At 39.0% G+C, this 261856-nt stretch overlaps 4 protein-coding genes and 1 long non-coding RNA gene across 7 annotated transcripts; 4 read left to right on the top strand and 1 right to left on the bottom strand.

The window, feature by feature from the left end:
• Window positions 1-1527: 1527 nt before the first annotated feature.
• On the top strand, window positions 1528-22764 carry kansl1l (KAT8 regulatory NSL complex subunit 1-like). The gene is made up of 17 exons (XM_042425355.1): window positions 1528-1787; window positions 2419-3555; window positions 7929-8070; window positions 8562-8714; window positions 11318-11421; window positions 12045-12233; window positions 12278-12297; window positions 14342-14554; window positions 15060-15191; window positions 17647-17793; window positions 18294-18394; window positions 19172-19284; window positions 19585-19657; window positions 19747-19859; window positions 20173-20293; window positions 21639-21766; window positions 22302-22764. Exons 2-17 carry the CDS (start codon window positions 2480-2482, stop codon window positions 22363-22365), a joined length of 2889 nt encoding a protein of 962 aa, XP_042281289.1. The 5' UTR covers window positions 1528-1787; window positions 2419-2479; the 3' UTR covers window positions 22366-22764.
• A 3685-nt stretch (window positions 22765-26449) lies between these two features.
• map2 (microtubule-associated protein 2) lies at window positions 26450-139006 on the top strand. The gene is made up of 22 exons (XM_042425357.1): window positions 26450-26521; window positions 26802-26878; window positions 67920-67972; window positions 81668-81805; window positions 95843-96110; window positions 107142-107231; window positions 107980-108054; window positions 112317-112700; window positions 113600-115722; window positions 116419-117013; window positions 117130-117369; window positions 117850-117987; window positions 119193-119254; window positions 120145-120270; window positions 120492-120630; window positions 121315-121371; window positions 121853-122160; window positions 128411-128503; window positions 130831-130923; window positions 134284-134365; window positions 135734-135846; window positions 137129-139006. The coding sequence occupies exons 5-22, from the start codon at window positions 95900-95902 to the stop codon at window positions 137348-137350; spliced, it is 5151 nt and encodes a 1716-aa protein (XP_042281291.1). The 5' UTR covers window positions 26450-26521; window positions 26802-26878; window positions 67920-67972; window positions 81668-81805; window positions 95843-95899; the 3' UTR covers window positions 137351-139006.
• A 222-nt stretch (window positions 139007-139228) lies between these two features.
• myl1 (myosin, light chain 1, alkali; skeletal, fast) lies at window positions 139229-144954 on the bottom strand. Its single transcript, XM_042426393.1, has 6 exons — window positions 144707-144954; window positions 143747-143774; window positions 141622-141765; window positions 140229-140402; window positions 140055-140132; window positions 139229-139774 (listed from the first exon to the last, which is right to left on the bottom strand). Exons 1-6 carry the CDS (start codon window positions 144848-144850, stop codon window positions 139746-139748), a joined length of 597 nt encoding a protein of 198 aa, XP_042282327.1. The 5' UTR covers window positions 144851-144954; the 3' UTR covers window positions 139229-139745.
• Window positions 144955-154753: 9799 nt separating this feature from the next.
• Window positions 154754-211731, top strand: cps1 (carbamoyl-phosphate synthase 1, mitochondrial). 3 transcript variants are annotated; one of them, XM_042425947.1, is made up of 38 exons: window positions 154754-155070; window positions 156286-156395; window positions 156656-156800; window positions 158869-158958; window positions 159055-159111; window positions 159203-159295; window positions 159423-159512; window positions 160191-160319; window positions 160543-160649; window positions 160817-160958; window positions 161232-161309; window positions 162465-162563; window positions 162864-162959; window positions 164885-165074; window positions 165407-165564; window positions 165768-165896; window positions 166628-166772; window positions 167699-167909; window positions 168385-168583; window positions 168679-168855; window positions 169593-169711; window positions 176136-176277; window positions 177123-177188; window positions 177374-177437; window positions 177855-178036; window positions 180823-181017; window positions 183628-183695; window positions 187210-187285; window positions 189804-189881; window positions 192143-192250; window positions 193366-193455; window positions 193812-193982; window positions 201982-202056; window positions 202157-202255; window positions 206469-206528; window positions 207416-207528; window positions 209351-209480; window positions 209863-211731. In XM_042425947.1, exons 1-38 carry the CDS (start codon window positions 154945-154947, stop codon window positions 209974-209976), a joined length of 4521 nt encoding a protein of 1506 aa, XP_042281881.1. In that variant the 5' UTR covers window positions 154754-154944; the 3' UTR covers window positions 209977-211731. The 3 variants fall into 3 exon arrangements, 2 of the variants coding, with proteins under 2 accessions (XP_042281881.1, XP_042281882.1); XM_042425948.1 differs by lacking the exons at window positions 154754-155070; window positions 156286-156395 and having other exon boundaries at window positions 156732-156808; XR_006098738.1 differs by lacking the exons at window positions 202157-202255; window positions 206469-206528; window positions 207416-207528; window positions 209351-209480; window positions 209863-211731 and adding an exon at window positions 196412-196482 and having other exon boundaries at window positions 201982-202054.
• Window positions 211732-213124: 1393 nt separating this feature from the next.
• LOC121906544 lies at window positions 213125-215353 on the top strand. The gene is made up of 3 exons (XR_006098663.1): window positions 213125-213244; window positions 213363-213479; window positions 215282-215353. It is a non-coding gene; the product is annotated as an uncharacterized LOC121906544 (long non-coding RNA).
• The last annotated feature ends 46503 nt before the right edge of the window (window positions 215354-261856 follow it).

Here is a 261856-nt window from a genome sequence, read left to right on the forward strand (position 1 = left end):
CCTGCTACTTTTTGAGTTTTCAGACACCATTTCAAAAGGTCACATTATGCGTTTCATAAAAATGAAAAGAATCTTCTTTTCTCTGTCCTGCAGCAACTGTCATAGCAGCTACAGTAGGCAACTACACCATCTATTATTTCAGCTGTTTTAAACATACCCTTGATTCTATTTTATGGAAGCATGTTGCATTATCAAAGAAAAAATTGTGATCCCTCGTAACTGTGACTTGGTATAATGTATATGTATATTTAAGATCTGTATTTTATAAAAATGGAAAAGATCTCACAATTATGAGACCTGTATCTTATAATTATGATAAGAAAAGTTAGATTTTCTTATAATTACTAGATTGTTACCTAATGATTATGACAAAATAATTACACGATGTGTTCCTCATATTAACTATAAATCTATCTCATACTGTAATTACATGATCAGTAACTTGTACTGTCTTGTAATTACAGATCCGTAATTATGTAATTTTCAAGATAAATCATTAAGAGACACAAATCTCGTGATTATGAGATAATTTCCTTGTAATTATGACAATGACCGCATGTCCAAATTTCATAATTACATAAAGAGATGTCACAATTATGTGACCTGCACTGCATAATTGTGATTTAGTATCTACTAATTACAATATGTGTATCTAGAAAACTACAAGATCTGTAAGTTATCTCATAATTATGAAATAAGGATCTTGTAATTACAAAGATCTCATGATAAGGAGATCCGGATGTTGTAATTATGAGATCATTTTCTCACAATTATAAGATAGGATCTCAAAATTATGAGATCTTTTTAAGAATATGTTTTGGTATCTTTATTTGGCAGTCAAAAGCGCAGAGACATGCAACAAACATTCACAGCCGAAATCATAGCTCAGGCATAATTATGAATTATTTTGTTATAATAAGGAAAAAACACAATCTTTGAGAAGTGGAATTTTTCACTCTGTGTCTTCACAAGTGTGTATGGAGTCCCCCTGGGGTCAGCTGAGAAAAAAAAAGATCCATGTGTAAATCAATCCACAATGCCACCTAGGACATAACAATTGAGTGGTTAGAATCTAAAGGGTGTTATTGTTGTTGAAGTTTCAGTTGGTGAAGGAGAGAATCGGAGAGAAATGGTATTAGAGTTATATAGCATGTGTGTGCATTTATATTTAACATAATTCATTTAAGTTGATCAGATATAGAGATACTGAAGTTAAGCTTGTTTGTTCGATTTGTGTTGCTGTGGTGTGTTATGTTTTGTGTCGTTTTTAGATTTTTGTTTTGTCTCCCTGTCTTGTTTTGCTTTGTCATTACGATTGCAGGTCTTTGTTTAGCTACTATGGGAAGTCTATTGTGTATGGATGGGCATGGATTCGTAACTCGAGGGCAAGGATTATGAAACTCTAAGGCGCAGATTTCCAAACCGAGAGTACAGCTTTTTTCCCACATGGATCTTTTTTTTTTTTTTTTTCCTCAGTTGACCCCAGGTTGTTTCTGTCAATCCGAGCTTCTGAGGAGATCCTGAAGGCATCACGAGTGTGGTTGTGCCCCTCCTCCTGCAGCTGATGAGCGAAGGAGAAAGAGGAGAGAGGAGAAGACCTGTCGGACATCCGTGAGGAGACTCCATACATAACAAGTGTAACTCATGGGTAGCTGTAATCAGGCGGGTTTGATTTTCGGATCTGTTAAGGACCAGTAAAGAAAAAAAGAAATATTTAATATCAAAGCGGTATTCAGCCGTAAATCTTAACTGGAATAACCGATGTTAACGGTTTACGTCCCTGTCAGGTGAGTAGTGTAACAGTTAGGTTCACTTCTTCCACAAGTTATTATGGAGAGTTAACGTTAACGAATTTCCGTTATTGGACACGGTTTAGCTAACGTTAGAGCTTACAGTTACACAGTTTAAGAGACTGCGAATGTCGCTAAATATTAACCTAACGTACGATTGACCTACTGTATGATGAGTAGTTAGTGTATAAAACCAAGGTTAACCTAATGAAACCGTGAAGCAAGAACAACAATGATGAATTTAAGTTCCGACATATTGAAATGTCAACTAACTATGCGTCAGATAAATGATAACAGAGAGCAAAGACGACTGTAAATAGTTGGTTTATGCCTTAAAACGAGGCACAGACCCGTTAACGATAAAAATGCGCCAACGTTAGCTAAAGGTAACGTTAATAACGTACAGTTGAAGTGTATTACTGCTGTTACAGATCGGTAAAACAAATGGCTTTGATCAAGTTTAGGTTGTCTGATTATTCCTGTCACTCTTAAATAATAGTAGTTTGTCTACAGTGTTTCCCACTTACTGACTTGTACTCCGAAAATTATGTAGAATTGTGCTTCAAAAAATAGAGCATAATTTACATCAGTAGTGGAAATTACCAACATGTGTTTTTCTTACTGTCAGATCATTTAAGGTGCAGTCTGGAAAGTCTGCTGCCTAGACTATCAGTGGTTCAGAAAGGGCTATGGCCCCAGCCCTGACCAAAATCTTGAAAGATGGCCATGGGATCCACCTGTCCTCACCTCCAGCCTCTGTCAGAATGGACTCAGATAGTAGAGTAATGCGAAGCACCGAGCTGGACTCTCAGATGACATCGACAGGGGATGGTGACCTACAGAAGATGTGGCTGAACCTCTCCTCTCTTACCCCTCTGGACTCCTGCCTCCCCGCAAGCCCTCTGGACGTCCCTGCCAACCCAGTGCTTTCCCCATTTCTGCAGACATCTGCCAGCCAGTGTGAGATGGTGCTCCTCCCCAGTCCAGGCTCCCTCTTCAGCCTCCTGTCCCTCAATAAAGGCCTGAGAGATTCTCATCAGGTGGCCTCCGTCTTCCCAGGTGTACCAGACATGTTTTTAGTCCCTGTCCCTGAGCACAATAGCCAAGAGGCTTGTCTGTTGCATGGACACAGTGCTGCTCCTGAATGTGGGCCAGATGGCGTTGATGTGCATCACTCCTCTCTTACCCTTGCCAGCGTTTCTCCTTCATATACCCATGGGGAGCTAAAATCCGAAGGCTACACTCCCTGCTTTGCACCCCCACTTACATTGACACAAAGGGACATGGCTGGAATAAGCTGTCCTCTTCCAGCTTCAGTAGTGCGGCCTTGTGGTGGCAGGTTGAACTCTGAGCAGCCGGTATTGCGAGAGGTGCTGGAGGAGCAGCTCTCCAGGCAGGCAGGACTGCACAGCAGAGCTTGGAGGCTGCAGAAGAGATTGCAAGCCCTCCTTGGAGAGCACGCTTTGCTACACTGCAACCAGCAGCTGGAGGGGCTGAACAGGCATTGTCAAAGTGGAGGTGTGTCTCTTGACAGCCCGGACTCCTTACATCCTGGTGTGTTACCTCCACAAGTGGGCAATAAACCCCATCTGTCTTGGCTAGAGTCGTCCACAGCCTCGTCCTCCTTCACAGAGCTCAGAGAGTTCAGCCTTTCCAGCCAGGCGGTGCTAAGAGGCCTGCAGGAGGCCTTCGACTCTGAGGCCACAGGCAGCAGCAGCTCAGATGAAGAGCAAGCGGAGGAAAGAGAAACAAAAACTTCACCTGTGTGAGTATCCAGCAAGTGGAAGTACTTTATCGTTATCGTTACTTTTTGAGAGGGTCCAAAGCACACACACACACACACACACACATTTTCTACAAGTTACAACCAGATGAGATGGCCATGTGATGCAGAATACAAACAGATAATGAGACCAGTTTCCTTGTGGGCTTCTATGAAAATGAGGTCTTTCATATTTTGTTAAAATTTTAAGAGCCACAGCGGCTGCCTGAGAAGGTTATTATAGCTAAATAAACAAGAAACAAAAGAGAGACTTGCTTATCGAGTTGAGATAAATCGTATTATTTCACACAGATTCAAATAATAAGGTACCCGCCACCGTTGTAGACAACAATAAGAAACCAACTTCACCTTAATTTCACCACAATAGATCATTTGTCAGAATCCAGCTGTGGTTTACGCTGTAGCCATTGATTTTGTTCTAATTCAGACAAGTGGAGAGTTCACAAAGATAGACACTCTTACACCCGGCAACCATTCAGCTTAGGACAATGAAAGCAAATACAGTGAGAGAGAAGAAGTGCATTTTGTTTAGTTTCTTTGACATTATGAGAAGCGAGACGCACATCTACAAATGTCAGATGTTAAACAATAAAGCCAAAGACTTGTTTCAGAGTGACCTTGTAAGTTTTGGAAAGTCAGCTCTCTCAAGTGTATGTGATCCTCTACGGTGTCGGATCCAAACGGCACACATATTTGTCTCGGGCCCTCAGAGAAGTTTACAGTGTGGTCGTCACAAGTACAACTTTTGTCCTCCCAGCTGTGGAGAGTGTGATGACATACCGTATTTCAGCCGTGCACATTCTCTTTCCATGCAACAGACTAGCCAGCTCTCTCTACCCACAGGCTGGGACTTGCCAGAAAGCCTGCAACATGCCATTCTGTGCCTCAGCTCCTCCTCTTTCTAGTGAAACACGCTTTTGAAGTGTGTGTGTCTTTGTGTGAGGTTGGGCTGGGCGGCGCTGCTGTACTTGTGCCCTCGCCTAAAGTGAGTCATAATGCTCCAGAGGAGGAAAAAAACATGTCAGTCTGTTGTGATTCTTTGAGCAATGTTTTTTTTTGTGGTGCCAACAAGCCACAAGACAGTACTGACCTGAACAACTGTCCACACAAAAATGAATATAATCAGAATTCAACATATTTTGTTTAGGTTATGCTTTTGCATTTGATCTGGTTAATATTGAGGCAAGTGTCCTCTAATAAATCTGGGGAACATTGCAATATTACATGCAGGGAAAGAGAGCAATTGGGCTAAAACTGAGCGATGTGAGGACACAACAACAACAAAAATTATCTCTGTGAGAAAAACAAATCTAAGATGTTGATATGCTGGTTTTTGCAGCGTCCTTGGTGCAAAACACTAATTCCAGTCTGCCAATCACTTACTATAAATCATGCCTTTGTTAATTAAAAACAGGCTGATTACTGTCAAACCTTTTATGAAAAATTGAATCGAATGTTTCTTTTTTTTATATATATATATCATTGCCACAACACAATGTCTAACTGAATGCAGATTCTGTATTCAGTCTGGGATCAAGTAGAAAAAAGGGGCATTTCTATAAAGATTATTTTTCTGGCAGGCGGTGGAGAATGATGGGAAACATGTGGAGAGAGAGAAAAGGAGAGATATCCAATAAAGGTCCTGAGGGGGAGTTGAACTGTGGACCTCCGAAACTGTCTTAAACTGCTCGCCAACCAGGACATCCTGGAAAGGAGCATATTAACTGTTTAAAAAGCAGACTTCAGTAGTCATAGACAATGTCAGGAATGTTTCAAAGAACAAGAACAATGTTATCAAGCTTGAACAGTTTGGGGTTTAAGAAGCACACCGACCAGCAGGTGAAGCTCTCACTCATATATGCCTCAGAATTCCCAGAGAAAAAAAGATACCTGGTCCTAATTGTTAATTTTGAAATAAATTAACAATTAGAAATAAAAAGTGTTTCAAAAATATAACAGACACTGTTCACAGCGTCATCATTTGGAAAGGAGAGATTCGTGCTGCTGGGCCACAGTTCTTCTTCTGCCATTTCTGACTGTGTAGATGGCCAGTTTCATTCTTTTCAGTGCCGTGATGTAAATGAGGTAAACACACTTTCTAGTCAACAAATGTGGGGACGTCAGTATGCCGTCAGTGTTAGAGCAGCGCAGGTCACGTCCTGGTCCTGGTGCGTCAGCCAAACAGTTTTGTTAACCAGTATTCACAGTGACGTTGGCTTCGGTCCAATTAAACCTTTTTTTACAGGACTCAAGTTAGTTGTGGTTGAAGTGCAGTGCCGTTTATTTCTTCAGGAAGACTTGACCCATCTGTTTGTCTCTCATGATTTCCTGATCAGGGCGTGTTTACAGTATTAACACCAAAAAACAGGAATGAGAAAGAGGGTTTTATATGTGTGTAGTGTTTTGTTTGTCTTCTTTTTTTTGGGCAGCTTTGGTCATTTTGGAAGCACTGCCTTTTGGCTTGGTGTGTGGTCTTGTATGGAACAATGCTCTGTGCTCACTCAGTAAACCTCCCCTAGGGTGGTTTTATGGCAGGGTCCTCCTTGAAGAGGATATCTCTTTGCTGGAGAGAGGGACATGGCCTTTTTCCTTCTTCAGAAAATGTGGGAATAGCCTCTGACATTCGAAGTCTGACTTGTAAAGCAGTGACATGGTTTGACTTTAATTTGAAACCACATGTCCACATTGCTCATTTTCTGCACTGGCAGCAGTCATTGCAAAAAATGAACCTCCAGCTGTTGCTCATTTTCAGTATGTGTGTCATTTTAAATATATTTCACTGTATGAGAGTATTTGTAAGAGGCCAAGTGTTGGAAAGTTTAACTGCTGGACACACCCAAAACCTCTAATGCCTCTGCAAGGAAACACTGTTCAAATAAGGGAATTTGTAGACCCAGAGCTACTTACTGAGGCTGGCCTTTAACCAGGATTTGGCTGAGGAAACTCATACTTTTTTCACTGTGGAGGGTATCCAGCGAGTTTCTGCACTCCACATTTATTTCAGCAATGCCAGTACTTTCATGATAAACACAGTATATTATAATGTTTATGGACTGCCTCAACAGTAGGTATTGGCAGCGATTAGATTTCTCCTCTCCTTTTCCCGTCTTTTCCTTTCTTCCTCACTGGCCTACTGTTTGGCAAATATTCCTGGAATTTTCTCATTATACAGTTGGAGAGAGCTGCAGGGCAGCCAGGTCTGGTCATTGTTCCTGTAGGACAGAGAGAGCCTACTCCTTTATAAACAGATATTAGCTCAAGGTTGAGTGAAACTCAGTGAGAGGCATTAACCATTAACCATTCACAGGCTGTAAATTACAAGCAGATAAACAATTTTAAATATTTCACCTAACAGGCAAACATTAACATAACCTCTTTATAATACCAAAGGGTATTTTTAAGCACTTAATGTGTGTGTGTGTGTGTGTGTCTTTGTTGTGATTGGCCTAACCTTTCCTTGTGCTGCCGAGTGTTTGAAGTGGGGGAGTCCCTCTCTGTCCTAGCCAAGGTCCAAGATCACTGCCATAGCAACTACTGTATGGCCCTGCTGGCCCCTGCCCCCCCTCTCCCACACACACACACAGAAGAGAAATGCTAACTGAACAGGCTAGTACCATGGAAACGTATAGACAAACACCACACAAATCAACGGTGTTGTATTTTGTGGCCTAGATACGCGTTTGTGGTTCAGCATCCTCGCCTATGTTGTTAGGATGCTAAACAATTTACACGCCACACGGCAGCATGGCTGTGTAAAAATGGGTCATACGTACTGTGTATTGACAGTACTGCTTTACAAATGTGTGAATTGATAAATGGTTTGGTCTGTCTCTATTCTCTTTGTCTCCCAATGAATCTTTCTCTCTCCCCTTTTTGTGTTTCTTGTGACATACATATTCCTGCTAATAATTCTAATATGCTTACCACGTCGTGCACTTTCAGTGTATCATACTGTTTTTATGACTGCATTTAATATCTTTGAAAGAAGGTAACGCCAGCACACTTACCCCAAGCCACCAAATATAATCATGACAATGTTTCGATCCTACTCGGACCTTTGTCGGGTCAGAATGTCTGTATTAATGGAAAACACACTTATATTTATAAATCATGCACACCAATAGGCGGACAACTTCTATGATGACAGGTGTGGTTAATCATTCAACCTGCCTATTCAGTATCTTCAAATTTTGCCACATTTCTGACCAACTTACAAATCATCACGAGGATTAGGAATTCTCTTCTTGTAAAGGGTCTAAACCCTTTGCCAAAAAAATAATAAAATATTACAGCACTGTTACATGGTCCTAAATCATCTCCTCTCTCATCCATCACTCTGTACCTTCTGCCAGCAGCAACAGCAGCTGTGAGAGAAAGTGGCTAGCAGAGAGAGCGGAGCTGGGCAGCAGATGGAGCTGGTTGCAGCTTCGTCTGGCTGAGCTAGAGGGGAGGATACAGCAATTGGTGGAGCTCCACAAGCGCATCCGCTCTTCCAAGGTAAGATAAAAGTCATCTGTATCCACCTCAAAAAAGGGGCAGTTGACATAATGCACCAAGTGGCGGCCATAGAGGGCATTTACTAAGGGTTTGTGGTCAAGTCTGGGTACATGAGGTTAGTCTTGTGTAAAGATAATGTTAGCCAACTTTTACTGTCTTGAGTGGCACTTTAGTTGAAGTGTTATATAGAGAGTGTAGCTACAAACAACAAACTCACAGCAACTTTCATGGACTGATAGTACTACTACATACAGTACCAGTCAAAAGTGGTGACACAACTTCAAGTGTGTCCAGACTTTTGACTGGTACTGTAAATATGAAGATGTAATATATGTATTGAGAGATTAGACTCTCTGTGGTCACTGTGGTCATTTTTAATAATTAAAAAATAATCCAGGTACAATACATAGCAGATTGTACAACTGAAACCATGAAAATATGGTATGAAAGTTGAAGGATCAACCCATATTATTTGTGTGTGTGTGTGTAAGGGCGGTGTGGTGCTTGCAGAGTCCCAGCCACTGACAGACAGGCAGATTCAGCAGGCCCTGCTGAGGGAAATGGCTGGGTTATCCTGCACAGCCCCGGATGCTGACACCGAACCCTGCAGCCCCACACGCCTTCTGCATAACATAGAGAGACAGGTAAGAGGAGGTACACACTATTCACTAATGTCAGAACATCCTTTTCTAACTCGTTGGCCTTTGCGGAGCGAAGAAGAAAAGCTTATCAGTCTGGCATGTAGAAAAGTCACAGGAGGTTATCTATCCATAATGTTAGATACACAACAGTTACTTGAGAAGATTAAACAAGGTTTCACTTGGTGTGTGTGTGAACGCCTCCTCCAACTCAAACCATATTTGAGTTGGGGTATTTGCATGGAGAAGTGGTCTGAGAAGGCAGATGCTCAAGTGCAATGTTGTGCCAAAATGAGTAACAAGCACAGCTGATGTGCAGTAACACCCCCCCCCCCCCCCCCCCCCTCTGCTGTGCATCTTCAATTATCTTGGCGTAGGTGAGTTTGTCTGGAGCCAGGAAAAGTGTAAAAAATGTTTATTGGATGTTTAACCACCATATTCATGGCCAGTTCATAAACAATATCAAGGAGAATAAAGGGGCTAAACACTTCACTGTTGTTTGGTGACTCAGTCTTTCATTGGATGGAGAATGAAGGGAGAACATCTTAATTAGTCTTAATCTAACATTTGAGTTCTTTTCAATAACATTGCCCGCTGTCGTCTTCTCCCAAAGAACACAATTTCTTGCTGATAACAGACATTTATTAATAGTTAAATGTATGAATAATACATGATAAAGAACATAATAAAACAAAGCAAGAAAAGATCTTTAAATGACAGTATGAACCTTAACTCAGTGGGCCATCGTCAAGTGAAATATGTGACTTGAAGTTATAACAAAATGGAGGGATGATAGAAAAATCAACTTCTCTAAGAGATGTTTTACTTATCTTGATTCAACATCAAATCTTATCACAAAGCAGTGGGTTATGCCTCCTGTGTTGAAGATTGTCGCTGCAGGGATGAGGTCGTCTCAGCAGGGCTCACTGGCGTGGCCTACTTCATGGGACACAGGCCTGTTAGCTGCAGGGCTGCCGTGAAGGTGTCTCTGGGCCACTGCAGTGTTGAGTCCAGCAAAGTTCAGCTGATCTTGCTTCAAGGTTACGTCGTGAGAGAGTCTTCGCTGTCAGATAAGCTCTTAAGTGACCCAGTGGATGCAGTCTGGTTCACTGAGCTGGGCCCAACAGCAGGGCCTACCAGCAGTCTCTTGGCCTTGTTCAGAGCCAAGGGCAGAGTTCCTGGCAGAGTTTTTCCAAGGCAATTAGATGTGGCGAAATCCCGGCCGATGCGTCACTGTCTCTGGTTTTGGAGCTACATGGCTGGCGATGAGTTCAGGTTCTTGTTGGGTCTTTGTGATGTTGGTTGAGTGTCGAACAAAATTATTCCTGATTACACTCAGTCTTAAGTTAGGCTTCAAAAGGTAAAATACTAACTAACATACAGAAACGCGGAACTTGATGTTACAAAAATTATAAAAGAAAAAAATAAACTGAAACTTGTTTCAGTTAAAGGTTAAAATGTGCACATACTTTTAAGTTGAAGAACAAAGGAAGTAAAAGAGACGTCTAAGGAAAACTTGAGAGAAAATAGAGTTTGAGCTCATGATGAGGATTTGAGGAACCAGCCCTGCCAAAGTCAGTCAGGCTTCTCTTTTTATCAGTTCACAGAGTTTTGGGGCATGGATAAAGCGTTTTATGCCGGAACTCCTAATGAATAGTTAATTCCTTTGTTCTAAGTTTGGAGGCTGTCCTAAGATGTCTGACTTAAGATGGCAGCTCATAATTTCTGAAACCAGTGAATTAATTCAAGTTTTACATGCAAAAATCACATACGTCAAACATCACTATGGTCAAATGCATTATGATAAAATTGTATGCAGCAGTGTATTGTATAAAACTATTCAGGAGAACATTTTAATTTTAACTATCACAACTATAAATGTCTAATACTATAGTACATATAAATGATAAGCTGTAGGGTTACAGTGGAAATAAATGCAATCCATAAAACAACACATATTCTTAAGTGTTGAAAGACTTTGCCATCCCAGTCAATAGATGGCAGTATTGTCACATGATGAGAAACGTAACAAAATTAGATTCTGTTAATTCAGTCATTTTATATCGCACAGATAATTTAGACCATCCTTAAGGGAAACTTATGCTGAGCAACACTATCTAGTTTACATGACGGTTAGACCACTTAATTGACATTAATAAAGACTTAGCTGAAATAGGAGGCATACCAATGTTAAGTCAACTAAGGAATGCACTTCAGATTTATGACCGAAACCTCAAGGGGAGTCTCTATTCATGTTAATATGGACAGAGACTTTTAGTTCAGTCGTTAATTTTGTTATTTTGTTAGCCATGGTCTCTGAGGAGGGTTTTTGAAAGCACCAGTGTTGATCTAGCAAGTGTCACTGGTCAACCCCTACTTGGTAAAGAGGTCACTTCTGTGAGACCCTCACCTCCATGCTAGTGTCTGCACTCACCTCTTTCTTAGGAATTCAAAATAGGTTGTGTCCAGTGGAATTAAAGAAAAGAAAGCAGAATGTCCTTCAAGTGCCTGTTTACTCACTGCTTCTAAAAGGGTGGATTGCATTTCACACTTAAGTGTTAATTTGTCACTTATGAAATGCATTATAAGGCCGATGTTCTTCATTGCAGAGTGCTCAGCTCAGCCAGATCGTCAACAGCCTGATGCCTCCTCTCAATTTTTCACCGCCATCGAAACAAGCACAGACCTGGAAAGGCAAGAGAGCCTTCACGAGGTAGAGAAAACTCACGCACGCACACACACACACACACTAACCTAATGCTGAAGCTATCTGAGCATGGGTCAGTGAGAGTGTGTAACATCTACATTACAATAATCTGTAATTGCAGTGAAAGAATGGGTTCACAAACACTGTAGTTCAGAGGCAAATGCTAACACGGGGGCTAGTCAATTTTCCAATAACTGGTCCATGTGGATAATTTCTATGGTCAGCTGAAATAGTCATGGGGATATTAAACTTAAACTAAAAAAATAGAAACTTGTACTGATTATCACTTTTAGGCTGAGGCAATCAGCTAAGTTATCAAGGTTGAAAGCATGCTCCCTGTTTGGAATGTAACACAGTGAAACAGTTTGGTTGGTCCCCTCCATCTGGCCTGATTTGAATCATCCCTTCATGTCTTTCCTTTCCTCTGCCTTTTTAAGTCTCCCTGTCTGGTTGTGAAGATAAAAGCCACATAACAAATACAAGACATTCTGCTTGTGTATGGATGTAACAAAGGGTTATACGTAGGTATTGTTTGTTTTTTGTTGTTATTTGTGACCAAGTCTAAGAGACTTTGAAAAGCATTTTGATCGTAGCATTAATCATATACCTGATATTTCCATGGCCTGCAGTGGTCAGAGAGGAGACAAGGTTTTTATGCCGAGGAGATTGGGTTCCAGGAGGCAACAACGTTTCAAAGCTGATTCGTCATGCGTGTGCGCTCGGACCCGACCCCTGGTTACCTACCACAAGCCCAAACTCTTCACTTTCAACACCTACACCCCTACCAGTCCACAGGTAGGCTACATGCAGTCTCTTTAGTCTTAAGTCTCTCTTTAGTCCTTGTGACCTTTTGCATACACAGCTGTGACAACACACATGCACGTTCTTGACATTCATCTGTAAATGTGCTAATGCAATCTTTCTCTCTCTCTCTCTGCTCTGAGGTGGAGTGGATACATGAGAGAAATGAAAACGACACTATTGCTATTACACCTTAATACTGTGTCATTGCCTAAATCTACTCATTCAAAACATACTACTTATACATCCCGAGTGTAAACCCATTTGAGCTTTTATAATAAAGACTGAAAATTATTAATGTATTTCATGAATTCTTTATTCGTGTCAAATACAGGTTCAAAGCAGTCAGGCAAAATGTGTAAGCTGTGATAGTGCTCAAAAGGTTCTTCAGTGGTGGAATGCCATATCACTAAAATAGTTCCCCAAATTAAAAAGGAATTAATGTTTAAAGCCAGGCACCTGCCTTTAATTAAACAGTAATATCTCTTGGATTTACTTCAAATAAACACAAATGCATGTGATCATGTAAAAGCTGTAGCCTTTATTTAGCCAACGTAGCATAGTGCAATGCGCTTACTGCCAAAAATATCAGGGGGTAGTGGCAGTGGTGTGTGTGAAGTTGTTGGTAATGCCTCGCTTAGCTTCACACCATTTCAGTTATACGCATTCAAACACTGTCAATGAAAAATGATATACAGTAAATATGTAAACATAATATGTAAGCATTGAGTTGTTCGTTGACATTGTGTTGAATTAAATTTCATGTTGTTCAGAATGGCTGCGGCACTTTTTAATCAAAGCCTTCTATTAACATGCATCCTTGATTTACATTAAGAAGAGCAACCAGCTGCACAATCAACTATTCAAGAAGCATTATATTCACTTTTCTATATCACTAGATCACAGGCTTGTACTATTGTGCTGCCAGACAGTGTCATTTCAGCAGTAACTCTACTTAAAACCACTAAAATAATAGTGACTTGCATCTCTCTAATATGATTCTACTCATCAACTTTAATATCATGGATAGTAGAGTAGTTGAGGTATTAAACTAGTGTCTCTAAGGCTACCACCAGCCAAAGTCCCATTTATTTTTATGATATCTTCATTTAAAGCCGCACTAATCTATTTTTCTATGTGGCCTCTTGGGGTTACACCATGAAAGAGTCTTTGCTGTGATAAACACATGCTCAATTATCAACTCTGCAGTCCCCCTCAGCTCTTTGTATTGCTTTCTTTTGGCTCACAAATTTTACTATTCAGTCTCACAGCTCTCATCAACGTTGATTTCGGCTGAATCAGGCAGCTGTGTTCAGAGAAAAAACTCTGATTGACAAACTGTGCGCTACCTTATGGGACGTTACGTTGTGACAGGCAGAGTTAGCGACTAGCTGGTGAACATAATGGAGCATTTGGTGGCTATAGAGCTGGTTATTTTTCTCAGGAGATGGTGGAAACCAACACAGAGTTAAATAGAGGTTGAAAATTGGATTTACACTTGCAGGGAGGCCAGAAACATGACTCAAGCTGAATGCTAATATTGGTCTAATTGACCTATTATTCACAAAGGTTTTCACTATAACTTTAGGACATTATGTCTGTGTGGAATTTTAATGTTCTTTTTTGTGTTAGATTTTGTTCCACATTTCAAACAATCAGTTCGATCCTGTTCCTTATCCCTATGTCATTGAGACTGAGATAATCCAATAGGACTTTGAATCAATGGTACACAATACATCAGAAATCAATCACACTTATACAAACATGAGGTGTGAGTCTAATTTCCTAATCTCAAACTAGTTCTTCTTTAGCTCATATAAAATCCTGTGAACCAAGTAAAAGTTTAACTTCTCATGTACAAATTCAACATTTTGAAATGTCAACATACCACTGGATGCCCCAGTGCCATAATATGAACAATGGCAAAGAAAACCTTTAACAACTTAATTGCTTTAGTCAGTTTGGATTAATGGAGAGCAGCATCCTTAAAGCCTTATGTTTCATACATCAAAAAAACACAGAAAACACTTAAGTTAGGACACAGACTTAAGTGTTTTCTGTGTTTTGTTGACTTATACATATGTTAATTATGCTCTATTGACTATTAAGTATCATGCAATGTAAGTAATTTTCTTTCTCTCTTGTTCCCTCTTCCTTGTGCTTCAGGACTTGAGGAAATCTACTTCTACCTTCTCTTCTTTCTCATCATCTTCCTGTTCTTGTTGTTCCTCTTGTGATCCTGTGGTCCTGTGCTCTGATCCTGACTGCAGCTCCAACAGGGCCCTGCCCTCCAGGAATCCCAGCTCCAGACCTCACTCTGTGTTCACCCTTTCATTTGGTAGGGGAAACATTAACATAGCTAGTGTAATTGAAAATGTGTGTGCCTTTTTTTCTTTTGAAAGACATTTGTAATGTTGATTTATCCACTGTTGTCTGAACAAAAGTAATTTATTGGCTTCCTATTTGACAGGGTAGACCTACTCTGGCGACGTTGAATCAATTGTCAATTGACGCCTGTAGGACGTGCCAAATGTGCCACCTAGTAGTAGCAGTCGCCAGGATGTGCTAGTTCAGGGATTGATAGTGATAAAATTGCTGGAGTGTTGATTCACATCAATTCTGGGAAATAGAACAGTTGTTGTCATGTTTTGACGTGTGTCCAGATGACATCATGTGTGGGGTTTACAGAGAAAACAATGGACGGTGGTGTTTTTATGCTGCCGGTGTATACTGCCCTTAATTCCACGCTAACATTTAGAGATGTACTGAATAATGGATTATTATTGTTTGCTAAAAGTGTGCTTTTGTAACCTAATATTAAACATTGTGTAATCTCTTTTCAGACAATCCTCTTTCCCACCACTTACACAGAGCCCTGGCTAGAGAAGAATGGTCCCAAAAGCCTTTGATTATCAATGCCCAGCCATCCAGTCCAGCACACTACAACAGACGCAGCTCCACACCACTGCACAACAGTAAGTCCCCCCATATACCAGCATTGATTACATACCCTTTCCTGTTCTATGGTGCTCTCCTCTCTTACATTATGTTCTGTCATGTAGCAATTACTGAACCAATATGTTTAAGTGCTGCTTGTGAGCAAGCCCAAAGCATGACCCACTGTGTTGATGTCACAGTCAAGTGATGAGTAAGATGACGGGAAGACAAAGGTGCTATTTAAAAAAATGCACATCTTTTGTTGTAATTAGTCATCTAACAGACGGGAACCTAACTGGCTTTTTAGCCACTTTGCTTTGCTCTGACTGAACTTAAGTGAATTCTGCTCTGAAGTCAATCTAATATCAATGCTGTGCACCAGAATTAGCTACATTCTTGGTAGTTGGTATCATTTGGTCCTATTTCTTACCACATAGCATTGAATAATGTGATGCATTTGTACTTGATTTATTGGTGATCATTTTTCCATTCAAAGTAATTGTTAACACATTTAAAAAAAAAAAAAAAAAAAAATCATCTTGTTTAGAAAATTCTTCCATTTGCTTATAGTCAGTATAACAAAGCAACATCAATGAATAAATTGCTGCTTCACAGTCGACCGCTGTGTCTGCTTATTATCTCCCTGTGGACCATCATAATTGCTTGCCTGCATGTCAGACATCCCACTGGGTCTCTATGTGGCTTCCAACCGAGCAGTAGATGGAAATGAAATCATTTGGCATTTCACCAATGTCAATATGTGTCTTTGTATATTAGTCTCAACTAATGATTTGTTAATCATTTACGTCTGCACTTATATGTCTGTGGCAGCTTTGGTTTCATGGTTTCCACAATGTAGCTCGATGATCCATAACAACCATTGATTATAGATTTTAGAATGTTCCCTGTTTATCCAGGGAGGGTTGACTAAACACTATGTTTTATGTGGGCATTAAAACTTTTTGTTATAAACACAAAGATGACGCATAAGAAGAAATAAGAAATGATAAAGTAGAGAGGAGGAGCGGAGGAGACAAAAAGCAGGCAGATTGGAAATTGATGGACCGCTCTGTGGTTTTTTTTTTGTCCGCTCAACTAATCTTGCTCCCATTTTCGATAACAGAAGAAGAAGACAGCCAAGTCAAGCAAACGTCACCCAGAATAATAGCCTGGCACATGGCAACAAATCTCTTATCACAGCTGAATATAGCTAAAATAGAATGATATTATGTAAACAGTCTAAGCATGAAAGAGATGGAAATATGGACAAATGACATGGAGAATAATGACTTCAGTGACGTACCTGAATTAATTGTTAACTATTTTCGCTGTTCGTACAGCCACTACAACTCAAATGATGTATTGTATTAGTGGATTCCAGGCATCAGTCCATCCTTATCTTTTCAAGCTTCCTCTTACCTATTAAAATTTGTTGGAATACTATCTGAAACTGGCAGCTGACTGATATGGCTGCAAGGTGAAAAAATGATAAATTGTCAATTTAAAGCCTCAGAAAGGTGAAAATATTTTCAAAATAGGTAATTTCAGCAGTTATTTTTAGTTTCTAGTTACACAAAAAAAGAGAAGATAAAACAGTATTGCTTGCGATACTAGGTGTACCAGTGTAAGTTTGACCTCCACTCTTACATTGCATGTTCTTGCACAACATGACGTCTTCGTGACAGGGTTTTGACCCCCCCCTTCATCAATCTATATGAACCTTGCCCGATGAAGTTCTGAAGACTGAAAGGTTGTCAATAAAATGAGTACAGGTGATGGACAGTGTGCAGGATTCTTTATTTTCTTTCCAAGTCATTTGTTGTGTTCAATCATGAATTGCATGCTTTTGCCAGTTTTCTCAGTATATCCAACTCCCAAGTAGTAACTGTAACTGGCAGATCCCTTTGTTATATTTCGGCCCCCTTGAAAAAAGTTGAAAACATCTGCACACTTATCTCCTTTGCACCAAATGTATTATCTAAGCTTTTGGTCACAAAGACCTTTGTCAGAGCAGAGCATGAGACATGCCAGATACACACAGAACCTATCGTCTCTCACAAGGAGGAGGGGTCATCAGTTAACAATCAACATACCTGAGGTGAAAGGAAACACGCACTTTTAGTGTTAATCAGCAACAGTGACTTAAACAATACAAAACATAGCATTTTACCCAGAGACATAAAAGTGTAAAAAATGTCCAAAATACAACCAAAAGAGTAAATGTACTTAATATATTTCCCAACATGGCCAGGAATCTTAGGCTAGCAAGTTGATAGTGCCATGATTACTGTAAGTAAAGCAGTTGGTACAGTATGATGGGAGTAGGGATCAGAAATCTGAGAAGCAGTCACCTGCTCAAGTCGTAGGACTAATGGTTAAGGATTAGCTTTTGTACACGTTAACCAAAGCGTAAAATCTCTGAGGAACTGAATGGTAGATTGGACAAAAAGGAAATTCCTCTGGTGCATTAATTGACTTTGTGTATCGTTATAGGTCACAAACACAAGCAGCATGCAAGGCATCATAGAAGCAGAGTTATGGGTCTGTCACCTATCAGATTGGCAGGCTCTGCTCAGAGTCAACACAGGAGAACCAATAAGAGGAAAAGAAAGCGAAGACACATCCACGGGCTGATAGAAGGTGTGTGTATGCAGTATATGTTGCCCTTTATTCTCTCTGTACAGTAAACTGTCATCTTGATTTTGCATGGATTTATCAAAAATAAAACGCAAAAATTGTCTACCTCCCAGTAGTAACATGGGAAATGTGTGGGAACCATTTAGTGGTTTCACCCATGATTTAACCCACTTTGTGCCACTACTTTTGTGAAGGGTTACAACACAGCAGTAAATGGTGTTGAAATCGTTAATCGTAGTCAATTTAAACGATATATGTGAAAGCATCAACACTGTACAGCAAAGCAACACAGATAATTATTACATGAAAGTAGTATATAATCAGTGAAACATTGTTCAGCACCTACTTCATGTCATCAGATTTTTAGTTGGATATTAGTATTGTACTAGCCAAATAAATGAATACCTTTCAATTTTAAAGTCTTGTTCATAATGTAGTGTTTGTTGCAGCTAAACGCCAGTTTGACGTGTGTGTGTGTGTGTATGTGTGCGTGTTATACTTAGATGAGGCAGATGTACTGTACCAGCTCTGTGACCCAGACGAAAGTTCAGATGAAGTCCTAGAGGAGAGCTACATACAGGTTTCACGCAAGCAAGCCTCACAGGTAACACATGCTTTTATACTTGTGAGGACCCTCAGTGACTTAATACCAAAAACCCTCCCTCACGCTAAACCTAATTCTAACCTTCACCTTAAAATGAAGTCCTCACTCTCACTTTCAATATGTAAAGATTCTCAAGGTCTAAGACTCAGAGACCTCCAAATGCCATAAAACTATTTATATTAATTAAAGTATGTAATCGGGGTGATTACATATACAATTTTAGCATCAGATTTCTGCATCAGACATGACTATTGACTTTGTGTATTTGTTTTGTTACATAAATGACATATGGGCTGAAGGACAACATCAGAGGCAAGTGGTGATGTTTTAATGTTATCATCAGGGCTGTACAGCTGTACATATTTTAGCCCAAAAATAAATCAGTTATAGATTACAGTGGTAGACGGAGACTTCTAATTTAAAAATAATGCTCACCTTACTTCTAATTTATTATAAATGTTACTTGGGATCTCAGGGTTTGGTGATGGGCTGAGGGGAAATGTATGGAATGATATTCAAACAAACCATGGTGACCTGCGTTATTATTAATTAATAATCCACATTGTAATGTTTAGATTTCTGTACAACACAAATTCAAATGCATCATTTGGCCTGCATATATGTGTTAAATATGAAAAGGCTGGTCAGTCTACAGAAAACCTTTATCATGGCAACCTAATGATGCAGAATTAGTTTGAATGTGTGTTGAACACTTGTGAATCGCTGGTGTGAACTGTCGAGTTGCTCTTAATTCAACATGGCCATGCTTCCTCTCAGGGCTTTGTGCGCAAACGTCAGGGAGAGAGTGTGTACAATATCAACAACATTGTCATCCCCATGTCAACGGCTAAGGTGGAGAAGCTGCAGTACAAAGACATCCTCACACCTAGGTATGAAATAACACTGTCTCTAAAATGAAACTAATGGCCAATGGGTTTTCATTGTCCCCAAGTTTATAAATGTATTTATGACTGTATGTGGTTATTTCAAATCTAACTTTAAATAATGATGCTTCATTTATTTTGTCTTGAAATCAATTTCACAGTTTTCATGCTGTTTAATGCAAGTCTAATATGTAATTTTAGTGCTGTTAAGCTGTTTTACTCTTTTTAAAATTGAAATATAAATGGGTTGGGCACACTGTCCATCGTCATTGTCTGTCACCTCAAAAAGTCTGTCTTTCTTTGCAGTTGGCGGGTAGTTGACACCCAGTCTCTGATAAAGAAGGAGGCAGAGAAGGAAGGCGACAATGAGGAGGGGCAGGTAGTGTCTCATCCTTTTTTTAGCTGTTTATTTTGATTTGTGAAGAAAATATCTTTATCCATCTTTGTGTGTGTGTGTGTGTGTTTCAGGTGGAGGTCCTCAATGATGAAGTCTTTGCCCAGAGACACCTGGCATTAGAGCAGAGAGAGAAATTGTGCTGGTCATCTTGGGGAAAGAGAAAATGCTGCAGGCGTCCTACAAGGTGGTTACATTTGAATACTGTTACATACATCATGTGACACCAAAATGCATCCTGCCAGGTCAGGTGGATTTTTTAGAATAAACTGTCTTTCTCAAATATCAGAAATGTCCGATAGTGACATATTCCATGCTTTTATCAGAAGATGATAACAAAGACAATTGGATTAAAACCTAAACTCACAAAGACTGTCTGTGCTGACTTTGCAATGCAACTGCTGCAGACTTTGGTTTGTTCTCTGCATGTAAATATAGCTCGTGTGAAAGTGGAATGTTTTGGTGGAGTTTCATGGGGTATGCTTATTTTTTCACTCCAGATCTGGCAGCAGGTTGTCAGGCAGTGGGGGTGGGATGTGCACATCAGGAGAGGAAAGCTCTGTGGAGTGGAGTTGTGCTCAGCTGGATACTGATGAACTGCCAAGCTTAGAGGAGTGGCTGGTAAGATCAAAAGCAGCACAGCTGAAACCCCAAATCCCCCAAACAAACTTGCTCACGCTGAGTCATACACAGTAATTTTCTAACGGCTGTCATGTTATGATGACAGCAGTGTTTCCCTTCTGTTTTCAACATAGTGGGCAAATGGTAATTTTCATGCACATAATTGATTAATAAAATGCAAAAAGCAGTCAGGTTCAACCTCAACCTTTAGAAAGATGATTTTGGCTGCTTGATTTACTTGGGTCAATGTTTTCTCATTAATGCCAACTGGTGGTTTGTGAAATGGGTTTTGTACTGGAGACTTTTCCCCCCTTTTGTTTCCTAAGAGTGGTACATCCAAAAGAGAAGCAGTCAGTTTCAGAAGATGAAAAAAAAAAATCCATCAAAGTGACAAAAGGAGAAAATTAGGGATCATTTTGTGTAAACCAAATACGACAAATACGACTGCACTTCTCCTGGATGGCCACCATAAAAATCAAACAATAACAGGTCAGAGTAAAGGGTCAGAGTGGGTAAAGGGTTATTGTACCCAAAATATCGTTGTGACATCAAAATGATAAAAAGGCCAAGAAAGAGAAATAAGCTGACTAAAAATATGACATGCCCCAGTCCCTATTAAGATAAGACTTAAGAAGTACATTGCCTATAGATAATAATTTTTCTCTTCAAAACCCGGTCTTTGCTTGAAGGATATTTCCTGCGCCATTTCTGTCAAAGATATGGCTGTGTGTATTATTTGAGCTCCAGAACGGGGACAATATATATAATATATTGTGTGAGTTGGCTTTATTAAAGCCTAGATGGATCTTTGAGAGCACACACAGATGATTTGCTCCAGCTGATGATGCACTGATTGCAGTGCTCAGTACCACTTCACTTTGATTGGAGAAGGAATACATCACTATAAAACCAGATTGTCCTAATCAACCTTCTCCACACCACAGATATCGCCTATGTTACTGCTTTGCTCTCCAGCACCCATACAAACCCTGATTAAACGTTTGATTTAGCAAACAGGCATCAGAGACATGAACACCTATGATAAAGCCTTCAAAGTCTAAATTCAATAGAAAGCCTCATGTGGGAATAGCAGTTATCAGGGTTATGGACATAATTTCACAATTTGATACGAGTTGCACATTCTATGTGTAGCTTATGAAGTGTTAAGCAAACATTAGGGTCAGTACATAATTAATTTACTGATATGTTATATTCTCACCCCTGTGTCTATAGAAAATCATACATACATACTCAGCTTTGTTGTGATATATATCTAATTTACAGATGTGGATAACATGTACAAATTTGTTCAATTGAATTATATGTCCTCTCAATCTTCTGGCAGCCTCAGACACCCTGGGGGCCACGAATGTTTCCTTTGGATGACGAGGAAGAAGCCCTGCTCTCTGATAACCTGGTGCTACACTGCCCTCTAGTGGTGAAAACAGACCCAGTACACCCATCGGCCGCTGAGTGAGCAGTGCCTTTTTACATGTAAGCAAGTGGTGAAATACCATGAATTTGTTCTAGTGCTACAGCATACAGTAAATGCTGTAGCACTAGATCGTGTGTCAGAACTTCTTGCAGAATTGGTGTAAAAAATTCTTTGTTCATTCATTTGGAAAGTTTTTGTAAATCATTTATTTATCTTGTAACAAGTAATTCAAAGTGCTTTAGTCCTGTGTTCCTTCAAACCATAAGTCAATTTAATAAGTCATTTTGTAGCAGAAAATATTTAGCAATTTGTTAATGCTCTCATTTTTCACTGCATACAAATGTTCATTGATTGATTAATGCAGTCATTAACAAAGGCATAATTCATTCATTCTGTCAGAGCGATTTAAGAAGTTAACTCAGTAAGGAAGAGTGGATGGAATTACACAAATTATTTGTTCATACAGACAGTAATAAGGTCTCAGTCAAACATTGAGTGTTTTTGACAGTTACGTTGTGGCTTTGATATGTTATATTTCTCATTCAATTTTTAATTGTGTTATTTCTTTTCCAGATCTCCTCACATTTGGGGCCCTGAGGAAGAAATGTGCCCTGGGAACCTTAATTGGGATGCTTAGTACATTCCATGAGTATAGTGATTTGATGTTATTGTATATTATATAGTAGTATTTATATTGTGAGCATTGTAACCTAGTAAGAAATGGTTTTAACTCACTACTTTAGCTCCCGCTACACTTTCAGGTTTTAATATACAAGAGGTTCTGTATGTGAAGAAGAAATATAAGGAAAGGTATATGTACCAGCACAACTCCATGGTAGCCTCAGGTTTATATACTGTTTGTAGTTGTCACATGCTATTTATTTTCACAGTTGTCTTATAAAGTCTGTATAGAAAGACTTCAGAACACACACACATCTTTGTGTGATGTTTACTTGATTTACATGTGCTTTGTGATTTCATGTTTTTTGTTTGTTAGTTTGTTTGTTTTGTATGTTGATGCTGTCATTTTGGTATATATTTTTTTATGAATAAAGGAAAGTAAACATAAACATTACTAAACAAAGTGGTGGGTGTCATACTTTGCTAGGCAGCAAATTTTTCTAGAGTTTTCCGATGGCTGATTCAAATGCTAACACTACGGCAGAACACTCTCCCACCGTTTTCAGGTACCCCCTGAGTGTTATTGTACCTGAGTATAACATTGACAGTTGTGTTAATGTTCCCTGGTGGGAAGCCAGTACATATGAGGGATCATATCCTTTCTGCATCACTAGCTACTCCTACTGCTTAGTTGAGACCCCCCACATGAAGAGGGTGGGATCTTTAGATAGCATATGTATCAGGAGGTAATACAGGGCTCTCTGCCCGCCCCACATAGGATCACAGTGGAAAGTTGAGGATTTCAACTTTAAGAGTAAATGTAAGAATGAAGAAGAGAAAATATCAGAATTATAGTATTAAATCATAATAGTTTGTTCTATTTTTACTCTGTGTGCCTTTAGACATGTAACAAGTCTAAAACAGACACAGAAGTGAAACATTTCATCGATCAGGAGCTCTATGGTTTTTATTTTAGTCACGTGAAATATGTCTGCAACTTCAGCCAAGTCAACCTAATGGAATATCACTGATACAAGCTAATAGTGGAAGGACAAACTAATGTGAGGTCATTTCAGTGATTTAGATGATTAACACTTATGGAGGTCACTGCTTTTTAAGGTCTTGGTCCCTGCGAAACAGCTCATTCCTTGATCCCATATGCATAACCTCTTCTTGTAATATCCTTCACAGCTACCAGAAGGCTGTATGGGCAGATGGTGGTCAAGGTCATTCCTCTCATCTACATGTATGTGTGTCAGTTGCTTTATACCAAGGATTGGGAGACTGGCTGCTCAGAATTAGAAACTCCATCACATGAAATTAATTTACAGATTGTAATTATCTTATTCCATACAGGGGATTCTTCACTTCAATTTTCTGTACTTCAAATGTCCACTGTGTAAAATCATAATTTGGTTGCTTTTCAATGGTTCATTGAATATTGCATTGCATAATTATGCAACAAAAATGGTAGTTTTGTGTCACTAGTAAAAGTAAGTGACTACAAACCAGCATTATACGAAAAGGTGCACTCTTTCCCCTTCTTCTGTACAACTCTTTTACGAAAGGCTGTGAACAATCAAGGTCACTTCCCCAATGGACAGTTGCCTCTCTCCTCAGGTGCTGTGAGAAATAGAGGCCCTCACATCTCTCAATGAACAGAAAGCAACAGGAGCGAGAGCCAGCAGTCTCACCTCTTCAGTATGGGGTCCACCTTAAAGCCACATCTGTTTGATTCTCCATATCTGTCTGATCCCCATGGCTGGCAGGCAAAATGAGCACCTCTGGTGGCCACACGGGGGCTATATTGCTCTTTAGGAGCCAGCTTTAGTTAGCATTAAAACAGAATCACTCAATCAATGTTTAATTTAATTTAGATTAACTTCTTAAGTAGTGTGAAGTAGTGTTTGATTATTGGGCATTAGCACAGTATTTCTTAAAATTAGTTATCAATAAACAAATCTTTGTACATTACGGATACAACAATGAAGAGCTATGTTGTTATACTGTATTGGTCTACTTAGTTGTTACTACTGTTACACTCCAGGGGGTGCTCTTTAGCAACATTACATGTATATCGCAAGGTTTGTGGATTGTCCATACCTGGGAGATTTATATATGCTGTTAATGTTTTTTCAAGGAGATGAAACTGAAACTTTTGTCTATGCCACCAGTTGGCATAGACAAAAGTGAGTGGCAACATTACACCTACCCAGCAAGGTGGAGGAGCAGGTATTACTAATGTTATTAATTAGACATATAATTTGGCTAAATGTGTACCATACTCACCATACAGGAACAGCCTTGGGACCGCCAGGAAAATGAAAATTATGGCTATGGATGTAGCATTGTTAGCAGATTCGAAGCTCCTCTCAAACTTAAAAGTGTACTTAAAAGTAATATCAGCTCTCACATCTTATGAAAAATAATAAATCATAGATAATCATAAGTATCATGGTTGAACTAACAGTTCTGTGGGAAGAGGGCTGTGACGAAGAGGCAGAGAGAAAGAAGACCAAGTACCAACAACTGGTCCTGGAAAAAAGGGTGGACAACATGTCTGTTTACAGTGGAGGTGGGATGTGGTTTCCCAGCCCAATCTGTATGGAATCTGCTGACAAAAGTAGGAGTGAGGGGCCACGAGAGAAAAACAGCTGCCTGAAGGCTGGGGAAGCAGTGTAAAGAGCCTTCTGTTGGCTCTGGCACAAGAGGGAGGACACTAGCTGGAAGCCTGGAGGAGGGGGGCAGTGACTTGGCCACCACTGCCAACCCGCCAACTGGAGAGTGTTGTGGATAAGTGTCAAAACACTCTGTGAAGGCTGGATACCACCTGATGACCTCTCCTCTGGGCCAAGGCTGCATCCATTTAAAAATGGTTGTAACATGGAATCTTTGATGTAATGCAACCCCCCCCAAAAAAATCTAAATGCAGTAAAATAATACTACTTTATTTCTATGATCTTTTGGTGGTCTACCAATATTATTTTTAGTAACTATTAGCTAGTCCAACACTAAAGCTAACCGCAGTAAGCGTTTTGAGCGGGGATGCCATCCCCCATGTTAGAAAAATGACCAAAATGCATCCCCCTTGTTAACCTGCCTCCCCCCTCTCCCCTCCCAGTAGTGGAGAGAGTGCAGGGGCAGAGGGGTTGTTTAACTGAATATGTTAGTCTAGCCTGCCTGACTCATTGATCCTTTATCTGATTGAGGTTTGTGCAAGTAGAATCTATGGCCCCTATCATGGCTCTGAAATATCAGTAACCTAACTGTGCTGTGTATTGATAAATCCAGGGCGCTGTCCATAGTGCTGAAGTAGCAGACAGATTTGTAATCATGACTTTTTCTCTCAGTTCCGCCCTTCTGTCAGTTTTCGTCTCGGATCTATAATATTCTCTAAACTCTATACTATAGCTACATACTCCAGTCTATACTGTATTGTAACCTACTCTATAGAGTAGGGTCACCTTCATGATCAAAGTGACAAGTAGCAATGTGTAGTCGCAGAAGAGCGAGAGGATCCTAGAGACACACTGTTGCTGGTAGTATTCCTGAAATATTCCTATAATATTGCTATGATCATCTGTGCCGCTGAAAATACACCCCCAGACCAAGCCACCTCTGTAACAAAAGATTTTAGGGGAGACAATGCTACAGATACAGTTTTTACCATAGATATTTGGTGTAACCCCGGGGTGGAGCAGGTAATGTGACTGACAAAATATGAATATAGCCTAATAGCAGTTCTGTTAAATTGACATTATAATCGCAATTATAATATCAATAATTTATAGAATCAAAAACTTAAATAATTCTATGCTGAATATAAAATTTAAACAGGACCAGCCAGTAATTTTTAAAAATAATTTTGCGCATCTGTTTTTCAGAGGATGCTGACTAAAGACAGCTCTAACATAGCTAAACTAAACTAACTAAAATGAGTGATGCTCTGCTGTCGCAATGACTCTTAAATCACGTTAAAATGAGTGTACACAATTGTTAATAATTCTGCTGCTGAGGTAATCTAGCAGACGGATGAGCCACAACACCGTAATTACTAGAGCACTGTAATAATCTAAAGGTGTGACTACTGCAGCCATTACGGTAAATGCAGGCTGCGGAGCCTCTCTGTCCGACAGACCCGGAGTTGCACTGGAAGACACTGCGCTGAACAGGTAAAGAATATCACCCTTCTTTATTTGTATAACAACGGGACATTATACAACTGAATATGTATAAATGATATGACTCATGAAAAGCATGTAATGTGGGTGGTCAGAGCGAGCCTTTACACCCGACAGTGAATTAACATTTCAGCAGCATTGAAGCAGAAATGATGAGGTGCCCCCTCCGTGTGGATGGAGAAAGGACGCATTGTTCGTCTACAGCAGAACTGGGTCTGGTTCTTGTGAGTCTGTAAATTACTGTCTCATCTCTCTTTCCATCCCGCTTTAGATGAGCGGTGTTGCGGAATTAGTCTGGTATGAAAGCACAGCTGAGCAACAGATCTAAGAACCACATCTCTGAGATAGGTAAGACCTACTGATTTACCCAATTGTCTTTTCTGACATTGGTCCAATTACGCTTTTAAATGGCTGTTTTTCGTTGTCGGGTTGAAAGGATAATCTCTGCATTGTGCTACATAAAGCCCAAAGCCTTGCGGTCACTGCGGGAACTTGTCTTGCTGCGGAGGCAGTGCACGGCCACCAGGCTGTAGTGAGCCTTTAACACATGCTACAAAGCTTTAAGATAAGGTCACTGTCAAAAATTGATTGAGAATAATCCCTTATGGAAATGTAATATTGATTTTTAATCTGAATGATGCTGCGTAATGAGAGAAAAAGAGAGAGAAGGTCTAAAACAGGTGCTGAGTCATATTGGTTGGCCCTTTTCTGCTTGATCACACCAATCAAAGCCATAAAGGCATGCTTTTATAGATGTAATTACCATTGTATTTCATGTTACAATCCAGACTTTAACTGTCTATCAAAGTCAAATGTGAAAGCTGATTACATTAAGACCTGGTTTCTTTACTGAATCCCTGCTGTATCATAAACCCAGCACAGCAAATGCATCTAAAGCAGTCTTAAGATCCTTTACCTCATATTGAATGGATCTTGAATAGTGAGCTTATGCACAATAAATGTCATCTGCAGTACATGTAGGCTTCACCCAAAGCTCATTTACATACAGGGGCTGGCTATTGATTTGTCTCTGTCAAGTCCACTTGCCTACAGTGTGTGCAGATACATTTAAATGACTGATCCATTCAGGATGAGGATGAGGATGAGGATGGGGTGCATTAAGTCATGGAAGGTCAGGCAGGCAGGAGCTCCGCCTTTCTGAGGGAGTGGGCTCATGTTCCTGGAGGGCCAGGCTGGCCGTGTATCGTTTTCTATCATTCCACCTATAGGTCTGCTTTTTGTAACTGTAAAGCCCAGGAGCTGATTATACTGACATGACTGTTGGGCCGTTACATATCACTAGTCATGCTGTAAGGAAGGACAGAGGAAACATTTGGGAGACAGTTAGGATATATAGTTTGTTGTGCGCATAGCCTGTAAAACAATAATGGACATAACCACTGTGACGTCACCCATTGGTTTGTGAACTCCCATTTTTAAGCCTCGAATTTAGCATTTTGATTGTCGCCATCTTGATTTTTTGGAGCCAGAAGTGACTCTATTTGGACAAGAGGGTGGAGCTGACCCTTTTTTAAAAAATGTATTCATTTATTTCCACAGTAAAAACAAAGCAGCATAATCACAACAACAAAAGAGAAGAAACAAATTGAGTTTAGGAAACTCCTAGAGGCTTATGGTAGTAATCTCACCTCATTACACATTATAAGCAGATACAATCAGCATGTGATCCAGCCTTGGCTGCTAATGTGGATAGCACGGTGCATTTACAGGCTATGGTTAACTGTGATATTGCCAATATGAATGCTAATTTTGGCTAGTGAAAAACAGTCTTAAAACAAACTGTTAACTTTGATGAACTGAAAACATACTAAAATAGCAACCGCTATGCCTATACTCCTATTCTAATCTGGGGTTACATTATTTAACGTACATAAGCAATGTTGTTGCCGTGGTAGTGACTTGTCAATCATAAAGTAGCCATGTCCTACACCATACTTGCATACAAATCTGCTTTATCATATATTTCATCCTGTATGGGACATTTACAAAATGAACATCATGCTGTATTGAAGAAGACTTCAAACTAGCGATTGAGACCATAAACTCATTAGGAAACTGTTTACTGAGGAAATAAATAAAGTGAAAAGTAGGGTAATTTTCTCATAGACTTCTATACAATCAGACTTCTTTTTGGAGCCAGTGGTGTCACCCCCTGCTGGTCATTAGAAATAATGCAAGTTTACGTCACTTCCGCATTGTCTAAATATACCAATACAAGTAGTTATGTCTCTCATTGTATTGGTTTGCTCACTTATGGATATAATGCGCAAAAATAAATATTTGAATGGTTCATTTTTGGACAATCTTGACAGCCCTAGGAGGGACTGGCCTTCTAGTACAATGATGTTTCTGTTCTCTATCAGTGAAAGAAGTAACCAGTTTCCTCCCAGTTGAGTTGGAAATACTTTTTATAAACTTCACCATATTAACTCAAACTGAAACTCCTCTTGACAGAAAATAATTGAAATAACAAGCTGATTTACAAAACTAATTTGGAAGTAAGTGAATATTCATGAAGTATTCACCAGGTACAGAGATGTCAGCTGAAAGTACAGATGTCAAGGTCATGGGTGGTCTATACCTGTGCTAATGAACCACTGCCTGTGTTGTCTTGGGTCAATACAGTAGGAGGTTGGATTGAAAGACTGTCCGTCAGATATTAGACAGAAGATGAACCAGAGTGGAACCAGAGTGGTTTTCTTACACGGCAGTGTCTTTGGTCCTTCTGTATGTAGCAATATCAAATGAACTCATCTTGTGGTGTGAATGAATAGAGATGTATAAGCTGATTTTTTATAAATGCTTTAAGCATAATGTATGTGTCTAGCAGGGGAAGGAACCTCTGGGAATCTCACAATTTGATTTAATTACAGTTCTTCAATTCAGAACAGATTCTTGATTTTTTATTGAATAAATAGAAAAGTGGGCCTTATTTTCAGGTTCTAAGTCTAGTTCAGCTTGTGCTAGACCTTTCACTCATGTTTTTAGTCCACTGAATTGCAATATAAATTAAACCGTCTTAATGAAGGTCACTATCTGACAGACAGAAAAAAGACAGATACAATTATGTGAGCTTTTGCAGCTTTTTTAATTTAAAAAGCTTACCTGCATTAAGTTGGGAACAGGCTACAGTTTTGTGCCTTTATAGGAACAACTAAATGAAAGGGAAATTTATTGAATAACACCATTTGCTAAAACTCTTTTGTAAAACAGAAGTTGGAGACAGAACACATTTCTCTGCTACATCCCTGTGTGAGAGCAGGGTTTTTGAAATAAAACAGACTATGAACTGAGATATTTTCTTCACCCCATGAGAGGTGGTGGAGTTTTTAAAGTGGTGCAGTGTGTTGTTTGCTGGTGCTGGAGTGCGGTACTCCACTTAATCAACATGTGATGGTTATTGATGAGGTAAGTTATGAAACCTAAAATGTGCCCAAATGCTTGCTTTTTTTGAAAACGAAGTACAAAATGAGTCAAGTGGTTTGAGTCCACCTTTTTTGTTCCATCAACATAACATTATTAATGACGTACAAAAATATATTTTTCGGCATCTGTGAATTGATTCACAACTACATCAGCTACTTCCAGGGCACTTCACAGTGTGCAACTTGAGTAGCCTACCTGTCCTGTTTAATTGTCCAGTCCATCCTATGTGCACAATTTTGTGTGTGTGAAGATATATGTCAAAGATCCAGTGATACGGACTATGGGGACGTTTGTGGGTTTTTTTTGCACTTTTATGCGTTATACCTTTGGGCTTTTACACCTGCTAGGAGATCGGACATGACATGAGCGGATATCATGACGTTATCCCCAGGAGAATCACCCTCAATTGTGAGCTTCTTCTATCCCTACAGTCTTCAACAAATGGCATTGTGCAAGCGAGCAATCCACCGAAGCTTTGCAGATCGGATAAAAAGACTTATTGTCAGAAAAGAAGGAGAAGGGGTGGAATAAGCCATAGAATTAGGAGTATGGGTCTAAGCGACTGCCGCAAGCTTCCTGCACTACCAGCAATTCTTCTCTCTAATATTCAGTCTATCTGCAACAAGTTAGATGACTGTGGGCCAAATTCATACGCCAAGTGAAGGAAACCTGTCTTACTGCTTTTACCGAAACATGGCTCAGCGAATCAAAATGGGATGAGGACTTGTCAGTAAATGGGTTTGGTAGCCCATCAACTGGACCAATCACCGATGATTACCAAGAAGCGACATGAAGTGGGCATGTGCTTGTATGTCAACCAGAGGTGCTGTAACGCTGTCGTGGTCCAGGGGAGGATATGTACCCCAGATATCGAACTGTTGCCAATCTCACCCCTCTCGTACTACTTACCGCGCAACAGCTGTTTTTCACAGTTGTTTACATACATCCGCGATCCATTGCATCCATAGCTGCACACCTGATTGCTAATGTAATGCATAGGCTAGACACAATCTGCCTGGTTGCACCTACATTTATCCTCGGGAATTTTAATCACTGTCAATTAAAAAAGAGTTTGAAGATTTATGAACAGTATGTGACTTGTGCCGCTACACAAAAGAACTCGATTGACCTTTGTTATGGTTCAGTGGGCAGTGCTTACAAATGTTTACCTATGCATTCCTTTGGTGCATCCTATCACAACGGTGTTTATCTTATGCCTATGTACAATCCTTCCTCTAGGCACCTTGAGCGTGTGGAGAGAACAATGAAGAGTTGGTCAGAGGACAGTGTCACTTCTCTCCAAGCATGCTTTGACTGTACAGATTTTCAGTGTTTTTATGATGGTTGTGATGACATAATGAACTATCTGACACTGTCTTGACATACATTACATTCTGTGTCAACTCAGTCATCCCATCTAAAAAGGTTGTTACTTATCCAAATAACAAGCCTTGGGTAACAAAAGAGCTTAAATCAGTTACTAATAAAAAGAAACAGACCTAGTATACTGGCGATCCTCTGGAGAAAAAGGTTGTCTCAAGAGAAGTGCATAATGAAATAAGGAAGGCTAAAATGAAGTAATTGGAGACTATAGCAATGCATTATAGCAGTGGCAATCTTAGAGCAGGCTGGTAAGGGATTAAAACAATGGCCTTCATTAGTCAATGTGCTAATGAGACTAAACAATCCATCAGTGTGAATAGGGTGGATGATTCTGATTTGTTCAACACTTTCAACTAATTTTTCTTTTGCTTTGAAAGGTCTAAGTTCTCTTAAAATGTTTCCAAGCTTAGAGGGTCTCTTGTACCTCAGAATGATGTTGCAAAATCTCAGGAATGTGTCACAGCCCTATTTAAGAGGGTGAACATAAGGAAGGCTGCTGGTCCTGATGCCATCTGTGAACATAGTATGCACAATTGTGCTGAACAGCTTAGTGAGGTCTTTATTTCTCTTTACAGATGTGTGCCAAACTGGGCCAGATACCTACAATCTGGAAAATGTCCACTAAAAGAAAAAATCCCAAGGAACTAGCTAAATGAGTTTAGATCTGTTTCGCTTACATCCCTTGTCATGAAAAATTTTGAAATTTTAAAAGATATGGTTGTCTCCCTCATTGATGGCATGGAGGATGCATAACTCTTCATTCTTGATAGTGTGTATGTTTGCTGATTTCTCTTAAGCTTTTAACAAGATGCAGCCTCATATTTTGATTGAGCGACTTGCTTCTTATTTTAAATTACCTGATCAGCTTTTGATGTTGCTTATAGATTTACTAATGGACAGAATCCAGCAGGTCTTGGTGAATGGACATATGTCCAACACCAAAGTCTTGAATACAGGCTCACCCCAGTATTGGGTCCAGTCCCCCCTGCTCTTTACTATTTATACAGACAGCTGCAGGACTTCTCAAGAGGGCAGCTATTTTGGGAAATTCTCTAATGACACCACCCTATTGTCTCTTCTTCAGGGCTCAGAGTCAGATCATGGTTGTGCCCCACCTGCCTTTGTTTAATGGTGTGATGGTAATTTCCTCGACCCTAATGTATCAAAAACTAAGGAATTAATCATTGATTTCAGGCAGAATAGTGACAAACCAAAAGCTAGCATTATACATGGTGAGGATGTTCAAATTGTCGACACGTATAAGTATCTAGGAACAGTCGTTTGTTAAATGTGGACAATAAAGAATTCACTTAGTGCGGAAGCTGAACTCTTTTCATGTCTGTTATACTATTTTATGCAAATAATTTTATTAATCATTCATTGAAAGTCTTCTAACTTTCTCATTTATTTGCTGGTTTTAATGGGTTGTATGTGAAGGACAAGAATAGCTGAAATAGTATTGTGAAAGTCTGCTCCAACATAATTGGAGCCCAGCAAAGAGACTTGTGCTTCCTCTGGGAGAAACGGGTGGCCCAGAAAGCAAAAGGAACTGCCAATCTGACTATGTTCTGTCCAGTGAATTCACTGTAATGCCCTCAGGCCAGTGTTACAATGTGCCCCTTAGGAGAACAAACCGTTACTCTAAGTCCTTCACTAATTCCGCGATCAGGCTACTAAATGCTGACAGAACTTATTTTAAATGACTGTTCATTCTTTTAAACTCAGTTATTTATATGAACTATAACCAATCAATCATCAATCAAAAATAAAACAAAATGTTTTATTTTATTTACTGCTGCTTGTTGTTCCCTTGTATTGACTCATGTACGCTGATCTGTTGCCTCTGATATATAACTACTTTGCCTATGAGTTTTGGAGTTGAACTGGGTAAGCTGCAAATTTAATGGCCCCTCTTGGGATCAATAAAATAGTCTGAATCTAAATCTGAATCGGAAAAGATAATAATCGCGATTCCTATGTAAATTGATTATTTCCCCACCCATAGCCTTTCTAGCATAGTTTAGGGTTTTAGTTGGAATGAGAGTGCTCTGAGGCTGATAAATAAGCCAGTTTCAGAGTTGAAGTTTTGTTCTGGAAGTATGGGTTTACACATAAAACACTATGGATGGATCTTAAGGGACTTAAAAAATCTCAATAATAAAAAAAATGGGTGGACTGGTTGACTCCCACAAAAAAAATCTAGAAGAAACAGATAAAGGCATAGACTGTGATAAGTTTCCTGACAAATTAGGATTGTATTAATCTTTCAGTGGACCAAAGACAGAGACATCTGCTAATCAAGACAAAGTTGCCTTTAGTTGTCTTTAAAAATCTACTGGAAAACTTTTTACTACCTGTTTCTTATTATCATAGCTTTGGCCCTCATTCAGTTATAATAACATTTTACTTTGAAACTCAAAGATATGGGAACCATTAACATTGAAAGACTGTCTCTTCAACACAAAGAGGCAGTGAAAAACATGGGAAGGTGAACCTGCAGTGTCTGCCCTGACTGTCCATTGCACTGAAGATCTAGTGGATATTCAAAGTGGATAGTTTGGGAAATGAATGTAATGCACCTGTGTTATCACCCCCTGATAAGACTGTTGTTCAGGTTATTAGGTTAAATGGGGATTTGTTGTGTAGCCACATATGTTATTTACCCTAATGGACTGTGTTGCATAGTAACGCTGTGTCTTGCAGTTCCGCTGCATTCCTGTATTGCAGTGATTAAGCAGTAAAATGTAATGTAAAATGTAAAAATTGGCAAGATTGATTGGCAAAAATGAAAAGGCATACATTATAAAAAGACATCCCTTAAAGGCCAGTCAAGGAAACATTGACTGGACTGATTATTTTCATTGTCTTCAGTGCTGTCTGATGTCAGGGTAAGCAGTCCAGGCAGGAGGTAGTGGCGAGTTAGGTAGCACTGCAGCAGGCCAGTTCACACCCATGTGTGGTGCCACGTACTGTAGGTCAGCTTTACATAAACCCCGTGTGTCAGTGAGACAGTCTAATCCTGATTCCTACAAAGATACTTAGTCAGCCAGGCATGCACACACACACACACACACACACAAACACATGCAGTCCTTACTTGTCACATTCAAAGATTGATGCAATGCTCTGTGTGTGTTTGTGTCTGTATCTGTGTATGTGTGTGAGCCAGAGAAAGTGGGAAAATCTCTTTTGTATGAAAGAGGAGAGACACTCAGTGGTAGCTTTGGCAGCAGCACCAACACACGTGTCATGTCTGCCAACTAGATGTCAATCTGTCTCCCTCCTTCACTTTCTATACTGTCTCTGTGAGTGAGTGAAGTACTCCGGGTTTTTGGAACCCCATAACCCATTGGTCATATGGTTGAGAAGATGCTCCTAAATTTTATGCAAACATTTATATATTAACTAGGGCGGCAACTAAAGTTATTATAGATTAATCTGTGGATTATTTTTTTAATTAATTGATTCATAGCTATAATTTATTAATATTTATTTTTTAAAAATATTTTCTGACATTTTAATAGTTCAAATTTCAGAAAAGAGAGAAAAATGCCCACAATTTCCTAGAGCCCAAGGTGACTCCTTCAAATGTGCACATATGTTGATTATAAAAACTCCAAATATTGCTGATTGTCTAGAGTTTGCTCTTTTGCACATTTTAAAATTTTCAACCCCTTTTCTTCAAAATCGTCAGTGTTTGTTTGTCGAGCGCATCAGATTTACCCATTGAGGACACCACTATCTTTTTGGACTGATTTCTTCAAATTGCAAGCTATTTTTTAAAACGAACAGACCTAAACTCAAAGATATTCAGTTTACTATCACATATTATACTAAGAAAAGCTGCAGACTATTGTCTGAGCTCTAGTATAAACTATGTGTTTGATGAGCAATCAAAATTTTTATATGCAGTCTTCCATCTTCTTGTAATACCATGAACGAGGTCCCACAACAGAATTTATGTAATATATTGTACCGTGACTACAGATGAAAATTAGCCTTTTTGTTACCTCTGAACCTGAACATATTTTCAGAAATGTAATTAGTATGCATCGTCCCTATCAAATAAATTAATTAACTAATATTTACATTATATACTGTATATTTATATTTTATTCCCATTTATACTGTACTATCATCATAGCCAAATATCACTAATGACTCTTTATCATTTAAATGTAGAACTGCTATTTCTAGGCTTTAACAGGTACTTTAACTAATAACATAGTCCCACAAAAAATGATTTTTGATATATTGCATATTCACTTAAGATACTAAAGTCGAACAATTCTAGATGAGCCATAGTCACAGTTAGAATTAAACTAAAGTATAGCAACCCTTAAAGGAAAATCCCCTCATCTCCATGTTTATTTTGAGATAGAGAGACAAAGGTGGTAGCTGGTAGCAGATGTTCAGTGCAGAAATAACTCACTGCAATATGTGACTCTTTTATTTGTTAGAGGAGTTATATTTTTAAAGACAATAATGTAACAAAAGTATTTATTTTTATTGAACTTTCTCTGAATGTCACTTCAAAATCCATTTCTCACAGCCATAAAATAGATAGACAACCTATTATGCTCATTTCCAGCTCTATATTTTTATTCTGGGACTACACTAGAGTAGCTTTGCATGATTCATAGTTCAAAAAACTCCTTATTTATCTATTACACAGCCCCTCAGTTCAGCCTCTGTCTCTTAACAGGCAGTAGCTCCTGTCTCTTAAAGGCCCCCCTCCCAATGAGCCCACTATGTTCTGACTATGGCCAACTTTCCGGAGGCCTGCCCAGCCATATCAGAGTCATGTTAAGTTACCGCTAATGCAAACCCAACATTTCCTGCTTTACTGCTTCATATTAAAAGCTTTTAAATGACTAGATAACGGGAGACTTTTATTGTGAAGACGTTAAAGGAAATGATATGTGTTACTCACCGAATTAGCAGAGCTTTGTCAGCGGCACTAAAAACCAATCAACACAACAACTTAAGGAGATATTTGGAGCTCTTTGTTCAATAGATCAGTTAGAAATAATGCAGGGAAGAATAGTACAAGCAGATACAGCCACAGTGATGATGATGTTTGATGAAGAGCTGCAGATGACCAGCACATCTCCAACAGGTAAACTACTTATTTTACTTTGCACTGCTGTGTAATGGAAACGACCATATAAAGAAATCCGTCACAAATCGATGTTGGCTTGGGCTAAAAGTAGAAAAAACTGTTGGAAACCGAGTTTTCAGAGCAGTCTGAAGCTTTTTGCTCACAGGGATTACTTCTACATACCTCATTATTCGACACTTTGGCCACGTTTACTATGAACATCCGCCATTGTAACATTACGGATATGACTGAAAATAAGGAAAAGCCTAAAAGATTCCCTTTAATAACAATTCATTGTCTAGGCAAACTGCCTAGATTTTGATAATGAGATCCAGGATTGCCTCTCTTTTCTCTGCACTTGAAGTTCATCTCTCCTGTTTTCAAGGGTAGGGAGAGAAAACAAAAAACGAGGCTGAGTACATGGTCCATAAACAAATAGCATGCCGTTGACTTAGTATTGTAAATAAGCTGTCTGCTTATATTCAGTTTTACAGTAGAGGAGACAAGACCAAGAATGCCTAAATGGAAACAATTTCTCCACCAGAAGTCAGGTCAGGATTTATGGTCAGTATATAATTGATTTTTTCTATGTGTTGTTAAGACTGTGTCTAAAATGCCTGTGGTATAATAAATTGGTATCGACAGCTGTAGAGAAACAGGAAGATGTTTGCTGACACGAAAGTTCGGACCAAATGTCTGAGCGTGCGATGGTCTTTTACTCAAAATGAAATGACATGCTCAAGTTACAGCAGGTTACAGTGGTGCCTGTGTACTGTGTTCCAATTACAGCTGTTGTAATACTACCTCTAACAAACAAACTTAGTCAGCGGTTCAAAGTTGATTAGATGGTACATAAAGGATTCAATGTCAGAACAGATAAGCATGTTAATGAAATCTATATTACTTAGTGGTAGTAATGAGAATCAGTTGATGGGTTCAACAAAAAATTAGTCATCATGCCCAACTTGCTCTTTGAGAAACTGCACACTTACACATGAGACTAAGGTTTTACTGCCTTTGCAGTCTTTTCAAGCCAATAAAATGAAAATCTCCCGGACTGTTCCATCATCAAAGAGAATAAAAGTCTAATTATAATTCTGATGGACTACAGAGTGCTGACTTCAGTTGTTATGCTCTTGACAGCTCTGTCAGGGAATGGGCCATCACATTGACAAGTGGAAGCCAAGTAATTTCCCTTTTTGGCTATGGCTCAAGATTGGTAAAACTGACCTCACCTGACCTACAGCTAAAGGATATCGACATTTTCCACTGACAGTTTTCTACCTGCTACGCAAGACAGTGATAGGTGTCTTGTTGGACATTTGTTCATCAATTTTGATTTTTTTCTGCCCTGAGGGACACTTGGGGTCAAGCTAGATGACCTTTAGTTTGCGGGAGGCTGAGGTGACTCAAACCCACAAGAGTCTGTCCCAACTTCCAGACTCTATTTGTCTTCCTGACAGCTATGAGTGCAGGGTAGACCACTGCTGTTTGTAGCATACTGAACCTCCATTAGTGAACCTCCTCAGTGATGTTCGTTTAAACAAAGGTTTGTAAACTATGAGCTTCACACAGAGCTACTCTCAGAGATTTGAAATGCGTTCATGGAGTTGGTTCAAACTAAGTTGTACACTTAACCTGATGTGCCAGATGGTTTGTTACACATCTGAGAAGTCGTCCTTGGAAACTGTTTGGAAAGGGCAGGCACTTTCAAAAAATACTTGGTAGATGATTGGATGAACCATCTATCACCTGCTATCAATGTCTTACCTTGCGAGGCAGCTCAATTTGCGACTCTGATTGGTCCAAACCACCGTTGGTTCGCACACAAGCGCATAACTTGAAGCCTGATAAGATGGATTCTTGTGTGATTTCATGATGTTGTGAACTCGCAAGCCCAGCAGCCTCGCAAGGTAACAGCACACTGGCATGGGATATAACCTTTCACTTAAATCGTTTTTTAGTAGTCAATATCTAAGAGCCTTTGCACTGTGTGTGTAATTGTACAGAAGTTTATCAGTTTAACTTTGCAAGTGTTTTAATGCTTTTGGAAATGCCATGTACACTCAAATGGGAGCTCTGACAAAAGATGTACCATGAAGTGGGACTGGAGCAGTCTATATTTACACATATAGAAGATTCAACACAATCTTTTCCATGTTTCACACCAAGTTAAATGCAGCAAAGCCTGTTGAGGAGCAGTATTTTTAAGTTCTCACGCAAAGCCGTATGTGAAACAAACAAAAAAGAAAAAACACTTCAGCAGGGAGGCTGACAGAGATAACAACAGGCGAGCTGGCGTAGCTTCAGTTGTTGGTGAACTATCTTCTCCATGACAACTCACATACAACTTTCAACTGTGTCTGTCTGCCCGTCATTTATGGTCAAGCACTGATGGGTTACACAAAAATTAGTGCATGCGCAATACGTGCTATTTACATACTGTATGTATACCCACTGGATATCACATAGACGAAAGCAGCAAATAAATATATAAAAGATGCAACTAGAATTTTGAATGGGGAATTTATTTCTGGCACCAGTCTGATGTTGGGAGTCTGTATAACTTTTTCTATAGAACATTATTCTCTTCAATCCAGCAGTACATGACAGAGCAGAGAGCTGATAGAAATACATGTGTGGGCAGAACCAGGGAAAATGTAAGGGTGACTCACAGCCCACCTAACTATGCAGTGTTTCCTCTCCTCTCCTCTCCGCTTTTGTGTGGGTATCACTTGCAGTTTTTTGTGCTAGTGTTAAAGAAAAAAAAAACCCTCAGTGTCTTTCACTTTGATATCTCATGTGTGATGTTGAGTGTATCCCAGGCTTTATTTTGTGACATAATGCTGTGATTTAGTTTCTTTCAGCCTGCTTCATCTAATTCAATAACAAAGAGCGTTTTCCTGCATTTTGCAGAGTGCTTTAAAACAACCTTCATGGAAGAGTGTGTGGGCATAGAAATACAGATTAATGGCAGTTAACAGAAACACTGGTGTGGGACACAATCGAACTCCATTGTAGTTACACTGGAAATATCAGCATTGAGATCTTGGTAATACAGTAATAACAAATAGAAGGTAGGTTTAGATGTACAATAAAAAAATAATTAATAAATATTGTAATTATAAGCCCATATACGTGTTAGGAAGAGGATCAAAATGCTTTTTGTGATTTTCTTAGCACATGTAAAAATGCTCCCTGCAAGTCGAAAGCCCAGGTTTCAGCCTTGTCTGAGTACTTTGTTTTTTTTTTTACCTTGCCAATGAGCTAATGACAGATTGTCATGCATGCCTATAAACGGTCATCTGTTCTGTAGCCTTGGTGTCTAAGGTTGTTGCTAAGGTTTTTCCATCCATGGGTTGTTTGCATTGGCTCAAACATGTACGGATGTATTTGTGAAGTTGACATTTCGAGTAAAGAACATAGTTTGTTTCACAGTTTGTTTACGTAAAGTCCCGAGCGGTCGAAAGTCAGCCATGACGCAGCTGTCTGAAACATGCAGAGTCCGAACTGAGGGGCTGCATAAAGGGTCAGTATAAAATAAATACAGATTTTTTTTAACTGTAGACCATGCAAAGATATTCCAGTAGAGGCCCAGAATATAACTATAGACCTAAAAATGTGCATAGTATGTCCTCAATAAGGTTAAAGACCTCTCATTGAGAGCTGGCCAACACTCACCACATCAAACTGCACACAGTTATAGTCTAGATACAATATATTGGTCAAATTCTCCATGGTGTCATTGAGTATGTGAGTACTGCAGAGACTGGGAGAGCCTGAACCCCTGAGATGATCCAAAGACAGAACTTTTAAATCCCCACCACCCACCACTTCCTTGTCCACAAAGGTTTGAAAATTAAAAATTGTAGTTCATGCAGTCTTGTATCACTAATATTCCCAAGCCTTCCCTACATTTTCCTCTTTAATCTCTTGAGATGAAGAATTCCTCAGGCACTAATGACAGGTCTCACAATCTGAAGTCTGATACCAGAGCACATCTGCCGTTTGAGAGATCCTGTCAATCAAGGTGCAATAATTTGCAATAATCCTAGACAGGGCTAAATAGAAACAGGGGTTCACAGAGGTTCTTGAGGCTGTTCCAGTTGGTCTCCAGCAGAATTAAATGGAAATGTATTAAACCCTGGTTCAGATGTGATTTTATAGGCTGCACTTTATTGTCTGTTAATTCATTTAATATGTGTGGTGTGTAGGAATATGGTTTAACAGTGTCATAATTCCACAAAAATGGGTTTTAAGGTATGTAGGTAATTCTTTATCAAAGTTTCCTTTCTAACAAGAGCAAACAGTCGAACATACTTTACATGCTGAAACTGAATGCCAACATGAGCTTACATAAATCACTTGCGTTACAGCCTCTGTCAGGATAATTGCGTGTCACATCACTTTTGTGAAATGTTTTAATATTGCAGCTCTGTCTGCCATTCGTGCTCCTCTTAATGGCTTTTCGTGATGGACTACAGAGGTTGATGGTGACGCCCCCTAAGGTCTGCTGCACAGACCAGGCTGAGGAATAAAATCTTCGTTTTTCTCTCTAAGCTAAATGAGAAAACAGGCAGAGAGCACTCAAGTGAATAGTACATTATGACCTGCTTTCCACCTGCATTAGAACATGTCTTGGATAATGGCATGGTATTCAGAAAAAATGCAAACTCCCATCAATTTGAAGTATAAATGCACCTAAGATAAGTCCATTTATTCACAACAGAGATAGTCAGAGATGCATTTAGCCAACAGCCACAGGGGGTTAATGAAATGCCCCTTCTTTCCAGATTAACAACAAAATGTCAGGCTTTTTGTAGCTGTGAGGATAACATTGTCGATTATAAGGGTGAATGTTACCTGAGAAGTGATGTGTGTAGCAGACTCAATTTTGAAGGAAAGAAAATGTATTCTTTACACTGGAGATGGATTTTAATGTAACTTATCAAGTTAAATACATTCATTATTTGTTGACACACAGTCAAGTTATTAAATGTATAACACAGACAAAATGCTGAATCACCATTTAGACACAGCTGACGTTTTCATCGCCTGGCATGCTGGCTTTCCCCGCTTCCCACCATATTGCCAGAAGTGCCACCAGACGCTTTGTAAAGTGTGTGATCTGTGGTTCTGCTGAACTTGTTGAGGATCTGTGGGAATTCAGAGCATAAAAGCTTGCAAATTAGACGAGAGAAAGGAACATGAATTTAGTGCTGGGCGGTATGACCAAAAATTTGTATCACAGTATTTTTTTAGATTCTGGTGGTTTCACAGTTCTTTTTTTGGCATTACTCGGACCTTTATGCAGGTTTATAGTGGCTGATTCTACTATCAGGAGTATATAGAATATAAAAACATTTTAATGTCATCATATACGTATATACTGAAGGATTTGATTACTGTAGGGTTTGCTTGGCCCCAGAAAATTATTCAACATAAGAAGGAATCAGAATGCACTTGCAGAATGGAAACAACTTTTATTGTGCAAACCACAATGTAGTAAAAACAGAGCTTAAAAATAGACATGCCAACAACTTTAACATTGCTTCCTCTTCAAAACAAAATATATACTGACACTATAAACTGACCTAAAATACTCAAAGTATTTAAGTATTCAAAGAGATATTTCTCAAACATTCTATTGCACAAGTAGGACATAAGCCTAATATTAATTAACATTATGTTATCCTTCAAGCCAAGGTATTCAAGTATTAAAATGGCTGTTGCTCAGTCACATTTCCTTTGGTTCTCCATTTAACAAATAAAACATTCCAAATTTTAATTTGCATTAATATTATCCTTCAAGGTTCAGTATTCAAATGGCTATATTGCTCTTGTTTTTCCATTGGAAAAATAAAACAATCAACATTTAAACTTACAGTAATAATATCCTTTGATGCCAACATCTTGGTACATAGGCAGCAAACACTGAACATTACCTGCATAAATCACCCTTACAAATACAGGCGTTGGTAATTAAAGCTCGTCGAGACATTACAAATTTTGTGCCAGGAAAACCAGCCTGTCCACAGCATCTGGTTTCAGTGTGGACCTGTGGCAGGTGACAATGTTCCCACAGGTGTTGAAAGCTCTCTCAGATGGGGCACTGGTGGCAGGAATACACAGATACTTCCTGGCCAGCTTTGTTACACGAGGGAAATTTGCTTAGTGGCATTTTCACCACTCCAAAGGGTTGATGTCACTGTTGACCTCCGTGGTCTGCAGGTAGCCTCTCAGTTCCACTTGTCTCCTCGTCTGAGAGAGTTGATTTGCTCTCAGCTGTGCTGCTGCTGCCCTGATTTGTGAAAAAGCTGGCCAGAGTCTTCTCTTTTTACCTCGGGCTGCTGCCGCTGCAGCCCTTGGCAGAGTTGATGAAGTGCCAGTGGTGTCTGCCTTTTGCTCTGTCAGCAGTGATTTGATCTCTTTTACAGCTCTGAAGTGGGCGACTGTACGTAACTCTGGTTCCAGCTTGCTTCGGTGTTGTGTTGTGCTTCGGAGCCTCTCCCAGCTGTTAACAGACTGTTATGCTACCTGGCTAGCTAGCGAGCTGTACCCAGCATGCCATTTGGTGGTGTAATTTTGTAAATGTACAATTATTAGTGTTATAAATTGTTTATGTATCACAAATTGTTGTGTGCCACAGTGTTTTGCCCTGTTAAAGAGAGTTGTTGTTGGTTATTAATTGTTGTGTTATGAAGTTATAACCGCTAGTAAGACGGGTACACAGTTAATAGGGGTCCCCTCTTAACACACTCTACACAGCTTGCCCTGACAGTAGCACTCTTTGCAGCAAATAGTATTATATATTTTGCTGCCTATTAAAGAGTTGCAGCATTTCTTTCAGCTATGCACCGGTATGGCGGTATATGAAAAATTCATATCGTATGGGAAATTAAAACTGATATACCACCCAGCACTACATGAATTATTCCCTCATTGTTCTGAAGTGTTGCGTTTAATCTTTCCAGTGTTTGTCTTTGGGGAAGCAAGTCATCCCTCTTTCAGTTGTTTAACAAACACTCATGATTTTACACATGTACATCCACATACAGAACAAAAGCAGACACACCCATTAACAAACTCACACATATACATACATACTATATGTACAAATACACAAATATCTCTTAGTAGTCAATTAGAATAGAGGACTAGATGATGTATCTCTCTTTAATCTGGTAATTTATGAACCTTTTAGAACACTGTGTGTCATTGAACGTGTTGTAGCGGACTTCTCTTCTTGACAGGCCAATCCTATTGCACCAAATCACATTAGTATGACAGTCACCAATTCCTACTTACTAGTCACTACCCCAAATACCACAGAGCTTTATTTGGAGATATCCTCTGTCACAACTGCTGCACTATCAAGGATTATCGCAGATCCATCATAGTGTGTGTTTGTACGTGTGTGTCCTTCCTTCTCTAAAGCAACCCTTGAGTGTGATTCCTTAGGGGGAGGTGAAGCAGCTTCCTTCTTTTAGACTTTAATCTTGGACCATCTGCTCTGGCCAAACCCTATTTTGATCTCACCCTGCCTCATACCACATACTACACCTGTACTCCTGCTAAAGTGCCTGTTCAGTCAACCCATGTAAGGCTGAACAAGGTTACTTAAACCATCAAAAGACAACATTCATGTATGTTAAAAGAGAGGATTGGTTGCCAAAGGAACCAGTTATAGGTCCAGATGGTATTAAACCACTCTTCTTTTTGGTTGATTTTCATCAGCTCACAAAAAATCTGTTATTTACAAACACATAAGGGGATGTAATGTAAGTTAATCAGTAATTGCATGAATCAGTACCTAAGAAATTTCATATTAGGAATTGGAAAGCATCGTCCTTCATAATCTCCTTGACCAGAATGGCAATGAATAAAAGGAAAAATTAGCACAATTTTTATTTTTTCCCCCATTGAAACAGAGAAGGATGTGCTGCTGTAAATAAACAGCCCACTAATTTGTAAAAGAAGCTAAAATATTGACCTATGGAAGGAGATCACAGAGCATGTGCGGGATGTTGCGTCCTTCCAGAGAACTGTAGCAAGTGCTTTTCACCTCTTTTCTACTACAGTAAGTGCACCACAGCCAACTGTGGCCACAAGAGGAGGTTGCTGGTGTGTTTTCCCTAAAATGATTGATGAGTGTACCAGTGGAGCCTCTGGCTTTGTCCCTTGTGCCTATTGCCTCTTCTACCATATGCCATGATAAAAGAGATCGATAGATTAAAGGCAGCTTGAGTTTATCCCTCATGGGCAAGTTGCTGTCTCTCATGTTCAGTTACTATTTTATATTTAGATATGCAGTGTAACAATTTCAAATGAAACACATATTAAAGGGTAAGAGTACTCTAAATCAGATGTTTTTAGAAGACATTAATTTAGAAGAAAGCTGCTAAATGTGTTTAAATATGCCTCATAAATTGATTTTGCTCACATTTATTGAATTCAAACATGTAAAAAGGATACATATCTTAATAAGAGTTGGATATCACTTCATCTCCCTCTGTCTATTATAAATTTATATGGAGGAAGTTTATTCTCCTTTTTGGGACTGCTGAAAGCCAAATTATATTAATGTAGAATTTAATTAGATTTAAACAAGGCAGGCTCAGGGAAAGTGGCAGTACAAAACATGGAATGACTTAATCATGACATTTTGTTAAACTAAAATATGTATTTCTGACTTGCCTTTCCCCTTTCTATCACCTGCCTGAATACAAAAATACAGTGAAAATCATGGAGGGTTACTGTAAGTAAAGCCATACTAAAGAACCTGCACAAACAATGGTTATTAGATTACAAGGATTAAGTCTAGTTTATATACGATTAAGTGTGAGGGGAACCTCCCTCCTGGAGGAAATTACAGGATTACAACAGGGGAACACACACACACACGCATGCACACACACACATACACAATGGCCTATTGCAGGATATGTCTTGGTGGGAATTTGATGATTAGGAAGGATGGAAAAAGGTAAGAAGAAAAGTGGAGGTGGATGTGTGAGATATTGGAATTTAAATTTGCAATATGATGTTGTTTGGTCAAATTGTTCAGCTTGGAACTGCTCATAAATACCTTTCTCAGTGAGGACGTCATGCACTGTAAGACCAGTGAGAAGTAAAACAAACATGGTAGAGACCAAACTACCTGCCAGCCTGCATTCAGAGGTTACATAATGATACGACTCAAATTAAGCGCATCTAACACATTTAGCACAGACTAATCCTGACAGTGCAAACTATTCACTTTAAACAAGTAATTTCATATTTAGCCTTGAAGAGATAAGAGAAATGAGATAATGTAATTTGTTCTGGCACAGTTTCCCTTGTTTTAGGAATAGTCAGGAAATTACTGTTGTTATCTAAAACAGAATAAGTCAGACTAATGCAACAGGATACAGAATTGGCAAAAATAATTACAGCCTAGTGGCAGATTGTTTCACTATCTTTTTTTTAGATATAGAGTATATTTTTTAGGCATTTTATGCCTTTATTATAACGACAGTAGAGAGATGACAGGAAACAAGGGGAGAGAGAGAGAGATGGGGAATGATGTTGCAGTTATATGTCTTAACCAGTAGGCACCTGTTTGACTATATTAAAGAAAATGGTCAGAAATTCAAACAGTTTCCCAGGTCAGTTATTTTAAAAAGGGGTTTATTTGCATGGATCGGTAATATCAAGGCAGCCTTTTGTTTAGCTTTCTGGTTGTTTACAAATCACACAATCTTACTCTGTGACTTCATGAACTCTCTTCTTGTAATTCAAAAAATTATTCTGAATTATTGTCCAATAAAATGTTACCTTAAATGCCTAGCCCACATTCATTCGAACTCACCTCAGGAAGCTCCAACTAACCCAAATACACATCCTACTGTCCAGCCTAAACCCCTCTAGCCTACATTCAGTCCCCCTTACAACTCACTCTGATGAGTGAGACAAATCCCACTAGTTAGACTGATATCATTAGGTTTACAATTGCTGCTAAAACAGTGTATTGAGACTTGTTGCTTTCTCCCAGTGGAAGCCATTAAGCCAAACCCACTCATCATTCTCACACACACAGGCACACACACACACACACATGCACACGCACACACAGTAATGCCGGCTGCCCTTTCACAGCCTCCAATCCATGTTCGTCTTGTCAGCAGGTATGCCTTCTCTTTGATTTGCTCATTGCAGTGTTCTGCTGTGTTGCAGCACATAGGTTTATGTGCCCTTCCCTTGTTTTCAGCAGCAGGGGCTGGAGGGATAAGAGGAGTGATGAAGGAATTGTGGAGAGGGGAGTGTTTGCAGCCTGCCAGCTCTTTCCTTATAATGTTGTAACTGATTGCAGGGGACAGGACACATAGAAATACAAGGCTGGATCAACATGATCACGCTTATATCACATTTTATATTCCAAATGTGTATTTGCTCAGCCATTGCAGTGATGCCCCCTTTTGCTTCCATGGCAACCTGGCATGAGTAATCCAATTGTGATGGGGAGATATTATTGATAGTTATTTCTCACTATTGGGTCTTCTGTATATATTGTTACATATACAGTACAGTACACTGAGAGAATGAAAGTCGAGTAGTATTGGTGTGTGAAAGAGAGAGAGCAAAACCCATGATGCCTGACAAGCTGACAAACATTTATTGAGTCAGTTTTATTGACAGAAGAGACAGTCACAGCTTCGTTGTTTTACATGGCTCTACTGGAAAAACAAGATGGTTAGATGGTGCCAAATTAGTAAATAGTAATTATCTGAGCTCTGTAAGGCAAGCACTCTGGCTCTTTATAGGGTAGGTTACATTTTGTGTTGACTTTGCTCTTTTGGAGATAATACTGACCTTTACATTTATTGGCGCTACCATCTAGCCATCCTTTCAGTGTCCTAGTAGCTAAAAAAATAAAAAGATACAGGTGTAGGAACTCCTATATGACTCCTTGATATAACTGAATATTGTGGATTGTTGATTGGTTGATGAAAACAACAGAAGGCGATGGTGGAAGTGGTTGTGATGATGTTTAAAATGCTCTTTGTACTGCTGTGTATTGTTTGAAACATACCTATTCCATCAGACAAGATAGTGAGGCAGACATCTGCCTCACATACTACTTAATACTAAGTACTTAGTACTGAAGTTCTATGAGAAATTTATAATGTATAATGTCAAGAGGTTGTGATATGTAACACAACAAGCTAGCGAAGCTCTGTAAACAGAATTGCATTCCAGTGCATGCTCAGTGGCGTCCGCCTCACACAAAACTACTCTCCGGAGACTGAAAATGTGATCACTGTTTTTAATCTTTAGAGCTGTTTCTAAACAAATTAGCATGCCCATAGTCTTTGGGGTGAAGGAACATGTCACCCAGTGCAACAACAATGGAGCTCTACGGCACAGAGAAATAATCTTATCAGTCAATATATCAGGCTTTGGATACACACACAATAAAGTAGGATCAATTCATTGTTGGTTTGGCTCTTCACATGAAATTTGTTGACAGTAAGAAAAATATAGAAAATCCTTTAATGTCACTTGTCCTTGAGTGTCTCTTCAATTGCAATGATACCTCCTCTCACTGTCCTCTTATTTGCTCATTTCTCCTCTAATCTCACACACAATCTACTCACCCCAGTTCCTCCTCTCTGTTTCCTTTGCAATAATAAATGTGGTTAGACTGAGGGAAAATTATAACCAAGGTCAAGTTATAGTATTTATCTGCTGTGGGTTGTGTTTGTGCTAATTGGGTTATTTATCATGGTGCCAGGGGTAAAGGTGCTACACCATTGGTTGAAGTTATGCTTCAGTGTCTTTGATCAACCCTTATCGATTACTTGCAGCTGTATAGAATTTGTTGGGTTGGAGACTCTCTCCTGGCCCCAAAGGCTGGCTTCCCATGTTATTTTACCTAATTATCTTCACCACTTTCCCCTTCAAAATTGTGTTCAGAGTCAATACAAAGTGAATTATGGAGTTTCATAATTAAGATGTAAGTTGACCTCACCCATGCAACTTGAAATAAGGAAAAAAAAAAAAAGGTATAAATGTTTCAACTTAAGCAAAAATGCTTTATGTCTTGTGATTCCTTGTGAATCCTGTGATCAGTCAAAGTGCAAGATGTCACACAAACATGATCAGACACACTCTAAAAACTTAGTTGCTTATGTGGCTAGCTATAGCTAATGTCTGTATAGTCTATACATTGGTTATTTAAGGTGAATACTGACCACAAAAACAGTCCAGCGATCACATTTGTGCAAATAACATGATGTAAAAATTTCCTTGACATTCAGTATTAACACACTTCAACTCTGTTTTCATACAAAGTTAGTTTGTGCTACTGTCTGCTCTTGAAGTGCACCAAATTAAACTGACAGTCTGTCAGCTCCCTCAGATAACAGTTTGATAATCTATCTTTAAACCTGCATTAACTGATTTTTTGGCCACTTGGGGGCAGTGGAAACAACATGTGAACACAACACTGAAATACCATCATCTTTTAAGTTGATATGTAGAACTTCTTAACAAACAGTTGCTTATTTACACATCCAGCAGTTACGGAGTAACTTTATCATTCGTTTGGAGTTGTGTTTCTTTCCACCTGGTGAATGTAAGTCCAATATTCACTTTCTTTTAGCTCTCTTTATGCTCTCTACCAACTCCTGAGGGAAATATCTGGCCCTTTAGTCGCTAAATGCTCCAACAAGATCACCAGTTATTGCTAACTGTGTCTGTGGTGGTGCTGAGCAGGTAGTATACAGTGGGTTTTAGAGCTTTTCTCTGAAAACTGCTGCCTGCTTTGGCTGAAAATGAGAGCAGTGAGACTGAACCAAAACAGTAAATTTGCACACTAGACAGCTAAACAATTAGCTGAAACTCGTTATAAAGCTCTGTAAAACTGAAGGAAGCTGCAGAGTTGGGGGGGGTAAGTTATCTGTGGGTTCATCACTATGAGTGACGCTTCTAACATTGCACATTGTCATTTGATACATTGTTATTATGAACAATATCAATTATAAGTGCTTTAACCATTCATCAATTTAACCAATATACTGTCAGTCAAGAATCATTGTTACTTTTTATCCCCACAAATTTAGTAGTGGCTTTATAGGAGCTGGATTTTTGCTAAAGTATCTCATCTGTAGCCATAAAAAAACAAAAAAAAACAAACAAAGAAGCATTTCCTTCCTTCTGATATGAACCTTCGCTTAGGCTGAATCAGCTAATGTAGTTATCAGTTGCCATGGAGACTGACTGAGTTAGGGTGTTGCTGTGGCAACTGAGAGGCTGCTCATCACCACCCACAGCATCCCCCATCACTCCCTCGAGCTAACCAATATCACACAAACACGCATGTAAACGTACACAGACAGACAGACACACACACACTCATTAAACCCCAGGAAATATGTTTGTATAATATGTCAGTTGTGAATCAGATAAATGTTGTGTGGATTTTTTAAAAACCTTACAGACAAGCAGAGACAGATGTTGTATGTATTACTATACAAATGTAAACATTGTGGAAACGTTGTTCATGTGTGGGGGAGGGGGGGTGGGGGGTATGTTCATTGGTCAACATAATTGGACGTATCGTTCCTTTCACCCCAGCACAATAGTAGCAGTCCAACGTTGTGGTTTTATCCATATTTTGGTGAAAATAGGAACATACTGAACATACAGGTAGATACAGAGCAGAGAAATTGACTTTTCACAGTGAATACTGGTCGCTGTTAGAATCCAGTATAATCCATTGTTTCTTACATAGCTGAGTGTTTGAATATTGGTGGGAGTATCACTTTAAAATCTAAAGCCAGTCACCCAGGGTTCACATGATCCAGTCAATTAAGGATTAAAGCAACATTACTCTCTCTCAACCAGGAGCCAATCATCAATCAGCATACCCTTTATCAGTCAAATTAGCATGCAACCTCCTGGTGTGGTCAGGTAGAAATATGCTCCCAGTTCAGTGCTCCAAGGCTTTTGAAACAGTAGACATTTTGCATCATAGCAGGTGTTACTAATACCATTAATGATGGCTCTGTTCTACACAAGTGTCCCAGTAAGCCATGACAGTGTGACGGTGAGCCAGCATGCACAACAACACCAGGACCCTGAAACTGAAACAGCTAAATGGAATTCAGCAATCTTTGATCTAATTATTTACAGCTGTGCTTTTTCTACTGTGACACGTCAAAATGTCTTCTGTAAAAAAAAAGGCATTTGAGGAAGGGGGAAAGATTTATTTATTGTTATTTACTTAATGTTCACAAATTGGCAACTATTTTGATGGTTATTTAAGTCCATTTTCAAACAAAAATGCCAAACATTCTCTGGTCCGAGCTTCTCAAATGTGAAGATTTGCTGCTTTCCTTTGTCTTACAGTATAGTAAATTGAATATTTTTGTGTTTTGGACTGTTAGTCAGACTAAACAAAACATTTGATGTGATTGACTAGTTTTTTGATGTTTTATAGACTAAACTATTATTCATGTAATTGAGAAAATAATCATTAGATTAATTGATAATGAAAATACTTGTTAGTTGCAGCCCTACTTCAATGTGACTAAACTGACTGCAAGGAGGTGGGATTTACCACTCCATCAGGAAATACCAGTTGTTTATATCCTTCTTTATATAACTGCATTGAATGATGCTCTGCTGCAGTGACTGCATGATCAATGAGAGAGGTTAATGGCAATAAAGTGTTTAATAAGAGGCTGTATAATTTACAACTTGTGGATTGTTGCTGTTAGCCTGCTAGCCTCTCTAGCCTCTGTTCTCAGCTTCCAGCAGTTTTTACTTATAACCCTGCCATCGCCATTTTCCATCCTGCCTGCTTTTTGCCACATCATGAGAATAAATATTGTCTTTCCGAAATCCATTATGACCGCACCATTATTGACCACCAGTATCTGACTGTGATCATCAGAGCGATGATGGTCAGATGGTTTATGTTACTAACCAGTTGTAGGGCTCATCCCTTATTTGAGTATTCTTTACCTCAGATGGAGTCTACCACAAAATCGAATCAGTTTTTTCTTAACAACATTTTTTATCATGTGTCTCCTGATTTAAATTATTTATGATTTGAATTACAATGAGTGAAATGACTGTAATGCTAATGGTATCGTTACCATTTACCAGGACATCCTGGGTACACAAATAATTTAGATTACTAAATTATCAATGTTACTAAATCATAAAAGCTATGTTTGAAAATGACTTTGATATGAAATACTTGTATAATACACATTACAATGATTTAAGTATTAGAGATACATTTCAGTCACCATGTTAACACTGAAATGTAGGAAACCTTACCTACACACTTACACTTAATCATGGCTTCCAGCCTGCAGTTGTTTATTAATTCAACAGCAGTTGTGTTGCCTGCTGTGGCTCACTGTTTCACTGCTCCCCTGATAGTTATCTCTATGACACTGATACAGACACACACACACACACACACACACACACACACGCACACACACACACACACACACACGCACACACACACTAACACTCACACACACACATTGTACACTGCCTGAAAGGGTCACAGAATAAGCTTTGCAGTGAGTCCTATATGTTATTTAATGTAGGATACACTAAACCCAAAATTTGGATCACATTAAAGTGTTTTCTCACGGTTTGTTAGTGCTAGAATGATCTTCTCTGTAATATTTGTAGGCCATGTAGGACATGATATCTGTCTATCTATCTATCTATCTATCTATCTATCTATCTATCTATCTATCTATCTATCTATCTATCTATCTATCTATCTATCTATCTATCACTGTGATCATACAGGACATGGTTTTAGCTGTAGAAAGAACATTTTTCTAATTGTTTTATCAAGCACTCTCAGTGTTTTGCTCATGCACTTCTCATTTTCTCTTTACTTTTTATCTTATCTTAGCATGCTAAAATTTACATTACCAGAGCTTCTGATAAGGTATTCCTCTGAATCTCACCACTGTTTCTGATCACTTTGCAGTTGTATGACATGCCTTTTGTCAAACATTTAAGTAAAAGTCTGTCACAGCAGGCTGTGTTCTCACAACATAATAAAGAGAGATCCTATTGTTTTTTGTTCTTGTTTGGTCACTTGCTCTATCAAAGCACAGTAGGATCGTGTTATCCAGAATAAACTGTCTAGTCTCTCAGTGTTGAACACAACATTAGCAGTAGTATTCTTAAAACCTTGTGTGGTTATGAGAAAATAATAATATGAACGCCGGTCTTTAAGTCTATGGTGGCAGTGAAATCTGCGTCCACCTGCACCTGATTAACAGTGATGGTCAAGATAAGCTGTTCTTATGTGACTGCAAGTGAGTGAGTGTGCATACTGTATGTGTGCAAGCACTACAGGTATGTTCGCACCGGTGTGTTTATGCGAGATCGCAGGCTGGGGAGTGTTCATTAGCTTGCTGGTAATATAATTGAGTGGTGCTGTTTATGTTGCAGCCCAAGAATGTTGGTATTGGCGGTAGTAGAAGAAGAAGACTACTCAAAACTTTAAACTATTAACGCTACATTAAATATAGTCCTGCATTCAAAGATTTACATAGATAAAAATGCAGAAATATTAGTAGCACAATGTACTTACATTTACTTAACGTATATTCAAGGTAGAGCTCAATTTAACTGCTTTATATACTGCTGGATAGTTTAATTTTTTATTGTGTGTAAAATCTTAATCTGTAAAGTAACCAGTAACAAACTGTCAGATAAATGTAGCAGAGTGACACTAACAGTGTCTCTGTAATAGAAGGAACTGATCCCTCCTATTAGCTGAGAAGAAGTATCCTATACAGTTGCATAAAATGGAAATATTAAAGTACATGTACCTCATAACTGTAAGCAAAATACTTGGGTAAATGTACTTGGTTACTTTTCACCCAACACATCCTAATTATTAAATGACAGTATAGGTCTAAAATTTGGCTGGCAAAAAAAGGCCCATAGTCACATTTACACCATGTAGCAGCTGTAGTAATGCATTGCAGAACGACACATAAGAGCGTAATATGCCACTTTCCAAAACCGTTATAAATCATTGTTAAAAAATAAATAAATAAGCTGTGGTTAAGGTCTGATTAGGTTTAGGCACAAAAACTACTTGGTTAAGGTTAGGGAAAGATCATGGTTTTGGTTAAAATGATCATTTGAAACGTGGTTTATACTTCCTTAAAGTTACGCACCCTTCTTTATCATGACAAAAGTAAACATCACAACATTACAATTTTTAAAAAAATGTCTCGACCTGCGTGTCACTGCCCGGGTCATAATTACTAATGCTGCGTAAACGTAACTATACTATACTTTTCTTGTGAGGACAGATTGTTTTCACCATATGGTATTGAGGAGGTTGATGATTTCGATAACTGCAATCATTCACCAGGTTTTTCCTCTGCTACTCTTAACTGCTCACTGAACCAACCAGTGAAAAGTTAATCAAAAAGTTACTCAAGTGAGTTAGGCTACTTGAATATTTTTTGATATTATGCTACTTAATTTTTATATTCCACTACATTTGCAGTTTAAGAATTTTGATACAAAAGAAATTGATTTGAACTGATAAATTATGATGCATCATTATATAACAAACTATCCAGCAGTATATAAGGTAGTTAAAATTATGTTAAAATTTACTTTCAGATGTTGCTTGAATACTTCTTCCATCACCGGGTCGAACATGTTGCTGCACATTGTCTTCCTTTCTTCCTCTGTCCTGAAAGCAGTTTTCTTTTATCATTGGCTACTCATTGACTCTGACTCTTCATTGATTGCAGTTTTTTCTTATATTATCGTCATTATTCTTGTCTGTTTTCATGAGGGTTTGGGGGGCAAGCGTGTCGGTGCCTCCATCATCTAACAAGTGAGTTGATGCGACAGGAACGCGTTAGTAACTGTGGTCCTGCTAACTGTTTCAGGGGGAGCAACAGAAAAGCAGATTAACTTTGGGGGTTTTACAATGATTGCTTTACTTTTCTTCTTTGTTTTTTTCCTTTGAAATGCTCACTGTGATAATTTTGTTTCACTGTTTGATGTTGTGTTGAATTGCACGCTACCTTGAGGACTTTCGGCATCATTAGCAACATGAGTCGAGAGCATAATACATCCATGGTCGAGAGGTGCACAGTGGTCGCAGCTGCTCGTCCAGAGATGGAATAGTCCATTAATCTGTAGTGTGTGGAGGGGTTGCACATTGACATTCATTGGTTTTGGTGCTCCTTTTGTAAGTAATTTCAGGGTATAATGAGTTGGAATATTAACATAATTTTATATGTTTTATATCTACACATCATAATAAATCTATAGCAGTTTGGGGCCCTTTTTAGTTGGGGGCCCCAGGCAGTGGCCTACCTTGCCTAATGGTAAAGTCCGCCCCGCATACATTTAAAGGAATGGTTGCTTCCTTTCTAATGTGACTGATGAGAAATGCTGCTGAAACAGAAAGAGAAAGACTGGGGGAGAACCAAAATGAGGTAGAGACAGCAAGGAGACAGAGACAAATGGAGGGGAAAAATCTAATTTTACCAAGGTCATTTATTCTTTAATGTGTGTAAAGCTTTTGTTATTACTTGTATTGTTTTCCTTCTCTTTCCTTCACAGCAAAAAAAAAAAAGAATTTGTTTATTTATTTGGACCCCCATTACTTGTTACCAGCACATGAGCTATTCTTGCTGGGGTCCGTAATTTGTAGCCAAAAAAAAACCCAAAACGATTTTGAAGGTTCACTCTGTCACTCCTTTCTAATCTCCCAGTCTGTTTCTTTTTCTCCGTTTTCATTTGCAAAAGGAAATTATTTTCATTGACTATAGCAGAAACACTTGTCTGAAAGAGCCCCAGTGCTTCCTTTTTTATCATTTTAAAACATACACTTTCATGCATTATGCATTATACATACAGTTTTAACTGTAATAATACAATCCTTATAGTGTTTCACCAGTGTGCGGCAAAAGCATGAGAAAGATAAGTGTTCTTCAGGACTGTGGTTTATATTTTCTATACAAAAGGCTACTTTAAAATGCTAATGACCATATGAATGTGTTTCTTTTCATACCATCCTTTACATAATTCTCTTTGCTTTTTCCTCTAGATTCATTCTTGTTGTTGTGATTGGATTTATATTATATATTTTATAATAAGTTATGAGTAGAAAACAAAATGTTGAACCAGGGCAGTGGATGCTAAATTAAGGGTTGTAACAGGCAGGTTGACTAGAAACAATACTGCCTAATTAGGGCTTGATATAAATACTTAATTGGCTGGATAATGAGACCACATATGAGCTCTTGTTTTAAAACAGAATTGTTATTGCATGGCCAAACATTTTATATATTAAAAAAATGTATATATATAAAAGAAAGTTGCTGCAAACTAATAGTTTCACATCATTTAATCATTGTCTTTAGACTCTAATTGCTATCTGGGCTTCACACAAATAACAAATAGCATGTAGGCTGATACTCTTAAAAGAATTATTTGCCCAAACTGTTTCAGTAAAGGTATTGGGCTCTGACAATCTCTCAAGAAAAAGTTTATATTTCTAATGGTATGTGACCATTTACACATTACCACCGATATTCCTTAACTCCCCTTTTAGTCCATACATGGCGACAAACATGCATCCTACACCAGTCTAAAGAAACATGTAAGAATGGAGGTTAAGTAGTCACGTTGCATTGTCTTTCGCAGTCAACCTGCTGTCGCTAATTTAACACCAGCACCCTTATTTACACAATAATGTATTAACAAATTCTGTCAAAGTAACAGAAAAATCAGCATGTGTGAAAGCTGATATTAGGCAAATTAGTCATTAAGTAAGCGATCAGTGGTATCAGGATGCAATGTTTTTTCAAATTGTGAGATATTGTGATTAGTGAATAAGTAATGAATACCACTTAGAGTTCCGGTAGCTATTAATACCCATGTTTTTTGATTAAAGAACAGGTCCACAATTCAGTCCAAAACAGTCAGGTGCCCATATGAACACTAAAAGAGGTTTTCCTCACTGTAATCATTCCTCCTGTTCATACTGGCTGTTGAAAGATCCCCTTCAAATGGGCTTTCAGTGTAAGTGATAGAGGCCAAAATCCACAGTGTGTCCACACAGTCATTTTGTGCACTATTAATGCCAAAATGCATTTAAAAGTTCATCTGAAGCTTATATGAGGCTTCAACAGTCTGAGTTAGTCATATCAAGTGGATATCTGCCACATTTCCAGTCTTTTTAGCATCAAATTCCATCTTTGTGTTTCCTCAGAGAGTATTTCCCTGTTTAGCTGCGGTGGAAATAGCAGTACAAGAGAAGTTATTGTTTACAGTAACCAGCGCCATAATTTATGTGAACACTGGCTGTTCCAGATTTAGTTGTATTATTGATGCTATTAAATTAAAATTAACCACAGCACACTAATTAGGAAAACCATGTAATTGCAACAAATTAACAAGTCCTCTTTCTGTTCAACCAACATCCTCGCAGTGACTGTCAGCAAACATTTTCATGTGGGCCCCGCGTGTGCTTCAGCTAAAGAAAGCAGGACAGCATCTTCCAAACCCCACCCAGCAGAAGAGTCACTGATGTGGGTTCAGAACAGGCCACAGAGGCTTTGGAGGACCCAACCAGCTGCCTTCCCGTGCCTCACTTTTTCCAACCTCTCAGCAGTCTCATAGAAACACACATGCGCACACACTTCAGAACAGAGGCAACAGAACAAACAACGAGGCATAAATATGGCTGCAGTTCATGGAATACTCAACGCATGAAAACAGGTAGTTCTGAAATTTTGCACCTGGAATAATCATTAAACTATTATGGTGTTGCTCCCTTCAAGGCAAAGGAACATCGCCATAATGGATGAAAAGTTCTGGGCAAAATTTTACTTGAGTAGAAACACATCTATATATGAGCCTGTCGGCGCAATGCCAGCAGTACAGCAAACACAGTCTTTATGCAGTTTTCCTCTCGCACTGGTCCATTTCTTTTGGCCCTGTGCCTGTTTGGTAATTTCCTGGATCCAACCGAATGTGTTTGTGCTGAGGTGGGAGGAGAAGTGAAGATGTGGAGGCTGTGTTTATGCAGATTTTTGATCGTTTTGGAACATTTGGAACTAAATTGTGTTAAAAACCTGCCCAGACCACCTCTTATTGAATATTTTTGTGGCACACACACATACAGACCTTTCCAAAATCATGAAACACGCATTTCATGCATGTCAAGTTTTGCCTGCTTCAGTTCGCTACACATTTTTTCATGGACTGCAGAATGATTTTTTGTGCATCAAAATACAATTTTTAATGGGAACAGTGAGAAGACTTCAGTGACCTGGAGTTCTGCAGAAACATCAATACTGTTTGATGAGTGAGTTTCCCACAACAACTTGTAGAATGTCTGATCTTTTCCATGCAGTTGATTTGAAACCTGCAGTCATCGCCCAACAGCAGGAATAAAACGTGTGTTTCATCTACAGTCTTTGATTTGAGAGAGGGGCTGTGCATAATTTAACGCAAGGATGGCACAGCAGGGGTAACTTTATTCATTATTTTAATCTCCTGACACAGTGATAGATTGGAAAGCTAAACATCATACTGGAAAGCTATTAACTCCCTGATTCCCAGTTTAACAGTAAAATCCTGGCCTCAGGATGGGTCATAAGCAAATTCAGCAAATCTATTTGGACAGTTTTATAAGGCTTGTAAGCAGAAGTCAGAACTTTTTTCTGTCATGTCAAGAGAATTATTACAGTGAGTTTTCCATTTTGCCACTTGCAGTCATGTCTCAAAATATTTTCAGTGGCTTCTGTGTATGGAAACGTATCCAAATAACACCAGAAAATGATCCATGTGCAGTGAACAAGTGTAACATGAGAAGCACGTTCGCAGGGCAACAGCAGCAGCTAGTGCTCAGTTTGTCTACATGGCCTTATTTTTTTCCCACCCGCATTTCCACGAAGACCCACCCTACTCTACCTCTGATTGGCTAGTATTTGTTGCCATTGTTGGTTAGGTTGGTTAGGTTTAGGCGTGAGGAGTGAGATGGTTAGGGTTATGGTAAGAGTATCAGGGTCAGAGCCAATCAGAGGCAGAGTTGGGGAGGGTCTTTGCAGTATGCGGATGGGAAAAAAAAAAACCACATCTACCTGGGATGGATTCCCACACATTATTGAGTGTAGATCAGTCGGGTTTTGGAAGTGATCAGAGCTCAACACACAATTATTATAGTTATGCATGCAAAACAGAGTAAATTCAAATACACTTGAAGTATAAGAATATGCTTTGGTTGTTTTCATGTAGCCTGTGTAGACCTCTGTATTGATTAAAGTCAATATCTGTTCTGTCAGACAGACCTGAGATGGACGACTGAAACACGTTTTCTGTGTAGACATGGCATTAGTGAAAGCAATTTAAAATTCTCTCCTCCCTGGATTCACCTGTTGCTGCTTTTAAAAGGGATTAGAAGAGGTCATGTGATTCAATGTTACTGAAGCCTGCCTCAACTCTTCCTGCGGATTCTGTATCGCTCCTACTCATAATGTATTCAGCCTGTATTGTGACTGCACCAGGTTTGTTCCACTTGTGGTCACCAAAGTTTAAAAAAATGTGCTGGTCACACCCATGTGTGTTTGTGCCATGTTTAAGGAGAATAGAGCTCATAGAGTCTTTATGAGGAATACAGGACCAGCACCTGGAGAAATGTGACCTAAGCCCAACATGAATAGATGCAGTGATAGCACCAGTTGCTAATAAGTTTACTATGTTACATGCCACATTAAAGTAGTAGACTATAGTGTAATAATGTATCACATCTGACGAGCTGTACTCCATGATTGTCCTGGATGACACTGAGGTTCACTCAGTTGTATGAGTGTTGCCTCTTGTACACTGTCTCCCCCTTTATTTATGTAATGATCTAAAATTGGTACTCAGGATAGCTTTTTCACACTTGTGGAATTTCCTGGCTTCTTGTAGGAACAGTAGGAAAAACAGGAGAGCTTGCCCTGACACATCATTTACCTCACTTTACCACATTTTTTTGTGCCTCATGAGTCTGAATTACTGTACACTGGCTGCCATACATCAGTCTAAATATAAATTGTAAAGTAAGCCAGTTAAAAGGTTCAGGAAGGGTACTACGAGTGTGGATTTTTTAAGTCTTCGAACAATATTGTTGAACAGAAGGCACCAGTTATTTAAGAACTGGCAAGCCGCCACAGCATGGCGCATTATGTTGCACAGCAACTAATTGTTGTTTTTATTGTAAAGTACTGTTTCAGTTATTTTCTTGATTAACTGATTAATTGTTTTGTCTATAAAATGTCTAAAAAAAATGCTAAAAACGACCATCACAGTTTCTCAGAGTCCAAGGTGTCCTCTTGAAATGTTTTGTTTTGTTCGGCCAACAATTAAACACCCAAAGATATTTAACTTACTTTTATATAAATGGATAAAAACAGCACATCCTCACATTTGAGAAATTGGAGCCAGTAAATGTTTGTCTTTTTTGCTTGAGAAGTCACACAAACATTTAATCAATCATCAAAATAGTTGCTGTTTTGTTTTGTTTATTGACTAATCAATTAATGGACTACCACCATTTTGGCTTTAAGGTCGCTTTAAGGTCATTTAATGTTGTATAGCTTGGTGTGACATAATAGTGCCTATCTGACTCATCTTTACACTTCTCTCTTTGTTCACCTCTTCTGATCCTCAGATCCCTAAATAGTTTAAACAAGACCGATTTCATAGAGAAGCAGTTTCTCTTCCTGTTTAATACTGAATACTCCCCCATCATGACATTCAAATGTTATTTGCCTCATGTTTATTGTTCAAGCAGAGGGCGGATATTTAGTTTAGAAAGAAAGAGATACATGAATGGATGCGGACGAGAAGAGATGCGTGGCATCATTTGTCTTCTTTTGAGTGACTATGTCTCTGGACCTTTTCTTCAGCTCAAATGTCCTTGCGTCATTCATTTCTCCGTCTTTGTCTGCCTTGCTTTCTCTGTCCTGCTGCCTCATGGTGTGTACATCCTGTTGGCATTAGGAGATTCTGCTGCTTTTCTAGAACCAAAAGGGGTTGTCTGTGTGCACGGGAGTTATGAATTGGTTGCAGTGTTATGGTGTTCTGTCTATGTTTTACCAAAATGCAGTTAGGAACTTAACTGCTTTTTGTGCTATTTAAGCAAGAATGATTGAGAGAAATAAGGGCTTAAAAAGGTTGTGACACTCCTAGAAGACCCAACAATTACACTACTTACAAAAGTAAGGCTGATTTGATACTAATGCTAATGTCACACCTGAGTTTCAGTACCAAAACAATACTTTTTCAACTATTTAGTTTGGGGAATAGGCCTAACATTTTTTCTACAAAAGCTCTTTTTCAAGCAGTTTATCATCAGCACTCAGACTGACCAACTGCAGAAACCTTTCAGTTGGTAAAATGTGGTCCTGTTTAATTCCCAGTCCTGGACAAAACATGATATGTACAATTTCATATGCATTGTAAACAGGCCTGCCATTGTAGTGGTTCATCCATAACACTATATTTGTAAAGGATTGCATATATTGCTGCTAAGTGCCCTTGGGAATAAATCAATTTATTATTCCTCTGGATGTTGATGTCTTCGGATGATAATAGTGGATAATTTGATTTCCGAATCTCAATTCAGGCATTTTTGCAGATGCAAACATAAACTGGATCAAATTTTAATATCTGTCTGCCTGTCTTCTTTCTTTCTTATTTTGATTAAGTTACTTAAATCTAATCTAATCTCATCACAGTTGAATTTCATCTGTTTCTGTTTGGATGAATAAACTAAGGAGGAGATAATTCTGTGAGTCAAAATAGTGGATATTATTGGATTATATTGAAAAATACCTGTTATCAACTCACTGATGACACAAAATCAAACCTGATGCTTTGCAGTAAGAGTGTCATCAGCTGATTCTAGTTCTCAAGATGACTTCTGATTTTCTTTGTCACAGACTGTTAGGGTCTCCTGGCTTTGGCATGATGGTGAATTGTTATTATTTCACAGCTGAGAGGTCCCTCAAAGAACAGTGGAATAGGTGAATCATGTACAGCTTCACATTGGTTTTTCCATTCATAACTATACTGCAGGGATCAAATGTTTGTTTCATTAAATCGTAATCCAAACACAACCTGAAAAATGCCTCTCAACTTAAATTTGCATCCGACTGCTCAGAAAGTAAACAACACATCCGACAAATAGCCAAGTAGTGTCCCACACCATGACACATCCAACCACACAGCCTCTGTTTGATGTGAAGTGCTGAAAGGTAATTGGATAACATACGGTTTTAAAATACCAGGCGAGACTGTTACTCTCACATTGTTAATTTTAAGACGACCAAACTAAAGCTGTGCAAATACCACTAAGCTTGAACTCTGGTGCAGAATGAGAAGATACAGAAACAGAAAAATAAAGATGCTGATGTTGAAGTTAATACCTTCTATAGCCGTACAAACATGAGGGGGGAGACAAACTAAAACTACAAGCTTCCATGTATTAATAGGTGTATTCATGTCAACAAAGCTCTGTTCCTGCTTCACAGCATGACTGCAGATCTCCTGTCAACTGCCTGTATGTATTTGGCAAAAACTCTTCATATAGCAGAGGTAATTTTTGTGACACTTTGACCAGGTTCTGGGGTTAATCGTGAGGTGTGTTTCATGTGGAATCCAGCTTCTTTGTCAAACACCATTGGATCAGATTAAGAACAGTTCTTGCTGATAACAGCAGGCCAGGCAGGAAGCTGAGCAGGACAGCCCACTGAGGTCTCTGATGAGGTTTAAGTTCCCATCCATCAGGAGGGAACTACAAAGGGCACTGCAAATGAGGAGAGGGATTTCCACCAAATTAGCATACACACATGTGCTAACTGTTATTTGTAAGGATGTTTGCTACAAGCTGTTCCGTCTCATGAAGAAGACGGGGTGTTGGACTGATTACAACAGCAAGAAATTGAATTAAACTGACAAGCTTTTGTACTAATTTGGTTTCTTTTTCAAATGCAGCCTTTGAAAATCAGAAAATCCCATGCATTCATAAGACATGATGTTGTTGGAGCCATTTCACATGAAGGGAGAAAAAGGTAATTGATGCAAGTGTCTCTGCTATTAGATGATGACGAAAATTCAGACAGACACTGTGCAATAATGGTGTAAAGCCTTAGGGACCGTTGTGTTCCTGAATAGCTGTCTGTTAGGCCTCCATTTTGATCAGATACAGAGTGGCATTAGTCTGTTAAAGCTGTTAAACAAGCACGAACACTGATTGTGCTTTGAGTAGTTTGCATTAAAAACATATGTAAATAATTAAGATGCCAACCCAAGTCTCCCTTTAACAAATTGATAACTTTGAAAAATTAAAAAAAAACACTGTTTTCTTTGCCTCTCGTCCCTCCATGTTTCTTATTGTGTTGTTTAAGTTGAAGGCCTTTTTTAGCCACATTTTTTGTCTGTCTGATACAACAGATACATTTCTATTTCAAGCATTACAGCTGTTTACATGAGTCATGTAATGGCTGAGGTTACTGAATGAATTTCTGCTTTATGAGCGTACTGTAACCATAACCCAAAGCGTTTTTTTTTTTTTTTTGGTCTTTCTTCTGTAGTCCCCCTGCTGGTCTTATGTGGCATGTCTTCTAATCCTATTATTGTTTCTCTTCAGGGGCACACGGGTCAGCCTCATTGAGCAAGCACACAACATGTTGTGTTCAGACTGAAAATAGCAGTGCGTAATAAAAAAAAAAAACACAAGGGGGCATGTTGCTACAGGTACCAGTGAGAAGACAAAACAGGAAGTTCAATTGAAGTTCAAGACTGATCAGGCATAAAGACTCTGCACAGCAGTTTGAGGCAGGATTATATAAATCTGGATAAATAATCACAACACCAATAAACTTCTCCTATCCGTCCCCATCTCACTGTTCACTAGTTGAACATAATAGAATCACCTGCACAGTATATAATGTATGATATTCTGCCTGGGATTTGTTGCCAGATGATGTTGGGCTGCACTGTTGCAAAAATCAGCATTTATTTTGCTGGAGCCCTGAGACACCAACAGTCCTGACGCACCAATGAAGTAGTCGGATTGAAATGAATGAAATGTGACAAACTGTGGTCCAGTTTCAGTCTGTTTTTTTCTACAGTGCTATTACTAGTCTGGACACGGCACGATGGCTATAGTGCAGCCACCGGGAACAATTACCATAAAAAAAATCTGAGCACATTTCATCATCAATTGCAAAAACAAAACATCAGAGCATCCGCTTTTAATTAGATAAGGACTGTGTTAGTTAGTCTGCAATAAAAAACAAACGTATACGCCTGTGTGTACAGTATACGTGTGTTTTAAGGAGCGTTGTGGACAATCAAGAACGTCATGGTCACTGGTGTAAATTATTGTACTGCAGTTTGAACCAAGTGTACTTATACTGGTCTTCACAAAAACCTGTCCACTAAACTAGCCACTCAGTACTGTTTGTATTTTGTTTAACATATTTAATATCGTTAGGTACAAATAAAAATGCAAAAATGCATCACACCTGTAAAGAAATCATTGATTTCAGTTTCCTAGACCTTTAAGAGTGACATTTGTTGCTACTTTGAGTTTATGTGTAGCATGGTTTTAATAAATAAGCTTTGTGATTTCACCCTCATGTTCATTTGCATGTTACTTTGCATATCAGCAAATGCCGTAGCCAGCCAGAGTCTTGTAAGTCGAGATAGAGGGTGAGTCGTTGCAGATGTCAGATGTCCAGAAACACAAACAGCAGGACCAGATGAATTAGTGTGCAGCCTTTTCTGCTCTAACTTCTGATTAGTAAACTGGATGTCTGTGAAGCATTCCTTACTGACAGTCTAAGAGGTAGCTCTTATTTTCATTTGCATAACGATGACAGCCTTGCAGGTGGTTAAGGTCTTTTATTATTCTTGTTCAACTGTTTTGCACATGACGCTCTAAAAAATGTGATGCTTCAGTCATTCAGTCTTCCTGTATTTTGCAGGAAATAAAATCATTTAAAATCATCCCCGAGCTTGAAAAAATCTAGACTTTTTTTTTTTTTTTGACCATATTGCCAAGCTGTAAGTGCTTTGTGCAAAAAGCTTTGGCTTTTGTGATGAAGGTGCTGCAGGAGTAAAGGTTCCTGGGCTTGATGCTGAAAGCTACTCAGCCAGTCAATCCATGTGCACTCAGTGCCAAGAATATAACCACAGCTCTTGTTCTATGTCTAGCTCATTCAGGGGCTTTAGACCTGAATTTTGTCTGTTTTGTCATGAACAGAATATCATGGCAAAGCAGATGCCTGGAGAGAGTCCAGTTCAGGTTTGGGGATAGAATCTCTATCAATTGCAGGTCTTCATTGGAGATTGATTAATGTACTTTGGATGAACTGAGGATGAGGATCAGTAAATCCATGTCTGAGGCCTTGATACTCTGCTGGAACAAATACATTATTTGTGATATGTTACCAACTTCTCATAATGGCTCGTGCACAATTTTGTTTCATATTATGAAAGAGGTGAAAGAGTTCAGCTGTCCTAAGTTGCTATGCATTGCCACTTGAGTGTAACGGCTGCACTAATGAGGGTACTGTATGTTCATTGTGTCCATGATCACAAGCTTTTAGGAGGGAGATTTCAAGCTTTCAAGATGGTGTTTCTCCACTTGTGAATGTAATGTTCACAAGAGGGTGGGCTGTACCCCAATCAGAATTTTCCAAGACAACACTGATTTGTCATTTTAGGCTGAATATAATACTTTTTGGTGGTAGACGGGGTAAAATAGATCTATAGATCTTTTTTGTTGTTTCTGTTGTTTGTATAAATAAACATTATTACTGGTGTTTTTTCCTCAATACGCCTTACCTGTAAGACTCATATTTTTGTCTTTTTGGTCACCGTCTCTGATGTGAAAACAACAGATTTTCACACAGTCAAAAATGTGAAATTATTAAATATCTGTCAAAGTTCAGAAATAAAATCCTAGCACACTTCAGAGTGTCTCCCCTGTGTGGCTCCTGACAGCACTGTGAGTCGATATGTTGATCACACTGGACAGTGATAGAGAAAGTGATGCCAGTGTCTGGTTCAAATGTAGTTGAGCTGACTTTGCCAACGTTCAGCACCGAAGCTGAGAGCGTTGCAGCAGTGTACAGAAATGTGACGCCTTGCTCTGTGTCGTATTATTTCCACCATCCTCTTCTATTTTCATTACAATTAGTTTGTCGTTAGGTACTTTGGAAACAGGATTTACAAAAGTTCTTAGTCTGACATGCTGTTGTACAGTGTTACACTGTACAATGTCTCAGCTAAAAAAAAAAAGTACATTTTTCGATTGTGAAAATGAGATTTGACTTGAGGGCTTCTTGAATGATGACCTTGGTATTAACCCTTTCATGCATAGTGGTCACTACAGTGGACAGCTATTCAAAAGCCGTTTTCTTATATATGCATGGGTTTTAATGGTATAGTTGCACATCAGCCAACACAGTGGACTCTAGTGTGTCATCCCATACACTGCCATCCATTGGCCAGCCTTTGTAAGTGCAATACAAATTTCTCAAAACCAAGATGGCCTCCTGCTGGCAAGGAATATCTTGCCAATGCTTCTATAGTAATAGACCCTTGCAGGTAAATAAAATTTTGTAACATCAAGTAACAACTAAAGAGTAATACAATTGTTGAAATTTCCAAGTATTGATTTTATGTTGGGAGAAAATGACAATTAATCATCTGTCCACTAAGTTGGACAAACTCCTTGAAAAATGCGTGTTTAAAAAAAAATGAAGTTCAAATATTTTTTTTTCATGCCTAAAGAGGAATTAAAAACACTTAGGAAAAAAATCCTGACTGAGGTTATCATAATTCATGCATGAAAGGGTTAATGCTGCTCCTTCACAATGAGTTTGGCGATCGATTTGTCAGTTTGGATGATTCAAAGCCTGGCAAGGATATGTACGAGCTGTACGAAAACTTCAGGGTAAATTCAGGAGACAGTATGTTAGAGGGACTCCATGTTGTAGCCATCCCTGGAGTTCATGGATCTAACCTTGTCTCTCAGGATTAGGTAATTAGTTGCGGGGCAAAATTATTTCTTGGTTCCTTTGTAAATGGACTGTACTTGTATAGCATCTTTTTAGTCTTCCGACTACTGAAAGTGCTTTTATACTACACTCACATTCATACACTGAATGGGTACAGGAGCTACCATGCAAGGTCCCAACCTGCCCATCAGAAGGAACTAACCATTCACACACTGATGGCACAGCCATCAGGAGCAATTCAGTATCTTGCCCAAGGACACTTCAACATGCAGACTGGAGGAGCCGGGAATCAAACCGCCAGTCTTCTGATTAGCGGATTACCCGCTCTACCTCCTGAGCCACAGCAGCCCACAGTTTGCTCACCTTGTTGCTACTGTGATCCAGGGAATGGATATATGGATAAATAACTGACGCCTGACTCTTTATACAGATTCTGTAATGAGGAAATAATGATTTGCTGTCCAAAATCATCACAAGAAAGGATTGAGTATGGAAAATGTTTGCTGCTAAGTATGTGGAGACTTGATAGTCTATGTAGTTCATTAAACCTATGACTAGTTCAATGCCATCATGACTTGAACTTATTGCCCCTTTGTTTTTTTTTCCTGAAATACCCATAGTGGCCCTCAGTGTCTACATGTACCAGTGTGTTCAGACTGTGGCCAGTGGACTCAAGCCAATTAGAGTGTGTCTGCTCTTGTGTGTGACTGTGTATCTGATAAATTGAGCTGCATAGCTTTGCTTACCCTTTCATGAGGCTTTCTACAGTGTGTGTGTGTGTGTGTGTGTTGGTGTTTGTGTGTGTGGGGAGGAGACAGCAGCAGGGAAGTGGAGATACAGTACGTCTGAGTCTTTGTGGCTGCTGTCGAATGAACACTGCACGGGGCATTAACACGCACCAACCGAGCACACGCTCACACACACACACACACACACACACACACACACACACACACATAAGCTCTCTCTTTGTCGCTGTCACTTTGTTTTTCCTCTGTGTACTCTGCGATTCCCAGCTTGGTGATAGCAGAGGGCTTCCTTTAGATCCACAATTGATTGGAAACCACTACCAGTCATACTCTCCCACCTCAGCCGCTTTTTACTACTTTCTCACCTCTACCTCTACACCATCCTTTCCATCTGTCCTTAAGATATACTGTTGCTGTGTGCATGTGTGCGTGTCTGTGTGTGTGTGTGTGCCTGTGTGTGTGTGTGTGTGTGTTAACTGAGGTGCCACCTGCCACTGCACTCCTAAAATATTGGCAGCCAAATCTAATCTCACCCTCTCTCTCTCTCTCTCTCCCTCTCTCTCTTTCTCCCTCTCACTACTGTTCTTCCCCCTTATCCTCTCTCACTCTTTCAGGTCTCGGATGTTATCCTTTCTTCTGAGCCACAGACAGCATCCAAGTTAGCCAGGTGAGTCTCTCGGTCTTTTTCTCTCTCTTCGTTTTGTCATCCCACCCTCTCTCTTTCTCCTTCTTTGCCTCTCTCTCCTCACTGCATGCCTTTGGGTGCTGCTGCAAAGATGCTGCGTCATTGTGCCGGTTTCATATTGAATTGTAATTTAACTGTAGGACTAGTAGCAGGGTGAAAAAATATATGCAGTACTCTTTTGTCGCACTTGTTTCTCACTCTATCTCCATGTGCGTAACTGAATTTATTTATGTATTTTTGTATGATTTCAGCATTCATCCAAGCATATAGAGCAATATGCATATGTATCTTAAATTGGTTCAGTCGTTTCTGTTGAGTGTACATGTGTAAAAAATAGCAGGCTGTGTGTGTATCTGTGTGTGTGTGTGTATGTTTGTGTGTGTGTGTGTGTGTGTATGTGTGTGTGTGTGTGTGTGTGTGTGTGTGTAGACATGTCTAGACACTCCCAGACAGTCATTCTGTTGGGCAGTTTCACTTTGATACGGTTCAGGTGCAGAGTGGAAAGGTATATTATCCCCACTAATTGAGACAATGTAGATTTACTCTGTTTGTCTAAATTATTTTCTGGTGTCAAGTCTGGTCTCTTCTTTGTCAATTGGAAGTGACAAATCAAAAAGTGTGAAATACAAATTGTGTAGCATCTCATCCAGAGAGAGATGCACTCACCGACCTCAAATCTTTTGATCCTTCTAAGGCGGCACAATCTGGCTTGGTTGGTGAATAATGACTATGCTGTTGGAGGAGGCTATTGGCATTACCTTAGCTATTTTCCACCATCATCTTTAGGTCAGTGATGCAGCTTTAAGACTATCAACCTGATAGATGTAATTTGCACTCAAAATTGCACTCCTTTGTTGTTGATACCGAACACATCAACATCAAACATAAAACGTGTGAATCAGTCGAACTGACCTCTGCATGGATATGGGTTGTTTTTATGTCACAGTGTCAACAGGTAAACTTTTCTGGACAAAAATGTAAACAAGTAATTTTCATTTTAATTTTAACATTGAATCAAATGACTTCCTGTAATGTCAATGGACTGCTGGTAGCACCGATCCCACGGAGAGTCAACTCTGCAGCTTTTAGCATTTTATAGTAGTGAGCACTAAGCTGACTTCTGGAAGAATCTACTTTATTTTACCAATGCGTTGCAGCACTGGGCCTTAGTCAGAGTGATTTACAGAATGTGTAAAAAAAACACAGCTTATATACGGTATACTCTACAAGAAGGCTGAATCCTCATCAGTTATCCAAAGAGAGCTTGACACATGGATGGCCAGCCTCCAGAGGATGATGCACTTCGTTTAACCATAGTTTTGGTGGTCCATATGGATGAGTGGCTACGGCTGTCATCAACTGCCCTGTATAAAACCGTGTGCAGCTGCTTCTAGGTCACAAGCTCACACAAGCTAATTGCATTCTCAGCCCAGAACAAAATGGTAGGGAGCCAAATACATATGCCTGATGAAGCTAGCAAGCTGAGTGTGTAAGTTAAGTTATGCAAGTGTTTGCTGATGCATTTGCACTTGATTTAATCTGAACTTAATATAGTACACTGTATGATGATGACATTGATACTGACATTGGCCTTATAATGTATAATATACATTATAAGGTCTCATTGCCATTATGTTGTTTAGTTTGTTAGTTTGCTTTAGATTTCTAATAAGCAAGATTTTTGATATTGAGATAGTATCACATTATTCTTAAGTGAGCCTATTTGAAAGCGAATTACATAGTAATTCACTGGAAAGATGTATTTAATATTATCTATAATTCACCCTCAGATGTCTCCATGCATATAATATAGAGATTATATGTAAGTTTTTACACTCAAAAAAGGTCTTACATATTGGGGCCATCAACAAATCACAATACATCTTGCATCTGCTGTGGTATTGTCCTGTTGTAGCTTAATTTTGGGATTCAGAAGAGGATATTAATTAATTATTTAAATACTTTACATATATATATGTATATATATGTGTGTGTGTATATACATATATATATATATATACACACACACACACATATGTATTAAGTAATAACAAATCAGATGTCAGTAATATTGTAATCCATCCTGTTTGGCAAAGCAGATTTCAAAATCTGACAAAAATTAAAACTTGAAAAGTTTGAAATAGAAACAACTGAGCCTTGGGGAAGGATGGGAATAAAAAGAGAATATATTATCAGCTAATTAAAATGTGCCCAGGTATACAAAGTTAAGTTCTTTGTGAGTCCCTGGGGCCAGGCAGTGTGTAGCAACATTTCCTTCTGCATGGATCATTTGGAGGGATGGTTTATCAGGTTTATCAGGGGAATTTGGGGACTGTGTTTGCTGCTGACTGATGGATCATGGAGGGTTATAGGGTTGTTGGTGCGTGCATGTGCACAGATATAAGGTATTACACGATAGCTAAAATGATATGCTATGTAATGTTGTGGATGGTTGTGGCGTGTACGGGTCATGGATTGGCCTGTGTGTTGCCTGTCTACCTTCCCTGCCCCCTGGTGCTGGTTTTGTGCCCAGTGGTCCTGTCTTTACCTGGCCAAGACCTTAAAGGGGACATAACATGCTTTTTGTGAGTTTCTGTCATTTATATAGTATAATAAAGTCAGATGTCAATGTTAAACATATAGTCAAAGTTGCAAAATCTGAGGTGAACGTATGTAAAAATGCCACCTTCAAGTCAAAAGCCAGGGTTTCAGGCTGGCCACTCTGTTTGCAAAGTGACCTCTACTTCTCCATCAAACTAACACTAGATTGTTAGTGCATGCCCATAAACGGCAGTCCGTTCCTCGGCCTTTGTTGCTGATGTTGTTCCATGTGTTGTTCGCGTTGTCCACTTGCAAATTTCGGACCGGAGATCACCAATCAGAACAGAGTGGGCTCATTGGGAGGGGGGACAGAGACAGGAGCTAAAAGAGCCTGTTTCAGACAGAGGTTGAACATGACAGCTGCATAAAGGGTCAGTTTAAGATAAATAAGGAGTTTTTTTTTAGCTGTAAATCATGCAAAGATATTCCAGTAGAGCCCCAGAATAAAAACATAGACCCAGAAATGTGCATAATATGTCCTCTTTAATACATTGATACATGTTGTCTTCTTTATTCTCTGGTCTTGTTCAACCACCTCTCTACATACTCTGATTTAGCTCAGTCACATTTATGTATTGTGATAAAAGGCCTAATGTATTTTTTATAATTTACAAACTGCAGTTATTTCAGTTGTGAACCCCTCATGAATCCCCACCCATCTGCGTTGCCTGTTCCAACACAAAATTGTCAATAAAAAAACTGTCTGTGGTGCAAAAAAAAAGTTGGGAACCCCTGCTCTAACAGAATAAAACCAGTTTCCTCATCCCTGACAGCACGTCACTGAGACTCTCCTCATATTTATTATTCTTTTTAGATAGTCTTGACTGACTGACAGGTGACCGTGTTTACTGGCGGCTTTTCATACTGCTGTCTCTCAAATACTCATAAATCTGCAATCAATATTGATCATTCAGCTCTTTTGTTAACTTTAGTGCCCCTCACTCCCAACCACTCTTTTGCTCTCGTTGTCTACATTTCAAGCACACACACACACACACACACACACAACCTTACATTCAGTATTGCTTAGCAAAGCGGTGTTTGTGAAAGTGTACATTCAAACACAATGAAAATATTTGATGTGATGTGAAAACATGTAAGCCTTCCCTCCGTTTCTCTCTCCCCTGCTGTCTTCATGAGGGAAAACGTTAGTGGCATTTCCCAACAGGTCTGTTTGACCTTCTCCTGTTTGTTTAGCCTCTCTTTTCTCCTTTGCTCCTCACCCCTCCATCACACATGCTGGTGGCTGAACAACAAAGACGGGTGATCTTGGGTATCTTTAACTTTGTTTACATCTCAGCCATTTAGCAGGCTGTGGCTCAGCAGTTTGATCCCCCAGCTCCTCCTGTCCTCCTCCTGTCCTTGGGAAAGACACTGAACCCCAATATGCTTCTGATGGTCAGGTGAGCACCTTGCATTGTAGCTCACTGGTATGTGAGTGTGGTTAAAAGTGTTATATTTACCATTTATCCGATTCCTATATCAACTATTACACCCCTACAAATTACAAGCCATTGCAAATAGAGAGGCTAGATATCATATGTACATTTCATTTCATTAATTAACTAGTGGCTTTTTGAACCAAATCTTAGTTCATTGTACGCACAAAATAACAGCCTAAATGTGAAATTAGTTAGATTAATCTATTTCCATGTCATGAAAGTATCAGGGGATGGGTTATATTATTCATCAGGACTGCATTGAAAATGTAAGCAGTATGAAAGTGTGAGATGCTATCAACAATTACTGAATTATTAAAAAATGAACTAAAATACAGAGCAGTATTTCACTCTCTGTCTTCGTTCTGATTTCTATCTTAGTTCATACCATTTAGCAAAAATATGTTCTGTTGTATTTAACAGTAAGTTAATGGTATTTTCCTTAGTGGTATCAGCATAATATTAAAGGCACACTAAGGGAACTAATTTCACAAATGTAGATCAATTAACTGGTCATGGGTAGTACTACTCAGCCTGTGAAAACAGCTGATTGTGTGTCTTCTGTGGCTCTGGAGAAGCTTTGCCAAGTCTCACAAAATGACTCACTTTAGTCATGTCAGCTTGAGCTTGACCAATCAGGAAATGTCTTGAACCATACTAAGGGTTAAAAGTCAGCATATCTCATCCTTTGCTGCATCAAATTTGACAAATTTGACTTGTCTCTTGCAAGTCCCCCAACTTTATGGAAGTGCAAAACTAAATTGTTAGAATAAACCTTTAAAGGAATTGTCAGTCTTAACGTCGATGCTCTCCAGATAACAGGGAACAGATTTGTATGCCAGTTGTCTTTCACAGGTGCAGAAAGCTGAACCGTGTTGGTGGAATATTCATAACACACCCACATCAGGATCGCCACATCCAGCACAGCGGTGTGGACCAGTGCAAACAGGAGATTATCTTGACAGCAGAGTTAACAGTCACCCTGGTGTTATCAACAACTTCTGGCAGATTACTGCTTTGAAACTAGAGGTCTGTGTGTTGCCTTGAGGGCTGTAGTTTGCAGTACTTCGGTTTTAACTCTAAGCAAAGTGGTTTAAACCAAGAAAATACCCATGCTTTATGTAAACATACATTTTTTGAACAATAATAATGACATTTTGTGGTATGTTTTTTTAATATTTCCCCTATGTGGTTTGAATGTTTAATTTTGAATATTGCTTGTAATAGTATTTCAGATAAACAGCCACAATAATAAAGAAATAGAGAGTGAGATGGTCATAACATTATATAGGATTGCAATGATTGTAGACAGAGAAAGAGACATGGTGGGAGAGAGAGTGCGTGTTAGTAATGTTCATATTGTCAGCCACTGCAGCAGTGATGTAATGGCCCAGACTCCCCCCACTCCTCAGGCTAGACTCTTTCATTTTCTTTCTTTCCTTCTCCTCCCGTCTCTCTTGTTGACCACCTCTCCTCTGCATCTCTTTTCATCTCTTTGTCAGTAGTTTTCATTTTCGTCTCACTCAGTTACCCAACTGCCATCAGTGTCCTTTCCTCTCTTTGTCTTTCTCTTTCTTTTGTTGTCAGGGCACTCATACATATTAACAAGAATTGTTAGGAAATATACACACATAAAAGTATGTTTATACTGCGTACAGTTTTTGCAGATATGTACCTTTGTCTCAACCAATAGCTTTATACTGCAGGTTTGACTGTATTGGGAACAATACTCCCAAAAGTGCAACATGTTTTTCATTTTCAAAAGCCAGAAAGCAACATATTATACGTGAAAGCCACAGAGAACTTGTTTTCTATGTTTGGTCTTATGCTGACAGACTGAGCACAAAAGAGCTCAGCTTCTAGTAGACTGAGGCTGCATTTAGTGAGCTAAAAGCATCCTGTCTATACATTTCTGGTCAGATTCAGGTAGGAACTAAGTACATACAATTCTTATATACAGGGATTAAATTGGGATTTGTTATGCTAGCTTGACGCTAACATGAAGCTGTTAGCTAGCTTAACTGAAAACAGACAGTAATCTTACCTGGCAGCGTATATGTATGCGTGTTTTAGTCATTGTTTGAATTATGAAGACCGAGAAAAGTGTAAAAATATATACGTTGTTGAAGATGTGCAAAGTTAAACGTCCCCTGATGATATAGAGGAGCGCAGGCCCTCTGTCCTGAGGCAACTATTAAACTAACTATTAACTATTAAATATGACACTGTGGTTGACAGCTGCAATGCATGCATGAGGTCATTATGAGTCCAAAATTTTTGACCCAATCTGAAACTGATCTTCGTCAAACTGCCCTGACATGCATACAAAGAAAAAAAAAATTCAATAAATGCAAGGAGAACTTCACAATTCATACTCCCACATTTAAAAATACATTTTCTCCTGTGGTAACCAACATTAACCATACTGTAGCAACTATATGAGGCCATAATATGTAAACCTGTGTGTGATATTCAACTCATACACTCATATACATCATTATCATTCTTATTATCCCTGATTTCATTTGAGATTAAGTCATTTGTGTCAGTGCAGTTTCATAGGCTTTTCCAAGAGTAAAAATCTAGATTCTGAATACTTTTGAAGACTGATGTAAAAGATTTAAATTTAGAGGTAAAATATCAGCCATAATGCCTTCCTTTGCTTTAATCAGGATACAGTGCAATTTAAGTCTCTCAACATGATTTGTCTTTCCATGCATGTGTCATGGACACTAGGGACTAGAACCTGAGGAGAGGGAATCACTTTTTCAGCTCAACTTCCTTTTTTACACTGGGAAAAAATGTGTCAGACAGTTAACAATGGTGGACGGAAATGTTCTAATGTCCTGTTGTTGGACTGCATTGTCCAAGTTTTATGGACTAAATTAATTGAACTTAAGTTGTACGTACCTAACTAAGCCAGGGTGGAGTTTGCCTTACCATAAGGACACACAGCTGGGTCTCACCTTCATCCCAATGATCTCATGAAACAGTATTTGCTCTGGGGCGTTTCCTCTGTCGTGTCTTGTTGTGATGATGCATAGTTAAAACCAATGGCACTGTTAGGACAATTTGGGTGTCAACTTTCTTGTTTGATCGCAGCTGGAAGCTCCATATGTGCACGTATGCACATTCATACATTTACGGTAGATCACAGCTTCCAGTAAGTCTGAGGGAGAGCAGGAGGAGGAGAGGGATGATAAATGAGAGGCTAATGGAGAAGAATCATCACGTTGCCCAGCATTAGCTCTGGGTAGATTCTATTGGATAGCACAGATTCATTCATTTTAGGTATCCATTACATTTAAGCATTGCTTGGAATTACATTTAAGGAGTAGCTTGGAAAAAATGGATAAATTACTAATCTTTTGAGCTAGAACATCCATGCATGGAGCAATTGTTTGTGAGAAAATCTCATCTCATTTAGGTGAGATTTTAGGTGAGGTCATTTAGGTTTGTGTATCTCATTGCATTAGAATCTGAAAAATGTGGGTTATTGTCATCTGTCTTATAAACAATGCACAATGGTTTAAATCTCAATCCATATACTGTACACGTTTTACTCAAAGGTGGAGAAAGTGCATCCTGTGAGAGTTATATTGCAGCATCACAGAGGCAGAGGTAAAGGCTTTAGCTTACAGAGCACACACTCATTAAAAATTAAAGCTTTACATAACCAAATGATTCAGAATCAAACCTTCTAGGAACCCGTTTTACAGTATTACTGAATAAGCCAAAGCTTCACACTTCTTTTTTTCTTGAAATGCCTTGAAGAATCAGCACATACTGTATATTTTAACTCCTCACGCAGGTCCAGTCACATTGCAAATGCATGAGCTCCTTGGATTTTCAAAAGCAGGAAAAAGCTTGGTCACTTGTAACACACAAACATGCGCACACACTACCCCCTGCAGACTGCATTAGATATGGGCTGACAGGTGGCTGCTGGATGTGCAGTCCCGCGAGACAGAACAAAGCACTTTTATCGTGTGTGTATATACGCTTAATCAGTATGTGTGTGTGTGTGTGTGTGTGTGTGTGTGTGTGTGTGTGTGTGTGTGTGTGTGTGTGTGTATGTGTGTGTGTGTGTGTGTGTGTGTGTGTGTGTGTTTGAGCTACAAGGTTGCATGGCAGATGAGCAGAAAAGACCTTCACACTGAAAAAGGAGGAGAGGATAGCTTGGAGTGATGTGTCCAAATTTCCCTGTCCTTCTCTCTAGGGTGTGTGTGTGTTTTGTGTGGGTGTATGTGGTCTTATAGAAACATTATAATTGTGCATTAGATGTCAAATACATCACCCCTGCAGATGGTACAGAAGAGTAATTGAAGGTTAGACTTATATTTACCTCAAAGTTTTTCCTAATAAGTTTGAGTTGAGCACAGGTTATCAAAGTTTCTGTGTCTGCTGGATAGGCTAAAGCGTTAGCAATAACAACCTCATAATATGTCAATGTTGAGTTTCCGTTCAGTACAAAACATGAAGCTAATATAAAGCTTCATATTAGTAGATATCTTTCAACGTTACAGTTTGTTTAGTGCCAAAGTCTCTCTTTTTATTACTATACTTCCACTGCAGTTTAACTGGGAAACACTGTCCAAGGAAACACAAAGAAGAAATTTGATGCTAAAAAAGACTGTAAATGTGGCAGATATCCACTTGATATGACTAAATCAGACTGCTGGCTGTAACATCAGCATGCAGCATTGCCATTTTGAGAATGTTAGCATCCTGATATTAGCACTCTAGGTCTTGTTATTGACTGACAGAACTCCTGGCCTGCTGTATATCTTTGTAATAATAAAAAAAAAACAACAGTGAAGTTGATCTATTTTCTTGATGGCTTAACAACATGGAAACTCTTCATAAGCTCTTGGCAGCTACATATTTACTGCAAATGAAGGAGTAACAGTGAAAGGGACAACCCTGGTGGTCTAAACACATGGCATTATTTAAAGGAATGATGCTTTGCAAAGACTGCATTGACATTGTGGACAAACTGGTGAGTGTGGCTTCCAGAGACTGGCCATGGCTCCAGAGCTTCACCAGACCTGCCTCTGGTGTCTGTTTGCAAACCACTGCTGTCACAAGTTCAGTTTTTCTTACTCATTTTTTTCTTTCTGTTAATTATGACTAATTTTGCTTCAAGCCATTTCATTTGCATTTTACCACCAAGTGCCATACAGTATCTTAACAAGGTGTTAAAATATGTACCTTCAGCCCGAGGTGTGTTGTCTCCTGGTGTAACGCGCTGTGTGGGAACAAACCTGCATATTTACACAGTTAACATACAGCTCTGTCCAATGTATTTGTGTGATGAATGACTCACTTGTGACCCTCAGATGTTTGTTGAGCTGAGGCAAAGAATAAAAATGTGTCTTCTGCTTTTCTAAACATTGTCGGTTTCTAAGCTCTGAGGCTCTGGCTCTTTTCGCCACAGGCTGGCATTGATTTCCAGTCAATGGCTCATCTTTTCCTATTATGTATGAAGTACAACACCAAAATGAACTGGGTTAAGATGGTTCTTGATACCAAAGAAAACTTGAATAACGTTCTCATACTATCACATCTGTTTCACTGAAAAGTCAAGCTATTGACTGTGGATTGAGAATTGGTGAGTATTGTAAGAGTAAAACTAGAAACCATGTCAAACATGCATTTAAAAGAGAAAAAGAGTCATCATGATTAGTGGCCCTCTTTATCTTCAAAGAAATGTTTTGCTACATCTTTGAGCCTCAGCAACTGTGTCATACATGTATCTGTCAAAGTACTTTCACTTTAAACATCCAGTTAAATCTCAGTATATCTGTTTTTTCGTAACTTGCGATGAACTTGATCATGCTTACAGGGAGAAGGGTGATGTGCTTGTATCACTCAAGTATTATTATTATATTGCTGTCAGTGATATGAGGACTGGTACTTAAGTCATGTTGTGTGCCTTTTCTACTAGTGTACTGAAATAATTTTATCCCATACTAGTATGTAGAAAATTGCATGTGATGCAAAAAAGACAAATCATGTATTAAGGACAGAACACAGGAAGGTTTATACTGGAATATGTTATTTGGTAATTTATGTACACACACATTGCTGCAGTAGCCTGGTTGCATACCTAAACTGCTGCCCACATTTCAGATTTATTCAGGAATTCAAAGAGATTTTGAAATTGAACGAATGAAGCGAAACGAAAAGGCAATTCAGTCTGATTATCAGGCTATTGCTGCACTTTTTAATCAAGCATATTAGCAACCCAGGTGTGCAAGCATCTTTTTTCTTGCCTCTCTCCTCCAGAACTCCCACTTCTTCCTTCATTCAGTGGGATATAAGAACATAAGCCACTTTTTGTCATATGGTTAAGAAAAAGCTTGTGGTGCTGCTGACTCAACTCGCTTTGATCTTTTGGAAAAGCAAAGCAGCGGCTCTCATCACCACTTGCATAAAGATGTATTATATATTATTAAATATGTTATTATTATAGAGGTACTGACCACACTTACTTTGCAGGACCTGACAGAGGCGGAGGCACACTGGTTTTGCTTGCTTGTGGCTGTGAGTCACCTTCAGCGTGTAAAGTACAAATTAGAGTTATTACAGACTTTTATCCTTTAGAAATGGATAGCGGCAAATACAATGATAAAACCACAAGAGTGGAGGCAGGATAGAGTTGCAGTAAGTGATGATACAGTTTGGGAGTGGGGCATTATATCAGAGAGCTACAGCAGTAGTCATGGAAAGAAGTCTGTTGAAATAAAGCATGTCTTTATAGGCACAATTTCTTAGTTTTAATTGTAGATTTAAAGTTAAGGCCAATCCATCAGGAGGCCAATTTATAGCTGCAAACATATCCACATTCAAAAATGAATTATTCTAAAACTTTCAGTTCACCTGACCACCATGTTTCTTGATTGGGGTGAAACTCTGAGGAACAGAATTCTAACTTCGAGGAGCTGTTCAAAATGATTCACTTTCTTCCTGAGAGTGAGACGAGAAGATTGATTAAACACTCGTATTTGTCCATTAAGTGTGGAGCTAGAGCCAGCAGGTGGTTAGCTTAGCATAAAGACTGGAAGGAGCTAGAACTATTTCTTCAGGCACAGTGACTTCCTGGAGTCTCCGCTGGTTGCCTGGCAAACTCATTGTGATGACAAGACTCCAGGAAATTACTGCTGCCAGTGCAGAAATAGAGTTGCAAAGTGGGAGGTTTGGGCACCTCTGGTTCTGGAAATAAGTTATGTCATGATGTTACTTACACGTTATTTGAGCACTTTTGAGACTTGGATTGATTGAAACACTTCTGGTAGAATTATTAATGCAAAAGATGAACAACTGCAATAGAAAATACTGGGTTCTTTGATAAAAAGTCAAATGCACAAGCCTGTGTACATGAATACCTAAGATGACAAGTAAACTATGATTCCTAAGATGCATTTTAGCAAGAAACATCTAATCAATCAGCCTAAATATTCTGTTACACGCACTGCTAAAAGTGGTCAGACTGTAAAGATTATGATGTCGAGAAAACTGAAAATAATGCAGCTTAAATCAATTTAATTTTTAATCCTGAGTCAATTTTGAATGAATTCAGTAACTATTCAATTTTTTTCTCAACTGCAACAAAGAAGCTTTTTAAATTTGTTACTGCTCTCATTCACGCCTCTGACTAGCTTCTGAGTATTTCAGTATTTAGAACCTGGTTACCATAATATAAAACTATAGGATCGTTACATTCCTGTGTTCCTGTGTTACATTAAGTAACATTGAGGACATTGTAAATTTGAAATGGGAATACAGAATGGGGGAAACAAAACTTCCATAAACAGCGTTCCCTCCCTCGTTTCACCTCTATAGTGAGCTGCTGAGGTGCTGTCAGTTGGATTTTGTTACCTTCTGAGAGTGCCTGGCTAGCTGTTCCCCCTTGTTTTCAGTCTTAATGCTAAACTAAGCTAATCATGCCCAGCTCTAGCGTCATTTAGTTTAGTGAACAGACATGAGAGTGGTTTCAATCTTCTCATCTATCTAAGCAGGAAAGAAAAAAAAAATCAGAAAATGTTGAATAATTTCTTTAAGTTATTACTGCATGATGTATTATTTTTGGCTATTCAAAACAAATCCAAAAAACACATTTTTGAATTTGGACCTTAGATGTATGCTTTTACATGGACAATTTGTCACAGTTGAATTAATGAAACATTGATTATTGTCATGTTCTTTTTACCATTACCATTCAAGCTCCACACTCACTGTCTGTACCATGTGCCCATGCATTAGCTGATTGCTTTGGACAAGATACAGCTGTAATAACAAGAGGAGTTTCAGTATGCGTATTCAGGCTAAAGACAATTATTCAAATCAAATATCTTGGCCTCAAATTGCAGAAGGAAAATTAGATTATATAAGAGAGAAAGACAGATTTTTTGGACACTACTCAGGAAAACCTGTAAACAATAAGACACGTGTCTGAGTGTTTCTATAACAATCTATACACTAATTGAAACTGAAACTAATTTGCTTAAAAGCAGTAGCTTGAGATTTGTTGTGTTTACATATTGGAGAACAGCGACACATTCATTTCTTATGCAATCTAATTATTTTAAGGGAAAATAATGTTCTGATCTACTTGAAGCCACCAGTGTTATTTAAGGAATATTATACTTATGAATGTTCACTGGAGTTATGCTACTCTGGCCTCTCAGCAAATTTTAACATTAATAGTGAAACATAACTGTTCTTAGCCTGCAGGTTTTTGCTCAGTTTGTGCCTGCAGGTGCCCCTAATGATAACCCTTATCTGAGTTCAGTAGTTATAGATACTTAGTGTCAAGCATTCAAATGCCTTTTTGTTGGAAATGAGAAAATATGGACCCTGTAACCAAAAATAGATTATCAGTGGCTGTGATCAGAAATCCAACAGCGGACAGCTATGATTAATCTCATATTTATCAAAATATGAGATTAATCCAGCACTGTCTTTGTGAAGTTTACAGGATTGATAAGTGAGGTTTCAACTCTATGGTAATTTTTGAGGCTGTAGTTTGTATAGAACTTGTTGTAATAAAGATACATTTTGGTTGTGTTTTTCCATGACATTTGGTCAATTGTGTGGGCCCATCTTTTTGAGTCATTATTAAATGTTCAACCACAACAACATGCATCCATCTGGGTTCAGTACACAACAAATGTTTGTACCTAGTAGCTTTTGGTGCTGCTAAATAGTCTTTTGTTATACAGAGAGATGTTTCTAATGTTTAGCTTCCCTTGCTGATACGGGTATGGTTACACTGTATTAGTTTTAATAAGATGTACCTATTAAGCTGGCAACTCAATCTATAAAATCATACTCATATTTTTGCATATATTTTAATTGCTACAACTTGAGCAGAGATCAATCATCATCTGCACAGAATAGCTCACATATTTCTCTTCCTTTCTTGTGTTTATCCTCCTCTCATCTTTCCTGAGTTTGCCTAACTATCACAAACATTTTTTAATGTTTATTATATTTGATGTGCTGCTGCTTTGTTGACCAGCTGTCTCATGGAGAATGAAATAATTGATGATCTCCAGGCTAATGCGGACAAATACAGGTTAAGTAAAAAATCCTAAAAATATTGATCACTTTTTATCATTTTCATGATTTCAAGGTGTGACTAGGAGGCCTCACCCCTCTTGGCTTTCACTACTTCCCTGACAATCTTCAACCCCCGTGAGATAAGGAGAGAGGACGGATTTTTTTGCATCCAGCTTGGCTCACCATCCGAAGTCCCTACTCACCTACCAAGGTAAAGATACCTACTAATTAAATTTTGCTGCCCAAGTGATCCAAAGCAAAGTAACAACACAAGCTGTGGCTACTTTCCAAAAGATCTCACTTCTTTGCCTTTGGTGATAGAGGAATTGCATCTCCTTGAGACACTTTTGACATACTTGTATGTGGGTGTTATCTCTCTGTAAAACTAAAATGTGTGTTCACATACAGCAACATGCTTCAGGTCATCTGTCAGCCAATGTGGAGATGAACCTTCAGCTTATACACCGACATATTTTCACAGATTTAGAGAGTTTTATCCCTATGATGCATGTACCTAAAACATAGTTATGCTCCTAACGCTACTGCGACTGTACAACCTACATGTCCTTGATTGTGAAGTGCGCCTCCAGGCTCAAAAACTACATGGAAAGGAGGGACATGAGTGAAATTCTGGCCAGGTTCCTGGTTTCACCACAGAAGAGTTAAAATCATTGTTGGCAATATGATCATGAGAAATAATTGTGCACCAGGATTGCAGTGGCGGCTCGCCATGCCTGAATGAATGAAACAAGAAACAGCCAAAACCTCAAATGGTATTGGTGTCAGCCTGTTCAGAACCACATTCATTTACCATAAACATTTGAGACAGGCTGAATGCCTGTCAGAGAGAGAAAAAGAAACATTTACAACAAGAGACAGAGAGAGACAAAAAGAATGCCTGTTACCTCCACACATGAAATGGCTATGTGGGTGGATGTACATGTGAGTGCAGGCTGCCTAGGAGCTGTGAGTGGGAAGTGGGTACTGAGTGGGAAGAGAAGAGCTGCTTTAGTGAGACGATCAGCACCAAGGCTCACTGAAAGGCAGTCACGCTTTCATGGGTTCTCTTTGTTTTCTGCACTTGTACAAAGACAGAGTTCCAGGTAGTGAGGTTGATGATAGATGGTGGATAAGAGTGCTTTTATGCATGCTTGCTATAGCCTGTTTATGTGTGTATGTGTGAAGGTCAGTAACAGGTTTTTCTTCCCATTATTTTCATGCAAATCATTATCCATCTAGTTACAAGATTGGATAGAAACAAGATAGAATAGTCTGGATAAAAACCCAATGTTTTTCAACCAACATTTTTCTTCATTGGAAAAACATTTTTCTTCATTAGAAAAATGTCTAAAAAGTTTTGGCAAGACTTCCAAATGAAACAGTTGATACTGGTGGTCCTGAAGAAGTAATGTGGTTGTACGGTTTGTGCAACAGTACGATTTACATACATTTTCCCTGCAATTTTTTGCAATTTGAGAACAAATGAGATGCAAACAAGACTTAAGACTAGGGTGACCATATTTTCAAAGCCCCAAAGCGGGACCCTCAAGTGTACCGCACATTCATGCACGTGCACATGTATGTGCTTATGCAAGCACCATAGGCGTTTTCATCAGGATGGTGGACAGTTATTTCAGCATTTAGCACACCTACCGAGTGCGCCTGTCAACACCATGTCAACACCATCAGCAAACAAAAAATTATGTTTTGTCTTCCAAAAAGAAAGATATTTGTCAGTGTGCACAAGCACAGGCTGTCGGCTAAATGGCCAACTGTGACACATTCTCTGCCAGTTTAAGGTAAAAATCTCTTTGTGGCCATAAATGACTTTATAGGCTGTAACTTAAAAATAACTAACTTTTTGTAACTGTAACTTACGTCTTCACAACGCTGTGCTACAAGCTGGTTGCAGGTTTAAAAAGATTAAAACGTCAAAACATTAAATCACAATAGCAACTCGTTAATAACAAAAAATGAGAAAAAGCCTTTAAAGAAAGTTACCTTTAAGAAGATTGCTGGGTACTTTACACTTTACAGTCTTTCTTCTTAGTTAGAGTTTCTTTTCTGGACCTCAGCTCTCAGGGAAACATCTGCTTATGTTTGGCCGGCTTAATATGATCTTTTATATCGGCATTTCCAACCAAAAACGTACTCCTGCAGTGTGTGCAGAACACAGCTTAAAGGGAGTGTTGCTAATGAAGGTGATTTCTGCTCATCCAAAGAATAATTCAAGGTCCACCAAAAGTAACTGTCTTCAAATATTTATTATATCAGGCCTGGTTCAATCATTGTCACAGCATACAGAATATGGTAAGCAATGACAGACAGTGAAAAACAGTGCAATGCCTTATATATAGTCCACCCCCAACATCTGGAACAGCACTCAAATTTCTTGCCATACATTAATTTGGCATAGTGTCAAAGGCACATATGTTTTCTACGAGGTCCTTCACACAATTCCAGACATTATTGCTTCAAGTCAACAGAAACTTTCCTGAAACATTCCTGAGAAGTGTTGTTTTCGCTTCTAAAAAACTCAGAAATCATGTGACCCTAGGCCTCTTTCTCAACCTTCAACATATATGGTAAAGATAGATGATAGTTAAAAGTACACTGAATAAACATTGACAATGCGTAATCATAAAACACATTATATGAGCAGCATTTTCATTGCTGGAGACTAAGGAAGGAGTAAGCCTCCTGGAAAAGACCGACTCTCTCTTCGGCATGATAGCTAACCATTAGCATGCTGATAGATTCTATCAGAAAGAGCCACAAGATGAGACATTGATTGATTCACAAATCAGTGTTGAATTTAGACATGTGGTGCATTATTTATGTTTTTATATTGGGTTAGGTAATAATGAGTGGGACAGAACATGATAAATGTCTATGTAAGCGCTAAAAACAAATATAATATAATAATTATTATTTTAATTGTGGTCAAATCTGGGACAATTTGGTAGGGAATGTTGAAAACCGGGACATTTTAGTGTTTTACATATATTTGTCAGGACACGGGAAACCCAGCTTGAAACCGGGACAGTCCTGGACAAACTGGGACGTCTGGTCACTGTACTACTGTGTCTGAAATAACTCCCGTGTTCAGTCATTCACTACTCTCTATCTCAATAGTTAACCTTACAGTGAGTAGTGAGTCAAGATTTCAAACACTTACAAATTATCATCACTGACAGATGTATAGTTGCAAATGGTAATTTTTGCATTTATTAAATGAAGTGCATTGTATTGTGTGGGAGTGTTAGCAGAAAGTAGTGTACATCCCAGGGACACTACTACATTGAACATTTTTTGAGGGCCCTATATAGTGGATAAATTTATGCACTCAGAATTCAGACACACAAATAAAATGGCAGAATGTAAATGTAGTGTACTATATAATAAATAGGGAGTCATCTTGCAGACAGCATAAGTGTCTACAGCTATTCTAGTGAGTATGTGATGCTGTAAACAGCTTTGAGCTAAATGCTAATGTTGGCATGCTAACATGCTTACAATGACAATGCTAACATACTAATGTTAAGCAGGTATAATGTTTACCATGTTCACCATTTTCAAATTTTGTCATGATGAGGAAAAGTTAAGGGATCATCAAAGTCAAAATTTTGTGACAATACATCCAATAGTTGTTGAGATATTTCAGTTTGGACCAGAGTGGTGGACCGACCAACCAACTGACAAACTGATAGACATAGAATGAGCATGGGTGAGAACCACAGGAAGAATGGGGAAAATAAAACATTGTCGAAAAGATTAGATCAGTGTTGTTGGAGGGGGATGCTCCAATCCGCATTGGCTGATATTTAATAAAAATGGTTGATTTATGATCTATTGTTATAATTTGTAGTCATTCTTCTATTGAGAAATGTTGATTCGTGTTTTGCTTCATTGCTTCAGTAAATAATATGCATTGTTCTATAACATTTCACTTCATACCAACAACTACTGCAGGTGAAACAACTTTACAGTCACGACATGTTATCCTTGCTGCAGTTTGAATGTTCAAAACATTACAAATACAAACTCTGCTACACTATCGTTTATGGCAGTTTCTGTTCATGTGTAGCTGGTGGGGCTGGAGATGCAATCAGGCATGCAGTGTCATAAAATGAGATTGATTGGTTGTGACAACGACAACTGGAATGACCTCTTCTGGTTCCCTCTTTGAACATTACTTTTGAAGTGAGTAATTAGCACTATAGAGGAATGTATAATTTTTTGGCTGCAACTAGAACTACTTCAGCAAAGTTACAGAAAGGTTGTGGTCATGGTTAAAAGACACAAACATTGACTGTAGGTATGAGACAGGATATGAACCACATGTCAATGTCAGTCACTTTTTTTTATGCACGACCATCCACCTTTTGCAACGCTATAGCAATATTAAGCTACTGCCACCTTTGCTTCTAAAGGAGAATATAACTGTCTTATTAAACAGGAAGCAACTGGTGTCTTTCTGTGTTCTCCTTTTTATCTGTACTTGGTCATAGGTTTTTAAAGGCCCATACTGCACTAATCACATAATTCCTGGATTGAAGCTGCTAAACAGCATATGCTGTTTATGCTGTGATCTTTTTCCTTTCATGCCAAAAAATCCTAAGTGTGCATATGTCTCAGATGAAAAGCCTTTGAAGCCACATTTACACGTTCACTACAACTCACACTGAAAGCTGCTCTAATAGTGAATTCTTTTAACAGCACCTTAAAGCAGGAATGAGGTGGGTTTTATTTCAGGTTTTATAATGGATGGAGGTGTTTAGTAGACACTGACATGCTTATTTTTATATTTCAATCCAACCTGGCTACATAATAATTGTTACTGTGAAGAATTACTCACAAAGAATGAAGGTAATAGACACCATTTCCATACAGTATGATAAGGCCCTTTTTCGTCCTTCTTGTGAGAAGTACCTGACCACTGGACTCGGTGGCCTAGTTTGGCTCAATTATTTAGAAATAAACTCCAGTTTCTCCTGCTCCATTAAATCTAGCCTCAGGGCTAACATGGGCTTTCAAACATGACACAAATGTAGCACAGCTAGATAGTTTGACATTTTTGGAAATATGTTGATTCACTTTTTTTGCTGAGAGTAAGATGAGAACATTGATACCACTCTCATGTCTATTTGGTAAACATGTAGGTGGAGCCAGCAGCCAGTTAGCTTAGCTTAGCATAAAGGAAATGGGGGGAAGCAGCTAGCCTGGCTCTGTCCAAAGGTTACAGAATCCACCTACCAGACCTCTAAGGCTCAGTGATTAACACGTTAAATCTTTTTTGTTTAATCTGTACAAAAACTGAGGTGTAAAAATACGCAACCTCTCTTACTGTGTGTTCAGACAGAATTTGAAGCGGACTGTAGATGCTGTACAATTGCATACAGATTCAAATGGAAATGAAAAGACATGATTGGACGAGAATTTCATCATGGCAGCATGAATTGAGTTGAAAACGTTTCAACTTGAGTTAAAACTGATTGCGCATATCCAGGGGTTTTATGAATCTGCTTCATAAATGTAGAGAGATGAGAGGCAAAAAGGAGACAGACTGGAGGGAAATAACAGAAAGGACTGGAGTTTGTGGTGATTCTGAAATCAGTCAGAGGCTGAGCTAAACACAAACACACAGACACACTCCAACACACAGTGGGTGCATCCTTTGCTAGCTAGCTTATAGTTAACATACAGGTGGTATATTGGCTATTTAGAGCAAATAAACCCATACAGTCCAGTGGTCAAATTCACATGAATGAGATGAAAATTTGCTTTGCTTTCTGCCTTGACACACCTTTAGAGTAACTATATCTTGCATCTCCAAGCTCCTTTCCTGTGCTCCCTGGCTCCTGCAGTGAGACGGCCCTGAGAGGAGAGCCCTGCAATGCAGCATCTGTGTGACTCACACACACACAGGCACGCACACGCAGACACACAGTGAATTGGTGGCATGTGAAAGTGTTCAGAACGTAGGAGGGAGTTGAGGAGAGAGAGAGAGAGAGAGAGACAGAGAGAGAGAGAGAGAGAGAGAGAGAGCAGAGTAAGGGGAAAGATGAAGCCTGATGAGAGGTGGAGGAGGAGGAGTGAGTAGGAGGAGGAACAGTGATGTGTGGAGGTGGAGGTAGGTGAAGAGGGAGGAAGAAATAACAGGTGGGAGGAAGACTCATAGGTGAAAGGATGCTAAGAAATCAGACAAAAGAAGACGAAGAAGCAGGTAAGAGCCATAGAAATCACAAATGGGTTAGTTAATTGGCTTAGTGATTACCTTGTCTGGCTCGAATCGTTATGGCTGATGTGTTCATTTTGCATTCATGTCAGTCCCACTTCATCTCTTTAAGCTGGACACACATTGTGATACATGCTTGAATTGACAAGGGAAACATGTCTTGAAATGAGAAATAAACCAGAATACTCCCACAGCTTGCAAGGTTTTCATCAAAAAACTTGTGATTGTTGTATGATGTTGTCATTAGATTTGGCTTTGCTAATTTCTATTTTTATTGAGAGGGTGATTTCTGCAGAAACAGCCTGTAATTAGTCTTTTCAGAAATCTGCTGATATCTGCAATATCTTGCTTGATAATTTGTCAAGTTAATATACTCTGGTAGTCTATAACAGCTCCCAGAAGACACAAAACAGCACTCAACAGTATTGCTACAACACAATTAACAGTAAATACTGTTTAGTCAGTCAAACACACTGGCCCCTCTCTCGTTCTGTTCATTTTAAAAACTCTGGACATTTTACAGATTCTGACAACTGTTCTAGCATGATTGGCTGTGATGACAGGTTATGGTTAAGCATTTGAAAAGTCATTTAAACTTTTAACCTTTCATCGAAGGTTAGGATTCATTTTAATATTTGCTTATTTGAGCTTTGATAGTGGCCTGGCAGAAGGAATGGTGGTATGAAATAGAAACTTTTGGACTCTAAAAAAACATACAATTCCACTTCATCAAACTTCATCAGACTTAAAATTTTACAGTCCGTCTCCTAATGGACTATAATTGTGTAACCAGGCAGCCCACCTGCTATTTTGAGGCCATGGGAATGTCTATGTGGAACAAGTGTTTGTGTGTGTTTGTCCTGGTTTTACTTCACAATCAGAAGTGTGTCCTTTCCGGTATATCTTCCTTCTATTGGCTATAGATCAATCATTTAATATGAATTGTCCCTCCCTGGGAAAATACAGACCGGGAAAGTGATAGAGTCACATTTTTCCCTCCCTTGACAATTATTATCAAGGTGCCTATCAGCAAGGCACTGAATCCCAGTAACCCCAGGCACTGAACTTCTCCAGTAGAGCTGCTCAGTACACGTAAATAAAACACTGTGGTTATACTGGGCAGCTTACAGTATCAATGTGTATATCCGTGCAAATGTTAAGTGTGCATTTGCTGGAAGATATCATGAAGCTCTGTCGTCTCTCCTAGCATAAATCAAAGTTTTAATGAAACAAATGAATAAGAAAATGATTGAAAATTGCTGCTAAATATTTTTTTTCCTTTGTTAAGACTAAACATCTAACAAAACTAAATATAAGAAAGCAAAATCCAGTGTTGTATTTCTGTAGTCTATTCATCTCTGTTTCTCTAAATAACCTATCTCAGTAAAAATACCTGAGTGGTCTTTTCTGAGAACATAGAGAGGAAAATTGCCCCCAACAGCATCTGTAGAAGGCTTTTCAGATTTTCTGATACAAAAAACAAAACTTTTTCCAGCCATGCTTAAGGGTAAAACATGCAACATATTTACTGTAATATGTTCGTCATACTATGACAGAAAAGGCACCTTGTCACTGCTGATTCGCTCCTGGAAGATGATCAGTTTGCCATTATGCAATAAGTGAAAGAAATACTGCACCTTAATTCTCAGCCTTGTGTGCTCTCGTAACACTTTCAGGACATGTCACTGTTTCATGCTGCAGTATGTGGCATCTGGAAATATCAGATACATTACACCCCCTTAGTTTGCCATTGAAACAAATGAATTATGAAATGAATTATTAATGTGTAAATCTGTAAAACAAATCCAAATGTGAACCAATATTTACTACTTGTATCTACACAGTACATACATACATGTTGCTTAGCAACCAGCTGAATAACTACTGTTGGAAACACGTCATAGCTTGGTTTGAAATAACATTTAATTAGCATAAGTACAAAGAAGTGAGAATATTACCATCTATTAAAACTCTCCAGCTGAGCATTCTTTTGATTCTTTCTTTTGTTGTGCTGCTTGGGAAACACATACTTAGAGTCCCCAGCAATATTCTTAGCTACTATGAAATAATTTTGAAAAGTGCAGCCTTGAGTAACATTCATGCAAAGAAGGCAACTAATCATCAACAACACTGAGCACTGGAGGAAAACCACATGAAGGGCAGCCATTATTTTAGGAAGACACTTCATCTCAAGTTGGTAGCGCCCTTACAGATTTCAGCTAAGAGTGCCAAACTGTCATCTTGATACCACTTTGCACACCCCTGAAGGTGTGTTAAGACAGAAAGTGTCATTCGTGCAAATTTTACTGCTTGTCACAAACCGCCAATGCACCATTTGTAAAGATGTTAGCTGTAAGCTAGCTAGCACCTAGTGAGTGTATGGAAACGTGCCTGTGTGTGTGTTTGTGTTCAACTCAGCCTCTGACTGATCTCAGACCTCACCAGAAACTCCAGTTCTTACTGTCATTTCTCTCCAGTCTCTCTCCCTTTTTCTCCCATCTCTGTAGTAAATAAGGCAAAATAATTCTTACTTACTAAGCTTGTCGAGCTCTCAACTGACTTCTCTCTGTAAATGGAGTTTCACAAATGGTTGTATAAGGCAGCATTAACCTGTCTTAGTTCAAGGATGGTTTCGGGTGTGAATAGCCTCCTTGATCTTTGTCAATGATCTTTGACCCCTGTGATGTAACTGTTTTGTGTGTTTGTGTGTGTGTGTGTGTGTGTGTGTGTGTGCATGTATATGTGTGTGTGTGGGAGTTGCCATTGTTTTGCCCTCCATCATACACATATAATTTACCTACAGCCTCATATTGTTTCTCCCTGCTCCAATCTGTCAACAATAACATTCTTCTATGAAACCAAATAGATTAAATTTAAGTATCAGTGTTTGACTGTCATTAAGTTTTTTTTTAAATCCATACCATCAGATATTGCATTTGCCTCCTCTCTTTTAGAATTCACATTTTTATGTTCACGGTAAAGTCAGAACATACTTTCAAAAGCAGGTCAGGAGTGTCAAGTGCTGGATAAATGGGTCTTACCTACATCATTTTTCGTTAGGCTCTATTTGAATGCTGTGTTGAATAGTACAATTAAATGCCAGTACACCGTCATTATATAACTATATTCATGTGCATTTGTACAATTATGTATCATATATATAAAAAGTTTTATGGGAGTCTACAACAATCAACACAGTATGTCTTGTTAATGATCAGAAATCAAATGTTTGTTGTTATTTTACATGAGTAAATGGAAGTACAGTCGGAAAACATCCTGTCAGAGAACGTCAACATTTTTAATGTAATCAAGCTTGCTATTACAATCAATTACTAATTAATGAAAATAAATTAGTGGTTGTAGTGTTTGGATCATTTAAAAAGTCCTTACTGTAAAAGGATAGAGCAGTGTATTTGGATTGGTAACTAAAACGGCTTCTATGCTAAATGTCCAGTAGCAGTCGTGTCCAGCTATTCAGCTCCATTCTTCTCTGGCAGAGACAGAGAGGCAGCGTATCAGCATCCACCATCCCTCTGGCAAAGTGCCACAGGCTTTTTGCCAAGTGCAATGAACCTGCTGTCTATTAAGACGCCTGACATCTAACTTTATCATATCACCATCTCATACAGTCTCACTCCTCAATTGACACAATGCCTTGAGGACATTATATTATCTGGACAATATACTGTATATTGTCTGGTATCCTGTAATCTACAGTTTTCTGCTCTTCACTTGCCTCTGTCATTTCATCTCTAAAGTCATCTTGACAAGATTCTTCACTTTTCCTTTCCTTTTTTTTCTCTTATCAGTCCTCTGCACTTCTTCCTCACTAATTCGGCTCTGCTCATCCTATCCAGCATTTTCACATTATACAGTATACCACAGGATTTTGTTTTGGCAAATAGAGCAAAACACAGCATAATAATTAGCAGGGATGCTGCATTGCATTGCAGCCCCAGTTTGTGATCTATGCTGGTGAAAAAGGCGTAGTTTCACATGATAATAATGCCTAATGCCTCTCTAATCTCTAAACCCAGCATGCTGAGTTTTCATAATGCTTTGTAATAGTCCCAGTTGTCTTCTTTTAGGCTTTCACCCAGCAGGTGGTGTTGTTTCATTCACACATGCATGCACACCCTTCATCGCAAACATACAGACTAAATACTGTCATCAGCAGCTCAACAGGGCTCCAGGAAGACAGGTGGGGCCTGGCTTCACTGACGCCCTGAGCCTGACCACCACTCAGGATAATCTTGTTGGGTCTGGAAGTCAGCCACACAGCTTAAAGTGACCATCATCATCGGACAGACAGCAGTGAGATATAGCATCAGGGCAGCAGTCTCATCTCTGCATTTTATGACTCTTAATATCGGAGGTGCTCTTAAGTGGAGGCTCGAGCAGGGTCACAGTGGTGGAAATGTGACAGAAGGGACAGCGACAGTAAAGAGGCGATCCAAAATGTACTGCTGTGGCTTTTGGACAGAGACGGAGTGAGCATTTTGTAAAGGAGTTAGTGAGGAGATGGCGCAGTGTTGTGTGCTGTAGAGTCTCTGTAGAGGCTTCATTCACACTGACGTTCCCTTCAGAGCTGAGTCATGCAAAGCTCCATTGACTCCTGACTCTGATCCATTTAGACTGCAAGGGCTTACAGACATCACATATTCTAGGCATTTATTCTATGCTGTCGGTCTGTTTAATACTATTCTGCTCCTTTATGCTCTCTCCCTATGGTATTCTATTCCTGTGGTTCCTAGCATTTTCATGTGATGTAACCCCACAGCCCTGTCACTGAGCCCTGAATGGACTTTAAAGGCATACTATGCAGGATTTGTAGGTTGGTGTTTGTAAACACAGCATTCAAATTTGGCCCCTCCTCCCTTGCTCGACCAGAGCAAGGTGAGAGCAGAGAGACAGAGAGAGAGCAGCAGTGGTTGAGAGAGCTATGGAGTGAATGAAGAGAGCGAGCAGCGCTGGTGAGAACAAAGCCGTTAATCAGATAAATCAAATATTATTTTCTGATTGGTTTACAGCAGTTACTTTCTAAAGCACAAATAAACATGCCCACTCCTCAGTACACCTCTGCACAACCCTGTGGGAAGGTTGCTGGATTTTGTGTGAATGCAGCGCATACTGTGCGCTGTGTCCGCCTCTCTGCTCTGCAAGTGTGTGTAGCTCAGCCCCTCCCTCGGTCAAGCAGACACACAAACCTGCAGCTCTTTATACATCCATGACATAGAGGCAGAGAGCAGAGCGCAGCAGAGTGGAGTAGAGGAGAGAGACGGAGACAGTCATGTGACCTGGTTGTTACACTACAAGTCCCGACCTCACACCCTGCAGGTTGTTATTGGCTGGGGGCTACACACCCACTGCCCAAAGGTTGATGCCCTGAACACAGCAAAATAATAAGAAAATACAGGTAGAGTGCAGGTCTCTGTAGATATAGAAATACACTACCACACACTTCTAGTGGCTCATAAGAGATGATTGAGAGGGATTATTTTGATTATTTGATTATTTATTATGAGTCTATACATTGTTTTTTAGGAGAATCCTGCAGTAGTACACCTTTAAACTGGATGTCATTTAACTTTATAAAGCTATATCGACTTCTCTGCTCACTTGCTCACTGCATCAGTGTACAGACCTTGAGCGGTAGTATTGAGCGCACTGTGAATGCAGTGACTAGTGCTCAGTGTAGCACCACCTTGGTCTCAGTCTGCAGTTATTGACTCCCATTTTATCTGCTAGACTTCTCGTCAGTCTCTGAGTCTCTGTAGACTGCAGAGCTAAATGACAAATTGCTCCTTCACACATCCTTTTATGCAGAGCTACACAGGCTGCTTGGCAAGTGCTTGAAGTACCATCGGCCACAACCCCCCTGTAAAAATCATGAATTCCTAATAAGAGCATTTATTTTCTTTTGTTCCAGATTGTCTTTTTCACACCCAGCCCTTTGTTTATCTCTGGTTGTGTCCCATCACACAAAGGCTGTTTTAATGTGAGTGTCTGAAGGCCAATATTGGTGCTGTTATCTTTAGATGGAAATTGCCTCAAATCAGTATTGTGATACAATGGCAATGTCTAGAAAGTAAATGGAACAACATCACACAAATAAAAAATAAACCCAAATTGTCAACAGACTTGTCTAGCTAACTCAATTATCGACATAAGGGGAGCAGAGCCAGAGTTAAGGTCTTAACATACACAACTGGTGTATTGATGTTACACTACATCAAACTCATTTATCTCCTTCCCCTACCTTCTACCCAATATCGTCCAAGAGGTCATTGAATCTTGCTGTCTGTTTCTGCTTCAAGTGATTATGTAGGCTGATCACTATTTTCCCCCTTTTGCTTCTGCTTCATCTCCTCTCCATGCTGTTCTGATCAATCATCTATACCCAGCATGCTATTTCATTTACATGTAAGTCCCATGGTGGTCGGTCAGTGCTGGAAATACTTGTACTTGTTGTACCGACTATAATGCCCTTCTCCCACTATCCAAACTCCTGTGAAGCTTTGTGTTCCTCTTGCAGTTTTATTTAATACTTTGTACACTCCAACAAGTGACACGAACTTTTAGATAATCATCTGATAAAGGGTATGCTTCAAACAATCTAGGTCAGGGGGGTACTCAAATACAAGTCATAGAGGTCCACTTAATAAATTTCTGCCACATCACAGGTCCAGTAAGGGTGCATTACATGATGATATTTCAGTACAAAAACTCCAGAACTCTGTGCGTGAACAGCATTTCTATATTAATGTGAGATGTAACACCTTCGTTGTGCAACCAAGTCCTTAGACTTGAGCATAAAAAGGTGTGATGGCCAGGCGGAGACACTGGTGTAAGTTCATTAATGAGTTCTTCACTGCAGTCATTGTTGTAAATGTTCCAGTTATTCTACTGGAGTCTTGATATCACGACTTTAACTGGTTCAGTTTTGTGGTTCTTACCTCAGTGATTTTGGGATAGTTTTGTTTATAACAGGTATGTTTGGTGTTGCGTTTTGCGTTCCGCGTCCGCTGTTTCATTGCAAATCAAGCACAATGGTCTTGTACGTCCATCGGACAAAATGACTGTTTATTTCTCAGTCCAGTCATTCATAAGTACATGTTTTTCACTGTCAACCTTTTTTTTGTATCGGCTAGTTTTGAACAAGCCATTTTACTTTATCAACCAGAATTTCTACATTCAACAACAACCTTACAAACTGTGGGGACTAGTGGCCGAATGACATCAAAAGCGGTTGCAGTTCAATTTTGATCCCGGTCTGGCCAAACTTGAAGGCAGGGTGAAAAGTCTGCCGTCTTTAGCACATGGTAACATAGTGCTTAATTAATCCTTTACATAATGCCAGCCATAATCAATTAATTACTACATACTGATCAAGATTTCATATGAAAAAGGATGGTTTGTTCCACTCCAAGTTGAAACAGTTTTTTCGATTGGTTCCATTCAGGATTTTTGCAGCAGATATAATTAGATGGTAAGCTACAATGGCTACCTGATACAAGCTATTTGTCTATAACATTGGAAAGGCTCTGGTCAGATTGATCAGAGCCCACTTTACATCTCACCAACCCTGCGTGAGTCACACAAATCCAAGGTCCGCTCTATTCATTTCCAACCAGTTGTGATTTTCACCTGGGCCACTGGCCATTTGAGTCATTACACCCACACAAATCAGTAGTGGCTGTTACCTGCTTGCATTCATAGACAAGGACAGTATTTCACATAACCACCTACACACAAACACACAAGCACAAATGCACTTTCAGATTTTGTTGACAGTGAAGTGCAGTGAAGCTGCAGCAGGGATTATGACTGACAAAAAGAGATCTGTGAATGTGACTGATGTAGCGTGTTCTGGAGCCTCCATTTGTCTGTGCACTGTTCATTCTCCCTTATGTAACATTGCTAACATTGCACTTATTAACACTGACATGCTGAGTTTTGACCATGCTCTTTCTCTCTGTCCCGCCTCCTCCATTCGATCTTGTCTTGTAGCCTGAAGGAGAGACCCCATCCCTTGCTCACCCTCCCCTGCTGCTAGCTTGCACCAGCATGGCAGACAGTCGACAGCCAGAAGACGGTGCCCCCCAGTGGGACCCATCAGCGGGGCAGGAGCCTGCTGGCACCCATGGAGCCAATGGCTACTCTTCCTCCACCTACAGGACCTGCCAGCCTGGTGGAGCCCATATGACCACGGCCTCCTACGCCACCAGGGAGAATGGGTTCAATGGGGAGCTAACTGGTGCTCCTGCTATAACTGCAGGTAAGTCATCTTTATAATATCTCTGTTTTACGTGTCATCAGTTTGGTTGTGTTGAGGAACAGAGATTTACTGTAAATTAAAGCTGCAAGCAGCGTTGGTCGGGACCTCGCACTCTGGTCCATCAGGATCAGATCATTTTGCTTTTTAAAAATGAGGGATATTACTTACAAGTGTGGTGTGCTTTTATTTTGAAAGTTTGATTGACAGGATGAGAATTTTCTGCAGGGTGAGACATGTCTGTCTTGCTCACATCTGTGTCATCAAAATTATGCAAGTTTTGGGCCCATTCACTTGAATTTCAATTAGTAAATTGAAAACTCTTGATGAGTTTGTGTGTAAAACAAATTATTTTCCTAATTTTCATCAAGTCTATTTTTAGAAAAGGAAAGACCTTTAACCCACATGACCTGGTCAAAGTTTGATTGACATGTGTACTGTCAGGTGTGTAGAGACAATAAGTAACTGCAGCTGGACACAGAAAAATACTCATATATTTGAATGGAGAGTGTGAGTGAACCCACACCTTTTTGAACATTTACTGCTTCCACATAGTGGCAGCCATATTAGATACATAGGTGGTGCTATAGAGCACATTTTGGCACTTTGGGGGATAATTTTTACATTTTATCAAATTTTTCACCAGACCTGATGTGCGTGGCAAATTTGGTGAGTTTTTGAGCATGTTTAGGGGGTCAAATTTAGGGTTGAAGTGGCGGATTAATAAAGAAAGAAGAAAGAAGGAAAGAAAGAAACAGAACAGATACAAGAGGGTCTTTGCCCCTTTGGGGCTCAGGCCCTAAATAGGGTCCTCGCCCTTAGGCGAGGACTACTGTTTTACAGTATATTATATTATATTATATTATATTATATTATATTATATTATATTATATTATATTATATTATATTATATTATATTATATTATATTATATATTTTTTGCCCATTGATTGGAAGTTGTGTGCAAGTGATGCCCAAGAAATATGACAGTTGGCCAGATGGTGGCACTTGAATACTTGAACATATAGTTCACATATGAACTATATGTTTTGGCCTATAACTTTTGAAACATAAGTCTCTCCTGGATTCTATAGGTCCAGACAAATCTATCCACATGAGCCATGCCCATTTGTGCCTTGATAGATTTTTTTATCATTTTGAATTTTTTGAAAAACATATTTTTGACATCTTCTCCTAAACCGTAGGTCTGATTGCTACCAAATTTTCTGAGGATCATTTTTGGACCAAGCTTATCAAAAGTTGTTATTTAGTTTTCAAAATATTGACCAGTGAACTTCAAAAAGGCATAGCTCATCACATAAATAGACCAAAGTCAGCAACTGTTGGGCCAGTCAACACAAAACTTGCAGGATGTGTCCACATATGTACCTGAAACATACCCTGAAAGTTTTATTCAAATCAATCAGTAGGGAGTGCTAAAATTGCAAAAATGGGCATGGCATAACACAAATCAAAAAATAAATAAGAAATTGTTTGTCCAATCATTACAAAACTCGCAGGATATGTTTCATACCAAAGTTGCTAAATTATTTTGAAATCGCTCAGTAGGGGTGCCACCAGTTCCAAACACATACATGGGCCTGGCGCAAATGTGGCCATAAATCGATGACAGTTTGTCCAACCATCACCAAACTTGGTGGATATTTTTAATTAAGCTGTTGAAGCTTTCAGCTTCTAATGGTCTGTGTTGGCTTGAACCCCAGAATCGCCACTTGTGGCTATATTCACTTTTTTTTTCTTTTCCTCGCAGAAATTGGCTTCCATTGATACATTCTTAAATTGAAAAATATAAAGTGCCCTGTTCCCTAGTGTATGCCTTGAAATCTTATTTTATTAAGAATTATTTTACTAATTAAATAAAAAGTGGAGTGCAAATGCACTTATGTACATCTGGCCGATAATATACAAGACTTAACACACTTAGCATTAAAGATTTATCTCTGGTGATTGGTTCAGAGTTGCATATGGCTACATCAGCAAAGAGAGCAAATGCAATGTGTCTCCAACCCACTTATGCTAAGTGCAGACATACATATACAGCACTAAGATGTGTTGATCAAACCTGGTGGAACATGCAAATCCACAAGAAAAAGGAATACTGGTAGCCAGTGGATAGTCAGAATCAGGGAGAAAGGAAACTAGTAATGTTAGCTGTTGGTTTTTAAGGATGTAAATATGGAAAACACTGTGAACACTGCTGACATGCATTTTAAAATCATGTTTTTAGCAATCAAGGCTCAAGCGCAGACAAATGTCAGTAAATCCCTTCTGCTTAGTGCATTTGTGTTGTAACTCTGTGAACACAGGGACGGGCACAATGGAGACACTCAAATGGAAAAACAGTTAGTCAATACATTTGTGTTTATGTGGAATTGGTTTATGTCAGTCATGGCAAATCAGATGAAGAGGACAGTCCAAACTACAGTAGGTTTGTGTTTTTTGTACTAAAGTGTTGTGTATTTTGGGATTTTGTCTGCTTGTGTGTGTGTGTGTGCACATATATGAGTGTGTAGTGTTTGTATATGCGTGCTTGTGTTTGAGAACACGAGTGCATTTGTAAGCTTCCTCTATGACTTTTGTCAGTGATGTGTGTGGTCATATATGTGTGTTTGTTTGCATGGTAGTGATGTGTATGTGTGTCCTGTCTACTCTTGTGCGTGGGTTTGCAGCTCTCTGAGTCCTTACCAGAATCACATACTGTTATTAACAGTGCTATAATTAACACATAAAATCTGTTTCTCTAGCCCTCAACCACCACCCCACCCTCCCTCACACCCTAGAGACAAGAACAATAATGTACCAATGGTGTAACCATGGCAACGGCTCCCCTACAATTTATTTTGCCAGGGCTTTTGTTCTTTTCGCCTGTAGCTTACCACAGACAAGGCCATTTTACATAAGTTGACAAGAGCCCAATTAACCTCCCACCTCCCCACTATTAGGGGTTACCAGATTTGAAGGCTGATAACAGTATTTTTGAATGTAGCTGCCAATTTTTATGTCGACAATGCTCATTTTAAGGTTTTAAGTATCATTCAGTCTTGCTATTATATTCAAATAAAAACAATAATGCAAATGATTGTGAGCCAATTATGCTTCCAAGAACATGTCACGTTTCAAAGTTTTTCTCACATATATTGTGAAAAAGAAATTAAAAGAAAAAGAACACTTTATCATCACAAAATGGCTCTTGATTAAAGACAAGATTCAAATCAGGCTGACTTGTATTAGAAAGTATGGAAGAAACAGCTGTTACTCAAAGGTTATTTGTGAATGAATGAATGAATTGATGAATGAATAGTTTTATTTTCCTGTCGAGTCATTTACATGACCCTAAATGTAAATAGTTTCTTAGATAAGTATTTTTTTCCATTTTCATTTTTTTGTAGTGTAAATGACAACAAATTATATTTCCACAAACCTTATCTGACCTGTAGTGACTGGTCTGATTCCAGGTGTGATGTTTTGTTTGCTCTGAAATACAGTTAACATTGCATTTGCACATTTATCTGCCTACTCATACAATAAGTATGTAATTATTTCTGATGATTTGCTGTGATCATGATGGGGTGAACCAAGTTTTCCAGTAATCCTGTGGCGTGTCTGTAGAACCAGCTGGCCAGTTTTGTTTTAAACTCTGGCACTTTGCATGCACACATTCTAAACTTGATTAAACAGTCTCTCTAATGCCAGCATCAGTTTAACTTGTGTTTTGGCCTGCATCCTTTGAACTTTTTGATGTATTTACACATGGATTTTTTTTCCTTTGATTGAGTTAAAGCTGATGCACATGTCCAGGGCTCTTCTCACATTTCTTGCAAAGCATTACTCTCTAATAGAATTGAGAAGCTACCTTTGTGGCCAGTGGGTCCACATAATTAGCAACTGATGTTTGCCTTTGGCTCATTATTACTACATATCAAAGACATGAGAGCTGTAAACAGCCTCCCTCCAACTTCAAAGTCATGGCTTGAAACTGATGTCAACAAGAAAACAGTACATTTTTCTCTGAGAGGGGCAAAGCTTTAAGGACTAAGCCCTTTATTTAGGTTGAGTCTGGTAATGTGAATGTCTGTGTGTTTGTACATGTGTAAATTCTTGCATATGAGTGAGACACCCTAAAATAAAAGATATATTTCTGTAGTTTTAGTGGTACTTTTTCTAAGCCACATCTGTTGTGAGGATGTCTCTAAAATCAGAAGCTAAAAACAATTTCTGACAATGATATACTGGTGTATACAACATAGACCAAACTGGACAAAAATGAATATGTTCCAAATGAAAGTTGTTTTATTTGTGATCAGTATATCGATACAAAGTTTTCTAAATTATCTGCATGAAAATGACAGCAGCTGTGTAATCAAAGCTGTGTTTGTCTCCAGAGCATTTTGTCAGCATACATTAGTATTGCTCCAGAGCAGGAGCAGGGCCGGGATAAGTGGGGCAGGATGGGTGACAGAAGGGCTGATGCTGGCACTCAGTGAACCTTTTTTTTCCCAGTGAAAAGCTCTTCAGATACAACAAGAACTATTGAAGCACGAAATTACCCCCTTGACTTTCCTCAGAGACAAAGTTGAAAAAGCCAGTCAGCCATGCTCAAAGTGGTCAAGAGAAAGAGATGGAGTGAGGAAGAGAGAAAGAAAGAAAGAAAGTGAGTGAGTTGATAGAAATAGAAAGAATGCAAAACATTATTCAGCTTATTCTAGAGAGTGGTAGGGATATTGAATTAACTGATGTCTATGTTATTGAGTGGACTTAAGTATCTGGGCATAGTGGCAAGAAGCCTCCATCTCATCAGCCTAAATCAGTATGTTTGGCTGCAGCGGAGGGGAGATTTGCCCAATTTATCCGAATGAAGCTCTGGTGTGAAATAACACACAGAGAGGGACAAATCCAAAGTTTTAGTTTATTTTCAATCACTGCAAACATTTTAATTTCCATTATTTTACCACAATGTTAAAATGTAAGCACATTTTAACAAAACAGTAAACACTTTAATGTGTCATAAAGGTAATACAAAACACAAAACAATTTTATTATCAGCTGGGATAATTTACTGTCTTAAGTTAACATTTTTGCACATTCAAAATCTTTTTGCACATTTATTTAAGTTGGTTGGTTTGTATTTTATATTATTTATATAGCCCAAAATTACAAATCATTTTCCTCAGTGGGGCTTTAAAAACTGTGCAACATACGGTACATATTATATAATTTTAGACCCTTGATTTGGATAAGGAAATACAAAATCAAATGGAATAAACCTCAGGAACACCCTCCTCCAAGTTGGATCGAGAGAAGATAGGATAATAAGTTTTATAAAACTAGTTACCGCTGAGAAAGTGGCTACAAGGATGGTATCAAAGTATCAATAATTTGATCAATTACAGCTTCTTAATGAGAGAGTGTGACTGACTGGAATCAATATGTGAATGTGCTCAATATGTGAAATGTGCTCCATCTTTCAGCACTACTACAATATGTACATGACTTTTCAGTAAGTTTTCTTTGTGTAATCTTAACCTAAAACTCAGAATTTGTTAACAGACTTCAATAGAATTTCTTTAAGAGACACTGATAAAACATCATGAAGTATGGTCATTCAGAAACATAATTTGTTTGCTAATGTGATAAATGTCAGATTATATGTCATTGTCTGGAGCCAGGAGACATTTGAAAAGCACGTTGAAGGAGATCTTACTAGTACTTTAGATAATGTGTAATGAAAACACTTGAGATGTTGTGTTAAAGATCTGTTCCTTCAGTAGAAACGATGCCACTACAAGTTCAAGTTTATTTAATTATCATTCCAACCATATCCAAATAAAAATACACATACAGCAGAATGGGATGTCACCAGGTCATAATAACATAAATACACACCAGAGATAAGAAAACACACAAAAACATAAGACATGAAAAAATGAATGTACAGTAAGAGCAGAAAAATAGAACTGAGTTAGGTCAAATAAGGTACAAATGGCTGAGTAAAAACAGGAGTTATTATGTGGAACAATACTCGCTCCTTCCTTCCATTCAGGTCACTGAAACGTTTGACTGAGAGATGACGCATCAGTTTCTCTTCTCAAACGTTCTGTTTCTTCAACCCACTGAATTCTTCCTCTTAGTGGAGGAGAAAGTTACTGTCTGTATGACCACTGTCCTCATAATCAGATGTCTGACCTTGATGCAGTGAATGCTGACTGTCAGGCTGAAGATTGTCACAGGTGGATGTGCGACTGCAGGATATTTAATTTATTTGGGAATTGCACAGGAAGACCTCTGCTGTGATGTGGATTATGTGGCATGACCATCATAATAGAATAGACTAAACATGCACTGTATGATAAGGACATTTCCTATCTATAATAATGAGAAACTAAGTCATAATTACAAGGAAAATGTCTCAAATTATTATTTTTCTTCCATAAAATAAGACTTGTTTATGTTTTTCTGACAAGCAAGCTCTTGTGGTCATTACAAAATTAGCTGCCATTCCCTCTACTGTCCTGTGTTTTTGACATTCAAGATACAGTATGTGATTAAATAAATCATAAAAGTCCTGCAACAGATTTTAAATAACTGTTTTAAAAATTAAAATACAGAATAATCCCTCACCTAGGATGTGGTGCACCTGTTTTTTTTTTTTTTGCTGGATTTTTATTATTTCATCCTTAGCGAGTAACATTAAGTACCACTGAGTTTATGGTTTAGTGTGATTATGTAAATGTTACATTAAATCTATTTATTTGATTCACTCCGATTTATATCATGTGTCATGTATCAGGTTATATACATTATATTGGTTATAATATTCAGCCATGTCACACAGCGATCATACTGGAGGCTACAGACACAAAGCCTGAAACAGCCACGGCATGTCGCTGGCATCTGAATTACACTGGGACCCAAGTCACTGGCCCACCAGTCTGTTGCTATGGGAACCACTGTCTTTATCCATTTTGGTTGCCGGCTGGTATCATACCAAACAGCACTCCTGCTCTCTCCGTGCCCTCTCAGTCCCGCTGCTTGTGTGGCAGTCTGGCTGTGTGTTGCGTTGGCTTCTAGTCGTAGTCTCTGCTCAGAGACGGAGCGTTCTCAGCTTCAGTCTGCCTGTCATACAGGTAATAGATGCTTTTACTTCACTGGGGGGGAGTATGTCTTTGTGTAGGTATTTTATTATTTTTGCTTATTGATGTAGATCCACAGATATGATGCAGCTTTTCTGTTTATCAAATCAGCTATTTGTGCATGTGATTTATTCTCCTGTCAAAGCCAATGAAAGCCAGACTGCTATTTCATTTGACATCACTCTGTCAGAGGAATGCTGAGACAACCAGACCAGGCTAGTTTTCATCACTGTCAGTTAGCTTTGCAGATGCGACAAGGTCATTTTTTATAGTGCTATTACTTTGTGAATGTGCACGTCTGTGGATTTGTTGTAAGACTAAAAATTCATGATGTCTCATTGAATCCAGTGCACTTCATGTTGCTCTTACACGATCTTTAAAGTGTATGTCTGGAAGAGACTGCATTTCTATTTTTATTTTTTATGCACAAAGCCAGATTCAGTTTGTATTTTTTTGACATTATCTTGTTTTCACCCAACTTCAAGAGTATTTTTAATACTACTGTACTTTCAGCAGTTTTAAACATGTGACATTATAATTGACTAACTTGTTAAGAAAATCCTTTGGCAGACATTGCATTGCTCCAGAGTCACAACCATTTTTCAGTTGAACATTAAATTAAGGGAGAGATAAATAAAAATATTTTAAATTCAGAAAAAAAGTGACTCAGATGACACACTTTCTGTAACCTCCAATTCAAAATCCAGTTATCACAATTCATCCTGGGGGAGACATGAATGTGAGCACCAAATTCCATAGCAATCCATCCAATAATTGTCAAGACATTTCACAAAAAACTGCTTGGTGGCACTAGAGTAAGAGTCAAGGAATCACCAAACTTTTTACAATTCATCATACGAGAAACATGAACGTCTGTTCATGTTCCAATCCATCAAGTAGATGTTGAAATATTTCACAGAATGAGTGTAAACTTTAACCTGCTGGTGGCGCTAGGTTAAAAGTCAGAGGACACCATGGACATGTGTACCAAATCTCATGGCAATCAATCCAATGTTTGTTGAGATATATCAATCTGGACCAACAAGTGATCAACCAACTGACAGACCGACATTACCATCCCTAAAGGCACGCTGTTAAAGTGGCTAAAACGACACTAATGGGCACTGTAACAAAAAAACACAGAGAACATCTTTAAGTCCACTTTTTCATGTGTCCTAACCATGGATGGCAGATGATGACTAATATTTTAACAGTTTAGGCACAGTCACTAATATGAGTTTTTAAGCTATTTTAGGTTAGTACTAAAAAATTGAGTCACCTACACAAGTCAGTGGAGATATTTAGTGCATGAGATGTAAGATCTTGTTTTAGTTGTTTGACATTACAACCATTGAATGCGTTCCTCCAGTTTTAAAATAAAGGGTTTTGCATGAACCCTTAAATAGGTGGTACACGTTTATTCCACTTTGCTATTCAAAATGGGAAATGGCTGCTTTGAGTTGGTGAGTGGGTGTTAAGTGTTAAGTGTTCCCGGAAGAAGCGTGTGTGTGTGTGTGTGTATGTGTGTGTGTGTGTGTGTGTGTGTGTGTGTGTGTGTAATTTCATGTGTATATGCCTCCAGCTTGTTTGTGTTGATGTGTGGGTGATGTTGAATAGAAAAGGTCTTGAAACAGCAACAGTAAAAGCATCACATTGGCACCCAACCGCACATAACCACTGTTACCATGCAGATGAAGGTTTGGTAGATGAACGCGCTGCATTCTCTGCATGCAATGCAATATTTAAACTGATTCCTACAGGAAGATGTTTTAATGCAGACACTATTAGACAGTTGTAGTAATTTGTTGTCTTTGTTTCGACCCAAATTGATAAGAGAACCTTGTTTGCCCTGTTTTTACATTAAAAACATACATGAATTATCATCATATATTTACTTTGTACTTTAAGTTCACCCACTCTGCTCTTGGTTGGTTTAAGCTTGAGCTTTTTCCTACAGACAGTGTTGACAGCCTCTTTCTAAATGTTGACACTAGTATCATGATGAGGAGTGTAAATGTAATATTACTTCAATTTACTTGCAAATGGCAGGATTCAGTATTGAATGCTATGATTGATAACAATCAACAAGCTGAAATTGCATTTCATCCTCCATCTTGAATAGATAAAAGAGGAAGGGGGGATTGTAATAGATATCTGGAGTCTGGTTGTTCACTGTCCACTGCAGTCAGTCAAACAACTGAAAATATTTACAAGCATCAAACATTTCAGCTCAGCTCAGATTTAATAGTTGTAGTTATACAGGGTATATGGATGTTAATTGGTAGTAGCAAAATAATAAAAAAAAAAATCCTTGCTTTTTATTTCCAGTGCATTGAACCAAGTATGCAAAACACCCAACAATAATAATAATAAACAACTTTTTTTTTTGTACTCATTCCTTTATTTATGTGTACAAGTTTAAGAATTTAAGAATTGGTTCTACATATTACAGAGGAAAAATGTAATTCCAAAACTCCCCCTCTTTTGTTTGTATCCCAATTCCCCCACAGCCCCCCATCTCCCCTTCAGCCACTCTCACCAGAGCTGGAAAATTGCTAACAGTCAGATGTATCCCTTGCACATCTTAAACTCCCCCTATTGAATCAGCAATAATAAAACAAAGCAAAAAAAAGGAGAATGATAGAGAAAGAAGAAAAAAAAGAAAGCTTAAAGAAGTTTAGTCTGGCAATAAGTACTTAAGTGAGTTAAAATATGTCATAAAGGGCTGCCATTTCCCAAAGAATTTCTCAGTTACCCATCAGTTCATACCTGATCTCTTCCAGTTTCAGAAAACACATGACATCCTGAAGCCATTGAGAGATGGATGGGGCTCGACTAGATTTCCACTGTCGTATGAGACGGTGCCATGCTAATAAAGATGTGAAAGCTAAAGTGTCTTACTGTGAATGGACTATCGTCCCGAGGGCCACCAGATATCACAATAAAAGGGCAGTTTTTAATTTTTTTTTCATGATGAAGCATGACATCTGTCACACCTGTCTTCTACTTCTGGTTATATTTCAGTCAGCAGGGTTTTAGAAAAATTAACCTTGTGCAGGACTTGGAACTGTATGAGTCCAGAGAGAGCTTGTTTGGCTGCTATCGATAGCCACTTTCCACCCATCCTCTGTGAATTCTGCGTTCAGCTCATGCTCCCACACAGCCCTTGTTTTGGTCATGGAACACTCATCAAATGACATCAAGTAAAAGCACAAATTGGAGATGGATTAATCTTTAAAATGGTACACAAATGTCTGCAACTTGGTATTGTGTACCACAGCTCCAGGGTCAGTATCATTTTTCTAAATCTAGCATTTTCAGAAACATTGAAAAGCGTATGTCCTTGGAAATACTGTAGCTTAATGCGTTATCAAAATAGTACAAAAATGAACACATTTTTTTATGAATTAGATGTACTCTCCTGTCTGCTCCAGGTTTCATTTAATGTCTGCACTTGTTGCTGGGGTTTTTTTTTTTGACACTTACAGCCTTCACCAGCAGCCCTAGCATCTCTGCATTTATGGACACAATTCAGCTCCCTCACATTGGCTTTCATCTCAGGTTTTGAGTGACATGAAAAAAAATGGATGGTAGATGAGAGATTTTTTCTTGAGAAATTTGTTTGACATTGGTGTATCCCTTGAAAGCTGACTGAGCATCCTGCTGTCTTCCAGCAACACCCACACTTCACATTCTCTCTAACTTCACACAGTTATTTCACAGATTGAAACCTGGAAGCCCAATATAACCTAAGTCTCAATGCACCTTTATTTTCCCAGCCATTCCTGGGATTTGAATCGACTTTCTAGCCTAACCCACTTCTGGTGAATATTTTCACAATATCTTAAGGTTAATTGACCTTCTGTGTTTGTATTTGTGTTCAGAGCAAGTGTCAGCACGGATTGTGCAGGAAGTGACAGCAGAAGCAGTGGCGGTGCTTAAGGGAGAACAGGAGACTCAAAAGCTGCCATCAGGTTTGTCATACACACATACATTCACAAGTGCTGCACAGTGGTAGCCACGGTGGAAATGGTTCGTTCCTCCAACTTCATTAGTTGGTTGGATTGTTTGCAGGAGCCTCTAGCCAGCTGGCACTAGGCAAGAGTTAACAGGTTACACCCTCGACAGGTCGCCATGAAAACAACTACAGGCAATTTAGAGTTGCCAGTTTTCCTAATCTGCATGATTTTTGGACTGTGGGAAGAAACAAGAGTGCCCATTCATTCTGCTGTTCAAAATTTGCACCCTTAATGTTCAATGGAATAAAATGGGCAACACAGACAAGAGCCAGGTCTGTCATTCATAATGGGTTTTTTTTTTTTTTAACTCTAACCCATCATTGTTAGCTTGAAAAGACCACTACATTGCAAATGATGCATTATTTATATGTATTTGCTTAACAGACTAGTATAACTTAAAAATTTTATTTGGAGGCTTGGAGTTCCAGTGGTAAGTAATTAAGTAAATAAATGAAAACTAATAGCAAAATTAGATCTAATTGGCAATTTTTGGTCACTGGCTAATGGCCTGTATGACAGGGTTGAAGACGCTGAGTCGTCGTCTTTCATCTTAAGCTGAATGTTTCTTAATTGTTGGTCTATCCTTTACTGCACCTGCAGAGCCATTCATTTTATACAACTGAAATACAGCAAGTCCTGTACACTATGTGCAAAATGTGATTTATATAACTGTTCTTCCTCTTTCTCCATCCTTTTTTTGTAGTTGAAGACACCACCAATTTGCCTCCCTCTCCTCCTCCCTCGCCTGCTGCAGAACACTTTGGTCCTCTGGAACAAGGTAGGCCAAGAATGTTAGAAGTGTGTATGGAGTAAGTCTCTAATGGATGAGAGTGTGGTTTCATTCTTTCCCATGACTGTAGCTTCTGGAGTTTTGTGATCGCCAACACTTTGGGGTGCTGACGTGGTTTGGCTCTGGGGTTACTCTTTAATCCCCCCCTCCCGGGACTTGCCCCACCTCCAGGGGACAAACCACACATTGGTACCCCTTCAAGAAACCTGTACATACCAGAGTTGCTAAAAGCAGGGACATGTTCTCCATTTTTCACACATCGATTTCTTCTGAAATCCTGCTCCCTCCTCCTCATCGTACATCTGGAACAGATACAAATTGTATCTTCATCGTCATCACCATTTATCTCTGAAAGAAAGAACATGACCACCATGTTACAACGAGTGTGCTCTTTTTTATCATTCTTTTCTTCCATTGCCCTTTCTAACTTTCATACCTCGCTGTCTTCCCACACACTAATATGACAGCCAATTTAGGTAACCCTCCAACTTCTCGTTATTTGTCTTTTTGGTAGATTTTTTTGTCTTAAGTTTTACATGTCGGGTCATAGTATTGTGTTTTCTTGTCATTGTCCACTGTCAGTCTTTTCTGTATTTGTTGGGCTGTGGCTACAGATCAGAGTTTTAGCTCTATAAGCATTACTTGAAGACAGAGCTGCCCTCAAGCTAAAGCCAAATGATTTACTGGCTATTTAAGACTGAAGGCCGTAAAAAATGGCATAAATAATATATAATAATATTAAATAAACATAATAAATACATTTGCTAATTTCTAAGCTAGCCTTGTTGGCCATCCAGGCTCAAACTAGGAACACTAACATATATGTAAGTGTGTGCGTTAGCTAGCCTTCTGAACGTATAATACTATGAATGCCATGCTCATAAATTACAAATAATTAATTTTGATTTTTTTATATCTAAAATCTAAAACAGAAATTGCCTTTCAGTTTTGCCAGTTAATACTGTGATACAGTTTGGGTCTTTAGGTTTAACCTCAAATTTTTTGTTTAAGCTTCTATTATTTTTGTGCAGCTGCCTGCAAGAAATGGTTGTACAGTGTTACTAAAACTTCCGTCTGCTTCATGCTTGGTCTTTGTCTTTATGTCTGCTCAGTCCGCAGTGGCTGGAATGTAATGAAGAGAGTCTGTAGGTGGGCCAGCCATGAACCAAACACGATTTTGTTTTTATTTTGTTAATATGTATATTGCTTGTTCAGTATTAAAAGTAAGAGCTGATATAAGATGACAGCTGTTCTGTGTTCTTGACTAGATGCAGCGGTAAAGAGGTTTAGTTGTATATTTGGTGTGTTATTGTATTTGTGGCCATGATACATACTGTACTCTAGCATGTAGGTACTGAGAGGTTCGGTCATCTGAGGACTAATAGAAGTTGTGCGCCTTAATAATTACTATGACGTTGATGTTTTGAGATACACAGGAGTTTTTTTCATTTGTTTCAAAGTGATAATTAGATCGTCTCGGAGTATGGCTGGCCCCTAAAGCTTGGTCACCTTTGAGTTGCTTGTCACTGTCTCCTTGTGAGTGTCCTGTGTGTGGTATGTTTCTCTTGCTTTCAATCAAACTTTATCTCTTTCTTGCATTCCCCCTCTGTGGTGACTATTTGTTTTTGTTGTCTATTTTTTAAAATTTGTCTTTTATTTAGTTTTCTTCTCCATTTCTCTCCCTTTTCGCTACAGAAAATGTCCATTTTAATTAGTCACTTAAGGATGTATCTAGTAAAGAACATGCTAAACATGTATCAGTTACTAAAATTACAGGACCACAGCTGGCTCCAGTTGAGTTATTTAATGTAAACTGTAATTCAAATAATAATTTATTTTAATTTAATAAATTCAAATAAGTTTTTCATAATTATAATTTCCAACTGAGGAGTTAAGGCTAATAATAATAATAATAATAATGATGATAACAATAATAATAATAATAATAATGATTATGAATTGTTGCAATGTCCCTACTGTTAAAAGAAATACACTTAGGGAATATATTTCTGAGTTAGGATATCATGCTTCCATGACACAACTTTTTTTTATTTGTTACACAATTTAATGCTGCCTATCAACAGATGCCAAAAGGCCAAAAGCCTCCTAAAAGCCTTCATTTTATATAAACCACTATGAAAAGTTTAAATTTTTGAGGTCAGGAAAAATCAAAGATTCAAATAAGTGAAAAAAAACAAACAGTTTGTTTTTTAACCAAAATAACCCCTGTTCAGTTGCCATCCTATCTATTTCAAAGATAAAATTGATGACTCAATATTAGGCTAAATCAACTATGAATGGACATTCTTTGGTGTGTTCCATTTTTTTCTTGTTTTCTACTTCCTTTTCCTTTATCCTTTTCTTCTCCTTCACTCACTCTTTCAGTCTGTGTGTCCAGATTTCCCTGCAGTTCTTCTCCTTGTGTCTGTCTTGTTTGTAAATGTAGGGGATGAGGAGGAGGCAGGCCCTCTCCGCCGCTTCCAAAATTCACGGGAGAGGTGCAAGTTCCTCGCCCCCTCCATCTCAGTTTCCGTGCCCGAGGACGACCCCTACCACTCCGACGAGGAGTACTATGAGCACCCCTTGTTCAGCCCAGAGTGGACGCACTCGGGCTCTCGCCCCACAGGGCAGGCTGTGGCCTTTAGACAGATTGAAGGTGAACCACGCATGGTTCCTCTTTGCCATTTCCCCCCTCCATCTCCTCTCTTTCTTTCTCTCCTTTCTCTTTTTAACACCAATATCTTCTCCCTTTTCTGTGATTTGACCTCCTCCCTTCATCCCTCCCCCCTTCCGTTCCTCCGTCTCTCCGTCCGTCAGTTCGTCTCTTCGTCCGTCTTTGTGTGTGTTTGTGTGTCCTTGTGTTGTTCGTTTGCTCAAAATCTGAGTAATTTCATGTGTTTAAAAGTCTTTTTTTTCCTTTATTTCACCCAAAGCCATTGCTACCTGTGGTTGCCATTCTGTTAAGTTCAATACATAGTAGGGATGTCTCTAAAGTGAGACAATGCTTTATCGTGATTCCCTCAATGGACCTAATATACTATAGTTCTCATCAGTAAGACCACATGGCCCACAAGGTTGCCTCTTGGGCCATGACTTAAGGTCCAAATATCCATCAATATCTCAGAGATACTGTGCACGACGTCCATGCACATATTTGTCCATACCAGTCATTTCTCAGAGTTGTGTTTTGGTTCGTTACCCAAGACTACTCCTCACCTAAAATATGCTGTACTACGTCAAACCCTCTATAATGAACTACAGTTACACACCCTCTGTGGTACCAAGAAAGACTCCCACTTTTTACTTTCACGCCCCACACAGAACTCTCTGGACTAAATGTTTTTCTTGTCTGTAGAAATACAAGATACAGGCTGTTTCTTTTAAAAAATGTTTACCCAAATACATAGACAAAATCCAGGGCCTCAGTGTATTTACACTTGGGCTGCACAAAAACACAGCATAGCATATTATATTATGTGTCTCTTTCAGTCCATTATCATTAAAATAAATCATTTGCCAGGGCAGCTTCAGCAGCAGACTAGAATTTCATTCATACCTCTAATCTCTCCCAAAGCATACTCCATCTTCTCTCCACAGACTAACACAATTCATAACATTGATGTGGTTGAGATTGGAAAGCACAGAAGCAAAATTATCTTTGAAAATGTAATAGTCCTCAATGGAAGATGAAATACCTATAGGGAAAAAAGTCGCATAAAAGTACAAACACCTGACAGAGGAAGGCGCTGTGATTTTTACTGGACTGGACTGCAGCTCTTCATAGTTGCCTTCTGTAAAAAGCCAAAAATTTCAGTGCTCTGAACAGAAGCTCTCATATAGTTGTTCGGCCATGAGGTCTTGCTGCTTCATTTCTGTTTCCATTTTCCTCAAACAATCTCAGTCATCACTGATGGTAGTTCAATCCGGGCTGCAGACATGGTGTATGCGAGAGAAAGGGAGAGGAGGAAATGGTTACATCTTTTTCTCAAAGGGATTCTTGTACAGTAAATATTGATAATTAAACAATAGATATTGAGAAATGAAAAGAAAGCATACAGACAAAATGAAAATCCACTCACATGCAACACACCGTATGTACTGTATGTGTGTATATGTGTGAACAGACAAACAATTCAGATCATCTCTTCTAAGAGTTGAAAGTGTCCCATCATAAGTTGTGTTTTCACATGACCCAAGTCTGTGTTGCCTGTAGTCTTAATGTGTCCCCCTCTCACCCTGTTTTTGAGAAGAAGAGACCATCGAGGCTCTTACAGCTGAATACGAGGAGGAAGTGGAAGAGGAGGAGGAGGAGAGTGCAGAGGCAGCAGAGTCCGAGACAGCTCTTGATGAGCAGCAGTGGAGCGGGGAAGAGCCCGAGCTGGACAGCCCGCAAACTGAGCCCTTAGAGCAGGCAGAGGCCATAGACGAGGCCCAGGACCTAGCCCTGGAGCCGGCTGAGGCAGCTAGTGCTGCCACAGAAAGCTCTAAGGACAGAGAGGAGGAGGAAGCAGAGGGTGAGGAGAGCCCTGAGACAGGTGTGTCCTGTCCTCTGCTCTCCCTGCCTGCATGTTACTGCATTGTCCACTGTATAAGATCGCCAGATGTGTCAAAAGGAGCCCATAAGCATATAACATAAACATTATTCAGGTGGAATGGCAAATACTTCTCCCTGCGTTCTGCTGTGGCTGCAAGGCAACACAGGCTTGTTGGTGAAAGAGTCATATTCTTTTAACTTAACCTGGTTTTACTGTATGTGATCTTTGCGCTTGTATTTTCCTTTTCTTGCTGTGGTTTTCGGGGCCGGCCATTTCGTATTGGTATGATGAAGTGAAAGTGTTGCTGAACGTAACAGTGCTTTTTATCACCGGCTATAAGCTTACAGGTTTCTCATTATGTTGGCTTGGCACTGGTATGCCAGTGCTGCACATTTTTTGTAACCATAAATCATACTTAGTAAACATGGATCATTCATTATTTTTACAATTCTGTGTAAAGAATTTGCAGGGGATTTCATGTTGGCTGTCTCATGTTCAGTGTGGTACAGTTGTTGGTAGAACCATGTTTCATCCAATGTATTATTTTCTCAACAAGATGCCAATTCATCTGATTCTTTTGTTTTTGTCACTGTTGGCTGGTGACCATGTGCATATGGCATTTCTTTGTCATTCACCAGCAAAGTTATTCTGTATTTGTGCTAATATTCTTTTATATGAAAGTCATTATTAAGACCCAAATTCATCTTGACCTTAACAAAATGATGTGAACAATGATAGATTTGATCTGGTCAAATTATCATAACATTTCATTGTATTTACAAAGAATGACAGAAATGCTATTCTTTTGATCTGATCTTTACAAGAGTCGCATGGATATCCATCCCATCTATTATTGCTTGTTTCCCATAAATCAGCATCACAGTTGCCTCATGCCGGTTCCGTCACATACCATGCCATATTCTCATCCATTTGTGACTTGGTGGACCCCATAATCTCGCCGTTCTTCTTCAGTGATGGCCGTATCATTGTGCTGTAAGTTTCTGAGGAGAGCTTTGCCTGTTTCTGTGATAACAGCTTTCCCAATCCCTGGCTAAATAAATATCTCATTTGCAGCATGCCAAAGCAATACTTATTCTATGATGTTCAAAACAGCCAACTTATAGATGTCCTTTCAGCTTTGAAGATGGACTCAGACAAGCAGGGGAGTGAGAAAAGTGGTTCCATGAGCCCAGACAGCATCGGATCAGAGAAACGCCCAGAGGAGTTTTTTGAGCCCCAGATGCAGGGGTTCTTTGCTGGTGAACGAGTCGTACCGGAGAGCCCCACCATGGATATGCCCTCCTTTGTACCCCCGAATGTTCAAAACCAAACCAAAGAACCTGTCAGATCACTCACCCTTCAGCCTACTTATGGTGAGCCAATTACAGTATCAGAGAAGCAGCCTTCAGTAGAGGTGGTAGAGTTAAGCAGCATTGGTGCACCTTCTGATTTCTCCTCAGTTGGAGTCAAAGTTCCAGGAGGAGACTCAACAAGAGACGCAAGAGACAGATCTGGCATGTCAGCATATTTTGAAACATCAGCAATGGAGGTTGAAGAAGCTCCCCAATATAAGGGTGAGGGATATTACGAACTGAGCAGAGCTGGTGAAGAGAAGACTGCAGTTGATTCCAGGCCTCAGGATATCAGCTACAGCGCGCTAGCTGAAGCCAAGGATAAACCTGAAACCAAAAAGAGTACTGCAGAAGACACTAGAGTATTCACAGTTCCCGACAAGAGTAATGAATGCAGGCTTTCCCCTGGCAAACTGGCCTTAGAGCAGAGGAGCTACTCACTTAACATCACTATTGGAGCATTGGATCAAAGTGGCCAAGGCAGACCAAGGAACTTCTCCCCATTGGCCACAGATATCATGTCATACACTAGTGGAAGTCTAGATGAGTCAGCAGACTACCTCCCAGTCACTACCCCTTCAGTGGAGAAGCCGCCATCCTTCCCTCCCCTGATCCTGGAGACTGCAGCTTCTATCACTTCAGATTCCTCATCTCCTCCAAGGACCTCTGAACCAGTTTCAAAACCCAGCCCTGAACCAGGTTCCCCAGAATCACCCCAGCCCTCCAAGAACACCTATAAAAATGGCACAGTGATGGCGCAAGACTTGCCTGAGATGCTGGACCTTGCTGGTACCCGTTCCAGACTGGCATCAGAAAACACTGACCCAGAAATCACCCGGAGAAAGTCAATTCAAGCTGATGTTCCTGCCTTCTCTGATGACCCACTTGCTAGCCTTGTTTCAGGGGAACTGAGCCCCGGAGCCAGAAAGAGTGAGAGCCAGTTGGAAGAGATGGGCTATTGTGTTTTCAGTGAATACTCAGGGCCCATGCCATCCCCTGCAGATGTGTTCAGCCCTGTAGACAGTTCTGCACAGGCCTTCACCCACTCCGTCCTGGAGGAGAAAGTGGCTGAGCAGGCTAGAAAATTAGCTGTCAGAGACACATCTGTGGAGGACACAAGCCAGCCATCGGGAGCTGCTGTCACTGAAGAAAAAGACAAGAAGCAGGTTGAGAAAAAAGATCCTGCTGAGGAAAAAGGCAAAGAAGTTGTAGATAATCAGCTGACTAAACCTGTAAGTGAGCAGGATAAACCATCTGCTCTACAAGGAGAGTCATTTGTGACACCAACTGTCACTGTGACTCTAGAAGAAGGTGGGAGGTCATCTAGTGAGACAGAACGACAAGCTAGTGGTGAAGGCTCAGCATCAGAAACTGAGATTGCTGACTATGAGAGGCAGATCCGCAAATTGGAGATGGAGGACAGGCCTCTCAGTTTGGAGGAGGAACGAGAACTGCAAGAGCTTCGAGAGAAGGTGAAGCTGGTCCACCAAGAGGCCTATGAGGAGGTGGACGCCGAAGATGTGTACCAGCTGACTGGCATGGCCAAGGACCGAATTGCCAGGCCCGTCAAAACTTCACCAACCTCCTCTGTGGAGAGCAATATTGATGATGATAAGCTGCTCTCCCCAGTGCTCTCACCTTCCAAACTTAAACAAAGAGAAGTTTATGGTTCCCCCAAAAGAACACCTTCACCAGTGTTAGGAATAAGCAAAGAGGACAAAGAGAAAGAAGAGTCAGAAAGAAAAATGAGGGAACAGCAAGAGAAGGAAGCAGCAGAGAAGAAAATTAAAGAAGAGAAAGAAGAGGCAGAGAAGAAAATTAGGGAAGAAACAGAAAAGAAAGAGAAGGAAATGAAGGAAAGAGAAGAGAGGGAAAGGAAAGAGAAGGAACAAAGAGAAAAGGAAGAGGCAGAGAGGATACTGAGGGCAGAAAAAGAAAAGAAGGAGAAGGAACAAAAAGAGCAGGAAATGAAATTAGAGAAAGAGAAGCGAGAGAAAGAGGAGAGGGAGATGAAAGAAAGGGAAGAGAAAGAGAGGAAAGAGAAAGAGGAGAGGGAGATGAAAGAAAAGGAAGAGAAAGAGAGGAAAGAGAAGGAGCAAAGGGAGATGAAAGAAAAGGAAGAGAAAGAGAAGAAAGAGAAAGAGGAGAGAGAGAAGAAAGAAAGAGAAGAGAAAGTGAGGAAAGAGAAAGAGGAGAGAGAGAAGAAAGAAAAAGAAGAGAAAGAGAGGAAAGAGAAAGAGGAGAGGGAGATGAAAGAAAAAGAAGAGAAAGAGAGGAAAGAGAAAGAGGAGAGAGAGAAGAAGGAAAAAGAAGAGAAGGAGAGGAAAGAGAAAGAGGAGAGAGAGAAGAAAGAAAGAGAAGAGCGGGTAAAGATAGAACAAGAGGAGCGAGAAAGGAAAGAAAGAGAGGAAAAAGAAACAGAAGAGAAAAAGTTAAGAGAGAAAGAAGAGAAGGAAAAGATAGAAAAGGAACTGAAAGAGAAGGAAGAGAGAGAGAAAGTGGCTGAGATGGACAAAAAGGTTACAGACAAGCCTGAGGAGACAGCAAGACAACCAGAGGAAAAAGCAGTGATGGAACCTGCCAAGAAGGAAGCTGAAAAACCTGTGGAGGCCGAGAAGGAGGAAGAGGAAGGTGAGGAAAACGTGTTAGAGAAAGAAGGGGAAGGAGCTGGGGTAGCACTGATAAAGGAAATCCCAGAGACTCGTGCTGCCATCGAATCAGTGGTGACGGTTGAAGATGATTTTATCACTGTGGTCCAGACCATCGATGAAGCAGACGAACCGGGACACAGCGTTCGTTTCTCAGCTCCCCCTGAGCCTGAAGCTCTCTGTACTGTAAGAAAAGAGGAAGATGAGGAAGATGAGGAATCTGTTGAGTTGGCCCAGGAAGCAGACATGGAAGCTGGCAGTCTAGAGGAGGTCTGTGATGTTCCTGAGACCCCTGCATCTCCTGAGAAGGAGGCTCAGACCATTGAAACAGAAGGACAGACAGAAAGTTATGACAGAGATGAAACCACAATGGACGACTCTATCCTGGACAGCTCGTGGGTGGACACACAAGGTAAGCTCTCTTTTAATGAATTGTTCCTTCCTATTTTCTTCTGGAATATTGTTTTATGTATAATCAACAAATGTAGGTTAAATATGTTTTTCATGTCCTGCTTTGCCACATTTCAGATGATGATAGGAGCATGCTTACAGAGCAGATTGAACCTTTGCCCAAGGGGCCAAGCCCAGTTAAACAGCCTGCTGTGGTCCAGGACAAGCAGACACAACAGAAGACAGAGAAACAGGAAAAGCCAGCAAAACCCAAGACTAAGGGAGGGCGGGCTAAAGGCCGAATCTCCACACCAGAGCGTAAACCTGTCCGCAAAGAACCTGTCTACATACCCAGAGAGGAGGTCAAGAAGAAAAAAGGTTCTCATGATTTTGTTTTCCTTTTGGTTTCTAGTGGTAGTAGTTATTTACATATAATGTAGTATTGGATTATCCCCATACTATGTATACTTGCTGTTGCTCAAAAACTGTACTGTTTGTCACCTTGTTAAAAAAAAACGTTTTTGTCCTGTCAGTTAGTATTGTATAGACATTTAAAGCAGTGGCTTGATGTCATCATTTGCCTGACTGTGGCTCTCAGCTGTTCTGAAACGGTAAACACAGTATCTTGTGGTTTATACCTTACCTCTTTGTCAAAAAGGTGCATCTTAATAACTCACTGACACAGTGATTTGAGTCAATTGCTGGTGTAGTGTAGTTCAACAAATATGGCAACTAAAAATGGGATTTGGGGATTTTTTTATCCTGCAGCATTCTGTATTTTATGCTTCACCTTCTGCCTCTGCTTATTGTTGTGTGTCTCTGCTTTTGTCAATGGCTATGTGCCCAATGGTAATGAAGCTGTGATAAGGAAGACTGAGCTTACCAAAAAAATGGAGGCTCAGACTCAATCCCCAACCAGGAGGAGTGTGCTGAAACCAGCTGTCCGTCAGACCCGCCCCACCCAGCACCACTCCTGTCCCAGAAGGAGACCCACAGGTGACACATTTCCTTGGTCTGGTGCTTTCTGCAGGCGAGCCAACAGAACACCAGTTCGCACCACATCTCACCCACACTGTCAGCTTCCATGTTGGTTTTTGCATCCATTCAGTTGTTTTTTTGTGTTACATGGGTTTCTTTGTATTTGATTACAATAAAAACAGACTGCTATACTCATTTTATTTGGCTTCATTTGTCTTTTTTTTCTTCTTTTTTTGTTATGGGTTTTTTTGCATCTTCTTCATTTGGTCCAAAAAGAGTAACCTAACACCAAGCTGAAAAGCATTGTTTCTCTGGTGTCCTCTGGTTGAAAGTTTGTTTTATGTGCTCTATGCACCTATAGCCATACCTAACAGTGATTGAAGGGTGCACTGAACAATTTCCAAGTACACTTCTACATCTCTATATGAAGATCAGTACTTCAAAAACAGGAGGTCAGCAAAGAAAATGTTAATTGGTGTTAACTTACTCTCTGGATGCATCAGTTGATTGATTTAAATGCATTCTTCTCTGTCGCTACCATTTCTTAACTGTTTTATATACTTGCTGAGCTGTTGGTGGTGTGTGCTATCACATTAATATCCTTTGCTAATGTCTTTCATATAATTGTCTGTTAATAATGGACAAGTTGCTTGGTCTGAAAAAAAAAACTATATAACTAAAACTCGCCGTCTCTTGTCTTTAGGAATTACATATACACTCAAGCCTTTTTCAACCTATGGTTGCTAGGCAACTAGTAATCCATGATTTTTTTCCTATGGACTACACTATAAAGACTCTGTAATGCTTCCCTGTCCTAGAGTCAGTTTGCACTTCGTTTTCCCCTGATGGACTGAATTCGGTGTCACTGATGATGAAAGCTCAGTGTACTGCAGCTCTGCCCCAATTAGATTATTTTCCAGGGTTGTCTTACATAATACAAAATCCCCCATTCTGTGTGATATCTTGCCAAATCTTTGCAGAACAGTACTCTCAAGGGGGCAGCAACCCACTCCCAGAACATTCGATTTGTCATATAGTTTACCATGCCAGATTTGAGCACACAAAGTTGTATGTTTGTATCTTTGTACTTATGAGAACCAGGTATTGCAACAAGGGTACACTTTCAGAGGTTCTCACTTCCTCCTCTTTCACATATGAAGGTTAACACATGTATGCTGTCTGTTTATTCTAATATTACTGACATTCAGTTCTCTCTCTCTCAGAGGCACTACCGGACGGTCGCCAGCCTCTCAGTGTTGCCAGAAAGTCACGCGACAGAGCATCGGTGAGTATACTCCACCAGCCCAAGAAGGGTATGACCTCTGGTACCAGACAGAGAAATACCATGTCAAAGCTTTACTGGCAAACCTGAGTCACCAAGTGGATTTGCAGTAGAGCAACTAAATAAACATCAGTCAGGACAAATTGACACTGAAGATAGAAACCGTGCCGTGCTGTCTCCTCTCTGTCTTATCGAAGCCCTAATCCTGAAGAAAAACTGCATTGCTTTTGCATTCTGTAACATGTTTGCTATTGTTGCCTTGTTAAATGGGTTTTTGCTCAAATAGACAAGATAGATCCATCTAGAATTACTGAGTGGGTGTTGAATCACCCTGTGACATTTCTCCAGTGGCTGTGGTCGTGACTCCATTTTACTCCTCCACCATGGTAATGACAGTTATTGTGTCCAAAATAACACCATCTCTGCATCTTAAATGTTGTTTCATTACAGTATACTCTAAGTATATTCTGTCATTTGAGCACAAATGGTATTCCAGTTTTGATTTACACATTCTATTAGCAGTCTTCCTACACTCCTGTTACTAATGTCTGCAAGTGTAACATGTTGCTGTTGAAGTCAGGAATTTTTGCATGAGCATGGTGATGTTCTTTTCATGCCCTTGTTTTTTGTGTGGATGTCACATACATTATTTCTTAGTGACATGTTCACAATAAATGTGCATGAATTGCTGTTTTGTTGGTCTTTGATTAAATACTACACACTAGATCTGATGTTGATATCTCATTCCTCATTCCACCAAGGATACATCAGATTTTGTGCTTTGATAATGCATGTTGAAGCACTGTTATTTTCATCACTATTTTGTCACCCTGTGTCCTATGTTTTGATGCTGTGCTACTCACCCACCGGGTCTCATCGTTGCACCATCTCAGTGCCATGCCCATCGTTTGCCACTAACAAAGATCCCCACCTCCATATCCAGAGTGGCTGCCTCATTAGATAGACCTCACTCATCCCCAGCAGAGCCTCAAGGCTCCCCACTATTACAGAGACTCAAGGTAGGTGGATGCTAGTGTAACACTGAACAATAGCTGCAGGAGTTCTGGAAAGAACATAAAAAATAAACAGTTTGTTCAAAAATTACTTCTGTTTTATACTACTGCCCATCTAAACTCATTTCAGCTTTTATTAAAAAAACAAAGCAACAAACAAAGAAAATAAGAATTCACTGGCTGACATCAGCCTAACTAGCCTGAGGATCTACTTCTTGTCTCAACAGGACGGTGGGTCTCGGAGCCCTGACAAGAGGTCTTCTCTGCCGCGGCACGCCATTCTGAGTCGCCGTGGATACCATGACCAAGAGGAGAGTTCCACCTCCATCACCAGTTCTGGCTCAACAGCTCCCCGCAGACCCACATGTAGGCTGCTGTTCTTCTAATTGACTAATTGACTCCCTTTACAAGGTATCAGTTTTTTAAGTAGCATTAGGTAGGTGGGTCTAAAATAAATATCAATGTCAAGAATTTGACTACAGAGAGCTGAAGTCTTGCCCTCTTTACTAGATAGACTCCCTCTCTTTTTCTGAATAGCTAAAATCACATTCCTGTCGTTTTATGCCCAGATTCTAAGTTTGAAAACCTCATTATATGAACTGATTTTTTTTTAGCAGCAACAACATATACAGTGAGTCTCAGCTATAGTGTGCCAATGGAAGATCCAGTTATTACATTTTTGCCTGCTGCATTGTTTTTTCTTTCTTTAGACTTTATTTTAGCAATATAGGTGTTTGAGGCTATGTACTGTATCCTGCTTGACTCATTCTGTACTAATCTATAAGCGTATGTTTCCTATTCATTTTATTTTCTCTTTCTTCATGCATCTCTCTCTAGCCCTCTTTTATCATCTCTTTGCAACTGTTTTTGGTGTTTTATTTATACATAACTCCCTTTTAGTACTAATTCAGGTGAATGTGTGTGAAATCTAACTGCCAACAAGCCCCAAATGTCCGCTTTTTATTTTTTCACAACCCCATCCCCCCACCCGCACCCCTGTAATGCATCCTGTCTCTAAATCTTAAACCTTTCCTCTTTTGCCTCCTGTAGCGTTTCGCACTGAAATGAGGGCAGAGCATAGGACGGGACGAGCCCCCAGTATGACAGGTAGAGGAGACTCCATACCCCATACCGCTATCATTATGAAAAATGATTTATTGCATGACGTGATGGATTGCATGAGGTTGTACTGGTCTAGGTATAAAGTGGTATCACAATGTATGAGGGTACAAAAAGTTAATGGGACACTTGAAAAAAACTAAATTCCAGTGTCATGAAATACGCCAGTGGAGTTATAAAACAACTTACTGTGTGGGCTTGAAAGGGAGCATTAAAAGCCTTAAATCTCAGCACCTTGTGAAGTAGTCATTGACTGTTTCATACTGATCAACAACCCTTTAAACCTTCACAGATATACAGTGTTTTATGCTTTTTTAAATACAGACAACTATGCACTGTGGGATAGTTAATATGATTAATTTTAAAACATAGAAATCTCCAAAATTTGAGTTATATAGTTTTAGGACCATTAGGACTTTGCCTCTTTACCTCCAGTTCCAACCTTCATCCTTTTATCTCCCCCCAACAGTTGCAGAATCAGTGCGCTCCCGTTCAGCTCGCAGTGGCCACTCAACCCCCCGCACCCCTGGCTCCACAGCCATAACCCCAGGAACCCCGCCCAGTTACTCATCATCCTCAAGGACCCCCGGAACCCCACGCTCCCTCAGCTTGATTTCCCAGGAGAGGAAGGTGGCCGTTGTCCGCACCCCACCCAAGTCACCTGCAACCACACCTAAGCAGCTCCGCATCATCAACCAGCCGCTGCCTGACTTCAAGAACATCAAGTCCAAGATCGGCTCCACAGAGAATATCAAATACCAACCCAAAGGAGGACAGGTGACACTCATCTCCAACATTTATTCCAATCCCTGTAGCTTCTGACTAACTACTTGCTTGTTTTTTCACCTCTGTAACGTTGTATTCCTATTTTTACTGTTTTTGGTTCCTGTTTTCCCACATGTCTCTGTTTTACCTATGATCTCGGAGACAGTAAATGGCATAAAGATTTTTTATTAATTAGTACATGTAGCATACAAAAATGAAAAAAAATACCTGTTTCCCCGAGGCCACCTGAAACTTCCACACAATACAACACATAGCATAATGAACTAAAAGTAAAACATAAATAGATAAGTACAATCAAAAGTTGATCCAAATGAATAAATGTTGATATCATCTGCAAACAGACATTTTATGTGTTATCTCCCACTGGACCATAACCTGGATTCTGTCCTTGAACCTTAAAGCAACAGCTAAGGGTTCAGTGGCAATAGAAAAAGATGGAGGCAGACAATAACCTTGCTATGTCTCTCTGCTTACAGAAAAATCTGTATACCGTGTACCATTGTGTGCACTGAGGCCAGTAGTAATGAGAGCAACAACTCAAACTAATTGTTTTGTAAAGTGTGTTTTTGACTAACCTCTTCTGGCTTTTTCTTCTTTATATGTTTATTTCCATCTTGTCTCCACACACATAGTCTGTTAGTATTTTACCTACCTATTTCCACCATCAGTCCTCAAATCCTTATGCTCTCTCACCGATGAAAGAGAAGAGAAAGAGTTGAGAAAGACAATTTTGTGGACCAAAACATGTTACAGCATTAATTTATGGACTCATTTCTCAAAACATAAAATTCACATTGATTAAAAAGTAGGAAAGAAATGTTAGAATTTAGCACCAAAATGCTAGTGAAACTTAAATATCAAATCCCATTAAGATTTATTCTATGGGCTTGTGTTCTTTGAAGATGACCTGTATCCTTTTTCTATGAGTGGTATATTATCTGAGTGAAACAGAGATATATGTAACACACTGTGCTACAACAAGAATTTACATAAAGTTTAATTAAGCTATACTTTTGATATTAACATTGAATCAAATGATAACATTGAGAACCAACACCCACCTCTGCAATTCTTTGCAGTTTTTAGTCACTTACAGCTCATTGTTTTGATCCACCAGTCAGTATGGTTGAGTCCCTCTAGTGCCTCCATATAAAGCTATAGGCAGCTGCTCCCAGCAAGTGAGCTCACACGTGATTATATGTTTCCTGCCCTGTGTGAAATGGCAGAGAGCCATAGCGAGGAGGAACATAGCAAGGAGAAAAGACATATATTTTTCTCAGGAATTTGCAAACCAAACCAGGGCTGAAAGGTGAGAAAATATCAGACTTGGATTTTTCAAATGGCTAGAAAGAATACTCCAACAGGGAGTCCATGTTCTGTTGCTTTGAGTTTGATATAAACTGTCTGCCCTCCAAAAATTGCTTAAAACAGCTTTCACATAATTCACCTGGCTGTGTTGCCATTCATGCATCAACATTAAGGATCCTGAGAATACAAGCTAAAATGGAGATTTTTTTTTAGAATAACTTCACCATAACAATTCTGAGACCCCAAATTTCAATAAACATAATAATGACCTGACTTTGACACCTCAGTGAGTGTCAGAACTGCGAGCAGTGCCTTTCCCTTCAGTTATTCCCCTGGCTCTATAAACCGAGGACAGCACTTCAGCCAACAGAAATCAGCATTTCAAATCATGTTTACTGTTGCTGCACAGAATCTGCATTAGCAGGGTCTTTGGGAGTGTATACCCTACAGTTTGACAAATATCTTGTTCCAGCTTGAGTCTGAAACACTAAAGTCAGCGCTGCAACAGGATGGATTGTGATGAAAACAGCAGTGTGTGTCTCTAGCCATCAGCTCTTACAAGCTTCCACTGATGACCTGATTAGGAGCCTTAGTGTTTGGCTGACATCTTTATGACTTGCTTGGTCTCTGTGCTGCTCTGTGCAGCCAGCCACATAATAGGAAGGGATCATGCTCCAAACGCCTGCCTGTTATTTGCTGGAAAAACAGCCTGAGTGGAGTTTTTGGGTGTGTGCATTTGTGTGTATGTGTGTGCAAACATGCGTGCTAGGTCATAATCAGTGACTATGCTTTATCAAGATTGGCAGTGTCATTTGGGGATATGCAAATCTGTTTTGGAATGGAGGTGTCTGTAGGGTAAAAACACAGGCTGTGCAGAGAGGTTGACGACTAGCAAAAGGAGTCTTTTGGAGTGATTTGGGAGTGATTTTGTTAAGGTCTCACAGATGAAAGTTGTCAACTGATGCAATCTGGGCATTTGTGAAAAGTTGGCTAAACAGCATAAGTAATCCAATGTTTACCACCAAGTGCCACATCGCAAGGAATTTCATGTATAGTCTTTTGGCTGTGGAAGCGGTTTGCCAATGCTTGAGGCTGGGTACTTTGGACCTTTGGTTTGGCTGTGAACATGTCACACTTCTGTGCATCTGTTTTCCATAACACAGAGTGTCCTATAAGAGGGTTACCTCCTCATTAGAACTTTGGTCTTGTTTTATAACTTATAGGTTGAAAGATTTCATGTTAATAGATATTTATTGTTCCTAATGCATTTCAGCAAACAAAGGATTCCCATAATAATGCAGAAAAGATGCAAGATGCATTTCTACATTTTTCTTTTGCTAAAACCAACCAGTAACGGTCAGACGTCACATCATTTTGATGTCATGACAGTCTTTAATAAACATTTAGTATACTCCACCATACAGATTATTGTATTATTGTAATAATGTATTAATTAATAAACATTACAAAAACAAGATTTAAATACTTGAACATCAGCATTAACAATTATAAAATCAAACACGTTTAAGATTGGAGTTAAAGAAGTACCTTACTACTGTATGTGTGAGCAGGTTCATTTTTGTCTAGAGCACCTTCAGTGTCTTTACCCACAGCCTCACAGTGTGCGTGTGTGTGTGTGTGTGTGTGTGTAGCTGTGCATGTCATCCCTGGGTGGCATCAGGTGTCTCCTAGAAGACATGAAGTGGTGATGGCAGTTTCCGTCTAAACACAGGACTGACTGTGGCACAGCGATTCAACTGATTCCCCAACTTCTCTTTGGCCACAAGCTGTCTGACACAAAGTTAAAATTTAATCCTCCTCTTAAGGCAATGGCTCTATGATCTTTTGATGAGATGACTCAAGGGGTTTAAAGGCATATGTGTGTTTTAGAGACTCAGTAGGAAATGTCTAGCCAAACACTTAGCCTAAAGGCTGCTATTTGTGTCTCATAAATGATTTACACAAAAGTACCCCAGAGAGGGATTAATAATTACTGAATGTGAGTTATAGGACAATACATGGAAATAGAAATTCGACAAAAGAGTTCTGGCCATACTTAAACACATAGTAAACCTTTCAGAGTTTTAGACCATTTTAGTTCCAAATTAACTCACTTGTGACTACATACAGTACACTCTGGTTTGAAAAACATATGTTTTAAAACCAACCCCAAAGTTTCTATAATCTATTTATGCTGTGAACCACAATCGCACATATTTAGGCAGTAATCTTTTTCATCTTTTTCTTAGCAGCTTGTAAAGTAGCAATTAAAGGGTAAATCCCTAAATTATCAAGATTTACACTATTTCTCAAGATTCACAGTACTGTGAATACTGCAGAAAAACAAAATAACAGTTGAATATTCAGACATTTTACTGTATGTTAAACTTAATTGGCAGTGTCACAACCCCCATGACAAAGAGAGAAGCACACCACGCATGAGGTGTGTAGATCAGTGGTGTCCGTAGTGTGGAGCGTGCATGATGGGGAACCTGATGTGTGAATGTTGTAAAGTGCATGAGGGCAAAGTGAAAGGGAACAAAGAGGGACTAATGCTGCAACAAAAGCCAAAATGGCTGCCTGCAGGGAAAGAGAGAGAGAGAGAGAGAGAGAGAGAACATCAGTTAGTAACAGCCTAAACCTTATAGGCTGGAAGAACTGGGCCCAGGTGTTCCCAGCAGGCCATGATGACCCACCTGTGGACCAAAATAAGCAATTAATTATTAGAGCAACGCTGAACAGGCAACAGCAGGGTTTGCCACAATGGTGAAATTTTGACTGATGTGCATCAGAAATCGTATTTTATAATTTCCAATATTAAGAATGATGATGTGTTTGTATCCAAAATACAAAAAACATTGTACTAATACAATTAATATTATAGTACACACTGTGAACAATTACAATTGTAAATCATAAGGAACTCATAAACAGTGTCATTTTCCCATTACTCAGTGTGCTTTGCTTGCACCCTCCGTGACAGCTGAATATTCAAACTTGTAGAGAGAGGTCATTATACAGTAGTCACCTTTGAGGTAGGACATTTAATTTTCCTGCTCACTCAGTTAGAAAATACAATAAAATATAACAGTCTTCACATGACAGCAATACACTCCTCTCTTGACCTTTAGTAGTCCCAAGCACCTCCTGTAGTGAGTCTCCCCCAGCCCATAGCAAGCTTCTGCCCGGCCACTGACCTGTCCAATGATTGTCCTCATAGCAGCACAAGGACCAAAATATGTCAACAGAGGCCAAACACAAGGCCTCTTGGATCTGGAAGTCAGTGCTGCGCCTCATCTCCATTACTCTGTGTCTGTCAGCGGCACACAGTGTGACCTGGACCAAAGACCCGCTGGTACACTTTAGCACTGTTAATTATGGCTCCATGTTTCTTGTAGCATCTGGAATAGAGTGTGCCACTGGAATAATTAAAAACCTTTACAGTGTTTAATTTTAATCAGTTAATATGTTGGTAATTAGAAAGTAAAAGTAAAAATAAAAAAACATTTTTCTGTCTTACATTTTGAAATGACAATTTAATTTGAAACATCAAATGAAGTCCAACTGAAATTAAATTGCATGTTTTTATGTCTGCTATAGTACACATATCTGCTCTGTAAATCACAATCCTCTGTTCTCCACTGAGAGAAAAATCAGAAACCAAAAGGGAGAAATTCAAATCCTACAACTTTTGGATTTATGATGGCGCCACCTGTCTTTGTAATTTGACGTAATACTGTTAGTTCTCCGTCTGCGTAAATTGAGAATTTGTTTCTATACAGCCAATCAGATCTCTTCCTTTTAAACCATATTTGGTTTACATGAAGCAGTAACGTCAACATTAGTCACTAGCTTTCCTGCTGAAGTCTCCTCCTTATCGAACTTACAAACATGAACATTTTTTCCTGAACATTAGCTTGTTGAATGAGCCACCAAACGAACATTAAACAGGGAAAAGTGCATTGCTAACACTATTAGCAGGCTAGATAGCTAACTAGCTGCTCAGCTGCATCGCACTAAGCAGTAAACATACCTGGAAATTTAAAAGCCTTTTTAAAATGAATTCTGGGATTTTTTAAAACTGTATTAATTGAATGAGTTTATACATTAAATTTAATTGTCAATCCATTTATTACATACTGTACTTTTTGTAAATGCAAATTATTAACTTATTAAACTGTGAAAAGTCTATATTTATTCCAGTGGCACACTCCAGGCTCCATGGTCTTTAGTATAGTGCAGGATCTCTTCAGGAAATACACCAAGTTTCTAGCATGGTTATCATGATATCATAATAATTAAGTGTTGTTTATTCCTCTGGCAAAGGATGCAGCTAAACTGTAAGTCACCTGAAATATATGCTGCAAAGTTTAGCAGGTGGTTGATGTAAATAGCACAGATTTATAGAAAATATGCTCCAAAGTAATGTACAGTTTGCAGTTTTTCCCTGTTCACATAGTTAATGTGGTAGCTGATGATTTCAAACCGTAAATTGTCGACATCAGCTGTGTTAAATTAGTCGTATAAAGATCAATATTTTTGATATAATGCTAGTAGTTTATTATCGAACGTGTGTTGCTTTTATTATGGGATTAATGGGCCAACTTTCCAAAAACTTGGTATATTAGTTTCACACATTAAATTAAATGTCATACTGACAGAAACTCATCAGAGCACATGCTCACTATCTCCCACACTCACCTATTAATGCACACACATATACACAACACATACAGTGTATGCATTGATAGACTTCCTTGGAAATTTCAATCAAAACTAATTTTGTAGTCAGCGGAAAAAAAAGATAGTGTCATGTATCCACATCAAACATTTTTCAATACATTCTTCGTTAGTATCTTCCCAGTATTGTTGACAAGCATTAATTCCCATCCACCATGTAAAAGGCCCATACTTTCTCTGTATTTCTCCATAGATTCATATTTTAAACAAGAAGCTGGACTTCAGTCACGTACAATCAAAATGCAGCTCCAAGGATAATCTGAAGCACTCTCTCCATGCAGGCAATGTATGTACCCTTCCATCTTTACCCTCTTGATCCTTCGATCGAAGAGATGGGTGAAGACCAGATTTAATTCTAGTTTGTGAGTCTGTCCAAGGAAATTCTACTGTATATTTTAGTGACATGTAACAAGTTTCATCTTGTTGTGCTGTGCAAGGCTGATGGTCTAGTATTATAGTACCCTAGTTTGTATTTTACCTTCATACCTTATTTTCCCATCGTAGTTTGACTCTCACCCTTGAACCTATAATTACATATAACATATAATTCATTGTCTCCCTTTCACCCATAGTTTAAGGGTAACAAAGGTCACTTTTAAAGCTTAGCTTTGCAATTCTAAACATTATATTTTAATCACATACCTTTACACGTGAGCAGCCAATAACAGCTGGTCTGTCAACTTCTGATTTGACACCTGTCAGAGCAGTGCCATAAACAAACCCATAAAACCCACTGTCTGGTGCCAAGGTGGCCTCATTAGAGAGACTGATTCAGCCATATGTAGGAAAACGCCCGCCATGCTCAAATGTCCTTGAATAGATTGCCTTAAGTCCTACCAGCTCCATCTGACAACTGAACAGAGTGAGAACATATAAGAACATACATCATTCAAATTCTAGCTCCTTTCAGTCATTTCACTGCTGGCATTTTTTTTTTAATTTCACATGGAATTGATACTCAGTGTTACCCAAATGAAAGATTAATTTTTAGACAAAGTGAAATTTGTCACAATATTCCTTGCTCCCTCATTTCCTCCTTCCAGCAAGGCAATAATAACTTTTCTTTCAGCACGTAGTGAGCCCCACAATTGATGCTGAAGCAAGAAACCCTGGCTGCAAATGTTAATTTATGTTTCAATTTTGTAAAGATAAAATGTGTGAACTGTTCTGCTTTCATTTTCTGTTCATTTACAGTGCCAAACTGTGGACCTATCGTAGTAAAAAAAGAACAGCCTAAAGCATTTATATTAATTTAATTTCAGACAGATAATCAACTCTAATTCATGATCATAAAGAAATGAGGAGCGTTTGTCAGGGAAATGAAGGAATGGTTAGGCAGAATTTTATTTTTAATTTCTAATATTTTACTGACTCTCAGGAGGACAACGTTTATGGAAACACTTTCGTTAATTGGTCATAAGGACTGTTTAAATTCAGTAGAAACAGAAGGGCTCATGAATTGTACATCAGAAAATTTCTACAAGAAGGACAATAACAGGAAACAATGTGCTAATTGGGAATTGAATGCGCACTGTTTATCACCAATAACCTTGTATGGCTCCTCATTCAAAACTGAAGCTTCTTTTTCATGGTTATGTCTCTCCAGTATACTATGTCAGACACAGTATACATGAGGTATATACTGCAAAGTATGTATGTACTCTCAGTCTATAATTCTCACTTTTTTATTCTTATGGTAGCATTGAATAACCATTTGCATATTCTTATAATGGGTCTTACAGTATTTCAAAGCATTTTAAAGTATTGCTTTGGTGCAAGGAAGTTATCTTGAAGATAAAAGAAAACAGTATAAAGCTCACATACCTCCTCTCCTCTCCTCTCTTCTCCTCTTCTCTCCTCTCCTCTCCTCATGGGATATATATGTACTGTATGTCTTTTTTCAATCCAGTGTAGTTCCCATTGCTTTTACTGTGCTGGGTAAAATGTATATATTGTTGGTGTTATGTACTGCACTGTTCCAACTCTGCTGTGTCTGCATCTGACTCCTGCTTTCTCTCCTTGCAGCTATGAGAGCCATTTACACCGCAGCACACTCATATTTTATCCTTGCATCCTAAACTAATGGTCTCAAGTTTTAGCTGCATTCAATTTGCATCTACTTGTGTCATGTCAGGAAATGTAAAATCACAGAGGGAATTCGGATGACTTACTCACGTATGTACTTGAGGAGTTTTTGACGAGCCTCTTGCCCCTTCTTGTGATACAGTGTGATGTCAAGATTTCTTGAAGGTTTTGCATTTATGGACCCATGTAAAAGAAAATTAATTGCAGAAACATCTTGAAACTTTGATTTCAGTTGGACATCTTTGCAACATTTGTTGCAGGAAATCCAGTGTTGATTCCTCGAAGCAGGCATAGAGTAAAGAGCGTCCTCTTGATGAGACACCAGATGTAGGCCGGGTTTGGTACATAAGCCAGGCTAACACAGAGGGTCAAAGCTCATACTGTGAGACATGTGAGATGAATCTGTCTTGCCTGTTAGCTTAGAGTGTTTATATCAGTGGGTGGATACAAACTTTTTAAGAAAGTGAAGTGTCATGCCAGAAAGCCCAAGCTTTTTCCCACCTTACTCCTCACCTCCGCCCCCTGCAGGTTCTCATCCCCAGTGTTAAGCTGGACTATAGCCATGTTCAGTCTAGGTGTGGGTCCTTGGACAGGAGGGGCTACTCAGCAGGAGGTGGAAACGTGAGTCTTGTGCCGCAAATCCATTGTCTCAGTGTTGATGTCAGTGTTATTCTTGTGTGTTGTGCTGTGTTTTTCAGTGTTGCTTATTCCTTTTCCACCTTGCTTTACAGTTTCTCAGTTTACCACTCACTCATTAAGGCAGCAATGCTGGTGCTCTTTACCTGACTGGTCTTCATTGACACAGCTTTCTCCAGTGGTGGTTTGTGTCCTGCGAGGAATTTTGAGACGAATGGTTGAATGCCTCCTCTCCAGCATATTGACAATATGCAGAAGTGTAGCAGCGCTCTGGTGATAAGGGCCTGATAACTTAAAGATTATTGAAAACTTCTCTCTTGATTTTGCATCACTGAGTTCCCTCAGAATAGCACTTTCCTTTTGCCAATCCTCTCTTTAGTTGCACATGGCAACACTGGGTTACCGGGGCAACAGCTGCATGCTTCATTTTCTTTCCAACAGATCTGAAAAAATGGTGCCAGAAGCATCACATTTATAATTGCAAAAGATGTTTACCTGTGGCTGCAATTAACGTCATACAGCATAACAGACTTGTGGCTGTTCAGATAACGTATTGGTTAAATTTGAGTTTATGATGAAAAAACATAATTATTTAGGGAGTAAATGATGTAAGAGCTTAAACAGGTTTTCAGTGGTATCACGATAGTCAAATTAGATTTCTGTGAGGATTATTGTTCTATTTCCAAATCATTCCTTATTACAAACAGAGCACATGGTAATATGTACAGAAACACAAACTCCTCTCTAATACATCTACCATTTGTGGCATATTCCCCAGACCTCCAGGGGAAATAGAAGCAACATAATGCCATTGTAAATTTGCAAAACACAGGTCTAGTGCTGATTTTTTAAACGAAGCACAAAAAGACAGAATATGGCAGCACTGAGACAAGCAGGAAGGGAGAAAGGGGCCAGTAGATGGAGCCACATCAAAGAAATAGATGTAACAACAGAATCGTTCTATGATACAGCAGCTACCAAACTAGCTTACGCTAAAATAAACACCAAATACCTCAGCTGCCTGATTACTTTATGCTCACCTTGAACTACAGTATGTAATGACATACTGTACATACTTAGTGTTTGAGTTACTTAGCACAGTGCTTCAGATCCTCAGCATTCAAGATGCTCAAAAGCAAGATAAATACTTACTGTCAGTACACAACGACAAAGTCAGACTGCTCACTTTAAATCACAGTTGCTCAGCTGACAGCTCTAGCAGCTGAGGGAGCTGGTTTGCCAAAAACGGCAGATGACAAAGGGAAGGCCAAGGAAAAAGGGTGCACTGCAAGGTTTAAGCCATTAAAATACCAGAAGTGAAGTGGAGTCTCACTCCCTCTGTGCACGGCGTATTTAACTTTGCCTTCATCCTTAAAATGAACACCCAAAATTGTTTTTGTTTCTATCAGACTGTTGTAGAATTTAAAGATATGAAAATACTGTGCTTGGAACAGTAATGTGTGTCTGATATGTTTTTTTTTCCACAAAAAAGTATAATTACCGTATTAAAATTCTTAAAATGGTGTCCACTCTCTCTCCCTCGTTAACAAATCCATAATCTATGAAAATGCAAATATATTTTGTTTCTGAAGTTTAACTGCTGGACACAAGATGTCTCTTACTTCACTGAAAAGTCTATTCTCAGTGTATATGCACTGGAGGCTTCAAGTTTCCTCTTCACACTTGTGTAAGTTGAATATTGGCACAGGATTGGCTTCAAAACCAGTTGTGATGTCACAAATCCCTCTCATAAGACCACCCCATAAAATCAAATTTTCAATGAACACAGAGAAACTTTCCACTTTCAGCAGATGAATGTGAAAACAGCCTTGCAGTGTCAAACTCTGCACATACATCATTCTGCACAGCGAAGCTGAAACATTCAGCCGTAGGAACAAGAAGAACACATTTTTGAGTGGAGGGGGTCTCTAAGATGCCACACTCATCCTGGAGGCTTCAACAGCTCATGACTGACATGACAATGTTTGATATCATATTACACCACCAATGGGTATTTCACATTCAGTAACCTCTTAGTAGAACTGCCAAGGCGTAAAGCAACCAAGTGCAGCTCAAGCAGATTTTAATACTTTATAATGTAGGCCTGTATTTGTTGTTTTACATGCACTTGATACACTTGAGCAGACCTGTCCCTTCCTATTAACCTGTTTTACCCGCAACTAGTGCATTTTATGAATCATGCAAAACAGATTTTTTTTTTTTTTAAAAATCATCACATGTAGTGGACTCTCTGTAAATAATGAGAACATGGCCACAGGAATGAAAACGACTAAAGACTCATTAATCACAGGGTTAAGGGATTTCTTATATTGCTGGAGAGGTGAGCCAACCTGCAGCATGATGTTCACCCACGCTGACACAAACCACATCTCATCTCTTGTCTTTAAACTCACGCTGTATATCTTTGCTAGTGTTAATGCATGTGTGAGGGCGTCCTGGTAGATAAACAGGCTACGGTGCACACTGAAATTTGTGCTCATGGTGTTTTGGTTGGCGTTGTGGCCCAATGAACCGCGTTGTTCATCATTGTCTCGCTTTTCCTGTCAGGCTACTTAAGAAAGCAAGAAATGCCTTTTAAAAAGATGAACACCAAACCATTGGTCACAAAAGACATTTAAATCACTGACTTGAAGTGATTGCTGACCACAGGTGTGTCCCAGTGATTCATCTCAAGATGTAGTATATCTCCTCTTGTTCATTGTGCCGTGTCTAAAGCTTTATAGCTCTGCTCTGTTTGCTGTCTCATCGGTTCACTCCTTACACATATCTCTGTGGTTTCCTCCTTCCTTTCTCTTTAGATCCCCAGGGTGTGTCACATGAACACATATTGCTATCCCCTCACCGCCTGTAGCCACTTTCAACTGTACATTCCTATTTAACTGTCTTACACTGAATCCTCACTGTTATGTTTTATATTTGTTTTCTGAATGTGCCAACACATTTTCAGCTCGGATGTGCACTTTAAAACACAGTTACAGGAGTCACATAGCCTCTATTCAATCTTGGCTTTGGTTGGTTTAAAAGACACCAGCAATTCTCCACACAGCAGAATGCAAGGTCATTTAATAGTCATTGGTATTCTGCACTTGTGCTTTTTTTTGCTTGCGCTTTCTACTAATTACATGCAATTAGATTTCACTGTGTTGAAATGTAGAAAACTGCAAACTTGCACTCTCAGTTGCTCAGATATCCTCTATAAGTTAGAAAAGGAATGATACAATTTGGATCTTTTATGTGGACATCATGAGGGGTCAGCAGGAGTTTTTAATCTCTGTGTGAACTGCGACCTCTGACCTTGTCTCCCTCTGACTTTGCTGCTTACAGGTGCAGATACAGAACAAGAAGATTGATTTGAGCCATGTGACCTCTAAGTGTGGCTCTCTAGACAACATCCATCATCGACCAGGTAACAGACAGCCTGTACACCTTCAGGGGGACATTAACTCAGCATCTTAGGGCATTTCCATTCACCGTCCACATTTTATTTTTTATGAGAAGCAGTGAATCCCTGGCGAGGAGTGCAGTGAGATAGCTTGTGGGGATAGACTGGCACATAGTGTGGAGGACAAAGTTTATATAAATGATCTATGACCTCGAAGTGGTGAAAAGATTGTGGCTTGATAACCAATCACATATAATATCTGTCTGGTAGCATTAGTCCTAATGTCCTACAGGTTGGATGTTCTAAGACTTGTTTACCTGTTTGACAATGAATGTGAAAGCAAGCTCTGACGTTGAATGTAAACCACCAAAAAAAGGAAACCTAATCCAATCTAAATAATACATGCAAATTGCAATTAGCGCTATTATAGTGAGCAACAAGTAGTAACAACAGTAGAAGTCAGCAGTATACTACATTTGGATTGACAGTTTGATGGATCTGTACACAGGCGGCCGAATGTGGGAGGTGTTGTGATTGCTGGCGGCCTTGCCGTGTGTGTGAGTGTGGAGCAGGATGCTGATGAATTGGATTGTGTCAAACCTGGAGATGGTTATACATCCAATCTGGGTTTTTCATTCAAATCACAGAATGTGAAAAAACCAAAAAATCCTGCAAACTGTTGGAGCCACAGGCACAGAGTAGGACTAAAAAAAGATACAGTTTGATGATTACCCCAAATAATTGGGAAATTGTGTTTTGGGAGGTTTCTGTTGAGTTTTCAGTTTTTGAAACTCAATTCTGTTATTCTCTACTGCAATGGGATGGTGGTATGATGTTCAGTGCTGGATATATCAAAACCTTTGCACATGAAACCAAATCTGCATGATTAGATAACAACTACAGTTTCTTTTATTATTATTTGAGTGAACTGGCTCTTTAAATCATTACTGTTGGAAGCAATAAAATTACTGTCAACCAAAAACACTGCAAACTGATTTTTAATGCAATGCTGGAAAGATGACATAACATTATCAACAGGGATGCTGGCACTTCATGTATCTTAGAAAAGTTTGAGAAGTGGAAACCCTTTTTCCCCTCCCAGATGCAAATGAAACCAGATGGTGATAACTTCAGGTCCTGCAGCTCCATCTGCTGGTCTCATTATCTCATGTTTATATTTGATAACCTTCATTTATTGAGGGCTTTTTGGCCATGCATATTTTCAACTGATGTCCCTTTTGTTATTGTTGTTTTGAACAGGCACAATTTCCAACCTTTTTCTGTCATTATAAGCCTAGACAAACTCCATACACAAATAGATTTGAATATAATTTATTCTCATGTCTCAGTTTTGCCTGTACCCTTTTTTACACCTCCTTTACTTCTCCTCAGGGGGCGGTAACGTGCGTATTGAGAGTGTGAAGTTGGACTTCAAAGACAAAGCCCAAGCCAAGGTGGGTTCCCTGGATAATGCTCACCACATTCCTGGTGGAGGCCATGTCACGGTAAGTGTCAGCTCCAGTCTCCCAATCCATGATTTAAAGGAAAACATCAAGTTTTTGAGAGATTGTCTTATTAGTCAGTTTAGATACATAGTCAATCAAGAAACACGTTTTTCTTCTTTTTTTTTTAAGTAGCTTTGCATGTTAAAGGAGGAATGAGTAGGATTTGTTGGTTGGTTGGCCCCTCCTCCCCGGCTCAACGACACCAGAAACACTAAGCTGCAGTGCAGCCATAGACTGTAAAAGAATAATGGATGTAGCCACCGTGACATCACCCATTGGTTTGTGGACTCCCGTTTTGAAGCCTCGAGTTTGACATTTTGACCATCGCCATCTTGGATTTTTGGATGAGAGGGTGGAGCTGGCACTAGCTGCTAGCTTTGTTAGCACAGTGCATTTGCAGTCTATTGTTAACTGTAGTAATGCTAATGCTAATGCTTATTTTGGCCAGTGAAAAACAGGCTGCTGACCACTGGAAAGAATGCAGGTTTAAGGCACTTCCACACTGGTTTCACTCTTCATACCCAGAGCTTGCCACTTGAGTGCAGCGCTATGTCGCCATGTTTTTATAAAGTCCCGCCCTCACACCCTAGGTGCTGGTATTGGTTGGAGGCTACACACCCACTGCCCATAAGTGATGATTGAGAGGGATTATTTTTGTATGAGTCTATACATTTTTTTTTTAGGAAAATCCTACTCATTCTGCCTTTAAATACATTTTTTTTATTGAAGCTACAGTCTGCAGATTTTTCAGTTGCTGTAATTTGTCAATTTACTGGTAAAGTGAAGAGAGTGTAGACAGAAAAATCTTCCATGTACCTTATTATAATGTTAAAAAATATGCGGCATAGTTTCTCATAACATACAGTTTTACCAAAGTTTTGCTGAAAAATATTTATTTATGCGATATATGTTTAAAAATGTGTTTCCAACAGTCAATCTTCCAAAAACTTGTTGTATTCCTTTATCTGCCAGTGAGGGTAGCGATAAAGGTACAGTATACGCCACAGTCACTACATAATGTGGAAGTTAATCCAACTACCCTAAATTTTGTTGATCAAGTATTCAGTTAGGCTCTGATGTCAACTAAGGGCGAAGAACAACGGCCTTCGAGTAAAGTCTACAAAACAGACTTGTGCAGGTCTCTCAGGTTAAACACAATTTGCAGAGGTTCTTAAGCTGACTCACAAACATACATATAATTTGGTTCACTCAACATGATATGAAAATAATATATTTCTTCTTCCCCATACTCTTCTTATATCACGTCATGTGCCTCTGCTAGATTGAGAGCCACAGGCTGATGTTCCGCGACCAAGCTAAGGCAAGAGTGGACCATGGAGCTGACATCATCATCCAGTCGCCAGGCTTGTCCGGCTCAGTGTCTCCCCACCGCCACCGGGACAGCCAGCTATCCTCCTCCGGCAGTCTCAACATGATGGAGTCACCGCAGTTAGCGACCCTAGCCGAGGATGTCACTGCAGCTCTGGCCAAGCAGGGTTTGTGAACACTGGATCTCTGGATTGCTGCTCTGCACCCCGGACGTCCTCACCCTGATCCCCTCAAACTTTTCGGCCCACTCCTGCCGCCCTGAGGCCAACCTGTTACCACAACTACTCAGCTAAACCACAGCCTCTAAACATCTCCACTTCAAGATCCATCACTCAAACACCAACTCTAAGTAGAGACTCGAGTTAGGAGCTACTGTACTTTGGTCCTCTTTATTTCCTGTCTATTTTAATCCAAAATATGTGCTATTTGGCCTCTCTTTTTGAATGATGTTGCATAGAATAGTTCAGTCTGAGCACTGGTCCTAGATAGGATTGAGTGGTATATACAAAGTGGGGACCAGGTATTGGCTTGACTGGCCCTGGATCAGTGTTTTGAAGAAGCTACAGCTTTTTTTCCACATATGTGGCCATATATGTGGAAGTAATGTGGCCAGCACACCATGCAGCACGTGTTGTTCTTGCTCAGTAAACGTGCATGGACGCCAGACCCCTTAACAAACCAAGCATCCTTACTGCAAGTCATTCTTGTCATCCAATATATAATATACTTAACAAATATATATAGAAACATGTATAAAAATACAAGTTTGTTGCCATCTATATGTCCTCAAAACATTTTAAAAGGAAGCGACAATATGGCTATAAAATATACCTGTAAAATTGCATTATTGCAAGTACCAGGTCATGTTATGACAAGCATGTATTGATTCTAATATTAAAAGAGGCTATTTTGTAATTTAAAAAAGGATTTTAGTAAGTTATTTCCTCAAGTATTGGATAAAAACTAAACAAGTTCATGTTTTGTAGTTATTAGTTGTTTACAGTGTAATGCTTGGTGACAATGTCAGACAGCTGATTTGGTGTTGCTAAGGAATGCAGCTCAGTCCTGTTGAAGAGCATCATACACATGTACCTGCTCAGTAGTTCAAGATAGTTTATACACCAGAACAGTAATAAACACAAGAACTGAATTTCATTCTACAAACACCAATCTGAAAAGGAAACAATAAAAAGAATCGTGTCTTTACAGCTGCAGTAAATTAGCTCACATGAATGAAGAGTATAGACTTTCCTCTGCTAACACAGGCGATGTTGTGCTCATCAGGACAGTCTCTTGTTTGAACCACAGAGGAAGAAGCTACAATTGCAACATGAGATTTTAGCAGAAGATGCAGCTACTCTGAAATCTGTCTGTGTGTGCGTTTGGTGCAGATCCCATGCCGTTTTACGACGGATGCTACCGTATCTGGATGTTTTGTTGCAATATGTGGAAAAAGAAAGTGAAAAAAAAAATATTTTGAAAAATCCATTAAAAAGATAGTTCATGAAGAAAAATAAAATGACCGAGGGAACTCGGATTCTGTTACATCTGTTAGGAAAAAAAAGTGTGTTTGGGTGATCTAGTTTCTTTTTCAGACACCATTTGTGGTATATCCTGCCTCCTGCCTAATTACTGCCCTCACCTGCAACTGTTTGTTTGCTTCTGTGTTTTTTCTGCATTCCCCATCTCCGTGTGCCCCCTCCCCACCTCCTGCTCCACCTTACAGCAACTGTAAATGTATTTAAAAGGTCAAGTAGATGTACGCAGTTTTTCTCTTGTTGATATGACACCAATTACAATAATTAATGACAATAAAAAGGACAACAAATGATACTGGAGTGCTGTCTTCCTTTCAGATGATAAGACATACAGTTAAAGGAATAGTTCAACATTGTGGGAAATTAGATTAGAAGATTGGTATCAGTCTTTTCCTCTGTCTCTCGATAAGAAAGCAAATATGCGTATTTCAAAAAATGCCAAGACCATTCCCTTAACATGCATCTGGCTGAATGAATTATGCAAATGACTTGCATTAAATAAATGGAGTCAAAAATTTGGAAATAAAATTGGAGTTTATTGTGAATTGGCAGAGGAGAGTACAATAAATTAAGACTCAGGGATGGGTTGGTTGAGGAGTGGATTCATTTTGATGGGCAATCCTGGGCCAAACCAGTCACTTTAATGGCAGATAGACAGCCAGCCAGGCAGTAAGTGACCGGTGGGGGGTGTTCATCATTATCCATCTTCCCCTCCATCACTGCTCTGCTGTGAAAACCAGTGATGACAAAAAACCCCCGATAGACAGGGGCACGTGGGTGTGGATGAGGAAAAGGATATATCTCGTTAGAACTCGCGACAGCTTCCAGAACAGGAGGAGGAGAGAAAAAAAGAGCGCCAGTTGGACAAAAAGAGAAAAAAAAGTGTTGAACAAAACAAAAGGATTCAGAAATGACATCTCATAGTCCTTTGTTCCCCCTGCTTCCTCAGGTGGTGCAGGAAACAGCGAGTGGATGTCGTGACACCATGGGGTCTGCACATATTCAATGCTCACCACCGCAGTGGCAGGGTCCTTACACAGACATGATGTGCTTCACAAAGGCTGCAGATGAAGACCAGGGTACCAAACAGAGAGGAGAGAAGAGAAGGAAAATGATTGAGTGAGGAGAATGCGTATATTATCAATATTCAATTAAATGCAGCCTTGAAAGTTCAGATGCAGAGCTATAAATGACATAAAGCAGCTGAGATATTTACTACAACACAATAAAATGTGTTTAGTCTGGTTTATGTAATTTTAATTTCTGCAAAGAATGGAAATTGACACCTCACTTCCAGGATTAAATATGCATTTACAGTCATATTATTGTATAATGGCTCACCCTCATAGTTGACACAGCCACTCTCGTCCTCCTGACCCTGCATGAGAGCGTCAATCTCAGCCTCAGTCATCTTCTCTCCTGTAGGGGGAGGCAGAGGACAATGAATATTAGTTATAACACACAAACACACACATAGTAACACAATACAGTCATACCACCAGAGCCTTTACTTACCCAGTGTTGACAGGACAATGCGCAGCTCAGCGCCCATCACTGTGCCGTTGCCCTCCTTGTCAAAGACGCGCAGACCCTCAACGTAATCCTCATATCCTGCCTTGTTTGGGCTGTTGATGACGGTCTGAAGCATGGGCAGGAAGCCCTCGAACTCTACTCTCTTGTTAGTCATGTCTGCATGAAAGGAGACAGAAATAACAGTCAGTGGAGGTGAAGATGCCAGACAGGTTGAGACAACAGGCACCACACTTATTTTACCATCACAACAATATTTATTCACCTTTCTACTACAGGCTCTACTTTGTTACAAACTTTCATGATGGAGCCCAGTGAAGCTTTGTGACAAAGTGACAATTTGGATGGATATGTGTATTGTTTACATGTTTATAAGAGACAGCACTGGCTGTCAGTAGTGCTCAAGTCTCATGGTGTAATTTTGGTTAGAAGATTGAGGCCTGTGCTACCTGTCTGCACAGACCACATTAGAAGCACATATTAAAAGTGCAATTCTGTGCTTTTTCATAGTTTTACCAAGCAATGTGTGTGGTAATATATGCCATTAAGACCCTAACAAAATATACAGTATAAATAACAACCCCAGACTAAGTTTTATATAGAAGAAAAGTGTGCTAAGGCTCCCGGTTGAAACACATGTGAACTTTTGCACGTGACCATACCAAACAGTGATGTTTCATTGTATACAGTGAGTGTGTACTGCTGTGCTGCACTTCACAAATTGGACAGTGTATCCAGCAACTAGCTGGCAGCACTAGTAGGATTTTCCACCTGTGTGTATTTACTCTAAAAGATGCAGCTTATTCACTGGTGGAGATTCTGACCCTACTCCATTAGTTTTATTTGGTTTTGTTTTATTCAGATTCTAGCTACAAAAGCCACAAATGATGTCCTATCCCTAATCCTCCCACTTTCCAAAATGCACCAAAAACCAAGCAAAATGCCCAAATTCACAAGTGATTAATGAAAACAGAGCCATTCAATGCTGGTTACCCCACACACTCTAAACATCATTTCAGACAAATCATCTCTACCTAGTGCTTATCAGTCATAATGTTTATGTTTATTTAAAAGGGCAGCTAGTAATGCTATCTGTACAAAAAACACCAAAAAACATCATCATTATCATTAACTGGACTAGAAGTAGTATCTTGTATGTCCAGTAGTCTACATTAGTCATTCAGTCACTGGAACAATCAAATTATTACTGAATACTTGCACTTTTTAAGAATTACTTTTTTTGCACAAAATTGTCTAATTTAAATGTAATGAATTTCACAAAAGTGTCCTCAAAACTATAAATCTGTTAAGTCTTAACATCAGCCCTTAAATCTTCACCCAATTCAATGGTAGAGCAACAACTAAATACGTCTCTTACCTTCAGCAGAGGGCATTCCAAGCAGTTTGGCCACATCCTTGTTGGTGGGGTTCTGTCCCAGAGCACGCATGATGTCAGCAATCTGGTTGTAAGCCACCTTGTTATCACCCACCCTGTCGAAGAGACCGAAGGCCTCCTTGTAGTCTGTAGAGCAGGAGGAGAAGTGGATATGATCACCTTAGTGAATCCAGTATTCGTGAGTTTGTGTGTCAGAGGTGTTCAACAGTGAGCTTATAATGACCTAACTGTACCTTGTGATGCCATGATTTTGTACAATGTAATATTTCTATTATATTCTTTTAAAGACTTTAAACAATTCAACTACTGTAGTATTTTATCCAATATGGTGATTTCTATAGAAAGTGGTATTTATTACAGAAACTTCAGTGCGCAAGATTCTCTGACTTTATTTTTTATTTGTTTATTGTTATAAATGATGTCCTAGAATTACAATAACAATTGTAATTTTAGAATTTGTTTTTATTTGATTTTTCATGTTACTTTATTTATTATATTGAACCAAGTCTATGAGGTCTATTAAGTTGTGAAGAAGCATTTTACATTTAATTGATTAAACTTGGCTTGAATTCATTTGTATGTTTTTTTTTTATTTATGTATGTAGAAAAGTATTTAATCTAATTTATTTTATATTCCTGCAGAGTCTTCAATGTTGGTCAGTAGATGGAAAACAAAACAATGAAAGGTAGTGGTCTGTAGCTTGTACTTGTGACTGTGTCATGCCTGCCAGCAGGTGGAGGCAGATCCTCCACAAACTGACAGGAAATATGTAACAAGGGCAAAACATCTCTATAGGTTGAGGTATTATTGGCTGAATAGCCAGACTCCTACAGCGCTAAGTCACCCTTCATACTATTTCTATCTCAGCTGTCCCTCTCTCTCTCTCTCAGCAGGGCTGTGGGCTCTTTTAAAAGACCACCTTGGAATTGATAAACATAGCTGAGAATATGAGCCCCCTCCTTTTAAAGGCAAGGCCCCTCAGTGTGTGAGCTGAGTAAAAGTAGGGAATGCTGACTTCAGCGTACCAAGCAGCCTGCCAGACGACAGGTCCGGTGTCCAATCCAGGGTCATCAGGGACAAAATAGCAAACCGGTTTTTCTTCTTTCTAAAATACTACACTGTTACCCTTTAATCCATCTGTTATCCCTAAAATAAACTGCTGAAGAAATTGGCTGCTGTGAAAAAATGTAGACTCTTGGCACATCGTTTGATATCACTGATCAAGTGTCACAAGATCTTATATCACCAATAAATGGCCAATAAATAATCTGCAGTTAATGTTAGGGCACGTGGATTGGCTGAATTGACGCTCTGCCCTCCAGTCTTGAAATGAAGCCCTCTACATGAGTGGTCTCCCGCTACTTTGGCACAATAATCTGATTTTTGTTCAGCCTTTTGACCTTCAACCAGTTCATCTACTGTGTCAGTTTTACCTACTCTGGTTGAAGGTGATAATTAGTACAATCAGCTGTTTGTTTGGAGTGAAGCCCAGCAGATGTTTAGCACAACATGCACAGCACACTACTTTTTAAGTACACTTCGATTTGCCAAATGTTGCACTGACAACAGCTGACAATTACTTGAGAAGTTTTCACTTTCTTTATTTACATAACTAGCAACAGAAATCATGATTTTGTAGAAAATGGCTGTAGATATTTTCCTTGAGATTGCATTCAAGTTTTGATGTGATTACACCATGCTCCTGAAAACACACCTGTTTTTATTGTTTTGTGACAAAAGTTACCTAAATTTTTCTGGGGAGCTGAGTAGTTTCTTGGCATTGTTTAATAACTATCAGATTTCACAATGCATTCTGATTTCCAATGGAACGTCAAAACCCAAAAATGACAGAAGTGACCATCTGTCATGAACACTTTACAAGCAAGTCTGTAGCATGCTGCAGGATGGCACTGAGCTAATGTTCATCTTTAAGAGAAGGCCACAGTTTTCTGCATTGTACAAACTTGATGTTTCTGGCATAGCAGTTCATTACAGTGATAGCTTTTTTTTTGATTTGCAGCAGACCAAGAGATACTCAAGAGAAAGATGAGTTGAGGTTTTTGGAGAGTGTCATGTGGCTGCAAAGGTAAAATGAGGTTTACTTACCCTCAATCTGGTCTGCACTGAATTCCACCTGGAAGTCAATACAAAGCACCAATGTTAGTTTTGCATAGCTCAGAAAACAACACAATTCTTGAGATGTTTTACAAGCCATTTAATCTTTAACACAACCACATTTATTCAAAAGAACCATAACCATAACCGCCCAGTATCACCACACCATAACCAGGTGTTTATCTTAATCTGAATTAATCAATCAGGTCTAAATTGGGATTCAATTTGTCTCTTTGCCAACATTAGCTTCGCATGGTGGTACCCGATCTGTGGAGGTCCATCTTTAGCTACATTAACATGTCCACATTTGGTGTCACCCTGCATTGCCATCATACAGAAGTCACCACTCTGTTAGTCCAATCCAGAGAGCTGGGGGTGTGGTTTGAGTCATTGTGAGCTATCCAGGGTTCTAGTCATTCTCCTCAGTCCTCTGCACAACTCTTGAGTGTGGTCCTTCAAAACAACAGCTGCTCTCACTGTGAACTTTGCATCCACTCATAGATGATTATATGAATGTGTCTACTTTGGTCTGTGTCTGATTTCTTTGTACCCGGCCAGTCATGTTAAGGTGAAGATAGATGTGCAATGCACATCTAATAAACCAAAGATCCTAATTTAGTAAGATTCTGACCTCCCCCTTCATTACCATCACAGTTTTCTTGGATATGAAGGGTGAACAATTATGCTGTATCTGTGCTGTAAATAAATTGACACTCATGATCAAAGTAGTATCAACAGCTCTCTATTATTCTCACATTGTCTTTCCTTCAATGTATGAAATAAAACAAGAAATGCTTCTTTTGTCTAGGGCCCCTCAAGAACCTCACTAGAATACGTCTAGTTCTGTCATGCAACTCAGAGTGGAACTAAAAAAGTCAAATCCCAGCTCTTCCTGAGCAGCCATCATCCTATCTCCATCCCTCCCCACAGCAGACCAGATCATGCTTGTACCTTGACGGCGGACAGGTCGACAGCGGCAGGCGCTGCGGGAGCAGGGGCTGGCTCGGGTGCAGGTGCAGGTGCAGGTGCAGGCTCGGCCTTCTTGGCAGGTTCGGCCTTCTTGGCGGGAGCCTTAGCGTCCTTCTTGGGTGCCATTTCAGCTGATAATATAAGTACTTTGTTCCTGAAACACAGACAATTCCCGGTTCGGGCGACAACACAAGGAGTGTAGCACAGACTGGAGCGGACTCGGAGCAAGAAATCACCGTTTGGGCGTATATATATGAGGCTATTTTTCCTCTTGACCCCCGTCAACGCTGTTCCTGTGTGAGGATTGGACAGCGGATGGGAGGGGTGTGTGTGTGTATGCGTGGACCAACTCTAAACATGGAATATAGGGGCTGCGGTGCAGAAAGTGTTTATTTATGCCATATATATATATATGTATAATCAAAAACGAAAACATTGGAAAGTGAGGTCACATGGGGCTATGTGATTTCCTGTGGACCACAAGTGAACAGTTCCACTTTTACGCACAGCGTTACGCACCATTACGCACAATCTAGTCCCATCTGAGAAACATTTGATGTTTTAACGCCTTACGAATAATCCTGGACCTATTTCGCCATCTCTATAGTCTAATGTGATATCTAGCCTAACTAATTTGATCAGCCAACGGTTTTAAAGCATTCATAATTCTTCCTAAAAGCCCGAATCGAGCGCTGAGAGAGCGGGGAGCATTTCCCTATAAAGTGATCCATTATGGAGTTGCACACATCAGTCTCTGTCAGGGAGAAATGGCTTAAATCAACCTCAGGAATAAGATACCGGAAATAAGACGAGCGTTTCCCAGAAAAGAAAAAAAGATACTGAGGTCAGATGTCCTGAGCACTGTATGGCAGAAGTGTCGGTGTAGGATGTAGTTGGGGGGGAAATAAATCTCTGTCTATTAACTTTGTAATTTGATGACACCATCTATATTTATCCTTTATTTTATTTGAGTCATTTAAAATTACTTTTTGGTTTGCCTTATCATAGACATTTTATTCACCACAGCATCACTGATGTGTCTCATCTCAACTCTAGTGGACTCATAAGTGGCTCCATCTTTGAAAACTAATGTTGTGTAGTCCAGCACTGCATATAACTTTATTTTAAATTCTAGCATACATCCCAGATATTTCCAAAATACAGTTATCCTAAATGTTTGAGGAAATGTGCATAAAATGATGCAACCACATCTAGAATATTTGCATTTGATGCAATGATGCAGCCACAAGAACTTCGCAAATTGGGTTGAATATTTTTACTCATGAGCATCCCATCTGTGGCTGGAACAAACACATTTAGAATATATATGCATGTGTCAAAAAGTGGGGAAAAACTTCAGAAGAAATAATTGTAAGATGAGGTTTGTGGGCGAGAATAAACTGTGATGTTGGCTGCAGTCAAACAGGAAGAAGTAACTGATCAAGCAAAGCAAGGGACCAGGCCTTTGGTAGACAGGTGGTGGAAATGGTGTCTTTCAGTTCTAATAATGAGTCATTGTTTATTTCTAGTCACTGATTATGTGTGTTGGGTAAAGCAGCACCTGTGTTCAATTTGTGGCTCCGTGTTGGTGGAGTTAGCAGTCACCGCCACTCCCAGGGAGGATGTGACGTAAAAGCACAGGGAGATGAAGATCTATCGGAGCTCTCAGCTGCTGATGCCAGTAACCCAGACAAGGCTAAGAGTGCAAATTCTGTCTCCTTAATTCTTGTCTATATCTGTCTCCCAGTGCCAGCGGTGCAGCCCTGCCCCCACCACCATGACAGGGCCTGGTGACGAAGGAACCGCATAGCTAAAACCCTCCCCCCTACACCCCGCCACCCCCACTTGCTTTCACTGACCCCATCTCCACGAGGGCAAGCCAGAGAAAGCCTCAGTCCCTCAGCTGTCATCTGGGCTCACCCTCGGCACCCTACTGCACCTTCTCAGAGTTCTGACTTCCATTCACTCCCTCCCACTATAGAAACGTTGCCCAAGTCCTTGCACCTGTGCTTCAGTCCATTCTGAGCTCCACTATAGAATCTTAATGGGTTCTCCATCATGGAAGAGCTGGGCTTTATTAAGATGTGATTGTATGTCAGTCTTTGAAAAGAAAAAAAAAGGGAGTTCACGTTTATTTGGCAATCAAGTTTAACGTGTTTTGTTTTATAAATCATATACTGCACTGTCGCAGATGAATACAAATAAATGATTTTTGACATTTAAGGATGGTTTAGGAATTACATTTGTTTTCCGCTATTGTCCTTGTACGGTACTTACAGTGCAAATTCCCAGTTCCATTGACTAAAACTATTTATAAATAAGTAAGTAAGTTCCTTTTGCAGCTAGAACAAACAGGTTTCTAAATTCAATTTAGTGTACTGTTACTGAGTCCTAGTATCATATTAGTGAGGATAAACATTCTTCACCTTCTGACTTAACATGTAGCCCTTTACTTATTCATAAACAGCATCCAGCTCCTTTGGGAAAGCCATACTAGAAATGTGAGGTCACATCTTTAAAGAGAGAAGGCTTCAACTGTACAGTAAAGGGCACAGCAGTGGCACACGCCATATGAAGATCTATTTCAATAACCACCTTTGGTGACCACCAATGCTGTCTGTGATGACAGAATCAGAAAAGAGGAAGCAGAAATTCCAATTCAAGGTCAATGCATTGTTAAGAGGCTGTGTTTTCTTTCTTCTTGCTGGTCTGGAGAACATCTTGGGTTAGGGTCATCTGCAGTAACTGCAAAAAAAAGCACAAAAACATGTATGTCAAGGAGAAATACTGCATATCCAAAGTTCTTGTCATAACTGCCATCCTCAGAGACACTTTTAACAAGCAGATTGGAGTTTTTCCCTGAGGTTATGAAAAAAGGAGGTTCATGTGTTGTTTTCATTGTTTTGCACAGATAAATGTGTTGCCACTTTAACACAGTTGGTGCTATTACACTCAATTCTGCCTGCTCAAGTAAAGTCGCCTTGCATCTCTGGCCCTACTCACTACAATAAACAGAATAGACAGAGGCATAAGCAATAACACTATCTACCTTTTGTTTTTGCTGCAAGCTGTAACAGTATTGTAAAAGCTTGATATTTCAACATTCACAGTTGTGGTCTCAACATACTGTATTTTTGGAAACACAGTACAATGGCACAATGAGAGGCAATTAAGTTCAGAGCATGGCATGTTTCAATGTTTAAAACATTTTGTTACAATGCAACATTACTTATCTGCAGGACAATCAACAGTAAAAGAAAACCAAAAGTTATTGTATATAAGTGCCTCATCACATTTTCATAGCTCCTTCATTTTCATTGTACAAGGCGTGTGCATACTGACATCTAGCATACCTTAAACCCAAATGACAGTGGGCAAACTACAGCTCAATTAAAAAGACCTGACATAAGTGAGGATGAAACAAGTTAGCTTTGTAGCAATTGTCACTCAATTCTCAGTACACTGAATAAGTTATGTAAGGTGGCTTGTTAACCTGTCTTCTTCAGAGCTCAAACAATACCGATCTATAAATATCAAGGTAGACAATTTAAGGGGAAAGAATGGCAGCTGCCATGGCTATTGATACTTTTTACTTGACCTGTGTTCTTTCTTTTGCAGTCTGGTCTTCCAGAAGGCTAACAAATGCTCTTAAGATTGTGGTTCTTTGGCTCCTATTCTGTCATTTCTTCCTTTAGCCAACAAAATATTTTATGCAAAAAGTCCACATTGCCAATTAAGATTAAGATTATGGTAGAAATGAATAAATATTCAGCTAACATTAGTCTCCATTCAATGACATCCTGCCTTGCATACAAAAAGGTTTGAAATTAGTTTGCCTCCATCTCCCCACACAGCTCTGTTTCAAACATGATCATAAATACTAGTTTGAGACTGGTGGGAATAAGATCATATGAAACATCAGAGATTACTATGGGGAAATTGGGGTCTTTAAGCATCAGTAAACAGTAATGGGATGTAACAACTAAAGTGGAGCACAAAATGGCACAGAATAAATGGGGTGTATTTAAACAAAACACTATTATTAGCCATCTACTTCATTTTATTTAATGATTTCACCTCATTTACATGAGCATTCTGGAAAGATATTGCAGCCACTTAAAAGGGATGCTGCAGGCAACATGATCTCACACGCAGGGATGAAAAATATGTTAATCGAATAAAGCAGAGCTCTGAGTAAACTCAGTTGATTTTCATCACCAAGACAAAGAAACTTTTTTGGATTGTGTCAGTTTAGATTGAGGAATAGATAGAAATGAGAGGAATGGCTGTCTGGGGATATTTTCTTGCAAACTAGTATGCTTGGATCAATCTTTTCCATCTCATCTCCTCACCCGTTAGCTTTGTCTTTGATGGGACAAACAGGGCATTTCATAATATCACCTCCAGGTTTGCTTCAGGACAGACGCTATAACGGTCTCCTCTCAGGAATGAAGGTGTGATCCAAAGCACTGATGCCTGCTTGTTGCTATGCATTTAAGGTAATATCTCATATTCACCCTCCAGTATCTCTTACTGGGATCCTAATGTGAACTTTCACTGAACAGAAGAAATGTCATTTGTGTGACCAGTACCAGCCCTAAAACAGCAACCATGAAATTATGAGCTGTGCGACTGAGAGTCTGTGAAGGAGAAATGACAGAGGCAACGATTATAAGACACAGCACCTCTCCTAACCTTGGAGTCCTTCTGAGCTAAGCATGATTGATGAAATGTGAATAACCTGAGCTTGAGACAAAAAATCATGCGATGAGTGCAGTGTGGTGTAAGATTCCCAAAATGGCGGAGGCTCCCAGGTCACTGGTATTTTGCCTCCGTGGGGAGTTGGAAATAAGAGAGAGCACCAATGGACTTCCTTTGCCACAAAACATGCAGCAGAGGTCACTCAGGCAGCCATCTGTGATAACTGAAGAGTAGATTTTGGACTCTGGTTCTGCCACCCACCCCCTTTTCAAACACTGAGTGCTTCCTTCACTGCCCTCCAACCATTCCAAAAGGAATGAGACTGTAACTGAGCCTGGGGGGACAGATGGAGCCTATTTATAGTCCCTACAGAGAGGTGTGAAGTTTCTTGGGATTTCTAAGAGCGGGGGCCATGGATCCTTAAGAGGGCTGATGCAGCCTCTGTTGCCCACATGCTCTCTTTACCTCTCTCGCTCACTCAAAAGCCCTCCACTGGCCACACAGGGATTAGATGGGGTCGGTCTAAACAAAGCTACTCGCTGCCCTTTTTTTTACTGGGGACACTACATCACTACAGAGGAAGGGAATGACACAAGCTAAAAGGGACAGTCTCGTTCCTCCCTCTTCGCTCGCTGATAACTTGGCCTTCCTTTAATTCCCAGAGGCTGAAGTTGCTGTCGCAGACAGAACAATCACACTGTCTTAATGTCATGATGCCATCTCCGAAAAAAGGAACAGTGACGCAGTGTGTGGGTCTTCTTCTAACTTGATAGTACATACTGTAAGACTGACTCAGGATGAGAGCTAAGTACCATTCTAAAGATGGTGATAATATTATTCATGTTAACCCCATAACAGTCATGGAGGCGTGAGTGTGCCACCACTTTTGGTGGTTAATATGATGAATTCAAAAGGTAATTGAATGGAATAACAAAAAAATGCATCACATTTATTTCAAATTATTTAACAAGACTAAGAGTTCACAGTCATGGTAGCTACTCTGTGAGGCACAGTGATGATTTGAGCTTAATGCTAACAGGTATATTGTTTACCATGTTTGGCATCTTAGTTTAGGGTGTTAGCATGCCATCAATTGCTAATTAGTGCTAAGCTGAGGCTGATGGCAATGTCATTAGTTTAGCAGGTATTTTGTCATAAACTTAAGTATTGGACAAATTAAAATTAAATTTTTTGACCCAATGATGGTGCTAGATAAAAATGCTTTAAGGGATCACAGTGTTATTACAAGTCATCGATATAGCCCCAAACTTAATGACAATCTATCCAATAGTTGTCGAGACATTTCACTAAAACCCCAAAATGGGTTTCGTGATGGCTCACCAAAGTCAATGTTAATCCTCCAGGGGGGGCATGAATGTCTCAACAATATTTTACAGCAATCCTTACAATTATTGTGAAGATATTTCAGTCTGGACCAGAGTGGTGGACCGAACGACAGAGTGATAGAGCCATGCCGCTATCATGCAAAAATTGTATTACCTTATTCATCATTTAGAATCAGGCTTACTCCCTGTCCTACAAACCAGCCATAACATTTTATACCAAAGTTTTACATCATAGAATAAAACCATGTTCCAACAAAACATAATACTGTATAATAATATCGAATGAAGATCACCACATTCATCATTTTGTGTAAAAGTTAGAATATACATGTAGTGGTCCTTAATGAAATGCCAGTATCTCCAAACCGGTGTATCAGTCTAAACTTACGCTGAACAAACATTCTTGAAAGAAACCATCCACTATTTCTGTCATCTCATGGCTAAGACGGTACTTGGAAACCTGAAAAACAGAGGCAAGGGAGCCTGCCTGTCTATTTATGTCCTCTCTTAAGCTTGGTCACCATCTGCAAGTCACACTTGAAACCGCAGACAATGTGGGGTCCCTCCACTGAGGACAGACACTGGAGCTCATTAGGCTACACACCAGCCAATCAGTGAAGGAATTTAGAAGGTGGCTAATCACAGCCTCCCAGTAATAAAGGGCCATACAGTACATTGCACAGGCTTCTCATGTTCTCCACAATCATCACCTAGCAATTTTCCATTGTATGTGATTCTGTCATTATAGACAGCAAGAAGCAAAGGCTGCTTTTTGAAGGCTAAACTGTCTGAAAATAGAAACAGTTAGAGGAAGGTATCCATTTATGTTCAAACAGAAAATAATTCTTAAAAAATATTAATTTGTTAAACCATTTGTTAATTATAGGAAGCCTGTAGATTGTGTGATAATGCTGTGTGAAATAGTGTACAAGGGAAAGAAAATTCAGCACTCACTTATATTCTTAAAGTTTCTTTTTAAAAAATCATATTATGCAGTTTGATACTACTGCAATATATTATATAAATTTCTTACAGTCTCAGAGGTGGGGTGGTAAACTCTATTTTGCAGATAAAAAGAGAATAAGCCGAGTGTAGGTAGGTTTACCCCTCACTACACCTTGGCTGTTTTGCATCTTTTACAAGAAACACATCAGAATCTTAATTGAGTCCTGGGGTTGTGAGACAATGGCAGCCTTTTGCATTTTTTTTCTGTGTTTATCACTTTTATACATACAACTTCAATACTTTTTTGTTTGAAAGTGACAAGGTAACAAAGTTATTGCCTAGTGTTGAGTGGCTTCATATTCCCACACTTAAAATGTACACACTTAATATGAAGCCTATGTTAATGTTTATAATGATTCCCACGTTTAACAGACTTGCAGATCTGCTGTATGACATGTTTTTTAAAGGAAAAACTTCTGATGGCATCAAAATGAATTATTGTATATGGAAATGATCAGGTAGACATACAGTATCAGTGTCTGGTATGGTCTGTGTTTTGACAGTTTCCAAAGCCAAATGAAGAGATGTTATGTAATGTTCCACAAGTTAACCAGAATAAATTAGCCAGACAAAGCAGAGAAACAGGCAGGGCCTAAGGGACACATGCTGAATTTTCTAATGTAAAGACGTCCCCCCCTCACTTGACACTTTTGGGTCTCCTGCAGAACTCAGACAAAGTTCATATATGGACCATCTTCTTTGAGTATCCTCCCAACTTCTGAATTTGTAATTTTCATTTTTTGTTTTCTTTTAAATGTATAAAAGGGTATCAAATGGTTACACAAGATAGAATCATAAAAAAATAGGTCTTTGCATGTAATATGTTTATTTTATTTCAAGTGGAAAACTGGAACTGAAAACAAGAAATGATCAGTCTGGATTTCATGGTATTGCATCTTGATTTTCAGATCATCTTTAGTCATCACAGAATTTAATGTAATGATCCATTACAGATGTCAAATATAGTGCTTGACTGCTATAGCATAACTACCAGTTTTGCAGCAACCACTGTTGAATATTTTTGCTGACATAGCCCATCCAGACATATTGTGAAACATACAAAGATACTCTGCTTTGAATGATAATATGTGTCTATATGGTTTTTCCACAAAAAAAAGTTAAATTACCAAGTTAGAAATTCTCAAAATGACAACCCCTCCTTCTCCCTCATTTAAAAATCCAGAATCTATGCATATACAAATATATTTTTATTTAATTTACCTCCAAACTAGTTGTGATGTTGCATATCATGCTCATGGCTACACGTGTTAAACAGAGATTTAAGGTGAACACAAAATAAATCCTCCACCTTCAGTGGATGAATGTGAAAACTTTGCACATACATCATTCTGCACAGTAAAGCTCAAACATCCAAGTAATGTAACAATAAGTAAAACATATTTTGAGTGGTGGGGGACTTTAACAAAAAAAAAAGAAAAGAAAAAACCCTGCTACAAATGTTTCAGTCTGTTGGTCACTAGGGACCTGCAAAGGCTCATCAGGTCTTTTGCAGCAATAAGAGTAATGGTACCTATAATGGATAAAATATCCTGTTTAAGAGGCAGCGTATATCAAAATGTAGTTTAACTTATCCTATATAGTACTTTAATACATCCCTTTCTCTGGCGTGCATAAAGACTCCAATGTGTGAGTGTCATGCCAACTGTAAAGCTGTTACAGCCGTTATGGCTTTTACGATGCGTTGGCAGTTAAACGATACTAGAGGCCTCTTAGTTGTTACCGTAACTCATATATATAGATCTGCACTGTCACTTACGCATCAAGCGTCAAGCCGTCACAACACTGTTTACTGACTTAAAAACCCTCTGAATCTTTTTTAGCAAACATTACCACTGGATGTCGCCAGTGTGCCACAGATCTAGAAGAAGAGCCTCAGCTAAATTTAGACAAGGGGGACATGATCAGTGCTATAACAGGGGGGGGGGCCTTGGATTAGACAAATGCAGAGGACCAACACAAAACCACTGTTAAGGTGTAGACTAGGTTTTAACATATGTGTATACTGTATGAATGTCATATGTAGGAGATAAATGGTAGGTAATGCACAAATGTGAGGCAATTCAGTAAAACACTAAACCTCCCCACATTTTTAATGCTGAAGATTTGCAAATGGAATCACAGGTTTCTGAAGTTTGGAGGTATTTCCTGATATACACAGCTCCTATTAGCTACTCACACCCACTTTGTTCAGACTGCTGAACCCAGCAGAGTGGCAGTCAGGCAGCCTTCTCCACTGAGGACCAGTCTTGCAGTGATCAGCAAATACACAGACCACTCTAATCCCACCACCATGGAGCCTGTCCATGGTCAGTTTGGCTTTTTCTTTTCTTTTTTTTTTGTAGGCAACTGGGCTCAAAGAAAAGGCTGTAAATAGTTTGCTGCACTGAAAGCACTATACACAAGTTTGCTGTAAGCAGGTGCATTCATTCCCAGTCGGCATTCACTGCATAGGCTCTTTAAGTTCCTTTTCAATGTCATAAAATGTAGACTGTTTATGTAATAGAAATGTCCTCATGTTAACATTTATCTATTAATCTAGCCAGTGCAGCATTTTTTTTCTTTTACAGCATCACTATAGAAATAGAGCAAAAGGGAGCTGTTTAAAATTAATAAAAATGTGATATGAATTTTCTTCAGTGAGGATATTTGAAGTACATACATGCACACAAAAAACAAAAAATAAAAGAAAAAAATTGAATAACTATAACTATTCAATTTAAGGTTTACATTTTGATTCACTAAAGAGAGTTCAGTATGTTTGGCCTGAAGGACGCTTCATTATTTAAACCTTCTAGATGTGTTTTCTGATTTATAGCCTACAGATGTGAATCCCAGTTTCATCCCTTTGGGACTATGACTGACAGTAGGCGTTTTCTTGAAGACCAATCACAGTGCTGTGCGCTTCATGTGTTGAGAAAAACAACGCCCCGGCGGCCAATCCCTATCAACGTTTCAAGCGCCCACTTGAACTGTGTGTTTAGGACACGAGGGGCAGCCCCAAAACTCGTTCATTTATCTGTCTTTAAAAGAAACTTGACACTTAGTTGTACAGTTAGCAGGACAGCATATCTTTAAATCCTTAGTTATACTCGGCAACTTCTCATTCACATCTGTGCTGCTTTGCTTCAAGAGTAACTGTAGGCTAATATGACAAAAATCCTGTTAGCTTGCAGCGTTGTTAAATCCCTCAGACAAGGATGTGTAGTAGGCAGAAGAGTCGGAAACACGTCTGCCTGGCTGAGACTTCAAACTACCAGTTTTTTTAGTGTCAAGGTAAGAAAAAGACTGTGTGAGTTAAAGCTGTTGTTGTCAGTGGTATATTCGGGATTTAACTTCTGCAAGACTTGCCACAAAAGTGCTGTGAACTGAGAGCTAATGCCGCAGTGTGTCTCTGGACTTGAGGCCGAACTACGTAGAAAAATCTGTGAAGTCTGTGGTTCCTCGCCTCTGCACACATGTGCAGACGTGTAAAAAGTAACTCCAGGCATTTTTCACAATCAGCAGGAGGTACTCTTTGGTTCGGCAAAGCACAGCAAAACCAACAGTTCTTGCTTTAACATATTTTTAACTTATTTTAACTATAGTTTGCCAGTTACCCCCTTTTGTATCACAGCATGGTGGGCTTCAGGTAGCAGCGAGACTGTCATTACACTGAATTGATACGTGGCTACCTTCAATTAAAAAAACAACGTATGAATATTTAATGTGTGGCTAAACAGCTGCTGGACTTGCATCATTTTTTGATTGCAATATCTGACTTAACCATCCATCACAACACTGAAGGATGATAGAATTTAAGTGTCAGTTTACAAACCTTTTATTTGCAGGCCACAATTTACTCAACTTCTGGGCCTGAAAAATGTCTTTATGGTCGCAATGCATTGTATTAATCAACCCTGTATGTCAACATTTTATATATCTGTGATGTATTTGTGCACAGGGTACAACATAAACTTCAGCCACCGGCGTAATGCTGATAAAATATGCAAGTGGCTGGTAGATTTGCTTAACTCACCAGTCAAAAAAACAATGGTAATCTATTGAGTGGTGGGTAGAATTTGAACATTCACAAGCCATTTGGCTGGTGTACAAAAAAAAAAGTTAATTTAGCACCCTGTTTGTGGATAGGAGTTTTTTGTAAGAGAGAGAAAAAAGTGTATTATTGGTCACTGCTCTTGTGATGGTTGGAGGTCAGAGTGGGTCACAACAACCTTTTATATTCACAAATTTCTCTCTCTCTCTTTCACTCACTCACTCACACACACACACTGAACAGAAGAACAGATTTGTCTGTCTCAGCATTCACAGCACAATCCACAGTGCCCTGCAGTTTCAGCATGAAGTGCCAGTGGCTCACTAGTTGCCATCACTCCTAAACTCAAAGTCTGCAACACATCCATTACAAAGTTTTCAGCTTCATGAAAAGGGAAAACATTATTCTTGTGTGAGATTTTGCTGGTAATTTGCCTGCTCTCTTTTAACTCCCAGGCCCAAACAGCCCACCTGGTCTTAGAGGATGGCACCAGGATGAAAGGGTTTTCTTTTGGGCACGATGCCTCTATAGCTGGGGAGCTGGTCTTCAATACAGGCTTGGTGGGGTAAGAAGGAGACGTGCTGACATATTGTTGAACTCCATTACAAGACTCTAGGAAAAGTAACAACAGATCAACCTTGCGTTTATCTCGACAACCTTGCATCTTTGGTGTCTTCATTTAGTTTTTAAGCAGTGTGCCAAGACCAATGTAAACTGCATTTTGTCAACCCATAGAGGACCATGGCACTCCATGACAACAATGTGCTCCAGCATCACCACACTACAATATTCTGGCATATTTACCCTGCTTTTCCCTTTCTTTAGGTATCCTGAGGCTCTGACTGACCCCAGCTACAGGGGTCAGATCCTGACCCTGACATACCCTATTGTAGGGAACTATGGGGTACCCAACACCCAAAAGCTGGATGAGCTGGGCCTGAGAAAATATGTGGAGTCAGAGCGGATCCAGGTAGGAAGGTCAGCAGTGGTTTGGGGGTTTCAGACCTCAATAGTACATTGTGTATATTACAAATTAATTTTATTCCTGATATTACACCATTGTGCTTTGATTTTGTTTTCGTCCTTGTTACTGCCCTGACTTGGGTTATAGCTAGGGGTGTCACGATTCTCCAAATCCACGATTTGATTTGATTTTTGTCTTTTACCAAACTCTGTTTGATCTTCAGAGTCCCTCTCAATCTTTAAGAAAAGACTAAAGACCCAGCTCTTTCGCGAACACCTCTGCACGTGATGGACTGAAAGAAGAGAAGAAACAAAAATACAAAATACAAAAAAAAAAAAAAAATTGCTTCCAAGCAATCTATGCACTCTATGCATTGCATTGGTGCACCACCTGTTGGCATCTACGTCCTATTGGACTCAAACTTAGCTTTATAGCACTTACTCTTGTTGTTCTCTGCTTGAGCTGTATCAGCTCTCAGATGTACGTCGCTTTGGATAAAAGCGTCTGCTAAATGAAAGATTGTAATTGTAAGATTTTTGATTTAAACTTTTTTTTTTCACTGTTAGACTATCAAGTCTTGATTTGTAAAGATCAACAGATTATTGGTTTTATGCCCTGACAACTGTCATTTACAACTTCAAATTCTTCTTTAAAAAGATAGACTACATGGTGTCAAGTGTGATATAACCACCATATTTTTTGGAATGTACCACACTAAGGCCATATGGGCAAATTTAAATAATTAATTTAAAATGTACTAATAACTTCTTTCACCAGTCAATTTGGAACAAACTGTTAAACACAAAAATAAAAAGAAGAGCCAGTAGATGGCAGAAGGGTACTTTATAACAACAGCTTGAGTTTCTTCCCCTGCAGAAAGCCACCAGGGTTAATGCTGGTGGGTTTTTGGTGAGGAAAGTTTAAGTCGCGTTGCACTTTTTTGGCAGTCCAAGCACACACAGCTGGCTGTACATAGAGACCGAGTATAGCATAGCATACATACATATCTTACAAACTGTAGTTTTTCTGTCAACGACGCGTTCATTGTTTACACAACTCAAGGGGAAGGCAAAATATTGTCACACTGGTGACTTCAGAGAAGCAGGAGGATTTTCTAGTTCTGTTGTTTCTCCATCATCTCTGACTCCGGCAGTAGCCATGGTGTCTCAAAAGGTAATGCAGCTGCAGTCTACTGGTAAGCTATGCTGTGTCGTCTTTGAAATTTTGTTTCTTTTTCCTTTGGACGTGCGCCAGATGCTAAAGTAGGTAGGGGTGGAAAGAAAAAAAAAATACAGGAAGAATCGCCGATCCTGCTTTTGATTTCGGAGGTTAAATCGAACCATTTGAACCAATCGAATCATTTTGAGCGTTTTTTCGATTAAGAATCAAAATCATGACACCCCAAGTTATAGCCTCGGAATATTTGGCAGCAACAGTTCATAGTGTAATAGGGGTGAAACAATGAATTGATTGATAGATAAGTCAATGGACAGAAAATTGATCAACAACAATTTTTTTTAATAAATGTATGTTTATGTTTTGAGCAAAAATGCCAAAACATTACTAGTTTGCTAAGTTGTCTATGATAGCAATACTTTTGCTTTTTGGACTGCTGATTAGACTAAACAGCCAATTTAAATGTGGCAACTTGGGCTCTAAGAAGGCATTTTCACGACATTTAATAGACTAAATGATTTATCAGTTAATCAATTGTTAGAGGGTAATTTACAGATTTATTGATAATGAAAATAAACATTAGTTGCAGCCCTACACATAGTAATAGCGTAGTTTTGCAGTTTTTGTATAATGAATCATTAAAAACACATTTTTTTTAGCACAATACACCTATTTTGGTTGGTATTGATTTTTTTGATATTTATATATATGTATAAGAAATTAGATTTCTCTCCGTTTAGTTTCACAGGCACAAGGATATTCCCACACACAGCAGCTCTTGATACCATACACATGTTAAGAGCAAGTGCAGTTAAGAACTGAGGTACTCGGAGGCTTTTTAGTTTGACCTTTTTTAAGGCTAAAATTGTGCTTCGGTGTTTTGCTTTGGTGTTTCTAGGTATCTGGTCTTCTGGTTCAAGACTACAGCCACGACTACAGCCACTGGAACTCTGTCAAGTCTCTGGGTCAATGGCTACAAGAAGAGAAGGTCAGGATTCAAAAGTATCTGGTGTAATCTCAGAGAGTAGAATATGACTCATGCTCATGGTGAATTCACAAAATTTAACTTTATGTTCTTTTAAAGGTTCCTGCACTGTTTGGAATAGACACCAGAATGCTGACCAAGGTCATCAGAGACAAGGTACGGTAAATATAATGATCTGCGCTGCTGCATCTATTACAAATGGATTGTTTGACCTCTCACAGTTATTTTGCTTGTGGTTTCTCCTCAGGGCACAGTTTTGGGAAAGATTGAATTTGATGGGCAACCTGTCGAGATATCCGACCCCAACCAGAAAAACCTGGTAGCAGAAGTCTCAACAAAGGTATGGTTATTGTGCTCATTACACCAGGTAGAACTGGTATAATAGACCAAATCAAACATATTTTCTCCATCTGCAAATGGAGTTGATGAGTGCTAATCTCTCTATGCTGTGTCTTCCCACCCACTAGGAAACCAAAGTTTATGGAAAAGGGAACCCAATCAAAGTGGTGGCAGTTGATTGTGGTATTAAACATAACATCATTCGTCTGCTGGTTAAGGTGAGAGAAAATGGATGAAGAGGGAGTGAAGAAAAAAACATCCTTGTTCATTGTGTGCGCATCCTCATTAGATTACACTTGATTAAAGATGACATTTTTATGACTGAGTTCCCAATGACCTTCTCTGCACAAAAATAGAAAAAAGTTAACATCCTTTCATATATTTTCCGCAACCTGAGCCAGAAAATTTGAGATGGTAATGTTAAGTCTAAACATCCTGCAGTATTTGTTCTTTGCCATCCCAGTGTAAGAGAAAGTGCGCCTCTCTGTGGTTCATGTTCCTATTAGTAGTGGGTTGTCATTTATAATGTTGATCTTGGATTGTCTTTTTTTTACCTTTTAATGGTCTGGTGGGGGGTGTCTTTCCAAATATGGTAATTTGTCAAATAATAGATAATATTAATAGTAAGTGAAAAGTGTTAGTGAGTTTCAGTTTACACTGTGAACTTGTAGGACATAATGAGACCCCTTTTTGTTTTCTCTAATTGTATCATACATATAAATATTGTCATTGTTGGAAAACTTTGGAGTCTATGATTTTTGGCAACCATTCGTTACTTTTAATGAATGTATGGATATTTTGGCCAGCAGAGCATCTATCACTTGTGTAATATTCACAGCATTCATTGTTAAGTAACACCATAAGATGATAGATTGTCTCTATATGTGTGTTTGCAGCGGGGCGCAGAAGTTCACCTGGTACCATGGGACCAGGACTTGCTGAGTCTCGAATATGACGGACTGTTCATCTCCAATGGACCGGGAGATCCGTCTCTGGCCGAGACACTCATCCACAATGTCCGCAAGGTGGGACATGGGACATAATTTGATTCTGCCTATTTTGAAGCACAGTTGAAAGTGTCTTCATTCATTCACTTAGTCTTAATTAAGGACCTTGTTTATTCATAAAGTCACCAGCACCATAAAAGAAATGCAAAGCTATGCACAAGACTCACTTTTTTCAGACAGACATTATATTTATATAATAATCTATACTATGATAAATAATATTGGTATGTGCTCTGTGAAGGTGCTGGAGAGTGATCGTCCCCAGCCGGTGTTTGGGATTTGTATGGGCAACCAGATCACTGCTCTCGCTGCCGGCGCAAAGTCATACAAACTACCCATGGGCAACAGGTGAGCTCTTAATAGCTGAGCATAATTAAGACACGATATGCCATAAAGTTTCATGTTTAACATGGTACTTGCTGTACAGTAAAGTTTTTCAGTAATTCTAAAATATCATCTCCCATAAAGAAATCGTAGATACATATTGTATGTTATGCATGTCTGTGGTTCTCCAGAGGCCAGAACCAGCCAGTGCTGAATGTGATGACAGGCCAGGCCTTCATTACAGCGCAGAACCATGGCTACGGCATAGACAGCAAGTCCCTGCCCCCAGGGTGGAGCCCGCTTTTCATCAACGCCAATGATGGCACCAATGAGGTTGATTTCACTCTGTCAATGTTCTTTTACTTTCTAACAAAATGGCAAATTGCATTTGAATATTTTTGTCCTATGGCTTATGGTTAAAAAGCACCAGTTTTTAAAATAAGTGTAGTCACGCAAATGAGATTCCTCATGGAACTATAGACCTTAGATTAGAAAAATAACATTTTAGAAAGATAAATGCACCTGTTTCTGAAATGTTAGCACCGGAATGCAGAAGTCAGTATGCTTCATTTTAGTTTCCTTATATCAACTCTGCATCTTTCCCAGGGCATTATGCACAACACTAAGCCTGTTTTCACGGCCCAGTTCCACCCGGAGGCAAAAGGCGGTCCCACAGACACAGAGGTAATTAAAGCTTTGCTGGATGAAGTACTTGAATACTATGCTAACATATAGTAAAGGTATCTTTGCATGATGCAGCTTTAGTAAAAGTTGAAACAATACTTCTGTAAATGTCCAAAATGTGGAAATTGAGTTGCATTAGATGTTAAAGTAAACATAGCTGCAAGCAGCAATGAGGCAGGCCAGGAATGTCATTTAACATCTGGATTGTAGCCAAAGAATAAAAGAGAAGGAAAAAGGAGGAAAACAAGAAATGATGAAAACTTGGAAGAATGAACAAGAATGAGAATTGTGTAATTACATAAATAAGCAAACTTCGTTAGTTATCATTAGCATTTAAATTTGCACTCAAAATTAAGTAATGAACAATGATGGAATTATCAGCAGCTGTAGGCTATTAACAATTTTAGGTTCGCCTGAAACAGCTAAACAAAAAAGATAATATGTAATGTTCTTTGGCACAACACTCTGTCGTGGAAATGTGATGAATATCTAAACTAGATAAAACAGTAAAAAAACAAAACTGAATATAACCAGGTACTACATCACTGGCAGTGAAAGGTGTAATCATCTGTGGTGCTTGATGTTTGACTGCACCAGGGCCCCAGGTGTTTGGGAACACCTCTAATAGTACCTGTCCTTCTGCTTACAATAAAGTGTTGATGGCTCTGTGCTACAGTTTTTTTAGCTCCCACATGGCAGTCAAGGACTGTGGTTCAAGTCCTGGTCAAAGTTTATAGTAACCTCTGTCATATTAAGGTAGAATAATATGACCTGGTGCTCTCTATCCAAATATACAGTTGACAGCTCAGTGGGAGAATTCTTTCCTTCCACCTGGGTTTCACACCTGCGGGCATCATAAAAAAATTGCACAGTGCCCATGACAAAAACGCCTCTGACTGGCAGGGAAGTGCAGTATTTTAAATACAGGTTTCTAAGACATTGATAAAACTGCTGTTACCTTTATCATAACAAGAGTGAAAGTTTGCTTGTCTTTCAAACCAACAGTCTTGTTTGAAACACAGCCTGATTGGTCGAGGGGAGAAAAACATAAGCTCCTCCATTTATTATCAATATTTGGTACTATTCAAACTGTGCTTATATTGGTGTTTTCTCATATTAAATATTAGCATTATTTGTCTTTTTGTGTTTCTACAGTTCCTTTTTGATGCCTTCATGTCCCTGATCAAGAAAGGGAAAGATGCCAACATAGTGTCAGTCATGCCCAAGAAACCTTATATCCCTCCCAGAGCTCAGGTACAGTAAGTCACACAGGTTCAGCAGTACTTTGTGAATGGCAAGTCATTTTAGGTGTGTGTACTTTAGGTTTGTACAAGAAAATACCAAGGTGTGGTCAGGAACCAGACTGTATAACACCATCACAATGTTTTATATGTGGAAAAATAAATTAAAAAACAGGAAATTTTGTCAAGTAATTGAAATGATATAAATAAGTTAATTGAAAATGGAATTTCATGCTGCACAGTTGCTGTTAGTTACTGTTTTACATGTTGCAATGTACTGTGTGTGTTTACCGGTCTATCTCTGTGAATGCAGGTGTCAAAGGTGCTGGTGCTGGGTTCCGGTGGTCTGTCTATTGGTCAGGCTGGAGAGTTTGACTACTCTGGATCTCAGGCAGTCAAGGCCATGAAGGTAAGAAAAAACATGTCAACTTACTGAAAAAACACAGGAAATGGGTAGTATGATTATATAATATTTTGACAACAAATAAAAGACAACAAATCACAAATCCTGTCTAATCATTTGTGATGACTAATACTACATATACTGTATGTAAAAGAAAGAAAACACCCATCAACTATGAGGCAATTTGTCCTAAGTAATAATCAAAACAGCTTGTGGTATCTGTAGACTATTATGGTCAAAAGCTGAATAGAATAAGCTAAGCAGGAATATGATACTGTGTTTGAATAAATGATCAAATCTGTCTTTAGTCAAAATAGATGTATAAAGATGTCACATCAAGAAGTAAGAATACAAGGGTAAATTAATAATCAGCTTGAAGTCATATTAAAAAAAAAAAAAAACCCAAAACATTAAGTATCACACAAGGAAAAGAGTACATGACAGGTTAGAAAAATGTGTGTGCATGTGTGAAGAGAAGACTGAAGTCCCCCTTAAACGTCAACAAAAGAAGATCAGTTGAAACAAAATCTGTTACAGCACAACATTGTTGAGATCAAGATTGTGTAAATCAGCATTAAGCACCCACAGTGATAATGTCTGTAAAATAAAAATCCAAAATATCCTTGAATGACCTGAAAATTTCAGGATCTGTTGATAAATCATATTTTCTATAAATAAATGGCACAAGAGCAAGATACGAGCATCATAATGGTGATAATGTGGGTACCTGAAAACTTATTTTGTTTTTTTCTCAGTAAACGTCAGTAGATCAGCTCTAGATTTGTTGAGCACCATTTGATGTAAATTATCAACCCAAATGGCTGCATAACCATGTTGGAAGACTATTAAAACTGTTGTCTGAGATCCGTCTTAAATACATTAGCTGGTAATATCCTGTGTTTAATGTCAACAAATCAAAGTAAATGACCAAAAGCAACAATAAACGTATCTTCAATTGTTTTCAGGATAAATGTAAAATTTGTCCTGATATACTGCTGCTTATTCCTCTGTGTCACAGACCTCCATTGTTTTCCAATACCTTTGTTGCACATTGTTGCATTAACCTGAACACTGCAGTTCATTTTACATACACCATTCTGGTGCTGTAAATACTCACTAGTGTTAATGTGTGTTAATCTGTGGTTTAAAATATGTCTTAATAAATGCACTATTTAGTCCTGTTTGGTTAAAACTACAATGCCCAGCAGTTTTAGGATATTATTTATCCTTTCTTACAATTGAAACTTTTTATTTGTGACCTGTTTTTAAAGACTGATTTAAAATGAATAGGCTTGGTGCTAAGAGACACTGACAGAGTAGAGAAATTGGAGTGCAATGATATACAGACTGATGCATTTTACTAATACTGAACATATTATTGCGTTATTCTTTAGACGTGACTTTTCAGAAAACCTTCTCAGAAGACTATTCATACATGAATGTTTGAATAATGTGGTGTGCATGCTGTATGCTACCCATTCTAGTCCTTGACATGTGAAATAAATAGGCCTTTTTCACAGAACACACTTTGACATGTCACAGCAGGAAAAGTCTAGCAGGTGTGAATAATAAAATTAATGATTTCTGAATTCCATTTAGCTGCTTCAGTTTCAGGGTCCTGGTGTTGTGCATGCTGGCTCAGTGGCATGGCTTATTGGGACACTTGAAAAGAACTGAGCCAGCGTTAATGTTATTAGTAACACCTGTGCTTTTCCCATTATGATAAGTCAAAATGTCTGCCGTGAAAAAGGCAAAGTTGCATTTCACCCAACAGAAATAAATGTCAAGCAGAAAAAACACAGTTTAAATTGAAAGACAGAATGATATAAAAGTGACAGACATTGAAGTCAAAACATGTATTAATCACTCATCTTCATTATATTCTAGTTTTCCTTTAAATAATAACCATTCATGTGTACATGGTGTTGTAGGAGGAGAACCTGAAGACGGTACTTATGAACCCAAACATCGCTTCGGTTCAGACCAACGAGGTGGGCACCAAGCAGGCCGACTCCGTCTACTTCCTGCCCGTCACGCCACAATTTGTCACTGAAGTCATCAAGGTCGAGCGTCCAGATGGCATCCTACTCTCCATGGGTGGACAGACTGCCCTCAACTGTGGTGAGACATGTGTGCACTTGTTTGCCTGGATGTGTGGGATTGCTGATTTTGGGGTTCAGTGTGGTTCAGTTCTCTGTGGAGATCAGTACGTAGGGTAGAAGACTATGAGGGACAGCAGTTTATTTCCTTATGGAGTTCAGTGCAAGGCACAATCACTGATAGGGTTGGAAAATCCACTTACACCAAAAATGTGCAACTTGTGGTACTATGAGGCACTAAAAATAACAGCATTCGACATATGACATATTTGAGTTTTTGAACTTCAACTAGCTTGCGTACATGAGTTTGTCTTTCTGTTTAATGATACACTTTTATGTGGATTGGTGTTTCAGGAGTAGAATTATTCCAGCGGGGCGTCCTGGAGCAGTATGGGGTGAAAGTCCTTGGAACCCCAGTGGAGTCCATCATGGCCACAGAGGACAGACAGATTTTTGCTGACAAACTGATGGAGATTAACGAGAAGATCGCACCGAGTATCGCTGTGGAGTCGGTAAGGATCCAAGTCTGATAACAAGAAAAGAGATCCTCTTGTAGATTACATGCTCCTTTCATAGTCACTTCCTTAACATATGTGTATCTTTCTATAAAGTTACATACGTTCTGCATGTAATCTCTAAGTTCTGTAGTGGGTTCAAAAGCATGTGTTAACTTTTTTCATTTTTGGGAAATATAATGTTCCTGTGCATCTTTCAGGTATCTGATGCTTTGAAAGCAGCAGAGCAGATTGGCTATCCAGTGATGTTACGATCAGCCTATGCCTTGGGAGGTTTGGGCTCTGGTCTGTGTGCCAACAAAGAAAAGCTGGAGGAAACTGCCCACAAGGTCAGAATGGTATAGGGTAGTGATGCTGTGGGCATCTTGGGACAATTATTATCATTCTTCTTCTTACTTTTTTGTTTTGCTTGTCAATTGAAGCATTTTTCCAAAACTTTTACTGACAGACATTTCTAGTTTTATACCTTTGCCCGTGTTCACAGGATTAACCTGAACAAAGATAAAAGCTTTGAAATTGTGAAGATGTATTTCTTTGGTCCCTGCCAAGAAAAAAATACTTTGCTGTTGCTAAGCAACATTCTTTTTTGTTCGTCCAGTATGCAGCTTAATGTCTGACAGCTCAGTTGGTTCTAATCTGTGATCACAAGCTACAAAAGTAATTGTCTGTGCCAGACTGATTGGTGCATACTTTTTGTGCCATGCTGCATATTCAACTGTTTTCCTCATATGGCATTTACAATAAAAGTACTTATTTTTTGTTTCATTGGGATGTTAAACTGGCAAGTATTACTTTCTTTGCCATTGTTATGCTCAGAGGCTTTTGAAATGGTTTGTATCAAGTACAGGACAAAGATATGGTTCAGAGAGTCCTGGTCTAATGTTTGACAAAAAGAAAACCCAAGGTAGTCATTCCTTGAACGGCATTTCCTCAGCATTATCAAAAAGAGTATTATGTTTTATAGCTATTGCATGTAGCTATTGTATTGAATTGTACTGTTTTATTGGGTTGATAATATAATGCAGGCATAATATTTGATAATATTTTGTGCATATGGTAGGCTTTGGCCATGAGCACTCAGATCCTAGTGGAGAAGTCCCTGCTGGGCTGGAAGGAGGTGGAATATGAGGTGGTGAGAGACGTGGCTGATAACTGTGTCACCGTTTGCAACATGGAGAACTTTGACCCACTGGGCATTCACACAGGTACTAAAGCATGAACTCAGTACTACATATTTTTGCATTGTTCTTCATACTGTTTTGTTCTGTTTTGTGGTATCGTTTAAAGTATTCTGTTCTTTTTTTTGTTCTGCTGTTAGAGTCAGTTCTGTTTAATTTGTTGTTGCGTCGTTCGATTGTGTTGTCCTCAAAAGCACACGCACTCTGTCTCTCTGAGGAAGATGCTTCAGGGTGAGCGAGTTCTCTTTTTGCCCTTTTCTGTGCAAGCAGGTTGTTCTTGTTGACCAAATTCATTGTGTACCTGGAAAGATGATATAGACGTTTTGGACAAGTTGTCTAATTCTGTAGATCAAGAAAAGCAGTGAGAATCAATACTTGAGCGGCAAACTTAAGCCTTTGGGTTTAGTTCAGTTCTTATAGCCAAGATTCAGATCTTATACAGACTGAGACATTCTTAAGTATACCTGAGATTAAATATGGTTTGAGTGAAGTCCAACCGATAAACAGACAAGGGCGTCTTTTATCTGTAATGCAATACTCTCTGGCCATAGAGCCTCTCCTGTATAACAATAGATGAAAAAGTTGTAATGCCAATTGTAAAGCTATTTTGTTGTGCAGATGTTTGTTGCTGATTTCAAGAGATGTACTGTAAATGTGCTGAACTGTAATTCAGGTGATACAAGCTTTACTGTTTTGTTAAAAAAGTGATACATATTGTAAGAGATTGTTAAATGTTTTGAAGAAAAGGAAACTGTACAAACAACTATATACAACAAAAGAAATGGAAATGTAGAGTGGAATGTGTTACACGGGACATTGGTTCTTGTATTCTCTTCTGTCTTCTTTTCAGTATTCATTTTCCTGCCTCTTTCTCATTAACTACAACCAAATTCAGAAACCTTTAACATTGTTCAAAGCCACTCTAAGCCCTAACGCCTCCTCTTGTTCTTCAGGTGACTCCATAGTGGTGGCACCGAGCCAGACATTGTCCAATGAAGAGTACCACATGCTCCGTGAGACGGCCATTAAAGTGGTTCGTCATCTTGGCATTGTCGGCGAATGTAACATCCAGTATGCTCTACACCCCTCGTCCCTGGAGTATTGCATCATCGAGGTTAACGCCCGGCTCTCAAGAAGCTCCGCTTTAGCATCCAAAGCTACTGGGTGAGCGACTATATGTACTTGAACAACAGGCTCAGACTGCCAGTAGGCTCGAAATACAACATGTTGGAAAAGTCTAGAATACACTATAAATGAAAAGGTTCTTTGTATAAGTATTATAAAATTATACTCACGCCAGAAACTATCTTTTGAGTATCAAACACTCATCCACTGCAGGCTTGTGAGTTTGTAGTTCTGCCTGGAGAAAGTGAGTGTGGTCATCTTAAATTCATGTCATTTACAATAGAATCCAACACTAACAACAAAAGTAACAAAACTTTTCAAAACACCACTGCAGCAGCATCAGCAGCAGCATTATGTTGAGGCCAGACTATATTAGTCAATGAAAGAATACAGTTTTATGATGATAATAATGTTAATATGCTACAGAAACATTTTTAAACAGTAAAAAAAGTTCTCAAGCTGTTACCCACCACCAGTTGATTGTGGTCTCTCTGCCTTGCTGAATATCTCACAGGTACCCCTTGGCATTTGTAGCTGCTAAATTGGCTCTGGGGATCCCCTTGCCAGACATCAAGAATGCAGTCTCAGAGAAGACCACAGCCTGTTTTGAGCCGAGTCTAGACTATATTGTCACCAAGATCCCCCGTTGGGACCTCGACCGCTTTCAGGGCATGTCTCTTGAAATTGGCAGTGCAATGAAAAGTGTCGGAGAGGTGGGAGGAGTATCCATGGATAAACACTCACTCACTTATTCAAAACACACCTATATTATACTCTCATGTACTGTATTTCCTTCTCTTGGATTCAGGTGATGGCAGTGGGCCGGACCTTTGAGGAGAGTGTGCAGAAGGCTCTGAGGATGTGTCATCCATCAGTGGATGGCTTTGTGCCACGGCTGCCACTCAAAAAAGCCTGGGCCGACACCCACAACCTGCAACAAGAGCTGGCTGTGCCCTCTAGCACCCGCATCTTCTCCCTCGCTAAGGTACACTAATCTTTCATGACATTAATAATGAATGATACTGACTAAAGTTTTCTCATTAAAATCACATTTTGAAGGGCTAATGAAAAATTATCATGAAAAAAACATCAAATGCAGAGCAAAATGTGTCCCTGAGCTACCTGCATGCCTGGCTGTGAATGCCTAATTGTGTGGAAATGCCTGTGTGTGTGAAATTTTGATTAAGTTTAAATAGAGGCATAGTTCTTAAAATACTTGGAAAACGCATAGAAACAGTGCTTGATTATCTAACCCGACAGTGTGACCTTTTCAAATACCGTTATGTTCAAGTGTGGGGGAGGATGAATTCAAATAACATAATCTGAAATATATTTTTGCTGTTTTTGTGCTCCCTCAATACAGTGCTAATAGTCTTTTTCCTCATTCAATCAGATGAAGGTGAGACAGCACTTTGAGAAGTGCATGTTGACACTGGGTCAAGCTTCATCTTTCAAAGACAGGGTTGTCGCATTACCTATTGAAATGTGAAGAAACATCCACGTCTGCTTAAACATGCTTTTAATGGATATAATAATAGCATTTGGTGATGGTGATTTGTAACATGATTTTAATTAATTCTCTGTCTGTCTGAACCTTTGTGAAACGTATTGGTTATTGCACTCACAAAACTCAAACAACGAGCATGAATGATGGACTTGTTAATGATGTGACGATGAATGATAAATGTAACACTGAGACTGTTTCATGTCTCTACCCTGAAGGCCCTGCACAGTGGCATGAGTGTGGATCAGATCCACCAGCTGACAGCCATAGACAAATGGTTCCTCCACAAACTACACAGGATCACTGAGCTGGAGAAGGACCTGGCACACTACAAGAGGTAATATCCAATATACAAGATGCTGTGATGTGATTTTGATTTCATCTGTATATTAGGGCTGCTTGATTAATGGCAAAATTCATAATCACAATGATTGTGGTCAAGATTATTTAACACGATTACTCATTGACTTTGGAAACATCATGCATTTATTGAACTATTTAAAAAAAAAACTTGGCTTTTTAACAGTGGATTTCCTTGACCTTTAAATATAATTCAAGTGAAAAACAAATAAAATAATAAATGTAACAAAATGAGATAAATAAAATATAAATATATATAAAATAAATAATATATAAATATCTATTTAAATAAATTATATAAGAATAATAAATAAAAATAAATCAGATCAAAATAAGATAAACTATGTTAATTAAGATCATGTTATTGTAGTGATTGTTGAGATGCATGTTGTGTGGAGAGTGATCAATAGTAAAATGATCATTCATCATGTTACAAACAAGAGGTTTGACAGAAATCATTGACTTGTATTTTCCTGCAGTGTGTTTACATTCACTTGAGTAACTCGGTTTTCTCTAGAAAGCTCATTTCTTAACCGTCATGTGAACGAGAAACCTGCTTTCTGTAATCGGAGTATGGGATCAGAGAAACCTGGTTTCAACAGGTAGATTTTACTCCCTGGAGAACATGGATTTCTCTGCCATGTATATGTGTAACCAGGTTTCTAATCAGCTTTCTACAAGTGAGCATGTTCACAATCACAGACTGCAGACAGAGAGAGTGCAACACCGAGCAGCTGGATGAAAGAAGATCATTACATAGAGCGAAGCATCCTCGTATCTAAATAAAACCAAAGTCAGTTTCCATCGTTGAACATTTGACTCAGACACATTCACGCTGTTAGGAAGAGCTCGGCTTTGCCTGTTTGTCTCTCACTGCGCTATCCAGCTGCTCTGACAAATGATGTGCTGGATTTATAATTGTAATATGTAATTGAAAATAAAACTTGATTGATCGGCCAGCCCAGCTGTATATTCTAATAAATTCTACCTTCTCTTTAGCCACAACTCTGCAACATTCACAAATTCACTTAGTACATCAATATTATGTTTTCTTTTCTTTTGACACTGACTGTAATCTATAATTTGATCAGATTTTTAGTAATCACATTCTCGACTGAGCCTGTGGTTAAATTGCAGAGATATAATGTATTTGTTTTTTTACAATACTTACCTCTGTGCCTGTATGCAGGTGTGCATAGTGTGTTGCAGGTGTGCATAGTGTGTTACAGGTGCTGTGACATCCTCAACAGCTAGAATGAAACTTACACTACGGTATCTGCTTGAATCCCTGCTTTTCTTTGATGGTTGGAAATATCTAGTCAAGTGGAACTATCTCCTCCAAAATACAGTACTTCCATCCATCCATCCATCCATCCATCCATCCATCCATCCATAAAGATGCAGTCTAGTGTGCCAAAGGCCAGCTGATCCTTCAAGTGTGGATTCATTTTATGGAATATATTGTAATTTCTTTCCTAGTTCCAAAGCTGGCTCAGTTACAGTCAGTCTCACTTTTTTGCCGCATGCACTCAGCTCCTTTTTGTCCCATTATTTCTACCCAAGACTTTCTTATTGTTTTGTGGATTATTATTGGCCCTTTGCTACAGACATCATGTCCACTCATGACATGATTATTTCCTGACAAACTCTGTAAAATCTGTAGTGAAATTATATTCTTTTTTTTTTTTGATAAATCAATTCAGTTAACACATTTTTTATTATATTGATTGACTTACTGATAAGTTATACACTTTTTTTTCAGAAAAGCTCATAAAACTGCACCAAATGTAGAAATTCTGCCACCATAGCTTTTGTTTTATTCTTGTCTATGCAGGACTGTTTCTTCAGTCCTGCACCCACCTGCTCCTGCAGGATCTCTGACCAAAATGCACTTTATACTGCTGCCCACAGCACTGTTAATCCCTCTGTCCCATTGCAAGGGCTACATCTAGCCCTTGCCTTTAAAATGCCTAAAAGAAGGACCTTTTATGAGAAACTCTGAATGTTTTTTTTCTAGAAATTCTAGAAATACTCACCAGTAGAAAAATATTGGTGCTCAAAATTAGATGAACCTTAGTCTGTTTCTCTCTTTCTCATGGTTTCCCTCCCCTTAGCTTCCTCGCTCTCTCTGCCCTCCAGCTCTCACCTAGACAGCTCAAATCAAAGCCGCTGTGAATTTTCATGGCTTAGCCACAGGTTACCTGCTGCTTCCTTCTGACTCTGCTGTTTAATAATTAATGGCTGGCCGTTTGGTGGGCGCCTACCACAACACGCTGACATAGTGAAGGCTGTTGTAGTCTCCATTGCCTCTGGAGCGGGGGACATTGAAATGGGCACACTACAGTACAATAGGCTTCTGCCAGACTTACGGGCAGTAGAGCTGAGTAAAGGTGGGCTTCAGGCTCGACTGGTCAGCAGGCTCATTGTTTGTGTACATAAGTGTTTTGGTTCTTAATTCTGTAATTAGGACTGAAGGATATTTTTTGATAGAAAGATGAAAAAAATGAGTGAATGAAGTGAGAACTTTTTTTTTTCCATTTGAACAAGAGTCATGTGTAGCGTTAGGATTTTTTGGTTAGAGTTAAGATTAGAACTAAATAATAGACCGATCTTTAAAATAAGCTGTTCACACTGACAATGAATATCTCTATTACATTGACTCTATTTTCACTGAGCTCTGCCCACCTATACACTGTGGCAGTTGGTGGAAAATTGTTATTAAGTAAGGGTGTGATTTTTATACCAATGACAGCCAATAATTTGCTCTGTCATTTATGTCACCTTCACAACGGACTAGAAAAATCTGAAAAAAGTGATTTTTCTTACTCTCTGCTGCCGGTAATTTTAAGGTTAGGACAGAGCAGTTAGGATTGAAGTTAGCCATGTACTAGTATAGCAATACAATGACTATGTGTTAGTGTTTAAGAGTACATGTTTATATTAGTGCGGCAACTAGCGGTTACTTTCATTAGTGATTAATCTGCAGATTATTTTTTAGATTAGGTGATTATTTAGTCCATGAAATGTCAAAAAACAGTGAGAAAATGCCCATCACAATTCCAAGAGCCCAAGATTATGTCTTCAAAAGTCCAAAACCAAAAGATATTCAATTTTTCATATGATATATGACAAAAGAATAGTTGCAAATGGTATTTTTTGCTTGAAAAGTGATTGAAAACATTGATTGGTTATAAAAATAGTTGCATATAATTTTTCTGTTTATAAACTAGTCAATTAATCAACTGATTGTTTCAGTTCTAATTTGTAAGCTACACCTACAGATTGGTGACAAATTAAAGGAAAAACCAACACAAAGTGTCTTAATAAGGTGTTGGGTCACCACATGCCGCCAGAACAGCTTCAATACACCTTGGCATTGAAGGGATGAACACCATTCTTCAAAAAGATATTCCCTCATTTAGTGTTTTGATGGTGATGGTGGAGAGCGCTGTCTAACACGACGGTCCAAAATCTCCCATAGGTGTTCAATTAAGTTGAGATCTGCTGACTGTGAATGACTATGATAAAACTATGATTCACATCATTTTCATACTCATCAAACCATTCAGTGACCTCCTCGTGCCCTATGGATGGAGGCCATTGTTATCCTGGAAGAGACCACTTCCATCAGGATAGAAATTTGTATTAATTTGCAGTGACCCTTCTCTCTAAGGGGTTAAGTGGACCCAAACCATGCCAGCAAAATGGCCCCCACAGCAAAACAGAGCCACCAGATCCCCTCACTGTAGGGGTCAAGCATTCAGACCTGTGCCGGTTTTTCCTTTAATTTGTCACCCGTCTGTATATATCCCATATCATGTTGACTTTTTGATTTAAAATACAGTATGGTCAGACAGACTCATAGACATACACACAGTCCTAATAGCACTTTTCTACAGAAACCAGTTTTATGCTGGAATATGAGTGCACCTTTGTTATAGATATGACAAATATTTTTTTAAAATCTATTTTGATACCAGCAAAAAAAATCAATTTGATTACTTAAAGCAGAACTCAGAATTTGACAACCTGATGATACATTTGCATATGAAGACATAGATAATTAGGTATATAAGCACTGCATGTGACATGAATTAAAGGACTTAGTTTGTGAGGACAGCAATTATACAACACAGAAAGTGTCATTCTAGTGTTTTGAAAGTTCAAACTTGATTAAGTGAAAAGTGTGACAAGCCAGAAATTGATTCTTGTCATTTTAAGGTGTGTGTGTGTAAGCATATGTGAGAATATCTGGCAGTCCCTTTTCCTCACTCCCTGTACACATGCACACACACCAATACACATTGTCTTAATGTGTACTTAATGTTTTATTTTTATGTGAGGGTATACATACGTTCATGGCATGCAAAGGATATACCACTCGCTCTAAACAGCTTTTCCAGAGAAGGTAATTGTACACAAGACAACCAAGCTCTCAGATCTAATGTCTTTCCTTCCTGCTATTCTGACTCAGAACTCTTGCTATTCTCTTCTTTCGTTGTTTCTGGGGTTTGTTATTTCTCGGCTCAGCCATGTGCAGTGGGAGTTAAAACACACTTGACATTTCCAATATTGTTACGCTACCAGGTCATAAATAATTCAGATAAGGAGGCGAGAGAGAAGGTTTTCTTACCAGAAATAAGAATTCCTTCCTTTTGTCTCTACCTGGGGCTAAATGAATACTACGACATAATGGGAAATACGTTTGTTGCTTTCTTAGTGGAAGTTAAATGAGAAGATCAATATCAAACACAAACACAGAAAGCAAAGTTAGCCTAGCTCTGTCAAAGGAACCATCCAAACTCCATAGCTGTCATATTTAGATATCTTGTGTCTTTGTATCTTTTGTCTCATCTTTTTCCATGTGTAGACATTGAACACATGGTAGTGTTTCCTAACTCTGAGCAAAACCCAGCTGACTTTTGGTTGTATTGTTTGCTAGCTTGCTAGAAAACATGATGAAACATATAATCAAGACTATTTTAGAAGGGTGTATTTTTTCATTCATGGCAGAAGCTAGCTATTTCTCTCTGCCTCCTGTGTGTGCATTGAGCTGGGTTGGACCAATATCTCTACTTAACGCACAGTAATTAAATTTATCTTGATCCTTTAATTTGACTGAAAACAGAAAACAAACATATTTCCCCAAACATAGGTGTCTTTGTACTGTCTTTGTACTGACTAATGTACTGACTTTTTACTGATTGAAGTCATCATATTTAAGTATGAAAACAAAGCAAAAAATATTTTTATTTTAAGCAGATTTAGTCATTCTCTGCAAAAAGCTTACGTTGCTATGAATATATTAAAATGGATTTATACTTTACTAGTCTGAGATTAAAATGCAAAATTATTAAATTTAGACAGAAAGAAGTATTTTTTAATCTTACTTCATTACCGTCTTCATTTTCCCTGTGGTCAAAATATTCCTTTCCCATCATGTTTTGTCAGCTACAGTTGGCGGTTTCATGAAACAGTAACCAACAAGATGTGAACTACATGGAAGTTCAGCAGGTCCAAAACTGTACTTTACCAGAGCCTGCTCCAGTTCAAAACTACTAACTTTATCTCTGCCACAATTTTTCTATTTAACCTTACAGCTCACATTAAAGTTTTATTGACAAAAATTGGTTTTAATTGGCTGCACTTGCCAACCTGCTGCTCTGGCACCTCGGTGCCTTGTTTGTCGATGTGTTATTGATCGCTCTGAGGTGGGCTGTTCCCTGCTGTCCACACCGCTGGGTAAGCCAGCCAGTTTTGACCCACTTGCTGGATTGACCCTCTGAGTTCAGTCGACTTGAAAATATACAAATAGGAGCCAAGGATAGAAAACAACATTAAAAAAATAAACTCCTTTTCTCATTTTCTTCTATCTCAGTAGGCTTCTTTTTCCTCACTATCATGTTCATGTCAGGCATGTTGTTCATTAAACTTTTAAACGTAAGAAGTGATTGACAGAGTCTGCTGACCTCTACTATGCAGTTGACATAGTGTGGTACCAGAATGAATAAGAATCTTGCACTCGTAAGATTGCAAAGGGAGATTTGGTTAAAAATTGCATTGCGTGTTGTTGTTCTAGTATAAATGGGTTAAAGGTTTTCTTGCAGTCGTCCAGAGGACTGAATAAGGCAAATATGGAAAGGTCCTTGAAAGGTCCTCTCCAAAGCACAACTAAAACTGAATGAAGATTAGCTAATGCTGATGATGTGGCCACTTAAGGATTTTCTTTGAAGTCCTTGAGTGGACATAGACTAGACTTTAACCTCACTGAAAAACCTGAAGATCAGTTTAAATAGTTAAAAATATATTTAATCAGTTTTAAATTGTGGACAAAGTAAAGGGCTCTGAATGGCTACAGAAACCACTGTACAGTTACCATTACTTACTATCTTTACCTACAGTGGTACAGTACCCAAGGGGCTGCTGCTAAAGGTGAAGCAGGATGGCTTCTCAGACCGGCAGGTTGGCCAGATTCTGGGCTCCAATGAGAGCGCAGCCAGAGAGCTGAGGCTGACTCATGGCATCAGACCCTGGGTCAAACAGGTGAGCATCATGGGGCTCCTTCCTGGAGCTTCCAGTGTAGGCCAGATAGACAGAGAGTCCACTAGATCTGACACAGTCAGTGCACTCAATAAGTGACCCTACCTGATCAATATACACGCACCCACACACAAACATGTACACAAATTGACTGTGTTTCCACCTCCACCAATCTGGGTTCACAGGTCAAAACGTACATAAACTTAAATTTTAATAATGCCATTCTGTAACACTGCAAGTAAATGGCTGATTTGTTCACCTGTTAAAGAAGTGTTTAGATCATTAATTAAAGTATAGCCCTGGTGTCATTTTTATCTATGATTGAGACCAAAACTACTATTTTATAACTGATGTTTTTAATAGTTTTAGACATCAATTGCATTATTTGGCATTGAGGCGTAAAGCTACATATACACAGGCATTGTTGGTTTTGATCTTTTTCTACAATGTGTTAATGCTTTAATCAATAGTAGTAGTAGTAATACCCCAGTGGAGTAATGGAATAATGTCACAATCATCATCAATGTACAGAAGAATTAGCAGCAAAGTATCAGTTCAACTATCAGTGCACAAGCCATATAAAAATTGGCACTGTCGCCATGGTTTGAACTCCGCTTAGGGATAACTGTGGCCTTTCTGTGTAGAATTTGCACATTATGCCCATGTTAACACTGGTTACCCCCAGGTCCTGCTAATTCAGAAAAAAATGATCTTTGATTGAAAAATTTAGTAGTAAATTTGTTCATTACCGTTTTGTAGGGGTGTGGCAGGCAAGAGTAAATTTTATTTTATATACATTTGAGTAATGAACCATTTTAATCTCTATTTTCTCTGATCCCTCTTTTCAGATTGACACTCTGGCAGCAGAGTACCCAGCCATGACCAACTACCTGTACTGTACCTATCATGGGCAGGTAATAGAGAAAATACAGTTTGTTTAGAAGCAATTTAATTTTAATTTACTGTGAAAAAAATATTTGAAATCAGAATTCTAGGAATATTGATTGTAAGAGTGTTTTTTAAAATTTGCTTAAGAATTATCGATGTCCTCAAGAGGGCATCATTAACATGGGTTTTGTTCATTTGTCCAATTCACTAGGAGCATGACCTGGACTTTAAAGACCAGGGAATTATGGTTCTTGGTTGTGGGCCCTACCACATTGGTGAGTCCAACATTTAGTGGTTACGTTTATTGTGAATCAGTCAGTTTTATATGTCTGTTGCATTTACATGAATACATGCAATGCATTTTTATACAATAACATGTTTTTAAATGAGTAATACCATCACTGAAAAGATTTATATCATCTGACATTTTTTGCCACACAAAGCAATTGTTTGTACTTACTAAGCAAATTAATCCCACTTCATCCAACTGTAAAGTTTAAATTTGCTACACACAGCAGCTGCAGTGCATCGGCAAGTGTTATTGTCAGTGGTTGTTTCTGGAAGTTAATGGAAGACAGAATATCATTTACATGGAAAGCAAATGTCACACAGTTTTATGCTTGTTGTGCTGAATTTGTGAACTCCTGTTTATGGCCAAAATGCTCAACTTTATCAACTGTTCAATCATCCAGGGAGCAGTGTTGAGTTCGACTGGTGTGCGGTGTCCAGCATCAGAGCCTTGAGACAGATGGGCAAGAAGACAGTCGTGGTCAACCACAACCCTGAGACGGTCAGCACTGACTTTGATGAGTGTGACCGCCTTTACTTTGAAGAGCTGACCCTGGAGCGCATCCTGGACATCACCCAACAAGAGGTCAGCGTGCACACACCATTTTCATGCGACAAAACTCAAATCAAAATCAAATCCAGGGTTTCCTTTTTATCATGCAAGAGAACATTAATCAGTGAACTACTGCAGTCTAAAACTTTCCACTGATACCCAAGACATTACAACTACCACTACTGATGATATCAGTGATCCATTTTCCACACCCACTTACTGCATCCTATTTTAGATCACTTGGCCTATCCCAGCATACACTGGGAGTGAGTCAGGACACCCTGGACAGTCAGAGTCCAATATCAGTAATAATTATTATTTATATATGCATGTATATGGAATGGAATCTGATTGAAATGTTGCATTGCAATCAATTTAAGGCCTCCCATAGGCAGAGTAGTATTGATTGGTTACAGAGCATATATGAAATCAATTATATATCAACAAAATTGGCAATAAACTATATTATCGGTCTAAGACTAGCATACACATAATGGCATAATAATTTTCCAAGTTAAGCTTTCCACTTTCTTTTGACATTTTTTTGACTGTACAGCTGAAGAATGATTTTATTTTTTGTATCAAAATATGTAGAATAGACACTTATTATCATGGTGTTTCCACAGAGCAGTCGTCCACCATGCTGGGAAAAAAATAATAATTCTCTGCTCAAAGTCGCATGGATGAAACATAACCAACAATATCCAAAATCATTATGTTGACCCATATTTATATATAAACTCAGAAACTGGTTAAGCGTGCAGCTTCCTCTGCCTTATCCTCCTGGATGGAATTGTCAATTATGAGCAGCCAAATAAAACCCCTCTCCCTCCATCGAGCAGAAACTGGGAAAACTCTGAAATGGTCCTAATTGGGACATTTATTATGCAGCACTAAAGGCTCATCTAAGATTTAAGAGCTTATGTTTCTGTATTTACAGGCGTGTGGATTTTTGTGGCTTTTCAAGGTTTGCTGACCTCTCTGTAACACTCATAGTTCATGTGATTGTGCCTACATTATTTGGGGGTGGGGTGGGAGGGGTAAATATATTTTTAGGTGGTAGTTTTCCATCATTTTATCAGGGTAACTGTTATGAAGAACTTGAGAAACGTTTGTTTTATTCAGAGAACCTCTGGAAATGCTGCTCTTATGTCAGTTAGTGTCTAAGGACCATCTCTAATTCTGCTAGAACCATGATTACATTATATCATAATACAGTATCACAGTACCTGGTTCTCTTATCTAAATTAATGATAATGCCAGGGCAAAGTTTAATGTCTATCAAAATGTCTAGTTTTAGGGATTATCATTTGAGTTACAAGAAACTGGTTGGATGTCACATTTGACGCTATGCAACAATGATGTTCAATTTACTAAACCTGTAATTACAAGGAACAGTTCAACACTTTGAGTAGATTATGTTATCATAAAGACTGAAAACAGTTTTTTTTTTTGGTTTGTTTTTTTCCAAGGGGGTTATGTGCTGGACTATTTCATGGCTGGAAGCAGTGATTCTCTTCTCTCCACAGTGAGGTTGCTAGGCAACCAGTGGAGACTCCAGCACTCACTGCACCCAACCAAGAAATAGTCCGGCACATAAGCACCCCTGTAAAAGCATACGCTTTTTTACACTTAGGTCATTGAACATAAACGAGATATAAAGTGTTAATTATTAAGCTTTTAGAAGTACTTGTATGTGGCTTTTTTATACCATGGGTCAGAGCCAGGCTAGCTTTCCCCTGTTTCCAATCTAAACTAAGCCAATAGGCTTTATCATATACAGTATATAATGATACATCATTTCTCCCTTATTCTGTGCTGTGTCTCAAGCCCAGCTGACCCTAAAGATTTCAAAACATGCTCAAGGGTATGAATAGTGACAGTGTCCCTGAACATTTCCGTGTATATGTTTATTGGTGCCTGTGTATTTATATTGTGTTGTGTGTTTGCGTACTAATATCCATTGACTTTCCCTTGCTGGGGAATTGTAATCCAGTTAAAGTTGCGATGGGATCAGAGTGTGATTAAATGTTTGTTTGTTCCGGGAGATAGCATTACTATCAATCCCTCTCTCACGGTCCCTCTTGCTTTGTGTATGTTTGTGTATGTGTGTGTGTGATAAATACAGCATTAGAGCATGGAGATAAACCCTGGACAGGAGCAGGAGAGCAAGCCCATGAATAATGAAGAGATACAACCTAGCATTGCCATAGAAACAGCATCCCCCCTGGATCAGCCAGACAGGAAAAGGGGTTGCAAACTGTTAATGAAAGGAGCATACACACACACACACACACACGCGCGCACACTCACACACACATACACACTGTCCCTGGTGATAACTAAACCCATGGCATGACCAAGATCAACTGTTTTTGTTTGTCTCGTTTTTTCACTGTGTGATCAGTGGCCAGAATAATTGAAAGTGGCCACAGATTTCAGACTGTAAATCTTTGCTGATAGGTCGGTGGCAGGAGGTCCCAGACTTGACAGAGTACCTTCCCTTCCCTAGTCTTTTTTCCTCTTTCCTCTCTTCATTTTTTTTATTCTGTCTGCTGTTATGTTCTCTTTTTTATCTCGCACATTCTTCTTTTCTCCATCCTCTCCTCTCCTCTTAATTTATATCAAATATCTGTAAATTCAATTCAGAAAGGGAAAATCCACAAGCATTTAATTTAGTCTTCCACTTGATCTCGAAATAGCCACTTTCATACCATTAAAAATATAGAGTTTATTTATTAATAAAGAGTTATTATCAATCCCAATTTCCATTTCTTCCATCTGTACTTACCTCTGTTGAATTTTCCTCTCGTCTCCAGGGTTGCTCTGGCAGCATTGTATCTGTGGGAGGCCAGATCCCCAACAACCTGGCCGTCCCGTTGCACCTGAGTGGGGTGAAGATACTGGGGACGAGCCCCCTGCAGATTGACCGGGCTGAGGAGCGCTCTGTCTTCTCTGGTATCCTAGATGACCTCGGAGTGGCCCAAGCCCCATGGAGGGCCCTCAGCTCTCTGGTGAGAAACAAATAAAAAATTAATAGAAGGGCTGTGAATGATATATTGTAACAAAAAAACTATTTGAATCACAAGAAATGCTCTTCAAATGCTTCCTATACAAGACTTTTGAATGTTGCGGAGCAGGACTGGAACGCCAAGGAGCAGTTTTTGTGATCTCTAAGCGTCAGAGCGTCACTTTTGTTCTAATGTAATGTTCCACCCAACCAGCAAGCCAATTTCAGCTTCTTTGACTGCTCATGTGTTTTTGCAGGCCACAGTCAATCAATGAATTCCCTGACTAACTGTATCAGGGTTTTCCCCCCAGGAAAACAGTTTTTCTTTTATATTAACAGTAGATCCAATGACTGTGTGTAATGTGAAAGGGGTAGTGATGAGCCAACAGAGAATTATCACCCAAATCTGCAGTCCCCCTCAGCTCCTCAGACAGCATTTTTTACAGCAGCTAATTGATTTAGTTTAACAGCCTGAAAAACATACTGTTTGGTTAAGTCTCACTGCTTCCATCAACCCTGTTTCCAGCAGCGGACAGCTGTTTTGGATGAAAAAGCTCTGATAAACCTACTTTATGCTACCTTCCCAGTATCGACAGCAGTCAACAGCAGTCAGACAAAGTAAACTACTAGCTGGTGAACATAGTGGAACATTTATTTTCCCTTATAAGTCAATGGAGAGCAAAAACTGAGATATCTGAGACTGAATATCCAACTTACATTCATCAGGTGGTTGGAAACACAACTCCCAATGAATACTGTTCATACTGCTACTGTAAGTTGCTCCGTGTCTGCTGGTTATCTGCCATAAAAGCAGAATGTTCTGCTGTCCCCTATTGGCCAAATCATAATAATAATAGTAATTATAATAATAAACCAATTATTACTGCTTCAACTTGGTTCTGGCAAATTTTCTCTTAATGAAGACGTTCCCATTTAGTGTTTTTATTTTATTTTATTTAGTTTGATGTAGATACGAATTTGCTTCAAGGAAATGTACCGTTCTATTCTTCCTCATACAGAGACTCAGCTCCACCACTTACTGTCTTGTGGTTGGCCCTCTCAACTCACTCCTGGCTCCATTTGAATGAAGCGCTATCAGGCCCCTAGGTGTGGAGCACTGAAATGTGTCTGCAGTCAGAGCTGAAATATGTCTTTTCGAGTACTGTTGCTCACGTACTCAGTTACCACTAAGGAGCGATTAGCCAGTACACACAGATAAAGGTCTATGTCTCTCCAAAGTCTAGCTACATATTGTATTTCCCTGCTGATCTTTAAGGATCCGTTTGCTTTTATTAGGCTGGAATAAGTCCAGCAGAGCCATGTGGGAGATGCTTGTGTCTCTGGGAAGCTATTTTGTTGTCTGCTAATGGTACTCCACCTGGCGAGTGAACAGTGGGTAATGATAGAGAGAAAAAGGCTAGACGTGCAGAGAGGTGGAGAAGAGAGAAAGAGCGATGATGATAATGATGATAAGGAGGAGGAGGTGGACAGACAGCCTTTCCTTCACTGCTAGACTCGGTCCACGACTCCTACTCTTTCTTCTCTCATTCCTCATGTGAACTGAATGGAAGAAAAGAAAATCAAAAGGGAGATGAATTGAAGCCCCAGTTTCTGACTGTTGGAGCATTTATACTCCCTTTTATGCTACCCTTTTTAGTCTTTTGATTAGTTGTGTTCTTTGCAGATATGGAAGTACACCCTTTCAAATCTGCAGCCTTTCACAATGTCTGTGGTTGAATTGAGAATGGGTGAAACAGGCCTTGCTGTATGAGAAGGTTGTTAACACGAGGACAAGCGCAAGCACACATGGTTGATTTGATATTGATTCTTTGTTTGTCTCAAGTGGCTCTAATCTTTTAGTTTTCTAACATTATATAAATTCCTTGTTGATAAATACAGCGTTTCATGAAGGATGAAATACGGAATAAAGCTCAGGTTATACATGCAGGCCATAGGTGTTAGAGCTTTTTAGGCAATGGACCAGACAAATTGTTGTCCGCCTTTAAAACCTCTTGCATTTGTTGAACAGTAGACTGTTGTCTGGTGGTATTGTGCTTGTTAGAATACTTGTAGACTGCTTGTTGGAATACTTTACTTTTCTTTGTCTGCCTCAAAATTATTTGTACTTCAGAGACTGTAAGCTCTGGAACAATCAAATGTTTTTTTTAAAATGTCTCCCACTTCTTACAACAGTAACAAGTGAGATAAGGAACAGCAGTTACACAGATGGGCCATATGTTGGTCTTATAACATGCATTTTGATGCTTTAGCCAATAATTCCTGAACAGTCAGGTCTAGACTACATTTTTTCCTTGCTCAGTGGTTTAACACTTATATTCTTTGTACTTGTGCCATGGTATTTGTTATTAATTTCTTACCATTTTGATTAAATAATGCGTTTAATATTTTTCACCCATGTACTCCAAAATTAATACATTTGCAACATAAATGGATGCTTTTTTATAACAGTTACAGCTATTAGTTCTGAAAAGTCATACTGTATGAGTTACACAAATTACATCAGTGACTACATAAGAAAAACAAACATTTAAGATAAATGCCCAAGATAGAGAAACAATTCTCTAAGAGTGTTTTGTTTTTCTCTCCCTTGCAGGATGATGCGTTTGCCTTTGCCAACCAGGTGGGCTACCCCTGTCTACTCCGCCCCTCTTATGTTCTCAGGTAAGTTTGAGCACACAGTTGCCAACAAACAGGGACAAAGTTTACAATTGCCCTACAAACACCTAATCCCAACACTAAAGTTGCGATAGATGAGATTGTAATTATCATGTCCCCATCCCAAATTCAGTTGCTATAGTGGATAGTTCTCGCCTGAATTAAATAATTGTTTCAGGTATGGATATTTTTTTTTTTTTCATCCATGAGAAGTTGTAGAGAAACAAACTGTTTTCTAACTGCAGTGAGACAGCACTGTGCCTTCCTCATTATTTTCACAAGACATATCATTCACACTGGTAAATATGATAATACAGTGTGCAATTTATTGACAGCTTATTACAAAATTTCTGCATATCAAAGTCCACAAAATTCAAATTTCCTGTTACTATGGTGGATTGCTGATTTGAAAAGTTGACAAACCCTCACATCAACCCATCATACAATACAATGTCTTCCTTTTTTTCTAATTCTAATGTGTCTAGAACACAAACAGTGAAGAGTTGTTAGAGATCTCTTGCTTTCACAGGCCAGACTCTCAATGTCAGCAGTCTCTTAATCATGAAGGGCATGGGCATAAAACTGAATTAGTCTACTGGGCCAACAAAGTATACTGATAAATAAGAAAAAGTGCATCCCTGGTTGGCTGTGGCATTGAGGAAAAAAATCTATGAGCTCTGATAATAATTCATTCACAGACTTACTGCTAATTGAATAAAAATACAGTTTTAGTTACGATGATTAATGAACTAAATGCACACTGTAGCTCCCTACATCATGTAGTGACACTTTTGTCCAGCAGATGTCGTGATGAGACCCTTTATTCAGCAGGGCTTTGGTGTCACTGAAAATAAAGTGTGTATAATGGAGTGTTTGACTTCATTCGTTTGACGTGCAAGATGTGGAAAACTCTTAGTGTCATGAACATGCACACATTTAAAACCATTAGTTAAATTATATTGAATATCAATACATTTAATTCATAATGTTAGCTCTCTTCCTCCTCCTCCTCTTCCTCCTCCTCCTCCAGGGTGAAGTGTTTCTGATCTTTACATCCCCAAAGTGTTTTCACTCTTCCCCTTTGACATACTTGGTAATGGTTTTTGAATGTTCTTCCCATCCTCAGTACATATGCACAAACTCAAACATTTATATACCCAAAACTCTCCTCTTTGTCTTCCTTGTCAGATTTCAGCTTCATACTTATATATAACAGTAAAATGCATGCACACAACATACAATAACTCACAAAGTTTGAAGTATTTTGTATAAAAAACATTTCAAATAATAACTTGAAAAAAAATCTCTCCTTTTCTTTTTTTTGAATTTGCTTCATTTAAAAAAAAAAAAGTATTAAAAAAAAAAAAAAAAAAAAAATTGGTGATTCACTATGCTTACTATGACTAACAGCCAACATCAAATGGAAGGGGTAAGGGGAGTGATTGATATCATATCAATGGATGACATGTGTGTATATGTGTGTGAATGAGTAAGTGTGCGTGTGGGAACCGTGGAGAGAAGAGAAGATGAGCTTAGACTAGATGAAGGTGGAAGAAGTAGATAAGTTAAATGATATAGAGGTTTGTAATAGGGGTAGGCGGGATATTTGGAGGATACACCCAAGCATGAAAATGACCTAACTTACTTTTATAAAGGTCCATTAAGTCAGTTGGCGATGCCATTGTTTTACATTTGTCTGATTTATTAAATTTTACCTCAATAGCTGCAGTTACATGTACAATATTTCTTCAACCTGATTGAAATCATTCTGATTAGAGATTCCTACTTAACTGTTTACATGGACACTAAATAAAGTGATCTGATAAGATGTGTGTTTACATGCCCCAAAGCATTTAATCAGAATATAACTTTTTTGACATGAGCAAAGCGGTTCCGCCCCTTGTGAAGTGTCTAATCTGCTGGAAATATAACAGAAGAAGAAGAAGTGGTTCTACCTGTTAATACAATTTTCAAGATGGATCCAAATTTTGTCCTGGGAACAATATTTGTGTTTTTACTGTTCTTGCTAATTAAGCAGCAATCTCAGCAGCGCATACTTGTCCTGCAATCTTCAAACAGGGAGAGAGTGTTTTATCAGCCACAGACCAGTTTTGTTTTGCAACCGCCATGTCTTTGTCCCTCCTTGAAACTCGTTCACGTCACTTAATGTTACCCCCACGTGGGGCAAACATGCGCAGAAAGAATATATTTATTCCAACCAGAGAGAAATGATCAGATTAAGCGTGAACATGGTTATTAGGGACTATTTTCCTACCAAGTAGATTATCAAAGGTTTACGCCACCCCTCTCAACCCGATTGAAAATTCCTTCAGATCAGGCTAGTCTCTTCCGACTGAGGTGGTTTACATGAGGCATTTTTTATTCTGATTGGGCTATTATTCAGATTTATTAGTGGAATATTAGGGTCCATATAACTGCAGCTAGTGTTGGGATTTGGTTTTTGGTGTTTTTGTTTTTTTTTAAATTTTCTCAGAAGTTGAAACCAAATCAGGATGTGGTAGTGAACAAGACCACTGGGCAAATAAATAATATTTGTGTAATTATAAATGGACTGCAAGTGGTCAAGGTTTAGTGTATTCAGCTTATTATTATACATTATGCTACTTATTATACATTGTTATGTATTATGTAATACAGGATTGCACAATGAGTAGAATAAAACAATTAAATAGAATGTAGACTAAGAAGAAAAAGTAGCACTGAGGGAAGAAACTAAATAAGAAACTATATTATATATATTAGGAAAATATAGTTATGTATATACATACATATATGTATACATATACAGTACATGTATACACAAATATAATATGTACAACTGCAAGTTATAGTGCATATAATATAATTTTCCAACTCTGTGTGGAACTGCATTACAGAAAAAAGAGTCTGACTGGATTAATGAGGATTCCAATGAAAATTTGGAGAAGAGTGATTCAAAAACTAGATAGCATCACATAGTCAAGAATATACCTGAATGTAAATGAGTATGAATCTCCTATTGCTGGTACACAAAAGAAGGGCCGGTGTTCGTTTGTGGGTTGGACATATGTGTGCCTCTGAGCAACATACAGCTAAGTAATAAGACTCTGACCCAAGCCTGTGGCCTTTCTTTGTCCTCTTTCTCTCAACCCATCCTCTTCAAACAGGAGAGTATCCCAGCTAGCAGTCTAACATCAAAAACAACAACCACAACAAAACTAGCCTAAATCTGTTGTTTTTTAATGACTAAGTTCTGAACTCGTTTTCAAGAGCCTGGAGTGCTTTTCGACCTAAATAGCTGTTCATTTTCCTTTCTCTCTCTCCCGCTCCCTATTTTGACTGTTTCCAGACCTTGTTCCCGATGGTAATAGTGATGCAACAGAAAGATAATGAGTGTTTTGAACCATCATTTGAAGCTTGTATGTTCTCCTGTTTGCATGCTTCTCTTCCTCTCCTGTGGCCTTTTGTTTTCTCTCCCTCATTCTTTTTCTCTCTCTCTCTCCTGCTTGCACCTCACCAGTGGCTCTGCAATGAACGTTGCATATGGTGAAGAGGAGATGAAACGCTTCTTGGAGGAGGCCACCCAGGTGTCCCAGGTGAGCACGGTATTAACTCTGTGTGTGCTTGCCTGCGCATGTGAGAGAGACACATCGCCATGGAACTCCCTCCATACATCTCACCTTGGCTTTTCATTTTTCACTGTCTTGAATTCTGTTGGGTAAACATGTTAGGGCAAGTGATCTCTCTCTCCATCACACACTTACACACACTCTCAGGTTCTCTTTTTCATGTTGCGTTCTCCCTCTGCTTTCAATTATCTGATGCTACCAGCTGGCATGACTGTTGGCTAGTGTTGTGTGCCCATCTCTTCTTCACTGAACCCGCAGGTGGCTTAAGCTGCATTTGCACCAAATCTGGACAGCATGGGGTTCAGCAAAAAAACGCAGCGGCCGTCCTACAAGAGGTTGAACCAGAATCAACTTTTGCCAAAACGCAACCCAACATCAACACTGATACACAGATGTACACACAGTAAAGTTCTAAGTATCAGAACAATGATGAATCCAACATTTTTCACTTTTGGAATTGTAACAATTTAGATACAGTATCACAATTTTAGAAAACAAATGCAATTTGACAGGTTACCAAAACTCAAAAAAAGTTATCATAATAAAAAATAGTTGGAAGTCTATGACATCAGCAGGCACTTTTCCTTGTAATGCTTTGTGCTTGTTTCTTTTTTTTTCCTACAGTCTAGTCTTGAGCAAGTGATTCACAGGCTGAGTTGGATTAGGGTCAGGTAACAAACTTAACTAGTCAAGAACATAAACTGATCTGAGCAGATTTTTCTGTATACACATGAACAACCTCAATTTAAAGCTGAAAGTTATCTTCAACCTCTGTCTTTTCTTCATTTCAAATCCAATTTTCTGGCATACAAAACCAAAATAACGAACATTTCACTGTCTAAAATTTACAGACTGCACTTCACAAAAGGCTACAACCTTGTTCAGACTGGGTTATTTCATTTAGATTGTTTTTTTCATTGATGATTTTGGTCCTCAGATCTTCACAAGGCAAGATTCTGATGGTCTGAGGATCAAAACGCTGTTAATGAAGTGAGTACCAGTGATTGACAGTGTGCAGGAATTTTTGGTGCTTTCACAGTCAGAGTTTATGATCCGACCCACCTGCCCATAAGACTTTCTGGGGTGCAAGAACTGCGCTTTATTACAACTTCTGCAGACACTAAATAACAATATTTTTGAGAAGTTTCAGTCTGAGTGCAGCAAGCTACACAGCACAGGAACTGCTAGAGTTACAAATTACTGATAGCTGCTGACTCTGGTACATGGTCTGTGTTATTATTGCTTGACCTCAGTGCAGCATTTGAGACCATTGCCCATTCTGTCCTTTTATAAACAGACTAAAAAAAGTAGGTGGGTATCACTGGAACTGCCCTGGACTGCTTGTCAGGAGCCAACAGGAAATGTTTTTATTTCTGTTGGTGAATTTGCTTCATGAATTGCTGAAACTAAACATGGAATACCACAAGGATCGATCTTTGGACCTGTTGTATTTACCCTGTACATGTTACCTTTAGGACAGAAAATCTGTCACCACATCTCCTTCCAAAGTTGCGCTGACAATATATACAATAGCTGTACCCGTCATTTAAACCTTCTGACATCTGCAAACTGGCTTCACTACATAGCTGCCTAGATGACTTAAAAACTGTCTGTCCCACAACTGTTTAAAAATTCAACTCTAAGACAAAAGTTCTAATCATTGGCTCTGAACACGTCTCAGATGCAAATGCAGCTGTCAACAAAGGAATATCTCAACTATTCAGATCAGTTCTGTCCTTTAGTAACACAGAGAAAATTATACATGCTTTTATATAATTCCACCTCGATTATTGTAATGCCTTGTTTACTTGCCTGAACAGCGGAGCTATGGAGCAGCTCCAAAATTCAGAAGTACTGTTCCTTGGCTCTGGAACAGCCTTCCACTGAGCATCAGGTCAGCTGACACTGTCGCTGCCTTGTCATCTTAAAACTCACTTTTACAGAATGGCTTTTCTTAACAATTGATAGATTACACTTCTTTCATCATGAGCTGTTTGTTTTTATCTCTTTCAAGAGATTTCTCTTTTTATACTCATATAGCACTTTATTAGAAACACATGTGCAATCTATTGCAATCAAATACAACAGCTCTGCCATAGATTCTACACATTTTGATATAGAAATTATATCTATACATTTTGACACTGTCAGAAAGGTGATAAGTCTACTTTATGTATATTATTAAGGTCATAGTGGGTAGTGGTGGTGTGCTGGTGTGCATTATATTTAAAAGTGTTTCTAATATTTTGTCTATGCCATTAATATACAGGAGGAAGGCAAAATATTATGAACACTTCTCAGTATGATGCACCACCACCTATCATGTTTTAATTATGATATATACAATACTTGTATACTATTACTAATTATTTCCTATCTCTTGCAATGTCCTTAATTCTGCTTGTGTTCTGTTAATTTCCTAACCTTGGAAAACACTGAAGTAGAATAACCTCATAGAATAGCCGTCCTGCTGTCTTTCCTCCAGGAGCATCCAGTGGTCATCACCAAGTTCATCCGTGGTGCCAGGGAAGTAGAGGTGGATGCTGTGGCCAAAGGTGGCAAGGTGAGACATTACTGACATATTGTTTCCAGTTACAGTGTATAGGCTTTTGTCTTCTCTCCTTAACAACATTATGTTGCCATTCTGTATATGAGTAAGTCCTGGCAGTACTGGCTCCATGCCTTGTCAAAGCAGGCTAAATTTATAACAGGCACACATTAGTATGTTCTGCCTGCAATAATTACTCAAAGAACCAGAACTTGACATAGAAATTTAGTTTGGTTTTATTCAAAAACATCTTTTGCATAATCTAATGTTGCACAGTGTAACAGTATGAGAAAAAAAAAAAAAAAAGATGTCGCTGTTTTATTGATATTGACGCCTTGTCTGATCATATTTTCATTTAGAACAGTGTCATTGTTATTCATCTCTTTAGACTGGCATTATTCAGTCCTCCATTTTTATCAGTTTAAATGGAAAGGTAGAACAGACATTGAACCCAGCAGATTAATAAAGTGGAAGTAATCTCATTCATCTTTAGTGAAAAGACATTATAGTCCAGACAGATCTGATTTGGAGAATGGAATACATTAAAACCGAAATGCAGGAAAATAGTGATACTAAATTATTTTTTCTTTTTAGATTAGATCAGTTCAGGCCACACTGAAATGATTCTTGTTCAACAAACTGTTTTCATATCTGATTGACATGCACCACAGATTTATGTCATTTTCTTACTTTTCGTGTTGTGTTCGTCTGCTGATTGTTGCTCAATCATGAATGTACTTTACATATATACTACCATATTCTTCCAGCTAGTTTGTTTCAAAGAATGTTAAGGAAAATCCAAAATAAAATACTAGACGCTGGTTATTGTAATATCACAAAGTTCAGAAAATATGACTCATAGTTCTGTTATATTTTCCTCTAATGACTTTCATAGCAGAATGTACAAAAAAAACTATTGAACTGCATCTTCCATAACTTCTGAAGCAAAAAAGCACAGGGATAAATATTTGATAACTGATAACTGAAAGAATAAAACCTTTAATTAAAGAGGAAAATCTGAAAAAAATGTACTTCTTAATTCTGCTTGAATGCATTCAGATTATCAAAGTGGGGTTACATAAGAAAAATATCCCATCTAATACAGAAAAAAATGTCACTGCAAAATTGCTTAAATTGTTCTTTAATATTCTCAAATGCTTCTTTCGCTAATGTGTTGAAATGTAAAATTGTAAAAATGCAGTTCTGTTTCTCTTTTCTGCAGGATGTTGAAAGGTCTGTATTCAAGGGAAAATGAAATAGATCGGGCTGATTTAGGGAGCATGACAGAAAAAGTAAATTACAAAAATTTGATCCTAATGATTCCTGAGACACATGGAACCTCACAAACCAATAATGCCTGTTTGTTGGAGTTTCACTTTTACAGACACTTATTAGTAGCTGGTTTAACTTTTGAAAACTTATATGAGTGTATAATTGTTTAGCACTGTAAGTTGCTGAGGTACTTGTCCTGAATGCCCTGTCTGTCTTTTTATTGGTTAGGCTGTGGGAGTCATTTCAAGGGTGTCAGTTTGAACGTGGGTTATCCAGTTGTATGGTAGATTTTCTCTTTCTGATTTCCCTGAATACAGCCCCACCTTATCTTCAGTATCACATTAACAAGCTGTCCATTAATTGAATACCAAGCAGGCCTCATTATTCGTGGTCAGGCTGTGTGCGTGTATGTGTGAGTGAGTGATTATATGTGTGGGAGAGTGGAAAAGTCAGAGATAATACGTATTAATTACAAGCTCTATCTGAAGAGTGCTAATGAATGCTGTGGTTAGAAGCAGTTTAAATGAGCTAATGACACGGCAGCTCATTTTCAGACACACACTCACACATGCAGGAGCTTGGCGATACAAATCACCTTTTCTGTGGGTGAAAAGTTGGAAGTTATTCTTTTGACACTGCATATCCACGTACATTGTTCCTCACATTGTTTCTTCACCAAATACAGGCTCTTTTTCCAGACAGATTTTCAATGATTATTGACCTGACTCAGTTAATTCATTTCCTCCAAATGCATAGTGAAGCATACACTGTTTTTGAACTGGATCACCATATGTTGACGCTCCATTTTTGTATATTATTTTCCACTGTGATATACTGTAGGTATAAATACATCAAGTCTGCCTCCATCTGAAAAATTCTCATCAGGGAACAGACCAAGGCTGTTAAGGCTGAGTTGTCTTAAGTAGTAACTCTTGTTGCATATTAGAGCTATGATCTGCATGTAAATACTGTATGTATGATGTAATCACTGGGTGTCTGTCCAGGTTCTGGTCCATGCAATAACAGAGCATGTGGAGGATGCTGGGGTACACTCAGGAGATGCCACCCTAATGCTGCCAACCCAGACCATTAGCCAGGGTTCGCTAGAAAAGGTCAGTTAAGTTCCACACAGAAACTCATCTTTGGTCACTCTCAATGTTCACGTAGTGACTCAAACTATATCAATTTTACTATCATTTTTTAATGACCCAATTGATATTCCACAAGCACTTTAACTCAAATACTGTGTGCATTTTAAGTCCAACTGAAATTAAATAGCATGTTTTTTTCCCGCTACCGCTGACATATCTGCCCTGTAAATCACTTGAGCTGTGTTCTCCTTTGAGAAGAAAATCAGAAACCAAAAGGGAGAAATGTATAATTTATATATTTTCATTTTTTGATTTCATGATGACACCCCCTATTTTTGAATTAATTCGACAGAATTTTGTTAGTTCTCCATTTTTGTAGATGGCGACCTGCAAATGCCAATCAAATCTTTGCATACAACAGTAACATCAGCAGCCTGCTACATAACAGACAAAGATTAAGATTTCCAGATTTCCATTAAGATTTCCAGACTAAGATTTCCTGCTAAAGTCTCCTTCTTATCTAACTTACTAACATGAACACATGTCCTGTCCTGCACCTTGGCTTGTTGATGAGCCACCAAACAAATATTCATCAGGGAAAAGTGCCTTGCTAATGTCAGTTTTCAGGTTAGGTAGCTAATTAGCTGCTGAGCTCCATTACATTAAACAGCAGGTAAATGTACCTGAAAAGGTCACTTTGGTCCGTTTAGATACTGGTATGGTCATTACTCTTCAATACCACCTCTAACAACTCAGTCTTTGCCCCTGACTTGTGGGCTTTTGTTCCTGACAGTGTAACACTAGCACTTAGTCGGCTGCTGTCAATCAAACACAGACAAGCCCTCCCAGCCAGCTGAGAAGAAAGTGAGCATTTATATTTGATAGTTCCCTAAAGACCATTTTTCTTCCATTTAATAGTAAATAACTATTAACAATACATTAAAAAAAACATGTTGGCATTATTTTTGACCGCAAAATGGGATGACTAAATGTGATTTTCAGTTTCACTTTACATTATGCAAAAAAAAAAGTCTCCATACGTGTGTACAAAGATATTATGTTATGAAACAGTTTACAGACAGCCTCATATATATTGTATATGTATTGTATATATTCTCTTTTTCCATTGCCCTCAGGTTAAGATTGCCACCCGGAAAATAGCGCAAGCATTTGAGATTTCCGGGCCCTTTAACACTCAATTTCTGGTTAAAGGCAATGATGTCATGGTAGGTAATATTTACCAGAGTATGACTAAATGATAGATTGACATTTTCACACTTGATTGCTGCAATGCAATTCACTCATGAATTGAAATCACCATGTGTTCGGAATAATTTGCAAAGCTGGATGGATTTTATGATCAATATTGCCTTCAATTTTGATTTCCCAGCTACAACACACCAGGAAATATGTGTGTATAAACTCCATGTGTACAGTATGTTTGTGCATTGGCAATGTACATATCTGCATTGAGTGTGTTTATGTTTTTGATTAGCTTTAGTTAATGTGTACATTCATCTGCAAGAATGGGTGTCTTTTTACTTTTTTGAAATTACTTTATTTGCATTATGCACCCTTTCAGGTGATAGAGTGTAATCTGCGGGCTTCACGCTCCTTCCCTTTTGTATCAAAAACAATCGGTGTGGACTTTATCAATGTGGCAACCAAAGTGATGGTGGGAGAGCCTCTGGATGAGGCCAGCCTGCCCTCGTTGGAGAAACCCATCATTCCTATAGACTACGTGGGCATCAAGGTGAGATTGGAAACTGGAATAACTGTTTATAGCTCAAACTGTTTAACTGGCTTTCTTTAATCTTAAGTCAAGTTTTTGAAGTGTGCAGAGTGAATGGATGTATTTATGGATAAATGAATGTATAATAAGGTGATAGCAAGGGTTAAAAGTAAGTGACGACTACCTGTTCTTTTCCTATGATAATCCTGCTGTGTCTAATGTCTTGCCAAACTACTGTCTGGGCCTCAATTCTTATGTCTTATGCTTACAACTACATGTTAGACAATACTGTATAATATAAGTGGTTGTGATTCTAGAAAGAGCCTTCTGCGTAATCACTCAATTGAATTATCAAAAGGTGAATCAGCACAATGTCAGACAGGGCTGAAAGATAACTGATTATGTGACCTGACCGGGACTCAAATGGCTGACGACAAACTGTCACAGAATAGCAAGCAAGAAGCCGAAATGAGTTCACAAGGTGGCCAAATGAGAACTGACATTAAAGGGACAATATACAGTATGATCCAAATGAAAACTTAAGTGGCTGAACTATAGACCTAACCCAATGCAATCTGAGGGTATTGAAATAACTCAGGCTGAGAGGGTCTAAGTATAGAGGATGTTGTAATGCTGTACAGATTGTAAAGCCCCCTGAGGCAAAATGTTTGATTTGTGATATGAGGCTATACATACATATATAACATTTATTTGACTTGAGGTTGGGCCTATTACCACATGCATACTGCAGGTTCAGGTCAGGTTTTATGTAAACAAAATGTACCATGTGTGTGCCCTATTGGGACACTTCATCGTTGCTCTATAGTAACACCAGACAGACAGTTTAGCAGCCCAAGTGCCCCTGTGAGCAGACCAGTGGCCACCCAAGTGCTTATATTGTCAGCCCAAAGGCTCCTTAAATGCCACTCTGGGTGGACCAAGTGCCCTTCTGGTCAGCCAAAGTTACCAATGGTCATCAAGCGCCCATTTGAAAGTCCCAGGGGACCATGTGTTCAGCCCCTGTGCCTGTGTAGTGAGCCAAGTACTCACCAAAGGCCCCTTTGCTCAGCTCATATCACCCCCTGGTCAGTGAATGTTGCCCCGAACCCTGGTAAGTGTTGCTCTCTTCAGGGCAAAAAACTACTCCACCCCCTGTACATGGAGCTAATTCTATTCCAGTTTAGCCCATTTTTAAAAATATAAATAGTAACATTTAAACCAAAACTAAATATAAATTATTAAAGTTTTCTGACGCTGTTAAAGATTTGTTTACACCAGTCTCTTTATCTATACTGATATGCATTGTGTCCATATTATAAATAAAGGTGGTGTATGACAAGTTCAACTACCACATTATCAACTTTTAGTACATAGTACATATTACAGTAGTACTACTGTAATACTGCTTCTTTGGACAGCACCCATATTTTACTGAAGCTTTTGCACTTCACCAAACATAATGATTCCGAACTCTAGCCTAGAAAAACCTTTGGCCCAAGTGTGAAAATTATAATTATACTGTATGTGTGAAAATACCTGTAATTTATATGTTCCAAGCAACTGGAAAATTAAATTTTTTTTGTGGCCTTCAAGTCTATGGATCTTGAACCTAAACACTCTGTCAAGAAAATGAAGACTGACTACCTCTATAGGGAGAACAGCACTAAAAAGTTGCCCCACCAACACAGTGAACAAATAGGGTCTAAGGTAATGAATTGGAAAATCCTTGCCTCAAGCGTTTCCCTATGCTGCCTAGCCTGTAGCCTGTTGCCTGTTGCTGTTGCACGTTTTGAATGTGATAAGTAAAACTTAATTGTAAAGGGCGCTGTTTATGGGTTGCGTTTACGGGTCAAGCATATTAAACTTCTAACCTTCCAAGAAAAACATCTTATGATGACAAAGAGCATTTTTAATAATATTCAACTGGGCCTCATGCAAGAACATTCTTGTGTTCCTATCCTAAATCTCTCCCTTTTTTTCTGCGGGCCTTGTTCGTATGAGTGTTCCAAGTAAGATTCAGCTGAACATATGTATTTTAAATTACACATTTCAACTTTATACCACCTGGTCATGACTAGGTGTACTATTGTTATAAACATTTTTTTTAGTTGACTTTGTGATATTTAAACTCCCCATTCATTCATATGCTGGAATTATGATTCGTAAAGACCCTGAAAAAATATTGTCTCAATCAGCTTCTTACTGTGAGTGATGGGGTCTTACATGAACACACTATTTTTTGCCGAAACTAGAACAATTTTGGTTATTTCAAATGAGAGGTTTCTGTATGAGAAAATTATAAGAAAATTGCTGAATGCCACAAGTTCTCTTAAATCACATGCATGTGCCACTAAAGAACTAATCTGTTTGTACGAGTGGTTCTTGCATGAGGCCCAAATGTGGATTATTTTTAAAAAAGATTTTTCTTTTGACATTTTGCCCTTTATTAGATTGAGAAAGGGGGATGACATGAACCAAAGGTCCTAAGCTGCAGTTGAACCAGGGGTGTTGCGGTTATAAGGTATGCGCTGTAACCACTTGGCTACCGGATGCCCCAGGCCTTATGTGTTTTCAAGGGTTTTTATTTGCCTATTAAATGGTAAAATGTTCTCAACTCATAGAGGACTATGCAATTCTTCAACTTTGCAGAACTACAAGATTTAGCCGCTTGGCTGCCAGGCCAAGTGTCTTGGCCCGGCAGTCAAGTTTCTTGGCCGCTGGGCCTAACAACTTTTCTGGCGGAAACCCTGAGTGAGTTAAAAGAGAATAGCTACTTGTTGTACAAAAGCAACTTTTAACTTTCCTTACAAGTCCTAATTACCATTCTTCTGAACTTCTTACAGCCTGATGTATGGTGGATGGTTTGAAAATTAGTTCCTATGTAAAGAGCCCTGCATGTATGATATCTTAATAGGTACTGCAAGTTCTGAAAGTACAGCTTCCATTGGATCACATAACAAAGACAGCAATTACTGCTTCATCCCTCTACCTAAGCGTGGGGGTTGGGGGGGTAGTAGTAGGTGCTTTCTTATACCGGCTGGGAGGCTTATTTCTTAGATTGGATATGAGAGAGTTTACGTTTCGCCAGCTGTTCCAAAGCTATTTTTTCCAAAGTAATTTCTCCCTCTAATTACAACCGAGCTGCTGTAACAATGGCTGTAGTTTGGAGCCAATCACGCAGGTATAATCCCCCACTCTTCCCCGCCACCTAAAGTTTTCAATTTCTAGTCTGCACAGTGGAGAAGAATATTAATCAGAGTTCTGAATACTCCAGTTTCCAGGCTTAAAAGACTTCCAGAGTTTACTTGGAGTCTATGATACAGACTTCACACCCCCCGACTGACATTGGCCTTGCTGCAAAACCTGCAGAAATACATGATAATTGTCTAACAAAGGAGTGCTAATTTCTTTCCTCTTGTTAAACACATTATTGCTGTCTCAACATCAAGTCCCCACTGTAAACACACAATGATGTGTGAAACAATTTACACAGGCTTAGTAGCCTGAAGTGTGTGCCATCAAAATGTGCCATCTCTCCTCTCAGCCTTCGCTGTCCTCACTGTATCATCACAAGGAATAAGTCATTGCCATCCAGAGAGATCATCTTCATTTATCTGTCTCATTCCCTCTCAACCTCACTCTGTTGCTCTTGCTATCTCTTTTCTCTCTCTGACAGCCCCTCGTTTGAGGCCATGTTGTTTTCTTTTCACTAACAAGTCCCCATTGTGTAATTTCTGTCTGTATATACAAACTCACAGGAACAATAACACCATTGTATTTATGACACAGAGAAGAGGAAGAGCATGAAAACAACATTTGAGGGGGAAGAAGGGGATTTGGTGGTTTGGTCCTTAGTGCACTTATTGGCTGGGGAAAAATAACTTTCAACTATTGGATGTTGTGTCTCTTTGACTATGGCATGCAGGACATTACAGTTACATCTGAGATACATTTTTGTGAGCTGTGTGACTCAAAAATATGTACATACAGTATAGGAGAAATATCACACTGGACTTAAATTTCTGTAAATGCTTTAAAGGAGACCATGTCAATACCACCCAAGTGTTATGTGAACAAAATATGTAGGTATAGTAACATCTGGTAATTAATGATTGACTCAATGTAATTTATGACCAATATGGTTGATACATTTCTATTCAACTTTAAAACACTAGCTTTTGATGTGGCTTTCTGAACATCAATTTTTCATTTTTTTTATTATTCAAAAATAAAGAAATGAAAATGCTACTGTCACTAACAATACTGCCGTTACCATTGCTAGCACTAATGCTAGAATCAGAACTACTCTATCCAGAATTACAACAACAACTACCCTAGCAACAACATTGAGCACCCTAACACTCACCAAGTAATGCTATGCCACTGCTGCCAACTGCCCTAGCAACTACTCGTAAGACCTTAACAACTTAACAATGTCACAATATGACAATTGTTTGTCAGCAACTACCTAACAACCAAGCTTAACATCCTACACACTGGTTGTTTACGCTCTGGCATCCACCCTTAAAACAGTAGTAACCACCTAGCATGACTAGCCTAGAGACCTAATAGTAATCATGTAGCCATGCATTAATAATGAGCTATGAAAGCCCTTGCAAACACCCTGCAATGCCCAAAAAACCATCAAGCTCTCTTGCAAACAGAGTCCAAGTGAGTTGTGATCAGACAGCAAGCAGGTGTACTTCAGAAATTAAGCCTTTCTCAGTTGTTTTTAGAATAAAATATCCATAATTCAAACTTAAACCTGCAGTCTGGAACTTTTACATATAAATGAACGTCAATTACATTCAAGCCCTTCAAGCCAAACAAGTTCACACAATGCTGATTAAGCCCAGATAAATCTTGCTGCATTTCACTGTATACAGAGTTTTTAAATCTCATGTTGGGTGGGACATTCCTGCTCTGGCTGTTTGAATGCGCACCCAGAGGCTTCCAGTTTGCCCTCTGCTAACTTGAATGGGGATAAAATAATTAAATTGTGTGGCTCTTATAGACTTTCCAACTGTTATCAGACCATATGGAGCAAATTCTGATAGTATAATGAGTCATTTTGCAGGGGTTGTGACACTCAAAACTATTTATATACTATTTGTAGGCTACGTCGGAGCCTATGATGTAAGCATGTGTCAATGGTGTTTTTGTAATTACTCTCACTGCCAGAGGGGGGAGACAAAAGTCCCGCACACCAGCTTTAAATACAAAATACAAGAATATGGAAATTGTCTTTCAAATCTGTAAGTACAAATTTAGCTGTTAATTTCCATTTAACTGCAAATATAAAGACATTTACACAAGTGCCACTTCCGCCTCCAACAAGGCGATGGATGTGAGCAACAATGTTATGTGGAAATGTCTGTATTCATTTCCTTCTCCACTGGAGCTCAGCTGGTGCCCCAAGATAACATTGTTCATGTTGTGGAGCTTCACAATTCCACTGTCTCTTAGGAGTGGGCGGTCGGTGTGGGATATGGAGATGGGGTGTTAGTGTTTATGTGTGTGTTAGTAGAATGTTGTGGTTACAGAGCCTCGGTTTTTGTCACATATTTTCTGTCACAGACACACCGCTGCAATTGGAGGACAAACTATTATAATTGAGTTTGTCAAAATTCTGTTCATGAAGGATTGAGTACAGTTTGTCATTTTCAGAGCATTTAAAATCAGGATGATGCAATGGTGTAAAATGATCCCATCTTCGTGGATCATGTACAAATCGACTGTACATGACAAGCTAATGTCTTTGTGTCACTCATTTTCTGCCTTTCACAAATTCTTTTCTCCACCACTTATTTTATTGTTGATTCTTGTCTCTTTTACTGCACCATTAAAAGTTGCCTGCCACTGTTACTCCCTCTCTGTATGTGTTCCTCACCATCTATTTAAAGGTATACTGTACAGGATTTGTTGGTTGCTGTTTGTAAACACAACTTTCAAAGTTGGCCCCTCCTCCCTGGTTCAACGACACCACAGTGAGCCAAGAGCACGAGCGAGAGAGAGAGAGCAGCAGTGGTTGAGTGAGCTAGAGAGTGAACGAACAAAGGGAGTGGTGGTAGTGAGAGGAAAGCAGTGAATCAGATAAACATTATTTTCTGATTGTTTCACGGCGGTTATGTTCTAAAGCACAAATAAATATGCCCACACTTCTGCACAAACCTGTGGGAAGGTGGATTTGGTGTGAGCGCAGCCGAAATGCACACTTCATTCTGTCCACTGTGGCTGCTCTGCGCGCACACGTATGTGTGTGTGTGTGTGTGTGTGTGTGTGTGTGTGTGTGTGTGTGTGTGAGTGAGAGTGAGGAGCTCAGCCCCGCCCTTGGTCAAACAGACACAGACCTGTTCTCTTTATACATCCATGACGCAGAGAAAAGAGACAGAGACAATAATGTAACCTGGCCACTCTGCTACAAGTCCCGACCCCACACCCTGCACGCTGTTATTGGCTGTGGGCTATACACCCACTGCCCAAAGGCTCACTCCCAGAAACACTGAACACAGCAAAATAATAAGAAAATACAGGCAGATGGCAGGGTCTCGGTAGATACATACACATACCACTATACATTGTTTTTTGGGAAAATCCTGCATAGCGTGCCTTTAATTTTCTCTCTCCGTTACATTCTGCCATTTTATCTCTGCAAAGCTTTCTGTCTTTCTCTGACACTTTGAACAAAGCCATGATAAGCGATATTGCATTCCCTTCTCTTCGTCCCTTCTTACAATAGTACATTAGTATGCTAACATTACATTCAGCTGATTAGATAGCCCGTTTCAAGGATGAATCCCCCTAGTGGCCCTTGCCTCTACGTGTGTGTGTGTGTGTGTTTGAGTGAGAGAGAGTGCATACACACCAACCACACAACGCCACTCCACTCCTAACTACCACCTCTCTCTCTTTTCAAGGTAATAGGGGTTGTCTGCTTTTAAATGGAGAAATAAGAATGGCTTCCCACATGGCACCATATTTTTCTTAATTTGCTTATATTACAAAATTTAGAAGCTACTGTCTTCTGCTCTTGTTCCTGTATTTTTATTTTCACTTACTCTCCCCATCCTCTCTTTTAATTTATAATGTGATCTTTTCCTTTCTCTCTCCTTTCATTTCAGTCTCTTTCTCTATCCCCCATTTCATCCTCCTGACGTTTTTTGCCTTTTTTCTTCTGTCATTGCACTCATTATTTCATTTGTTTTGTGTTCCTCATTTCCTTCTCTGTCTCTCCACTCTTCTCTATCTCCTTTCATTTTCTTAGTTCTCTTCCTCTTCCTCTCCTCCTCTGACTCACCCTGCGTGGAGAGAGCATGTCAAACAAACTGTTAGAGGGAGTTGTAGGCTGCAGTCTGAACAGCTTCCTTTCTTTTCAGATTTGTCCGTCCAGTCTGTCTGTGCCAGCAGTTGTAGTGTTATTCTGTTTAAGTGTCTAATGTATTACAATCCCTCTCGCTCTCTTCTCTGATGTCCTCTTAAAGTTTCATTCAGGCAAAAACAAAGTGGTTTGCTTGAGACAAAATGAAATAATGAATAGCATGGTAAACATTTTCATTCTTAGTTTCTATGAATGTTTATTCATAAATAAACTAACACATTATTTACTATTTATTTCCCACAGTCCATAAGGAAATGTAAATACTGCAGGCGTAGGTCACCTGTTACTTTCAAGATAAATCAAGTTTTGTTACATCTCTCGGTGGCAACAGTGTCATCACATCCTTTAAATGATTTCAGCACATTTGAAACACACTATCATTCTTACCATTTATGTCAGAAATGATTCTCCATTGTTTGCCACATTCTTTGTGGTATTTCATTCATTTAGAATACCTCTACTGTTGTAGGGAAAAGGTAAGTTTTCATGGTCAATCAACAAGAGTCCGTAAATGAACAAATGCCATAGCCAGCTATTCATAGTCAACCATCTTTCTGGTATGGCATTGTGACTGTGCTTGCTGGTTACAGCTTAACACAGAGATTTTTCAAAAGAGATCAAAACAAACCCTTCTTCCACCAGGCACCCATGTTCTCATGGCCACGGCTGAGGGATGCAGATCCTGTGCTTCGCTGTGAGATGGCCTCCACTGGAGAAGTAAGAACCTCAGAAATATACAGCCCTATTCTATTGTTAATTCTTGTTATGTTTCAACTAGTGTAATTTCTCTTTTATCCCATAATGTGTTTTATTGTAGGTAGCTTGTTTTGGACCAAACATTTATTCAGCCTTCCTGAAGGCTATGCTCTCCACAGGCTTTAAGCTGCCACAGAAGGGCATCCTGATTGGGATTCAGGTAAGACGACAGCCATCTGGAGGTCCACTTGCCTCCTGTTTGTGTTTCCTTTTGGTGCCTCCTGCCCACAAGACACCAAATGTGAGGTGCCTTCTGAACAGGTGGTCTAAATCTTTCAGGCTATCAACTACATCAATGCCAGCCTGGCACTTCTCACTACTCATGTGTTTGAAGCCAAATCACACCTTGGTTCAGGAGACTTGTAACAACTCTCATGTGACTGCTGTGTGCCATTAATGACTTTCAATAGCTCTCAAGTGACATTACCTAGAGAGATTGAAATAGCTTGGAATCATTCAGTCCGCAGAATTCATGACAAACCTTGCATGAGTGGAAGAAACCTAAATTGTAGTTGTTGAGTTGAAAGTCGAGTTTAATGTCAGTCTGACGTTGTTATGCAGGATGGATGAGAAAAACAACAGAAGCATAAAATTTATAAAATGACTATCCAAACAAACATGGTCCTCATTTTAAAATTACCCACAGTGATGAGGATCATCTCACAGCAAATGATGCAGCTAGTTCATCCTCATCAAGAAAATGCTCTGTCAAAAGAAGTCTAGAATCATCAATGCTGCAAAAACATTTCCACTCTTTCCAGTCCTCAGCCACAGAAAAAAGTAAGCTTTAGCTCTGTACTATTTAATGACACCATATTACATGAGTTTAGTAATTGCTGCCACCCTGGGTTGCAAAACTGCAAGTTTGACTAATGCAGCTTTAACAAAACATTCACAACACTAGCTGTGTAATTGGTGCTCTTGGGGAACAGGTCAACTTCAAGGCAAGCGCCTGGGGTCACAGATTCACTGTTACATGGCTGACAAGCAGCAACAATTTAGGCTGACAGATCCAGAACACAGCAGCAAAACCGATGAACATTTACCTCCAATACTTTTGAGAAAGATTGTGGTAGGAGGATCAAAACATTTGATTGTGCCATCTTATTAGGCAGTCTGGTAACAAAGACTGTGGTCTTAAGCTTCACTAAGTTTCACAGTTTTACACAGGCAGTATGAAATGTTGTATTTGTGCAAGGGACTCCCTTCTACTATCTGTTGCCATGGTTCAGTGTTCTTGATGTGGGTGTGTTATGAATACTATGCTGACAATGTGCAAATTTGACTAACGTGTTAACACTCATGCAAGAAGGTATATCCAAGAGGCACTGTAATAAGAAGTAGTAAAAGTACAGTACCCTCAACATGCTACTGCAGGGAGTGAATGTGAAAAAACTGCTGCTTTTCCAGAAAGTTGCATCACTGTTGGGAAATAAGACAGTGGTTTACAAAGAAAGTAATCAATGCTGATTTTGATGTACGTTATATGTTGCCAGTGTGTCTTGCCCTTAATTTTCTACATACTAAAAGCAAAAATAATATACTGTGATGTAGTAGTTTGAGACACAGCTACAGTCCCTTTAGTTGTTGCAGTCCTTCCAACTAGTCTAACTCTGTCATTGTTTCTCTCACTCTTTGCCTCTGTCTTTTTAATAGCCCTACCTTTTTTGAGTAATTTCTGTGGCTGTGTGTCAAAATTGCAAACCACATCAGTAACATGTATGTCATAAGACTGAGTAAGAATATCGAACGTTATCACAATAGTTTTGGTGAGACAGCAGTTATTTTAGTAAGTATATTGTTTACTAAGCTAAAAGGCACCCAGTTTGAGCATAATCAGTTGCAAATCAGCAGCAAAAAGTCACAAAGGAGTTTTCAGCACTTTCAGTATGCTTAAGATTAAGTGGGTCATTTGAAGCTGATGTCTAACAACATAAATGCATCACAAAATATTTTTTTTACTATAACCTTACATCCTTACTATGTTGTTTGTGGGACATATATGACCATTACAAATTCTTTTTCTGCATGTCCTTCCCTCATTTCCTGTCATCTCTCTGATGCTGACTTGATTCTCAAAAAAATAATAATCAGTCACAGAAAAAAAATCATCATAAAAAGGAAAACTGAAAATAAAATGAAACCCTGAAATCATTGAAAGTAAACTATTTTGTGGAATTAATACAACCTTCATTGCTGGCACACAGCACTGTAATGCTGAAGGAGTTTCAAGGTCGGCCTCCAAAGTCATTAGGTGGCTCAGTAAAAGACTGCCCTTGAATTAACCTCACTGAAAATCTGAGCGACCATGGGAGATGTTCCTCATCCAATCAGACAACTCAGTTAGCCACAAATAAGCAAGGCAGAAGTACAGCTGTGCAAAGCAACTGTAGTATCCAAGAAGACATGGACAAGACAAGACGTGGAGCCCCAATAAATTACTGCATATAGGATCTAAGACATTTATTTTTTAAAGTCCATAACTAGGGATTAGACAATACAGTTAGCTCACAGTCTGGTACAAGACAAGTAAATAATAAATCTTTTATTTTGAAAAATGAACAATGGCTCATTGGCCAAAACTATTACTGAAACAGTTAAGTTGTGCTGCAGTAGAAAAGGAAAACAACCTTTCTGTTTCTTGCATTATGCTAATTTATTAAACTGTATATAAAGTAGTTGAAATTAGCTCCACCTCCAGCAGCTACAAGAGTAAAATGCTGCTTACACACCGATGCTTCAATATTAATAATCTAATGAGGTCATATATAATAGTATATCAGTCAGAGGGACCAAACCACTGCTTTTACTTTCATACTTTTTAGATACATTTTTCTCTCTCAGATCTGGTTCTTTTGATGTGCTGTCTACCACGTCAAAAATCAAATGCTTTTATTGTTGTTCTGAATGGAGTGACGGGTAGACGCAGTATCGTCTCACTACAGCGATAACAGAGCATATTTTAATAATAGAGTTGCACTTGGTCAGTGTTATGGGTCTCTCATTTGTCATTCTGACAGCAGCGACACTACAGAGTAACCAGGTTACCTTGGCTAAGCCGACGAGCATACACCCATGAGCATGCTACAGCTAAGTGATGTGCTGCCAAAATGTTCCAGGTGGAACTCGCACTCTAGAATAATTGTTCCATATGTCGGACTAAGTGGAGTATTAAACTATTTTGACAGTAGTGGTTTGGGTCACGGAGCGTATTTTTTGCATGACTGCATGCATCGAAGCGTAATGTCCGTACCGTGACGGTTCAGAATAAATAAACGTACCGTTACACTCCTAATCGCTACAGAATGTGCCTGTTTTCTTAGCTTAGTGCTGTCAACTGGTTGACCCTAGATTATCACATTTACTGTTTTACCCATACAAAACTAAATTGAAAAATAATACCTACGTAAGAATGGCATTTTTAATATGAACAGTGAATATCCAAACTAGGTGGTTATAACATGCAACAAAACTATAGTTGGCCCTAAACCCAAAGTTCCAAAGCAAACATGGTAAATGCTGCCATTTAGTTTAGTTAGCCTATGCATGAAGGTGATAAAGTGATAGAGGCATGAATGCATTCAGTCAATGAAAACATGCTAAAGGAGGTGTACTGTGCAGATCTGCACTAGACAGGTACAGCTCAGCCAAAGACACATTTTTCTTCTTGCCCTTTATTTACTTTTTTAGTTTGATAGAGACTTGTACTTGAGTTTAAAACGTTTCAGCAGAAAGGACTGGATCCTGAGTAGGAAAAAAAAGAGGTGCAGCTGGAGTTCATGGGAAACTTGAAAATTACTCAGCCTGAGCTGTTATACACTCTCACTGTTGGTTGACACAGGTTAACACATGTACTGTCCGAGAACTCTTCCACTGGCTGATTGTGACCAAAAGACAAACTGCAAAACCATTCCAGCAGCCTGAGAGAGAACATATACAGTTCAACTTTGAAGAAGCTTCTCCACAGCGCCCTATTTCCAATCATACTCTTGCTCATATTAATTTTTCAGCTACACGATGCCCAGTATACTGTTACACCCACTATAACTTAACACAAAGTGAAAGGTCACAAATATTTCCTGAGGCTATTGTCTCAGCACTTGAATATGTGTCTATGAGCTACAGTCTACACAGGAGTTATAGTCATTGTTGCAGTTATAGCAATGCAGTGTGAGATCTCTTTTAGTCTTCAAGTCCTCAGTTATCCTATTCTGTTATAACTGCGAACACACTGTTCACTTTCAATGATGAACAGTAAGTAACGGACTTTGTGTCCTACGACTGCTGTGAAATCAATACTCTGCTTGTAGTTATACTGTAATGTTGTTAGGTCATTTCGTTTCTTAATTTCTGTCTGTGTCTCTTATGTCCAGCATTCATTCCGACCCAATTTCCTGGCTACAGCCTACCAGCTGAAAGAGGAGGGCTTCAAGGTGAGTACTTTTATGTTCCAAACACTACAGACCAGACTTCTCATCGAAGATCAGACATATTTTCCTCTATGATTTTCAACACTGGCTGATGTGGCTTAGTGGTTATTATGTTTCTGCCCTCATTAAGAGATTAAAGGTATACTATGCAGGATTTGCCAGTTGGTGTTTGTAAATACACAGCATTCAAAGTTGGCCAATCCTCCCCAGAGAGAGAGAGAGAGAGCAGCAGCGGTTTAGCAAGCTAGAGAGTGAATGAAGAGTGCAAGCAGCACTGGTAAGAAAGAGTTATTTTCTGATTGTTTCACGCTGGTTACATTGTAAAGCACAATTTAACACACCCACACCTCTGCACAAACCCTGCAGGAAGGTGCCACATGTGAATGCAGAGCTTCATCCTGTCCGCTGCGGCCTCTCTGCTCTGTGTGTGTAGCTCAGCCCCGCCCTCGGTCAAGCAGACATACAAATATGCAGCTCTTTATACATCCACGACACAGAGACAGAGAGCAGAGAGGAGCAGATGAGGGAGACAATGACAGCAATGTAACCTGGTCGCTACACTAGGAGTCCTAACCTCACACCCTGCGGTCTGTTATTGACTGCGTACTACACACCCCCAGACCAAAGGCTGACAACCAGAAGTGTTCCGAACACTGCAAAATATTAAGAAAATACAGGCAGAGGGCTGGTTTACAGAGAGAGATTACTTTTGTATGAGTCTGAGTACATTGGGGTTTTTTTTGTTTTTGTTTTTTTGAAAATCCTGCATAGTATACCTTTTAAAGAAAGACTTCCCTCTGTTTGCTCAATATTGTATATGACATTCTGTGTTGATAATACAAGGGGCATAAGAGAATTGCTATAATATTTGCCCTATTACTGTCCTCTAGCTCTATGCTACTGAAGCCACCTCAGCTTGGCTTTGTGCCAATGATGTGCCTGCCACTCCAGTAGCCTGGCCCACTGGGAAGGGAGGAGACATCAGTTTGCCCAGTATTACGAGGTTGGGGAGTATTATTTTTTTAACACTGAATTGATGTTTTAATTGTTTTTTTACACATTAATGGAATCATGGAAGACAAAGCAAGCCAATGTAAAACTGAGCCAAACCCATGAGCCTAAGACTTACTTATGGTTTCCTGGGGCCATGCTTAAGTAATACATAAATTGTGATTCATTAGATTCAAAATTAGGATATCTGATCAGCATAGGATACTGCCTAAAGATCTGAGGGCATAGCCCCTTCATTATCGTTGTAATATGCTGACAAGATCAAAGAAGATTCTGCAGACTCTGAAGTCCAGTCATTGCATTAGCCAGAATAGGGCTTGACTTGGGAGGATGAGGAAAGTCTTATATCAGAGCAAAATCAGAGCAATGCCAAATAAAGTTTAGGGAAATCAAAAAAGCTGCTAAGGCATCTTGGTCTTTTTAACGGAAAATTACAAATAATATTTTTTAGCATTAGATAATCAAAGACGACATTAATATACATGTTAACTGATAGCACTGAAAGTAATGCTGACTTATTGACAAAGATGTTATGCTATTGCTCACTTTTGCGTGTGCGTGTTCAGTTGTCAGAAGTAAAACCTCTTTCAAAGTTTCTAGCAACATAGAATGTTTGGTGCACCCTGATTGTGACTGCAGTTTTCAGGTAATGATACCACAAACAAGTCATAATCATGCTACAATAAAGCCATCTGGACCATATGTTTGGAAATGAACTGTTGAAGAATAGAATGTAAAGGGACTTTAATAGGCCTAGACCAAAAACAACACAAACACACGTACACACAAGGCTGGCTGGCATCAGCTGTGCGAGGTGGCATAGAGGCCAACTCTTTATAGAGAGAAAAATGACCTTTGTTGTCACTGTTGTCTGTCCTTCAAGACCTTCAAATGAAAAACGCAATATAGAAACCAGGGCTTTATTCTATGTGTGTGTGTGTGTGTGTGTGTGTGTGTGATAAAGAGAGAGAGAGAAAAATATGCTATAAGTAGAGGTATTTACATTAATTTGCCAACTCCCTGTGACAGAAAGCATGCTATACGCAATGTAACTTATAATAAAGTATTTGATTTACACCCCATTAGAACACTATAATTCTTCTAGAAATGGCATTTTTAAAACAAATTAAATGACAATGTAATGACCGACCCTAGTAACCTAAAAAAAGAGACAGATGGTGCATATTGTGATTACATGGACAGATAAAACAAATTCCTTGTACTGATGGGAATGCTTATTTTTGACCACTGAGGGGCAGAGAACGCTCACAGCAGCAGAGCCCTTACATACAGTACTGTTGACTTAACAAGTTCATACAGCAAATGTATTAGTGACGGATTTCCTCCTTGTGCATCCAGCAGAAACAGAGCAGTTCGGGCATCCTAACCCATCTGGTTTGGTCTACAAAGTTTAGAAAAATATTTAGGTCACATTGGCTTGATAATCTTCTTTAACATCCACTGGTTTACTTTGGCTCTCTGTCATTTTGTGCCAAGCAGATAGTGTACCGTCAGCTTATCTAAGCTCATTTGCTGGAACCTGCTGCCAACGGTTTTATTTAAGGGGGGCAGTGAGAACCATTGGGACACAACTGTATGGACTGCAGAAACAAAGCTGCAGTGCTAGATGTTGATTTTTAATGGGATCAGCAATACTAACATTTCTGTCACACTACAAGAAGTTGTTTGATTCAAATGTATTATTAAGAATATTGCATATGCCACTTGAAGTGGTTTAAATTATTGTTTTGATTATGTGATTTCTGACACCGTTTTGTTTGTTTTTTGTTTTGTTTTTTTGCATGTTTTTGTAGACTGATCAACGAGGGTCATATTGACCTGGTAGTCAACCTGCCCAATAACAATACACGCCACCTAAAGGATAACTTCCTCATCCGCAGAATGGCTGTCGACCACGGTGTTCCCCTCATCACTAATTACCAGGTCAGTAAATGTCACACCTGTGTCTACCTTTTTTCTCTCTTACTTGATGGGCTTCAGCTTACAGTAACATATACTGCATGTTCAGTTTATTTTTCAGTATATGTTTTATTCAGTATACTTATTTATTCGGTATAAGTTGTTTTTTAGAAAATTTTAGATTTTGCATTATTTCAGCCGTTTTATAAGAGTCTCAGAGTCAAGAGAGGTTTGTCTAATGTTACAGCATGTTTTAGTTCCTAGTCCCTAAAGATGTTTGGTATGGATAATGTATGGTGACTTTGGAGGTAAAGCTATAAAGCACTATTTTACTTGATACTTAAGATTAAGTCATTCATTCAAAATTCATTTTTTGTGCTTGAAAATGTTTTTCTGTGTGTATTAGGTTGTGAAGCTGTTCGCAGAGGCAATTCGCTATGCGGGGGAGCTTGACACTACCAGCCTCTTCCACTACCGGCAGAAAGAAAGCCAACAAAGAGGGGCTGGTCAGCAGAGCTAGAGTTTCCTTCCCTGCCCTTTGGGTCCCTTTGTAAAACAGCGGTGTTAAGTGGGAGCAAATTTATGTAATTTAGTTTCTATAAATTTCTTGTATCTGTTTTCCCATTCCCTGGTGTCAAGAAAATGTTGAGTTATTTTAGGGGAGAGTTGCAGTCTGTCAGGAGTTACCTAGACCAAAACACAAAACACAAAGTATTTTTAAAGGGTTTATAAGTTGTAACTAACGGCTTCATGACTGGTTAATACATGAATTTATTAATACTTTATAGATCAGTTGTGAAAAACATCTGGTTGGTTATCCTCCTTCAGTAGGACTCTTGGTTATAAATGTTAATAATTAAAAAAGGGTTCTTATGGGATCCCATTTCTTAATTATATAGCAGGTTATAGTTGGTGTAACAGTATATCATTTCATATCATAGTGTCATTTCATAATACAAAATGTGTTGTTAAGCGTTGTGTAGGGTCTGCAGTTGTAAATGTTAATATGTCGTTATAAAAAGGACTGTGGTCCAAGAGCTGTATTCACAAAGGATCTTATTTTACCACTGCAAGTCCTCTTAAAAGGCACTAAAAGTTCCTGGCCAAGAGCTTCCTCCTAAGACCAATTCACAAAACTGCTGAGAACAACTTTTACTAAGCTAAGAGAAATGTCAGGGTTTATTCTGTTGCTATGGATGACATCATGTTTCATTCTGCAGTGGTCTGTTGGAGATTAGAAGAGTACAAGGAACAAATTATGTTAAATTAAAATTGTTAGATATACATTAAGAGATAAAAAGATAGATCTTTCCGTGAAGGTCAGAAGTCAAACAGTCTTTAAGAGAAAACTTCCTGACAAACTAAAAAGACAACTGTCATGCTGGATGAGGATGAACACCAACCAGAGATTTTTCACAGCTTGGGGACTGACATGTTTTTTTTTTTTTATTAATGGCTTATAAATAAAATATATAAATAAAGCATTAATGGATGATTTCTTAACCATTAATAAAGCCCTTGGTTACAATTCATAAAGTGATTCATCTGAAAGTGGTACCAGAGAGGATAACAGCACTGCCTTTACACTGTAAATCTTTAAGGGCAATGTTGTTGGTGTATTACAGTATATTACAGTTTTTTTGTTTGTCTTTTTTTTCTTTTTTTTTTTTGGCTTTTATTTATTATCAGTTGTTTATGTTCTGTTTTATTTTTCAATGTGTGGAACTCTGTGAATGTGAAGCAATGATTTCAACATCTCAGCTCTGCCTGATATCATTTTAATACCAATGGTTTGGCAAAATGCCTTTTATATGCATTTAATCTCATTCATACATCTTTTAGACTTAAAATGGTGTTGAAAATGTACTATATAGTAAACATGTACTATATCCATGACAGCAACTGTTAAGTTAAGTGTAATGAAGGTAAAGGCATTTTAGAGGAAGGCTAACTGTTATTTAGTTGGAGCTCCAGCCTTGAACCCCAGCTTTAAAGTTTGAAGTTATGACAACTGACCTGTTTATACTTGGATTTATGTGTGTATATACTGTATGTTACAGACTGAGTCAGAATTTCACAATTTAGAATTTATTTTCCAGTCTGCATATACAAATTTGTTTTTTATGCATACATAAACAAATGAAAGAAAGAGACAGATAATTAAATAGAGCAGCACAAAACAGCACAATAATCCAACTTAGTTGTTTTTTTTCTGAAGTCTGAAAAAAAGGTGTAGGCTGAAGCCACAGCTTATAATGACGACCCTTTTAACACACAATATGTTTGACCTCAAAAGGAAACTTCAGTCAACAAAAACAACAAGACAAAAACAACAAGACAAAAAAACAAAACAAACAAAATTAAAACAGTCAAGATAAAACAAACAGAACAATAAAAATCAATAACAACTTACATATCCTGAACCCTGTCCTTCTATGCCAGTCTTTCTTTCTGATCATCCATTTCATAGTTTAATATGCTATTTTTAAACATTTGTTTAAACTTACTGTTTTATATGTTTTCAGTTCCTCACTACAGTTGTTCCATTAATCAACTCCTCCTGACTGTAATACAGTATTTTACATTAGTCCTCACTAATTGTTTTTTGAACATACAAATTTCTCTCAAGTCATGTTAACTTTCTCTCATTTGAAACAACTTTTGGATACTTTCAGGTATTGATATTAATTGATTTTTAACTTTGTACATGATTTGAACCGTTTTAAAGTCGACCAAATCTTTAAATTTTAGAACCTTTAATTTAATAAAGAGTGGTAAAGAGTTTGTTGGTTCTCTATAAGTGGTTTTGTTTACAATTCTTATGCATTTGAACCTCCTCTGCTTTTTAAAACATATCTTAACAGCATTTAACTAGACACTGTATAATAATAATACCCCACTCTGCTTTTGTTAGTTTGTGTTATGTATGAATCCACTGAAATATGAACATGAGTCTTACATCTCTTACATGATGTGGATGTTTGTGCGTGTGTGTGTGTGCGTGCGTTGTGTTGTCTTTGCATTGGATATGCATTAAACATGTTTTTCCTCCCACACCAAAGCCTCTACTTTAAACAGCCCATTCACACAAAGCACAATAAAACTACAACAAATCAGAGAACAGTTTGGTGCAAGAGGTTAATAGAAAAGCATAGAGCACACTGACCCTGACAGGAGGCATTGTGTTTACTGTACTTTAAAAAGACTTGTGTGAGGTCTATTAATGCCAACAGTATGCATTTAGAAAACCCAACAAAAGCACAGCCCACGAAAACAGCTGAATCTGTCTAAAATATGCATTGTGGCGTTCAAATGGTTAATATACTCAAATTATCAGTGTTAAATCAGTAGCACCACTGCTATTTCCACCAGACATAACCATGGTTTCAGGGACCACATCATCTTTATAGACACTTAACTGTTAAAATTATTTTTAAATCCATTAAACCTTTTTAAAACCTTTTAAAATCTTATTAAAGCATGGTAAAATCATTGATACATAACACCAGCGGGCACATTCACATATGTGCACCATGAGCATCAGTCACCATGCCATTGGTGCAAATGCTAGCACAAGGGTAAATACAGGAACAAAGTCTATACAGATAATCTAAGTTACTTTGTACTCCTGTTAGCGTAACTGTTTCATGTTCCGTTTACAGACACAACTCTCCAAAGAGTGCTAATATTGATCTGCCTGCAAATCATCTGCAACCTTCCTCCAGCTATTTGACCTGCAGCATCACTCAGCATCACTCCTCTGCCTCAGCTTCTACATGTAATTCAGGGTACCTTTTTCTTTGATTAAGCAATATCACTCTGTCTTTAGAACTGTAAAGTCCACAAACAGCACAACTCCACTGAAGGGGAGTTCAGTTTTTTTTTTTTTCCTGTGACTGTCCATAGGTGAAAAAAAGCAATTTAAAAGCTGGAAGGGGCAGTTCTTATCTACACAGTGAATATGGTTTCACTGCTAAGTCCACCAGAAGACAAAACTGCTTCATCTTCATTTGAAATTCAGTGGTGAGCCATACTCATTATCTAGTTATGTTATGTCTGATATCAGAGATGCAGTTGTTTCAGTATTCTGAAGCTGTGGCATTGAAACAGTTGCATTTGATCTGTCTTAAGATCTCCATACAGTAAGTCATGTGACTGATCATGTTTGAAACATGTCTACTTCTGTCATTTTTCAATGAAGCTGTGGGTGGTGTCAACTGGTCTGAATAACTATGAGGTGCTTGTTCCTTATAAAGTCACTGAATCTCACACACATTTTATAGGCTGTAGTAGTGCTGTAGCTGAAGAGTGTCAGTTGTCATTTACAATTACACAAGCACACTTACCGTAATAAACCTATATTTGTGGTCTGACAGGAAATATTCCAAAGGGAAGACTGTGTCAGTACAAGCTTTCATTGGATCATTCACCTTGGGATAAATGAGAAGCTACTGTATTAAAATAGTATAAGGGTATATATGCCCAGGGACCCCACATTGATCAATACTTCTTAACAAGCCAATAATATTAGGCGAGTGAACTGTAGCATTAAGCAAGTAACCAAAGTTATAAGCATGATATCACCATCCCTGTCCGTGAGGAGGAACTGAGGGTAGCAGCAAACAGCAGGGCCAGGGGAGTGGTGAGTGCAGGCAGCCAAAGAAAGAGAGGAGTGATGGGCAGAAACCTACAGTGAATTGGGCCAGGGCTATAGTGAGACAGACATACAGTATGTTAATTCATACCTGAAAGGTGCATTGGAAGGGCTGAAAGGGACAGTTGAGAAGAAGTTAGAGAAGATAGATTTAGGAAAAACAGAAAAAGGCAAAGAGCAGCTTTTTATGAATATACATTTAAAAAGTGACACTCTAAAAAGAACTAAGAAGGAGTTAGAGTCTTACTTAGTAAAACTACATACAGGTAAAGATGGGGATAGGGAGTTAGGATTACCACTAGGTGTGCCCCCTATTGGGGTAATAGACCAGCCAAAGGATGTTAAAGCCCCCGCTTTGAAAGAGGTGGAAATTGTAGGTATGCAAGGTCAGCATCAGTCCCTGGGTCTAATGGTGTGCCCTATAGGCTGTATAGAAATGCTCCAGATGTGTTGTGGTTTTTGTGGAAGCTTATTAGGGTAGCATGGAGGAAACAGCATATTCCTATGTCTTGGTGAATGGCAGGAGGGATCTTAATGAAAAAGACTCAGCCTATTTGTCTTCTCAATGTAGAAGGTAAGATTTTGTTGCTTTTAGTTCCTCCTTGGATCAGTTGACCTGGATGACTGAGAGTCTTCACGTACATTTTACAAATCATTTTGGGATGAACACCCTCAGAATGGTATGGGAATATGAAAGGACAGCAGGGAAAATTGCAGACTACAGAAACGACCTAAGGTTTAATCCGAGATGCAGACAACACAGACTCTTACCAAACACTCAATTCAACCCTCCTTGGATAACCATGACCTGGATGACTGAGAATGATCTTAGGGATAAGCTAATAAACACCTTAGTGTTGAAAAATATGAGTAAATGGATAGGTGAGGTCCCTTGTGTTCAGGTATAGCTTCACTTTGGCACATCCTATCAGTGTAATAATAATAATAACAATTTTTATTTATAGAGCACTTTTCAAAATCCACATTACAAAGTGCTTCACAAAGGAAGCAAAATAAGACAAGTCATACAATCATCAGGTTTTAAAAAGAAAGCATAAAAAAACAATTTTGTGTAAAACCAAGTCAGTGTAGGAAAAGCAAGAATGAAAGTATGTTTTAAGAAGAGACCTAAAAGAGAACACTGACTCAGCCAACGTGATTTCCTCTGCAGATCGTTCCAGAGTCTTAGGGCCCTGACTGCAAACGCTCTGTCCCTTTTAGTTTTCAGCCGGGCCTCTGGAACAGATGAAAGACCTTTGCCCGAGGATCTCAAAATACATACTGGCGCATCCAGTAGGAAGAGGTCAGAGATATAGCAGGGAGAGAGGCCATGAAAGAGCCTTAAAAGTAATCAGTAAAATATATTCTAAAACATAATGGGAGCCGGTCTAAAGAGGCTAAAGCAAGAATGATGTGACAATGTCTCTTAGTTCTGGTTGAAAGCCTGACAGTTGAGTTCTGTACAGTCTGGAGTTGACCAATAGATTTTTGGTTCGGGCAAGTAAAAAGGCTGTTGCAATAATACAGGCATGATGAGGTGAAGGCATGTAAAATGGTCTCTGTGTCTTTAAAAGTTAAAATAGATAGTATTTTTTGAAATATTTCTAAGATGATAAAAACATGATTGCTCTAGTTTTGTTGTGTGCTGCTCAAACCTTAAATTACTATCAAACCAGACGCCAATTTTCCTTGCAACAGGCTGTGGTCCTATGATCCAATAGGGAACCAGCAGATGATGTCAGATTTTGTCTTTCCTTGTGCAGGGATCCAATAACAAGGATCTCTGTTTTGTTTGAGTTCAGCTGGTGTTAAGTGAACTCAACATTCCAGGGTCTATGGATCTAACAGGCAGGTACATATGCTTACATCAGCATAACAATGAAAAGAAACACCATGTCTATGATGTGCTCAAGGGGAAGCATATATAAAGAAAATAAAATTGGTCCCAAAACCGACCCCTGAGGCATACCATACTAAACAGAAGAAAACGATTTTTGTGAGCCGATAGCCACAAGGTTTTGTCCTCTCCACACCCAATAAAGATCCTGGACCTGACTTCAAAGGTCCATCCTGTGGAGGTTGGCTGTCAGGGCTTTTTTGGCAAAGCAGTTTTTCTGCGTATAAGAGGGCAGAGCCTAAGGCAGGTAATGAAAAACATGGCAGACACAGCAGCCAGCTACAGTGATTGGCTGTGTGTAAGAGGAAAGGTGAGTGCCTGCAAGCAAAGATAGGTAAGCACAGAATCTTCAACCTATGACGTTAACTGGCAGTGTTACAGACATAAGTGTATGTTCCATTGCTTGCTAGGATGATGTAGCTGAAGCAGCTTGGTTGGTTTGAGCAGTTGCCAATGATGGCATGTTACCAGTGACAGCAACAGCTTTTTGTTCAATGTAATGTCTAATGTATATCAGTTTTCTTTGCTTTGGCATTGGGCATGGATGTAAGGTAAGAAATGAAGGAGAAAGAGAGAAAGAATGAGTGAATGAGAAATATATTTATCTATTAATTATTCATTGTTTTGCCTGCCAGATCAGAAAAAAAATATTTTCCACTTTTTTTACTTTCCTTCACCTGGCTCTCAAACATAATAATTTTGTGTAAACAAAGTCTCAACTCTACCTCAGCTATCGAGGGTCACAATTCACTGCAGGCACAGTAACTAAGCAACAGCAAACTCCCAGGTAGAGCCAGATGTCTTGGGCAGTATGTCTGCAAATCCCACTTTGATTAAAGTGAAGTGTTGTTAAATTTAACCTTACTGTGTTATTATGAGAAACTGAGGTTGTGTCTTGGGTCTGCTGGTCTTAAAACCCCTAGGAGTACACCAAGGTCCAAAATAAACAAAATGTCTGCACACTGATAACCAACAAAACATCTCTATTTTTAGTAAGGTTAAGTGGAAATTTTGTTGAGCGAATGATTTGCACTTATTCAAAGCTCTATGACTCCTGTAATGACCCTACAGAGGTGGGAGGAAAAGGAGATGATCTTTGGGAAAACAGAAACTGCACAGATCTGTTGCACACATATACAAAGGAACACTCTCCAGCATTAACATTCTCTGGAATAAAGAAAGGCAAGAAATTTGCTCTACATTGAGTCTGAACATTTATTAAGGATGGCAGTATTTGCTCACTTGGCCATCTGCATGAAGTACCCTATTCTGTCTAAGGGCCTTTTCACTTCTGAAAGTCTGAACCAAGGTTCATGTTTTTGTGACATTGTATACATTTAATCAGGTTAGTTTTGGTTTCACATTTCAATTATGTGAGCGCACTAAAGAACTTTACATGACATACTTACGTACTGTTTTCATCACCTATGTGGGCTGCGTCTCCCAATACTTGACATTGATTGGTTTGTAAGGAGTGTGTCTGACGTTGGTGTGTTGTCAATTCAGCGGGTAACCATGTATTGGTCCAGGAGAAGTTTCAAACCTGTAATTTTGGTTCGGTTTGGTTCAATCAAACTGAAAAGTCCAGAAGTCCGGACCAAATGAAAGGGCCCTAACACCTCATTTCAGGCCTATTTGCTTAAAGCTATACTTTTTAAATAATTGATCCCAGATGATATTATATAGAAAGAACATCATGGCTCTCTCATGCTTTCAAATAATTTATACCACTCTAAATTAACCAAAAATAAACAACCTAAATCAGACCCTTAAATATAAAAAATACAAATATGAAAAATATCAATAAACCCCAACAATGCCGGAAACAACCAATTTGGTTCCTGCACAAAACAGCTCATTAAAACCTTTAAAATTACTCTCCGTACCAGATTCTGCATCAGTTTAACTTTAACAGAGAACAATTCACCAGATAACAGTAACACCTTAAGCTCTGGTGTACATTTCTGTGCACTTCATTAAGCATTTATTACCCTAATTGTTTTATGTCCGTTCCTTTTGCAATGATTATGAATGGGAAAAACTTAAAAAAACTTTTTCCTCTTGGGCCAGCCAGCAGTTGTTGCATAATCCTGCAATATAGAGTGTGGCCACTACAGCAAAACGGTTAAGTCCAGCACTGTTTAAGGGGCCCTGCTTGTTATATTGCATTGGCAGCAGTCAGTTGTCAAATAAAATGATGAAAATGCCGAAAGAGGAAAAACAAAAACATGTATTCATCAAAAAGGAGACATGCTTTATTAAGTCAATATGTTATAACTGTGCGCTCCAGACCTATTCACTCCTATAGTATGTATCCAGATTGTCAGCAGTGAGTTGAGCCTCCGTTTTCTTTGTGTATTGTGGGAGAATAGTTTCGATAACAGCACACTCAAAAATCAAGGGTTTTTTTAGTGTTTTGAATATACTTAATGTAGTCACTTTTCCACTGTGAATGCATTACGTATTCAAATGCAGCTTAGATGTAGTATGCAGAATGGATTTGGGACATCTTTTTGTCAGAGACGCTCAAAGGTTTTTTGACCACCAATGGGGCTACCTGACCTGAACAGCTTTCCTGATCTTTGTGATGTCTACGTGACCTTAAATCTAGTGACGGGTAAAAGTCAAGCACACCTTTGTCCGTCATACATTTATCTACTAGATGCACTATTTTTCAGAGACAGCACCTGCAGATATTTGAATATACTTAATTAGCAGCCTAACTTTGCAAATTGTACCATCCCTATCACAGCTAGCTTAGCACCTAACTTCTGCATTCAGTAATTCACAAACCTCAATATTGCACGCAAACACACATGAGAGTTTATGTCCAGCCAATTTAACCAAAAGTGCCTTTTAACTTGCTACTTTTTTTCTCACAACTACTAAAACATTCTCTAACCTGGGGACAATATGCTTTCCTGTCAGGCCTATATCGCATCGCATTGGATGAGTGCCCGGGGGCACCAACCAATATGCCATGCTGGGGGGGGCACCAATGTGAAAAAATTAAAAACATAAATAGTTTTCATGGTCAAAAATGGCAGATACAATATTTATAAAGAACTTGATTCAGATTTTATTCATCATTATTCTTATTAATAAGAATATGAATAATAAGAATAAGAAAACAGTTAAAAAGTAGCCGCTGCTGTGCGTCGTTCAGCACCACAGAGGCGTGGAGAGAGGCAAGGAGAGAGAAAGAGAAAGACGCTGTTTATTTCAGTAATAATAGTACACTTTATTGCTGATAGAAAATAGGTTCAAAGACAGTTTTACTAATTCACCCTCCTCTGTGGAAGTAGGCCGACACCAGTATTTTATTTACTGTTTTACAAAGGCAAGAGGGAAAATCAAGTCCTTTATTAATGTTGTATCTGCCGTTTCTGACCAGGAAAATGAAAAATGCCTTTTCGTTTGTGGATTTTAAATGAAAATCAAATCACTATTCTGTTTTCATTTGCTTTAATTTCTGTTTCTGAAAACCACGGAACAACAAAACAACCATAATTTCTAATAGCCTACGCATTGCAATACATAGTCTCAATGTGCTATTCTTTATACCTTCACATCACCTCACCTGGAGCTCTGTGATCATCCAGTTGTTGAAATGGTTGCTTGACACAGTCAATATTGGGCTAGCCTTATTTTGTATATGTGTGTAATGATTTTTTTAGACATATTCTGTAATGGTTGTGCATGTAGTCCTCATACAGACCATTTGTGATGGAGATAATGATATTTTAGCATGACGTGTTGCATTGAGATGTGATTGCGTTCAGATTGGAGCATCAGTGTAAAGGCTAGTATGGCATTTGTAGGCTCATGTCCATCTATGGTGTCAGGTTTTTTGGTTGTGTCTTACATTTTTTCTGTAGTAAGTGTGATGACCCTGTACTTCAGCAATAAGTTCATCTAAATTTATGGTCTTTATACCCATAGTAAATTTCTTTTTTTTTTTTTACATGTAAAGTGGGAGGAGGGGGACACTTCAAGTGTGGTCACCCTAGGGCACCATACTATGTTAATCCAGGCCCCTGCCTGTTTTGTCTCTCTTCATCACTAATAATTAGGCAGTATATCTGACTCACCACCAGCAGTGACTAATAAAATCCAAATAGATCAAAATAAAGGTGAAGCCTGTAAATATTTTGGGTAAACCCAAACCTAACTATTCACCTCTATCATTATTTCAAACTAAATTAGTATCAGTGTTAGGCCCACACTTAAGTGTTTACATAGTAAATTGACCTTGAGGTGAGATTGTTTAGTCACCTGCTGCTTTAAACATCAAGAGTGAACTGTCAGGCACAGCTTTTAAAGCAGAACTGTAGTGGTTTTACACATCAAAGTCTGTTTACAGGTTTTGGGAAATACTTCTGCATATGGGAAAAGTTGTATAAAGTGTTCTGTGACCCCAGAATGAGCTGTGCAAAGTTTGAAGGTTGGGGATGAAATTTGAAAATGAAAAAAATCTGTGGGTGTGGAGTAAGAATGAACTGAGGTTACCAGACCTCTGTAGCCTGCTTCTCATCTTGCTTGAGGCTAGCAGTTCAAGGCTACATTAGTCACTAATACACTTGAATCGCTGCCTGAACTACCGGTGGTTGAATAGCATTGTGGGTAATATAATGTAATGTAGGTTTTGAAAAGTGAGAATAATGTGTAGAATATAAAAGGCAATCTGCTTCATTACTGTTTTACTTTATTATGGTCCGTCAGTTAAATGCTAAATCCTTGCAGTACTCTTTGGAGTGTATTTGTCTGAAATACACAACATGTTTTTCAACAAGTTTGAAATAAGACTGTCTATGCCTTATTCAGAGTGGATCAACTCAGTGTGATAACTATTAAGGTATCTCAGTTGGGGAGTTCCCAAAGCATACTTGCCATGGAAACGTAAGAGGGAGTGGAAGGTCCTTTCCCCCTTACCCACTGCAGCAGATATTAATCACTTATTAAATTAAAGATTAGACTGGACTGTATTTAATTGACCCTAGCATGGCATATAACATAAATGTTAATTAACCAAACATACTGAGATTAAAAATCATCACTTTTAGAATGGAAAAGCTTATGTGAATCTGCACTGTTCAGTTGTGTCTGCTTGCCCGTATGTGTGTCTGCATGTGTTGTGAGTGTTGCTTTCAATACAAATTACTGGGTGCTCATTCTACTTACACATATGAGAGGCTGTGTTGAGTTTGGTTTCCATTTTCTTGCTTTTTGAGGAATTTTTAAATTCCTATGTTGATTTAAATAACTGTGTAGCCTACAGACATGGAAAGAGCGAGCCAATTTCCTTGCAGAGCTTCGGTAATTGCATGCAGCAGTCAATATTGATACATAGAACATGATGGCCTGCAAAGGAGTAATGTAAACTAAAGTTAATCACAGCAGTAACACAGCAGGCAAACCTAAATCTATCTACACTAGTAAAAAAGAAAGATATGCCTGCTCAAATCAAACAGAATAAGTGACACTGTCAGACTTTGTTCCTGCTTTTTTGTTTTTTTTTAAGAAGAATGAGGCCATGTAGATGTAGTCTGAGCAGCCATGTCCAGAAATGCTAAATAATGCACTGTTTCACTACATTCCTCTAGCTGGCATGAAAAGAGACCCGCTGTTTTTCATTGGAGGAAAAAATAAACCTGGCTAATTGACATGCGTTTTTCATGCTGTGCTAAATGAATTATTTATGGCGGTGGGGAGCAAGCAGGGCTTAGAAGACTGTGCATCCCTGTAGGATGAGTCACATAGTAGTTGGAGGCCGGTCACCATGTGTGCAAATGCATACAGAGGGATGTTAAAGGCCCAGTCAGTTTTCTGACCATGTAAATTACATGTGTAGTATAGTATAAGTATTTTTAGATTTTCAATTACAAAGCAGTATACTATTAAGCATATGTTGCTTACCCTGATCTACTAGATTGCCTGATAGCAAATTTTCTGCCAGCACACACACACACACACACACACACACACACACACACACACACACACACACACACACACACATACACACACACATACACATTAAGTCACATTCAAGTTTTAAAGAGTACAGCAGGATTAGTGCAGCAGGTGTTTAAAGTGCTTCATGGAGCTGCAGCTCTTTGTCTGCTTTTTTTTTTTTGGTGTGTGTTAAATACCATTCTGACAGCAAGACATCACCCCATTAGCTGTAATGGTTTCTCATTCCAATAGTGATTGTGCAGCTTAATTGTTTCTCATGCTATCAAATTGTTTGAGTTGCCCTCTATGGAAAGAAATTATTGCCATAATGTGTTTTCATGCTGCTACAACACAGTCACCTATTGTTTGAAAGGCTCTATTCACCTCATGAGTTTTGGAATCATTTACAGTGAGTTATCCTGTCTTAAGTAATGGACTGGTTGGCCTTTACACATAAATAAAACCTGCTATAAACCTTTGGAGGAAGAGGCTACAAAGCTTTGTCTCCATGTCATGCAATTGAAAAAATGTTATTTAAGTGCTATACATCTTTTAAGAGTCCCAGTCCATATCACTTTGCATTTATATTTGTCTCATTAGCCTATGATGATGAGAAGCTTGAAAATTTTCAGCTTAGACATCAGGACTAGACTAATAAGAGATAAGACTACTAAAAATCACAGTTACATGATGACCAAAACGTTTTCTGAGACTTATGTGGTCTCTGGTCTTTCATTTGGTGACATGGATGCACCACTTCATTTGGGACACAAAATGACTATGTCCGTAATAAAGGGGTATTGGTTATGTACCATCAAGCCACCAATTCAGATTTTATAAGGAACGATTCATTTAGAAATTGATCAGTAAGTAACTGGTTATTATGTTTACAGTAATCAAGGATAGATACTGTTGTGTCAAGAGGTCATTTTCTCAAGTAAGGTATCATTATATACAATGTAGTCTGACAATTAGGCTATTATTATTATTAGTATTATTCGTTCTTGGTTTGCCAATTACTTGTTCCATCCAAGGATTCTGTGTACCTTAGTGTAACCAAAGAAGCAATGGGAAAACTGCTGCATGTTTACTTCATGGTAAAGTCCTATTTTCATCTGGACTTTTTCTCTCATGTTTCACATGTTTTTAATATTCACAAAAAATCATTGATAATTATTTTTGTGTAATTTTCATAATAAAAAAATGAAAATAATGAGCACTTTTGGGGCAGAGATAGAGCATGCAGCAAGGTGACATTTTCAAGCTCTGAAAATAAGTAAAAGCAGGAACCTATGTGTTGTTACTCATTATGTCTACAGAAAGCGTATCATTTAAAAATTTTCAGTCATTTATAACTAAACAATAGCAAGGCAGATGGATAAGATTGGGAAGCTGCTGGTTCTGGAGGTACTTTTTACCTTCTCTGAATTCCCATTTCAAATTTGTGTTTTAATGATATCCTGATTGTTACTCAACATAGAAACACAGGAGCTGTCTGGATAATTTAACAGTCTTATAGGTTTATGTCATGGCCACCAGTTTGAAAAAATTAAATTTTGTTTCCAAGAAATTTTTTTTTTCTGTCAGATTGTCATGGCAGATGGCTGTAAATACTACAGCACCCATGAGCCTCAGCTGTCGTTACTACAGAAAAGAAGCCAATCAGAGGCACAAATCAGAGTGGTAGCAGCTGTTGGTGATGTGCATAACAGAGTTTTAAGCTTTATGATGGATGTTTCTTACCATAATACACCTTAGGAGATGTAGTCATCTTCTCTCCTTACATCTTTATGTACACAGGCTTGTACCTGCGTCAAATTACAGTATTTTGTAGGACTGAAGTGTTCAGTGTTGAGTGTGAATATCAGTGGCTGGCTGGTTTAAATGGTGGTATCTGTGTATGCCTTAACAATAAAGTCTCACACACTACTGTCACCCTGAATCACATCAAATCACCATTTATGTTAGCTACTTGATGAGCCCACTTAAATCGCACCTTTTGAATTACTTCCTTGTGAACATACAATTTGGAACACTTTGCGAGAGAAACGGCAAATTCCTGTTTGTTTTGTTTTTAACTCCCAGTTTTCAAGGGAGAATGATGGCTTTTAAGACTATGTTTTGCAATCAGCATAAGAAAACTTTCACTAAGCTCAATCACACCCTTTGTTTATAGCAAGAGGGAGTTGCAATTAAGTGTTATGGTGCATTGTTGTTAGTATTCCAGTGATGCAGGTGAGATTTTCCAGTATGGTCCATAAGGCTGTAACTCAGGCTTTGTCTAGAATGCCAAAGATAAGGTGTTCTGCTCCCCACCGCCTGACATATGCACACACACACGCATACACACACACTGTGCAGCTAGAGAAAACATGCATTGTCTGCTGAAAACACACTAACCCACAGCAAAGCTCTAAAACATGCATCTGGGAAAGCTGTACTCACAGTATCATAGGATTATGTTTTAAAGCCTTTAACCATTCTGCACTCTACCTGAGGTTTACTAGTTCATTCAGCAATTCAATTGGATCATGAGCAATTCAGAGAGTGGGGAGGGCTTACAGCAGTGGCGGCTGGTGACTCAAAAAATTGGGGAGGACAGGAGGAAAACCAACATGGAATCTTACAACAAACTGCATCATACTATATCATTGTCTCTACCATGAAATCGGAGGGGTGGAGGGCAATTTTATATGCCAATAAAACAATTTGCTTTCAAAAACAAAAAACCCTGAGTGGTGAAGACATAGCATATACATATTGTTTCTAAACAAAGAAGTGCTCATTCAGAATGTGTTATTTTACTAACAAAGCGAAATTCAAATTTATAGTATTGTTCTATTGTTACAACAGATTTATGTTCTCATCAGAAACAGACACATCACATGATTTACACGTGTTTCCTATGTATTTTCTTAGTATACAGAAATATATAAAGTATCACAATGCTTATAATCTGATACAGGTATAGATCAATGCTGAATACTAGAAAGATTGAACACTAAAAACATTCACAGATCTAAAAGTGTAGGTTCACATCAGAAAGTATTAATGCATGTATCAATTACATGACTTACATACTCTTATCTATATGCACAACATACAAAATATAGTCTACAAAGTTGACATGTTAACACTTATTATTCTAGTTACTTTAAGCTTATTACTCAATATAGACTCAGCTCAAAAGCGAACTGAAGAAATTCTCACAAGCTAGCAACCAGACCTCCTGCACACTCATTCACAAATCACACAACGTTAACAGGTGACTGAACAACCACTCAATTAAAAACAGGATCAAGTCCAAATGAATGAGTGAGTCCAGACAGCTAACTGTAACTTCAACAAGCAAACTACCCACTGCACATTATATGATCTCTGCTGCATTCTTGTTAAGGAGATAAATTCACACAACAGCCACAGAGAAATATTTAACCATCAGAGATGAAATTAGTGACCAAAGAGACAGAGAGAGAGAAGCTGTATCTGACTCACATTATCTGACGTCTTTTTCTTTCTATCATGGAGATGAAGTATTCATGTCATAGCGTCCATTTGTAGCTGTTGGTCATCTTGTTTGTTAGTTAACAGAACTTTGTGGCTGCTGGTTAACCAGTCTGATATCATTAGCAACAATGACCAACAAGCTAACTCTCCTGGTTGTTTCTCCGGTTTCTTCTCTCTCCAGCCGCTCCCGGGCGGTGTCCTGCTGCTGCTGCGCCGCACAGTCCAGATCCATTCTCCTGTTAGCTTAACAACAGTCCTTAACAGTCCTTCTAAGGATGTATTATGAGTCCTTCAGGCTGCTACAACAAGCCAACTGTTGCATTGGCTAACACAAGGAGTTGTCTACTGCTCGTTATCTACTGCTGCTACTCTGCCTTACAGTGGAGAGAATTGAAGATGAAATCTGGAAACTATCATTGGACCAACGCGATGTCAATATTGCATTCTGGTTGATGATTGGTTAAAGAGGACGTCCTCCCTTGGAGTGTCATTTTGCATGTCTTGGCCAATCATAGATTAGCATGAAAAAAAATGAAGTACATTAAACTGATGTAAGAGAGCCCACCCTGCCGAGGACAGCAGGCACCCGTCCTCCTCATGGATGTATTATAAGAGCTGGATACCGGACTAAAAATGGCGCCCATTCAGTCCTATAGGAATTGCTCGCCTGGCGCATACGGCAAAAAAAGTTTGTAGCTTCAGGGTTTGCTTCCGCGTTGTGCGGCCCACTGAATATGCGCAGTAGTGGATCTCCGTGGATCAAAAGTTCATAATAGAAAGAGTCATAGTTGACGTTGTTTGCAGTTCGAGGGGTCCTGTCAACAGTTTTACAAATGTCTCTTTTACAATGGTGGTCTATGGGGAAAATCCTTTTTGGGCCGCAGGGTTTTTTTGCTGCAATACCGTAAGTGGCCACTGGGAAAAATTGGCTGCAAGGCAGAGCGGCGGCACCCTATCCATCTCTTCTTATACATCCATGCTCTGTCCCCCACTCCCCCTCACTCTCCCCCACTGCCCCCCACCACCACTTCACACACACTGCTCTTTCTCCTCCTGCCCTGCAGGTGTCACTGTTGAAGCATTTTAACCAGAATTTCAATAATGGATTTTTTCCAAAGAAGAGAGAAAAAATATTTTATAAATAATACTGAGATTGGTAATGGTTTATTTCAACCAAATATTCTTTTTTATATTTTGATCTCCCTCTTGCCTTTCAAAAAATAGAGGAGGAGCAACCTCCTCTGCCTCTATGGACCAGCCTCCACTGGCTTACAGCTATAACAAATGAGAGTTCTGAATGTGAATGCTGTATGGTAAATCCAGGACGCCAGTGGTGCTTCAGTACCCTGATATTCGAAATGAATAGCTATTTGATACCACTCCATTATTTGGTCTGACTATACCTCCTGTTGTTGAATACAATACCTGTTGTATGCAAAGATAATTTACTGGTTACATAAGTGATAACACATAACAAGAGTACAGAAACATGTTAATATATAACATTAGCATGTAAAACACAAAAGAGAGGCTGTAATAATTTCAGCAAATTTCAAGAAAATATCAATTAAAGATGGCGCTTGCATGCCCAGTTAACTAGTGTTCCAGTCCTTGTTTTCATTGTGTTTTCACAGATCAGGTACAGTATTTAACAAAAGATTTATTGAGACCACATGAGAAGCAATAATATTATCCTGGTTTACATTCATCTGGATCATTGCAAGCATGTCTTCTACTCTTTCACATCCAGCCTTTCTTTGTCATTTCTCTACCGACTGAGTTATCTCAGCAGTTGAAGATGAACCCAGTTTGGTTCCTGGCTGCCTGAACACAGCATGCATTTACCACTCTGCTGGATTTAGCTTCTCCATCTAATCACCAGCGGTGGAAAATGAGAGTAGCAATACAAGTCATCCTCTGCATTAAAAATATCAGACTTTCACTGTCATTACAAGGAATTAGCAGTGCGTCATGTACCATCACTTCTTTTTTTGTTTGTTTTGACTCAATTTGAGTCTTAATTTTTCATAATTTTCACATCAATCCGACAGCTTGATCATGTTGTCATCACTGTTAGTAAGTACATTTTGAGGTACTGGTGCCTTACTTGAGTATTTCTACTGCATGTTACTTTTTCTTCTACTCCACTACATTTCAAGGGGTTATATTATAACTTTAACTCTGACAGCTATACTTTGCAGATTAAGATTTTACAAAACATAGGATGACTTTACAAAATATGATGCATTGTTATAGATTTAACTACTCAACAGTATTAAAAGCTGTTCAAATTAGCTCCAACTCTGTCAGCTATAAATACACCAACCTTACATGTATACAATCCAATAATTTATATATATATGAATGTATATTTTATATAGAGGTATATTTTCTAAATGTAATAAGAAGTGTCAACAAGTGTTCCAACTCTGTGTTTTGAATTTTGGTAGTGTGGTTACCCTTTTTTTTTTTTTTTAAACATTTGAATCACAAATTGGATCATAAAAACCACCAATATTCTTGACAAGCATGTTTTTTGAAACAAACAAACAAACAAACAAAAAAACAGTTAGATGGGCTTGAAAAAGTACCATGACTCAGATCAACATTAAAAGTGGTTTATAGTTTCAAACAGAAATGGAGCAATGTCTGTAAAGCAGGATTTCCTTTGAATTCTGTGCCTGCGGAAAATATATCATCTTTCCTTTTGATTTGGCTAAGGTTAGTAGTTGATTGTTGATGAATGTGAGTAAAGTCAACCTCTGAACAGAGAGTGATACAACAAAAGCGTATTTTACAAAGCAGAATCACTTAAACCATATTTACTACGGAACTACAGGGCTTTATTGGTCTCAAAGCAGCTCATCTTTTGGCACTTTGCTCTCGGTGACATAGACACATGGCATAGGCAAAAAAAAAAAAAAAGCCTCAAAAACAGAATCAAAAAGTCTTTCATTAAAGTGACAGATTTTGTTGGATTATTAGGCTCATCAAAAGCTCTCCCACCAAGCTGGGCCTCTGTGTTTTATCCCTGCTTTCTCTCTTCAGCCCCAGGGTGCAGAACTGCACAGATGAGTGCCAAGTGGGTTCCTTAAAATGTGGAACTTTAAGACAAGCTACATGAATAGAGCTGGTATACTCGCAGTTAATTAGAGACATTTCGGAACAATGGCTTATTGCTGCTCATATCACTAAACCGTTCCCACTGAGACAGGCCTAGGAGACATATGGAGGAAAACTTCTAACTTATCAGGCAGCTGTAGAAGTCCGACTTGCATTGCATAATTAATAATAGCAACAACATTGTTAAACATTTTAAGTCATTCAGCAAATTGCATATTGGAGGATAAGCCTGAGTCTAGTAAGAAATGACTCTGAAATTGATTGATTCAGTCTGTTTATATTCAGAGGATGACTAAGAGAAGGTTGCATAAGAAGAAAGCTCATTCTAAACTCTGCAAATGCTTTCTATGAGAGCAGCAAGAAGAACTCATTTAAAGACGAGTGAGGGGTTCACCAATGTGTTCACAACAACACAGCATTAAACATTTAACATTGACTGTGTTGCATAACTGGTTTTCTTTTAAACTCATTAGATATGAATCTAGGCCAAGTAAATATTTCACCATAGGCTACTGTTAAGTCTGATCCCTAGCCTCTCCTCTGTCTTTGACCCACATTGAAAATATCCCTCTACCTCTGTTGGTAAAGCTTGCGTTGCTAAAATAAATCCTAGATGCATTGCCATTTTTAAACCAGACCATGCTCAGCATCTTTGCAGTTTATTGTTTATTATAGTTGATTTATGAAGCTGTTTGTACTGATTTGCCTCTCCCTTAGCTCCTATGACAGCAACAGCAATACCATCCTCTCTTTGCTGTTCAGTGTCTTCCTCTTGATTATAAAAGGGCTAAACAGTGAGAGAGGTGGTCTGTTCTCTGATGCAATGCCAGGCAGCTTGTGTCAGCCATTTTCAATTTAACACTACCTGGCAAAGGGGAACAACAACATTTATTATGTCTGGCAGGGGTAGGTGGGGGGAGTGGGAGCACACCAGGTATGACAGCTTAGTGGTGCAGTGGCAGCAGTGCCCATGGGGGTAATGGCTGCTTGGGTAAGGGAACAAAAACCATAATGAGATAACAGTGCTCATTGATTACCTCTCGTTACAATACAGATGATCCCCATCTTTATTACCAAGTGGAGGTGAGACCCCTCCCTGCCTCTATTTTCTCTCTCTCCAGTCCAGATATGTGCCATTTGTGTGCATGAACACAGACGCATGCATCCATTCTAGATTGTAGGAGATTAAGGGGGCTGAAATATAGGCCAGTGCCAAGTCAAAGTCAGAGAGGCTATAACAGAGATAATAGTTTTGCCTGATTGCTGCATTTTGGAGTAGTTATAAATACAGTGAGGTGGGCTACTGTCAGGTTTAAAAAGAGTTGTAGTCTTTATGACTTTTGTCCTCCTGGGTCAAAATTGACCTGGTCTGGTTTGACTGTTTATAAAGCATAAATTATCACCCAATTCTGTATTACCCCTTTTTAGCCAACTTCATTTCAACTCATTGCCACAGGTTTTACACTTATTTTTGAAATTTATGGTCAATAAACGTCATTTACATTAAATTATACCCCATTTTTGAGTAATAAAAAAGCAGAAATTATTAATTATTTGGATTATAGTTAAGATCAGAGGAACATATGTTGATGGATTATCACAGACTGGTATATGTCACCTGTTTTGAAACAGTTTCAATTTTTTGTATGGCAGCATATAATGACATCTGTTGTTAATTTTTTGGCAAAGAGTGTAGTATGGCACCATCCCTGTGCCTGTAACAGTGATTAAATATTGATATCATGTAAGTAATACACATATGATAATATTGTGTAAATAATCCAGTGCCTCTTAAAGCCCCTTAATGTTCTGATGGGCTGTCACTCTGTTAAGTACACAACTATGCTATGTAAACAACTCCTGTCTTTAAGTAGGTACTCATGCCACACAACTTTGGAAAGCTAAGATTCTTGTGATTTGATTGATGCAAACCATTTCAAGATACAATCACAACAGCAGGTACAATCAATGCCTCTGTCAAACCACCAACAAACAAACAATTACAAAATTCACGCTACTCACCTATGAAGCCTCATATTACTCCACTGACTGATACAACTCCGACAAAAACGGTCTTGTTACACTGGCAAAGGTTCAGTTGATCCAACCCAGTAAAATATTTAGTCCAAAACACATTAATACATCAATAAATATCCACGAACGGCCGTCGCATCATTTCAAATGAGCTGACAGATGTCCTAATCTTTCACCGTACTCTCCATCATAATTTGCGAGGCTGCACTCTGACTTTTCGATTGACACCTCACTTGACCCAATAGGAGTTTCCATGTCCTGTCCACAGCCTACGATAGCCAACAAGAGTCCATGTTGAAAGGAGGTGCCTGCCGCTCTTCTTTCGTGTAAAGACAGAGCCAATAGGAACAGAGTCTGCCAATGACTGGCGCTTCAAATAGCCAATGAAATTCCGAAAATGACCATATGCTACTTTATTGCTTTACATAAAGCCACAACATGGAAATTGTGTAAATATAAATAGTTTGCCCTGATTTACTTTTTATATGAACTGATTTTCCACCATAGCACTTGTTTTGACAAAGTTTAGTTTCAACAGGGGAACAAAGCACTACAATATGTTTATGCTTCAGTTACTCTGAAGCAGGGGTTATTTGGTGTCTCTAAATGGCTTTTTTGGGGGGGACCCCAAGACATACCCTTAGAAAAATGTGTAAAATATTAATTTTCTGTGATATTGCTATTAAATTTGAACTTGGACTAGGTAAGGCTCCATGTTGTGGTCCCATTGTCTTTTCCAGCCAATTAGTCACAGCTATAGGTCATCTGCGGGCATCTGTTTGCAAAAAAATATTCATGCAGAAATACAAACTACTTCTACTTCAGTGTGTTCAAACTTCTTTCAAACTTTGTACAGTTATGGTTACCGACTCTCTCCACCTCCCTACACTCGTTTTTTGAGTGTAATTCATTTGACAGAAAAGAGGCAAACACACAATAAAGTTAAAGATGATTTGACTGATAGCATTTTTTTTTCAAATTTTCTATAGATATCACAATAATATAATTATTGTGAATTCTTTTGTCTACAATAATCGTCTTGTGAAAATCTGATATTGTGACAGCCCTAATCCCTGTTATTTTCTGGCAACTAGATGAAAGAAACCCATATTTCTGAGGACAACACTGTCACACAGGTGGGTGAATTGAGCAGGTGGACCCAAATGCAGAAACGGCAGGCAGGTTGGATATGACGCTGAATATTTAATTAAAGAACTCAAAAATCACAAGAGACACTGGGAACAGGAACAAAGACCATAAATGCAGGAGAAAAAACTCGGCGCATACACAGTGCGAAGGCAGAACAAAAGCAGACAACTCAACAAAGACCGAACTGAAAACTGGACTATAAATACACTGGGAGTGATTGCAAATGAAACACAGGTGAGGGAAACGAGACACAGGTGAGACACATGAAATAATCAAACACAGGAAGTAAAGTGACCAGACACAAGGAGGAAATATTTCAAAATAAAACAGGAACTAAAGTAAACCAACAGGTGACTCAAAAAACACAGGAAGAACACACAAGGGAACAGAGAAAACCAAAACCAGGAAACAAATGCAACACAAATGAAAGAGTACCTAAAAAAGTCCAACTAAAAACAGAAAAAGTCTGAGGGCATCAGAAGGATAACAAAAACCAAGGAAGTCAAAAGAACAAAAATACAAAGAGTCCAAAAAACAGAAAAAGTCCCGGTAGGACGTGACAAACACGAGGGCTACATATGTAATATTATGGAGTTGGATAAGACGTTACTGAACAAGTAAATGAGCACCAAACTAATTTCAGGTCACAAAGAACACAAAGATTTGATGCCAGGTATCCAAGGTCTTCCAAAAATCTAACAGCAGTGTTGGGAACCTAATAGAAAAAAACAAAGCATATTCTTGCCTTCATATTGTTCCATGCCCTCAAGCTCTCAGCATCAGCAAGACAGGTTTAGAGATGCCAGGCCATCAGAGTCATTCAGCTTTACAGTTAAGTAAAACTGTGTAGAATCTACAAAACAATTGAATTAAACATTCTATTTACACACAAAGCATACGAAAAATAATAGAACCCAGGACTGAACCTTGGGGTACGCCATAGCTTATGATAATGTAGATTCCTGTTCTGAGCAAGTCTGCCTCAAGACTTTAACCAGTCAGGAATCAACCCTGTCTCTTAGAAATTATGTTTAGATGCTACAAATTTGCTTTGCCAGTTATGTTCAATGGAAAATGTAATCACTGCCTTGAACGTCTTTGTACCGCCTAAAGGTTATATGGAGGAAGTTGGGGTGGACAGGACCTTGGCGCTAGAGATGGGGGTTCACATCCTGTGCCGTGCATGTGGCTAGGGTTAGGTCAAATAAAGAAAAAAATTGTGGTCTAAATGTCAATACAGTTAACACTAACTGTCTTGTGCGTCAAGTCACTTTTTCGATATTTAACTAAAACCACTATCTTTCCCTAACCTTAATCAAGTGCCATGGAAGCCTAAATATAACAATTTTAAAAAGTTCATCATGGTTAAACTGTGAACATTTTGCAGATATGTTTCTCAACATTTTTTGACATAGTACAGTACATATATTCATTAACAGTGTTTCCTACTTATGTTGAGGGGGAAAAAATCCAAACAGTGCCATATTCTTTTTCTATTTGCTGTTGCACATTAGCAGTATATAAATGTAATTTCTGTGAGACAGAGTTGCAAGGGCCGTAACACTGACACCAACTCAGTCATGCAGGCGGTGTAATAAAACAGAGTGGTCGATGGTGTCAAAAGCCACAAAATCTAATAAAACAAACACTGAGCAGTTGCCTGCATCTGCTTTTAATAAAATTTGACTTTTAAAAATGCCGTTTGCTGTGGAGAGATATAAAAGTACATAGAGAGGTATCAAAATGTAATTCCTTCCCATACTAGAAAAATATTTCCCTGCAACAATTTTATTTGTAAATAAATCTGAGAGGAATGTTAACTTGGGTAATGGTTTGTAACAGTTTAGGGCAGAAGGATCAACACTGGGTTTTTTTTAAGGGTTAGTTTAAGGGGAAACACACTGTAAACTGCATAACCACTGACAATTTAAAATAATATGTGGGTCCCTTTAGACACTTGGTAGGAACCACATCAGATGAACAAGTGGTGGAGTTAATTTAGAAAATTCTCTCTATGAAGTTGATGAGTGAGATTTGGTCCAGACAGTCATTGTAACAGTGCTTGGAGGCGAAGTAGCCAGTTTTCTGATGATGGAGTGATCTACAGTTTTATACCATCATGCTTGAACTCCTCGCAGTTATGAATGGATTCTTTGACAGCAAGAGGATGAGAGTATATTTTTCTTACTGTCAACAAATCTCATGTTCAGAGCCAAACCAACAATAAACTCATCCTACAAGTATTGTGCCTGTATGGAGGTCTATGACACAGAGGAATAAGATATATCAGACTTTTAGATACAAAATCTGATATATCTTCACAAGGTAAGTTAGCGTTTCACTGGATGATTTTGTTTTTGTCAGGTTTCCGCTTCTGCTCATCTTGTCTGCATTGTCTTTTCAGAGTCATTCCTTTGTACTAAATAATGCTTTCAAACAGCACTAGCAACTCATGCTGACTGACTACATGATGCTCCGACTGTGAACGCTTGTCTGAGAGCAGAACATCAGAGCTGACACTGAGCTGACAGAGAGCAGGAACATGTCTTTTTAGGTTCAGATTATGCCCACGGTTTAACATAATATACATAAGTCATACATGAAAATGTTGGGCTATAGTCCTGTTTTTTCTCTTAATATAAATATTCTAGTAATACAGCTAACTGAGTGTGGAGGTAATAAGCACCAAGAAGAAAAAAACACAGGATAACCTTAAATTCTATAGTCTATTATGATCAATACCCTTGGAATAAGTAGATGTAATGTCAAATGTATATGACTGACCATTTTTCATTGTTATGCTGTCATGTCATGTTCACTGGGAGTTATTTTCTTCCTCACTCCCTTGAGGGGCATATCCTTGTTTTCATGATTAATGTGGCCTACCAAGGAATGGTTAAAGGCGACACAACTTGATGTGATTCACCTGTGGGAGTGCACCACCAATTAACAGAATGACCCAGAAACACACACACACAATAGCCTAAATTATTATTGAAATAAAGATGGATTTTTATAGTTACAGTTTATAATTTCTGCCATTGTCTTGATATAACCCAAATCTATTCAGCATTTCTAAGATAAAGAAAAAATATCAAATAATGAAAGCACCAGAAAACACCTTAAGTAATGTCAAACAAAAAGGAGAAGCAGAAGATGAACTACTGACTGACTGACTTAAAACTGTCCTTTTTTACAATGGATCTAAGTAAATGAAAACAATGTCGCCTAAATGTTCTTTTTCATACCACGTGACAGTACTCAGAGGATACTTGGTGTAAGCCAATTTAACTTTTATTCATTTTGACAACAATAATATTACTTTTAATTTCAAAATAATACTCTGACACTTACCATGATATTTTGGTAGTCTCTCCACCTCTTAATGCCCCATGCTCACATCCACTTCCCCCTGCTGTCTACTTTCAGAGCAGGTATGTGCAGAGCCTACCTTCTTCCACTGCTGCTGATTTCACCATATGGACCATATACCACCATAACAAAGGTCAATTGGACATTAGCTGACAACATATAACACTGTGGCAAACAGTGTCATCATCATGATGTACATGGAGTTTATTTACTAGTATTATAATTAACAGAAAAAAGTGATAGTATTTTACCAGTTAGGAAACTGTCACAGTAAATCATGGTCTCTACATAAAATCCAACCTGAACAGTTGGTTTTCATTTTGCTAATTTGAGCTTGTTAATTGTCCAGTTCAGTTCAGTTAATTGTCACAAACTTCTGTAGCAAAGCAAGGCGGAGGCAGAGTTATATGACCTTTCAACTTGCTGGGCCAAGTTTTTTCTCATGAATGTGGTCACACCGTATTGACTGCATTTACACCTGGCTCACATTCCAATCCCAGTGCACTCTGCATGCATTTACACCTTGCATTAACATGTGTTTTTTCCTTGTCCAGATAACATATCCAAATACATATCACATCTTAATATCAGGTGTAAATATGGTATAAATATCAGATGAAACACATTGACTAATTATTTGTGGCATTCAGTAAAAGCCTAGTGTAATGCACTGTAGTGCAACAAATGATGTAGGGTGTGCTTGTATTTAAAGTAACAACTTGCTGGAAGGAAACTCAGGTCTTGATAGTGTAGTAACACACAATATTGATTACCTGCCCTATGGGCAATTAGCCAACACTACCTCATCTACCTACTACACATGCAGTATGCAGAATGTTGTAAAGGTTCATTTAATGGCTAGAACATTTGAATGTTTTCTACAGTGTAACAAACACATTGTACTGACTAAAAAGAGCCTCATTTTAACCTATTTGAAACTCCATCTTTGCTGCTGTGAGGTTGTGAGATCATATAGGCTGCTTCTCAGCACAGTTTTCAATTTCGCGAATCATATGAGAGGCCAAGGCATTCTGTCATGAGCTCTGGGGCAGAAAAAGAGTGATCAATCAGCATGTTTGTGTCATTGCAAACAGAGGCCTTTGAGTTGAATTTGTTCAGAAAAAGACTGACCCACTTCCTGAGCACAGACCATTTCAAACAAAAACAACTTTGTGGTGGAAAGTAGCCCCTTAGAAACCTCAAGAAACCTTTCTTCAGGTTCACACAAAGATATATACTGCACTTTTGATTCAGAGGATAGAATGCAAACCAACGAGGTCAGCCCAAGTGCACAAGATTGTTTCAACTCACCATGTTGCAGCATTTCTTCCATACAGCATCCTTTCTGTATCTTTGCACCTCTAAAATCTCAGATATTCAGATTCCTCTGAGACCTCAGAAGTTCATTTTAGAGAAAATAGGTCCTGGACTGTGGAAATAAACATGAAGAGACTTTTTACTGGTGTGTGATACTTGGGAGACTGAGCAGTGTTGTGTTGTGTTTATCTTGTGCAAATCATCCTTCTTGCACTTGCACATTGTAAGCTGCTTATCTTGTAAAACACATATTCTTTTGAGTTCTGATTTCCATTCCAAAACACTGAAGGGGTAAATGCAATAAAATGCAATAATGTATGTCTGCCAGAAGCTTTCAAATGTAAGGAAATAACTTGCAACATAGTCATACCTTTTTCTGCCACTCTCTATTGCTGATTGACACTGCACATTGACGTCAATTGCACGTTGACAGAGGTACTGGGTCATTGAGACATACTCAATGTTAGAGTGAAGTAACACTGCTAATTAAATGACTGTGATTGAATGTTAGAACCACAACAACAGCAGTAATAATATTTTACATTATTTATTCAAGAAAGTCCTGCCACAGAGAGGTTGCAGATCAGGGTCAGCTACATAGAATAAATTTTAAAATTTCCTCGCCTAAATGGGGCGGCTAATTGCAGTATAAAACTTTAACCAGGATTGTCCATTTGAGGGATGGTCCTCACAGCTCCGTATTAATCCACCAAACTCACCCAATAGCCTCTGCTGTACTGAAGGTCCTCACTTAAAGAGAGATAGCGATCCATTTTTCCCCGCTTAAGCTCTCCTCTCTGTTGACCTCATCACCCCAATCAAATATTTCAGCTCTCTTAGATAATCATACTTTTTTTCTTTTTTGAAATAATGCACCTTTTTCAGTGAGCGGTGTTCTTAAAACGAGTCTTGCCCTTTTGGAAGGAAAGTAGGGTAATAATAATCTGGAAAGACCAAGTACACCTCTGTCTACGATTTACCTGGAAATGAAACCAGCAACCAGTGGTGTATAAATGTGGTCATCGCAGAATGGCATTAAAAGGGGTTCATGATAAGGGTGCTATATAAATGCAGTCCTTAAAAGATTTTTTTTTTGTAAGAGACATGAGAAAGTCTAGAGAGAAATTGAGTAGCTGGGGTTAGGTAGGAGGAGAAGGGCACTGACTGTAGGACTTACGGTGGGTTTTAAGGGCTGGTTCACATTTTTAATATTATAAGTATTTGTGTAGGAGCTTTTGAAATATATTTTACCAAATGCTTCACAGAACATCAAATAAATGCCACATCAATCAAAGCTGAATATATTATATAGTACATACACTAACAGGCACTAAGATAAAAACAAGAATTTTGCACATTTTACACCTAACACATTCTGAATGAAGAGTATTATTAGGCTGCTCTAAATTTCTCTAAACTCTAACTAATCACAAATCCTCCATTAGGGTTATTTGGATTTTGAATGAAAGAGTAATTCATTGTGTTCCTCATTAAAGTGTTAAAATTACAGCTTAATGTGTTTAGGTCCATGCCACACACTCCAGCTATCATTTAAAAGGAGTTCTCGGGCACAGGCGTGTTGTTTATGGTTTTGTATATCCCTCTAAAAGCTAGTCAAGCACATCTAAAGGTGGGCCCATACTCCATATTTATGAAATTGGCTCTGTGTGAAATTGGTTTTTGCCTAATGGATCCCTGCATGGGTGCTCCGCCTGATACCTCTGCCTCAGCTTATCGGCACCGGAGTCACACTGAGGACAGAGAGACAGAACAGGAAAAAGGGACAAATAAAAAGGAACAAAGTAAAAAAAAAAAAAAAAAATAGCTGGAAATTTATACATGTAAGAATTATCCAACTTCATCGGAAAAAAACAGAACGAACCATAAGCACCATTCAACTGAATTAACTAAATCATTACATACTGTACATTACTGCACAAGGTGTTTCAGATGTGTCAGGAGCATAATATCTAACAGAGAACTAACACACTTCCATTTAGAAGCAAACGACAGTGCATTAAGGATTCATGTACTAATTACATATTAACACACATTTTAACTAAAGTGGTGAAGCAAAGCATCTAACAGAAAATGGACAATACTCTCACTTCAAGAACCTCCACAGACACAACTTCTTACTGCTCTCTCTCTCTCTCTCTCTTTCTCTCTTGCTTAAGTACCGATGAGACAGCTAACGAAGCTGAGGTTGCTCAGTGCAATGTGACACCAAATGCCATCTCAGATTAGGAGAGAAAAGAGAGTGCCAGGAATTGCCAGCACCCTCTTTTTATAATGCTGTTGGTCATTCAACCATAAATGGCACCATTTTAGCATTGCAAAGTCAACAACCACCACAAACCGGCATAACTTGTATTATGAATCAGGATTGGATCAGTGTGTGTCTGTAGCTGGATAGTCTCCTCCTTTCTTAAAATAACATCATCCCTTCAGTGTCATCCACCACACATGATGGTTGTGGTGACAACCAGATCAGGCATGTAAATCCTCTACTGTGTCTGTTCTGGGGTCTGTCAAAAGTGATAAAGGCTAACAAGACAGCTACTATGGGAGAATCACTAAATGTCTGAAAAATTTTGGCAAATGCAATGCTGTGACAGGCTGATGTCTAGTGTGTTACATCAACAACTAACACTGGCAAATGTTAGTGTCATTGTTACCAGTCCAAAAAATATGCTGCCAACTCTGCATCAGTATTGTGTCCAGCTTTGAGTCCAAAGATCCTTCCAAATGCAATTCTGGTGTCCAATCAAGTTTTAAAGAAAGTAAATATAGTTCACTGTCAGTAACTCATTTTCAGAAAATGCAACGAAAGCTTAAAAACTCAACAAAGCATTGAAGAAACAGAAGAACTTATTGCTATTCATCAGCAATAAACAACCTACTGTTGATAACCAGTATGATTATTTATTTATGGTGCCAGTATGTTACAGTTGCCCTTTTACACCTTTCAATTACAGTAAGTAAATGGCACAAAGAAGGACCTCAGCACCAAGCATCACCTCTGTTACCTTTCTGGAAAGGCCAATGCCTATTTGACTAGATTAGTTGCTTTTAGTGGAGATGGTATGTACAGTAATAGTTTGCATTCAAGATTCAAAAAACTTTATTGTCTATCACATAATAATAGAAAATTGTCTTAGGTTAGGGGTTAGTCATGAAAGACTCACATAAAATTACATTTAAACACAAGCAGTTCCATAAATAAATAAGGGCAGGTGTGCAAAGCTGCTTTAAAAGGTAGTGACAGTCTATTTGACCTTGTTTAAAATGGATATTGTAGTGGGAATGAAAGAGTTTTTATAAATTCTCTTTTTGGCCAGAGGTACTCTGAAGCAGCTGCTTGATGGGAGTAGCTGAAGGGGGTGTGAAGGGTCCTTCCTTTTTACTGTGTAACTGTAAAGGTCAGAAAGTTGGGATTGAGTGGTGCCAGTGATTTTGGTTGCTGATGATTCTTGTGAGTTTTTTCTTGTTTTTCTCTGTGAGGAAGTTGTACCAGGATGCAATGTTGAATGGGAGGACTGATGCAATGAGTGCAATGAGTATACTGCTGTTAAAAGGTCCTGTCTGACATTAAAACCTTTCAGCCTCCTCAGGAGAAACATGCGTTATTGGGCCTTTTTGTAGACCCCATCCACATGTTGTGTGAGGGACACATGGTGGTCAATCTTAGTACCCATGTACTTAAAGATCTCAACCTGTGCCACCACCTGCCCCTCTAGCCTGAGTGGTCCAGAGAGAGAGTGTGGGGTGTCAGGTGCACGGTGCACCCTGCAACACAGCTCTTTGGTCTTACTGATGTTCAGTTCCAGGGAGCTCTCCTGCAACCAGGGGACCATGGTGTCCACATGTGACATCATAGTCTCTTTTTTGCTTTCTTCTATTTTTAGCCAGAAGTGTGGTGGCAAAGATCTCTTTGTACCTGCACTCTGGAAAAAGACCAAGGATCTTAAGGGAGAGGGAGGGAGGGAGGGTGGGTGGGTGTGTGGGAGGGATGGATGGATGAAGGTTGGCTGGAGCTGTCAGTCTCATCTCTCTCCTGTCTCTCTTCATCCATCCTCACCATGCTGACAGCAGTCTCCCAAGCAGAACACTGCCTGCCTGCCAGGTAATTCATATTCCCTACCTGCACAGCCACCACTACCACCGACACAAGGAGACAGACATGCAGCGAGGGACTGGTGGGAGAATAGGAAAGCACCAACAATTCAAATGGCAACATGTAACAGTGAAGATGTTGGATATATACTATTATGAGACAATTTAAGGTATTTTTTAAGCATACTCATTTTGATGCGATGATTCATAGCAAACTGCACGTCATCTTTTGTTCTCTACAAGTTTAATGCCATCCATGTTCAGATACAATCAGTTCCTATAAGTTGGTTATAGAGATTAATGATGATAAATGTAGATCATCCATGTCTCCATCCACTGAATCACTCTACACATAATTAAAAGGACAGGCAAATCATCATACCCATTTCACCCTGATCATTACCTGTTCTAACATTTGCCCTGCAGGAGCCACCGCAGGTCTCCCTCTGCCAAAACAAACATCCTGCTTCAAGAACAGTTCTGAACTCAGTCTCTCAACTCCAAGATATATCCCTGCATTTATGCAACATGTTATGAACATGCAGTTTCCTCTGTCTACCTTTGAATACTGTGAATTATTATTCATGGTATGATATTTTATATTGATGTCTGTCTTGTTGCTGTGAACTGAGCCTTTTTACCATGCTGTATCAAAAACAACTTCCACCGACTTTGGTTGTGTGGTCATTTAAGTCAAGTGTCAAGGTACAGTGTTAACCAGCTGTTTACTGCAATGGCATTTGAGCAGCACCAAAAGAGTGACTTATTATTGCTGCTGGTCACAGCTAATAACAATAAACTCTGTGCTAGGAAATACTATTTTCCTTTTTCCTCACTTTTATTAATTGCAGTATGAGGTGAGAACTATAGCTTGGCAACAGATCTATTTGATTTGTACGTTATTGTATGTTGCTTTACACAGAAGTGTCTGTCAAATGAAATTAATACAATGTAATATTTTCTCTGATATCCTGAATTCCCACAAGCCAAGCAGAGAACGACAAGGTGACTGCTGAGGTCACATAATGATATGTTCGTCTCATGAACAATGATCCCATCCTGCTGATAGGGAAGACAGATCAAGAAACATTGATATGGATTGTTTTGGAAGGCAATGACAAAAGACTTATTTTGTTGTTTAGGTTTGAGGATTTGTTGTATATTGGACACATTCTTTAGATAAGTGTTATGGAAAAGACATAATTAAAATGTGACATTTTGTCATCACAGCATGACTAGATGGTGTGACACCTGTGCTGTCATCTGACCATCCACTATCGGAAACTAGCCTCCTTATGTGTGTATCTCTCCCTCATTCTTTTTCTCTCGACTCATTCTGTTCCTCTCTTTGTCTCCCTATTCGTCCTTTGCAATTCAGGAGACATCACAAAGAAATCTCCGCCATTGGATGAGGACAGATTGTGGGCCTCTGTAGCGTAGCGTAACCGATAGGTGATTGGATTGAGAATAATTCCCTCTAATGACGAGGCCGGCTCAAGGCTGTTAGTGGTAATGAGAACACGGTGCGTGCACAGAGCCAGACACTGCTTTGCCTCTCAATGCTCCACTGGAGGCCAGGAAGCAGCACACATACATACACATCGGCTCACAAATAGAGACCCTGATACAAGGACAAGCGCACAATGTACACCGTAATAAAACAATTGAGTTGTACCTTGCTAAACATGTACTCCACTGAATCAGGCAAAGAAACACACACACACACACACACACACACAGAAGATACAAAGGGTTAAAGGTGCCATAAAGATGTGCATGCGCAATTCCTGTTTTCCTTAGTTTGCTTGAATATACTTCAGAAAGAATTGTTTGGATTGGTGAAGGACACTCACTTATACCAACTAGTGAGTGTTTCTCTGCCCTGAATGAGCCCCGTGGCAATGGCAGGAGTTGGCATGGCTCCACTCTGGTGCTTAGTGCTTCTAACTGGCACATGCGATACCACTGGTGTGTCGCAAGCCACATACCAGGCACACATGTTACATATATGTTGCCAAGAATGGCATTTCCGCACCCCTGCTGCACATAGTGTGAACACAGCAGAGCGTCCCTCTGTCTACCTGTGTCTCCATCTCCTCATTCCCACATGTACGCAATGTAACACACACCTGTAAATCATCTACACACATGCACACTTACTCACAAACAAGACAACCCATCCAAACACAAGCCAAGACACATGCAGGTATAGCAGGTCACTCAAAAGCAAAACTGACAGATGCTGGTGCTGGTTCATTCACAATCATACAGTAATAGCAGGCAGATTGTGTACCATAGTATTGGGAGCCTAACCAAATGATGCATGGCTGTGGTTGTGTAATCATAAAACTCATCCGGTGTCCCTTGCGGGGGTGTCACAGCAGAGTATGTGAATAGTAACACTTCAGATGCAGTTTGTAATGACGGACCGCCAGATGCTCAATGGAATGCTCAATAGAGCTGATCACTGCTCAGTGTGATCATGAAGCTCCCTGTATACCGACTATTCCCACTTCCACTGGCAGGGAGACGACCACTGGTAGCAGTCAAGCAGGTCGTTCAAGTCTCCAGAGCCAGTCGAGAGGACAGATGCTGAACCCCTTATAACCACTTGAATGTTCCATAGCTTTGTTTTAAGGGAATAGGTTTTCATGCACAGGTACACTCTTGTTCAGCAGTTTAGGTATGTATGCACTTGAGGAATTGTCTGGTAAAGTTGTCTCATAATGACATCAACACTGAAGATTCACATTTCATTCTGCCCATAGGTAGTAGTATGTTTAAATGGGCTTCCCTGTATAGATTCAAATTTAAATATTTATGAATCAGCAGCTGAATGAAATGCTGTTCTATCATTGTTATGCCCACTGTAAAGAATATTTCAGCTGTGTTTTGTGACTAAGAGATAGTTATTAAATGGAAGCTGCAACTGATAGTAAACACATCTAACCTCAGATTACTCACTTTTTCATTTGTTCATCACCTTTTTGTAGTGACATCTTGAACATATGTCTCCATGATGTCAATTATAAATATTCATCATAGAAAGAGTTGTCAGAAGAATGAAAGCTCTAGAGGTTTATTATAATTGATCTTATTTGTTTTGTGCTAAATTGGAGGCTTCTTTGGTTCATAATACACTTTGGCTTCAGGTCAGATTTTACCACAACTGCTGAAGTGTAATATCTTTGTGATGATTCTCAGAGAGGAATAGTGTTCAATGTTCCCTAAATCCAGCAGGAGGAGCTATTGCAGCTCATCTTGACTCAAAGAGAGCTCATGGGCCCAGCAGTTGTGTAATAGTTGTGTAGAAGACACACCTGGGTTAAAAAATAATATAAAGTCCTGTGAATACGCAGCTAGCATGTAACTGAGCTGGTACTTCCTAAATCCATTGTGCTTTTCATTTCATTTCAAAAGACTTGTCTAGTAAAACATGCAGAGGCCTGTAAAAGCAGATGCTGTGAGTGGGATTAAAGTTAGTTTATATAGTTTATAAAGTGTCACATTCCTGTTAAAAACATTACTTATGTATATATATATATATATATATATATATATATTTATTTATTTTATATATATACGTTCGGGAAAAAAAAAAAAAAAAAAATATATATATATATATATATATTTTTTTTTTCCCAAACGTTCAATAGCCTGGAATATCCATGAGCATATATGTACAGAAGAGTTTAAAGCTGCTGAGGGACTTCCGAAGGTACATATTTGTGTATGGAAGCCAAGTGACTGACAACCCATATCCTTCACACTAAAACACACAAGTGAGTGACAAAAAGATAAAGGCAATTAAATGTTCACTATGTATCAATATTTGTCAATGGCTTCTGATAAAAAGTGATTAAAAGAAAAAAGGAGAGGAAAGACAGTCTCAAAACATCAGTCTGCGCTGTGCCTCGTTCCACAAGTCAGCTTCGGGTGTTCGCCACAGATGATTGAATTAATTCACAATTATGACTGCTCCTCATCATCCATCTACCTGCTGTGACAGTGATGAGCATGGGGACAATACTACTACCCATAGTCATATTTAGTAAACAAACGATGCATGCTTAATGGGAGGAAAACAGCCACAATCAAACTATGATCTCAGCTTGTCGCCATCCTAGTCCTTACACCTGAGTCACAACAATTGATATCCACCTAATAATATTCTGTTGTTACAACATAAATACTTCATCATTGTATTCTTCTGTGGAAAAAAATAAGAATAATCGTAAGACATCACTTTTTTCACTGTGTGATTCCTGATATGGAACTGCTCTACTTTTACTCTCAACATACATTGCCAGGTTTCTTTATTTCTTTTTTAGAAGCACACAAGCATCCACTGTTTTCACTTCTCTCAGGTTAAAAACACATTTCAATCACGTTTAGAATAATTTTGACAAAGTACAAAATTATCATAACAAATATGCATATTAAAAGATGACTTATCATTTAGCTTTATAGGTTTTCTTAACATTTGACATGGATTTAAAGGAGGAGAGTCTTTTCCTGTTTCTACAGTTTCATATAATTACCTCTGGTCTGGCAGACACTGCAGCCCTGCAGTGCAGGCGCCTAACAAGTCAAAGGGCCCCTATGCACACTTGTGAATTATAGTCCCCATGCTTCTATGAATCTGTGGATGGCTTGTGGCAGTACTTGCCTATTATGCCTGTAGTGGAGAGTAGATCAGCCCCCACCCTTCAAAACCCTTCTGGACTGAATGCTGGAGTTGATTGCTGGATATCACTATCACTTCAAAGACAGAGTGGAAAGTTTGGGACAATGAAGCACATGTCATAAAGCAGTGCTCAAAGTAGATTTAAAAAAAGTAAAATGTTTTTTACTCAGCAGTCTGCATTACAAGACTCAAACAGCTCCAAGATCAGCCAGCCTACCGGCATTAGCCTTTTCTATTTTACCTTATAACAACTCATATGCATGCAACTGCAGTTTTTAACAGCTCTGACTACAGTCAAGAGTTGCTCAGGTACAGTCAACAGCTTAATGAATGAATGAATGAATGAATGAATAAGTAAATAAATAAATAAATAAAACTATAACCAATGAAATTTTCATTATTTCAGACTCCATATCTCAAACTCCTTGCTTGCATTTTTTCTGAAATAGCCATTGACATTTTATTGACATTATAGTAGTTTTCATTGTTACTGAGAGATTCTGCAACCAGTAACAATGATTCACGTCGTTCAAGGGATTCACAGGAAATGATACATACATGTACTCCTATAGCCACGTCAAAGCTGTATTAAGTCATTGCCAATGCAAACTGAACATTTCCTAATGTTGCTGCTTCACATTAAATACATTCAACTAGCAAACCATAGGGTGTGTGTTATTGTGAAGCAGCCACTAGAAATGCAGTGTGGTTGTCACTGAGTTTGGTGCATCAGCAAAAAAAACAAAAAAAAAAACAGTCATTTTTGATGCTTGTTAGCAGAGCGGTTTAAAATATTACAAGGTAGGGATGAAACAAGAGAGAGCAGCTGTTAGATGAAGAGCTGCAGGATTTGGCTTTTGAGATTCAGCACACCTCTAGCACGTCATCAAGGTAAACAACTCCCTTTTCTGCGTCATTCTGTTGTGTGTAAAACTATTTATTTTCTTCTTCATTAAAATGACAAATCCTCTCATTCCACAGTTTGTTTGGCTGTGCTGTATACAGATAAATGAGTTACCTACATTGACCTAGTATGTTTGTGTTTTGCTGACAAGTGACCTCTTGTCCTTCCTAATGGCAGGAGAAATTCTCCCTATTGTCTCTCAGAAGCAACAATAGAAGCAGTGTGATGTTGTTATTGTGCACCAAAACTGCTTAGGAAAGAGGTCAGGTTGGGTCTACACAACATTCACATCCTCTTTCCTTTGGTTTCTTTTTAATTGTTACCATATTCTTTTCTTAATCTTAACCAAGCAGTTCTTATGCTTAAACCTAACTAAAATGTAACCATAGAGAGGGCAGGTCAGAGAAATCATTTTTGTAATTTGTCATTTGTAATGATTTTGGGAGGAACTGACAAACAATGTAATCATGCTAATAGGGGCACTAGATCAGAAAACGATTATATGGATTGTTTTTGAAGGCAATTATAAACAACCTATCCTGTCATTTTGTTTGGAGGACTTGTCAACCTTAGATGTGGCAACATTGGATAATCCCTGTTCCAGAAACATGCAGCACAACCACAGTCAATGTTTTAGACCCCCTACGGCCCAAAGACCATAGACCACCAGTAGAGGCAGTTTCTATTTTCCCAAGATCACCTTGCTGCTTCACTGATTTGGTTTAATTTTTGCTGTTCCACACTGCTGTAAGACCCAGTGAAAAGGAGCAGACATTAATTCAACATTTCCAGTATATACTTAGAATGCGATTCAACAAATAATAGCTTCAGGCTTTGTTTAATAAGTGTGTCCTTTACACAGATGCATTTTAACCAAACAAAGGAAGAGTGAGGCACTTCAGAGTCAATCATTAATAACAGAAATTCTCAACTTGATGGCATAAAAAGAGCTGTATTGAAGATGCTTGTCAATCAAGTTCCATAGTCTGCCTGTTCTCCGCTACAGAGCTGTCAACACTGACAACTGACAGCAGCCAAACCCTGTCTAGTCCAGTGTGTGTATACTGTTCAGTATGTGTGTGTATGTGTGTGTCTGTGTGCGTATGTGTGCACTATACCAGAAATAAATTCCACCAGCTTAACTGCATGGTCATTAAAGTACATTGAATTGAATGTTTGCAGGCTCTTAAAGAAATAATCATAACTAGGGTGCAACAGTTTGGTCATTGAGACTAATAGGTTACCACACTGACCAACCGTGTATTGAGTTTCTTTCACTAGAAATGTACTAAATTTTCACTGTAGAGGTTATGAATTCTGATGGCAATTGACAGGCAACTAGAATTCGGGACTTTGTCATAGCTTAGGGTTTAATGAATTGGCGCGCTGATGTGGCTTATCCTGTTTTCTGATCAGACATACTTGAGTTTGTGACGGGTCAGGTACTCTGGGTAAGTCATAACCTAATCCATTGCCAGAGGCATTACATTAAAAAACACCTCTATTAATATTCTGTTTTCCATTGACACAAATGAGAGAAAAGACCATGAAATGATCACATTGAAAAGAGTAGTACATTAACGGTTTAGACCAAAACCTCCCACAAAGCACATTTTGTGCCTATAGTGCCGAATGGCTCCCCTAACATGGGAGCACACCTTAATGGAGGAAGATTGTAAGCAAGGAAAAAAATGCTATCAACAGATGACTGTGAATGAAGTTCCTTAGTGGGTTCATTAAAGAATGAGTGACCATTCTGTTTAATGATGTAAGCAGCAACAGAAATGGCAAGTTAACAGTCCAGAAAAAGTAGATTTGGTGTTTGTGTTGTTCTGGAAACTCAAATAATTTACTTATATTATATGAGCAATTACATGCTCCGATAACTGTTGAGAAAGTTATATTGTATGCCCCTTTGAGGTTATCATATCCTTTCAAAAGCTATCAGATAACACAACAAATGTGTTGTACACCCAATGCTAAAAGCTTATTTCTTACTTTCTTAAAAGCTAACATTTCAAAGTTCTCTCTGCAGTGTGGATTAGCTTTTTAAAGCAGTGTAAAACTGAAAAATGGGAGTAGTGGGGAGGAAGATGAATAACAGACTGAAGCAGTGTGTCCTCATCACTGGAACAAGAGAGATAATGAACATTTGTTGGTAAACACACACACACACACACATACATGCATACCTCGACGTCAGGTGTTAGCCAGCACAGCTTTGCTATTTATTCTCTTTCTCTAGGCTCAGCTGAAGAAGGTATTTTATGTTAATTGCCCACTTTCTGCTGCACTGGTTATCCTCTGAATGCTCTGTTAGAATTGCTTGTTTCTCTCTCAACCACCTGTCACACAGAATAAGATGAAAAGATGAAGAAGCGGATAATGGGTGCGAGTGAGAACAGGGCAGCTCTACTTTCTGCCTCTCTTTTTGTCTTTTTGAAGAGAAATCCAGGATTCACCTCAGCTGTCTCCTCCATCTTTGCATATAGGCCTGCCTGTCCACAGCTATCACATTAACAAAGCAGAAAAGATGATTAGCAAAATCTGCAATTGCCCCTGATCCAATCTCTGAGGATGTTCCTTTTGCTGCCCGCAAGAGCGCAAATAGGAAGGGGTTTGCGAGAGCTGTTGCAAGAAAAGCAAAAACGACCTCATCCTCTATTTGAAATGAACCCTTATTAATATTTCAAAATGTTGGATATATGTGGGGCTTTGAAGAAATGAGCAGCCTTTTTCCAGTCATTTGCTAGTGGAAAAGGGGGACTGTGATTGGGAGCTATGGCAAAAAATGGTTGGCTCAGAATGGAGCCCTCTTTCATACAGAAAGAGCTCAGCACCATTTCCCCTACACTGAGGCAGAAGAGCATAGATGTGAAGTGGCTAAAAAGATCTGGTAGTGGAAGAAAGGTAGAGGAAAGTACACCTGCTAGTGTCTCTGTCATTATCCTTTCACTTTGCACACTGCCAAGCCCATTACTTAATTTCCCTTGCCACCCTTCACTATGACAGAAGTTTAAGTGAGTTAAAAGCAAATCTGCAGAGACATATCGGCCCAGAGAAAAGTGATGAAAAAAATCAAAACAAACAATATCAATTTTGAAATAGGTCAAAGATGCTGCTGATTGTTGGGTGTAATTGGCCAAAGGCTCAAAGGATTCTACTTATAATAGACTACATTACACAGATTGTTAGCATGCGGCACATTCACACATACACATACAGTCACAAACGGACACATTTGTGTATAGAAACCACTTCTCTGCTATCTCACAGATGCAGCACTTTAGCCTAAAAGATTTGTGAGCTTAGTTGCAGGAACATTAAAGCTCAACTCACTCCATCTTGAAAAAAAATGTCTCAGCGTTTTTGACAATTTTTTATTGTAGAAGTGCAAAACTCATTTCGGTGGTTGACACTTGGGTATAGATATCAGAGATACATGTATTTTTGGAGAGGAGCTAGTGCGTGGAAGCAAAGTATGTCTGTAAATTGGATGTGCAAGCATTTTTGGTGCAGGCTGTGGTGGGTTGGGGGATATGGAAAATAAGTACACCATTTTGCTTTAATGATATAAACCAAAGTGTATGTCATCTGTAATAGCAAGTGAGGAAATCTTCTGAGGGGATGTCTCTGATAGAAGTCCAAGCAGCTGGTAAAAAAAACACTCCACATTTATCGGGCTTTATTTCCCAAAAAAGCAGCAAAAAGTGTTTTTTGTGGGGAATAAAAAAAAAGAAACTGTTCAAAGTGTGCAGGAAGTATTTAACGCACCAGCAGAACAAGTATGGGAGCTTTTCGATTAAGTCTTTTTGCTCTCTTGCTTTGTTCAACCTACGGCGGCAGTGTTCTGAATTCATATGCTTTAAAAGCCCTCTTTTGCCAAGCAGCCAACAAATGATTAGCAGGGACAATTACCCAGGAAAGGCCTGCCAACCAAATAGGGTAAACAACAAAGGCCCATTAGTTTGTGGAGTGCACCTCAGCTCCACTGGGGACCGTTGTACTGGGCTGCTGGCAGAGGTATACAGACGTAATGGGATGTTTTCATGTAACCCCACATGTGAATGCAGTACCTTGACGTGTTAACAGCCAAGGAAAGCTGACATGGTTGCTAATTAGCTGGAATCAAACAACCTCACAAAGAAACACAGCCCTGTGAACAGGACCTGCATGATGTAGAAAGAAAAGGCAGAGCATTGTTCAGAGGTTCCACCTGATGTTTGATGGAAAATGAATCAAAGAGAATCAACATGTTTTTTTCTCAATGGGTGGTTGAAAGTAAACCAAAAACTACAGACAGATTGATTAAAATGATCTATGCTGACTTTTTTGTACTCTGACTAATAATTAAGTTTGCCCATGTCCGTACAACTAGTGGTGTAGTGCTGCTGACCTTTTGTAGGCCAAATTACAAGCATTCCTGCAGCACTCAGTTTCTATGCTTGTGCTCCATTTGGCTGAAGAGCTGCTTGTTACCGTATGTAGTGGAAAGGGTAGGCGAACCTGCTTGAATAGAGTGCAGGCATCACGAACTTCAGTTAGCTGATTATCAGATAGCAGAGACTGTTTTCCCAAGAAAAAAGGCACAATAGGTGGTAATGTCAATCGCCCAAAAACAACATATATTTACGTTTGAGTGACTAGATGCCATCTAGTGGCCGTAGCAATTATTACCTGGAGCAGTTCAGTTCAGCAGTTCGGATGACGTCTATATAAAGATAAATTTCTTTATTTGGAGGAGGTGGGGTGAATGGACGTTATAACCCAACAGTGGACTTGCCACAGGAGACTGTTAATTTCCCCTTTCTAACTGCTAGTCTGGGCAGTTTTTTAAAACCCATAACTACGATAATCCCCTAATCTTAAAATGTGGTTATTTTTTTAGCCATGACAATGACGGTCACTTAATTTTAAGGAAGTAGTAACTTTAACCCACACCACATTTTAACAGTGATTTGTAACGGTTTTGGAAAGCACAGACAAATGATGTTGTCCTGCAGATTACTGCCAATAGAGGCGCCAGATTAGAGAACGCTCTTATGCGTAAGTCTGGAGTGCACATGGTCGAACAACGTATTTGCTTGTTTACTTTGGAGGACTTGTTGCACAGCAGCAGGTAGAGAAAATGATGTGGCAAACTTTAATTCAATCTTTTGAAAACTTTTAATTGTCGGCAGAGACGGCACATTACCTTTTCCTTTTGGATTCGGCCATGACAAACCATTTAAAATATATGTTTCTCACTCTGTATTGTGTGCGATGCTGCTTGTTCACGTTTTTTTGTTTACTTGCACAACCCATCAATTCAAGTCAGCATAAGTGGCATGTGCCTTGTTGTGGGCTGAACTGAAATAGAGTGGAATGAGAGGTACTGCATTCCTTGGATGTATCTCACTATTTTCAGTATATGGTTCTGGTGGGCTGACCCTATACTCTTGTGGTGTTACCTTACAGAAAGTTACCTCACTGAACACCCACTCACTCCCATCACCACCTCAATAACCCCACCTCCCACTTGAACCTCTTCAGAGCCCCAGGAATGCTGTGTGTGTAATATCACAGCCATATTATTTTATTCATGTAGATGGAGTGTTTGGGTGGCCCTACTTGAGACTGGGACACGATCTCTGCTGCCGGTAAACACCAATTTAATGGGCCTGACTGGCTAAGAAGCGCTGCAGCAGCTTGGGGAGATGGCATGTATAAGAAATGAACAACAAGGATGTGTCACAAAAGTAGTGAGAGGGAAAAAGTGGCAGTGTAGAAAATGTCTCCGACTAGAAAAAGGCTAAGGGGGATGACAATGTGCTGGTGTGAGCTCTTGCAGCACCCCCAGGGTGTACGTACTGTATGCTGAAATGCTCTGAAATGTAAGTGCTGGCCCATTTTGCCTGTCTGGAATAGTGATACAGACAGAGAATCATGTTGGATGCTTAACAAAACTAAAAGTGACATACAGGTCCATGTTAGAGAGGGGTCCTAGGAGGTGATACACAAATATACAGTATGTGTGCACATAATACAATGAATACAAATTATATTCTGGGGCATCAGAAAGCTGGGAACATTCAAATAATCAGATTAATTAAAAAAAAAACTCAAAAACTCAGCTTTTCTTGTGCAGGCAAACTTTACAATATATGTATTTAAAGAGAGAGGACAAAACAAACCCTCAAAGTTCTAAATCTTTGGATTAGATGTCAGATTTTTTTCTCTTCCCACATCCCCTGTCACACACACACACAAGCATACAGAATATGCATAAAGCACATTTACCTGTGCACACTCACATGCCAGTGGGTTGTGAGCCCTGAGAGTAGAAAAAGATTTCTAAAATATCAAGTTTGTGCTCTTATATGTTCCACAGGAGCATCCTTAGTGCCAACCCTATCATGGTTAAATAGGAATGGATTTGGGGAATGGGGACAAGACAGCAGCTTGAACTGAGAGGCTGAAAAGTCAGCAGAGCAAAGCCGAGCAGACAATAACTCCCCACACAAATCAGCATACAAGAAATGTCCGCAAACAAAAAAGGCTTTCACACATGCAGTTTTACAGCTCAGCTACTGAAAAGAAGTCAAAAGAGCTTTCTTTGTTATGTCATATTGTGATGATTTAATGAAACTTACACAAGCAAGGGGTACCCTTGTTTGGTAAAGCTTAAAAAACAGTATGACAACACTGTCTTGTTAGCTTGTGACTCAGCGTGGCATGCAACAGTAGCAGGAGCTGGTACTGTGCTGATACTGGGATGTTGGCTTCTCTTGTCTCCACCACTTTGCCTGTTGATAATTTCACAAAACTGCTGCTGTCAAACTCTTATCCTGAACCTGACAAGTTTTCACAGTCCTAATAAAAATAACCCAGGGATGTTATGGGGGGTGGGGGTGGGGGTGTGGAAATTGAATTAAAGCAAACAAAGCCAGATAAATTGGCTTGGTGGCATTTGTTATTTAGAGAGTGTTAATCCAGAGCAATGCTGCCCAAATAAAAGCGAGGGCAGAATGAACTGTTGCCTTTAAGCTAATGAGATATTAGCCAAATCCTCTTAGCCAAACTATTTTGTGAGGGTTCAGTGAGCGATTGCCTTGCTGGCACTAATATGAATGAAGAACTGTGTTAAGTACCAGGCTGAAAGTGACTCACGTTGAGAGACACATTTAACATGCTTGAATGAGGCAGGCAAGTTTAAGATTAGTTTCTAGCTTAAAGAAAAATATATTGAAGAATCTCTAAAGTAACTTTCTCATATTTTATTGTGCAAGTCTAGACTATAATGTTATAATGTGCAGTGTGCAAGCTTCATTACTGAAGATTTATAATAGATACAATGAAGGACATGCAAAAAAAGAAGATACATATAAAGGCAGCAATAAATAACTGTTTGCATTCAGGCATTTGTGAGATTTTTAAAGAAATATTTTCTCTTTTGCTTTTAACCTTCCTTATTAAAATAATTTTGATTTTGGTAACTACCATCCGTAGCTGCTGTAGGCTTATTCCAATGATTTTGTGCTTACTACTGAGATTTCTATTTTAGCACGACAACTGCAACTATTTTCACATGTACACTAGACCAAGGCTTCCATACTGTGCCTGATACTTGCAATAGTTGTCCATACTTGCTTTTTACATATTTTTCATGTTTTCTTGGCTGCTGATTGTAAAACAGAAGGCCAGCTTTTAGACAATCAAGTCTTGAATTGAAAAATAAACCAAATAACCAAAATTATCTGTAATCTATTTCAACCAAACCAGTGGGGTATTGCACCAGAAGTCAACAGAAGCTTCACAATAGTCAGTGGGAGTGTGAAAGAGTGGGGTACCAGCCAATTCTTGATGTGAGATGCAGAACTTATAATAGACTGACATGTGCAGATTCTGTTCCTTTGCCAAATCACTTTCTTTTCCACACGAGTGGGCTTGACACTGGGGTTGCAGAAGTGATTTGATTTTTACAAAAGATCATACTAATTAAACAAGGGAAATCATCTCCTGCATGGCACAATATTATAAATAGTAGTTTGGTCTTCCTAACTGAGCACACATGACCTAAAATGCGAAGAAAAAAATATTTTTTCACCTGGAAGTACTCAGATTTTGTTGGGCCCAAGCATGAAAGTACCTACCTATTTTTTGGTAATATTATTATTATTCCCCTACGCCATTGCATTTTTGAAGGGCTTGGGATGCTTGAAAACTCACAAAAATTGGCACATATGTCAGAACTGGTGAAATTGCAAAGTTCTGGAGTGATTGGGCTCAGGCATGGGCAGTGAGCTCCACAGTGCCCCTAAACACAGGGCCATGTTGGGATAAAGTTAGTGTTCATCAAATTCAGTGGGATCTTTGCGCCTATCATTCTGGACATAATATATATTTTGAAATTTTTTTTTTGCTGAACAGGAAGTCAGTCATTTTGGATTTCGTGTGTCAATTTTCATTTTATGAACACATGTTTGAGGCCTTTAGGATGTGCAAAAACTCACAAAACTTTGCACCTATGTTTGAACTAGTATTTTAGCTCTGTTTTGGTCTCGATCAACTCTTTAGAAAAATGGTTTACTCTTTAGTTGCTGAATGCTCCTCTACTGTGTGTTAACCATAGACTCTACATATAGATGGAAATAGTAAGGTGTAACGTCACCCACTGGTTTGCATTAGAGCTGGTTAGAGCTGGCACCAACTTTTCCTTTGGGACCCTCCAAATAAGAAGTACAGGGTGTTGCCTTTCATGTCAGAAACATGCTCCACTACCTTGGCCCGAAGTGAACACTAACTTATTTGGAACACCAAAGGGTGCACACTTGGGCTGACCTTAGCTACTTTAGGTAAATTATGCTAACGGTCAGGTAGAGGAGGAGGAGCAGCTGGTGAGTGAACTGTCAATCACAACTGTCAATCATTTCCCACATGGCAGACATCAAAGCCAACTCTAATTATTCAAATCTTATTAACAACCATTTCCGAAATGACCACCAGCACAATTATTAGGGCCTGAATTTAGTGAATGAAACCATAATTACTGGTTGAAAAAAAAAAAAGGACTTATTAGACTAGAATTGCTATAGAGAAGTTGAGGCTTTTTGAATGGGGGTTAGTTGGAGCCTGGGATTTTTTGGAGCCAGAATCTAGCGGCAGTTGGTGGCATTGCACTACTCCCGCAATGGCTTCAGCGTCAAGCCGTGGTCGTTGCTGCTTGATGTTCACCAGCTAGCTGCAAACCTTTTCTTTCTGCTGTTTAGTGCCAGGTAGTTAGTGTTCAGTGGACTTGTCAGATGTTTTTTTTCTGAAAAACAGACTATGAAATCAAAACAATGAGCTAAGATCTTTAAAACTGAGCTGAACTGCAGTTCTCAGCTCACAGTGGGTTTGTCACTAAGAACTAGTATTTAAACCCCTCACAAAATCCTTGCCCTTACTACCTCCAAATAAGGTTGTTCTCTACACATTTATGCCTCTATTGGTTATTGAACTATAAACAAGACACTATACTGATTGAAGTTAACTGAAGTCACGTAGTTTGTGCACAGGTTACTTGCTATCCATTCAAAGAGGAGACCAGTCTGACCGTCTGCACAAAGCACAGCATATCTCCATTTAACTCCACTTGGTTACCATAGGAGACAGCCAGCCTTATCAAGACAGCTGCATATCCCAGCCAACCTCAGTAAACAGAGAGATGAACCACTCTGAAATAGACAGGTCATGACCTACTGCTCCCAGGAAAGAGAATGACCAGATAATGACCCGTGGAACACAAATATTTCCCCCACACCTTTCACATAACACTTTTGATCCATTGTTTATACAAACATATTGTTAGTGCAGCTTTAAGTACAGTGTAGTGTAGTATTTGTGTGAATATACTAAGCTAACTTTACGCCACTAGAAACAAGTGATGACTGTAGTGGAGTGAAAGGGTTCAGTTGCTTACTTAAACTAAGAAATCATCTACTGTAAGTGAAGCTGTCATCTCTAGTGTATGGTAAAAGTTAATCACTTACTTAATCTCTAACCTTAATCAAGTTGTTTAACTTGCCTAAACTAAAAAGTATCCACAACATATAACATGTTAATTTCACACTCTCACTATCTGTTGATTTAGCTTTTCTTACCTCAGTGATACAAGTGTACTCCATATAGAGCAATCACATGTGCTGATAACGGAATCTGTAGCTTTACATACTACCATGCCAGTACAGGGAGCAGTCTATTCTCTGAAAGGAACAGACTTCTATTTCTCTGCTTTGTATGCTAATTAATTCTAAAGGCAAAAAACAGGTTGATTTACAAGCTGACCCTTACCATCCCAAACAGTATTACAAACAGCTCTGATTTCCTTGCACCCAGGGATCAGGGAAGACAGAGAGGGCAATCATATTCATCTGTAGCCGCCCTCAGTCCGCATTTGCCAGGTCTGACAGAGAAACCGCGGGGGTTGCGTGCTCGCTGAATGAAATGTGAATAAATAACAGAGAGAGAGAGAGAGAGGGAGGGAGAGCAGGAAGGAGAGGCAATAGCATTAATTTCCCTCCTTCATTCATATTCACGCGGTGGGGCCATCGCTCTCAGATGTGTGATCTTAAACAGATTTCTTGGCGCTCACCCCCATCAGCGTATTTTCTCTGTCATGTATCAAAGCTGTCGTATATATGAATAAACCCCCAAACCCAACGTCATATCCTGCCTGAGCTACAGCGATATTCAGGACAGAATCAGGAGGGGGTGGGGGGGTGCGAGGCAGCAGGGACCCCGGTGCACATTGCGGGGATCGTGGCAGGAGACGACACCATACATCAGTGGGGACATAGGCTGTCAGAGCGTGAATGGGTTTTGTCATGAATGAATAACTACCAGAAATGTGCGGTGAGGGGAAGAGGAGAGCTTTACTTGCCTAAGCCTTTTCATCTCCTGTGATCCACACTTCAGGGTTTGAGTGAAAAAAAGGGGGGTCGGAGTGGGGGAGGCTTGTTGAAATAAACAGATTCCTCAGTGGGAGAAAATGAGGAAGGAGAGCGTCCTCTTCACACAGAAGGAAGGAGAGAACAAGGAAACAGATAAAGTCCGTAACAGAAGGTGCAGCCAAGCCAATCCGACAGTGTAAATGGAGTGTGTACTGTCTGCGCAAGCATTGTGTTGTATACTCATGTGAACTGTCCCCTCAGGCTTGTGTCGTCTGAACACTTTGTTTTAGAGTGTGGAACTAATTTCCCACCCAAAGGAAACTCTGTCACAAAGAATATACAATGAGAAAAAGACTTACTGGAACTATCAAACCATCACTGTCTCGCTGTCACCATTGTTGTCCCCGATGGTGATTTTTACAGTGCTCTTACTGTTAAGGCCATAATGGCGACAATGTATATCCACCTTATGCATACAGGAACTGAATCTGCTGTAAGACTGTAATAAAAATTCTCTTTAGTGAGTGATAAAGGAGATAGCTGCGGAAACAAGATGGATAAATGGGCATTGAAAAGAAAAATAGATGTAGACCCTCCTACAGGATGAAACAGTCCATACTGTGAGGAGGTGGGTGAGACTGAGAAGGTGAGGGAGCTGGGCTTAAGTAGGAGGAGGGGGAGGGGATACCAAGTCTTGCCCACCACAGTGTTTGTACTTTACTGGCACTATCCCAGAAAGCCGCCTGCTGATTTCCCGTCTGCCCTGGCACTGCCTCTCACAGCAGCTGGCATCCTTTCTCGTGTCCCTCCCTTCCAAGAATGGCAACAATGGATTGGAGGGCTGGGCTGCTGCCAGTGTCAAAGATTAGCTCCACCTCTCACTTTCATGCTCCTGCTCTCCTGTTACCTTTTGACCTTTTTTCACCTGAGGATATGATATGCTGATGCATGCACACACTTACACACACTTATATATGCATCCATGTCTGCTGGGATATTCACAATATTACAACATATATGCTGCCTCTCTAATTCCAAACTTAGGGAGCCAGAGAAGGGAAAACCAATGTAAGCCTAGATTTACCTTTTTCATATACTATTCATATCAAACTAAAATAGGTTGCCTGATATCAAACTATTACAAAAGCATGACTGTATTTGTCATTTTTGTATTGCATTGCCTCGGATTGGTTCATTTGTTCCATTGATTATTGTTGTATGTTGATATCTTGATACCAGCAGGAGTGTAGCAGTAAGTCAGTCTCTCTCATTGTTCCGTCAATGCCGCCTCACACACACGACATTACTCTGTATTGTCCATTGTACCCTTGACTATACAAGTTGGGCGTGATTTATGTATTTACAGGGACAGTGAACAGTGAAATACACTTATTAGGTGTCATGTTCTTCATCGTTCATGAGCAAGGTTAAAGGAGGCTTTTAAACATGTGCTGCAGAATAGTAGTGTGAGTGTGTGTGTGTGTGTGTTTGCCGGTTCCCAAAGGCCCAGTGGTTCCCCCTGACTAACTGTGTAATCGATCATAAAAAATGCTGAATAGCTCAGTCTGGAAAAGAGACAGGGAGGCAGCAGTGTACAAGGGACATTGACCGAGTTAATGGTGGTTTGTGTGATGGCCTGTGTGTAGCTGTCTTTATGGTCACTGGTATAAACTCAGTTGCACTGAAATGTTTTACAGGATCGAATCATAATTTATATTTTCTCCACAAAAAACTATGAGCAGCATGTGTATGTGTGAGCAGTATGCTGAAAGATCTTTGAGTTCTTGACTTTTAATTGTACTATGTATTTTCTTATTCGCCTACACACACTAATATTAGGAGCTTGAAGAAACACCCTTACTTTTTGGGAAACATGTTTCTTAGCTGTAGTCTGATGAGAACATTAACTTTATCTTTCCGTAGAACAGAGATCTGGTGTGTGATGTAGTTAGCAACTAACTCAAAGACTGGTGAAACAGCTTCGATCAAAACTGGAAAAACTCTTGATGTAGCTTGTTAGCTAGCAATACAAGGCTCAATCTGGTTTGGTTCAGCATTATTATGAAAGTGAAAAAAGTTGGCATTTCACCATTAAGACTAGAATATTGATTTTCTGCATGCAGTTACAGTGAATATTAACTCCAAATTGATTGGCCTGCTTGGTTTGGATAGCAATCAGTAAACCTTTTACAACAAGTCTCTCTGTCCCAGGCTGAAATAGCAAAATAAGCTTGTAAACATGGTCAAAACCTATCTCAAGGATGAAGCTCAGTCAATACACATGTGATTGTTTGATGCAAAACATGATGCAGATATAATGTTCCATTATAGCCAAACCCAAAAGTATTTTTTCCACCCACTGCAGATTTCCAAATGATTGCTTGCATTGTGTTTAGGATAAATTAGGAAAATAAGATCTCTTTTGTTCAGCAGCATAATTGTCACAAATCAACACATGCTTTACAATGTTTGAACCACACATTAGACTTCAAACAGAAAATATTGTTATACCTGGTACTATAACTGATATATAACTGGTACGATTTGTGGCTTATATCTTAAAAATGAAAATGCCATAGCCATTTAAATCCACAATTTCTACATATACTGATATTCATTTAGGGAAAAAAAGAAAAAAAAGAAAAAATCCTCAGAAGAAACCATGGCTGACACAGTTCTGGGTTTTAAAAACTACAGTTTGTAACACTACAGCTCCCACTAAAAACCCTCTGATTGCTAGAGCAATCACATCCAAAATTACATTTTGTGTTGCATTAATAAAATTTGCAGTAGATTCAAGATAATTTACTTCTTAATGAAAATGAAATGGCCTTTTGCAGTGGTGACACTGCAGTCTTCTCTGAGAAAAAAAGAGACAACTTAGAGGGAAGATCTTGAAAGTTAAGAAACATTAATAAGACAGAAATGGAATTTTCAACAAGTAACATAAAGCAAGCATGGGAAAGCTTAAATGCACTAATGGGCAAGGCTAGGAAAAAAGAAAAAATGCACTGTCAGTAACAGCCAATTCTTTCCTAATGAAATGGTTTTTACAGTAGATTTGACTGTGCAGAATGTGACAGACTATAAAGCAGGATAACCTTAACTTCACATAAAGTTGAAACTTCCTCTGTGGCCAGGACCTTACACCTACTTCAATTTGTTAATAAAAGTCGCAGAGGTATAGATCATGCACTTTCTTCAGCTTTTAACTCTACGAAGATACATGTCTTTTTACAAAGACTCATTGATCTTGGGGTTAATGGTAACTTAATTATGTGGATAAAGGATTTTCTTTCTAGTCGACAACAGTGAGTCTATGTCAGTAGAACAATGTCTGAATTGCTCACAGCGAGCACAGGTGCTCCTCAAGGATGTATTTCCTCTGTACTCTTTTATTTGTACACCAATGAATTTGTGATTCAAGAGCAGGGTTTTTATTTGTTGAAGTGTATGAATGACATAGCCTAGGTTGGCACAAACAGACCTCTTAAGGGAAGCTTAGTATTTGATCCAAACACAAGCTTTTCCAGCTTGGTGCAAAAGCAGCAATTTGGAGATCACTGTTGATAAGACTAAAGATTATTTATTCCCAAGCAGGATTTTAAAACAGGGTATGTTGTATTTGAGGGCCGACTTGCTGAAAATGATTTGAATGTTCAAATATCTTGGTGCAGTTCTGGATCATCAATTAAGCTTCTCTGAAAATACTAATTGTATTTTCAAGAAATGCACACAACAGGTTCATCTAAGGAGACTTCATTTAAGTGAGTCAGTCAGGCTTAGAAATTGTTTACAAAACCCTGATTGAGTTTTTTTTTATCATTCTACTTGACATTATGGTTCGGTCACCTGAACTGCAGGCTCAGAAGTAAACTGGCTAGAATACTTGGGATTGCCAGCAAAATAATTGGGAAGCCCCAGGTAAAGCTGAGTGAATATCATCCTGACAGACAGTTCTCAACCTCTATTTTCTCAGTTTGAGACTCTGAACTCTGGGAAGCACAATAGGGTGCCTTTGGCTACCAAAAATATTTTAAGAAGTCTTTTATCCCAAGTGCAATCAACATTTTAAACTCAAAAAACTCAGCTACAAATCTTGCACCAAAGTATTTTATGTTGTGTTACTTTGTTTTGTTATAGACATTAATTTAGGTATTTTATCTATTTTCTTTTCTGTTATTTTCACTTATGTATTGTAGTGTATTTCATACTTAGGGGCTTTTTGTCTTGGTGGTACATGGTTTCTATATGTACAGTATATGTCATATGTTCTTGTGCTTGTGTACTTGTGTTCTTGTGTTTGGTGAGCCAAAGGCAATTTTCAACTCTGATGGACAATAAAGTTCTATTCTATTCTATTGTTTGCAACACAGTGTTTGGACAATGATTGTCAGAAAACCAGAAAGCCAAACTGGACATTAATAGCAACATCAACATCTGCTTGAGACCAGCAAACACTGACAATGACTACATGTTATGTCATTGGTATTAGCTGCTTTATTTTCAGAAACAAGGCCTAAACGCCATTATTATATCAAGTCAAAACAGTTTCTAGTGATGTTCAAGTGTGGTCTTTGGTTTGATGCTGAACCTTCACATCATGTACTGGATGTAAACCTATAAGGGACTGAACTTGCTAGAACATTAAAATGCACGCTAGATATTTTTAGTCTGAGTTTGCACATGCAAACACTCACACACACAAATACACATAATCAAGCTGTGCATCCCTTCCTAATCCAGCCTGGATGGGGCCTGTAATACAGCAACTC

The sequence above is a fragment of the Thunnus maccoyii genome, chromosome 11 (assembly GCF_910596095.1).
Source record: "Thunnus maccoyii chromosome 11, fThuMac1.1, whole genome shotgun sequence".
NCBI lineage: Eukaryota > Metazoa > Chordata > Actinopteri > Scombriformes > Scombridae > Thunnus > Thunnus maccoyii.

Bases quoted from the DNA above. Each gene is read 5' to 3' on its own strand.
- kansl1l (XM_042425355.1), top strand. From the start codon at position 2,480: ATGGCCCCAGCCCTGACCAAAATCTTGAAAGATGGCCATGGGATCCAC. The intron at 11,422-12,044 runs GTAGAGAAAACT...CATGGCCTGCAG, and splicing joins GGCAAGAGAGCCTTCACGAG to TGGTCAGAGAGGAGACAAGG. The intron at 17,794-18,293 runs GTGTGTGTATGC...TGTTATACTTAG, and splicing joins CATCCACGGGCTGATAGAAG to ATGAGGCAGATGTACTGTAC.
- map2 (XM_042425357.1), top strand. From the start codon at position 95,900: ATGGCAGACAGTCGACAGCCAGAAGACGGTGCCCCCCAGTGGGACCCA. The intron at 120,631-121,314 runs GTAGGCTGCTGT...TGCCTCCTGTAG, and splicing joins AGCTCCCCGCAGACCCACAT to CGTTTCGCACTGAAATGAGG. The intron at 130,924-134,283 runs GTGAGTCTTGTG...TGCTGCTTACAG, and splicing joins ACTCAGCAGGAGGTGGAAAC to GTGCAGATACAGAACAAGAA.
- myl1 (XM_042426393.1), bottom strand. From the start codon at position 144,850: ATGGCACCCAAGAAGGACGCTAAGGCTCCCGCCAAGAAGGCCGAACCT. The intron at 140,403-141,621 runs GTAAGAGACGTA...CCTTTCATGCAG, and splicing joins TGGAATGCCCTCTGCTGAAG to ACATGACTAACAAGAGAGTA. The intron at 140,133-140,228 runs GTAAGTAAAGGC...CTCCCCCTACAG, and splicing joins CATTGTCCTGTCAACACTGG to GAGAGAAGATGACTGAGGCT.
- cps1 (XM_042425947.1), top strand. From the start codon at position 154,945: ATGACAAAAATCCTGTTAGCTTGCAGCGTTGTTAAATCCCTCAGACAA. The intron at 160,650-160,816 runs GTGAGCTCTTAA...GTGGTTCTCCAG, and splicing joins AAACTACCCATGGGCAACAG to AGGCCAGAACCAGCCAGTGC. The intron at 193,983-201,981 runs GTGAGATTGGAA...TTCTTCCACCAG, and splicing joins TAGACTACGTGGGCATCAAG to GCACCCATGTTCTCATGGCC.